Consider the following 288358-nt stretch of genomic DNA (forward strand, 5'->3'; position numbering starts at 1 on the left):
CCTGCCTGGGCTGGCTTTGAACTACAATCCTTAGATCTCATCCTCTTAGTAGCTCACAGATCTGAGCCACCGGCACCTCGCTGAAATGAATTTTGTGAGTAGTTTTGCCTTTTGAAGGTAAGTTGCATAAAGAGTTTACTCTGTAATTAATTAATTAATTTTTTGTGCTGTCCTGGGGCTTGAACTCAGAGCCTGGGCACTGTCCCTGAGCTTTATCACTCAAGGCTAGTGCTCTACTTCTTGAGCCACAGCTCCATTTCCAGCTTTCTGGTGGTTAATTTAAGATGAGTTTGTTTCATAGACTTTTCTGCTTGGCTTTAAACCGTGATTCTCAGATCTCAGCCTCATGAGTAGCTAGGCTTACAGGTGTGAGACATCAACACCCAGCTAGATTTTACTCTTTATAATAATGAATTTTTCCTTAACTTTACGTAAAACCATAATTTTCTAAAAATAGTTTATGGTCCTAGACATTTCAGCTGTAAATGTGATAATCTGATCTGTTATAAGACTGTACTTTTTTTTTTTTGGTCGTAGGGCTTGAACTCTGGGCCTGAGTGCTGACCTTCAGCTCTTCAGTTCAAGGTGAGCGCTCTACCACTTGAGCCACAGTGCTACTTCCAGTTTTCAAAGTGGTTTATTGGAAATAAGAGTCTCACAGACTTTCCTGCCCAGGCTAGCTTTGAACCACGATCCTCAGATCTCAGTCTCCTGAGTAGCTAGGATTACAGGTGTGAGCCACTGGCACCTGGCTATATTTTGTGTTTATAACTAAGAGGCCATGGGTTTTTCTTTACTATTTTTTCATCATACCATGTGTCTTGATCATTGACACCCCTCTATCGTTCTCCCCTTATAGATACCCAACCTTACCCATCTCCTCAAGTGACATGCTTCCATTTTCACATATGTATTGTCTTGTCTCCATTCATTTACACTCTTTTCATTTTCATTTAGTTCCTGGGGCAATTGCTCCATTCTTCACTTACTATTTCCATTTACAAAAACCAAACCAAACCAAATCGGCACTGGTGGCTCAGGAGGTTGAGATCAGAATCGTAGTTCAAAGCCAGCCTAGGCAGGAAAGCCCGTGCATCAGAAAACCGGAAGTGGTCCTGTGGTTCAAGTGGTAGAGTGCTAGACTTGAGCTGAAGAACTGAGGGATAGCATCCAGGCCCAGAGTTCAAGCCCCGTAGCAGACAAAAAATTAAAAAACAAAAACAAAAAGGAAAACATTTCTCTTTTTTTTTGGGCCCGATCATGGGGCCTGAACTCTGGGCCTGGGCACTGTCCCTCAGCTCTTCAGCTCAAGGCAAGCGCTCTACCACTTGAGTCACAGGGCCACTTCCGGCTTTTTCTGCTTATGTGGTGCTGAGGAATCAAACCCAGGGCCTCATGCATTGCAAGGCAAGCTCTCTACCACTGAGCCACCTTCCCAGCCCGAAAGCTCCACCCTTATGACCCCATCTAACCGTAATTGGCTCCCAAAGATTTAGTCTGCATTGGGGCTTTTTTTTTTTTTTTTGGTCCTGGGACTTGAACTCAGGGCCTAGGCTCTGTCCCTGAGTTTTTGTGCTCAAGGCTGGTGCTTACCACTGAGCCATAGTTCCACTTCTAGTTTTTTTCTTTTTCTTTCTTTCTTTTTTTTGTGGTTAATTGGAGATAAGAATCTCACAGGGGGCTGGGAAGGTGGCTCTGTGGTAGAGTACTTGCCTTGCATGCATGAGGCCCTGGGTTCGATTCCTCAGCACCACATAAGCAGAAAAAGGTGGAAGTGGTGTTGTGGCTCAAGTGGTAAAGTGCTAGCCTTGAGCTGAAGAGCTGAAGGACAGTGCCCAGGCCCAGAGTTCAGGCCCCATGGCCCACCAAAAAAAAAAAAAAAAAAAGAGTCTCACAGACTTTCCTTCCTGGACTGGCTTCCAACTGTGATCCTCAGATCTCAGCCTCCTGAGTAGCTAGGATTCTATGCATGAGCTACCAGTGTCAGCTGGGGGTTAGTTTGAGGGGATATAAATATTCAGGCTATAGAAAGCATCTATGTCTGAAATATCCCAGGTAGTTTTTTGTTGTTGTTATTGTTGTTATCGGTCGTGGGGCCTGAACTCTGAGCATGGGCGCTGTCTCTCAGCTCTTCAGCTCAAGGCTAGCACCCTACCACTTGAGCCACAGTGCCACTTCTGGCTTTTTCTGCTTATGTGGTCCTGAGGAATCGAACCCAGAAACTCATGCATGCAAAGCAGGCACTCTACCACTGAGCTACCGTCCCAACCCATATCCCAGGTAGTTTTTTTTAACTGGACACTGACTGATAAGAGATACATAGATGCCAAAGTGGGTGCACTGGTTAAGAATTAGAACTTTGGAGTCTGCTACGCAAGATGAACTTTACTGATAAGAAACCCTGGGGCCTGGTGCAGGTGACTTACCCTGTATTCCTAGCTATTAAGGAGGATGAGATCTGAGGATCATTGTTTGAAGCTAACCCAAGCAGGAAACTCCATGAGACTGTTATCTCCTATAAACCACCAGAAAACTGGAAGTGGTGTTATGGCTCAAAGTGATAGAACACTAACCTTGAGCAAGAGAGCTCTGAGACAGTGCCTAGGCCCTGAATTCAGCCCATGAGCTACAACCTCACATGCTCCCCCCGCCCCTAGACAAGAAAATCTTGGGCCCTTTTTATTGCTTTGGAGCATCAATGTACTCATCTAGAAAATGTGTGCATACCACACAGGGTGGTTGTGTTATATGGTCTCCTGCTCATAGTTATTGCTAAATATTTGATACTTCTTAGAATACTATTATCACTATATGGATACCTCAAATTGTTTCCCTAGAAACAACTGATTTTTTTTGTTGTTGTTGGTTATGGGGCTTGAACTCTGGGCCTGAGTGCTGTCCTTCAGCTCTTCAGCTCAAGGCTAGTGCTCTATAACTTGAGCCACAGTGCCACTTCTGATTTTCTGGTGGTTTATTGGAGATAAGAGTTTCATGGCCTTTCCTGACAGGGCCAGCTTTGAACCATGATCCTCAGATCTTAGACTCCTGAAAAGCTAGGATTATCAGTGTGAGCCACGGGTGCCTGGCGAAACAACTGATTTTTAAAATGCCAGTGCTTGGGTGAATATGATTTAAGTATATTATACATATGTATAAAATAGCATAATAAAATCCACTAAAACCAGTTAAAAAGGGAAAGGGGGTTAAGAAAGAGTAAGAGAAGGGGTGAATTTGATTAAGTATATTACATGCATGTATGGAAATATAATTAATTTATGCTCCTAAAAATCCAAAATACCATAAGGTACCCTATGCCTAACACACAATTTATACTCAGCAGACACTGGGTCCCTTCTTGAAATATTTGAGTTCTTGCCTAGGCTAGCTCCTAAATAAGTTTCCAGTTAGAATCAGGACAAGTCGCCATCTTTGTGAAATACATGGCCCTTGGCCCCCTGCTTTCCCATCCTCCACAGCTGACCAGTGGAGCCAGGCACCCCCTGGGAAATGGCAGCCAATTCTGGGCAGTACAATAAGATAATGGGTGCTTGCCTCCAGCCAGAACTTGTTGGGAGTTGGGACAGGCTACTCACTATTTACTGCACAAATAAATCAGTGGAAGAAATCCTTGACTGGTATTGAGACTGGGAGGGTCTTGTGGGACAGACAGAGGAGGATGAACCAGTCTCTGTGGGCTTGGCAGAGATGAGGTCACTTGTTCCTTTTCTCTGGGGAATCAGTGGCACACACAGTTGCATGGGCCAATGGTGAGTTCGGTTAGAGGGAATGTCCTTAATAAATTCCCCAATGAGAAGCAGTTTTGCTTTCCTTCTGTCTCCAGGGCACCAGACCAGCCAGTCAGTGGAAAACAAGGGTTGGTGCCAGGGCCTGCGGCGGGATCTGAGGCTGCCTTCTCAGTCAGGTACTTGAATCCTCTTGCCTTTGGCTTAGGGGTTGTTCTGTCCAGACTTGGTGAGTGTCTAAGTGGGATCTAAGACACAGATAGACAGGTCACAGTGCCAGGCCACACTGTCTTGCTTGTATACTCCTTGCCCTCTCAGCAGCTGGTTATTCTTAGCCACAGATTACCTCCCATCTCAACTTAATTGACTGGAGCTACTTTGAGAAAGTTGCTGGGCAGGGGAGGTTGATATAAAATCTTGAAGTGAGGAAGGTTCAGCAGTTGTCTCTTATATCCAGGCAATACAGACAGGACTGTGACCTTCAGGTTTTTGTCACTGGACCACCCCATGCTCTGGTCCCTTCCTTCTATTCCCTCTGTACCAGCAGCAGTCCAAGTCCTTCTTAACTTGCCGGTCCATCAGATTAGCTAGCTGCTGAGTTTGGAAATGCTGTAATGCTCAAGGAATGGGAGTGCTACACATTAAGTTACACTAGAGGACTTCCAAGCCTGCAAGTGTGAGAGACCTTTAGAGCCAGAAAAGGAGGCAGTGCCCTCTGACAGCCAAGCCCCAGGATGTTTGTGCTGCCCACAGCTTCTCCTGGGCAAAGGTGATTCTCAGTGTGTGGTGGCCTTGGCTGGTACCACGTGACCCAATGCCTTCACTGTTGCTCTTTGTATTGAGAAGGGTGAGTGTGCCAAAGGCAGATTTATAGGCAGACTTAGCTTAATCAAATGGCCCGATACTAGAACTTTGCTCAGTAAAATAGCAGTGAGCAACCAGAGCAATTGTATTTTCTTCCTCTGGATCTAAGCTTGAGCCAGACACAGTGCAGGTGCAGATATGGTAAGATGAGCAAGGAAGCCAACGTAGGCATGGAGGCTGGCAAGGAAGCAGCAAACTGAGGACTCCCGTGCCAGGGAGAGGGGTGGGAGGCCTTCGCCAGTCTCTAAGTCCACACAGGCCCTCCACCTCGAATTTTCACATGCATCCTCACAAAGAGCTTTAGGAGACAGCGTTGGTGGGTTTCTCTTATTGACCACACAGGGAAGCGAAAAAAATTCTTCTGCCAGGTGCTGGTGGCTCATCTCTGTAAATGGAGATCTGAGGAGTGAGGTTCGAAGTCAGACTGGGAAGAAATATCTGTGAGTGGGGGCTGGGAAGGTGGCTCAGTGGTAGAACACTTGCCTTGCATGCTCGAGGCCTTGGGTTCAATTCCTCAGTACCACATAAGAAAAAAGCCGGAAGTGGCGCTGTGGCTTAAGTGGTAGAGTGCTAGCCTTGAGCTGAAGAGCTGAGGGAACAGCGCCCAGGCCTAGAGTTCAGGCCCCACAACCGGACACAACCCCCCAAAAAAAGAAAAAAGAAATATCTGTGAGATGATATCTTTTCTCCAATTAACCACCAAAAAAGCCAGAAGTGAAGGTGTGGCTCAAGTGGTAGAGTGCTAGCCTTGAGCAAATAAACTAAAGGACAGCACTCAAGCCTCTGAGTTCAATCCCTAGTACCCCTTTCTGCCCTCCGCCGAGAAAGAACTCATCTGATCTGTTTTACAAATGAGGGAGTTGAGGCAGACTGGAACACCTGTTTCCTTATTTTGGAAGCATACTGTTCAATGTGGCTGTTCAGGCCTGGGGGCCAGTACCCAGGTAAAGTGATAGAGGTAGAGGAGGTGGGTGACAGAGAGTTGGGAAAGGAGTTCGGTCAAACTGTAATGTCATTGTTATTCAAAACAAGTGCATACAGAGCCAGATTTGAGTTCTAAGTTGCTCAGCATCTTGCCCTCTTACGGCTAACTCCCAGTGGGTTTGGGGAGCAAACATTACAGCTCTGCTGCCTCCGGGTCTTGCCTACTTCACCAACCCTCCTGAGGCTATGTGCACAGAATCCTGGTTCAGGAAAGGGTAGAATGAGTGGAAATCCCACCCCCCCAAAAAAATCCAGACCTCCTTCTGGGGTTGTGTGCTAAAAGCAAATAAGTTGTCTGATTTTGTACTAATATCGAAATGGTGATAGAAGTCTTGTTGTCCATTTCTTGCTGTTTAATGCAAAGAGAGTCTTTATTGATTGATTTATGTATTTTGGTGCTGGTAACTAGGGCTTGTTGTACTCAGGGTCTGGGTGCTGTCCCTTAGCTTTTTTGCTCAAGGCTGGTGTTCTAGCATTTCAGCCCCACCTCCACTAATGGCTTTTTGGTAGTTAATTGGAGCTAAGAGTATCAAGGACTTTCCTGCCCAGACTGGCTTTGAAGCAGACCTCAGCCTCCTGAGTAGTGGGGATTATAAACATGAGCCATTGGTTCCCAGCTTATAAAAAGAGTTAAAATTAAAGGTTTATTACACAAGAACTATCAGCAGGAAGTACTATTGTGAGAGAGAATGAACAGTCAAGGACAAACTCTGAGTGGATGAAATGATCCTAAAACAAGGTGCGTAGTCCTCACCTCTCTCCTCACAGGCCCATGGACACGGCCCGAGTTGCAGTTGTGGGAGCAGGCGTGATAGGGCTCTCTACTGCCCAGTGTATCTCCCAGCTGGTGCCTCGATGCTCTGTCACGGTCATCGCAGACAAGTTTACTCCTCACACCACCAGTGACGTGGCAGCCGGAATACTTATTCCTCATGCATATCCAGGTGAGAGTGGGGGTTCAGCTCTGACAGATGTTAAATTGAGCAAGAGATGTCAATGAGCAGTGCTAACAACTGGTAACTCTAAAGCTTGCCACTGATAGCAGTAATGACCAGTAGGACTACTTGTGATGGAACTAGAATTCTCCTCATGCAAGAAATAGCTTGGACATCAGGTAATAAGTGCCTTTCTTTTTGGACAATGTCCCTACTTCCTTCACTCTCTCCCAATGTTTCCCTCCCATTCTGGCATACAAGGTATATATCGTTCATTTACTAATAACAGTTTTGTTTTGTTTTTGTTTTTGTTTTTTGATTGGTCCTGGGGCTTGAACTCTGAGCCTGGGTGCTGTCCTTCAGCTCTTCAGCTCAAGAGTAATGGTCTACCACTTGAGCCACAGTGCCACTTCTGGTTTTCTAGTGGTTAACTGGAGATGAGTCTCACCGACTTCCTGCCCAGGCTGGCTTTGAACCATGATTGTCAGATCTCAGCCTCCTGAGTAGCTAGGATTACAGGTATGAGCCACTGGCACCTGGCTACTAGTAACAGTTTTAATTTTTTTTTTTCTGGTGTTCTCAAACCACTACTAGGACTTGAACTTATAACCTGGGTGCTGTCCCATAGCTTTTTTCCCCCTCAGGGCTAGTGCTCTATTCCAAGCTTTTTGGTGGTTAATTGGAGATAAGAGTGTCATAGACTTTCCTGTCCTAGCTGGCTCTGAACTGCTATCTTCAGATCTCAGCCTTCTGAGTAGCTAAGATTACAGATGGAGCAGGTAGAACCCAGCTCTTTTTTTTTTTTTGGTTTAATCTCAGTTTTCATGTTAGAAGGCTTCCTTGGCTGGGTGGGAATCTTGACCTGTCCTCTGATTTGTATGGATGGGACCAGAAGCAGCAGGAGCTGGTATTTCTTATTGCTTGCCTGGAGCTTGTTGCCTGTGACCCTGGCTAGAATGCGGTGCAGGATTGTTTAATAGGGAGCGCTGAGATAATTATGTTCTTATAGTTCTTCTTGGGCAGGCCACGTTCCCCAGGGAAGAGGTTTCATGTTTCTGCTTAGGGAGGGCAAAAGTCTGGATGCCAGCATTAGAGGAGGAATGCCAGGCAGAGGAGGAAGAGGCTTGGTTTTCGTATCCAGTTGGCCCTTGTTTCCTGATCCTCTCTTGTTTTCAGCCAGGATGGAGAAGGCTCTGGTCTTGGCACTGCAGTCTGGAAACATGGCTGGGTCAGCATGGGATGGCGGTACAGCTGGCAAAGGCTTTGCAGGAGACAAACCTGAAGTCTTGTGCATTTTCCAGATGCTAGTTCCCGTTGGCTTCCCTTCTTGTGGCCAGAGTTCTGGGATCCATTTCTCAGAGTCCTTTTTGCTTGGACCAGCCTGAGTAAGCGGTCTGAAGGTGGCCTGGGGTCATGGAATCACCTTCAAAAGGAGGCTTATCTGAGGGTTCATCAACTTTGTGGCTAGATGACTGGAAGTTCTAGGCCAGCATCTGTCTTTCTCTCTTCGCTACATTGAGATACAACTTGGCCTTCTCCTTGAGCTTTTTTGCCAGATATAACTCGGACCGATAATAAAGATCTGCTCACAAATGCCAGTACCACATGGAAGCACCCCTCCTGCATAGGGATGTATTTAAGAGCTTTAGTATGTGTGCAGCACATAGAACAGTGCCCAGTGTGTAAGTGACGCTGCATTAGCAATTGCTGTTTTTCTTGCCACTCCCAGTGACAGGTTTGTTTGATCTGCACTTGAACATGAATTAGGTCACCAGGCCTGCTCAACTGGAATTGTCTATTCTTTTTGGGATGACTTCTGCTACATGAGAATCTCAGGCAGTATTTTGCTCTTCAGTTTGGGGTGAGAACATTTCCCTATGGCCTTCCTCACTGGGGGAGGGCTGTGGGGGGATAATGCACTGAACATCTAACACAGTTCTCTCTGCAGCTGATGTTTATTTCCTCTCTTATTGCTAAACCAGCTACAATTTTGGAATACAGTGTTGCGTTCACACAGGTACCCACTTAATGATGATCATACTATTTAGGAAATATTTATTGGCTCTTTAAAAAGTGAATTATTTTATTTTTTATTTTTGCCAGTCCTCTCTAAAAAGTGAATTATTTTATTTATTTATTTATTTTTATTTTTATTTTTGCCAGTCCTGGGGCTTGAACTCAGGGCCTGGGTACTGTTCCTGAGCTTCTTTTGCTCAAAGCTAGTGCTGTACCACTTGAGCCACAGCACCATTTCTGGCTTTTATCTGTTTATGTGGTACTGAGGAATTGAACCTAGGGCTTTGTGCATGCTAGACAAGCACTCTACCACTAAGCCACATTCTCAGACCATGCGAATTATTTTAAAATCCTGCAGCTGACATGCCCTCATTGACCTGGAGATTCTGGGTGGGATATCTCCATTTCCCCTTGTTTGGTGACAGTCCCAGGGACAGTTTTTGCCTCTATTCCCTTGTGTCATCTCTAGCCATCATTAGTAGCCCCTTGGGATCACTCTTTCCCAGGCCCTGGATATGCCCTCCAGACCCTTTCATAGACTCAGGTGGCCAAATGTCTTGTTCACACTTGGACTGGACTGGATTGCGATTCTTTTGGCTTGCAATGGACACTCTTATTTTGGGGCTCAAACCAGGCCTCTTTTTTCCTCTCTAACAGGCCTGGTACCATCCCAGCAGCTTGGCCTTTTGGGCATGAATGCCTGGGGAATGGTGTGGTCTCCACATACCCAGCCGACCTTGGACTACAATTCCATTATGGGGGAGGAGTAACATCAGGAAATCTGGGTGCAGAGTTTGTCTTATTACTGCAGGTCTTGTTTCTTTATATCAGGAGGGGGACCCTATGAGCTTTCCATAGTTCTGCAGTCTGTTTTCTGTCCTGGGGCCCACAGACACCCCACCCTCACTGTTACCGAACCTATATTCAGCCCCCCCTCCCGAAAGAGACCCTCAATTCTTTTTCCTTTTTTCACAGTTATGGGGCCCGCTGGATCCCTTAGCTATAAACTCACTTCTGGTCAGGCTGGCTACAGATCCTTCAAGAACCTTGGGAATGTGCCTTGTGCCAAAATCTGCCTTCCAGCTGGCTCTGGTGTCAGGACTTTCCTGCTTGGCCTGTGCCATTCCACTGGTCGATCACTGTACAAGCTGATTTGGTCAGAAGGTGTTATCACTCACAACTCTAGTCTCTGAAGCATCTTTTACCTCTGTGGGGTATTTTATCCAACTGTGCCTCCATGTCTCCTCATTTCCCCCTGGTTTCTAGGATGGGGTTTATTCTGTCCCACTTTGTTCTCTCCTCCCCGCCCCCCACTCCAGACACACCTGTTCCCATGGTGAAGCGGTGGTTTAGAGACACCTTCATTCACCTGTCTGCAATCGCTAGGTCAGCAGAAGCTGTGGATGCTGGTGTTCATCTGGTGTCTGGGTAAGAGAAAGAATCACAGTATTTACAGCAACATGGACAGATATGAGAAAGCAACATAGAATATTTATTGAGTATCTGCAGTGAGCAGATTGCAGAATTACAGGTGGAAGAATTTACAAGGACATGATTCTATTTTTAAAACAATGCATGACCCTTGCAGTTTTTAATCATAAATATTTTTTTAGTTTCCTCAGCAAATATGCAGGGATTTGAAAGTATGGAGGAAAACTCCCAAATCCCCACAAAACAGATAAACCCTGCAGCGGGTTCTGTGGGAAATGGGGTGGCTAATGGGAAAGTAGACAGGTATGAAACTGAAATGGATGCAGAGCCCAAGGGCACAGTGACACCTGACTTTATTTGGGGTCCTTATTTGGATAATGAGGTGTTCCAAAGAGTAAAAATTTTGGTTCACTAAAGTTGGCTTTTGAAGTGCCATTTGGAAAAAAATTCAGAAGTGATCAGCACACTTGTATTAATTGTTAGCATCTGATTTTAAGAGACATGAATTGAAAAATAAATCCAATTTAACATTTAGAACACAAACTAGCACTTAAATCAACAATGTATTTGTATATCTTTTTAAGCAGAAATTGATTCTATTACTTTTTTTTTCTTGTGTCAATCCTAGGGCTTGAACTCAGGGCCTAGGTGCTGTCCCTGAGCTTTTCTGTTCAAGGATAGTGCTTTACCATTTAAGCCACAGCTTCATTTCCAGCTTCTTGGTGATGAATTATAGCTAAGAGTTAAACTGCTATCCTCAGATCTCAGCTGCCTGGGTAGCTAGTATTATAGATGTGAGCCACCAGCACCCAACTTCATTCTATGCTACAATCCTGATGTTTAAAACAATAGTTATCATATAGTATATGTTCACTTAATAGTCATTGAAATAAAGAGCGAATCAAGTATATATGCATTTATAATTTATCTTTTTTTTTTTTTTTTGCTGGTTGTGGGGCCTGAACTCTGGGCCTGGGCGCTGTCCCTCAGCTCTTCAGCTCAAGGTTAGCACCCTACCACTTGAGCCACAGCACCACTTCTGGCTTTTTCTGCTTATGTGGTGCTGAGGAACCAAACCTAGGGCCTCATGCATGCAAGGCAAGCACTCTACCACTGAGCCACCTTCCCAGCCAAATGTGATTTTAATTTTTTTTTTGGGGGGGGTCCAGTCGTGGGGCCTGAACTCTGGGTCTGGGCGCTGTCCCTCAGCTCTTCAGTTCAAGGTTAGCGCCCTACCACTTGAGCCACAGCGCCACTTCCCGCTTTTTTCTTTTTGCTTATGTGGTGCTGAGGAATCGAACCCAGGGCCTCATGCATGCAAGGCAAGCACTCTACCACTGAGCCACCTTCCCAGCTATAATTTATCTTGTCACATTAAATTCCTTAGCACTCTACTCTTAAGAATTCAATGAGGTAAGAAGACCATGCAGTGAGCATCATTTATACCTTCCCAGGGACTGCTTTGAATGAAGTATTTAAAAATAGAAGTACTGGTATGTGAATGACCATGTGAGTAGTACTCAGATTTGTCCCTTGCTCTTTTAGAGCAACTGTGGCCATGTTTACCCAGGGAAACAATCCAATATTTACAAATGCAAGCGTATGCATAGCACAATTGGTAGCTTCTTGTTAATTCCCAGTATCCCAGCTCATCTGCTTAACCATGCTATGACCCAAGATCTGGCTCTGCTGGCCAACTCTTAGCTGCTCTCCAGTCCTAGAGCTAAGCTTGACCACCTCAACCTCCCTAGGTTTGTACCCATGTTTTCTGCACACTTGTGCATTCTTCCAAGTCAGTTATTTTGTTCAAAATGGAGACTAACCTTTGAACTTTTCATGTGTTACTTACAATGTATGTGAAATGTTGTCCAAATGAGAGAAAAAAAACTTTTCCCCTAAAATGCACTGCCATAAAATCTAGGCAAAAGCTTTTTAGAAGAAGCAAAACAATTTGATGGCATGTTTTATTTATATTCATTAATTCGTTCATCTATCATGCTGGTGATAGAACTTAGGACCTCATGAACATGCTAAGCACAGGCCCTACCTCAGAGATAAACCTGACACATTGCATTTTAAATGTCTTATTCTCCCAGTCACTAACAGTTGCAATTTAACTATTCAAGTTAGCTGATCAGGAGAATGAAAGACTCTATCTTTTTCTCTTTGTGTTTGTAGGAAGCAAATGTTCCTTTTTGTTTTTTCACCCTGCAATAGATATGTATTAGATAGATTAGAAAAAAAGAAATGTATGTCTTCACAAAATTTCTGGAAGAATTCTCCTCTTCCTGTGTTCGAGTTGGCAGATATTTCGGAGCATCCCTGCGGAAGAAGTGCCATTTTGGGCTGATGTGGTTCTGGGATTTCGAAAGATGACTGAGGCTGAACTACAGAGATTTCCTCAACACGTGTTTGGTCAGACTTTTACAACTCTCAAGTGTGAGACTTCTGCCTATCTCCCATGGTTGGAGAAAAGGTGGGTTGGAATGGGTCTTGAGGCTCCTGCTGCTTTGTCTGTCCTCATGTAGAACCTGTATAACTCTTCATAAAACACATATTCCAGAGTCTTTGGGGCCCCTCTGGGTTCTTTTTCATTATATCTTACCAAATGGCTAGGGCTTTGCTAAGCAGTCTGCATACAGTGTTTGTGTGGTTTGGCAAGCCAGCTTTTTGGGGGGAGGAAGATATTGGAGTGTGAACTCAGGGCCTCATGTGTTTGCTTAGCTCTTTTTGTGCTCAAGGCTGGCACTCTACCACTTGAGCCACACCTCCACTACTAGATTTTTGCTGGTTAATTGCAGGTAAGAGTCTCATGGACTTTTCTGCCCAGGCTGGCTCTGAACTGTGATTCTTACATCTTAGCTTCCACAGTAGCTAAGATTACTGGTGTGAGCCACCAATGGCAGCCTTTCAAGTCTATTTTCCGTGTGCACCAGGATGCCCTCCTGTCCTCTATTCTTCTAGGAAAAAACCCATTAATTGAAACAGGATCTTGATTTCCTTGTTTGAAAAATGGTGAGGTTGGATACTTTGCTTTAAAATGATAAGATTAACTTTAGCTCTTTGGATGAGAAAAATCTTACCCTTAGTATAACTTATTTTTAATTTGTTTCCTCATTTGCAGTAAAAACTGGCTTGGTTATTTTCTTTTGTCATGAATATGAACACTAACATTGAGGGTTTATCCAAGTTATATAATTGCTTCCTTACTAAATTCAGCCCTTAATACCTTGAACTTGCATTTTTGGCTTGGCTCCCAGGAGTTCCTTTTTTGTAATAAATTAGTATACACATCAAGAGAATTTTGGAGACTGCACTCAGCTCAAGGCATGCATTACAGGACAAGGAGCTCAGCCTGATGAACTCCTCAGGCAGGGCACGTGGCAGCAAGGGGGTGGGTGGGACACCTGGGGCTCAATCTGTGGGTACAGCCACACATCTCCTTCTAGGGCAGCCCCAGATGGGCAGTCACACAATCCCTGCCTGTTCTTCTCACTCAGGGCCTGTTCTGGCGCCTCCTACGCTCTTCCACACAATATGAGTGCTCAGCCTTCCGTGTTCTGACTCAAAAATGAGCATTTTGCTCCGTGAGCCAAAGAGATGGCTTTAGCTCAGCATCTTCTGAAATGACACCAGTTCCCAGGAAAAAGATACATTTTTATTACAAATTTGATCTTTTTTTTTAATGGAAAGATAATCTCCTTCTCAATACCCAGTAACATTGAGAACCAACCAACCAGCAAAATCCCTGAGATTTTAATCAGCCACGCAGGTCATATTTTGTATATTCAAACAGTAGAGTCATGTTTCTTGTCTTTTTTTTTCTTTTTTGTTACTAGGGATCAAACCCAGGATGCTAGGAAAGCATTTTGCCACTGAGCTACAGCCCAGCTCTGTTCTGCAACTTTTAAACTTACCCCCTCTAGGAAATGAATCAGAGAGGTAATAAGTTTTCCTCCAGGCAGCTTACTTAAGTAAATTCTTTGGAGGGACTGAGTTGTCCTGTCTTTGGTGACCTCCAGAAACTAGGTAGCTCTTTTCTATGCTGGGTGCTGGTAGCTTAAGTCTTTCTAGGAGACCAGGCCTTGTCCTGTGACTTTGAAGAGACCATTTGACCACAGCACTGATTACCATGCCTCCATGGTTCTTCTGTATCATCAAACCTACTTTCTGTGGCCTCTCTCTTTTTTTTGTCCCCCATCTTTTTCTTCTCTAGTTTATGTTCTCCCACCTGCCCTGACTCCTGCGCCTGCACTGTACATCAGCAATGGGATAAATTGTGTCAACTAACCATGTCCAACTTGCAAAAAATCTCTTCCTGTGTGCAGTAAACTCCTGTGCTTCCTTTCCCCCCTGCTCCAGACCTGTCAGTACAACCTGGCTTCCCCAGTGCCCCTGGTCATTTCCTCTCTCTGCTTCCTTCTCTTCTACATCCCCCTTCCTGCCTGAGGACCAGGACATAAAAAGCCCCAGGCACAAAGTTGAATGGAATCATGGATCTTCCTGGTTGGGTTAGGAGGAAGGGAAAGAGCACCTTCAAAGAAGGTGGAGCTACTGATGATGGCAATATGGTTCAGAGGGAACAGAGACTGTGGGATGCAGTAACCTTGAGTGCTTCCATTCAGGCTTTGGGGCAGTCCTAAGGCAGCTGTAGAGGTGAACTTCCTTCCTGCACCACCTCCTGCTCAGTGGATGAGGGTATATGGCTGTTCCTCTCCACGACTCCCAGTGCCTGTATAACCTCTGGGCTTCACCCATTCCCCCTTCTGCTAAGAAACTGCTCCATACCTCATGGGCCTTGGAATGGCTAATGTGAGTTCACTGAGCACACAAGGCCCGCTGGGCATGTGGGAAGCGAGAACTTGAATGCAGGTCGTTTTCTTGGAGTATGTAATCCAAGGGAAACAGCGAGGACCACGGCCAGCAGATGAAATGACCTCGTCTGCTCAGAGCGCATCACCTGCATTTGGTTGTCTTACTACCCTCCATTTAAAAATTTTAACAATTGTAAATATGACCACATTTAGTGTTGTCATGAAGAAATAGTATTTTCCCCCATAAATCTGTATATGTAGTATTTCCCAATTGAAATTTTACTTTTTTTTTTGTTGTTGTTGGTTTTGGGGCTGAACTCTGGGCCTGGGCGCTGTCCCTCAGATCTTCAGCTCAAGGCTAGCGCTCTACCACTTGGGCCACAGCACCACTTCTGGCTTTTTCTGCTTATGTGGTGCTGAGGAATCGAACCCAATGGCTCATGCATGCGAGGCAAGCACTCTACCATTGAGCCACCTTCCCAGCCCTATATTAGTTTTCTTTCCTTTGTTCTTGTTTTTGAACGCAGACTGAAAATGATGCTTTCTTATCATTATTAAAGCATTATTCTTTGTTTTCTTGTTTGCTGGTCCATGGGCTTTAACTCAGGGTCTGGGCACTGTCTTTGAGCTTTTGTTCTAAAGGTTAGTGCTCTACCACTTTGAGCCACAGCTCCATGTCTGGCTTTTTGTAGTTAATTGGAGATAAGAGGCTCATGGATTTTCCTGCCCAGACTAGCTTTGAACTGCGATCCTCAGGCTCCTGAGTAGCTAGGATTATACTTGTGAGCCACCAGCACCTGGCTAAGATGTCATTCTTTAGGTTGGAATCAAGGAATCATTTTTTAAAATTGACTACTTAACAGCAGTATATACATGATGTACCTCAAGACTTCCACATACAATAAAGTCTTTTTGTGAAGTATCTTGTAGAGTTTGTCCTATCCTTACTCTCCTTGATCCAGGGCATAGATCCCAGTACTGGCCATGTATCTTGAGTGTGGTTTCCAAGCCCCCTGCTCTCTTCACCTCTCCTCTTCAGCCTGTCCTCACGTACTGACTCAACTGTGCTGAAGTTTCTTCATTTCAATTACTTTTAGACTACAGATCCTGCTGGCCCCATTGGCAGCAGTTCTTCCTGGGTTCAGAGGAGAGCTGGCTCTATACCTATCTGGGGAGATAGTCCTTCCCAGCTCTGAAATCCATCTCTAAGGCTGCCATGCTGGGGCTAGGGTCTCTTCAATGCTGAGGGTTAGTGAATTCAGGCCTAACCTTTTAAGAAGGACACAGACATGGTGTCAGTCTCCCTCCCTGGATGAACCATAGAGCAGTTTCCAAAATATCTGGTTTGTGGAGAAGCAGCTTGCAGAATCTTTGTGTTTTGCTTCCCAGTGTGTGCTTAGATTCTTAGCCGATGAGTTTTTCATGGGAGGTGCACAGCCCAGAGACCTATTTGGATAATATTCCCCAAATAAGGCACAATCTGCCTCAAAGGTTTGTGATGATGTCTACTTTGGGCCAAATTAGAAACCATTGAAAAAATATTTCTGTTCTGGTCCTGAGTCCTGAACTCAGGGCATTGGTGCTGGCTGAGGTTTTGTGCTCAAGGCTGGTGCTCTACCACTTGAGTCACAGCTCCATTTATGGCATTATTTTGGTAGTTAATTGGCGATAAGAGTCTCATGAGCTTTCCTGCCTGAGCTGACTTTGAACTGCAACCCTTGCATCTCCGCCCAGTGAGTGGCTAGGATTACAGGTATGAGCCACTGGTGCCTGGTCAAAGCCACTTAAATTTCTATATTTTGTTGTCCCTCCACTAACTTCTATTTATTAAGTCCCCCAAACAATTAAGTCCTTAGTTTAGAATGTGGGTTGCAGGCCTGTGGGTTCTAGGGCTGGGTGTGGTCTCTCTGTGTCTTGGCTGGAGCCTTGTTGCCAGGCTGCATCCTCCTTCCTGCCCTGCCTTTCCTTTTGAAGGCCCCAAGTCCCTGCTCCTTATTACAGTCTGCACTGCATCCCACGGCTGCCTGGATAGTATCGCCCCAACACAACTCCTGCTTCCCTGTGCAATGCTTCCACAAGTCCTTTCCTACCAGGGCTTCAGGGAAGAAGATGAGAGGTAGGCTACAGGAATTGGCTATGATCCTAAGACCACTGAGGGAAGCAGAGGTGGGGTTATGTATATGTAGCTATGTGTCTATGCATGCGTGTATGAAGGTGTGAATGAGACTTCCACAGAGCCTGATTCTTCTCAGGGGCACAGTCAGCTTCATCTCCTTCCTGAAGCTCCCATAGAATTGGAGGAAGGGCCCCAAAGACCCCTACCTCCTGGGCTCATAGTCAGGCAGATGCTGCAACAGAGAGTAGTCTGCTAGGGTTGGTAAAGATAGGGCTGCTCTTGCATTTTAGGATGCAGTCAGTGGTCATTGCATGGCCTTGCTTAGTGAGTAGTGCTCATATTTTCATGTGGAGCTGAGAGTAGTGGTTGCTCTCTCTAGGATGCCATGCTAAGTTGCAGAAAGCCCCAAGAGGAAAGTTATCACGCTTCTTATTCACGCAACTTATGTCACCCAAGCTTTCAGAATAGCTACATCATATGATGGTAAAAGCAATGCTGTGTGTGTGTGTGTATACGTGCGCGCGTGTGTGTGTGTGTGTTCTAGTCATGGAGCTTAAACTCAGGGCCTGGACACTGTCCCTGAGCTTCAAGGCTGGTTCAAGGCTAGCACTCTACCACTTGAGTCACAGCACCACTTCCGGCCTTGTCTGTCTGTCTTTCTTTCTTTCTTTCTTTCTTTCTTTCTTTCTTTCTTTCTTTTTTTCTTTCTTTCTTTCTTTCTTTCTTTCTTTCTTTCTTTCTTTCTTTCTTTCTTTCTTTCTTTCTTTCTTTCTTTCTTTCTTTTTTTCTTTCTTTCTTTCTTTCTTTCTTCCTTCCTTCCTTGCTTGCTTTTCTTTCTTTCTCTCTTGCTCTCTCGCTCTCTTTCTCTTTTTCCAATCCTGGGGCTTGAACTCAGGGCCTGGACACTGTCCCTGTACTTGTGCTTCTTTTTCTTAAGGCTAGCACTCTACAACTTGAGCCATAGTTCCACTACCAGCCTTTTCTGTTTATGTGGTATTGAGGAATTGAACCCAGAGCTTCATGTATGCTAAGCAAGCACTCTGCCACTAAACCACATTCCCAGCATAAAAGCAATGTTTTAGGTACTTGGTCACCTAAGTTAGCATCCAGAGTCTAGATGCCATCCATCTGCCACAGGATTTACAATAATGACCCAGCCTCATGGCGCAGCCACATTGCAACGTAAAGTTGACGGGTCTCCTTGTAGACTCAATTAGCTCCCTCCTGGGATAAGGCCTGACAGGGACTTAGCACAGCAAGCTAGGCAGCCCATCTGCACCAGTCATCTGACAAGTCGCCACTGACAAGTTGGACTTTCATCTGTAGTTTCCAGCAGGGAACCATTGAAATAGAACAGAAAGACATTTGCATTTATTGAATTCTTACATAACAACTCTGTGAGCCCCAGCCTGGCACTCTAATTTCTAGGCTATGGTTAAAGAAACAAGTTCAGTGAATTTAAGAAATTCAGCTTTAAATTCCAAAGCTGATAAGTTCTTCTCCTTTCTTGAATGTGGAAAAGAATTCCAAGTCCTGCTTAGGATGGCTGACACATAGAACATAATGTTCAAATATTAGAACATGGAGTCTGCAATCTTTTACAAGAAAAAAAATAACCAAGATGATGTTCAAATAACGATCAGTTAAAACTTCTCTCAAACCCAAATGCCATACTTAATTAAATGTAGTGGTACAGGCGTGGAGGGCAGGCCTGTATTTTTTATAGTAGTCTAACAAACCTCTACTCCTTTTAATTTTTCTTGTAAAATGTTTTTCTTGAGAAACTGTGCATTGAGTTAGACATGTTCTATTCCTCTCCTTTTCTTTTCTTTTCTTTTCTTTTCTTTTCTTTTCTTTCCCTTCCTTCCTTCCTTCCTTCCTTCCTTCCTTCCTTCCTTCCTTCCTTCCTTCCTTCCTTCCTTCCTTCCTTTCTTTCTTCTTTTTTTTTTTTTGCCAGTCTTGGGGCTTGGACTCAGGGCCTGGGCTCTGTCCCTGAGCTTCTTTTGCTCAAGACTAGCACTCTACCCCTTGAGCCACAGTGCCACTTCCACTTTCTGCTTATGTGGTACTGAGGAATTGAACCCAGAGCTTCATGCGTAGTAGGCAAGCACTCTACCATTGAGCCACATTCCAAGCCCTACCTCTCCTTTTCATAGTGAGCTTTGAAGTCACATCAACATCTCCAGTTCTAGAGGATAGACAGAAGCTTCAGCAGGTGGAAAAAGTCATGTGAATGGGAAAGCATGGTGAATGCTAAACCCTTCCTAAAAGTCTTTTCTTAGTGGTAACTTTTTAAAATATAAATATATTAAAATATAAATACATATAAAATAGAAAAGAAAATAGAAAAGAAAATATTTTATACTAAAATACAAACTTTAAAATTTTTATTGTTATTATTAAGGTATTGTACAGAGGGGTTGCCAGTTCATAAGTCAATGTCAACCCTTCTCCCACTTTCCCCAAATCTCACCTTCTCAATCTGTCCACAAGTTATTTAGTTCATTTCGCATATGGTGGTCATTTTTGCAAAGATTAACATCACACTACTGCTGGGCTTAAGTGGACCCAAGTTCAAATCTCAGCATAAGCTAAATAGACACATAACCATGTGTTGGTTAGAATCACCACAAAATCTCAATTTACTCTTTTTTTCCTGTGCTAGTGTTGTGTGTGTGGGGGGCAAACCTTAAAAATATTTGTCTCTTATTGTACATCTGACAAACATAACCAAAATTTCCAAATTGCTTGTTCTACTGAGAGAGCTGAAAACTTGTGCTCATAACATGCTATATTAAAAATACTTTTATCTGTAATCTGTTTAACTATTTAAAAGAAAAAGCTCTGGGTTAATTCTTCTTTATAACCACTGTCAGTTTCACCATGTCTCTATTGGGTCTCTGTGACTCCATCCTGTGAAGGCTTGCCAGATTTTCTGTGTTCTTTCCCTCCCTCCCTCCCTCCCTCCCTCCCTCCCTCCCTCCTTCCTTCCTTCCTTCCTTCCTTCCTTCCTTCCTTCCTTCCTTCCTTCCTTCCCTTTCCTTTCCTTTCCTTTCCTTTCTTTTCTTTCTCTCTGTCTCTCTGTCTCTGTCTTTCTTTTGTTGCAAAGCTGAGGACCTAAGTCAGGGCTTGGCAGGCAAGCATTCTTCCACTGAGCTAAATCCCCAACCCATCACCTCAACTGAATGTTCTAATCCAGAAGCGAGGGTGGAACAAAGCATTAGAGGAAGGAGTCTTTTTATTTTATTTTATTTTTTAGAAAGAGTTCTCTTGCTAAGTCAACCAGTGGCCAAATCCTACTATCATTTACCAGCTTCTAGTTATGCCTTGTTTATGCTTCTGAAGTTTTTGCCTTATCTTCCCTCTTATGAAACTTGTTTGTCTTCCCTTGAAGGGGGTGTACTCAAAACTGTTAGCATGACTGCTTCTGCTCTCTCAGGGGCAGGAGGACAACCAGCTGTTTCCAAACCTGGTGTCAGCCCTTCTCCCTAAAGTGTTCTAGAGTTGTAGAAGTCTAAGAGAGAAGATGCCAATGCAGGACCACTCTGTAGCTCTCGGGTTCTCAGAGAGACAAGAGCACATGTATTTAGTTATACAGATGTGGGTTTAGAACTCTATCAGCTAGCTGGCTACACTGTCACCCATTTTCCCCCCTCATAGCAGTGACTTGCTTCTAGACATTCAACCGGCACGGGCAGAACAGAACTGCGGAGCTTGTCTTATAGTAAATCTTTTATATACGACACTCAACCTATAAGTAAGATTATAGGATTACAAGAGATTAAGATGACAAGATTACGAAGGCTATTTTTTAATGGCTACAGAGTTTCCATCCTGTGAGATGAGGAACATCCTGGAGTGGATGGTGGTATTGGATGAATGAGCTTAACGCCATTAAACTAAACACTTCAAAATGGTCAAAATGTTAAGTTCTATGATTACAGGAGCTTAGTGCTGGTGGTTGGGGCTTGTAATCATAACAACTCAGGAGTCTGAGATCTAAGAATCCTTGTTCAAAGTCAGCCCCAGCAGAAAAGTCCATGAGACTCTTATCTTCAGTTAACCAGAAAGAAGTCAAATGTAGAGCTGTTGCTTTAGTGGTATCATGCCAAATTTGAGAGAGAAAAAAAAAAAAAAACAAGTGAGAGCATGAGGCCCCAAGTTCAAGCCCCAGTTAAAAAGCGATTACAGGTTCTGGATGAGGCATTTTTTCTGATTATTGATATGCTTGATCCAAAACATCCCCCCAAACAGCAATTCCCAACAATTGTCACTTAGTCCGTCATCTGCAAATATTTGGTATTGTCTCTATAACTCTCTAGACAGAATGTGTGTGTGTGAGTGTGTGTGTGTGTGTGTGTGTGTGTGTGTGTGTGTGTGTGTATACTTGTACCAACCATGCAATTAAGGAGAGCAGACAAAGGAGCACTCAAGAGTTAACAATATGCAACAAAATAACCAAGATGGTAAATCCGGTGTAAAATGAATGTACAAACAAGAAATACTTGGGCGTTTAAGGCAATTGGATTAACTTGTTATTTATTTTGCATTTAGAAGATCTACAAAACATAAAAAGGTCAAGAAGTATAATTTCCTTTGGGGTTTTCAAAATAATTACTTATCTAGGATCAACTTTAGGAATCCTCAGTTTCCAAGGATGAGAAGCAGCTGATAACTGGAATTTGATCTTTTTTTTATGGGTCCCAGAAGCACTCAGGCCTTTGTTCACTGCATCATCGCCTCAGTTTTCTTCCTGTACTTCAGTTTTGGAAGTGACTGAACTACTAAGACTCACCCATGTTCTCTCTTCCCCAGGGTAAAGAGAAGCGGAGGCCTGCTACTCACCAGGCGAATCGAAGATCTGTGGGAGCTCCATCCATCCTTTGACATAGTGGTCAACTGTTCAGGCCTGGGAAGCCAACAACTTGTGGGAGACTCCACAATAACCCCAGTAAGGGGCCAGTTGCTTCAAGTGCAGGCTCCCTGGGTGAAGCATTTTATTCGAGATGGGAATGGGCTGACATATGTTTACCCTGGCACATCCCATGTAACCCTGGGTGGAACGAGGCAAAAAGAAGACTGGAATCTGTCCCCAGATGCAGATATTAGCAGAGATATTTTTTCACGATGCTGTGCTCTGGAGCCTTCCCTCCACAGAGCCTATGACATCAAAGAAAAGGTCGGCTTGAGGCCTTACAGGCCAGGCGTGTGGCTGCAGAAGGAGCTCCTAGCCCAAGAAGGAAAGAAGCTGCCTGTGGTTCATAACTATGGCCATGGGAGTGGAGGCATCTCAGTGCACTGGGGCTCTGCTCTGGAAGCCACCAGGCTGGTGAACGAATGTGTCCGGTCCCTCAGGACCTCAGCTTCTACATCAAAGCTGTAGATGACATAAACTGACAGCAAATAGTCCCAGAAACCACTACTGAAAGCACAATTGAAAGTCCAGAACAGGTTCAAATAACTTTTGCATTGAGTGAAAGTTCAATTAGATATTTTTTGTTTTCAATGTTAGGGAATGATGCAAAATATACCAGTAGACTTAGGAAATCTGCCACAAATGTCATAGGGGATAAAGCTCCATTTTTGTTAAGACAAATCCAACAACAAAACACTTGTTAAATAGGTAAGATTTCTTTTGTGGATTAAACCATTCACCAGAGTCCTCATGATCAAATCATCTCTGCAACCATCCGCACCCACTCCCAGAGGTGAGCGTTCCTGGTCTCCTAGGCTTTTATCAATCTGATCAAGTTGACTAGATTAACCATCACAAAGTTAAAAAAAAAAGATAATCACAATTACCTGAGGTTTGTGTATTTTGTTGCCACAAAGAATTGAGAGCTGGTTTATTGTACAGTTGAATTTGCCTGAGCACTTTTGAAGATTGAGTAGTGTATGTAGCCAAAGAGCTAATTTGCTGATTGGCACCATCAGTCAATCAATAATCAATATAACCAAGATGTATTTTGCTGATGTTAAAAAAATTGGGGAAGGGAATTGGGTTTCATGTGTTTGGGAATTACTGAGTTAAATAAATATAACCTGATTTCTAGACTCAAGTCTAATTAAACTCTTTAATATGTCCATATATATTGTGATTCTTTAGGAAGGTTTTTTTTTTTTTTTTTTTTTTTTAGATTGGGTGATTGGGAAATGAGGTGCTATTCAGGGAGGTAAAGAAGCCTGAAGCAGAAAATAATTTTGGGGGAAGATAACTTATATTTGGATGTTTAAAAAAATAATTTCTGCATTGGATATCCTGAGGGAGATGTGAGGTGGGCCATGAAAATGTGAGAAAGAAAAAGCTCCTAGCAGAGCTCCATTTTAACTTCTGTTTGTTGAACTTATGCCTATGACTTTGCTCAAAGAGAATATCCTGCTAGGGCCTAGAGTAACTAGTGTAAGCAGAATTTTCAGACACTAAAGCGCTCATGTTAAATCAAGTGTGAGAACCAGAGCTGGGGGCTGTGGCTCACAACTGTAATCTTAAATTACTCAGAAGGATGAGATAGGAGTATCACAGTTTGAAGTCAGCCTGGGTGGAAAAGTGTGTGACACTCTTATATTGAGTTAACCATCAAAAAGCCAGAAGTAGAGCTGTGGATCAAGTGGCACAGTGCTAGCCTTGAGTGGAAAAAAGCTAAGGGAGAGCATCTGGTCCTGATTTCAAGTCCCAGTACCAGCACGCACACACACACAAATGCTGTGGTGTCTTTTCTATAGGCTTCCACCAGAGGGCGGTGGTGCATCAAACTCAAATGAGACACTAGAAAAATTAAAGATTAGAAAGAAGAAAAAGAGGCTGTTGAGAGAGAGAGAGAGAGAGAGAGAGAGAGAGAGAGAGAGAGAGAGAGAGACAGAGACAGAGACAGAGACAGAGACAGAGACAGAGACAGAGACAGAGACAGAGACAGAGACAGACAGACAGAGAGAGAGAGACAGAGAGACAGAGAGAGACAGAGAGAGACAGAGAGAGACAGAGAGAGACAGAGAGTTTTTGAGAGTTACTATGGTCAACATTCTACATTTTATTTAAAGTATGTGAGGAATATATGAGTTTACATAGATTGGAAACACACTATATACATCACCCACAGTATGTCACAAATAATGTATTGATAAACTGGCTTCTTAAAAAGAAGAAATAAACAAAATAAGTGAAGGATGACACTTAGCATGGATAGCATTTCCTCCAATCTGTAGCGTTCTCATTTTTTGGGTAGCTAATTCTCACAGGCTAACTTTTGACTAATTTGTTACTTCACTTGGCATTTTCGATTCCTAAACTTCAACTTTGTAAGTCTGGAAGACTGGAGAGGCCTTCTTGGCTACCTGCCCTGATGTCATTGTCACTAATGACTAAATATTTGTTCCCTGGGTCTCTCAAAGGCTATTCATTTTGGTTGTTAGCTGCCAGTCTGACTGTATCTTAAAGTCATGTGGGAAATTTGAAGAAATTCTGATGGCAGTCTTGTGTTATTAAATCAGAATTTGGGGTGGGGGATGGGATGGAACTGCAGCACCAGTATTCATTCAAAGCTGCCTACTGGGCTCTACATCATGGTTGGGAACCATGGAACACTTTCCTTCCCCTTCTCTGAGGGTTCCTTGCTACCCTAACCACCCTCCTTACCTTCCTCTATCACTGCTTGGGTCACCAGAGCAAAGAGCTGATATGCTCACAGCGGCGTCCTTAGGCCCCCAGGATAAGGAAACATGTTTGAATTAACTCTCTCAAACTGGCTCTCCAGAAAAGTTGGAAATTACCTGGCTGGCTAGGTCAGGTGCTGAGAGACAAATGTCTGTCTGAAAGATGTGAGATAGAATACACAAATGGACAACAGCCAGACCAAATATGTCAATAGAGCTCTGATCCACAGCCTCCTGCCCAGGAAACCAATCCCCTTATCTACAATGAACAGCCCAGGAAGGCAGCCTGCTGTGTGTCAGACTTGCAGGACATCGATGGCTATCTCTGGTGGCCACCCAGAAGGCTGAACAGTGACTTCTCTAACATGGACACAAAATGATCAAGAAATGATGAATAACCAGTAGCTTTGCTAATTTTTGTTTCTTCTTCCTATGTTAGATTAACTGAAAAAAGCAAAATATGCACCCCTAACGGGACATATAGGATGTCTTACTTCGGGATAAGCCACCTATGGCTTTCCCATGCTAAAAGTTTCCAACTAGGGCATTTCTGAGCCTTTCCCCTTGTCTATACTAAAGCTTTCTCACATCTCTGCCTGCCTTTGAATAACTGCCAAATACAAATGAATATCTAACAGCAATCATTAAAGAAACAGTCTTTCATTTTTCCCATTTTTTCCATTGAGACATAAAAATCCATAAAAAACCCCAACATAAGAATAGAGAGAAAGAGATTTATTATAAAGGACAGGTTCTTATTATGGAGCCTGAGAAGTTCCATAATCTGCTGTCTTTGAGATGGAGGTCCAGGAGAGCTGGTGGTATAGCTCCTACTGAGTTTGAAGCCTGAGAACCTGAGTATGGCATTCTGGAGTGCTGACCATCTTAGAGCAGAAGACAGATGTCTCAGTTCAGGTAGACATGAAATTCACCCTTCTTTACCTTTCTATTCCATTCAGGTCCTTCCAATTGCCTGATAACTCCCACTTTGATGAGGCAGTCTACTGAACCCAGATTCAGATGCTAATATCTTCCAGAGATATCTTCACAAACACACAAATAATAACATGCTACTCACTATCTGGGCACCCTTTAGCTCAGTCAAGTGGGCACATAACATTCACCATCACAACTTCTTTATTTCCATAAATATTTCCTGCATATGTAAGTTGAGATCTTTCTCAGGGATCCGCCCTATTGCCCGAGAATAGACTATTTTCTACCCTCCTGTTTCCTCTTTCAGAACATCTTTTATTTTGTTTTTCCTGCTTATGTGGTGCTGAGGGATCGAACCCAGGGCCTCATGCATGCAAGGCAAATGCTGTACCACTGAGCCACCTTCCCAGCCCAAGAACATCTTTTATTATTGTTATTTCTTTCTGAATACAACTGATTTCTGTCTTAAATGCTTGCTTTCAAGTGTGTGGCTGTTGTGGTGAATGTGTGCCTGCTGTGCTGTGACCCAGGGGAGCGAGGTTGCTTTGTGGCACTGCCATTACCAGTGGGGTGCTTCTGCAGACAAAGGCTATGTACAATCTTTTGGGGTTTATTTGCTGAGGAAGAAATGAAAATGCACAGAAAGGCCAGAGCCCAGTTGGAAACAGTTGTATAGAAGATAAGCTATTAAAAAAAGTGACACGTATTCCTTGGATGGAATTGTATGCATTCAAATCAATTGATGTTTGAGCCAATTTACTCAATCAATTAACAGCTTTTAGGGAGATGGAGGGAAAGGATGGTGGGGCTGTGTCTGCTGGAAATGTAGTTCCTGGAACCTGTTCCATACTCTCCTAACTTGTCAAATATTTGAAATGAATGTGGTACTTAGTGGTTTTTTTTCTTGATTCCTTTTATATTTCTTCTTAAAGGAGTGAAGGATGGAGACACATTTGAAACCTGTTACTTCAAGGCATCTATCATTCACTAGAGGACAGCCAATTGAGATGTTTAAAGGGTGTCTTTTTTTTTTTTCTTGAAAAAATCCCAGCAGTTTGCTTCCAGGCCTAGAGGCTTTATTATCCTAAGTGACTTTGCTGCCTATAAAGTATAGCACTAAGTAGCCAAAGGGAATGAGTTAACTGGATCCCTTAAAAATATAACCAATGTTTCTTCAATTATTAGCAGGACAATTGACTTCCATCTGTTCAGGGCACTGCTGACCTGGCCTGAAGCCATGTTCTTACAACTCTAAGTCCCAGAGCCTGCTGCCCTTGAATGATCATTGCTACCCTTGTGTATGTCGTGCAGTATCTCCCCACTCCCGGACTTGTCCTGACTATACGGACTAAGGTCATCTAGCAATGAACTCAACTACTGCGGAGGCTGCTCCAAAGGGTCTGCTGTGCCCAGCCTTTTTCCTGGAAACCTTCTTGGACTTGGGGGTTCTACTCCAGGGGGAGTTTTCCCTCATCTCTTTGGTCATAGACAACTAGCATTTAGGTTTAGATTTGGTTGCTAATAACAGAAACCCTCTAAATATCTGCTTTTAAAAAGACATGTAATTTTCTGTGATATAAAAGAAGCCTGGATGTACGCAGCCTACGCCTGTGGCGGGGACTCCACGGCCGACTCAAGCTGTGTCTTTTCATACACTGTTGTCTCAAGGGTGTGGCTCTTTTGCTCAAGCTTCAAGAAAGCAGCAGAAGCTCCAGCCATCACTCGCATCATCACGTCCATTCCCCAAAGCAATGGATTCCAAGCCAGACACCAATGGCTCATGCTTGTAATCCTAGCTACTCAGGAGGCTCAAAGCCAGCCTGGGCAAGAAATGTCCAGGAGACTCTTATCTTCAATTAATCACCAGAAAACTGAAGTGGCGTTGTGGCTCAAGTGGTAGAGTGCTTGCCTTGAGCTGAAGAGCTGAGAGACAGTGGCTAGGTCCCAAGTTCAGGCCTCATGACTGACCAAAAAAAAAAAAAAAGAGAGAGAGAGAGAGAGAGAGAGAGAGAAAGAAAAGAAATGAATTCCAGTAGATTAACAGTTTTGCTTATTTATTTATTTATTTATTTATTTATTTATTTATTTATTTATTTATTTATTTATTTATTGGGTCTGGTCGTGGGGCCTGAACTTTGGGCCTGGATGCTGTCCCTCAGCTCTTCAGCTCAAGGCTAGCGCCCTACAACTTAAGTTACAGCACCACTTCCGGCTTTTTTCTTTTTGCTTATGTGGTGCTGGAGAATCGAACCCAGGGTCTCATGCATGCAAGGCAAGCACTCTACCACTGAGCCACCTTCCCAGCCCCACAGTTTTGCTTTTATATCATTGCATAGAATTTGAACTTAGGGTTACATTGAGATACAAGGAAGGAGGCAACGAAGTCTTCTGGCTTTGGTGATAATGTAAAATCCCAGCTTCTAGTCAGTTGAAAGGCTCAAACTATAAATTGATACAAGCCGGTCAGATTAAGAATTTGTACTGAAGAATTTCTGCAATTGTTTCTTGACGGTGGTAGGCCCTGGAGACAGGTAGGCAGCTGACTGACCAGGTGGCACAGGTTTATATAGAGGAAGCCAGGCAGGAGAAGAAGCAGAAATGGAAGACCACCATGGAGCCATGTATGTCCAGGGAGGTGTCCAGCAGGTCCTCAGATTGCCCTAGCTCTGAGCTCTGACTGGAGAGCCAATTCTAAATGCTTTGGAAACTTAATGTTAAGATGATAATGAAGAAGAAGAAGAAGAAGAAAAGGCCAGGTGCCCATGGCTCACACATGTAATCTGAGCTACTCAGGAGGCTGAGTTCTGAGGATTATAGTTTGAAGCTAACCTGGGCAGAAAAGTCCATCAGAATGCCCCCTCCCAACAACTGCTTTTTTTTCTTTGTTGTTGGTCCTGGGGGCTTGATCTCAGGGTCAGGGTGCAGTCTCTAAGTTTTTCTGCTCAAGGCTTGTGCTCTACCACTTTGAGGCACAGAACCACTTCTGGTTTTCTGGTGGTTAAATTGGCGATAAGAATCTAGCTTAGTGGTAGAGTGATTGCCTAGCATACATGAAGCCCTGGATTTGATTCCTCAATACCACATAAACAGAAAAGGCTAGAAGTGGTGCTGTGGCTCAAGTGGTAGAGTGCTAGCCTTGAGCAAAAAAAGCTCAGGGACAGTGCACAGTTCCTGAGTTCAAGCCCCAGGACTGGCAAAAAGGAGAAGAAAAAAGTCTCACAGTCTTTCCTGCCTGGACTGGCTTTGAACCATGATCCTCAGATTTCAGCTTCATGAGTAAGTAGGATTACAGGCGTGAGCTACCAGCACCCAGTCATGAGATTTTTATCTCCAATAAAATACGCTCCCCGTCCCCCCCCAAAAAAAAGCCAGAGGTGGAGCTGTGCTCAAGTGGTTGAGCATGAGCCTTAAACACAAAAGCTCAGTGACATCATCCAGGCCACAGTAGGAGTGCGCACACACACACACACACACACACACACACACACATACACACACACACACACACACACACACACACACACACACACACACACACACACACACACACACACACACAAAGCAGGAGTAAGAGGCAACAATTTCCCAAACAAGTCAGTCTTATGGTAATGAAGTTTTCTCTGCCTAATCTTACAAAGCTGATGTTAGTGATTTTTCTATTCTGTCTGCCTAGTCTATCTTCTAAGGAAAGCAACTTCCAAACATGAAAATGCTTTTGACTTCTTTTATTTCTGCTTTATTCTATCTAGAAAACTAAGCTCCTCTGCTGAGCCATTGACTTTCATGGAATAACTTCATTCCACGTTGCCTGATTTCAGAATTGAACACAGAAAGCTAATTAAGATAACTAAACTAAATTGTTGGAAATTCGTCCTTTGTAACTGAAGAATATAATCGAATCTCAGTGTAAATCCAGCATTTGGTGACTTCTGGCTTTAAAATCTTACCCCTTCTTTTCCTATTTACCTAAGAGGATTGTTTTACATAGTCTTCTTTCTGCTGTGATTTTTATCACTCATTGTAAGGATGAACAAAGTCACAGCTACCTAAACAAAGTCATTGTGTTGTTGAGGTCATACTGTTTCCATTTCCTCCTCTAGATCTAGTTTTTACTAATGGTGACCTTAGCATAGCAGAGTTTGTTCTTTGGCAGAATTCAGCTACTGTAGGGACAAAACTCACACTGTAAGAGTGATGTCTCTATTTAATTTCCCATCTATGCAAAACTATTTTTATCATCATTCCTTTTCTCCTTGAACCCATTTAGTGAGTTCTCTCCTTTCAGTCAAAACCCTTGTCTAGGCTGGGTGTTGGTGGCTTATGACTGTAACCCTAGCAACTCAGGAGGTTGAATGATCTCTGAGGATCATGGTTCTAAGCCAGTCTGAACAGAAAAGTTTATGAGACTCTTATCTCCACCTAACCATCAAGTTGCTAAAGTGAAACTGTGACTCAATTGGTAGAGTGCCAGCTTTTAGCAAAAAAGCAAAGGCATAGTGCACAGGCCCTGAATTCAAACCTTAGTACCAGCGCAAACAAAAACAAAAGCAGATTTAAACCTCAAAACAGAACCAACAAACCAAACAACAACCCTTCCACATACATACAAAAAATATTCTTGTCCAAGTCAGCTTATTAAAAAATGGGGAATTGGAGTGGGGGCATGGCTCAAATGGTAGAGCACCTGCCAAGCAAGCATAAGGCCCCGAGGTTAATCTTCAGTGCCAACAAGGCAGAGGAGAGGTACAAGTGGGTGGCTGAGAAGCAGATTCAACTCTCCTTTGCACTTTTGGTTGGTGAGCTGCTTCTGTGAAGAGGCCAGTAATGGTAATGAAGGCTACGTCAGCCTCCTGATTGCTAGGATTACAGGCATGGGTCATAACATTGTAGCCTTCAGAATATCTTTAATTCTAATTTCCTGCAAGTAGTAATGGTAAAGTGCCTTTTCATCTGCATATTGCATATCGTTTACTCTAAAAATTATTTATTTATTTATTTTTTGTGCTAGTCCTGGGTCTTGAATTTAGTGTCTGGGTGCTAGCTTTTAGTTTTTTGACACTACTATTTCAGGCATAGCTCCACTTCTGACTTTTTGCTGGTTAATTTGAACTAAGAGTCTCACAGACTTTCCTGCCCAGGATTATGGTTTCAAATTGCAGTTCTCAGATCTCAGCTTCCTGAGTAGCTAGGATGACAGGCATTAGCCACAAGTGCCCAGCTTCTATTTTAATTAACTAAAAATTTTAGGTTGATCAAGTGTGTGTATGTGTGTGTGTGTGTGTGTGTGTGTGTGTGCACGTGTGTGTGTGTGTGTGCGCGCGTGCACACGTGCTAGTCCTGGGTTTTGAATTCAGGGCATGGACACTGTTACTGAGCTTTTGTACTCAAGGCCAGTGTTCTACCCCTTGAGCCACAGCTCTACTTCTGGCTTTTTGTATGTGGTTAATTAGGGGTAAGAGTCTCACAGATTTTTCTGTCTGGGCTGGCTTCAAACAGCAATTCTCAGGTCTCAGCCTTCTGAGTGTACGATTGGGATAGCTTAGGGGGCTGGGAAGGTGGCTCAGTGGTAGAGCGCTTGCCTTGCATGCATGAGGCCCTGGGTTCGATTCCTCAGCACCACATAAGCAGAAAAAAAGAGCCGGAAGTGGCACTGTGGCTCAAGTGGTAGAGTGCTAGCCTTGAGCTGAAGAGCTGATGGACAGTGCCCAGGCCCAGAGTTCAGGCCCCCACGACCGGAACCAAAAAAAAAAAAAAAAAAAGATTGGGATAGCTTAGACCGAGGTCCTCTTACCTATATTTACCGATGCTTCAGTGTTGCTGAGACCATAGGTGCGTGCCACTATACCCAGTTATTAGTTGGGATAAGATCTTGTTAACTTTTTCTTTGGGCTGACTTTCAATCTTGATCCTCCTGATTTCTGCCTCTGGGATTACAGACACAAACCACTATGCTTGGCTTTTATTTTTTTTTTGGTCATGGGGCTTGAACTCTGGTCCTGAGCGTTGTCCCTGAGCTCTTCAGCTCAAGGCTAGCGCTCTACCAGTTGAGCCACAGTATCACTTCCAGTTTTCTGGTGGTTCATTGGAGATAAAAGTTTCATGGACTTTCCTGCCAGGCTGGCTTTGAATCACAATCCTCAGATCTCAGCCTCCTAAGTAGCTAGGATTACAGGTGTGAGCCACCGGCACCCAGCTTATACTTTTCCTTCCTTCCTTTCTTTCTTCCTTCCTTCCTTCCTTCCTTCCTTCCTTCCTTCCTTCCTTCCTTCCTTCCTTCCTTCCTTTCTTTCTTTCTATTTTTCTTCCCTCCCCCCCCTCGTTTTAAAATGAAATCTGACCTACAGTTGTCAAAGAATTTTCAGAGAGCCAAGAAAACTTTGAGGGAAAAGAGCAAGCCAACAGCGCTGGGAGGGCACTCACGTTACGGGAAAATCCCCCTTGCTATTCTGGTTGCTCCTGAGGAGGTTACTGTTTTGCAGTGCAGAAAAATAACAACTGATGTCTCTCGTTAGGATTTTGGATTCTTGAGGGAAAAAATGCATTTAGTCTTTGCTTTTTAATGGAATTTGGGCAGCATGGAAGCACTTGAACAAATATTTTGCAGTTGGAGCATTTGAATTCTTTGATTAGTCTTCCATTTTTCTGAAACTTCACTAATTAGAAAGCCAGCGTGGCAGGTTGTATGAATGGCTGCATTCTTCATTCCACCTCATCACAACCCTTTCTGTATTGCAGATGCTTGAAAGCTAAAGAACCCCTTCCCCAACCCCAGCATGGCTGGGGCTTGTTGGTGGTGTAGGTCCCGATGGGCTGTGGAACTGAGTGATATGTGGCAAGGGGGGGTGGGAGCATCCACTGCAGCCGGCACAGCACATGCACAGCTCTGCTGCTTCCCACAGCAGGGTCACAGGCAGGTGGAGCTGTCTCTAGCTCAGTCAGCCACCTTACCTCCGCCCTGAGCTGCAGAATACTTGATAATAAGTGCTGTTGAGAGTCTGTAATAGGGTGCGGTGTTCCAACTATGCTAGGTGCCTGAGAAGTCACCAGCTTCCTGCCTACTCAGCTCTCAGCATACGTAGTTGTAAGCTTATAGAGTTAGGTTAGTGTGCGGGTAAACAAGGGAGCTCTAGCGCAGCGACTTCAGACAGCCTCGGAATGTGCTTTCTGCTTGACTTTATTGCCCTTAAACTTCTCCAGAAACAAGCATTTTCTTTCTTTCTTTCTTTCTTTCTTTCTTTCTTTCTTTCTTTCTTTCTTTCTTTCTTTCTTTCTTTCTTTCTTTCTTTCTTCCCTCCTTTCTTTCTTTCTTCCCTCCTTTCTTTCTTTCTTTCTTTCTTTCTTTCTTTCTTTCTTTCTTTCTTTCTTTCTTTCTTTCTTTCTTTCTTTCTTTCTTTCATCTGTCTGTCTGCCTGTCTGTCTGTCTTTCTCTTTCTCTCTTTCTCCCCATCCCCTCAACCTTAGGGTACTGAGATTTGAACTCAGAGCCTTGCCCTTGCCCTTAGCTCTACTACTTGAGGCAAGCCCCTAGCCTTTTTTTCTTTCAGTTTATTTTTCAGGTAGGTTCTAGCTTTTGCCCAGGACAGGTCTTGGACAATGATCTTCCAATCTCTACCTCCAGAAGAGCTGGGATTACAGGCATGTACCACCATACGTGGTCTTCAAAGTTCATTTCTTTAAGACCTTTGTATCTTTCCCTCAAAGTTTTTTTTTTTTCTTCTTTCAGTACTTTGAACTCGGGGCCTCTTGCTTGTTAGACAGGAACTTTACCACTGAGCAATGCCTTCAGTCTTCCTTTCTCCAAACTTCCTAAGTGTAACACACCCCGAATGGACTAGGCACTATAAATAGAACACTTATCAGGAATCGCCTCTCTGGGAAGGTTTTAGGGGAGAATGTACATGAAGAAGGGGCTGGAATGACGTGCCAGAGTGGGAGGGAGATGCACATGAAGTCAGACTCCTTGGTAGGATGTGGCTTCTGGAGCAGACACTAGCCAGTGATAACTTCAGTAATCTTTCTGTGTTGCCTATCTTGGCTGACAGTCAGGAAATTCTGGGACATTCAAGAGAGTCTGGTTTGGTAAATTCTCATCTGCCAGGTCTCTGCTGAGTTGGAACCATTTGCTGCCAAAGGTAATAGTGCTTTGAGCCAAGGTGTATGGAGGTAAGTTTAGCTGGGGATGGGCCAGCTCTTCATCAGTGAAAGCTTCAAAGACAGAATAGAGCCGGGTGCTGGTGGCTCATGCCTGTAATCCTAGCAACTCAGGCAACTGAGATCTGAGGATTGGGGTTCACAGCAAGCTCAGGGAAACAAATCCTGAAGATTCTTTTCTTTTCTTTTTTTTTTTTTTTGGGTCCGGTCGTGGGGCCTGAACTCTGGGCCTGGGCGCTGTCCCTCAGCTTTTCAGCTCAAGGATAGAGCTCTACCACTTGAGCCACAGCGCCACTTCCGGATTTTTCTTTTTGCTTATGTGGTGCTGAGGAATCGAACCCAGGGCCTCAGGCATGCAAGGCAAGCGCTCTACCACTGAGCCACCTTCCCAGCCCCATCCTGAAGATTCTTATATCCAGTTAGTCAGCAAAAATCCAGAGGTGGAGGTGTGGCTCAAGTGGTAGAGAACCAGCCTTGAGCAAAATAACCAATTGAGAGCATGAAACCCTGAATTCAAGCCTCAGAACTGGCATGCGCCCGTGCGCGCGCGCACGCACACACACACACACACACACACACACACACACACACACACAGACACAGCAAGGAGAATAGAAAACACTGACATGTACAGATGTGAAGAGGGTGTATGAACAGCTGGTGATGCATTTGCTCGTTTTTATATTTGGAAGGAGACAAAGGAAAATATGTTTAGAGAATAAGCAGTAGGGGGAGGCTCACAGAGTTCCTCTCTTTGAAGCAGGGCTGCTAGAATTTCTCCTCTGATGAATCCAGGAAGGGTTTGGAATGATGATGCAATTATTATTATTTTTTCTTTTTGTCAGTCATGTATTAAATTCTTTCGGGCTGTGGGTGGAATGATTTTATGCAGTTCTTTGGAGACTGAGGAAAGTGCTATTTGGTCACCAGAATGGGAGATGACTGAGGTAGAATCACTCCAATTATTTGAAGATTGCAGTGAACAAGTTTATCCACAAAACCCATCTTCAGTCTTTCCTAGGAGACTTAGAAACAATTCACAACTCTCTAATTTTATTCTTTTCAACATCCTTGTGAGGTAGGTAAGAAGGAACATCCTTACACTTTTTTTTTTTTTTTTTAGCAGATCATAAAATTTCATGACAAACACTTTCCAAAGAAAGCATGTGAGGCCTACGTGTGAAGGCACCAGAGAATCTGTCTTTGGAGAGCAAAGTTGTTATTATGTCCCTGAAGAAGGTGTTGGGTGTGTGCTTTCTCCTTTGCATTCTGACCTTCTGGCAGCTGATGGCCCTCAGCAATGCAGGCCTGGGCCCTGGCCTAGAATGAAATTGTAAGATATAAGCTCATAAATTCTGAAGGCTTCTCTATTTGTGTGTGTGTGTGTGTGTGTGTGTGTGTGTGTGTGTGTGTGTGTGTGTGTGTGTGTGTGTGTGTGTGTGTGTGTGTGTGTGTGTGTGTGTGTGTTGGTACTGGTGCTTGTCCTCGGGACCTAGAACTCTTGTTTTGCTTTTTTGCTCTTGTCTGGTAATCTACCACTTGAGTCACACCTCCATTTTCTTCCTATGATTTTGACAACAGGCACATTAGGCTATGCAGAAAATATGCTTTTTTTTTCTTTTTGTGAAGGTCCTGGGACTTTAACTAAGGGCCTGGGCACTGTCCCAGGGCTTTTGTGCTCAAGGGTGGTGCTCTGCCACTCAAGCCACAGCTCAACTTCTGTTTTTTTTTTTTTTTTTTTCTGGTGTTCAGTTGGAGAGAAGTCTCCTGGACTTTCTTGCTTGGGTTGGCTTTGAATTGTGATCCTCAGATCTCAGTCTCCTGAGTAGCTAAGATTACAGGTGTGATCCTCTGGCACCTGGCAAGAGTAAACTTTTTAGATGAGGCATTTAGAAAGGTTTCAGAGTTGCAGAAAATTTTTCTGACACATACAGCTGTGGAACCATAGGGGTGGTCTTTTGTTCGGGTAACTGAAAAAGTCTTTCCTGGAACATGCACTGCTAATGAAAGGCAGAATTTATTTTTAATTCCTTGTTGGCCATTATCTTCATACCTCCTATTAATGGAGAAGAGAAATAATTGTATTGATCTGCCTAGCTGAGTTTTACCTTTGTTAGTAACAAAGGCTTAATTTTTAACAATGACAATGAGTAATAGACAAATACAGTCAATTATGCTCGATTGTTAAAACCTGATAGATAATGGAATATTGTCCCTTTGTCTGTGGAGGTATTTGAAACAGACTATGTAGAAACACTTGTATTTCATTAAAAGATGATAAGATAAAGACGTTGGTGTTGAAGAAGGTTTCTCTATTTTAAAGAGATCAAATTATTGCAGGCTATATATTTAGTTTTAATTTTTATTTCTTGTCAATGAATCTTAAGATAGCTCCTTTCCATATTTACTTATTAAAATGAACTTAGGGCTAGAGGACTCTTGTGAACTCAATTACCCTTTTGCTTCCTAACTAGAATGAGACCAAGTAAAAGATTTAATTGGTAATGTGTAGTGCTCAGTGCTGGTCACAGAGCCTATTTATACTGAAATTGAAGGCTGGAAAATGACAACGTGGCTTATAAACAATGATCATTATTGTCCCCTGGCCTCAGCAAGGCTATATCTAAGATACAGTATTTTGTATAGTATGTATACAACATTTCAGCAGTGAAGCTGGAGTTACTGGCTCACACCTGTAATCCTAGCTACTCAGGATGCTGAGATCCAAGTGTCACTGTTCAAAGCTAGCTAGGGCAGGAAAGTCTATGAGACAATTCCAATTTACCACCAAAAAGCTGGAAGGGGAGCCGTGGCCCACAGGGTAGAGTGCCAGCCTTGAGTGGAAAGCTAAGGGACAGTGCCACGGCCCTGAATTCGAGCCCCAGAAAAAGCATAAATAAAACAAGAATTAAATCTTTAAGGGTTTCAGGAGATGCCGTCAAGGTGCTGGGGAATGAATGCTGGGAGACTAGCCTTGGTACTTTTCGGTGACTACAGCGACAGTGATTGGATTTATTCTGAAGTAATTATGCTATGTCATTAATTTTGTTACACACAGTTGAGCAATGACCACTATTTTGTGACGTTAGTATACTGAAACCTTAATATTATTTCTGGGAGAATGTTTTAAAGAAAAGGAGCCATTTCAGGTTTTGTGGAAGCAGAGAAATGCCTAGAAAAGGAATCTTTGATTCAACTCAGAATTTTATGTTCAGCAGATCTTGAATCAAGCCTTTTCCAGGTCAACAAAGTTGATGGTTTGAATGTAGGTCTGTTTCTGGTGTTGTTTGGAAGTCAGTTGCAGGATGCAGACTTTGAGAGAGCCCCAGCTTGCATTCTTAAAGAGTCTAGGAAGATCTCAGTCATGTCCTATTTCAAATCATGGCTCTGTTTTCTGCTCAAATACTATGGATGACTCTCTATTGCCCATTTAATAAAATCCATACTTTTCAGCCTATTTTCCCCCCTATATCTATCCAGGACTGTCTCACCTTCACAACAGGGCTTGTAGTGTTCTCTTCAGGCCAGAAGCATGACCAGAGCAAAGGTCTGACAGAGAAGCACAATGGTGTGGGGTTTAGGATTTGAGGGCCCCTGAAGATTGGTCTGTGTCCCAAGCCTGGGCCTTAGAATCTTCTGTTGAATCCTGTACGGAGCGCTCATCCATGCCAAGCCTGGCTGTCAGCAGGGAGGCGGAAATGAATAATTCACCATCCACCTCCTCTGCCCTGCATCAGCGGTGGGCGCAGGGTTGGTGTGCTGGCGCTGCAGACACACAGTTAACTGCTTTGATGCCTGGTCCAGCCACCACCATGGAAAGAATCGGAATTTTGTTTCCTGATCTTTCCGTGCAGTTTCACGTTAGGGGAGAATGAAAAAGCCACAAAGACATTAAAATAAGATCTGCTGCTATTAAAAACTTAGCTGTGATCTCATATTTCGCAGCTCCTGTGCACATACTTGTAGCCAGACAGATAGACATACTCTTCTCCTCTCTTTGTTGTCCAGCCTAGGGTGGCTTTTCTCCCGGTCCCCCTTTGTGATGGGAACAGTTTCTCCCCCTCATTCTCTCCTAGCAACAGCAGCTTTCTTTCAGACAGCATTTGTCTCCTTCTCTAAGTCACTGAGGAAAGGAGGGGGAGGGGGAGGAAGGAGGGGAGCTCCAGGCCTTCTGCTCCCTCTGGGAGGAAGTTGCTTTATGCAGTCTTTAACACAAGGAAATTTTCAGAAGTAGGGGTTGGGGAGGGGATGTGTTCTCTGTGACTCTGGGTCCTCATCTGATACTGAGGTGCAAACTCATAGTCATCAGGGCTGATGGTCATTCTAAAGGGCAGGTGACAGAGACTCAGGTGATGGCTGGGAGGGTGGGCACAATGCCATATAAAATGGGGTCTGGGATGTGGCTCAGTGGCAAAGTGCTTGAAACTGATGGATATATACAGGCGATGGGAAGTGTGATATAAGTACAGCAAACAGAAAAAAAGTTCTTTTTTTTGCTAGTCCTAGGTCTTGAACTCAGGTCCTGGGCACTGTCCCTGAGCCTCTTTGTGCTCAAGGCTAGTGCTCTACTACTTGAGCCACAACACCACTTCTGCCTGTAGGTTCTTTAACTGTGTTAACTAACTGAATTGTCACAGCTCCGTGAGGAAGTTACTACCGCTATGCCCAGTTTCCAGATGTGGGCACTGAGGCACTAAGGTAAGAACACGTGGGGGGCAGGACATCACATTCTGTCAGGAGGTGCAGATTTGGGGCACTACCGTCTCGTTCACAGCAATCAATTTAATTCCTTCCTTTAATTCCACAGCTTGGACAATTTCCAGAGGGAGGGAAGAAGAGAAGGAGGGAAGGAGGGAAGGAACGTGGGAGGGAGACAGGGAAGGAAAGAAGGAATGAATGAAGGAAGGGTGGGTGGATGGAAGGAAGGAAGGAAGGAAGGAAAAGTGGGAGGGTGGAAGGAAGGAAAGAAGGAAAGAAGGAAGGAAGGAAGCAAGCAAGCAAGAAAAGAAGGAAGGGCCTTCTTTAATATTTCTTCTTGTCTCTGTGAGATGTGGTGGGAAAAGAAGGATCTGTGGGAGTTCCTGAACATAAAGACTCCTTGTTCACGCCTGAGAATGTGTTGGTAGCTATACTTAGAGGACTAAGAAGCACATAGGAGAACATGAATACAAGAACACCTGGTAATAACTGCATCCTACAATCCCCTCCTGCCATCACCATGGCGAGAAAACACTATGCACAGGCATCTATAGTCTGATGGAGGACCACCTGAAGCTTGTTAAAATAATGACTTTGGGGCCTCAGACAGGAAGCTGTCTGGGGGTGGGGCTTTTGAAGCAGTGGCGGAACAGCTCCCAGGGGGTGAATCTTAGGCCCACTTGGGTTTGAGAGCCTCAGTGTTCTGATCTGAAAATAATATAGTTCTTATACTTTCCCCAGGGCCATCACAGTAATGTGATGAGAGAGCAAAATGGCTTTTGACCTCCAGAGTTTTAATATATTCACAAGCTGAGTTGAAGTGACAAAGCCCTGAGATTTTCGCCTTTGGGCATGCTGTGCCTTGCTTCATCCTGTCAGTTCCCTGGTGATCTTTTTCTGACCTTAAAAGGTTTTTTTTAAGCCCTTGGGTTTGAGCAAGTTTAAATCAGGAATGTTTTTGACTTCAAAGTGATCTGTAGCTGGGAGATTATTTCTGGCATGTGTCACAATGATCGGATGAGGTGAGCACAGGAGGGGGTGAGCTCCTGAGGTGGTCCCCTCAAACAGGCAGTGTTTGGATCATTCTTCGAACCTCCAAACCCCTTTGTTGTCATAAAACCTAGGAATATCTCCTTGTGGCAGCTAATTTGTGGAAATAAGCATTCCTAACAATACCTGAGATGTGTTTTTAGAACACAGCCAGTAAAGTGTGTGTGTGTGTGTGTGTGTGTGTGTGTGTGTGTGTGTGTGTGTGTTTATGGTGTGTTGCTTCTTTTGTCAAAATAATTTTAAATGAGAGCTCAGAGCCTAGGGCTTCCTCAGATTCTCCTCTATCCGGGCACTGTTTGCCTCATCACTGCAGCTTTGACATTAGTCCTTTTCTCTCCAATGGCTTTTGAGACACATTCCCTGATTCTTCCTGTAGGGCAAAACAGTACCCGGATGGAGATCCAATCTGAAAGTGAGCAGTAAGGTTTTTATTATGACTGCTTTTGGTTGAGATGGATGAGTCACATGATCTGCTGGAAGGAAGGAATGCAGTGTCTTGTGTCCAACTTCAGCAGGTGCATTGTTTGAGGCTTATCAACAGTTCTTGAGACAAGATTGAGGCCCACTCCATGCAAGGCATTGGGGGAGGTACAAGGTGAGGAAGACTTCTATCTTAGGTAGAGCAAGAACGAAGCAAGTCCACAGAGGTTAGAACAACACCAAGAGTAGGGGAATGCAGTGTGAAGAGGTGCTAAAAATACAATCAGTCTCTTCTTTCTCTCTCTTTCTCTCTTTCTCTCTGTCTCTGTTTGTCTCCCTCCCTCTCTCTATTCCTTCCCCCTCCCCTTTTCCTTTCCCCTCCCTCCTTTCCCCTTCTCCTTTCCCCCCTTTATCCTCTCCCCTTTCTCTCCCCCTCCCTCTTCCCTCTATTTTTCTCCTTTCCTCCTCCCTTCTCCCTCCTCTTTCCCCCTCTTTTTCCTCTCCCCCCCCTCCTTTCTCCCTTGTCTCCCTCCTCCCCCTTTCCCCTCCCCTCCTCTCTCCCAAGCAGGCCAGGGCACTCAGACATTCCGTCCAGGTATTTTCCATAAGACTAGCCCAGAGCAGTTTTATTAGGCTGTGGAGTCAGCTGTGGTGTGATTTTAGGCAGGACTCCCAGTCTCAAATAGCAGGTTCAGAGTCCATCTTTCTATTGTAACTTTGTTCTTCTGGGTCTTGAGGGTTTTCATCTTGTTGAGTTCTTCCGTGAATGTGGATACTTCTCCTGAGACCATAAATCATGTGCTGATATCTTAATATTTAGCTACATTTCAGGGTGAGGTGAAGGAAAGGAATCGATAATCCAGTGAACACACACAAGTCTCATCTGGTATGTGGCTAGGAAGTAGCAAGAATACATATAAAATTGTGCTTAGGCTATCTTCCTGTTAGGAGCTGACTTAAAGCTGTCTTTTGGTGTTATATAATGAAAACATAATAGTATTTGGTTATCTTTAAATAGGATAAACAGCTTTTTTTTTGGGTGAACATTAAAATAAAAAACACTTCCCATCAGTCATGTCTTACAATCATGCCTTAACTTAGCACTCTACTCTTAGGAATTTAATGTGACAAAGTAATTATAAATGCGCACATTTGATTCACTGTTCACACCAATGATTATTTATGGAACATATACTACGTGACAGCTATTGTTCTAGACATCAGGATTATAGTAAAAATTGAAGTCAACAAAGACTGTGACCTCACATAGCTTATATTCTAGTAGGAGAAAACATACTAAAGGCATCATGTTATAGTTCTCATGGGCAGTTTTGAGTCCAAAGCATATTGAACTTCTCAGTTTATATCTTCTAGAAATACTCTCTTGACTTGGTGTTTGGGATACCACATTTTCATACCTCAGTGTTTATCTAGCTCTGCATTCTTTGCTGGATCCGTCTTACATTCCTGACTTTAAATTGGTGACTGCCAGAGTGAAACCTAGACTACTTCTTATTTTCCTCAATATCTACATGTTGATCATCTGGATTTATTTGTCCAGTCCTCACTACTTCATGAATTTCAGTCTTTTAAATCTAACTGCCTATTCTGGATTTCCACGTGGATGTCTAGTAGCCCTCCTAACATAACATAACCACCAAAATCAAAGTCTTTCTTCCTTCAGTCACTCATACTGGAGTCTTTCCCTTCTCGGTTATTGGCAATTTCATTCTTCTAATTATGTAGGAAAAACCTTGGAATCATTCTCAACGTTTTTCTTTCTGTCATATTCCAATCTGATCATCAGAGTTAGTTGCAAGGATGTTCAAGGTAGTGTTGTTTATAAAACTAAAAGGTGGAAGTAACCTAAGTGTTCAATAATGGAAGAATGGTTAAACTATGAAGCTGGATGCTGGTGGCTCATGCCTATAATCCTAGCTACGAGGGAGGCTGAGATTTGAAAATTGTGGTCTGAAGGCAGCTTGGACAGGAAAGTCTGTAAGACTCTTATCTCCAATAAACTACTCCTCCCAAAAAGCCAGAAGCAGCGTTGTGTCTTAGATGGTAAGGTGCTAGCCTTAAGAAAAAAAAGAAGATAAGGGTAGTGCCCACACTCTGTTTTCAAGCCCAAGATTGGCACAAAAGAACAAAAGGAGAAAAAGAACAAACAACAGTTTACCCAGTCATTAAAAGTAATGTTGCAAAGCTGGGCACTGGTGGCTCATGTTTAATACTAGCTACTCAGGAGGCTGAGATCTGAAGATCAGGGTTCAAGTCTGAGAAAGCCTAGGCTTTGAGCTCTCACAGAAAATTATTTTGACAAAAAAAGCAACTCTCTCTGTCTCTGTCTTTTCCCTAGATGTATGTTCTAAATACACATCTTAGGTATTGTTAGGAATGTTTATTTCCACAAGGAGACATTCTTAGGTTGTATGACAATAAAGGGGCTTAGATGTTCTAAGAGTCCATGACTCTTATACCCAATTAAACATTAAAAAGCCATAAGTGGAGCTATGGCTCAAGTGGTAGAGCAATAGCCTTGAGCAAGAAAGCTCAGGGACAGGACCCAAGCACTGAGTCCAATCTCCAGAATGGCACACACACACAAAAAATAATGTTGTAATCAGTAATCACCAAAGGACAAATTAAAATCCCAATCATGTCTTATCTGTGAGATGGTTATTATCACAAAGACCAGAGGTGACAAGTATTGATACTAGCTATTGGTAGGGCATGGGAACCTGAGTACACTGCTAGTATTTGGGGACATCCACTATGGAAAATAGGATTGAGCATTCTAAAGAAATCAAAACTAAGCCAAGCATTGGTGGCTCACATCTGTAATCCTAGTTACTCAGGAGGTTGAGATCTGAGGATCGCAGTTCAAAGCCAGCTCAAGCAGGAAAGTCCATGGGACACTTTTTGTTGTTGTTGGTCATGGGTCCTGAACTCTGGTCCTAGGTGATGTCCCTCAGCTCTTCAGCTCAAGGCTAATGCTCTACCACTTGAGCCACAGCGCCACTTCTGGCTTTTCTCTGCTTATGTGATGCTGAGGAATTGAACCCAGGGTCTCATGCATGCTAGGCAAGCACTCTACCACTGAGCCACCTTCCCAATAAACCACCAGAAAACCGGAAGCGACACTGTGGCTCAAGTGGTAGAGTGCTGGCCTTGAGATGAAAAGCTGAGGGACAGCACCCAGGCCCAGAGCTCAAGCCTCATGACCAACAAAAAAGAAAAAAAAAATCAAAACTAGAACTGCCATATGATATGACCCAATAAAGGAGAAGAAATGAACACTTTGTAAAGATATTTGCAATCACATGTTCACTGTTGCATTGTTCACAATAGCAAAGAAATGGAAATATCTACCAACAGATAACTGGATAAAGAAAATGTGGCATATTTATACAATAAGAACAAAAGGAGGAGATTCTGCCAATTCTTACAGCACAGATGGACCTGGAGGACATTATGTTAAGTGAAATAAACCCAACACAGCCAAAAATATTATGTGATAATTTCACTTAAAAAAGAGCTCAAATATGCAGAAAATTAAATGCTGGTTGCTGCTGGAGAAGGAAGAGCAGGAAAGGAAATGGGAGATGTATGTGGAAAGATGAAGATTATCAGACACATGACATAAACAAATTCAAAGACCCAAAATCTAGCATGAAGACTCTAGTCGCTGTATTAGACATTCTTGTTAAATAGGTACAATATCTCCCTCTCCCTTGACTTTTCTGAGGTTGCAGTTATTTCAGTTCAATTATGGTACAAAAGTATTAAAATGAAACTTCCAGTTATTATTCCAGAAATAAGTTTTAAATGGAGTACTGTATTGGTGGCATGATGGAATGAACCATCCCTTCTGACCAGTGTGTGTATTCTTCTTGCCCAACAGTCACTTAGTGGATGTCTCAGGATCAGATTGATTGTTGTGCTATTGTGGTGCTTGTAAATTAAGTTCAATGCTCTTCATAGCTCCAAATATCCATGGGGGTCTTGTAATCTATCCCTATTGAGGGAAGGGACTGCATAAATTTTGGACACTTCTCTCCTACTCTAGGACATATATGAGATTATAGAGATGTTAATGCACTTCACTACAGAATCTACATTTCACCTGCTCTGTCTCATAATGTCATGTTGTAAACTGCCCATGTACATAGTAAAATTTGTTTTTTATTAAATGATGTTGTGGCTGATAGGGAACAGTTTAAGGACATTTTTATTATGATAATTTCAAATCTGCTCAAAGATAGAGAGCTGGCTATAATAGCCATCAACTCCAAGCCATTTTTGTTTATTTATAACCCTGCTTATCTCTTGCCTCCTTGTAGTATTATCTTTAAGTATATCTCAAGATATTGTATTAGTTCATATGAAAACTATTATAAAAGCAGATTTAAAAGATCACACCATGATTTCAATTTGGTGGACTACATGCATATAGGAAAATGTCTGACAGTCTAGTTATCTCTGAGTCATGAGTTTAAAAATCATTGTTGATATTTTCTTTTGTCTGCATGAACTTGACCATGCATTGCAGACAGGAAGGACAGTGAGGGTGGGTCCAGGAAGTGTTGATGTGGACATTCAAGTTTTATTCCTCTTATACATCTGATTTCTTTAATTCAGGCTGGGTACTTCAATGGGTGAAACAGAAATATCATTTCACAGAGGTGTAGAATCAGCCTCTGCTGTTCTCCTTGGACAATCTGGAAAGTAAACCCTGCATCTTTTGTTACAGCATGGTCTCTCAGCTTTGGCTCCACTGACATGTTGGGCTGGATCATGCTTGATTGTGGAACTCTATCTTTGCCATTGGAGGATGTTTGATAGCATCTTCTCCCTTACTCCTATCAGCTATAACAACCAAAAATGTTTTCAGACCGTGCCAAATGTTCCCTGGGGAGGCAAAGTTAGCTACGGTTAAGAACCACGGAATTCTAGCAGGTGTGCGAGTTGAAGTGAACAAAGTCTAGATTTGCAGTAGTGATGTTTTGTTTCACTCATTTTGCTGGCTAAATTATACCCCTCATAAGGGAGATAATTTGTGATCGGATAAAAGCTGCTATTGTGGTTTGCTGAACTGCACGTTTAATTAGCTAACCTGTGACACAGTGGTTAATGGTGATCTGCATTTCTGAAACACATCCAGAAAGGACCAAAATGAGTTCAACCCTATGAGAAAAGCAAAGGTCGTGAATGAAAGACGGAGTGTCAGCTAGCACAGTGATCAGTCAGATTTGCCTCTCTGGCATACTAACAGCCCATTTCACTATTCATGATCATCCAGGACACAGGGACATGTTGTGTGGAGTTAAAAATGAGAGATTTCTTCCTTGAAAATTAATTATTCTACATACATATAAACAGGTCTCTTGGGTTAATAATAAACTCATAGATATAGCTGCACAAGAGAATCAAAAGGGCATTTAAATATTGCATTTAATTTAGTTATTTTTCATAATGGAAACATTTTATTAACCAACCATAGAAATGAGATAAAGGAAAATATGAGGTCATCTCGTCCATTTTCTTCAAGGGCTACACTGTTCTGTATGCACCCACCCACCCACCCTCTGCTCCACCCCCTGTTGAGTCTTATTTAATGTCTTTATTTTAATAATCTATCTATCAAAAAGAACTTAATAGATGAGCAGAAGGAATTCATCAGTTGTACCATACATTCAGAGGATTAGTGACACTGTACAGATTGCATAGAAAATAAAACTTGGGGCAAAGTCAGACACTGCTGATCCAGATTTATCAAACACTGTATAAATTATGTCTTTTAATTCTAAGTTTTTCTTTTTTTACTGGTCTTAGTTAGGGCTTTGGGCCTGGGTGCTATCCCTGAGCTTCTTTTGTTCCAGGCAAGCATTCTACCACTTGAGCCACAGCACCACTACCAGCTTTTTTGAATAGTTTATTGGAGATAAGAATCTCTCAGACTTTCCTGTCCAGGCTGGCTATGAACCATGATCCTCATATCTCAGCCTCCTGAGTAGGTAGGATTACAGGTGTGGGTCACTGGCATCTGACCTTTCTTTTCTTTTCTTTTTTTCTTCTTTTGTGGCTGTGCTTTGGCTGGAAACCAAGAGACTTGAGCTCTTGCTTTTCTTCATACATGACTGGTGTTCTACCACTTGAACCATGCCTCCAGTTCCATAAACAAATCATGTCTTCAGTAGTATCACATAACTACACAACTTCATAGGGTGTATTTGTGGGATTTTGAATTTTAATGATTATTTCCTTGGAATTATTTGGTATTCCCAATTGCAGAGAACACTGTGAGGTAAGTATTAATTTCCTTATGTTTTCTTTTTCTTTTTTTTTTTTTTGGTTGGTCGTGGGGCTTGAACTCTGGGCTTGGGCACTGCCTCTGTGCTCTTCAGCTCAAGGCGAGCACTCTACCACTTGAGCCACAGAGCCACTTCTAGTGGTTTATTGGAGATAAGAGTCTCACGGACTTTCCTGCCCAGGCTGGCTTTGAACAGTGATCCTCAGATCTCAGCCTCCTGAGTAGCTAGGATTACAGGCGTGAGCCACTGGTGCCCACTCTCTCCTTGTTTTCTTATACCTGATTATCTTGGGGGGGGGAAGCTTATTTTTTGTTTTCATCACATTTGGAATTTTCTTTAATGATCAATAATATAAAAATCACTGTCAATTGAGTATTCTCTTTTTTATTTTTATTTTTTTGTAGGTCATGGGGCTTAAAGTCTGGGCTTGGGTGCTATCCCTGAGCTCTTCGGCTCAAGGTAAGTACTCTTACTATTTGAGCCACAGCGCCACTTCTGGTTTTCTGGTGCTTAATTGGAAATAAGAGTCTCATGGACTTTCCTTCTTGGGCTGGCTTTTGAGCTGTGATACTCAGATCTCAGCATTCAGAGTAGCTAGGATTACAGGCATGGACCACGGGTGCCCGGATCTAATTGAGTATTTTCTGTGGGCCAGATATTACTTAGGTATTCATACAATAGTTATGCAACATTCATACTCCTACCATATTTACAAATATGTTTCCCCACAGGAAAATTGAAGCCAAGAGGTTAAGTGCATTGCCTAAAAGTCTCCCATGGCTGAATGACAGGGTCCTGATGAAAGCACAGGTCAGGTATAGTTACAGGATATGAGACTGTCTCCTCCAGTTTGTGTGAAGAAAAGAAATGTACTTGTGGAGATCCTTTAATACAGAGACCATCTGCAATTTCCCTGGGGGTAGGAAGGCTGCATCTAAAAAAGAAAAAATCAAAGTCAATCAAAACAAAACCTTCAGAAGCCTGCTGTGGTCTAAGAATGGACTAGACTGGGCTGGGAAGTTTGTTACACAGAGAGAAATAGTGTAAATGCTTTGTTCAGTGATAAATCTTTATTATCTTTAGGTAGTTGTATGAAGGGAATTTGATTCAACATATCAGTTCATAGCTACAATGCATCTTGATCAATGTCACCTCTAAGCTGAGCTTTTCTAAAGACAGGAAAGGAAGAAGGTTTTAGAGAAGAAAGCCTCCTATGGGAAATGAATCCGGGAGAGCACTGGGGCTCCATAGTAAGTCTCTGTTGTCTATACTGAGGGAAAGGGAGTGGAAAGTCAACAGGGGCAGTCCTATTCTGAACCACGGAAAAATGCAAACATAAACCATGCAGAGTTGGGGAAAACCGGCCATAACTTTAAAAGCACCCCACCCCCTACAACCATACAATACAGAACAACAAACATACAACCCCCAAACAAACAAACGATAACAAAACCGTAAAGGAACTAAGCCTATACCTAGAAGGCAAACCCATCCCCAAACCAAGGATGGGAAAGAATTATATCAACAATTGAAATTGGAACATTCAACCTTGAACTACCAGGCTGTGACTGTTCCGTCTGATTAATTAAGGTGAAGGTGATGATGGAAATACCAGCTGGGGAGCGTTTTGCCCAAAGATAAATTTGTCCCTCTGTATCTCTGCAAGACAGCAGGGAGGTGTGTGTTGGGAGCTAAATTAATTTGATTTACATCACGCCATGGTAACTTCTGTTCCCTCTCCCTGCTGTCAGATGCCTTCGCTGGCTCTGGCCCTCTCCTTCTTCACCCCCACACGTTTCATAACACGGGGGGAAAGCAATGGGTTTGGCTTCAGGCAGAATTTAGAAATGGAAGAACTCTAATTTGATTATTCTGCGTTTCAGTGCTATTCTCTCCCCCTCTCTCGCGCGCGGCGCTCCCTCCCCGCTTCTTTCTTGAGGGAGAGAAGTTGTAAACCGGAGCCCAAGGATGATCTATTTTTATATGGTGCTCCATGGCACAAACGGCTCGGCGATCCGAACTTGCTCGGTGTGGAGAGCCTGGCAGGGCCCCTGCCCTCCTCGGGCGCCGCTCCAGTAAAACTAACACCATGACATGCAATGATGGCCCGGGGTCCTTTGGCAACGTGCTCTTGCGGGCCTGGGACCTCGGTCTTCCCCAGGCCGGTGGCGCGGGGCGAGGGCGCCTCTTGAGGGTCCCGTGCCCGGTGGGGCGGCTCACCGCAGCCCTGGGTCGCGGCGGTGGCCGGGCGCGCCTGGCTGGGCGGGATAAGGTTCCGCCGGGGCCGGTCGGGAGGCAGGGAGGCGGGTCGGAGCCTGTGCCCCCAGCCCGCTGGGGAGTTCCCCGCCATCGGCAGCTCGGGTCCCCATCCCCGCTAGCTACCCATCGGTCGGCATCGATCTGGAGCTGTCCGCCCGGGACGCTGAGCGCCCCTCGGACCCCGGGCCCCGCCATGGCCAGGGAGAGGCCACCCGGCCGGGGCCGTAGCATCCTGCGCCGGTGGCTGCTCGGCGCCGCGCTGCTGCTGCTGCTGCTGGGCCTGCGGCTCTGCCTGGAGCTGCGCCGCGCGGGGTCGGGACCCCCAGCCCGCAGCGCCCCACCGGGCCCGGATCCCCGGCCTCCGGGGCCGCACCAGCTGCCCCCGCCGGGCCCGCCGCGGGGTGCCAGCAGGAGGCAGGTGACCTACGTGCGCAGTGGGCGCCGAGTGCCCCCCGCGCCCACGCCCGGCTGCTGCGCCCCGCGCGGGCGCCCCCGCACGAAGGTCAGTTCCAGACCGTGCAGCTCTGGGCCTTGGAGCAGAGGCCCTCTGCTCAGCCCGTCCTAGGTGGCTTCCGGGGGCGGCGGGGGCGGGGGGGGGGGGAGGCTCAACCAGGCCTGGCAGGTCGCCCCTACAGCCACCTCCAGCAGCGGCTGCTGCCATCTCTAATCTGCGCTTTCTTGGGCATCTTCACTGGTCGCAGCCTTCAATACCCCGCTGGAACGCAGTGGTTCTGAGCTGAGCAGCTCCCTGCTAGGCTCAAGCCCTGTTTGCTGGGCATCCTTCTAGGCACTTCCAGGATAGGAAGAGGAAGGAACAAAGAAAGGAGTTGTGGTTGCTGCTTTTGTGCTTTTGTGTCTCTCAGTTTTCCTCATTTCCCCATGGTGGGGTTTGGACAAAGCTGAGTGGGCAGCCCACTCATGAAAGGCTTGTCCACTACCTCGCAGGTGTAAAGAAGAGCCACGTTCTAGCTGAATTTCTCTGGAATGTCTCCCCAGGCGTTGGAAGGATGGTTGTGGTAGGGCGAGAAGTCAAGCCCCTACACCCCTGCTAATGGGAACTTAATTGGGTCCTGAGGACTGAATCATAACGTGCGTTTTTGTCTTAGGACGTTGGACGGTGTTTTTCTTCCTACCTCATTAACTTCTTGCCCTACCCTTCATTGCCTAGCTCGATTTTAACCTCTGATTGTTAAGTCTCTGGCCTCCCATCGTCCCTTTTGGAGCTCGTTAAATTTATATGGCACTTAGGAGTGGAAAGATGAACAATTGCAGGTACGAGCCTGCCTAGTCCTTACCATCACGCCTGCGTCCTCTGAAACAATCTCTATCTGAAGTCTGGTATCCCCCCCCATCCCCCAACTTCTGATGCCCAACTTCTAACCTACTTTTCAAATATTCTCCACTCTTCCCGATACTCCTTTCCTCCCCCTGCCCCTTCTTCTTCCCTTCCCTGCCTTTCTTCTTCCCACCCACTGCTGTTTCTTTCCAGGCCACCCCATGTTATCTCCGAGAAACTCAGTTCTTTTTCCTGTCTCTTCCTATATAAAGTCTTAATTAGCTCTTCTAAAAGAAAGCAGTCATCTCCTTCACATGTTGCTCATGTGCTTTCCACGACACTCTGAAGAGCATTCGACACTCTTGCTCAGAGCTTTTCAGATAGGCCATAGTACCTGGGGGTACAACATGAGTTCCAAGTCCAGGCTTTTAGCAGAGGTGACCCATGGTGAGACCAGTCCTGTAGTTTAAATGCATTCCTTTAAACAACTGAAAGGAGAGTCAGGAACAAGGAGAGGATATTGAGGTAAGGATTTGCTATTTTTTTTGTTCCTTTGTGGATGTGCTCAAATGTCCTTCATCCCACTCTGTACTTTTCCTTGAATTAAACAATTTACAGCCAATATCTATCGTTTCTGCTATCCCTGGTCCAAGAACTCCTCTTAAGTTGTTGTCTGCACTTCAGCAACAGCATTGATAGCTAGAGTCTACAAATGGCAAGATTTGGAATGCATGGAGTCAGAGGGTCACTGAAGGACAAGTTCACTTCCTGGGAGATTCTGCAGTGATACAGGCTGGAGATGGGGTGGGTGGCAATTGTGGAGGTGGTAAGAAGTGTTTGGAAGGAGCAGTGAGTTTCTATTTGTTTCACTTTTAGTAGATGAATCCAAAGGAAGATATATTAAGCTTGAGATATCTGTCAGACATTCAAGTGAAAATGTCAGCTGGGGCTTAGAGGTAATGTCAAGGTTGAGTAGTGATTTGGGGGTCATTATGTACAAGTTACACTAGAATTATGAGACTTTCTGAGACCAACTAGGGACTATGTATGGCTAATAGACAGGAGGCCTTAGTCTGAGTCCTGTGGATCTACCTTATTGGTGCTAAATTAGAGATAGGCATAGATGTACATGTCTGTAATCCCAGCATTTGGACATCCCTAGCATGTTATAGGCACTGAATAATGGTAGCCTTAGTTTTCACTACATGTTCTCGGGTTTTGAACCTTTGCTATCCCTCAAATGTAATTTGGTATGACCTATTTCCATTCTTTTGGCTTATGTTGATTTCTTCCCTGTATGGCTTCCATTCTGTTGCCTTACATCCTCTTATGTTTCCATCCTTGAATAGTCACAGCATGGTTCATTGATCCTATCACCCTACTTCTAAGACTATCTCTTCCCAGGTTTGAGATGATTAACAGCCAGTATTTTTTTTTTGTGAGTTGTGAGTTGCTTTGTTCATGTTGAGACCTGAAAATCCACTTCAGATAGAAAGTTTTGGCTCTATAGTTGTTTTCATTGTCAATGATGCATTTCCAGTAGCGACCTCTAGTAAATGCTTACTTCACCGGAACCAATGTGTAAAACTCTAATGATCTTTACCACTTTAGTTTGTTATGCAACTGTCTTTTGTTAAAATATATAGGAAAATGCCAAGCAGTAGTGATTCATGCGTGTATTACTAGATACTTTGGAGTCTGAAGGACGGTGGTTTGAAGCTAGTCTGGGCAGAAAAGTCCACTAGACACCATCTTCAAAATGACCAGCAAAACAGAGGTGGAGGTGTGATTCAAGTGGTAGAGCACCAGCAGTAAGAAAGAAACCCATGCAAGTGTAAGGTCCTGAGCTTAAGCCCATACACACACACAGAGAGAGAGGAAAGAAATGGGCTTAGTTCATTATAAATGTAGTAAGTTCTTAACTTCTGATAGAAAAAAAATTTCTCTCAATTTCCTTTTCTCTAGTTACTTGTTTAAAATGTATATCTAACTATCCCCAAGTTCCTAGACAGCAAGGACCTTGAATTTGGTCCCATTCTTTCCCAGTTGAATTAAAATATTCCTGAAACTGGAAAGACCAGTTATCTAATCTGTCTTTCCATTTCTGGGAAGAGTGCTCAATATCTTATATTTCTCTGGAGACAGAGCCTTAGAACAAGACATGGTATCATACATGCTATACACACCATTAAGTAATTACATGAACTTTGGAAGTTATTTGTTAAACTTCATGAACTTTTTTATTTTAATTTTGCTTCTTGAAAATACTGATGAACAATTTTATGAGCTTTCTTGGTTCTTTTGCCCTAGGCACCTACCAGATTGGTAAAGCAGAGCAAGTTCCATTCTATTTTGAGGACCACTTTCTGGGTGGATGAAAACCTGCATGAAATAATTGGGTTGCTGAATATTTCTTGTCACCATGTTCCCTTCGCAGGTGTTAGAAGCACAAAAAAATTCAGCAATTATACTGCCACTTTAATCATAGCTTGTGCTGCTCTTGGAGCAAAGAATCTGTTATTGAAAAGAGAAGTCGGGTATAGACCTCAGGTAGTTCTTTTTCTCTCATTTCCTTTGTTCACCACATAGGTACTTGCTATACATGCTAAGAACTCTTGCCCTTTAGGAATCCTAGTCTTGGAGCGTTGTGAGATGAGGCCAATGGGAGTTACTGGTAAATGCTACCCATTTTGATTGGCTCTATACCTGAGCGTATATATTCTTGAATATACAGACTCAAAGCCTTCCCTCAGAGTTCTTAATCTCCAAGTTTTGCATGCCACACATGCATAAGGAACTACTAGGATCCCTTTTCTTTCCATTCTCTATTTTCTATTTGTATCTATCAGTTTTTTTTTCCTTTTTAAAAATAGACATCACTGGTTCCCATAAATAATGCTCTTTGTGGTGGGGTGGTAATGGAAGACTGAACATGGTGTACCTGACCTTTGCTTTCTTAGGCTGTTCTTGGGTGCATGCTGTATGTCATATAGGCTGCCATTCCACCTAAAAGACAGCAGTTTTTAAATTCCAGGGCTAATTTACATAAGAGAGACACTCAGAGGCCATGCTTCCTGGAGAAATGTCTTCTGTCTTATCAGAGATATGTTACTTGACATTTCATGTTGGCTACGAAAATGACTTCTGAGTCACTGCGCTACAGAACCTAGCATTGTGTTGGCATGGCTTGTTAGTTACAGAGCCTTTGGAACAGTGTGTCAGGGGGTGGAGGGGAAAGCTGTTTCCTCTTCTTCTGAAAAACCATATGGCAAAGTTTGGTCTTTTACATGTCTTGTCATCCTCTTCTTAGTTTTCTCCTTCTGTGATCATCAGAAAGAAGGCAAAGTGGCATAACGTGCCCCGCCCCATAGTCAAGTACCCTAAGAGTCTTTTTTTTTCTTTACAAAAGGCTTGAAAGTAGGCTTAGACTCCTGGTGAAATAGGGCCCAGCAGTAGTGTGCAGCCCCTTTGGGTTTTTGCATATGTACCTACACTTCTCCTTAGAGATCTGCATGACTCAGTCCTCTCCCACTGTCTGCAGGAGGCAAAGCATTTTTTCCTTTTAAACCAAGTCAGTTGTGGAGGGAATTGAATGAGCTCCAGCAATATGTGGGTGTTAAATAGCAGCAGTTGCTTAGTTTCATAAAGAAAAGCAGGTTTTGATTACAACTTTGATGTACCTTTGATGGGGACTGGGTCTCTCTCTGTACTCCAGCTAGATAGACCCTGCAGTTTGTTTCTCAGAGTGTGTTTTGCAGGGAAAGGAACTGCTAATAGAAGCTCTTATTGTTTTTCAACAACGAGTGGTAGAAATTTTAGCTTTTTGTGTGTAATTTGTCTAGTCCGTTTTCTCTAAGGAAGGGATGTTTTGTCAGTTTTCTTGAATTGAATTGGCTTTTAGTCTGTGAAGAGAGTCAGGGTCTCATAGTTTAACCAGAAACATATCTACAATGCTAGACATCTGACTTTTTCCATTTGTGCCATGATGCCTTTGGAATCCTTGTGATTCTAAGGAGTTTGGCTCTTTTTGTTCTGTGATGCATAGAAAGAAACAAGAGCTTGGATCTTTTCTCTAGATATCTCACCCAGATCCTAATTGAGGGTAGGGAAATGTGTTGTCTGACAAGCATTTCTAGCTTGCTCAAATGATTGAAAGAAAATCAAATTTTAGGAACTTTCTAATCTAAGGCCATTTGTAATTTAAACTATTAGCAAACTGGGTTGCTAGTTAATAGCTCAGGAGGTTTAGCTAGCCTATGAATTTTTGTTTGAGTCAGATACTGTTCTATGACTTCAAATATCTCTCTCTCTTGGCTGGGGATTGAATGCATGCATACTAGGCAAGCACTCTCATCCTGAGCTATATTCCAAGCCCAGATGTTCTCAAAATCAGCACTTATTTTCCTCAAATGTGACAGGTGAGGGGAATGATGCTTGGCTTGTTGGTAGTGTGACATATAACAGGTTTAGAGAAACAGAAGGGCTTCTGAATAATTCCTTTTAAGAACGATGTAACCAAGGCTGGAGCTGGATATTGGAGAGGGTGAGTTTGTAAGGAAATATACTTAGTTAATGTAATCTACATAAAGCTATTTTAGTTGTGAACAAGGAAAATGGACTCTGTCCCAGTTTAAGCAAAAAGAAGAGAAGAAGATAAGAAATAAAGAAATATACTGGGTTAGGTGCTAGTGGCTCATCCCTGTAATTCTAGCTATTCAGGTGGTTGAGATCTGAGGCAGCCTGGGCAGGGAAATCTGTGACACTCTTATCTCCAATAAACCACCAAAAAGTGAGAAGTAGAGCTGTGCATCAAGTAGAAGAGCACTAGCCTTGAACACAAAATCTCAGGGACAGTGCCCCAAGTTCAAGCCACTAGCACAAAAAACAATCAAGCAAGAGAGAAAAGAAGGAAGGAAGGAAGGAAAGAAGGAAGGAAGGAAGGAAGGAAGGAAGGAAGGATGGAAGGAAGGATGGAAGGAAGGAAAGCTTAGAAAGGTTCTGGGAGGAAATGGAAGAGTAGCAGGAGCCAAGAGGGTTCTGGAACTTGATTATGGATCAAAACAAGCCCAAAGATCTTAGTGATCCATACTACCCATTACCACAAGTGCAGTGGATATTTATTATTTTGACAGTGTACTTTTAAGTATCCTTTTGTGTTTGAGGAATTCTTTACCTTTTTAAGAAAAAAGGGATAACATATCCTGCATCTAGAGTGCCTTCATGGGCCTAGGCATTCAGACAACTGATGAGTGTTCAGATTGTACCTTGGAGATGTACAGAGGCAGGTGGACTAGGCCCAGGGAAAGCCAGGGAAGCCCAGTGGCTGGGGTTCTAGCAGTGGCGAGTGAGCCATGCACAGCACCAAGGCCATGTAGTCTACATTGCCTGTGCAGAGATGTGTCTCCTGCCCTTGATGGCCTGTAAGCTAATAAATCTTTAATCAATTTCCTCTCTACTTAACTAGCCTGAGTAGTTTCTATTGTTTACATCTAATCACCTTGACAGAACAATAAATTAGAACAGGCACTTGGAAACTTACCACTATAGCTTTCCCTTTGCAATTCTGCTTAGGTCTATTTAATTCAAGATTTGGAACATGATGATCAGGAGGTCAGGTGAACTATGGCTTAAGAACCTCCCCAACAAGGTAATGACATTCAGCTTCAGATTCTGAATTACACAAACCTGCTTGCTCATCTCTAGAGACATCAAGTTCAGTTTCATGGTGCTGTGTACCTCCAGTACCAGGAAACAAAGATGTGGTTTCGGTCACTTTCACAAACAACATCCAATCTCAGGGCTCGTGTTGATGTAGGTTCATCTTCTGGGGCCATGTATTTGCTGTGGATTGGTGGATGGGTGCTGCTCTGTGTTGTCCTTGGTTTCCCAGGCTGGCAGTGCAGCCATCTGTCTACTCGCTGGTCACTGTGCCAGAAGGGTTAGTGCTCTGCAGGGTCTTGCCTGCCACCACTCTTGTTCACAACCCACCAGCCAAGCGCCCATTATTGCAGAGTCTCTCTCTTCCTCTCAAGGCCAGAGGTGCCAGAAGTCAGAGCCGAACATGTTTGGCCAGCCAACTGTGGCTAACACAGCATGGTGACCCTTCCATCATGGATGATTAGATGTGGTCTGGGTCGTGTTTCAGGTTTGTGCTTTGTACACTTCACCGAATCTGAGCATTTTGACAATGCTGAATAAAATCACGGTTGGCTCTTTTCAGAGGGCTGAGATCTAAAATGAAGCAGATGTCTGAATTAAGCATCACTGTGAAATAAAAACAGAATTGATTTACATCTTGCAAACAGTGCTGGGGTGCATCCTGCAGTTTGTTAAATGCAATGATTCGTATTGACATTGTTTATGTGAGATTCTTTGCACACGGCAAAGATAGTCTGCCAGACATTTTTTTTCCTGGGAAAAAGGGGTGGGGAGAAGCAAGTCATTTGAATAAATAAATCCATGAATGTAAATGAGCTGACGGCTTCGGATGAGAGGAGTCAATGCCATGGATAAAGCCATCTTCATGGAGGCTACTTACTCAGTCGCACTTGGAGCTAGTTGAAAGGATTCCAAATGTGTTTACAGAAATCTAGCCCCAAATCAGAGGAATATGCAAGTTGTATATCATTTGCTCCCTGCACAATCTGACATCAAGCAATTTTCGTCTGCGTTTCATCTACTTTGAGTAGAGCACAATAAATCACTTAAGAAATCTTAATTAGCAAAATACATGCTTATTGGACTTAGAGTGATTAGGCTGTAGAAAGCTGCTTCTTCAGTCAGCAGTTTTGGGAGTAGAACGTGGGCAAAGTCAGCGAAGGTAATGCATGAGATCCTTGGACATCTGTTTATATACATTTATAACAGTCATAAAAAATACTTTAGTTCATATAGGCTGTCTGTAAAATGGGCTTCAGCCTCTCTCTCTCTCTTCTGTCTCTCAGATCTTGATACTGTAACCTTCACCATTTTTGTAGCTGGAATTACAGGTACAAATCACCATACCCAGCTCTTATATTATTTGTTTACTTACTTATGTATTTGTTGGTTGTGTGCCTTGGACTTAGGGCCTGGGCGCTGTCCCTGAGACTCTTTTTTTAAAAAAAATAAGTTTTGTATTGTGAAAATACTGTACAGAGGGGTTACAGTTACATGAGCAAGGTAATGAGTACAATTCTTATCCAGCATTGTTATCTCTAATTAACCACTCAAAAACTGGAAGTGATGCTGTGGCTCAGTTGTAGAGCACTAGCTTTGAGCACAAAGAGGCTCTGGGATTTTCAGCTTTTTGAAATAGGAGTTTACCTCAAAGGAATATTTATAAGTCTGTTTACTCACTAAGTGGCTACTCTATTACTTTAGTTCAAGGCTTTAAAAAATTATTACATTGCTATACTTCTTATCACACACTGTAGGATTATTTTGCAGATTACAGTTTGAAAAGCGGATGATCTCATTACTTCCGGCTTCTGAAGTCTCCTTTTCTCTCAATATTTACATGAAAATGGCTTGAGTCACACACTAGTGGAACTTCATAGCTTTACTTCTATCCTATACTCAGAAAATGTTCAGTCCCTTTTAGCTGAATTCCTGTTGCAAACTCATTGTCTTACTCTGGCTTGGACGACCCACTTTCATCTTCCTGAGTGGTACCACACAGGCCCTACTGAAAGTCTCAGGAGAATGGAAGGAGATAGCAATGGAATAACAAAATAGATATCAATAGCAACAACAAAACACATACCAATCTAAAATCAATGCCTTGAAGTTTTCCTGGCTGTTGAGATTTCCTGCTGGCTATTTCCCTTCTAAGGCTCCTGCATCCTTGTTCTTATCTTTTCTCTCTTTCTTTTCTTTCTTTTCTTTCTTTGCCTTCCTTCCTTCCTTCCTTCCTTCCTTCCTTCCTTCCTTCCTTCCTTCCTTCCTTCCTCCCTCCCTCCCTCCCTCTCTCCCTTCCTCCCTCTCTCCCTCTCTCTCCCTTTCTTTCTTTTCTTTCTTTCTTTCTTTCTTTCTTTCTTTCTTTCTTTCTTTCTTTCTTTCTTTCTTTCTTTCTTTCTTTCTTTCTTCTTCTTCTTCTTTCTTTCTTTCTTTCTTTCTTTCTTTCTTTCTTTCTTTCTTTCTTTCTTTCTTTCTTTCTTTCTTTCTTTCTTTCTTTCTTTCTTTCTTTCTTTCTTTTCTTTCTTTCTGCTTGAACTCTGGGCCTGGGTACTGTCCCTGAGCTCTTCAGCTCAAGGCTAGTGTTCTACCACTTGAGCCACAGTGCCATTTCTGGTTTTTTTTTAAATTTAATTTTATTTGTGAACATACTGTACAGAGGGGTTACAATTACATGGGCAGGATAATGCGTACATTTCTTACCAAGCATTGCAGCCTCCTCCTTTGGTTTACCCTTCACATCCCTTCCCAGCCTCCCCCCTCCCCCCCAATCCCAATCCTTCTCCTTCCTCACCTTCCTCCCCCCCCCCCCCCCCCCGTACCGACGTTGTAAAGCTCGCCATTTCTGGTTTTTGAGTAGTTAATTGGAGGTAAGAGTCTCAGAGGGACTTTTCTCCCAGGGTTGGCTTTGAATCACGATCCTCGGATCTCAGCCTCCTGAGTAGCTAGGATTACAGGTGTGAGCCACCCGTACCCAGCTCCTGCCTTTTCTTATATACACATCAATCCCTTTCTTCCATTACTGAGTCTTTAAATCTCTACCCCTGGCCCTACTTTTTTGGGTTCCTAGCAAACAAATCCTAACATGTGTCCCTTTAAAAAAAAAAAAAACTTAGGCAATTTAGCTTGCTTTGTTTTCCCCTCTCCTTGCAGGCCTGGTCCAAAGATGAGATGTGCCACTTAGAAGGCAAAATTGGCAGCTAGACTTTATTTTCAATAATCATGTTTTCTCTCTCCTCTCTACTACTAGTCAAGCTATGTAATGTACTCAGCTCAGTACCTTGGACATGGTAAGCACTTAGTGTTGTTTCTACTCTATGCCATACCTAACTCTATGTTGAAATCTAGCTGGCAGAAAAAACATGCTGATATTATAGGTTTTCAGTTTGACATTAAGGCTTCTTATCTTCCCAAATCAACTAATATGTTTTAGAGGTTCATTTTAGCTATTTTTGCCCTGTTGGAATTTCAAGTATGCCTTACATTGCTGAAAAACAAATTTGAACTGATTATATAATTATAATAGGGGATGTTCTCTTTGAATGGTGAATATTCAATTTGCACAGAAATAGTAAAAACTAGTTTTTTAGACTAATGTGCACTTAGAGCAGCTTCAATCAGGAGCAGACAGCCACATCAGTTTTGAAAACAAAATGCTTGAATTTATTTGGGTGCCCTGGATACAGAGAGTTGTTTTGGAAAAATCTGAAAGCCTGGACCTAATTCCTGGACAAGGAATGTTCTTATTTATAAAATGAAACCACCAGTACACACTGGAGTTTGTTTAACACATATAACATCAAATCTTTCCTTGTTATGGTAATATGTTAGGACAAGAAACAGGAATAATGAACTATCAATATATATCATTTGTTCTTTTAGAAGTATAGATGCTGGGAATTGAAAGAAAGGCTTATGTGTTTGGTCAAGTCATTAACTTAATTTGAAAACCAGAAATTATTCTTCAGGATTTTTTCCCTTCTAGTGTTCAAATTATAAAACCATACAGCAATGGGAAAAATAGGATAAGAAAAGTTGGAATTTAATTGTCTGCCTTTCTATCCAAAGACTTAGGTTATAGCTATTTTAAAACCCCAAACTTTAAATATAAAAATAGATGTGAAGAAATAGGAACATACTTCAGTCTGGAGGGAAAAATGTAGAGTGATAAAGAGAAATAGAGCAGGGAGACTGTACAGGGAGCATTTCTGCTCAGGGCTCAGGTTTTCAGGCTTTCAGTGTGCAGATAACTGAGGATAAACACTCAGACTGAGCTCTGAGCAGCAGGCCTTCCCTCTTTCTGTCTACCATCTTCTCTCCTTCCCTCTTTACTATTCTCTCTTTTTTTCTTCTCCTTCCTTCCTTCCTTCCTTCCTGCCTTCCTGCCTTCCTGCCTTCCTGCCTTCCTTCCTCTCTCTCTTACTTTCCTTTCTTTCTCTTTATCTCTCTTTCCTTCATTCTTTCTTTCCCTCCTTCCCTCCCTCCCTCTTCTTTCTTTCTTCAGAAAGAAAAAGGGGATAGTGGGGAAGAGGGGCTATTGGAGAAGGGACAGGCACAAAATTGTATGAGGACAGAACATGAATCTAGCCACAGCTGAGAGTTCACGGCCATCAGCCACTGGTGTTCCAAGACCTTTCCTTAAATGGAACCTGGGTTCTGAAGTTGGGGAAAATGTGCAGTTCATACTGCTTCCCTCATCATTCTCAAGCTACTGGCTTAGTGCTGAGGCTCAACCCCACCTGTGAAAAAGCAAGAGTCAGTGATTCATTTTATGGTGATACATAAAATTCAGGTACTTCAACCAGGCCCCAGTGGCTCATGCTTGTAATCCTAACTACTCAAGAGGCTGACAGCTGAGGACTGTGATTCAAAGCTAGCCAGCATGAGCCATTGGCACCGAGCTACCATTGAATTTTTAATTTTTACCAATTTATTTCATTTATAAATAGTTTTCTGGGGTTTTTTCAAATCTGTCTGCATATATTTCATAGACTCCCAGTATTGCTTCTACAAAAATACAATTCCATCTCCAATATTTTTAGGTATTTTATATTTTTTACATTTTTCATTTGTTAATTCCAGTACCAAAGTCATGCGCATATAACCTTGTTTCTGCTTTATTTTGCTGTCTGGTGCTCTTTGACTATGAACTTATTTTGCTTGATCTGTGAGAGTTCTGAGGATCTAAATTGAAGAGGTTTTCATTTGTTTCTTCCAGAATTCAGAAGGCTGATGGAAGTATGGCTCAGTGGAAGTGCACCTGACTACCAAGTGCAAGGCTCTGAGCTTGCCTAATAGACAGACAGACAGATAGACAGACAGACAGACAGACACACACACACACACACACACACACACACACACACAGAAATAACAAAGAGACGGAGATACCATGAGAGACAGACAGACAGGCAGACAGATAGACAGTCAGACAGACAGACAGACAGACACACACACACACACACACACACACACACAGAAATAACAGAGACTGAGAGACCGAGAGAGAGAGAGACAGACAGACAAAGGGAGAGAGAGAGAGAGAGAGAGAGAGAGAGAGAGAGAGAGAGAGAGAGAGAGAGAGAGAGAGAGAGAGAGAGAGAGAGAGAGAGAGAGAGAGAGAGATTCCAGAAAGCCAGTCTCTAGAAAATCTAGAAGGCTGGTTTAGACTCTTGCTATCTAGGAGCCTAGCAGTATATATTGCATCTAAGATCTTTTCTTAAAAAAAAAATTGTGCCAGTGCTGGAGCTTAAACTCAAGGTCTGAGTTCTGAGTGTTGTCCTTCCACATTTCCCCTCAAGGCTAGGACTCTGCCACTCCTTCCTTCTTCCCTCCCTCCCTTCTTCCCTCCCTCCCTTCTTCCCTCCCTCCCTCCCTCCCTTCTTTCTTTCTTTCTTTCTTTCTTTCTTTCTTTCTTTCTTTCTTTCTTTCTTTCTTTCTTTCTTTCTTTCTTTTCTTTCTTTCTTTTCTTTCTTTCTTTCTTTCTTTCTTTCTTTCTTTCTTTCTTTCTTTCTTTCTTTCTTTCTTTCTTTCTTTCTTTCTTTCTTTCTTTCTTTCTTCTTTTTCTCTCTCTGCTCCCTTCCTTCCTTTTTTTTCTGTTCTGGGGCCTGGGAGTGGTCTCTGAGCTTTTTCACTCATTGCTAGTACTCTGCTATGAACCATAGCCACACTTCAGCTCTTTGGTAATTAATTAGAAATGAGAGTCTTATGGACTTTCCTGTCTTGGCTAGCTCTGAACCACAATCCTCAGATCTCAGCCTTCTTAGTAGTTAGGATTGCATGGGCCTGGCTAGTTTTTTTTTTCCATTGTGGGGCTTGAACTCTGGGCCTGGATGCTGTTCCTCAGCTCTTCAGCTCAAGATAAGCACTCTACCACTTGAGCCACAGGACCACTTTTGATTTTCTGGTGGTTACTTGAAGATAAGAGTCTCACAGACTTTCCTTCCCAGGCTGGCTTTGCACTGTGATCCTCAGACCTCAGTGGCTAGGATTAAAACAATTTGATGGAAGCTCTGGGAAGCATTGCAGAATGTGGGGCTTCTGCACATACACATTCATAGACAGGTAATTTAAGTGGGGGGGACTTGCGGCTCTTAGAAACCCAACTCTACTGGGACAGCAGATCAGAATCATTCATAGGAGTTTCTAGAATATAGATATTTCCTTTGTCTAGACTTTCTGTGAAGGTGGTATCTGTTCAAGACATAGGCCAGTCTAGTTGGGATGGCCAGTTCCTAAACTTGGGTCAGATGACCCACCTTTTGCCAGAAGTTGCCTTGGTGTTGCCCTGTCTTGGAATTACCTTATTGTGGCTTGGGCTAAGCTTCAGTAGAGTGGATCATGGAGCTGTGACATCAGCTACAGAGGAAGAACCCACTCTCATCTGCCAGCACCTTTCCTGGTGCATGCTAGGATAGCCAGGTTTGCTCATCTTTGTCCCTTTAAGCTATACTCAGAAGAAGAGCTATGTTTTCTTTTCACAATAGTTGCCATTGATGTTTGTGTTATTTCATTTGTAAACCAAGTACCTTTTCTATGGCATAAAATTGATCAATGCTCAATGAATTTTGAACATGGAAAAAAAATTCATAGCTTGAAATTAATAAGGGAACTATAGGTCATCTCTTCCATTGTATCCACTTTCTGATTTGTGTTTTTATTCCTCCAATTACACTTCAAGATTGATCTACCCTCTGACTAAGCTGATTGGTAGCTTGCATTGTCTCTGCTCATTGTCTCTGTGATCTTCACAGCCATTTAATTAAAAACTAGAGTCCAAGCCTCATATCTAAAGTCACTCATTTGCAGTAATTGGGTCAGTTACATAAAAGGTGGAGAAATCAGTGAGTCACTGAGGCGTGCACATGTGCATGCGAGTCTATCTTAACTGAAAGCATGTGTGTGTCTATTCATTTGAAACTCTTTTTTGCAATTTTTCTTGCAAAAACCATCTAAATTGCATCACCTACCCTTTACAGTTTTGGTTTCTTTAAAATGGAGCAAGAACTTGACACTTACAAAGCATTCAGAGTGCAGAACACCTTGAGATTTAGTGATTTTGTTATTCTCTTTTACAGTTACTTCACTCATACCCAGTCCAACAACATTTAAAAATAACACCTCACTTTTTTTTTTTTTTTTGGGTCCGGTCATGGGGCCTGAACTCTGGGCCTGGGCGCTGTCCCTCAGCTCTTCATCTCAAGGCTAGCACTCTACCACTTGAGCCACAGCACCACTTCCGGCTTTTTCTTTTTGCTTATGTGGTGCTGAGGAATCGAACCCAGGGCCTCTGGCATGCAAGGCATGCGCTCTACCACTGAGCCACCTTCCCAGCCCTAACACCTCACTTTTATTCACTTGGTTTTTATAGAACAAGAGAAGAACCCATTTTTCTTCTGTGCCCACATTTCATGTATTTGCTTAAAATCATTTATAAGCTATATTATTTCTATAACTTGCACAACTGATAGGAATGATATGGGAACTCCAATGACTCCTGGTGAAAATGAACTAAACCATTAGAATGGGGAGTGTACAAGGAGAGAAACTTGGAGTGTCAGTTCATCTAGGGTGGTTTTGTAGAGACAGAGTAAGAGTGCTTCTAGTATCTGGGTGTGAAGACACATATCTGTAATGCTAGCACTTGGGAGGCTGAAGCAAGAAGACCATGAGTTTTCTTAAATTAAATTTACTCACTAGACACTGTGCTGAAAATGAACTGTACAACTTGTAAGTGGGGGCAGGAGGGGCAAACTCGTAGAGAGCGAAGGAAGACAGTGTTCAAAAAGAAATGCACTCTTTACCTGATTTATGTAACTGTAACCCCTCTGTGTATCACATTTACAATAATAATAAAAATGCAAAAAATTGCATTACAGTAGTTGTACAAAAAGGTTACAATTCCATAATTACGGTGAGCACAATGCTACCCCTTCTAGCATTCTCCTCCACTTTCCTTCTCCTGTCCCTACCCTTGGGTTATGTAGTTCCATTTTTGCATAATGTACATTGAATATAATGACTTTGAGTTTGGGTTACATGGTGAGAGTTTGTCACACTAAAAATTTCTACTGTAGGGGCTGGGAAGGTGGCTCAGCGGTAGAGCGTTTGCCTTGCATGCATGAGGCCCTGGGTTCAATTCCTCAGCACCACATAAGAAAAAAGAAAAAAGCCAGAAGTGGCGCTGTGGCTCAAGTGATAGAGCACTAGCCTTGAGCAGAAGAGCTGAGGGACAGCGCCCAGGCCCAGAGTTCAGGCTCCACGACTGGACCCCCCCCCCAAAAAAAAATTCTACTGTAATATACATTAAAGAACATAAAGATAGTGCAATATATTTTAAAATATGTGAACCTTCTTAATTTACCTGTAAATTGTTTCCCACAAGAAAGAATGTCTTCAGTGAATCTCAAGAGAACCATCAGCACATTGTCATAGAGGGTTACGGGGAAGATTTGGACCAGACGGGTCATGATCAGAAGGTTATCTCTGTGACATTTTGGGGGTCAAACTCCTATAGTTTTACTTTTACCTGAAGAATTATGTTCTCTATCTTTAGCAAGTCATTGTGTCTGCGCATGTGCACGTGCACACACACACACACACACACACACACACACACATACACACACACACACACACACACATACACACACACATACACACTTGCATAGTCCTAGAGCTTGAACTCAGGACCTGAGTCTCTTTTTCTCATGGCTAGTCCTTAACCACTTGAGCCACAGTGCCATTTTCAGCTTTTTCAAAGTAGTTTATTGAAGATAAGAGTCTCCTGGCCTTTCCTGTCCTGGATGACTTTGAACTGCAATCCTCAGCTCTCAGTCTCTTGAATAGCTAGGATTACAGGAGTGAGCTACTGGCACTCAGCAACAAGTAACTTTTACAGTAACAGCTATTTATCATTTTAAGGTTTCTTGTCAAGTCTTTGGAATTATGAAAACTTCCAATAGTGTAGAAAAGCTCTGTGTTCTTAAACAGATTTGGACATGGTAGAGCATCGATGTTGCAAGCCTGAGGCCCTGAGTTCAAGCTTAATTCTGCAACAACAACAAAAAAAACTTAAACATATGTGGACCAAACATAAAGCTATGCTTTTTTTCATGGTACAGACTATATACAGATTTAGCTTAAAGTTTGTAATAACTGGGATGTAGTAATTTAACTTAAATCTATCAAAACAAATGCTCATTTTTGTTCATGTTTTTTCAAAAATGCCTTCTCACAGTTTTTTTCAGGGTTTCTGCTAAATCACTCTTCATCTCTGATTTTTAGTTCAACTCAAAGATGAATTAAAGATGGGTGCCAATGGCTTGCATCTGTAATCCTAGTCATTAAGGAGGCTGAGATCTGAGGATTGTGGTTCAAGGCCAGTCCAGACAGGAAAATACATGAGACCCTTACCTCCAATTAGCTGCCAAAAAGCCAGAAGGGAGCAATAACTCAAGTGGTAGAATGTTAGCTTTGAATAAAAAACTTAAGGAACAGGCCGGGCACTGGTGGCTCACGCCTGTAATTCTAACTACTCAGGAGGCTGAGATCTGAGAATCGCGGTTCAAAGCCAGCCTGGGCAGAGAGACCGTGAGACTCCTATCTCCAATAAATCACCAGAAAACCGGAAGTGGCGCTGTGGCTCAAGTGGTAGAGTGCTAGCCTTGAGCTGAAGAGCTGAGGGACAGCCCCAGGCCCAGAGTTCAAGCCCCACGACCAACAACAACAACAACAAAAAACGTAAGGAACAGTACAAATGTCCTGGGCTTAAGAATTGAAGATATTGAAAGCTTATAATAATCTATTTCTGCCCAAATCAGAATATTTACATTTAGCTATATTATGCTGTTGCTACATAAAGCCCAATTAACGAATTTTCTTGCTTTTTTTCCCAAACTAATTTTTTTAAAAGAAAGTCCTCAATCTCAAGAAGTTTATCACGTTCTTTCCTCCCTGGCATTTAAATCAATGTAAAAATGTCCCTTGGAATCGGTTTTGTGGAGAATTGTGAAAGATGCAAAGCATGTGGTATAAGGCTTCTAGTCTGGTTAGATTCACTCCCTGAATCAGATCATAGCAACCATTCAATTAAGTCTAAAGCAAGAAGTAAACACAGTAAGACTTGTGTAGTCCATTTGACACAGAGTGGAAAGTTTGGAGATTAGGACCTTGGAGGGCAGAACTAAAACTAGGCCTTGCAAATTGAGTCGAATTTGAACTGACAAGTGACTAAGGGTGGGAATTCTGCATAGGAGGACCAAGGCTGGACAGAGGCCTATTATACTTAGAAAAGAGAGGTGAAGGTTTGGTTTGTAACCAAAATGTCCTTTTAATTTTTTTTTAATCGGAATATTTCCTATCATTTTGGAGCTTTGTCTCAACACTGCTTTAGTTACGCTTCCTCTTTTTTTCTATCCAAGAATCTCCATAAGAGTAATGTTTTGTTTTGGTTTTTTTTCATTCCATCTCTGAAGGTGTGTCATTGGCAAGATTTTGAAGGAATGCAGTCATAATAATGATGATGACCATCTTTTACTGAGTGCCTCTTAGATGCTTGTTTTAGTCAGGACAGGCTAGGTTTATGGTAGAGTAGCAAACTTCCATGTGGATGTTTGAATTTCAAATTTCACTGGATTAAAATAACCAACATTTTATTTGTTTGTTTGTTTGTTTTTTGGGTCCGGTCATGGGGCCTGAACTCTGGGCCTGGGTGCTGTCCCTCAGCTCTTCAGCTCAAGGCTAGCGCTCTACCACTTAAGCCACAGAGCCACTTCTGGCTTTTTTCTTTTTGCTTGTGTAGTGCTGAGGAATCGAACCCAGGGCCTCACGCATGCAAGGCAAGCGCTCTACCACTGAGCCACCTTCCCAGCCCTAAAATAACCAACATTTTAAATAAAATGTTTATTTTATTGTAGAGATGCTGTACGGAGGGGTTACAGTTACATGACTAAGGTAATGAGTACATTTCTTGTCAAACATTATTACCCCCTCCTTTGTTGTTCTCCCACTATCCCTTCCCTCCCCCACTTCCATAACTCTCCCCCACCAACGTTGTAAAGTTCATTTCCAATATAATGTCTTGTGGGTATCATTGTTGCAATGGGTCATCCTGTCTGTGTCCTCGCCAACTTTTATTTCTTGGGCACACTGCATGTTCAGTGTGATGAGTAAAGTCCAGGTCCTAGTTTGTTGCTATTATTCAAGGGTTCAAGTTAATCCCTGAGGTAGCTTACAATAGCCACTGCCATTCATCAGAAAGGTCTAAATCCTTTCCCCTGATGCAAGTTCCCTTTGAAGTTGATGTTGGCATGCTATATGTGTCTATGATTAGCAAAAGTATGTGTGGGGAAGTAAAATGGAGAGCTAGGATGGAGGCAGCTTAGAGAATCAGAGCAAGGATGGGACTAGCTGTCCAGTGTCACCCCTGTGCAGCTCTTACTGTGACTTTGGCTTGTCATATCACTTCTGTAAGCCTCATCATAAGTAATAATAGGAAGGGATCAGTGTAGATGAGCAAGAAAGTCACTTTCAATACAATTCTTCTCTCTAAGTATTACATAAGTAAAAATTAAAGCTAGAAATGACTTGCTTGCATCTTCTAGATTCTGTAACTTTTTTGTTTTGTTTTGTAGTCTTTTTCCATGTGAAAGGATGTTTTTCTTTAATACAAGGAACACACATCCCTTCTCCTACTATGAAGAAATACTCTCAGAACTTCATCATCTTTGAGCTATTTATTTGCACAATATCTCCCCTTGACTCTTGTTACTTCCAGGCTGGGATGGTGTCTGGAACAGGACAAGGTCATTGCCGCTGGGGAAGTCTCACTTTCGACCTTGGAGATTCTCACTATCGTTCAGTGAGAGCCTCCATCCAGACAGCCCCTCAGCAGCAAACCCAATAATAACTGGCCTCCAACAACATCTGCTTCCTTCAGTGGTTCTTCGTGTTCCTGAAAAGGGCCACTTAGTGATAAAGATAAAGCTTTTCCCTTCCATTTAGGCCAGAGGCTTAAGTGCTTTTCGTTCCAGAGGAGTCCAGCCAGCTTTGCCTGCCTTGTTTCACAAGTTGGCAGCTTCCCACAGATTAAAAAGAAACATTCACGAGGCCGCTTCTAGTTTGTCAGACACTATAACTTACAGTGCATTCAGGCAGAAAAATGTCCTATAAATATACATTCATGCAGGGAATGTTCCAGAACCAAAGCCTTATCTCTAATTGTCAGGTAGGATTTACTGTGGTTACCTAAAGGCCAGAGTGATAATATGGAAAACATAATGTGAAAATGAAAAAGAGTTAATATGCATGGGCATGGTTAAAACTCAGAAATACATGCATGTGTACATGCAGAATTATGTGCGACCAATGACATTGTATCATGGGATATGACAGCCTCATCGGGACATGGATGATACTTTTAGTCGTGTGATGAATGGTGTGGCTTGGCTGAGGTCCTGTGCTCCATTTAACGTCATTTCCTTGAACCCTTTTCGGGGGTTGGGGGGCTGTGCCCTCCTCACTGCAGGGCACCTCCTGTCTCGCTTGCCCAGGTAAGATTTTCAAGCATCATCCAGTGTTTGTAGTAACTACCAAGGCAATGTTGCTTCTGAGGTATGTACTGTGCCACGTGTGGCTGTCATCCCATTTGCCATGAGGCCTCTGCCCCGAGTTCAGGTCCTCTGTGTGGCATCAGGGATGGTCTCTTTCTTCTGTGGTTCCTGTTCGCTCGGTGACTGGGGAAGGGGCATGTTTATTCTTACTGTGCCAGTCCTGGGGCTTGAATCAGTCAGGGCTTGGGCACTGTCCTTGAGCTTTGTCTCTCTCTCTGTCTCTCTCTGTCTCTCTGTCTCTCTCTGTCTCTGTCTCTCCCTCAACTAGTACTCTACACTTGAGCCATAGCTCTACTTCCAACGTTTTTGGTGGTTAACTGGAGATAAGAGTCTCACGGACTTTCCAGAACTGAGACCCGCCCCCCCCCCCCCCCCCCCCCAGCTCTCAGCCTCCCGAATAACTAGAATTACAGGTGCAAGCCACCAGTGCTCGGCTATGTTTACTATTTTTTGATAATAAAAATCACTTATGTAGAGTGTAGAACTGAAACAGTTTTCTTACTTAGATGATGTTTGAACAGATCTTAGAACACAAAGAAGCCCTAGGGAGTCTTTTTTTTTTTTTTTTTTTTTGGGTCCGGTCATGGGGCCTGAACTCTGGGCCTGGGCGCTGTCCCTCAGCTCTTCAGCTCAAGGCTAGCACTCTACCACTTGAGCCACAGCGCCACTTCCGGCTTTTTTCTTTTTGCTTATGTGGTGCTGGGGAATCGAACCCAGGGCCTCAGGCATGCAAGGCAAGCGCTCTACCACTGAGCCACCTTCCCAGCCCCGCCCTAGGGAGTCTTATAGACCATGCTGGCTCCCAGATGAACTTGGGAGGGTAGAGACTTCTGGGCAGGAATCAAGTAGAAACCCTTCTTTCTACTCTTTGCTCTCTTTTATGCTTTTTCTCTATTCTATTCCTCTCCTTCCCTTCTGGTAACTTTCCTGCGCCCCTCTATTTTCCTTTGGTGTTGTAGCTACTCAGGATTGCATGCCTGCCTGCATACAGACTGTCCGTCCTGGAGGCTGGGATGTAAGGAGCTGATGGCTGATGGGGGTGAGGAGGGATAACTGATAGCGGTTTTCTGATGGAAGCAAATGCATGAACAGAACTCATTGATGTGGATTCAGATGATGCTAGATGTTTAGGACTTTTGGTCCAAGAAAATCCAGGTACCTTACTTATTTTCAAAGAGGTTAGGGATGCATGTGGAGGGGTGTGTGTGTGTGTGTGTGTGTGTGTGTGTGTGTGTGTGTGTGTGTGTGTGTGTGTGTGTGGAGGAGCAGGGATAGATAGAAACCTTTAAGAGCATGGCTAATGTGTTCTCCAGCGTACATTTTTATACAAGCGTATCTAAATGAAGCTCCCCGCTTCTTCTCTAGTTGATATGCCTCCTCACTGAAATCCCTGACTTGACATTTGCATTTCTACTTTGTATGCAGACACTGTATAATGTCTGCATCATGAAAACAAATGAAAACCTCTGGCTTTCACTGGATCTATTCCAGGTGTTTGGCATCTCTTTTGACTGTCTATGATAACACCAGAAAATGCATGAGGTTTTCTTCTGTTAGCCACCACCCCCCTGGGGTGTTCAATTTCGCACAGATTGAACCATTTTGACACACAGAGAAAATATGGTGAATTTAAAGGTGTCAGTTTAAGAACAAAGCCCTATTCTAATTTGCTTGGCTTCTCTTTGCAACTTACCAGAACAACTTAGAGAATTAATCTAGAGCTGACTGTTTATTCCTCCTTGTCCCTCCCCCTCCCTTTCGTTTCTCCTTCTGAAAAGTTATCAGAGCTTGCTTGAATTATAGTGCATTTTTTTCTTGCCAAGTTGATTTGATTTCTGGTTCCCTTGCCTCCCAGCCCACACTCTGTGTAATGAAGCAGGGGTGGCAGATTGATGGGGAAAGGATGCAAAACTCTGCTCTGGGATGTGGGTTTCAGCATGCTGTGGTCTGCTGCCAGAAACATTTAGCAGATGGGCTTGGTGGAGGAGAGCTAGGACTGGGTTTTGACTGGGATATGAGATGCCCATATGAAATAGGATGGGCTGGCTCTGCCCTTTCTTGACCCTGGTCCAGTGCCCACTTTATCACAACATTACTATCAGTTTAGCTTTGTTGTTGATGCTGTCTTCAGTTTTCGGCAGTTTGATTATGATGTACATAGATGTTGAATTCTCCCAATGTTCCTCTTAGGGAGTGTTGAGCTCCTTAATCTTTTAAGTTTATGTATTTTGTCCAAGTTTTGTTTAATATTATGTAGAATGTTGGCATATTTGTTTTAACAGGCAGTTGGGTTTGGGCATCAAGTTCTAATGAGTTTTTCTGTGATGTCATGGTATGAATATAAAGTGTTCCCCACAGGCTCCTAGGTAGAAGGTTGGTCCCTAGATAGTGGTGTTATGGTAGAAACCTTAAGAAGGGAGATCCAGTGAGAAAAAGTGGGTTGTTGGAGGGGTGCTTTGAAAGGTGTCTTGTCCCTGGTCTCTTTCTGTCTCTCTTTCCTGGCCACCATGAGGTGAGATACTCTGCCCTGCCACACCCTTCTGCCATGATGCTCTGCCTCACCATGGGACTGGAAATATGGAATCAGCCAACCATGAACGCAAACCTTTCAAAAGCCCAGATGACCCTTTCCTCTTTTTAAGTTGTTTCTCTCAGAGGTTTGTCACAGACAAGAAATCGACACTGTATTCTAAGTTCTATATCAGTTCTGTTTGCCAAGCCCTTGCCCTGTATTTTAGCTCTGTGTATGTATGCTCATTAGAGGTCATCCAGTCTGCTTATTAATCCAGTTTTCAAAGTCTGTTACTACTCATGATCAGACCCCTGAAGGTGCAGTGAGTTCTAGTGGGGTTCAGGCCTTCACAAACTACTTTGGGGGTTGCTTCCCTCAGCTGCTTCTCTCCAACTGTTATAGTACTATACAGCTTACTCAGCTTCTGACTCTAGACAGAAAGAAGGTTTTGGGCTTTAGATACCCCTGATTTGCTCATGATTCTCTGCCTACTTCCTGCTCAGTCCAAGGCCCAACTATGGGAGGAGAAAGTAGTAAATGGGGTTCATTCCTGCGTCTCAGATCAGACAAGGAGCCGTCTTTCTCCCAGAGTTTTAGGTGCATTTTTGAGCATTAAAAGACACTCACTGTAGTCTACTCTTCATGGTATTACCTTGGGGTTGGGAGACAAGACTTGAGAAAGAGAAAAAAGAGGAGAGGAGGATAAGGGGTTGCTTTACCACTCTTTGTGAGAAACAGGAGTCACCTGCCCTCTGTGAGTCTGGATTTGAGGGTTGCTCTGGGGCCTTCTATCTGTTCTAATGCCTGTCACGTGGTCTTGGCACCCTTTAGAGCAGGAAGGAAAGATAGTAAAGGAAAACCAATGGGGAACTCACTGCTGATTCCATGGTACTTTACATTCTTGTCTTATTTTGCAATCTGTCTGTAAATGTTTACTTTTCAGATTCCTCAAATCACTGTTTCTTGCAGTCTATCTGTGTGCATTTCATTGCTGCATCCAGTGGTGAATCCAATGGTGGGAATGTGCTTTTCTGACTTGAAATAGAAATTGAGGCTCTAGTTTTTTGAGTGGAATTTTGATGATGTACTTGAATTTATTATTATTGTTAGTGCTGGCCCTGGGGCCTGATCTCAAGGTCTGTTCCTGAGCTTTTTTGCTTAAGGCTAGTGCTCTACCACTTAATCCACAGCTCCACTACTGGCATTTTGGTGGTTAGTGGATGATAAGAGTTTCATGGATTTTCCTACCCTGGCTAGCTTTGAATCACAGTCCTCAGATTTCAGCCTCTTGAGTAGTTACGATTACAAGCATGAGCCACTGGGGCCTGGTTGAAGTACCTGAATTTTATGTATCACCATAAAATGAATCACTGACTCTTGCTTTTTCACAGGTGGGGTTGAGCCTCAGCACTAAGCCAGTAGCTTGAGAATGCTGAGGGAAGCAGTATGAACTGCACATTTTCCCCAACTTCAGAACCCAGGTTCCATTTAAGGAAAGGTCTTGGAACACCAGTGGCTGATGGCTGTGAACTCTCAGCTGTGGCTAGATTCATGTTCTGTCCACACACAATTTTGTGCCTGTCCCTTCTCCAATAGCCCCTCCTCCCTACTATCCCCTTTCTCTTTCTGAAGAGGAATAAACAATTTGCCTCATTCACTGTTTCCTGCCTACAAACAGATGCTCTTAATTATCACTAAATTGCTAAATAAATCTATTTTAACATGTTTTGGGTTTGTTTCTCCCAGAAAACTTTGGCTTCTCCAACATCAACATGTCAACATTCACTCAGCATTTGATTGAGTTTGAGTTAAGGACTCACAAACTTGTATTTGGCTATGAGCACAAGCATAATGTAGAGAGTCAATTGTGAGCCATGTTCCCCCTGCACAAAATCCTGGTTCTAATATCTTTCAGGATCTTGGTAATGATAGGAATGTGCATTTAGGACTATTGAGATTTTATGACAAATTTCCCAATCTATTAAGTATCCATCACAATAAAGAAACTAATCATTACATATGTCAAAGAACTGTACATTACTTGAGATTTGTCTATCTCTTCCAAAATACATAAAAATGTGTAAAAATTCCTCCCCAAACTGAGGGTGGCACTGTTAGTAGTTGGACAGTTTTCTCATGGGCTATATGAAGCCACTGGGGTGCTGAGGAGAAGGAGAGGAAACTGCCTGTGAAGAAAGCTGATATTCCAAGTTCCCAGACAAAGAGCTTTTGCCCAAGACAGAGTTGATGTCTCTTTGCTAGGTCAATGGGTGGGTCTGCTTTTCTTCCCCTCCCTTAACTACTTTTCAAGCCATCCATTTTGTTTGGGGCTTATAGTCTTCTGTTAGTAAGTGGAAGCTGGTAGGAAAAGAAATTTTTTAATGTCTTTTCTTTTTTTTTTTTTTTTGGTCTCTCTCTCTGTGATCTTTTAGGAGTGAAATATTAGAATTTAGCTTCGAGGCTTGAGAGAATCAATTTCTTCTTCCTCTTCCTCCTCCTCTTCTTCTTTTTTTCTTTTAAGAAACAAAGTTTAAGGCAGAGATCAAAAATGATAAAAAAAAATAAATCTGAAAGCCTGGTGACTATGCCCATTGTAATCTCATTGATTCAGATTCCTTATCCTCATGCACGGAAACTCTTCTTACCTTTGGGAAGTAGAACCCGAGATGTTTGCAAGACAGCCACCAAACTACAGGAGCCACTTGTATCACTTTTGCTGTCCTTTGTCTTTTAATTTTTGGAATTAAAAAAAAAGTAACAAAGACTTTTGCCTGCTTTTCTGAAACTGGCTTTTAGAGGGGGAAGAAAAGCTTTAGAAACGCCAGCTAGCTTTTCAACACACATTCCCTAGAGAAGCCCTAGAGAAGCCCTTGCAAGCATAAAGGAGCTGCTTCCTTTCTTTGGAGATCCGGGAGCTTTCTTGGGCTGAGAAGCTTGTCTAATATAGAGGAGGTCCTTTTTGTGAGAAGTTTCTGTCTCTGCAAGAGCTCAGGAACAAGGCCCCCTCTGTGTGACAACCTACCATTTGTCATTCCAGTACAGCCCACTGGGGACAGTCGACAGACCAATCCAAAATAATGGTGTCTCCAGCCACCTTCTGCTAAGCGTCACCTGTCTGTCAGAGAAGTTTGATGGACTGACATGATTGTGAATCCACATTCCCAGGAACCTGTGTTCTCAGAAGCCATGCAAGGGACCTTGTTATGGTCATGATATTTGAAGCACATGGTTAACAGGCATTTCCTGTAGCCTTGTATTGAGGAAGATGTTCAGAGAAAAATCATAATAAACAAATAATTCTGGATAAAAAGATAGGATTCTTCTATTCTTCTATTAAACCTGTCTTTGTCATTTGAAGATGCTCAGAGAATTCTCTTGGTGGGAATTTGGAAAGGACAAATGTTGATGTATATACACTAGAGAATTAAGACAAATGATAATTGAAAGATGATAAAAGCTAGTGATTTCCATGGGGTAACAATCACGAGTTGCCATCAGATGGATTCATATAAGAATATCGCTTTATGTGAAATGTTTTTAAACAGTTCAACCAAAGCATTAAGCCAGAGTACTTTTTTGTTGTTGGTCGTGGGGCTTGAACTTTGGGCCTGGGCTCTGTCCCTCAGCTCTTCAGCTCAAGGTGAGTGCTCTACCACTTGAGCCACAGCACCACTTCTGGCGTTTTCTGCTTGTATGGTGCTGAAGAATTGATCCCAGGGCCTCGAGCATGTGAGGCAAGCACTCTACCACTGAGCCACCTTCCTAGGCCCAAACCAGAGTACTTCTGAGGGTATCTATTTGCAGTGTGTTTCTATTGAACCCTTTCCTTAGACTCTTCAGTCTGTTCACAGCTACTATTCCAGCTGCTGTGTTTAGCTTCTCTGTAGTCAACACTCAATTGAAAATGAGAATTATTAGATGGCAATGAAGGTAACTATTTGTGGGATCTTAAGGTAATTCTATAATTTTACTGTATTGCCTCATCATATGAATTCATAATTATTGAACTATGAAGTTACTTTTGTATGTTAGCCCAGGTTAAATGCTACTATTGTGTTTGAAGTGTTTGAAGATTCTGGTGGCTCACTCCTAGCCACTCAGGGGGCTGAGACCTAGAGGATCAAGGCTTGAAGCTATACAGGATAGAAAGGTCTGTGAGACTCCATTCCTGATTATCCAGCAAAATACCTGGACTGGAGGAATGGCTCAAATGGTAGAGCACCAGCTCTGAGCAAGTGAAACTGAATGAGGGTTAGAGGCCCTGAGTTCAAGCTCCAGTGACTGGTAGTCTTTCTTATTGTTATTGAAAGGTGATGTACAGAGGGATTACAGTTGCATAGGTCACATAAAGAGTACATTTCTTTTTGGACAAGGTCACCCCTTCCATCACTTTCTCCCAGTTTTCCCCTCCTGTCCCCCCCCCCCCAAGTTGTATATAGTTTATTTTCAACATAGTGTCAGTAAGTATCTCACCATGTGAATATCTCGTGATCTCCCTTCCTCTCTATCAAACAAACTTCCAAACAAGACAAATGGTACAAAAAACAAAAACAGCAATGAAGGGGAAAAAAAGATGTAACAATAACAGATACTGGTAGAGATGTGGCCAAAAAGGAACTCTACTTCACTGTTGGTGAGAATGTAAACTTGTTCAACCACTCTGGAAAGCAAAATAAAGGTTCCTCAAAAGACTAAACACAGAGCTTCCCTGTGACCCAGCAATTCCATCTTGGGCATTTATCCAATAAACCGCAAACCAGGCTTAAAGCTACCACCACTAAAGCTACCAACACATGTTCTTTGCAGCATTGTTTACGATAGCCAAGACATGGAATCAACTCAGAGGCCCTTCAATGGATGAATTAATCAAGAAAATGTGATATATCTATATCTATATCTATCTATGTATCTATGTATCTATGTATCTATCTATCTATACAATGGAATTCTACTCTTTCATCAGACAGAATAATATCATACCATTCGTAAGGAAATGGAAATACTTGGAAAAAATAATATTGAGTGAAGTAAGCCAGGCCCAAATAAACATAGGTTGCATTGTTTCCCTCATTAGTTGTAACTAAAATGTACCTACAAATCTACAAATGGTAAAAAAAAAATACACTTGAACATGATAAATTATTCAGGTCTCTAGACATTCACACAGTGAGACCAAAGGAGGATATTCTTAGGAGAGGACCACAAAGGCTCAATAGCTATGTGCATATGATCATATAAAATGAGATTTATCAAAATGAACTACAGAAGTAGAAATGTAAAGTCTTTAATGATTTTAGAAAGATCTTTGGGGTATTTTGAGACTTCTAACAGTGAAGATGCATGATCTGCATTATTTGCCTTTTTTGCATTTATTATAGACTAATGATCAAGTGTTCCATTTCTTTGTATCTCCACGGTACCTACAGAGATTCTGTCAGAATCCCTAAACAGTTTGTTGAATGTGTTGGGTGACACAGCTGTGTCATATATTAACTTGCAACCAAGCCTGGTGTAAGGCACAAATAATGCCAATGGCATGCCCAAATGATTCCTCAGTCAAATATCACTGCTTCTTGCCAAAGAATGCTGTCCAGACAAAATCCATTTACCAATCCTAGTCCAGGCCCTATTGTGTTCTACCTGCTCTGTCTCTGAGGGCATAGGCCAACTGCTTGCTAGCCTTCCATTTGGATTAGGCTAACAGGAAGCAGGAAATCCTCAGAAAGGGCAGACAGTGAGGGTGCAGTCTGATAGGATTGGCTATGTTCATTACTATTATTATTATTATTTGTCGGTCATGGGGCTTGAACACTGAGCCTGGGCACTGTTCCTCAGCTCTTCAGCTCAAGGCTACTGCTCTACCACTTGAGCACAGTGCCACTTCTAGTTTTCTGGTGGTTAATTGGAGATAAGAATCTCACAGGGGGGGGCTGGGAAGGTGGCTCAGTGGTAGAGCGCTTGCCTTGCATGCCTGAGGCCCTGGGTTCGATTCCTCAGCACCACATAAGCAAAAAGAAAAAAGCCGGAAGTGGCGCTGTGGCTCAAGTGGTAGAGCACTAGCCTTGAGCTGAAGAGCTGAGGGACAGTGCTCAGGCCCAGAGTTCAGGCCCCACAACCGGACCAAAAAAAAAAAGAATCTCACAGGGACTTTTCTGCCTGGGCTGGCTTTGAAGTGTGATCCTCAGATCTCAGCCTCCTGAGTAGCTAGGATTACAAGCATGAGCCACCAGTGCCCGGCTTGTGTTTCTTTGTTAAAGGCCCTCTCCGTATCATTTTTCTTGGGCTTGTAGGCCATGAGCACTGCCCACACTTTGTAAGCGGTCCCTTAGTGAACTTCTCCAAACAATCTGAAGATCCCTGATATTTTGCTGGGCCTCTGACAAGTATTTGCCCAAATCACACAGATGACAAAGTTGGTTCAATCTAGCTCCCACAGCCTGTCTCCCTTGTATTATTTCCAACTAAATACTCTCTTCCAGGTCACCTGACCTCCAAATTAGAATCAACTGGAGCAGGGGTGAGCAAGCTACAGCTCACAGGCCAAATCCCACCCACAAACGGCCTGTTTCTGTAAATGGGGCGTTACTGGAGTACAGCCAGGATCATTTGTTTACTGTCTCTGTCTGCTTTTGAGCTATGATGGGAGGTGAAGGGTTGCAACAGAATCTTTATGGCCTGCAAAGTCTAAACTGTTTGTCATATGACCCGTGATAGAAAAAGTTTACTGATCCTTGACTCAGTGGGAAAGGAGACATATGAACTTCATCATTTTCATCAAAGGCTCCTGGGCCAGATGCTGGGGGGCACTTGTGAGTGACCCCAGGAGAGTTAATGGGAGGTGTTTGACTCCAGCCTGACAGGCTCTTGTGGAGACTGGCTCTTGTTGCTGTGCAACTGCTATAGTGACCCAGGAAGACACTCGATCTACTCAACAAAAAAAAAAAGAATGTGACTAAGAAAAAGGATGAGGCATTTGCATTGATCATTCGTGCTTTCAGAAATATTTCCTGAAAAGAGTGGCTGGCCCAAGTGTGTTTGCATTTCCGTATCAACGTTATGCTGTACAAAGCTGACTCCCCTACCTGAGCATGCTGTCTCTTAAGAATCCAGCTTGCATTTATATCTATCCTTACCAGTGTCTGGCACAGAGTTGTCAATGTTCAATAAACAGTTTCACCAAATGGTATTCAATGTTTAAGAACAGAAAGAAAAGAGAAATAGAGAGTAGAGGTGTGTTAGACAGTTCTGCTCTCATGGGCCCCTACCTGCTTGACCTCACAGATTAAGAACAGCTAGCTATAAGATGAGGCAATCCGTCTGGTAAAGGTGTCTCTCAGGGAAGACTGGCTACATAACTTGTGTAAATGAGAATCCAGAGCTTCTTGTTCAAAACTCAGTAAGAATTTGAAGGCAGGGTCAGTAAAGGACTGAGTAAGGCCCGCTAAGCCTGAGGAGGCTGTGTATCGGTGAGAAAGAGGCCACTCATAAGAGGTCAGGGAGGCCCTTTTTCTCTAGAGCCACTCCAAAGGCAGTTCAGACTGTTGGGATGCTGAGCCCCGGGACTCTGCAGTGTTAGACAGCTGAAACTGCCTGATCTGGGATAAGGAATCACCTCCAAAGTGTCTGCAGTATCTCTAACCAGTCCACAGGAGCAGATTGCTTTTCCCAGTTCCTGCTTGTTCTGCCTGTGCCTCTCTGTTTTTGGTTTAACCCCTGGTCATCTGGACAGCCAGTTCATGCTAACATGTCTTATGGACAGCCAGTTTAGCTATTTCTTTTCTGGGTTTACACAATTGTCTTTACCCAGTGTTTATACATGAATAATTCCTTATCTTGTCCCCAGAATCCTCCCCTGCTTCTCTTACCACCACAACTGGATACAGAGACCACTGTGCAGAGAGCCCTGGAAGTCTTTCCTGCCCTGAAGGCTGAGCCTTCCCTTCTCTTGGGATCCCAGTGAGTTTCTGGGAGGTCACCAGGTGGTGACAATGCTGGGTGTGGAGCTCTGACTTTTTGCAAGACTCTTGAGACATGCTTCTTTTTTTTTTTTTAATTGTGAAAATACTGTACAGAATGGTTACAATTAAGTGGGCAAGGTAATGAATACATTTCTTTTTTTTTTATTGTGAAAATACCATACAGAGGGGCTACAATTACGTGGGCAAGGTAATGAGTACATTTCTTATCAAGCATTGTTGCCTCCTCCTTTGTTTCCCCTTCCCATCCCTTCCCATCTCCCATCCCCCTTACTCCCCCCCCCCCCAGCCAAAGTTCTAAAGTTTGTTTTTTGACATAACATCTTGTACATCTCATTGTTCCAATGGGTCCACCTTCCCCTCCACAAATTATACCAACATCAAATACAGTGAAAACAGGGGTTATACCGTGGGGGAGGGACATACAAAGCAACAAGGAAATATCTTATAAATATGTTAGAAACAATAGCAAGAAAAAACATTTGAGTCTTTAGCTTGGGGTTCATTTCGCCTAACATCAACTTACTGACCATTTCTGCTTGTCTCAGACATATACTAGTTATTGCAAATAAGGGAAACCATGGGACCTATGTTTCTTTGAGCCTGGCTTACTTCACTTAATATAATTTTTTCCAAGTCTTTCCATTGCCTAACAAATGGGGCAATGTCATTCTTTCTAATGGAGGCATAGAATTCCATTGTGTTATACGTACCACATTTTCAGCAGATGCTGGAGGGGATGTGGACAGAAGGGAACCCTACTGCATTGTTGGTGGGAATGTAAACTTGTTCAACCACTTGGAAAGTAGTTTGGAGGTTCCTCAAAAGACTCCACATAGAACTCCCCTATGACCCAGCAATCCCACTTTTGGGTATTTACCCAAATGATCACAAACAAGACCATACTAAAGCTACCAGCACAACTATGTTTATTGCAGCATTATTTACCATAGCTAAGATATGGAACCAACCCAGATGCCCCTCAGTAGATGAATGGATCAAGAAAATGTGGCATGCTTCCTTTTGATTGGCCGGTTCTACTTCCTCCAGACAACTGCCTCCCTCAGTGCCTCCTCAGCCCCTTCTTGCTGCAGCGTAAGCTCAGGGCTCTCTACTAGCTCCCTGCTTGTGGGAGAGACAATGTCAGCCGTCTCTCAGAGGCTGGCATAGGGGCTGTTCCACAGTGCCAGGAAGCTACCCTTCCAGGCCTGGTGATGACAGCTCCAGGGTTCTTACCCTGTGTGCATGAGCAGCAGATGGCATTGCCTATTTCGAAGGAGTGTGCTAAGGAAGTGTGCTTGAGTATTTATTTCATCCCCACAAAGGTGTGATTCCAGCATTATGGTGCCACCAACACCAGAACTGTCCTTTAGGGAGGCACAGAGTCACCAAACTCTCACCTTAGGGAATCATAGTAAATAAGGGATTGTGCAATAAAGGCTGCAGTTAAGCCTGATGGAGTGAGTTTGCCTTTGATCCAAAACATGGAATGACAATCCCCAAGGCAAGTGTAGTCTTCTGCAGAACTTGGGGTGATGGGCTCTGTCTGGTCTCATTTGTCTACCTGTGGCCAATATAACTTTAATGACAGTAGCTCTGTGCACACAGCTTTGGTGACAGTGGAGCAGCTGTGGCCCCATTGGATCCTCACCATACTCGCCCAGCTCCTCATGGCTCACACAGTACCTGTGTTCTATCTCTCACAGGGATCCCGGTGGCACATAGAGCTCCAGCCATGGGCAGGTCCTGCTCAGTCCCTAGAAGAGGAGGCCTCGAGGTTCCTGAGATACATCAACACCATGCAGGTTGGGTTACAGCCTTACCTGGGTTTGGAAGTCATGTCAAAGATACCGACTGCCCCTTTGAAAGAAGGGTTTGTCCCTGAGGGGTGGGAGGTTGCTAGTGGTTCTTGGAAGGCTCACAGTTATTGTCTCCCTCAGAGGAGGATAAAGATGCTTCCAGTTGCTGAAGCATCTTCCTCCTTCCAGAAGCCTCATCAACCTGAAGCATTCTAATGATTCATCCTGGAGTGTTTTAAAGATCCACTTTAGAAAATTGCTTTGGAAAAGCATTTGAAGCAACAGATTTGTCCCTATGAGAAAGCAGTTGAGCATGTCACAGAACAAAACCATCATCTGGAGGCTCAAACTCCAATTTGTATTTGGAGATATTTGCCTTCTCACTTCTCTGCTGGGGAGGCTTGGCAGCCAGGGACACACTAGGCCAGAGAGCAGAGGAAATTCTGAGACAGAGCACTGCTTAATGAATCCAAAGGCTTTCACTCTTCTTGGAGCACTTTACATCATTACCAAGCAGCAGCCGTTATTAGTGGCTTAACACACAGTGGCAGCTCCTGCCCAGCTTGAGGCTGAGTCGACCAAACAGGCAAGAGACCATCTATTAAGGAGAGTCTATGTCTCTTGACACATTAATCAGAAGGTACTGCTCTTGTGGCAGTTATAAGAGGGGATCTAGGCCCCAGGGATACTTAGCCCTGAACTAAGAGGTGCCAGTGAATTAGGTGCTGAGCATAGGCCCATCTGGGAAGCTGTCCAGGTAGAGTGAAGTATATGAATAAGTGTGACTCCAGGGATCCTAGATTCTTTTGATTTCTTTTAGTCCACTGGCTCTGGGCACTTCATTTCTCTGAGCCTCACTGGAAGTAAATCTAATTTTTCATTTGTGGAAGAGGATATATTTCTAGATTTTTTTTGGAGGGGTGTGTGTGGGGGGGACAGATTATACTATAAAGCCCAGGCTGGCCTCAAACTCCTGCTTCAGATTTCTGAGTGCTGGGATTGCAGGTGTGTGCAACCATGCATGGCTTACTTTAGGAACTTTAGGAGGCTAGTTCAGGGGTAAAAGAGAGTGTCATTTCTTATATGACAGGGTCAGTCAAGCAGGAATTTTAATATTTGTCATTCAAACATGGAATTCAAAGTTTGTGGAAATAACTGTGTATGATGGAATGATAAGTTGGTTCTTATGCTTTACAAAATTCATCTTTTACTACTGCAAGTTAGTCTGGTGGACTTATGCAGATTAATTAGTATACTGAAATCTTAGTTTTACAGTTTGGCTTTACAAAGGATTGGGAACTAGAACTCTTATTTATGTTTTAAAAAATTTCCTAGGCCCTAGAGAGAAATGTTAAATTTATGAGTTGAATTTGGGAACTTAGGAACCCATCCTCCAAAATTAATTTACTGAGTGCAAGGGTCCAAATTCTATTTTATGTGTATTTTATGTTAATGTTCTATAATTTATACAGGTGTATTTACTTAGAAGATGTTCTTGAGGCATGCAATGGTCATGCAATTTCAGGCTCCTGGATTTTCTCATGAGCTGTGGGCTAAGAGGAGAAAAAGTCTTAAAATCAGTGAAAGCATTCTGTGATATAATATAGTCTGATGTTGTAACTTTGAGCAATTTACTTTGCTTCTATGGCTCTCACTGTTCTGATCCTGAGAGAGAAGAGAAAGAGATTAGATCAGACAGTTTCTAATGTCTCCCCAGTTCTGTGACCTTGTAGTATGCAGATATTAGGGTAAGCATATGCTTAACTAAGCTTTCTTGTTTTTTGTTTGTTTGTTTTGGTGCTGGTCCTTGGGCTTGAACTCAAGATCCTAGGCACTGTCCTTGAAATTCTTTTGCTTATGGCTAACATTCTACCACTTGAGCCACAGCTTTATTTCTGGCATTTTTGTAATTCATTGGAGATGAGTCTCACAAATTTTCTTGACCAGGCTGGCTTTGAACCACCATCCTCAGATCTCAGCCCCCTGAGTAGTTAAGATTACAGGCACGAGCCACATGGCTTAACTAAATATTTTTGAACACCTACAACATGCCAGGAACTGAAGTAGACCCTGGAGATAGTCTGTTCCCTCAAGGAGCTGATGAATGAGTTGTGAAGATAGATAAGTCCACATTTAATTATTATTCAGCTTGATCAATGCAATAGTAGAAGTTTGATTGTTGAATCTACAAAGGAGAGAAAGATCCTTTCTGCCTTTGAGTTGTTATGTGCGTTATCTAGGATCAATTAACACAAGAACACAAGAAGAGAAACACATAAAAGTTTTATTAAGCTTCCATATATATGGAGATCTTCATAAGAGAATGAAATCTAGATAAATGACCAATGTATAATGATTTTATGTTTTGGGCGAAGAACAGTAAACTTATGAAGGAATAACAGGACAAATGGACCTCTAGACTAGAGCAGTAATTAGTAATTTTTCTTTTCTTTTCTTTTTTTTTGTGCCAGTACTGGGGCTTGAACTCAGGGCCTGGATGCTGTCTCTTAGGTTTTTTTCTCAGAGTTGGTGCTGTACCACTTGAGTCACAGATCTAATTTTGCTTTTTGCTTGCTAATTGGAGATAAGAATGTTATGGACTTTCCTGCCTGGGTTGGCTTAGAACTGTGATCCTCAGATCTCAGTCTTCTTCAGTAGCTAGGATTACGGTGCCAGGCAGAGCAGTACATTTTACAGGTGCTTCTACGACATATATTCAGTTTTAGTATGGGTAGAGACATAGATGAGATATAGATGACAATCAGATAAAAAAACAGACTTTAAAACACTTCAGTTTTTCTAGTTCAGAGCAGCCACTGTAAGTTAGATTAATTTTAAACTGCAAGACTTGCTTCCTGGAAGCATATGGTCTGGGGGTTGACAGCATGGTGAAAATATTATCAACCAAGTATTTCTGTGCCAGTACTGGTCTTGAACTCAGTTTCATTGTGGTCTCAATTACTATTCTTTGGTTATCAAGGCAATTTCCCACGAATCTGACTTGCTGCATGTAACACAAGACAGGCCACGTGGCCCTTTCTGAAGGTATAGTTTCTCAAGTGATTGTAGCTTGAAATGATCAACACACCAATTCAGACTATTGGAGATGGCATATCCTCAACCCCTGAAAAGCTCATTAAAAGGGATTTTTGTCCTCCAGAAAGAACAAAATAAATTCCCAGACATGACAATGGCTTTGCAATCAGGAGCCATTTGATCTAGGCAAAGCACTGTGCTTTGATTCACTTCCAGGTTAACAAGAGGCCAGCAAGTGGGAGCAATCAGCAATGACACTAAGTGATTCTTATCAGGATCTTTTGCTAACTCTTGCTCCATCCCCTTCTCTGGGTAATGGAGAACTTTTGGGTTGCTTTTGTGGCTTCTGCCTGATTTAGAGCTCATCTTAACAATGAAAGCCTGCAAAACTGACAGAATATTGGAGTCACTGTTACCTAAACCTTTTCAGTTAGAAGTAGTGAGTCATAATGGGTTAGGAAAGAAGAGCTCTGTACATCCCTGAAAGTACTAAAGCATATTTCATCCCCATCTTCTTATTATAGCTTTTAAAATAAGATATCATGTCTCTCAAATCCATACACTTGTACAAGACTCCATATTTGATATATCCATTGTTGATTTTTTTCATGTATCAGTGGCAACAGGCATTTGCTGAGCAGTTGCTCTGTGCCTGGTACTGTGCTGGCTTCTGGGATGTCAAACCTGAATATAATACTCCCATATGCTGGCAATCAGCTCATCTTCAAGAGAAATCTAAGGCCACTAATACGGGGTGTGAAGATAGGAGGGGAAGGCACCATAGGCCAAAGGAGCTGAGGAATAGAGGCAGAGGGCATAGGCCAGACTGGCACCATAACAGCTGCTGGCATGGCACACTTGCACTCTCACAGCACAGTGTCCCTGGCGGCACCACTGGACCCCTGCACGTCTAACAAAACATCAGAAGAATATGGCATGCAGAACACCAGCTGAGTTTCATTAGAAATCCCTTTATATATTTTTTTATATTTCTTTCTTATGAAAGACTATGAGTGCATAGCAGAGTTCTGCAGTTGATGATACAATCTGCTGCTAACAAGAAATGGTTAAATCATAAACATAGTGCTCTGTTCTGAGAGAAGGCTCCAGATCCAGCTTTTTATGTCAACCCCCAAACCATATGCCTCCAGGAAGCAAGCCTTGCAGTACAAAATTAATCTAAGCTATGATGGCTATTCTGAACTAGAAAAATGTTTTAAAGTCTGTTTTTTTTAACTATCTATCTATCTATCTATCTATCTATCTATCTATCTATCTATCTATCTATCTATCTATCTATCTATCTATCTATCTATCTATCTATCTATCTATCTATCTATCTATCCACCTATTTGTAAGAATAACCTATGAACTCAAGTTTTTGAGATGTAGACAATAAATTAACAACATGATATAACAATAGTATTTTTACATTTACTCTCTCTTCACTCCACACACCCCACCCCCCATACCAGAACAAAAACAACAAATGTTTCCTTCTGCCCTTGAGCCTTCCAAAACAATGGGGCTGCATAAACAGTTGATTGTTAAGGAATTTTTGCCAACAGTCTCCAAATTTTAAAGACTGCCTTTGCCACATTCACTTATGAGCTGGCAGGAATGCTACTCAAGCTTTTGGGCTACAAAAAGAAAAAGAAAAAGAAATGAATATAAATTAGTTCCCTTTAAGCTAACTAACTAAAAATGAAAATAGAAAACATTTTTTGCCCTGGAGTCTATTTTTCTTTATCCAGGCCTAATTTGTTTTTCTATGGCTAAAATTACAAGGGGAATTAGGCAGACAGAGAGCATAATTACTTGAGTTAGAGCGAGCCCCACGTTGCTATCCTGGCCTCTTTTGCTTGCAAGAGACCTTATTGAAGCCCTGGCCATCAATCTTAACTAGAAAGTGTGAAAAGTCAATATTTGATTAATTTTAGGAGAGAATTTCATGGAGAACTTCTAGAAGTTTTTGAAAGCTAATGTCTGTCAATGAGATGGTTAGTAAATGGTTCAAATTGGCTAACTCCCATGTTTTATTTTTGAGCTGAGACAGGAAGGAGTCTGGATGGCAATGATGTATCTTTAAGAGGAATGTAACTGTGTAAGACAAGAATATTATAATAAGAAAAAGGCGAAACAAGACCAACCGTTATCTATAGCACAGCAAACTCTAGTCAATGCCTTTAGCAAAGGAGGACCAGCTGGACTTCAAAGTCTTGAGTCTTGGTTTCTAATACTGACGTTTGGAAGGTTGTAGTTAGCTATGGATACCAGTCCCCTCTGGCCTTTTGTTAGGAATGGGAGTGGAGTGAGGAGCTGCTATGTTTCTTTGGAAGCTCTGGCCCATGTATAACCTTAAATTTCTAAGAAACAGTCAAGATCAGTTTGGAACCTTTTCTTGTGACTTTACAAATGGTCAGGCCACCAGGAAACCCCCAGGATTGCCCACCTAAGAATCACCTGGGGAAGCATAATTCATGTTCCCAGGAGTCAGTGTTTACGATTCGAATTTGCAGATGTGGAGTGGGACCCAGGAACCTGAATGTTAAGTATTTCCCAAGTGATTCTACTGCAGTTGGATTGTACCTTAAGAAGCGTTGTGGAAGAAACCAAGTTAGATTTTGATGGTGCTAGGAGGAAAGTATGAATGTCTGTCATTATGTAGCAACTGGAAGCATCAACCAGTGCAGTAATAAACAGGAAGGTGCCCTGCAGCGATTGGCTCAGGCTTCTGAAGTCCAGTTACACCTTGGAGGTCTCAGAACTTCCCTGGACTAGCCGGGCGCTGGTGGCTCACGCCTGTAATCCTAGCTACTCAGGAGGCTGAGATCTGAGAATTGCGGTTCAAAGCCAGCCCGGGCAGGAAAGACCGTGAGACTTCTATTTCCAATAAACCACTAGAAAACCGGAAGTGGCGCTGTAGCTCAAGTGGTAGAGCGCTCGCCTTGAGCTGAAGAGCTGAGGGACAGCACCCAGACCCAGAGTTCAAGCCCCACGACCGACAAAAAAAAAAAAAAAAAAAAAAGAACTTCCCTGGACTAACCTGCTTCCTGCTAGCAGCAGGTCTGAACAGAAAAGGCAAATGGAGGAGGATGCAGCCCACATTCAAGGCACAGCAATCTGCCTCACTACAGTAGATCAGAGCCCAATATGCACAGAGCCCTGACTAATTACATTAGCCATTCCCCTTATCTTGGGTGGATGCGTGGGGAAGAGGAGGTGGTCTAGCAGTGTCTCTTTGAGAGGAGAGTGGAAGGTGAATTATAGAAGGGTACCATACTGATGTACTCAGCTAATACATGTATTCTGTACTAGTTGCTTGAGAGAGTGAGAGTGAGAGTTCCATTTTTTATTTCTTTTCCATTTAGGCAGTGGTTAGAGATAGAGAAATAGAAAGATACTAGTAGAAAGAAAAAAAAAAAAAACTAGTGCTTTTTCTAGCTCAGGCCAGCCCTAGGTTACAGCAATCATAAGGCAGTGCTGGTTGAATAGGCTACACTTTGGAAAATCAGTTATGGTAAAGGATTGGGTGAGCCTAGAATGCCTTAAAGGAAAACAATATCACTTATTGTTATGTTTTTCTAGTGAGTTAAAGCAAGAAACTTCACACCACCCTGTGCACATATAGTATTCTGTTGTGTTCTGTGTTACAGCTGTGTCATAGTACATCATGATCAAGAGAGTTGTTTGCACAGGTGTGTGTATGTTTGTGTGTGTGTGTGTTTACTAAGACTTGAACTCAGGACCAGGGTGCTGTCCTTGACCTTCTTTTGCTCAAGGCTATTGCTTTACCACTTGAGCCTCAGCTCCACTTCCAGGTATTTTGGTAATTTATTGGAGATAAGAGTCTCATTGACTTTCCTGCCTGGTTGGTTTTGAACTTGGATCCTCCTGAGTAGCTAGGATTACAGACATAAGCCACCAGTGCTTGACAGGAGATGTCTTTTTAGGGTTGCTTATAATCTTGTCAACAGAAAGTACACAGTAATTTCACTTGACCCACAGTCAGCTGTGTTTCGTGGATAACATGTGCCACCTTTCTGGTCTCAACGCTCCCACTTTCCTGAGTTAAGGGGCAGCTTTGTAAGAACCCTTCTGTTCTCTATGTCTGGGATGCCCTGGGTCAAGGCTCAAACCTCCTGATCAACTCTGGTTCATTCTCCCAGATTAACACACCACTGAACAGCCTCCTGATGCTTCTTCTCTCTCATTTCTGCTCTTGATTTATTTGATCTCTGAGCAAATAATACAAACAGCTCCTAATTACCCTTCAAACCTACACCGAGTCTCCATGAGGTTACTGCTTATTTAGTATATCACTGAAATTCCTGGGAACATTTTCCAGCAGTCTGCTGGTTGGTTCCCTGGGGAGAAGGGTTTTGCTGTGGAGGATATAACTCTCCTATTAGGGTTTTCAGGATTGAGGAAAGCAGTTAGTCCCCTACCTGCCATTTAGCATCCAACATTTTAAATTATTTATATTGATTTGCAATCCTTACAGATTGTATGTGATCACATGGGTGCAGACTCCAGCCTTGCCAAGAAGCCCTGGTTGGTGTGTCTTGATGACAGGTTTGGCTTAGCTCATCAAATCCGCAACAAGCAGTGCCGCCTCTATTCTCTAGGGTGAGTACATTTTTTATCCCTGCAGAAGAAAACACAAACATTCCTACAGACAGCCCTGGCCTCTTCAGGTACACCAAGTTATGACTGGTTGCTGTGTTTACAGGTCTATACTTTGTCTCCTGCCATTGTTACGGACTGATTTGTTATACCACTGTAGGCACAAGCAGAGCTCTGAGGCCGCCTTGTCTGGAGCTGCCTTTACTTATTTATTTTCTTTCTTTCTTTCTTTCTTTCTTTCTTTCTTTCTTTCTTTCTTTCTTTCTTTCTTTCTTTCTTTCTTTCTTTCTTTCTTTCTTTCTTTCTTTCTTTCTTTCTTTCTCTTCCTATTCTTTGAACTCAGGAACTGTGCTTGCCAGGCTAGGGCTCTACTACTTGAGCCACACACACCCCTGACTCTGTTGTGACCAACATACGTCTTTGGTGCTTATACCAATCAGGACAGGCTAGCTGATGGTATAGTCCTTGTGGATGTTTGGCTTTCAAAGTTCAAAGGATTAAAATAACAACCTTTATTTTCTTGTACATGATGCCTTTCCAGTGGAAGTTGGTGGGGGTGGTAAAAGGCAACGTCTCAGCTTGTTGCTGCCATTCAGAAACTCAAGCAATACTAAGGTTTGATTGTAGGGCCTTACACTTAGTAGGAAAGCACTCTACTACTTGAGCCCCCTAGCCTATTTTTTTTTGTTTTACTTTTTCCCCCCAAATAGGATCTTGGCTTTTGTGGAGGCAGGCTGGGACTGTGATACTCCTATTTACATCTCCCATGTAGCTGAAATGGCAGGTACGCCTCAGCATGCTTGACTTGTTAGTTGAAATGGAGTCTTGGTAACATTTTTGCTGCTTGATATGAGCTTGAGCTATGGTTCTCTCAGTCTCCACCTCCTGAATGGACATAATGACAAGCATAATCCACCTGCCTGGTCTGAAGTCACTTTTTCTCCCATTCTGAGGATAACAAATTGGCAGCTTCAGTTTTCTCAAGATAAGTAAGAATAATCCTCTTGGTGAAAATGATCATTCCTGGGTAGAATTAGAGCATCCTCATTATAAAGAGAGAGAACACTAATTACCTACAGCTAGGAAAAAGAGAAAGTATGTTAAAAAATTTAATACAACTATGAGGGGCTGGGAAGGTGGCTCAGTGGTAGAGTGCTTGCCTTGCATGCATGAGGCCCTGGGTTCAATTCCTCAGCACCACATAAGCAAAAAGAAAAAAGCCGGAAGTGGTGCTGTGGCTCAAGTGGTAGAGCGTTAGCCTTGAGCTGAAGAGCTGAGGGATAGTGCCCAGGCCCAGAATTCAGGCTCCACGACTGGCCACCCCCCCCCCCAAAAAAAAGAAAGAAAAGAAAAAAAAGAAAAAAAATTTAATACAACTATGAATAACCTAAGACTCGTGATAGCCACTCCTTGATGTTTATTTTGTGTACCAATGATAAATTTATCATTATCAAGAGGAGTGGCTCTTGCTTTTAAATCCACTTATTTGGAAGGTAGAGATAGGAGGATTGTAATATGAGGCCAACTTGGGCAAAAAGTTAGCAAAATTCTATTGTAACCAACAAGCCATGTGTGGTGGCTCATGTCTATACCCAGCTTTTCAAAAGGAGAAGGACTGAGGTCCAAAGCTGGATCCAGGAAAAAGCAGAAGATTGGGGATTTGGTTCAGTGGTAGGGTTATTGCCTAGCCCTGTGTTCTATTCCCAGTACTGCAAAAAAAAAAATTGTGTGTGTGTGTGTGTGTGTGTGTGTGTGTGTGTGTGCTGATCTTTGCGCTTGAGCTCAGGACTTAAGTGCTGTTCCTGAGCTTTGTTGCTCAAAGCTAGTGCTCTACCACTTATGACACAATTCCACTTTTCGTTTTTCTTTTGGTGGTTAATTGGAAATAAGAGTCTCATGGATTTTCCTGCCCAGTCTGACTTTGAACTAGGAGCCTCAGATCTCAGCCTCTGGAGCAGCTAAGCTTACAAGTGTGAGCCACTAGTGTCAGCTATAGTTTTATATTTGACTAAAAAGAAAGTGAAGGGAACTTTTACCAAAAAAAAAAAATCCTGTGAAAATTGATAGTTATTCAAGTTGAAAATGATCTTGATGCACAAATGGATCTAAGGAGCTTTCTGTAAAAAAGCTCCTTAGAGACTATTTCACCAAATATTTCATTGAACAGTCCTGAACTTACAAATGATATCTGTTCCAAGACAAGGCAGGAGCAAGTTATTTTGTTTTGGAACACCCTGATCTATGGATGCTTATAGAAGCTATGTAGGTTCTCAGGCTAGACTACTGAACAAAGAACCCGGGGCCCTACCAAGTGCAACATGCTTGTTCCTCATCTATGCATTTCACCATCAACCTCTACACTTTATGTTCTGACAATAGCCACAGTAGTCAGTCTTCTAAGCAGCCACCTGATATGAAGACCTCACCAAAGGTGCCCAAAGAGGATCATCACTACTATAAAACTCTAACCAACAAGAATTACCAATCATTATGACTTGAAAATAAAGCAAAAAGGTTCAACTAAAAGTTTAAACATTGGGAACCACTCTTATGTGGATAAATGAGTTATACACACACGGCATCTATCAGTGAGACTCGGCATACAGTAGATATTCAATATTTGCTCTGTAAATGATGGCCTGAAGAGAGGAGTCCATGTAAGGACATTGGGCTTCGAGTGTGAAGGCTGGGGTGGATGCCAAGCTGCTCAGCCTGTTGGTTAGAATTGAGCTCTTTTCCTTGAGAATCACAGCTACACTTCCAGTCTGCAGGAAGAGCCGGAAATAGTGACAACAGAGTTTATGCCACATGAAAAACTTGTCCAAACTAGTAAAAAATAGTTGCATGTCACCACATGTGAATTGGAGATCTCAGCTTTAGCCTACTTTTGTTGCTCTAGGCTGTCTTTATAGTTTAGTTAATATTATACACACTGGAATAATTCATATAAACTATATACAATAAAAATAAAACTTGGAAAGTTACTTTTTTGGAAAATTCTAAATTCCTTTTTTTCCCCTTATACATAAGAATTGTTGGATAAGATGGTTCTGCTGTAATACATCAAATTATTACATACAAAAAGGCATGTGTGTGCGTGCACACATGTGCACACACTAGAACTTGAACTCAGGACCTGGGCACTGTCCCTTAGTTTTCTTGCTCAAGGTTGGCACTTGACTATTCGAGATACAGCTCTACTTCTGGCTATTTGGTTGTTAATTGGAGATAAGAGTCTCACATCTTTTCTTGTTTGGCTGACTTTGAACTGAGATCCTTGACTCAGTTTTGCTCAATACCCATCTTCAAGCAATCACTCCTTGATGTTCTGTCTTTATAGATAGATTCACCTATTCTGGATAGTTCATGAAATGGAAATAATATGTGACCCTTTTGTGAGTGTGTGCTTTAGTTACCATGTTCTCAAGTTTTACCCACATTGTAGCATGCATGTAGCAATACTCTGTCCCTTTTTATGTCTGAATACTATTCCAATGTTCATGTGGCTATAGTCACATGAACAATGTCCTTCAGTTGATGGACATTTGGGTTGTTTCCACTTTTCAGTTATTATGTTCGGAGAGGGATATTCACATATAAGTTTTTAAGTAGGCAAATGTTTACATTTATATTGGGTATATAATATTTTAGTTTCACACAAATAACCTCTGGTATTTCTCCACATCCTTGCCAATGTTTACTATTATTGATCTTCAATTATAGCCACCCTGATGTATTTGAAATGATATCTCATTGTGGTTTCATTTTGAATATCCTTGATATCTTGAATATTTCCTCCTCATGCTCTAAAATTTTCTTTCCAAAGGAACATAAAGACCATTAACCTTAATACTGTGATATATATATATATATATATATATATATATATATGTATATATGAACTTAATACTCTCAAGTGTGTGTGTGTGTGTGTGTGTGTGTGTGTGTGTGTGTGTGTGCGCGCCAGTCAGGGCCTGGGGTTTGTCCCTGAGCTTCTCTTGCTTAGGGCTAGTGCTCTATCACTTGAGCCACAGCACAACTTCCAGCTTTTTAGGGTAGTTTATTAGACATAAGACTTTCTTGGACTTTCCTGCTTAATTTAGCTTTGAACTGAAACCCTCAGATCTCAGTCTCCTGAGTAGCTAGGATTACAGTCCTGATTCTCAACTTTTTTTTGCTGGTCCTGGGTCTTGAACTCAGGGCATGGGATCTGTCCCTGAGGCTCTCTGTGCTCAAGGCTGGTACTCTACCACTTGAACCACAGCACCACTTCTGGCTTTTTCTGAGTAGTTTATTAAAGATAAGAGTCTCATAGGCTTTCCTGTCCAGGCTTGCTTTGAATGATGATTCTCAGATCTCAGCCTCCGGAGTAGCTAGGATTACAGGTTTGAGCCACCAGCACCTGGCTCTCACAGATATTTTTAAGAGTATCCAAGGACCTGGCACAGAGGTACAACCTGTCCCTTTTATTATGTTTGGTGACATGAAAGGGCATGTGATTGACAATACCACCCTCAGCTCGTCCAAAGAACACCTTTATATAACTTGCAAGCAAGAACCTCCTTCAGGAACTCTTACCAGAATCCACAACAAAATCATCACAATGGGCATTATGGTGTGAATGACACACCCCCTAGAGTTGTTCAGTATACAACTTATACAACCATAAATGGGGACTTCAGATCCTTTTCTTTTGGCATTAGAGAAAGAAGGCCAAGATGGTTTCCCTGTTACTTTGGAAATCTCTATTACTTTGGTTGTTCTGTTACTCTATTACCTTTCTATTTCTTCAATAGTTCTTAGATTTGATGGTTCTTCCATGCTGAAAATTTTATCATGATCTCAAACCCCAACATTAATTAAGATCAATAAGCATGAGTTATATAATTGTATCTCTCACCAGAGAGGGAAAGATTGCAGTATTCATTCAAAGGCTGATGTCTTTGAATGTACTTCTCAGCTGCTTAACTGTTTCAGCAATGGGTTGTAGTAGGAACTGCTAATATATCTCCAATACCTATTTCCTATTCTTACTTTAGTAACAGACCTGAGGTTAGTGGGGCACATGGTCACCCTACTGATGGCTGCATTTCCTGTAGCTCTAAGTGGCTATCTGACCAGCTGGGAGTATTACTTGTGAGTATAAGTGATGTGTGCAACTGTTAGGCTGGGGACCCACTGGAATGGAAGTTACATGACTGCTGCTTCCCTTCCTACCTCTCCTGATAGCTGGAAAAGGGTAGGATGAGGGAAAACTGGGCCACCATTTTACACTTTGATCTGAATTGGTGTGGCCTATCCTTCTTGCTTCATAGAGTAAACACTGGAATGTTTCTATGATGTAAATTTGTCTATGAGGAATTCTCTTTCCAGTTATATAAAAGCATAAAGTGATTTCCTTTAAGGCTAAATACATTTTCATATAAATAAGAGTTATCATTTTATTATAGTTATTTATTTGAAACTCTCCCTTCATTACTACATTGTAAGTTTTCATCAGTGTGTCTTTAATTTATCTTGTTGTCCCTCATGTCCAGTAGAGTAGCTTGCATTTGTAAGGTATTCTATAAATATATGTTTAGGTACATGAGTCAGGCCGTGAAATATCGCCCACTACTGCTATGTTTAGATTTGTGTGGTAGGTTTTGAGGATTTCAGACTTTCTCTAAGAGTAGTTTTTCATGGAGTAGTGTTCTGTATCTCTGTCAGCAAATCTTCCCAGCATGGAGAATTTGGGACTAAGTAGGATCAACACAGACCTTCCTTCATGAAGCTTTTCCACTTAATAACAGACACATTTCTGTACCCCTGAAAGCATAAGTAGGTCTCATAGTTCCAAGTCTTATGGTTCATGGGCTACCAGGTGGAGGTAGAGAAAGAGAGTCAATGCTTTGAAACTAGCAGAATTGGCTGTGACCCCAGTTAGACTGCTTTGGGCCATGTTTCTTGTTTCACAGTACCTTTGTGTATTCCATTTGTAATTCCTCATCCTGTTTGCATCTACCATAAACATAACTAATTTCCAATAAGCCCAAAGAAGTCTGATTTCAACTACATAAAAGTGACAGCTGTAGACACTAATTAAATCAGTATAGTTTACCATTTTCCAATATAGTATATGTTGATATATAAAGATTAAATGGTATGAAAATGTCACAATGAAACCTCTTATTTTGTCTGGTTCATATATGCTAATGAAAAAGAAAAAAAGATTGACTAGATTGGGTACAAGTAACATAAGTTAATTTTAAAAAAACTTACAAGTGCTAGGCACTGATGGCTCATACCTATAATCCTCCCTACTTAGGAGGCTGAGATCTGAGGATTGAGGTTTGAAGCCTGCCCTGGTAGGAAAGACTCTGAGACTCTAATCTCCAAAATGATCAAAAAAGCTAGACTTGAAGCTGTGACTTAAGTGGTACAGTGCTAGCCTTGAGCAAAAAACGATCAGGGACAGTGCCCAAATCCTGAGCTCAAGCTCCAGGATAGGCACACACACACAAAATTTACAAATTACAAATAGTTTTATGTTATCAAATATATCATAGAAAATGATAGCTTATTATTTAATGATTAACTCATATGTGAGTATATGTAATATACATAATACATGTATATATGTAGAAAATTTCTGTAAGGTTATACAAAGAACTGTTGATTTTGTTCATCTCTGGAAATTAGTGGCTAAGTTTTCCAGAGGTAGAAAATTTTCACTTTTTGCGTTCTATACTATTTCCTACTATTTGATTTTTTTTCTATGTGCATTCATAATACTTATTTTAATTATAAGAAATTAGTTTAAAGGTTTTGGATGTACCTCAGTGATACTGTGCTTTTGCTGTGCATGTTCAAGGCCCTGGCTTGGACCCTCAGCTTCACAAAAACATAACAAAATAAAACCAAAAAACCCTATTTTAAGTTGGAAACTAATCAGTATGTAATAAAATGGCATGTCTAACCTCCCATGAAAAGAACAACTACAGAGTAGTTTGTGACTAATTTAATTCTTAAGGATATTTCAGGTCTTGATTAAAATGTATATGTTTTAGAGTAGAGAATTGTTCTTGAAAAAAAAACCCTGAAAATTCACAGAGAAAGATGTACACACGTTTTTTTTAAACTCTAGAAGGTTGCATACAAGTAATATTTAATGAGTACTTTTTTGGCATCTTTTTCTCTTAGCAAAGCTTCAAAACTACTCTATGGTAACACTTTGCTCCTCTAAGTTTTAATAAATTTAAGGAAATATAAAGGCCCTTGGTATGACTTCTACAGCATTCTGACCTGTATAGAAATAAATCTGCCTACTAAGAATGCTTTGTAGTTTCAGCTGAAACTCTTGGATTTATATATATGTCACATATCAGCTAGTTTTGCTGTGTAACAAATCACTTTAATACTCAGTGGATTAAAAACACTGTTATTTATGATTGCCACAATGCTTGCTGGTCTGCTGGATTTCAGCTGATCCAGGCTATTCTCAGCTTGGAGGCTTTTGTTCATGATAAGGTGGCTGTGAGTAGTTTTTTTTTTTTTTTTTTTTTTTAGAAAGAGAGAAGGCTGGAAGACTGCCTCTGCTCCTCATAGTGTCTATACTGCTGAGACAAGCAAGCTATTCATAAGGATGGTGGAAGAGAGTGAACAGTAGGACTATGATCAGGATTGGCATACCATCACAGAAGGAAGGGAGTCACATGGCTAAGCCACAAAACCAAGAGGCAAGAATGACATTCCCTTATAATGCATATGGCAGGAGTATGGATTGAGGAAAAGTGAAGAATTAGTGCCAACAAGTCAATCTTCCATACCAGAATAAAATGATAGAAAATTTGGAAGGAGATTGGCTAGAATTTTCAGTGGTCTGAACGGTGTGGGTTCAATAGGGCACAGGATTTTTTGATGGAACAAAGGGGAATGCTTGAGAGGAGTGCTGGATCTTTTTCTTTTTTCTCTTTCTCTCTCTCTCTCTTTCTTTCTTTCTTTCTTTTTTCTTTCTTTCTCTTTTTCTCTTTCTCTTTCTTTCTTTCTTTTTCAAATAGTGTGAAAGAGCTACAGCGGAGGAAGCATATAAAATCTAGTGGGGAAAGAAACAGTACAGGAGGGTGAGCGGAGAGAAGACAAAGAAGACTATTAGAAAGGGCTGGATGAGTATCTCCATATTAAAGGCTTATTTTAGTTAATTGAAATATGCTAAATAATTGTTATCGACTATATTTATAAGTTTCTCAAGTATGTAATGGCCTGAATCAGTAGTCTAAGAGAATAATATGTTTCCATACTGGGTTTTGCCAACATATTGTAGAAATTCTGTGGAATTGGTATGTGGAGTCAATCTACCATAGACCTTTAGATAGAAAACAAAATTACTATTTAAAACAAGAACTAGCCTTCTGTCTTGATTATTTTCATACTTTGAACCACTTTAATCAAAATGATAATTCTTACATAATTATCAAAGGATACCTACTAGATCCTTGAAAATAATTCATTCATAATTTTTTCCCCTTATTGGTGTGAATTTAGGTAAAGAACACTTTTGCTTATTCTCTGGATCCAATGGAACCAGATGCATTTGCTTTTTAAGGAAATTATACTATTTTTATTTTATTTCATTTTAATTTTGTTGGTTGTGGGACTTGAACTTAGGGCCTGGGAACTGTCCCTGAGCATCTTTGTGCTCAAAGCTAGCTCTCTATCACTTGAGCCACAATGCCACTTCTGGTTTTCTGGTGATTTATCGGAGATAAAAGCCTCATGGACTTTTATGCCTGGGCTGGCTTTGAACCACAATCCTCAGATCTCCTGAGTAGCCAGCCTCCTTTGTAGCCAGCCTCCTGAGTAGCCAGGATTACAGGTGTGAGCCACTGGTGCCCGACAAAACTATGATATTTTAAAACATACCCATTTCATTTCCCTTACTTGCAATAACTAGTACATGTCTAGGACAAGCAAAAAAGGTCAAAAGCTATGTACATATGACCATATAAGATGATGTTAAGCTAAATGAACCCCAAGACAGGGACACAAGTGGTTTTTTTCTTTCTTGCTATTGTTCTAACATACTTATTCTCTTGTTCCTTTTGTATGTTCTTCCCCCACAGTATAACCCCTGTTTTCATTGTATTTGATTCTGGTGTCCTGCATCTTGTATATACATTTTTTCTAATTTGGGGAGGGAAAGGGATATAACAAAATGCTTAAATAGGGATACAGGTTGACCCATTGTAACAATGAGATGTACAAGACACTATGTTGAAAATGAACTTTACAATTTGGGGGGAGGGGGAGTTGGGAAGGTGGGGAGGGGAGGGATGGTAGGGGAAAAACACAGGAGGAGGTAACAATGCTAGATAGGAAATATACCCATTACCTTACTCATGTAATTGTAACCTCTCTGTACAGAATTTTTACAATAAAAATATATATGGGGAAAAAAAGAAAATCAAGAAACTGCCTGAACATCATAATCCAATTTTCAGAATAAATTTTGTATTGCATCTTTATAAAACAGAATTTATTGAGTATTTTCTACTGGCTTTCATTACTATCTATATACACAGAAATAAGAAAGGGCAAGAAAGAATGTCAAAAGAACAGACTATGTGTTTTGTATTTTTGTCAAGTAAAATGTGTGATACATTGTTAAAAAAAAAACAAAGAAAATGGCTGTGATCTGTGAATTAAATTTCACACACAACCTGGTGTCCCTTCTAATGTAGACAAATTTAATTCATTGGTAGAATGTACCTCTCCTTACAGAAATAATTCTATAACTTACATTTTTGGCATTTTCTAAGAAAATCTCTTAGGACTAGTGGATATTTTGGGGGTGGGGTCCTGTCGTGGGGCCTGAACTCTGGACCTGGGCACTGTCCCTCAGCTCTTCAGCTCAAGGCTAGCACTCTACCACTTGAGCCACAGCGCCACTTCCGGCTTTTTTCTTTTTGCTTATGTGGTGCTGAGGAATCGAACCCAGGGCTTCAGGCATGCAAGGCAAGCGCTCTACCACTGAGCCACCTTCCTAGCCCTAGTGGATATTTTTTTAATTTTAATTTTTTGGTTGGTTGTGGGCTTGAATTCTGGGCCTCGATGCTGTTCCCTCAGCTCTTCAGCTCAAGGCTAGTACTCTAACACTTGAGCCACAGCACCACTTCTGGTTTTCTGAGTGGCTTATTGGAGATAAGAGTCTCATGGACTTTTCCTGCCCGGGGCTGGCTTTGAACTGTGATCCCCAGATCTCAGCCTCAGCTAGGATTACAGACATGAGCCACCAGCGCCTAGCTAGTGGATATTTTTATTTGTCTTACTTCTACTACAATTTATGTCCTTAAAAAAATTAGCAGGGTGCCAGTGGCTCATGCCTGTAATCCTAGCTACTCAGGAGGCTGAGATCTGAGAATTGTGGTTTGAAATCAGCCTGGGCAGAAAAGTCCCCATGAGACTCTTGTCTCCAATTAGCCACTCAAAAACTGAAGTGGCACTGTGGTTCAAATGGTAGAGTACTAGTCTTGAACACAAAGATCCTCAGGGACAGTGCCCAGGCTCTAAGTTCAAGCACCAAGATTGACCCTTCCCCCCCCCCCCCCCCCCCCGCCAAAAAAATCACTCTCAGCCAGGCACAGTGGCCAAAGCTTTTAATTGTAATTACTTTCGAGGTAGAGATTACTGAGGCTTAGCGTGTGAGCCTGTCATTCTCAGATATAGAGGAAGCACAAGGAGGAGAATGGTAGCCAGGCCAGCCTGGGCATAAATTAAGACCCTATCTCCTAAATAACCAACACAAAAGAAGCTGGAAAGCATTATTCAAGTGGTAGAACTTGAGGCCCTGAGTTCAATCCCCAGTGCTGCTAAAAAAAATCTCATATTTTTTACATTTCTCTTTTGTGTAGCAGTTTTGAGCTATAATGCTTCTGTGTTGTTTGAAGGTTTATTGAATATGTACATTAGACATGTATTAAAACAAGAGAGAGCTTGGTAAGATTAAGAAAATTGGTCTGGATTGGAGGGCCCTGTAATTTCAAATGGTAGAGCACTCACCTGAGAAGTGAAAAGCCCTAGGTTCAAATCCTAGTACCACAAGAGGAAGGAAGGAAGGAAGGAAAGAAGGAAAGAAGGAGGGGGGAGGGAAGGAGGGAGGGAGGGAAGGAAAGGAGGGAAGGAAGGAAGGAAGGAAGGAAGGAAGGAAGGAAGGGAGGAAGGTCGGTCACAGGGCTTGAACTCTGGGCCTGGGCACTCTCCCTCAGCTCTTCAAGAGGCTGATTTTTGAAACTGTGGTTTTGTCACTTCAACACTTTTCTTCATTTTAAAGTTTTGGTTACTGGTCTCATTTCTCTTTCACTCCAGGCTGGGAAGTGATGATACTCATTTTGAAGCAAGCATGGCCAATAATGGATGTGAAGTACACCATTTTGATCCTAGTGTGAAATCAGCTCACATTCTGGAGAGCCAGCGCCTTTGGCATCACCGACTCTCCATTGATTGGCGTGATCCCCATCCAGCTGTTGCTGCCCAAAAGACACATAGCAACACCAGAAAACTGAGAAGCATCTTGGATGAATTTGGGCATCACAAGGTAAGACTTTTTATTTGCTTTCATAATTAAACGAAGTGAACAAGCCCATCAACTTGAACAAATGGAAACCAAGTGTTACAATATTGACATTGGAAAGTTGAGGTACAAGTTTACTCTTACTGATCACCCAACATTATTTATAGAATCAACTCTGTGGCAAGAGAGGAGAGAGATGTTTACTTTGGTTTGAAGATTTTACTCATTGATTTAAATGTACAGAAAGGGCACACTGCTTATGTTAGAAACAAATACAAAACAATCCAATTTAGGTTTATGTTTGGTAAGACACTACTCGTGTACAATATTTCTCACTATTATAACATTTTTCTCACTATGTAGAGCCTGTAGGCTTCTGAAGTTCAGAGAATATGTGTAGCTTTGATTAAAATTTACTTTATGAAATAGAGTGAACATTATATATGTATCGATTTAACTCTGCAAATATTTGACTGTGGATATATGACAAAAGAGAAATACCATCTTTGATGTATGTTCAGAAAAAGTAATTTTTAGCATAAAATATCTGAGCTCATTATGTTTTATAGGTTACTGATAAAAAAATGTCTGAGTGTGGTTGGTTGGTTTGATCTCCAGCACTTCTTGAGTTTGGTCTGTCTTGGCGTATGGTCCCCAGCCACAGGTGACATGACATTTAGAACATATCAGAGTGGGCATTCATCTGAGAGGCAGGGTTTATGGAACCTTTTGATTTAAGTTGGCTTCTTGATCTTTTGTAACAGGGCTTTCTTCTGTATTGTTCTTTTTCCTCTCCCTCTTCTATTTTTAAGTTGCTTTAATTAGACAGGCAAAGAATGCACTGTTCTTGTATCATACACTTGACTATTGATTGGTATTTTGCTTTGCCAATGAGAGTAACTAGCATTTAATAGTCAGGAACCTGAAAATTCAGAACAAAACCCCTTTTCATATGCTATTAATTTTTTAGTAAGTGTGGGAAGAAGCACGGCATTTTTTGAGAATTGTTTTTTTGTGGGATTTTTTTTTGCCATTTGTTACCTTTATAGATTTTTTTTTTACAGCTAAAAATTACATGCCTTATTCTTCAAGACACCAACTGTGGAGCTAGTACTTATGCTTTGTGTTCAGTAAGGAGCCTTGCTGCTCCTCCTTGCCTTTTCCTTCCTAGCCCTCTCCACCCTCACTCTTCCAAGGAAAAACTGAGTAGGAAAAGAGGGGAAATTCAATGCCATTTTGCAATTTCTGATACTATTTTAGTAAAAGATTTTCTAAAAGGTGAGGCTGAAATGAGGCTTTGAAAAAGCCATGTATGGGTATAATTTATGTAACCCCATTTCCTACAGAGAATATTTTTTGGATAACAAGTCATAAACCTGGATTGTTTCTTTTCAATTCACTTCCTGCGAGTTTCAGTGACAAGCCTGTATTCAGGGGAGAAAGCAGAGAGCCCTTGTCGCACTGCCCTTGAGACAGTACAGGACTTAGAAAGGACTAAGAAAGTCCTAGAAAGGACTGCTTATGTTCCTCAGGCTATTTGTCAAAAGTCAAATGTGTTAATGTCAATAAAAGTGATCTGGCTCACAATTGCCAGGTCCATATTTGCTACTAAAAACAAAAATCACGCTTGAAGAATTTAAAGATATACTAATGCACTTTCATAGAGACTTTTTTGGCAAATGCTTTCAAACCGAAACAAAATATACCAAAACCCATGGGTGATTGATTGCATCCATCAAGAACATGCGTGGAGAGGTGGTCTGGTGCCAGATGAAAGCAAATCCTGCCTGAGGCCTGTGGCAAGACTGGTCTGTCTTAGTTTTTCTTCATGTGCATAGACATTGGTAGATACGAGATGGCTATGGCAGGGAGGCAAAGAGATCAGAGCATTCAAAATGCCAGTGCCTTTGCCTTGCCTTCTCTACTTACTGATTTTGAAAGTGACAATAGAAACTGTAGGTTCTTTTCTCTACAGGACTTTAAAATATTCCATATAGTTTTGCAATCATTTCCCAGTTAAGCTACATTTCCCCCCTTATTCTCTATACTCAAGCCTGGATTCCAGTCACTCAAACAAATTTATGAGCTAAATCAAAGGCAATATTCTGAGACAGTGACAGAAAGATGCATATGACTTTTGCACTGCTTAAAAAAAACTCTTTGCTCATTTTAACTTCAAGGTATAAATCAGAAAACTTTCCTAGAACACAGGTATGAGCAACTAGCTGCTTCAGCAACCTATGCAGTTTAGAAGCCAGTCTAACAGGGAGTAATATCTTCTGGATCTAGCATTATTTCTGCCTCTCTGGGCTGGGAACTTAACATGAAACCAAAACATTGGTTTTGTTGTGTGTTTTATGCTGAGTTTGAGAGAATATGGGCTTTGAGATCAAACTCTGAAAACTTCTTTTTCTCTATCAAATTGGTGAATACAAGCACATTGTTAATACTGCTTGATATTGGAATGTTTGTTGGGAATAATCCTTCAGCTTTGCTGGAAATAGAAAATGATATAGTCCTTTGGGAAGGAAACCTAATCACATGGGTGTATTACTTTTTAGTCCTACAGATCGTTTCGCCAGCTAGGCACTGGTGCTACTCTGTGTAGTCCTGCCGGTTAACTTACCACATTTTTCTAGAATGTATGAAGACCACATAAAATTTCTACTAATACTTATAATTCTACTCATACTCATATTGTATACTTTTTCCCACCTCCCACTCCTCTTCCCTCCTCTCCTATCCCCTCCTCCCCTCCCCTCCCCCCTCTCCTCCCCCTCTCCTCCCCTTTCCCTCTCCCTCCCCTCTCCCCCTCCTCCTTTCCCCCTTCCCTCCTTCCCTTCCCTTCCCTCCCCTTCCCTTCCCTTCCCTTCTTCTGTGAAGGATTAAAATTAGGGCCTCTGTCTTGCACTCTAACACTTAGGCTGCATCCCCATCCTTTTATTTTTAGTTTGTTTTTCAGATAGGACCTCCCATTAACTTTCACAAGGCTGGCCTTGAACTGTGATCTTCTCACTGCCACCTCCTGAGCAGCTGGGAACACAGGCATGTTCTGTGGTGCCTAAATTGTTTTTGAGACATGGCCTTTCTAGCTTTTGCCTATCTTAGCCTCAAACTATGATCTTTGTCTCCTCCTCCTGAGTATCTGGGATGATAATTGTATAGAACCATACCTCTCATCCACCTCTTTTTTTTGGGGGGGGGGTCCAATCTTGGGACTTGAACTCTGGGCCTGGGCGCTGTCCCTCAGCTCTTCAGCTCAAGGCTAGCGCTGTACCACTTGAGCCGCAGTGCCACTTCTGACTTTTTCTGCTTATGTTGTGCCGAGGAACCTAAGGCCTCATGCATGCAAGGCAAGCACTCTTCCACTGAGCCACCTTCCCAGCCCTCATCTGCCTTTTTATTACAAACTTAGAATTTCTTAAATGAATTACATACTCAGAATTTATTGCATGCTCAGGACTGTTAATGAGAGATTATGATAATTACTATTACTATTAGTCTTTTCCTCTTTTCCACTCTTTGGGTAGAAACTGCAGGCAGTTCTTTTGGTGTAAGTATTTCTGAGTTTAGGATGTACACCTCCATTTTTAGTGTTACAGCTCTGGGCTTTAGGTGCCAGTAGTCTAGCACTCATCAGCTGTTGTTAAAGCTCAAAGCTTTGAATGCCATGGGTCTGAGCTCTTTTTTTTTTTTTTTATTATATACACACACACACACACACACACACACATATACATTTATTGTAAAGATACTGTACAGAGGGGTTACAGTTACATGAGCAAGGTAATGAGTCCATTTTCTATCAAGCATTGTTACCCCCTCCTTTGTTTTTTCCCCTACCATCCCTTCCCTCCCCACCTCTCCAACTCCTCCCTCCCCCCCACAAAGTTGTAAAGTTAGTTTTCAACATAGTGTCTTGTACATCTCATTGTGGTTACAATGGGTTAGGCTGTAGCCTTATTTCAGCATTTTGTTATTCCCCTTCCCCTCCCCAAATTAGAAAAATGTATATACGAGATGCAGGACATGGGAATCAAATACAGTAAAAACAGGGATTATCCCATGGGGGAAGAACATACAAAAGAAACAAACAAAAAAATCACACAGTACATTATAAGTACATTAAAAAGAACAGCAAGAAAGATAAAATCTCTTGTGTCTCTATCTTGGGGTTCATTTCACTTAGCATCTCCTTATATTGTCATATGTACATAGCTTTTGACCTTTTCTGATTGTCCTAGACATATACTAGTTATTGCAGATAAGGGAAACCATGGGACCTATCTCTTAATGCGACAGTTCTGGGTAGCTTTGAGAAGCAAGAGCTAGTAACTCTCTACACCTTTCTGGAACTCTTAAACAAGACTTACAGCTCTGTCCAGTCTTAGCTCTGCTTGGTCTCTTGCTTTCCGCAGTCTCTGCTCTCTGTAGCCTTTCACCTTCTGCAGTCTGGAGTCTCAAGCCTCTGCAGGCTTTGGCCTTCTCAGCAGTCCTACAGGCCTTCACAATATCAGCCGTCCTCAGTCTGCTTCCAGCAGCTCTGGAACTCATCAGCTGTCTGTTAGCTAGTACAGGCTTGCCTGGGGCTGACAGCCCTGGAAGTTGTCTGGTTTTTGCATTACCTATTCAGTGCACTCTAATCATGATAAAGACTATAAGTAGAGACTGGTGCCCATGCCCCTAACCCTAGCAACTCAGGAAGCTGAGATCTGAGGATCATGGTTCAAAGCCATCCCAGGCAGGAAAGTCCCTAAGACTCATCTCCAAAACCTGGAAGTGAAGCTGTGGCTCAAAGTGGTAGAGTACTTGCTTTGAGCAAAAAAGCTCAAGGACAGCTACCAGGCCCCGAGTTCCCAGGACCACCACTATCACCAAGAAAAAGACTACAGGTAGGCAATGAAGCCAGTCGGAGCAGGCCTTATTACAAGGCAGAATGGTGTCCTAGGCTGACTGGAGGAGAATTAAAGGGCTGTGTATAAGTGGCTATATATAGCCAGTGGTGCATGTGCACAGCGTCCCCCTTTTTCTGCTACACAGTCTGTTCAGGCTGTACTGAGACGGCCTGTTCTGGCTGTAAGGGGCAGTGGAGGTACTCATCCCTAGCCTTCTTGAGGACTTCAGTGAGGATGTCAGTTGCAGCTATGGGTAGGTCTCTCACTGTCAACTCAGGATCCCAGGAATTCCCTGACTGAAGCGAGGTCTCCGAAAGCCACAGGAGCAGCCATGGCATATAGGGGTGGTTTCTATGGATGGAAGAATCCTCCCTGAGCAGCCATGAAATGGTTAAAGCAGCCATGACTATCATTGTCATGATGACAATGGAAGAGAATCAGGAAGAAGTAGCTGCTGGATTGATAGCTCCTATTGCTTCCCAGGAAAGAGGCAGGGCTGAAGTTGCAATTGCTACCAGCTCTGATGGGTCCTTCCAAGTGGCAGCGATGCCATTCATAACCCCACTGGACATGAGAACCACAGAGACAACAGTTGTAGTTTCCATGTGGCCTCCAAGATCGGGGAAGGTTTCCTGATTCTGATGCTAGACAGGTGCACTGCAGGTGGAGGAGGAAGGAGGGAAGGGGAATCTGATAGCTGTCAATCAAACAACAGAACCACAGGCATTTAAAGAGAAAACAAACACCACACACATACCAAAAACAAAAGCAAAAACACCAAAACCCAGACAAACAACAACAACAAAAAACAAACCCAACCATTAAGAAGTGCTTACAGCAAAGCTCTAACATGAAATCAGCATTCTTCTTCAGTAAGTAACAGTGCTTAACCTCTAACTACACAGCTTATGAAGGGTTAGCTGTCCTGGTCTACCTCATTATTGCTACTTTAACTCTTAACCCCTGCTTGAGCATTGCTCATAATAGGAGCAATATGGCTTCCAGAAAGCTTACCTTTGTGAACTCATTAATCTAGATTTGAAGCATGAGTCCACTTGTTAGCCCTTGGCATCCATCAAGTCGTTTAACCTCTGGCACTCAGTTTGATTGTGAGTACAATGAGGATAAATAATTCTGCCAAAGTTGTAGCTTGTTTTGAGAATTCGATCTGAGAACACAGCAGCAAGCCATGTCTGGAGAAGTCATTGGACTGTTTTCAGTAAATTCAGAGGCTTATTCTGAACAATTTTAATAATCTTTTACTAAATTTTATAGAAACTGTTGGTCTTCTTTCTTTTTTCCTTTTCAGGAAAACAGTATCAGAGATTGCTCTAGCAATTGCTAACTGCACCTGATTCTAGTGAAGAGTTTTTAATGAAAGCTTTGTGAGAAAGTGAAGGGCAATGGGTCCTTCAGATGTGGTTGTAAGAGAATTCTTATTGCTTGCTGCCTTGGGGCACTGAACAAGTCTGCTGGTCATTGTGTAAATACTGTGCTGTGTAGAAATTAAATAAGCTGCAGGGAGTTAATTGCAATCTGTTCCACATGAGCAGATGTAGACCTTAGGGGCTGGGTCTCTTGGTTGGATGGCCCCAGGGAGCTGGGCTTCCTGCCTGTCAACTTGAGATCTTTTCCCTTGCTGACCCAGTCACTACCCCTTGTAGCTCCAGTGTTTCCTTGGATACAAATAGGAATACAGTTTCTGTCTCTCTGGGCTGGGACCCTGACATCAGTTTTCTGATGTGTTTGAGAGAATATGTGCTTCGAGATCAAACTGCAAAATGATCTTTTTCCTTTTGCTTATCAAATTGGCAAATACAAGCAAGTTGTTAGAACTGCTCCATATTGGAATGTTTGTTGGGAATAATACTCTGGCTTTACTGGAAATAGAAAATGATATAGTCTTTCAGGAAGGAAACCTGACCACATGTCTGTATATGTATGTATGTATGTATGCATGTATATGTGTGTATGTATGTGTGTGCATGTGTGTCACTTTTCCTTCTTACAAGTCTTTTTTGCTAGCTAGACACTGGTAATCTTAGCTACTCAAGAGGCTGAGATCTGAGTATTACAGTTCAAAGCCAGCTGAGGCAGGATAGTCTGTGAGACTATTATTTCCAAATAAGAATTCAAAAAACCAAACTGGAGCTGTGACTCAATTGTTTAGAGTACTAGCCATGAGTGCAAAAGCTCAGGGACAGTGTCCAGGCCTTGAGTTTAAAACCCAGAATCAGAGTTCATACACACACACACACACACACACACACACACACACACACACACACACACACACACACACACACACACACAGAGTCTTTTGTCATAGTTCTGGTTTGTTTGTTTTTTCTGCGATTAGTTCTGCAATACAAGATTTCAAAAGAAAGATTTATATGAAATACCATCTTAGATTTCTTTATTTTCTTCCTTTTGATAGAGTTTCAATTTATGTGTGACTAATAAAGGCAACTATTCAATATAAATCTGGATTGTGTTTTAACATCTAATCCATTAATTTGTTTTTAATAAATGTGTATTCAGTTCATTTATAATTATTGTGGCTACTTTTGCAATTATCTTAATTTTTACTTTTGGACTTTTGGTTTTTCAAACTTCTTTTTCTCTCTTCTGTTAAAGCATGTAGCACACGCTCTCTCTCTCTTTCTCTCTCTCTCTCTCTCTCTCTCTCTCTCTCTCTCTTGCTCTCTCGTGCACGTGCTCTCTCTCCTCTCCTTTCCTTCTTTTCTTTTTTACTATCTATCTTTCCAAATACTGAGACTTGAATTCAGAGCCTTGTGCTTGGCTAGGCTTGCTTACGTGGCTAATGCTCTACCAGTTGAACTATATCTCTAGCCTTACTTTTTCTCTGGTTTATTAGAGATGCAGAGTCTTGGACTTTGCTTCAAATCATGATCCTCCAGGTCTCAGCCTCTTGAATATCTAAGATTATTGCTGTGAGCCACCAGTGCCCAGCTCAAAGTGTGTATCTCCATTCTTCATGGCTATCCTTAATTTCTTCTTTTGCTTTCAATCTTTTTTTTTCAGTGTTGTGAATCAAACCCAAAGCTTTGTATAATTGTGAACTGCCCAAAACCCTATCCTTAAAAATAAAATGTATGTAATTTGTTCTGTGCTTTAAAAACAACATATTAAATTGTTTGTCATTCCTATATTTCTCTGAAATATGAAAATAACTCCCACATTATAATTATCTGGAGTCTTACCTTTTTAATATTTTACTTTGCAAAAACAAACTAAAAATTGTTGGAATAATATAATGATGTTTCATATGTTTCTTTTATATATTTTTCACTATAACTCAATTTTTGTTAGTATTTTTAATTGTTATGGATTGATAAGAACAATTTCTGAGACATATCTTTAATGAAAGGAACTTGTAAGGCAATACAATTGACAAAAAATATTGAAAAGAACAAAGACTTATAGTAGTTGATTTTTAAACTTAACTGATAGTAGTCAGATATTCACCACAAATGTATGATAGAAATATCTTTTGTTTAGAATATGTAAAGAGCCATTGTAATAAAAAATAATGAGGCAGAAACGCAATATAGAAATAAACATAAACTTTAAACAGACTGCACCAAAAAAGATACACAGATGGCAAAAACAGATGAAAAGATGCTTGATGTCATTACAGAAATAAAATTAAAATTAAATAAAAGCTATAATTAAATAAAACCTAAACTACAATTAGATACCACTTCATAACCATCAAAAGTGAAGTTAAAGAAAAAGATGAATAATACCAACTGATGGTGAAGATATGGAGTAACTAGAACACTTCTGCTGGGCATGCCACTTCTTCAGAAATGTATTGGTAAGTTCTGGAATGCTAACCAAAGGCCTGTGTGTGTGTGTGTGTGTGTGTGTGTGTGTGTGTGTGTGTGTGTGTGTGTGTGTGTATGTGTGTTAACCTTAGTTCATGGTGTTATTGGAAAGTGGTGGAACCTTTAGTAGGTGTAGCCTGGTAGAAAGTCCTCAGCACATTGGAGGTTTGTCCTTGGGAGCTGTGTTGTCACTCTGGTCCTCTCTTCTTCCTTTCCTTCACATCTTGGGCATGCTCTTCCCAGTGCTGACTGCTACGAACTCAAAGCAATACGGCTAACCAGCCATAGACAAAATCCTTCAAAACTGAACCAAAATAAACCTTTCATTTTTAAAGCTTGATTATCTCAGGTATTTGTTATAGTAATGGAAGGTTGACTAATACAGTTAGATAGATAGATAGATAGATAGATAGATAGATAGATAGATAGATAGATAGATAGATAGACTTAGCAATGTATTTGCCTAAAAAAATTGAAAACATGTGCTTGAAAGTTCAAAGAAGTTATATTCATAAGAACTTTAACTGGGAACAACTCCAATGTCCACAAGTGAATGGAGAAGTTATACTGTGAATATATCAAATAATTGTACTATGTTATTATACCAGCCATATAAGATAGACTATTGCTCAGATATAAAAAGGAATAAGCTTTTGACAGGTGCAACACGAATGAATCTCACTTTATACTTTATACTGAGCAAAGGCAGCTAAATATAAAATACTATATATTATGCATATTAAGCAACATATGCTGACAGATAGGTAAAATTATTATAGTGATAGAATTCAGATGTGTGGTTACTTGGGGCAGCCAATGAGGTAATAGAGTAGATTACTAAAAGATCACAGGGACATTTGGGTGTGTGTGAAAGTATTTTATATTTTGAATGTGTTGGTGAATACATTAGTATATTCATATTTCAAAATCCACCAAGTGCTCATGCCTATAATGCTTTGATTTCTTGGTTTGCTGGCTCACTTTCAGTGGAAAGTTTTGGTTTGGTTTGGTTCTAATTTTCTCTTTTCATTTTGGTTCGCCCTTCTCTGCCTAGTGATTTTACAGTAGCCTTCAGGATCTGATGTTTATGTAAGTGTCTGGGGGACCCTGTTCCCTTCAGTAATACACAGAATATTCCATCACTGAGCCATCTGAAGTGTGGCTAATTTGTCTCCCCTCCTTTCATTTCCATGGGCTGTTTTTAAACCAGCAGTGGCTACTGGGCAATTTATTTCAGGATTCTGTTTGGAATAAGAGAACTCCACCCCAGCCCCTGGTTTTAATCAGTGAAGAGGCTCTGGCCATTCTCTCAGGGGGCCTCATGAGTTCCTATTCCCTACAGGAGATGTACCCTCAACACCCTGCAAGCTGCTTCAGAATGGAAGCCTGGCATGTCCTGCCTTTGATCCGGATCACGTAGCTCTATTTACGCCCTATGAGATATTTATCTTGTTTTTAGCCTTGCTTTATCTTGTATCTCTTTCTCTCTTTGCATGAAATAATTCTTCCTTTTTGCTTTGTGTTTCATGAGGTGAAGCTGCATCCTATTTTCATACTTCCATTTAAATAAACTTTAAATGGTTTCAGCTTTCTCACCATTATCTGAAGAAATAATATGCTAATGCATATTAAAATAGTGATAGTTTTGAAATGTTCATTTATATTGCCTCCAAGCCATATTCCATATCATGATTTAATGTATGTATATATGTATCACCTTGGAGGTCTGGGGTGGAACTGGGATTCCTGATTTCTAGTAAGCTCTGAGGGGATGTTGCCCTTGCTATTTTGATAGTTATCCTTTGAGACACAAAGTCTTTATTGTACTCGGCAAAACAGAGATCCAGAGAGTACCTAATAGTAATCAGCAATGCTCAGACTTAAATTTGGGTACTGTCCTTCCAGAGCCTGAGTGCTGCTTTGTGCTCTGTTGATGTCTTCTTCCACCCTCTGCCCAAACTCCAGCCAGTGTGGTGTGACGGACAGAGGCTGTGATGTGTTTTGGATCATTTTCCCATCCATAGCCGGTTATACCAGCTTTCTGTCCCAGCTACCATTCTAGGGCACCTTTTTTTCCCCTCAGGAGGGAATTTCCTTTATAAAAGGTGTGCCTGTTGGCCTGCCACATAAGTTCAAGGCCATGCATGCCTGAGTTCCAAGTGATGAATGACTTTCCCTTCAGCAGAAGTCTTACTTTTGAGATGTATGTGACCTACTGGGTAGAGATAGTGCCTCCTTCTCATAGGTACTCCCACTCCAAATACCTAGCAGAATGTTCTGAGAATACACAAGAAACTTGTCAACCTGGTTTCCTCTCTGGTACCTTCCTAAATCAAATGTGTAGGGGTAACACAGCTTGAATCCCTTATCTTCTGGCACAGAATTGATAAGCGGCAACCGTGAAACATGCAGAGGTCTTCCCTGAGGTTACTGAAGTTTCTGAATAATGAATGCTTGAGTAGGAAAGCTCAGAGAAAGCCAGACATAGTGCAGTAAGGGAGAGGTCTGGATGATTCTTTTAAGTCCCAGTGCAATGTTCTATTTACATTCATTTACATTCCTTTTTTTTTTTCAAAGAGAGGAATGCATCGTTCAGTCATGTGAAGGCACTTTGTCGTGTGGAATTACTACTTAATCAAGAGGTGCTGTGTTTCTGAGCAATAAGCATGAGTCATTCCTAGTGTTGAATTGCTATTTGAAATGCAGACAGCTGTCCATCCATCAGTCTGTAGTGGACCCAAAGGACAGCCATTTTGAGAATGTGAGCCTATACCTTCCTGGCTTGGCACATAGGAAATGACTTGTGTTGTTTGTTTTATTTTAACCTTTGTTAGCTCATTTATAATGGTGAGAATTTTTTTCCCATGGAGCAAAATTTCTTAGTTCTTCTTACTGTTTATCAAACCATTCAATATTTAACTAGCACAGAGCTACAACAGATTAGAAAGCCATCTGACAAGAAGACTAAGTATCTGTGGATTTCACTGGCTGGGGGGAGGGGGTAGTGGGGGGTGAGGAGGAGTGGCCGGGGCTTTCTTATGTGTGTTTTCCCCTCAGTATTCCTCGTGTAGAAGCTGTGACTGACAATTTGTGGTGTTCTGGAACCTGGAGACCTCTTGCCACATGTATATTGAAGTGTTTCTCAGAGTCTAATGCTAGAATGGGAAATGCTAGACAATAAACCAAAACAATGGCAACAAGACACCACAAGTAGAAAATTCCAGTGACAAAAGGAGCTTGATTGAAATATCAGTCCCAGGACCCACCTCAGAGACTCATCCAACATGGAGCCAGAAACCTGTGTTTTTAACCAGTCCCAGCCCTCTCTAAACTAGGTGACATGACTTGGTCTTGGTTTGGATTTTTAATATCCCCTAAAGGTTTATAAGGTACAGGTTTGATCATTAGTCTGTGACACTATTAGCAGGTGGTGGAACCTTGAGGAGGTGAGACTTAGGAGAAGGAAGTTAGGTATTAGGGGTATGACCTTCACTCTGCCCTCCAGCCACCTTGAGGTAAAGCAGAGTTGTTCCACCATGAGCTCCCTGCCATGATGATCTTACATCACCACAGGGCCCCAAACACCAGAGCCAAGTCATCAGAAACTGAAATAATTGAAACGGAAGGCCCAAATAAATTATTTTTCCATTTTAAGTTGATCATCTATGGGTATTTCTGTCACAGCATCAGAAAGCAGACTAACCCAGCACCTACTGAAGAACCTCACTGCGTAGAAAGGAAGTGAGTGGCTCTGTCTTCCATTTATAAATTATGCTTGTTGTACATATCTTCTGTAAGCAAGTCAGTCAGGAGCCTGAGCATCCATTTCTTCAGGATCCTCCCGGTCTCCTCTTGAAGTCTCTTCATCTTCCGTGACTCTGTTTTCTCTACTGTAATGTATGTGCCATGAATCCTTGGAAAATCTTGTCCAGGCAAGTAATGGAAATAGCCTCCAGGGAGCTGATATCTGTTATTGTTGTTGTTGTTGTTGTTTTCCCAAGTACCAGGACTGGGTGGACTCTTCTGACAATCTTGTTTATCTTGATAAAATTTGGGAAATGAGAGCCAAGTGAATCCTAAGGGTGTAGTGGTCTAAAAAAAAAAAAAAAAAAAAACCCACAACACAACCCTAGATGCCTACCAAGCTCTCTTGGCTTGCCTGTATGACTTCTTTTCCTGAAGGAGAGGGGTCTTCTTTACATTCAGAGTGGCAGGTTCACAGACCCCTGTGCTTCTTTTATGTGTTTGTAAAAAATCTTAATGTCTTTCAAAGGAAAGAGACCTCACTGCCATATTAATGAATCCTCTGAGCAAACTCTTCCAGCTCACACCCATGTTGGCTGCTTCTGCCTCAGAGCCTAGCCAGGCTAGTTTTCCTATGAACCCGGCTCCAGATATCTGGGAAAAGGTAAACCATGTTTCATTTCAATGAAAAACCTGGTTTACTTTTCAGCCAGTGAACATACCAGGGAATTTTTGCTACTGTTTCATTTGTTACTGTTAAAAAAAAAAAAAAGGACCTCTTTTAAAAACACACATTTCCGGGGCAGGGGTAAAAAAAAAACAAACCAAAAAACCAAAAAACCAAAAAACAAAAACACACATTTCCTAGCATAGAGTGGCATTCAAGAGTTTTGCAATTAAAATGATGAAACATTTCTTGCAAGAACTTCTCTTTAAAATCAGTGTGATGGGTTCACAGCACACCATTAGGAGGAATTATGTAAAACAGCCTCTCTGTTCCAAATTTTATTTTGAGATTTAATTTATTCCAGATTCGGCAGAAAAAAAAATAACCATGTGACAAGCCTGCTAGCAGATGTCAATTTCATTTTATAGCACATGCCTGCACTTGAGAGTCAGAAAATGGAGATTATTCTTTCTGCCTGCTGTTTAATGCACACCACAGCTTTATAACATTATGCCCCAGAGGATAGCTGATTAACAGCCTGAGAACAAGCAATGGACCCTGCTACACCTGGCAGCCCCAAGTGTGTACACTTAATTCACATTGCCTTGTTGGATTAAGAGAGGTGCTCAAAAGAGCCAACATGTCAAAAAATGGGGTTTTCTTCATTTTAATATCATCTAGGTCAAAAGACAGATTATGCTACAATACAAGTGATGTGACAAGATAAACAAGAATTATTTAAACAGACAGAACAAAAATTCATATAAAATTTTATGTCATTCATAGAGAATGCAAAGTAACTAAATGTGATAAATATTAGGGCCAAGATAATCATAACCAGAAAACTTTACCTCTTCCTAATCCTAGGGCCTGTTCTTTGTTTGTCAGGCATAGTAATTGTGGGTTTATATGTTCACTGTGGTTTTCATTACCACCCATCCAGTTCTCCACCATCTTTCTCTTCATTCACCCAATAAATATCTAGTAAGTATATTCTGATGCAAAATCCCAGGCTTAAATAGTAAATAATATAATATATATATAATAAATGGATATATTTTACTTTTTCTTTCTTTTTTGTTTTTTTTTTGTCAGTTGTGGGGCTTGAGCTCAGGGCCGGGCTGGGGCATTGTCCCTCAGCCCTTTTGCTCAAGGCTAGCACTCTACCACTTTGAGCCACAGCACCACTTCCATTTTTGAGTTATGCATTCTTTTAATATTTTGCTTTTAACTGCTTTAAAATACATTTAATGAAATAATACCTTAACCACAGTAAGTAGTATTGCTGGTAGTGTTAAGTTTAGCAGTGCTAAACATATTTATATTGTTGTGCATTCGATTTCCATACTTTTTCATCTTGTGAAATAGAAAGCCTGTGCCCATTAAGTAATTCCTTCCTTCTTCCTTCAGCCCCTAATAATCTCCATGATTCTTGCTACTTTTTACTTTTTCTGTTCTTGGCATTTCACATAAGTGGTATCATACAATGTTTTCTGCCTTATTTGTATATGGCTTATTTCATTTAGCATATTGTTTGCCTAACATAGGTTCCTATGTTGGGTCATATGTTGGGTCATATGTTTCAAAGGCCTTCCTTTTTTTATTTTTTGTTTTTTATTTTTTTTTTATTGTGAACATACTGTATAGAGGGGTTACAATTACATGGGCAAGATAAAAGGCCTTCCTTTTTAAGACCAAATGATATTCCATTGTTTGTGTATACTATATTTGGTTTATCCATTTATCTGTCAACAGATACTTGAATTGTCTATTGTGAGAAATATTACTACAAAATTGAGTGTTCAGATCTCTCTTCCAGGCTCTGCTTTCTATATTTTTGGATATTCCAGAATTACATGGATTATAGTTTTGAGGAACCACCATAAGGTTTCTAATAGTGGATAATATCATTTTATCTCATAAGTGTGTATTTTAAGATTAAGCGGTAGGCAGAAATGTGATCTTGTGATGATGAGTGCCACAAAGGCAAAGTACAGTGTGCTATAGGAATAATTAATAGAGAAACACAATCTAATCTGTTACTGTTTTTGTATTCTTCTGGCTGGCAGTGGTAATGGGGCTGTCACTTTGTTTTTTCTCTTATGGATGGTATTCAACTACTTGAGCTGCTTCTGTTTCTTTTGTTTTTTGGTTTGTGTGGGTTTTTGTTTGCTTGTTTTGTTTTTGCTGGTTAACTAGAGCTAAGAGTGTTTTGGATTTGTCTTTCCAGAGAAAGCTTTGAACTCAAGATTCTCAAATCTTAGCCTCTTTGGTAGCTAGTATTGTAAGTGTGAGCCTCTGGTACCTGGTTGGGTTTTTTTGTTTGTTTGTTTGTTTTGTTTTATTATTGTTGGTTTTGAGGCCTGAACTCTGGGCCTGGGCACTGTCCCTCAGCTCTTCAGCTCAAGGTTAGCACTCTACCACTTGAGCCACAGCACCACTTCCAGCTTTTTCTGCTTATGTGGTGCTGAGGAATCAAACCCAGGGCCTCATGCATGCAAAGCAAGCCCTCTACCACTGAGCCACTTTCCCAGCCCCACCTGGTTGGTTTTATATTTCTGATTCCTGGTCAGTAATGGGCCTTGAGCAATGTCTGACAGTGGTAAATGAGCCACCCAGAACTTGAGGATTCCCTTCTTTTTCCCTTCCTATTCTTCAACTGTCCTCCATTCTATAGAATGGCAATGGAGAATAACCTGAGCAATTGTTAATAGATCTCTGCCATTTTTGGTTGCTTTTATTACTATCTAATGAGATTTTGGAAAAATGCAGTAGTGTTTTTTAAATTCTAGATATCATCAAACATTCAAAGATATTGAGATATTAACATCAGAGACCTCTGCCTTTTCTTTGGGGTGGAAGGAAGAAACTGTCTGTGGATGTTTGATGAACGTATAGTGATGTTGGAAAGTGGTGGGATTCTCAGGGGGAAAGTGTTCTTTCTATTCTTTGAATATTGTCTCTATTATCTAAAGAATTTTGTTCTATAATAATATAAAAAAGGCCTCTTTCTCATTTTTTCTTTTGGCCTGTAATATTTTTCTCAGTTATATGCTATTTTTACTTATTTGAAATAGAAATTTCACTCGAGATGTTTCAAGAGCATTTCAGATATTTAAGATTTGTAGGCTTCCTATTTAATGACTTCAATTTCTATTTCTAGTTTTATGGAAAGGAATCTGTTTACTTGATACTAAAATGAATGAAAGGCACAGCTACTATTTTGTCCTACTTTTAATTTTGTGAACAATTGAGGCAAAGAAAGAGGCTAGCCACAAAAATATTTGGCATAGCTCTTTTTTTAAGAAATGCGTATTGAGTTTAGTATTTCTACTGTGTTGTTATTAACTAGAGAGTTCTGTCTGAAATGGGTTCTAATGTTTTCCCAGAGCTGCTGTGCTCTTGGTGTTGACACAGGAGAGCAGGGTTGATGATAGACACTGTTAGGGTTTGGGGATTGGTAGCAAATACTGGGTCATGGTGCCCAGCAGAACAGCTGTTGGATCTCAAAGAACCATCATACCAGCTCTCCAGCCTGTTAGCTGTGTAAATAGCACAGGTAAATTCAGCACAGGTAATATTCAAGATGCTCTTAGTGATACCACAGCACTATTGTATAACTTGTTCTCTAGTTTGTTATAGTTTCTTTCTCCCTCTCTTAGTCTTCCTTTGTGGTTAAGTGATGTATTTTAGTAGTGATTCCTTGCTAGTAGTAATAATAGTAGTATTGATTTTTAAAAATTATTTACAGCCTGAAAATAATAAAACAGTAGAATTTGATTTGAAATAATAAAGTAATAAACTTTTGGTTTTATGTCACCATGATGATCAGAGCCAGGCACGGATGGCTCATGCTTGTAATCTTAACTATTCAGGAGGCTGACATGTGAAGATACTAGTTTGAAGCTAGCTAGGGCAGCAAAGTTGGTGAGACTCTACCTTTATCTTCAATTAATCACCAAGAAAGCCAGAAATGAAGCTGTATCTCAAGTAGTAGAACACTAGCCATGAGCAAAAAATCTGAGGAATAGTACCCAGGCTTTGAGTTCAAACCCCAGGACCTGCACAAAACAAACCAAAACAGAGCATCTTTTGATTATACCATGCTATTTTGAAGTGGTTTTTCATGATTATAAAGATAAAAATAGAAAAGGAGAAAAATATATTGGTAATAAAATATTTTCAAAAATACATGAACGCTATGTTCAACCCCCCACTCATGAATTTATGGTGTCCAGTTTTTTTCTATATGGCCTATGTATTAATGTGTTAATGTATTAATCATAAATTTAATTATTTTATTTTTTATCATCTTATTAAAAATGTGAATAGTTTGCTGACTGTGCTTACAATGTTAGAGTATTATGAATTTGTTTGTAGAAAATAGGGATCTTATTCCAGGATAGAGAAACATAATTCAGCCCTATGAGCCACATTTCGTGTGGTCTATGAGGTAGAAATAATACCTTTGGTGCAGGACTGTTCTGGAGGTGATTACGACCCAAAAGAACTGTTTATAGTCTAACACAGTGCCACTTACTTTCCACATGAGACTATATATTAAAGAGTAATTAGATTGATTTGAACTATCCTTGGGATGCAATACAATGATTTGAATAGTTTAGTACATTTTATTATTCTTTATTTGCTTAGTAATACTGGGGAAAGTTCTATCAGGCCAATCATTTACTCCAGAAAGTGTTTTTAAAAAAAGTTGATCTTCTGGATTGGATTTTGGAAGTATTTATAATGGCAAGAGTGTGAATCCAGCTGGGCACCAGTGGCTCTCGTCTGTAATCCTAGCTACTCAGGAAACTGAGATCTGAGGATTGCGGTTCAAAGCCAGCACAGGCAGGAAAGTCCAGGAGACTTTTATCTCCAGTTAACCACCAGAAAACTGAAAGTGGCGCTGTGGCTCAAGTGATAGAGTGCTCGCCTTGAGCTGAAGAGTTCAGGAACAGCACCTAGGCCCAGAGTTCAAGCCCCACAGCTGACAATAAGGAGGGGGGGGGAGGAAGGGAGGGGGGGAGGAAGGGAGGGAGGGAGGGAGGGAGGGAGAGAGTATGAGTCTGATTTCCAGACATCCTTCAATGCTCTTGGGATCTTGCTTGGCTTTTTTGAGCACTTTTAACCACTTGAGCCACACTGACACTTCCTCTGTCATGCAATTTTAATTATCACTAAATATGCAAATGTATGTGTTTTTACTAAAACTCCTTTATTTAGTCCTAATGAAAGGACTGTAAATAACCTGGCACAGTGCCAGTTGCTCCTTGTGTGGGACTGTGTTAAATAGCAATTGGATCAGATTGATTTTATTGTGTTAAATATAAATACCTTATGTGTGATGCACAAGGTTTGAACTCAATTTCCCACTGTATGCCTACAGATATCTTATGCTCTCATCTGACTGAATGATTTTACTTCCAACGTGCCCAAATGCTTTTATCCCATCTAGCTTTAGTCAGAGCTCCTATTATCTCTAGTAGGTCCTGTATATTTGAACAAATAAAAAATGCATCCATCTTTCAAGTCTTATCCCAAATGTCATCTCTTCCACAAAGCGTCGCTTAAAACCATTAAATTTTTTTTTGCATAGATGACATGTAGAAAAGTTAGATAATATTGAATGAATAGAAAATAAAAGGATGAAAGTTAAACTCATATAAGTCTACCACTAGATACACACTATTTGTATACATAGTCTCTCCTTCTAGACTCCCCCAGTATGGTTTGTTCATAGCTGGTGCTCTTCGACTTGAGCCATACTGCAATTCTAGCCTTTTGCTGGTTAATTAGAGACAAGAGTCTTACTTGTCTGCCTGAGCCAGCTCTGATCCTCAGATCTCAGCCTCCTCTGTACAATTATAGTCACAATCTGCCAACCTGCAGTGGCACTTATATTTTAAAAAATTAAGTTGAGATCATACTCTATTGTTATTTTATAAGCTGATTTCTTTTTATGAATTACTAAGTCTTGAATATTTTACATATAATTAAGTACTTTAGATATAATGCAGCATTATTTGTAATTGCAAAATTCTGGAAACACTATAATTACCCTTTCATTAAGGACTGAATAAATGAATTTTAATTAAACCTATACATTTGAATATTCAGGAACAATTAAAGCACATGATATATATCCGTGTTTTGCTAACATGGAAAAATATTGTAGATAAATTGTTAAAGACTCAAAGTCCCAAATGGTGAATATACTATGACACCCATAATTTGAATAAAAATAAAGAAATGTACATGCAATTATGAGTTTGTATATTATACATGCTTTAAAACATGGGTCTTTAGGGAAAGGTACTGGGGATTCTGAAGGGTATGGACATTTGTTTGTTTGTTTTACTATTTATGTTTTGTATTTTTTCCATAAAATCTTACAAAATATTTATATACAGTGTAATTTAATGGCTACCTTTATCCTAGTTGAATATACTGTGTAGTTTTGAGTCACTTCTCAGTTGTTGGATATATAATTTCAAGTTTGACCACCATAAGCTGTACCTTTTAAAATATGCATTGCTAAGTTATTTTCAAGTGAGCACCATTTGAATTTACCGCTCCTCTCTCCATGGGTGTGGTTTCTTACTTCTTTGAATTGCTATAAACTTTGTTTGCATGTCTGTGAGGTGGAAGTTAGCCAGGATCTTATATCATTAGAGAGATATACCCATCTGACATCACTGGGTATGTAATGTATCTCTATGATAAACTATGTATCTGTCTGTCTATAGGATATGAGATATAGGTGTTCTAAAATTGCAGTGACGGAGACTGTGATATTCAACCCCTTGTGCCCACTACAGAACATGTCATAATGCCTGGCCTGTGTGAAATGTAAATTAATGCTGGGCACACTGAAATGAATTAGTTCCACACTGTGAGGGAGCGTCTTTTAAAATGATGGTAGTGACTTGTTTGGCTGACTGGACAGTCTGAAGTCATAACCTTTATGAGCCACTCACTAGATTATATCCTGAAATACCAAGAGCAGTAACTTAATCGTTTTCACTAGGGTAATTTTACCAGGAGAAAACATGACTAGGTATATGCAACCTTGAAGCCATGTAACCAGGCCACAGAACTAAGCAATAGTGACTACTTCAGGTTTCTTCTTAATAATTGGTTATTACATGTTTGTTTTGCTCTATTGGCTTTTGGTGACAGACAATTAATAAACACTGATGAGTTTTGTCATATGGGAAATTACCCTGATGCAATGAAACCTCTACATACATGCCTAAGTAAGCTATCTATATCCAAGATTATAGATGCTTGAATTACATGCTTTATTGAATTAATTGAAAACACACAGTGGGAAGGAAAGACAGGTGTTTGTGGAGGGTGACACTGAAGCTTAATAAGCTGGTCATTCTCCCTCTCCCTTTTTCCTTTCCCTACTCCTTTCCTCTCCCTCCCTTCTCTTTTCCTTCCCCTTTAATTTCTTGTTTCTCTTTCTACCTCTTACTAGCACTCTCTGCTTATGGTGGAGCTTGAGGATCAGAATTAAGGCTTGGAGCGAGAAGACTCAAATGGAGCAATGGAGGGACAGGTGCTTCAGGTCACCTGTGCCTAGGAATGGCTATGACTTTTATCTAGTACAGTATCCATGGGGTAAGATAGATCTTAGTGATGGTTGGCAACTGAGAATCTCATGAATATTGAGTGACTTATATTCCTCATGCATATTTAATGCTTAGTAACCACTTCAGTGCTCAATCAACATTTCTATCCCTTTCTACACTCAGCACTCATGGACTGCTTATTTTATTTATACCTAGTACATCTCATGTATTACTCATTTGCCTATACTTACCACATTCTGTAAACGTCACATGTCTCATTTGCTTTCTCATACAGAATGAAATATTCCCAAATACAACAGATGCACATTGCTAATTCAAAACTTAACATTGATAAGTTTGTACAGAGAGTAACTTTGTTTTCATTATTAATCCACTTGTGTGTTTAATCACAGTGAACCTAAAGCTCTTATTGGTTAGAGCTGACATGAATAAAACAGAGAAAGTAGGTGGAGAGTTTGGTAATCTGGTCAATCATTCTGAAATTTACTCATATGGTGCAGTAATAGTTGGGCAACACAGGACAGGATGTACCTCCATCCAAGAACTTCCCTGGAAATTGTCTCTCCTTTCCTTCCTCCCCCCACCTTCCTCCTTTCTCTGTTCCCTCTCTTCCTCCCTTCAGAGAGTCATTCTATGTATCTTAGGTTGGCCTCAACTCACTATGTAGCCTAGGCTAGTTTTAGGCTCCCCTGTCTCTGCCTCCCAGGTAACTGGAATTACATGCATGTGCCACTATGCCTCGCTGTCCTCATTTTTTTTTAAATGAGGTTTATTGTGTGAATCTGTCCTCATAATTAAATTTCCTTGAAACGGACTTGCAGAAAAGTATTTTGGCATTGTTAGGACTTCAGCACCGTATGTTAGGACAATGGAGGAGAAGGGAAGGAAACAGACTGGATATCTGGAGATCTTCACACGCAAGGACTGCTTATTGAGATAGAGCTGCGGGGAACACAGCCTTCCCACGGGCTTGGAGACTGTAAAGGAGCTACGACAGGAGCTGGCTTTTATGAGGTCTGAGCAAGGAGGCAGAGGTTAATGAAAAAGCTATTAGGTCTAGGGAGTTGGTGGCTTTTCTGTTGGGCCTACAGTGGAATGTTTACAACCAGGCTTAGATAGATTGCGCTGCCTGCCCATGAAGCATATCCGTGCATAGTTGGGGTTTTGCCTGGTGTTTGTATGTGCCTGGGCCAATAGGGTTCAATCCTTCAGTGCCCAACACAGTGTTGTGATAAGTAAGAATTGTATTCTTGTGATTCAATTCTAGTTAATGGAAATTTAAAGAGCTTCTACCAGAGGACTTGTGGGCCTCAGGCACAAACTCTCCAGTCTCAGGCATAATAGAGCTAAACTCTCAACACTTCCTAGAAAATTATACTCACTCAAATCACCTAGTATGGAGCTGGGAAGGTGGCTCAGTGGTAGAGTGCTTGCCTTGCATGCATGAGGCCCTGGGTTCGATTCCTCAGCACCACATAAGCAGAAAAAGCCAGAAGTGGCACTGTGGCTCAAGTAGTAGAGCGCTAGCCTTGGCTGAAGAGCTGAGGGACAGTGCCCAGGCCCAGAGTTCAGGCCCCATGACTGGAGAAACAAAAAATCACCTAGTACTCCTTCTTCAATTTCTGGTCTTAGTTTCTTTCCTCAGTCTAGATTTAATACAAGCTATTTTCAAAAGGAAAGAATAGACCTAAAGTTTTCCACCTATCAGCTTCCTTGTAGAAAGTGATAAGATGAAGCCAGGTGTTGGTAATCCTCTAGCTACTTAGGAGGCTGAGATCTGAGGATTGCAGTTCAAAGCCAGTCTGGGCAGGAAAGTCCATGAAACTTTTATCTTCAGTTAACCATCAGAAAACCAGAAGTGGAGCTGTGTTTCAAAGTGCTAGAGCACTAGCCTTGAAGAAAGAGCTCAGAGATAGCCTCAGGTCCTGAGTTTAAGCTCCACAAATGACCAAAAAATAAACAAATAAATAAATAAAACATAAAAGAAGAATGAAGAAAGTGATAAGATGTTAAAAAAAAAATGCCAAACCCATCACTGAGGAATGGAAACAGGAAGTATATCTCCCAGGTGAGGGGGATGCCCTCACTCACTAAACACAGGGGACCAGAAACAAATGACTCAGCATGCCCAGGAAAGGAGTACATGGCCTGAGAGAATGATAGAAACAGAGAGGACAGGAATTTGGCCAGTAGTATGACTTCTAGACAACAAACCAAAACCCCCAATCATGTGCTAATTATCATTGATAGCACTTCCAAGAAATAAACTTCTCTCTCATGTTGAGCTTACCATAATCAAAAGTTAAAGAGTATTTTCATGCTTTCACTGTATTTGATGTTGGTATAATTTGTGGAGGGGAAGGGCAAAAACAAATCGTTTAACTAGGGATACAGGTGGACCCATTGCAACAATGAGATGTACAAGTCGTTATGTCAAAAAATGAACTTTACAACTTTGGTGTGTGTGTGGGGGAATCAGGTGGGGGGAGTTGGGGGGAGTATGGGAAGGGATGGGAGGGGGAAACAAAAAAGGAGGCAACAATGCTTGATAAGAAATGTACTTGTTATCTTGCCCATGTAATTGTAGCTCCTCTGTACGGTATTCTCACACACACAAAAAACTTAGATACCATTTTGTTTTGCTCCCTGTATGCTCTTTTTGATAATACTCTTTTCTTGAATGTCTGGAGGCAAGTCAGAATAATTCTACATGGTTTCATTCAGGCTAGAACATTCCTATTGATATATTTTTTTTTTACATGATAAGTGTTTTTAATCAAGACCAATTCATTTATTTATAAGAAGACTCCACATTCGGGAATTAAAATGAAGGATAAGATAACATGCCTGAGAAAACCTCCAGTCCAAGTAGAAGGCAAATTTATTAAGGCAGAAAAAGATATTAGAAGAGCGTTAACTTTCTGTATCATTTTCCTGACAAAGTTTCCCTCACTATAACTTAAACTGCATTTTTGGAAGGGCTTTTCCACTTAGAGTGGATTTAATAGCAATAGATATAATACAGGATAGCAATTTCCAAGAAATTATTGGACAGCAAAGGATAAATGGATCCTGTTCCCTAGGCAACCACATGGAAGGGATAACATCACTCAAGCTCCTAAAATAAAGTGTAAGGTTGCTACTATTTTTGGTTTCAGCTTCCTCTAAAAATGGTTTTTATTCTTGAAATTATTCTTTTGTGTAATGAAACCTGAGCCCTTTCCAACTCTTCTGCCTATAATATTAGTCTTTTTTTAATTTTAATTTTTATTTTTTGTGAACATACTGTACAGAGGGGTTACAATTACATGGGCAAGATAATGCATACATTTCTTATCAAGCATTGCAGCCTCCTCCTTTGTTTACCCTTCACATCCCTTCCCATCCTTTCCCCCACCCACCCAATCCTCCTCCCCTCCCCCCCCATAATATTAGTCTTGTATGTAGCTCCATCTTTGATCTCAGCATGTGTGGCTATGAGAGAAATAATCACCCTGGCAAGCAGGTCAAATTGAGGCTAGAAACTCATGAGAAACGAGGGCAGAGCCAAAGCATTTCCAGGCTTGTTGGGTTTTTGTGATTTCATAAGGAAAAGTCCTTGGAGTTTTCTGATGGAAGCAATCTTGTCTGAATTGTTTTTCCCATTTTCTTCCAGCTGGTGTGAGATGAGCACTCAGCTTTAGATTAAAGCCATTTTAATAGAAAAAAATGCTAAAATGAGTGTATTTCTGATTCTTTCAGTAGGCTTTCTGTGCCAATACCAAGGGCCATCTATTTGAGTGTGGAATCTTCTATGTGGTTTCCCACAGAATTGCCATCCTTTCTCATCTGACACAATTCCCTCAGCTTTTTAAAATCTCCTATTCTCTTCGCTCTGTTTCCATTTATCTTTTAGTGATTACCCACCCCCCCCTCCACAGGAATTCAGTGACACATATACTAAGCAATTTGATCTTCAGAGCATTTTCCCCATCCCTGACCCCCTAGGAATCCTGCAACCTTTCTGTGTGAGTTCTGGTTACTGATCCCATCTCTCTGCCATGCTGGGGCTGGTGGTATCTTTGACCCAGAAAGTCCCAGGGATGTTTAGAAGGCCTCCCATAAGCATATCTCTCTAGTGTATTCTACTGGTTAGATTATTTGTTAATTAGTACTATTTGAAAAAAAAAAAAGGTCCTCTCTGGAGAATGTGCTTTTTTCCTGCCTGAATATCAGTTGCTTGTTTTAAATCATATCATCTAATAGATGTCTTATGTAGGTGTTTTAGGACACTTGGCTAAAAGGGATGGAAATTGGCCAAGGTGGACAAAGAGAAATGTTTATATGTGGCTTATTGTATATGCTATAATAAGAACCTTTGACCAGCCAGCAGGGCATCTGATGGTGAATGCTGTGTGTGCACAGTCAGGAGATTGGGGGAAAAAATACAGTAGCAGGTAGAATCATTTATCTTCTTTGCAATTTCGTTGGAACTACAGAAATTCCCCTAGTAGAATATTTTTCCTCCATGAGCTAGTCCTAAGTCAGAAATGCTTGACTACTATCAAATATGTTTCACTGTGTGCTATAGAGGAAGAAGAGAGACTAAGCCTCATTATTGTGTGACTTTGCTGAGCAATATTACAACTACTTAGTATTCTTTAAACCCTTTTTAAAGATCTCTGGTGCACTATGAACTCAGCCAAGGACAGGGGTCAGTGCTAAAGATTCTTGCCCTTAAAGTCATGATAGGGAGAGATGAACAGTTATACAAAAATTTTGTATTTGGTACCTCACAAAGAAGCCATTTTTCTTATGGAGTTCAGGAAGGACAGGGGCACAAAGGGGTTATGAGTTATTATTTGAGATGGCTCTTACCAGTTAGGAGTTTACCAAAGGTAGCAGGAAGAAGCAGTAGCATAGAAGTGAGAAAGAGGAAGTTGAATTGTGAGAGAGGGAAAAGATTCAGCATGGTTGTCACAATGGGTGATTTGAGAAGGGAGCCAGGACACAGGGCAAGAAAGGGAGGTTGGGTCTAGGTTTAGAGGGAGCTGGTGAGTCCTAGGAAAAGAGTTTCACTCTGGAAGTTAGTAGAGGCCCATAAACAGGGAACTTAAATAATTAGGTTTAAACTCAGACAAATTCTGGAAGCATGGTAGAAGATGCACAGTTCAAGGCTAAGATCTTGAGAGAGTAATACTTTATTAAAAATCACTGGGCAGCATCAACTGCACTGGACAGTGATGAAAGTGAATGAAGCAACTCAAGGGCAGTGATGGGAAGGAAGGAGTGAGAGAGAAATACGGAACATCTGATACTAAGCAAAAGGAGAGAAATGTACATAGCACCTGACCTGAAAGAAATAGTTTTATTGTAACTGTTCGTAGAGTTAAACTTTTTTTTTTGGGGGGGGGGTCCGGTCGTGGGGCCTGAACTCTGGGCTTGGGCGTTGTCCCTCAGCTCTTCAGCTCAAGGCTAGCACTCTACCACTTGAGCCACAGCGCCACTTCCAGCTTTTTTCTTATGTGGTGCTGAGGAATTGAACCCAGGGCCTCAGGCATGCAAGGCAAGTGCTCCACCACTGAGCCAACTTCCCAGCCTCTAAACTTTTTTCTTATGTAAAACTTGTCTTGTATTTTTCCTTATTCATTAGCTTTGTAGATTGGAATGATAGTGCTTATCATTGTGAATGTTAAAATGTGTTTGTGACTTTAACTAAGTATAAATATGCCATACTACTGTGAAATTCATGTAATTACTTAATCTCAATAAAGAAATCTTTGGGAAAAAATCACTGGGCAGGGCTGGGAATGTGGCTTAGTGGTAGAGTGCTTGCCTACCATGCATGAAGCCCTGGGTTTGATTCCCCAGTACCACATAAACAGAAGAAGCTGGAAGTAGTGCTGTGGCTCAAGTGGTTGAATGCTAGCCTTGAGCAAAAGAAGCTCAGGGACAGTGCTAGGCCCTTAGTTCAAGCTCTAGTAAAAAAAAAAAAAATCATTGGATAAAGCAAACAGTGAAAAGATTCATACTAGTCACTGTTGAAGGAGATGATGTAAGTTGAGCTTGGCATTTTTGTAAAAGCTGTCATATCTGTCATTAGGCCCCAAATGTGGCAAGCATGGTATTTCTTAGTATTATTTTTATAACCAATTTTAATAGTAATAAGTTTATTTTTGAAAAAGAGAAAATCAAATCTCAATGCAATAAAATTAAAGCTACAGCCTGAAACTTTTTAAAGCTTTATTTAATAATTCAAGTAATATTTCAAAAAGAAATATTTATTCCTAAAAATTAAATTCCTGTAAGAATTGCTATGAACAAATTTTAAGTGTTGTTTGTTTGTTTTAAATCTATGAAGAAAACAAAGATATGTCACATTGCTCAGAAATAATGAAAACTGTCTTTGCACTATCCATTTCCTCCAGGGATCCTATTAATATAAACTACACAAAACCCCAAATTAATATTTGATATTTAGCCATGAACTCTGTACATGTAAGTGCTTTTGTATATGGGTTTGGAAATCACAAGAGATAACTAAGAGTTTGTTTCTCTTCAGAATGTAAGTTAAATAATTGTGAGGTTTTATTGTTTGTTTTTGAGACAGGGTCATCTTACTATATAACCAGGCTGGCCTGGAACTCTGCATGTATGAGGGGGTTGGCTTCATCTTTCTGAGTGCTGGGATTATAGATATGTGCCACCATGTCCAATATTAATAGATATTTTATTTATTTATTTAATTTATTATTTGTTTATTTTGCCAATCTTGGGTCTTGAACGTAGGGTTTGGGCACTGTCTCTGTGTTTCTTTTGCTCAAGGCTAGCACTCTACCACTTTAGCTACAGCTCCATTCTTTTTTTTTTTTTTTTTTTTTTGGTTGTTAATTGGTTGTAGGAGTCTCACAGATTTTCCTGCCTGGGTTGGCTTTAAACCATAATCCTCAGATCTCACCCTCTTGATCAGCTAGGATTATAGGTATAAGATACCAGCACCTGGCTGTTGATTTTAATATGTACTATAGGTACATTTTTTGTCACTACTTCCCTGGGAACTATTTTTTTCTAGTTCAAATGTATATCTAGGTGAAAATTTCTAGCATATAGATTAATAATCTCACAATTGATATAGGTAGTCCACACACTTAATTTTTTTTGAGACAACAAATTGAAAACATATTCTCTTGAGAATATCAGAAGCAGAATTCAACTTGAAGTTAGTAAACATCCAAGTCATGAAATTAAGTTACCAAATTTATAGCAACTGCACTTTAGAAGATCCAAGAGGATGTTGTTTTCCCTCCTCTTGTGCAGGATAAGGCAATTAGAATATTAGAATACATTTGTCTTCTCAAAGTCACACTGGTTTGAGGATCATTAGTAACTTGAATTTGGAGTAACTTGCATTGCTAGTGTATGTCACATTAGCAACTTGGCAATTCTTCTAGAGAAGAAAGAGGAATAAGAGGAACTTCAAATGCTGTTATGATACCTAGGAAAAAAAGCTATTAGATTTGTAACAATTCTTATTTTATTCAAGCTAATTTTATTTAGAACTATCCTGGGAGCCTGAATAATGTCTGCCTGAAACCACTCATTCTTTGGAATCTAGAGTGTACATTTTGCTTTGAGGAGGTATTCATGGCAACAAGCTAACAATCGGCAGACTGCTGAGCTACATAAATGGTGTCTGCATGTTGGGGCATCTGCATTCTACCCTATGCTTCCATTGTTAAAATACCATTTGGAAAACTCCTCCAGCTCTAAATCATACTGCATTACCTCATGTTTGAAACCTCCAGGCATCAGCAATTCTTCTGAAGAAGGAAAATGAATAAGAGGATAAGAGAAGAGAATCCTGGGAAGTTCAATTAAAAAAATTTACAGTACCACTACCACTGAAATAAAGCAAGATGATGATGTTCTTGGCTGAAAACCCATAAAACTTTGATGATTACCTCCACTCTCTCTGTTCTGCGCCAACACACATCCTTTAAAAAAGCCCATTATACATATTGATCTTTTTGATTCAGTTAGAAGAGTGAATTTTTGGATCATTTTCAAAAGGAGGTTTATTTGCCAAAACCCCCTCATGTCAGTTCATACCAAACAAAGCTATGAGTACTAGGCACTTTAATCCTACCTGCTTAGGAGTCTGAGAGCTGAGGGTCTCATTCCAAGCCAGCCAGGCAGGAAAGTCCCTAAACTCTTATCTCCAGCTAACCAACAAAAAAGTCAGAGATGTGGCTCAAGGTGTGCAGTGCCAGTCTTGATGAAAAACCAAATGAGAGTATGAGGCCCTGAGTTTAAGCCCCAGTACTGGCACAGAAACAAAACAAAACAAAACAAAACAAAACCAAAACAGTGCATGCATCTTTTCACTTTCATGACTCTGCTAGCAGCTATCCTACTATTTTCCTTGCTGTAGGGCTGAGGAAGGAGAAAGGTCTCAGGCAGCCAGAGAGGAGAAATTGAAATTCAAGGTCCCATACAGCATTCTTACCCTCCTCCTCCTTTTTGTTCGCATCCAATTCTTCTACCTCCCTCTTATCAAACAAACGAGGCTCCTCGGCATGTGCTACAATCTCTCCTTGCTTTTCAATTTGCAATTTTTTTTCTGCTTGTACAGTTCAACAATTGCCAGGCATAAAGCAGTAGAGATTGTGAAACATGAAACAATAAAAAATTCTCATTCAATTCAAATTGGCAGGACAATACAGTAACAGCCACATTTTTTTCAGGAAGGCCAGCTCCCATGTTGCCACAAGGGTGGCGGGGGTTAAATGGTGGGGGAACATCTTCACCACTACAGGACAGAAAAGTCTTGGGACAGCTTACTAGATTACGCTTATGAGAATCTCAGACTGACCACACATGTCTTCCAGACTGCTCAAGTCAAGAGGCTCAAATGATCTGTATCTAAAATATAAAGGAACTCTTCATGAGGATTAACTAGATGACCCCCAAAGGGTGAACCAATTCAGCAGTGAAATCCCCTAGACACTATTTTGGAAATGAATTATATGACTTGGAGGGAGGGAAGTCAGGAGGAGGAAAACTGCGAGAGAATGAGGCTGAAGGGTGACACTGTTCAAAAGGAAAAGTACTCATAACTTGATTTATGTAACTGGAACCCCTCGTTATATCACCTTTACAATAATTTCTAAAAAACTTAAAAACTGGAAGTGGCACTGTGGCTCAAGTGGTAGAGCACTAGCCTTGAGCACAGGGACAGTGCCTAGGCTCTGAGTTCAAGTCCACAATAGACAAAAAGAGGAGGAGGAGGAGGAGAAGCAGGAGGAAGAGGAGAAGGAGGAGGAGGAGGAAGAGGAGGAAGAAGAGGAGGAGGAGGAAAAGAAGAAAAGATAGCAAAACATTAACAGAAGGAAAACACTGACCAGAGACTGACTTCAGAATTATAAAGACTATATGATCCCAATTATTTTCTAGTAAGAAAGTATTGCAAGAAGTAACAAGTTTGATAAGAAAAGTACTTACCTGACTTATGTAACTGTAACCCCTCTGTATATCACCTTGATAATAAAAAAAGAATAGCAGTCATTTCTCCTTGGAAGAGGAAGGTTAAGTAATCAAAAAAATTTATTGTTAAGGTGATGTACAGAGGGGTTACAGTTTCACAAGAAAGATAATGATTACATTTCTTATCTAACTTGTTACCCCTTTCCCTCATTTTTCTTCCTCTTTCCCTCCCTTTCTCCAATCCTCCCCCTGCCCCAGTTGTACTGATCATTTTCAACATATTGCTTGTATCAATGTTGCATTGGTTCCCTCTTTGTCCTTTGTCTCACCATTTTGTTGTTCCCCTCCTCTTCTCTAATTCAGATAAACATATATACAATACCCAGGGTACCAAAATCGAATACAGTGGCAACAGGGGATAAACCATGGGAGGGGGAGGGGAAACTCAAAAGAAAAAGAAATCACGTAGTACATTGAGAACAATAGCGACAAAAACCTCTTATGTCAAGTAATTATTTCTTCTCCCCTCTGCCTTTTTAAAAATTTTCCTAATTTAAAAAATACTCTGCCTTATTTTTAGGAACAGAAACAAATGTACAGCTTCCCAAATTGTCCCTTTCTTTTCTTTTTGGTGCTGCGCCTGGGTCTTGAACTCAGGGCCATGGCACTGTCCCTAAGCTTTTGTGCTCAAAGTTAGTGCTCTACCCCTTGAACCACAGCTCTACTTCTTAGCTCTTTGGTGTCTAATTGGAGATGAGAGTCCCCTAGACTTTCCTACCTGGGTTAGTTTTGAATTACAATCTCAGCCTCCTAAATAGCTGGGATTGCAGGCATGACCCACCGCCCCCTTGCTCTGTTGTCATTTTCTAAGGATGGAGAGTCCCAGAGTAGGGTTAGGATGTCACTGAGAGTTTCTTGGCAAATTAGGTCTCAAGTAATGTTTTCTTTTTGACAAATTAATGTGCCTTCCAGTTAGACCTCAACCTGAATTTAGGAATTGAAGCGAACAACACAATCCATTTTTAGAGGATGTGGAGGAGGATGAATGAGTGGAAAGAAACCTTCTGTAGCAGGAAAAGGGGCTTTGTGGCAGTCATCTGGGCTTCTATCCATGAAACTTTCTTCCTATTAGGTAATCACATCAATGTACATGGAACCTTACAAAACATAAAGTATCAAAGAAAATGTTTCAAATTCCAAAATGGCATTTGGTCACTAAGAAACCATGAAATTAATATGGAAAAGGAAAAAAAAAGTACAAGGAGCAAGGGGGTCAGGGGCAATAGCGCCAATGATAAAGTAAGCTACAAGTGTGATGAACTGTGGGTCTTGACTACAGCCAGGCCCGATTGCTGCCTTTCACCCCCAGAGAAGGCAGAGAGTGAGCCATGCATGTTGGGACCCTAGCAGGACTTGTTAATAAATACTTCACATTTGCTTTTGTCTAGAAAGACAAAAGAAACTGAGAAATCAGAAATCCTCAGTAATGTGATACTTTGTGTTTGAGTCCATTAGTACCGAGAAGGTGTAAGAATGTCAGTTTTGATGTAGGATCCTGTGAAATTCCTGACTTGGCCACTGAATGACCAATCTTGGATAGCTGTTTGGCAACTTTGAATCTCAGGTTTCTCTGGAATTGTTTTTTTTTTTTTTTACTTTGTAATTTTACTTGGATTTTTTTCCCTCTAGTACTGATGCTTGAACTCAGGGTGCTGTGCACTTGCTTGGCTTTATTGCTCAAGACTGGTGGTCTACCATGGAAGCCGCACCTCCACTTCTGGCTTTTTGCTGGTTCGTTGGAAACAAGAGTATCTGGGATTTGTCTGCTTGACTTCCAATTGAGATCCTTAGATTTTAGCCTCCTGAGTAGCAGGGATGAGCCACCAGTGTGAGGTTCCACTACTATCTCACAGCCATCAATGGTTTAATTAATTACCACCAGCTGAAGACCAGACTTTCACCAAATGATAAGTATGGGGGAATATGCCATACTTAAACTACAGTATTCTACCATTCTCCAAAAAGATTGTTTTACTTATAATGAAACACTATTTTCACAATAAAAAATTATGTAAAAAAATCAGTACGAAAGGGGGAAAAAAAGAAAAATGCAGTCCATCTCCAAGGTTCCCCTCATCTCCACATTTTCAGCATTGCTCAAAAGTCCAAGTTCAAAACTACTTCTGAGACTTGAGTAGAAATCTCGTAATGGTAGGCTACTCTATACGCTTTCCCATTCCAGAAGAGAGGAATAGAAAAATAGCGATGAGGACTTGGACTACAGGAAGAATGCAATCCTGCATGGCAGAAATTAAATCCTATAGCTCCATGTCTGGCATCCACAGCATGTGGTAGTGGGATATAGATACCAAAAGCTGTGGGCAGCCCTATCCCGATGACCTTGCCTGCTGTAACCCAAAGGCCTTTGCCTGAGTTGACTACTTATTGCTTGTGGTTTTCCTCAGCAGATATGTCTCATTCCTGGCATCTCTAACTTCATGGGTCTTTATTATAGTTTCAGCTCCATTCTTACAGATTCACACATCACCCTTTTAGAGGCTGTCTGCAGGGATCTTGACCCTAGACATACATTGCTCAGCCTCTCTGCCTTTGAAATCTGGGTGGAATCCTCTAGGATTACAACAACTCTTATCTTCAGGAATGGGAGGAGGGGCAGGGAGAAAGAGAGAGAGACAGAGAAAGAGAGAACATGGATATGTGGGCAAGCAACATCTATGCTATATTTCCTTTAAATAAAAATTATAAATTATTTCCCCATTTTATAAAATATGTCTTAGTGTGTGTTTTATGGGTTCGGAATTTTATTAACGTACAAGCTTGTATTGACCAGAAATAAATTTGGAAAATACCAGATTGTGCTTTTCTTTGTGCTTCTGGTGTAAAGAGATTCTTGACAGGGAGGGTAGGAGGGAAGGGGAGAGAGAGAGAGAGAGAGAGAGAGAGAGAGAGAGAGAGAGAGAGAGAGAGAGAGAGAGAGAGAGAGAGAGAGAGAGAGAGAGAGAGAGAGGAGGATAGGTGTTGAAGTACCTCTGTATACCTGTATCAAATTTTAATTTTGCCTCTGAGCCATCTTCCAAACACAGCTGCTATGATGTCTATAAAGCACATTTTGATGTCAGCCTAAGTCAGACACTCTTAATATTTTTTGGATCATAGACATCAGGGAGAAAGAACTGGCAAAAATAAGAGCCAACACTGATGGAGCTTAGTCTGTGTCAGGTTCTTTCATGTAGATGCAATGTGCTTTGTGAATATTCTTTCTGTTACTTTTCCTCTGAATCACTAAGTGGAATGACAACCTGCCTTAGACCCTTTGGTGGGATAATTTGCCCTGACCCAAGGCCTTTAACCCTCTTACTGTTCTTAAAAAAGTTTGTATGCACAAATGATACACTTGTCTTCCAGGGAATCTGACTCTTGTTGAAATTTTGGCATTGTATTTAGGAAACCGACCATAATTAAGAGCAAAAAAAATCAGCCTGTTTAGAAAACCACCATAGACTCTCCAAGGCCAATGATCACCAACATGTGGATAACTGGCTGCATCTCATCTGCTGATGACAAGGAGGAGATGAAACCTGAGCTGAAGCTGAGTGTCCAGGACACACACAGTATCCTGAGCCAAGTACAGGGATTCTCAAGGTGTGGTTCTTGGACCAAGTCACTAGGCTTCTTTAGAAATACAAGTACTCAGGGCAACTCTAGATTTATCTGTCTATCCATGGATCAATCATCATCTATCTATCTATCTATCTATCTATCTATCTATCTATCTATCTATCTATCTATCTATCTATCTATCTATCTATCTATCTATCTATCTATCTGTCTCTCTCTCTCTCTCTCTCTCTCTCTCTCTCTCTCTCTCTCTATCTATCTATCTATCTATCTATCTATCTATCTATCTATCTATCTATCTATCATCTGTCATCCGTCTGTTTCAGAAGCCCTCTGGGTGATTTAGATGCACATGGTTCTGAGCAGCACTAGCCAGTGGACCTTTAAGTCAAGACTTCTCTACCCCATCCTCTGTGATAGCCACTGGCCATATGTAGCTACTGAACACTTGAAATGCGGTGCACGAACTGTAATTTAATCTCATTACTTTAAGTGGCACACGGTGAGTGGCTACCATGTGAAGAAGTACAGATGAGTAATATTCTTCATACACCCAGGCCTTCACATCCAAAGAGTTGACTGTCTTAGATGCTCACAGCGAAGCAAAACCAGAATATTTGGAGAATTATATATTAATGACATATATTTCCTTATTCAGTATTGATAACATTTAATCTGAAAATATTTGAGATGAGAGCCTTGCAGGTTAATGAAGTATTCCATAACAGAAAACCAACTCATATGTATTTCCAAGGACTGTGAGCACATTATTGTAAGTTGTACTTTCTTAGATAATTGCCCATGCCCTAAATCTAGAGGAAAAGAGCTTTAGAATAACATAACAACTCAAATTAAAAAAAAAAACAAAACTCAGCCTGTACTTGAAGGAGAGTTGTGGGAGTCTGTTTGTTGGTGGAGAGGAGAGATGGCCAACAGGACTGTTTGGTTTGGCACACAATGAAGATGGCACAAAAGAAGGAAAATTCATGGCATCTTGAGGAGTAGCAAGTTACATTTGGCTAGGCTCAGGTGGGTAATGGTGCTGGAAACCAAGACCCTGGTGCATATGTGTGCCTAGTGGAAGAGTAAGTTCCATTACTGATCTCTCTTCTAACTTCTAGCCTTTGACTTTCTATCTCCTTTCTTTCAGTCTGTGAGGTCTGAAGTAAGGTCCCCCTGAGTACAAAGTGAAAGATGGAGGGAAGAGCCAGACTGAGAGGTTATACAGACAGATTATTAATTATTATAATTAGGCAGGTTATGGACAGGGCAGATCCATTGCAGGCTAGGAACTCTGGTAGGAATTTGATACCCAAAGGAGAAGTAGGAGTTCTTTCCCCAAAGGAGCTTACAGCTCATATGAGAGAAAAGAGTGAGAACCAAGCTACCTGATTCTTTAAAAGTCTGTACAGTGTTCAGAAATGGATGGCATCAAGGTGATGCTGGCTTAGTTGTTGAGATGGCATTGACTATAGTCCTAGCATTCATGTCTTATATGGTCAGGAGGGAAGGAAGATTCAGGGCTTTGAGCCATGGAGGCAGATTTGCTAGGGTCATACTGAGTAGTGCTGGTGAAAACAATTTCTTACTTTTTTTTAACTTAAGCATTCTTCACTTGTGTGTGTGTGTGTGTGCATGTGTGTGGCATATACAATGTGTGTGCTCACATTCTAAGACCTCTTCATGTTTCTTCATCTTTTCTCACTTATGGTTTCTAACATTTGATCTTGTTTATTACTGAGATCTTTTCCTCACTTTTTATCGAAAGGACAGCTGTTCTTCTCACTTAGATTTCACAATAGCTTTTACAAAGACAAAAAATGTCCATGATCAAATTAGTTTATTTTATGTCCCTCTAAATTAGTACTTTCCTTTTGGGCCATGTTGCACACACACACACACACACACACACACACACACACACACACACACACACACGTGTGCTAAGTCACATGACTGGCCCCAGCACACTCTAGGATTGATCCAGACTTACCATACAAAGTTCAAAAGTATCCAGGAGAGAGTAGATGTTTCTCTGAAATGCATTTGATTTGGATGTTCACTTGATTATTTGTTTATACACCTGTACATTTGGATTCTTAGGAGAAGCTGTATATTTGGCCCCCAAATGCTTTGCAAATGTTTTCCCTCATACCCTTTTAAATCATTTAAATTCTGTTCCATAGGTGTATATGTTTTAGGTCTCATTTCCTTCCCAGAAATACTTTACAACATTTGCATAAGCAGTATAGGACAAGAAAACCAATGAACCAGGTGATGTAGCTCTAAGACACTGATCTGTCAGAGGCAGACTTGTTTTCAGCTGTTTATATCCCAGAGGTGGGATAGAAACCTCAAAACAGCTGGTTGGTGCTGTCCTTGGTCCTGCCACTGACTTTCCACCCAATTTTGTCTTTGGTTGGGTCCCTCACTGCAACCTGGATCTTATGTTGCTTGGTACCTTATAGTTGCATGTTACCAATGACCCTCTTAGTGGCTGACTTCTTCACCTGTCAGCCTGGGTCTGACATGAGTGCATCACCTGACTCAGCTCTGAAGAATCTTGCCTAGCAGCCGTAGGTCAGATTCTTTGATCAAGTTGGTTATTTGGGTTAGAAAAAAAAGTCCCCGTAAATGTTTTCCTCATTTTCTTTTAAATTCATTTGCAGAATGTTGTTCCCTGCAGAGGTCATTTCTGAGAGCTGATTACTGCATGAAAAATATTTTCCTTTATTATTAGTTCAGGATTGCTTTTAGATTATCTCGGAGTGATTCCCCCATGCTTCTCATAATGCGTGGGGCAAATCTCATCTCCTTCCCTGGTGGTAGCAGATGTTTTGTAACATTACATTTCTGCCAGTTCACAGTGATAATTGAACCTGATTTAGTGTGCTTAGTGTCTAAGGCTCTCAAAGAGGCTTTTAATCCTCTTGTTCATTCGAGGTAGATTAATTCTATTTTTCTATGATACTCCCTTGATACCATATTTAGCTTTTAGTTTGTAGGTGCAGATATAAATTTGACATAAGGAAGTTTAGATGTACTTTATCATTAAATAATAACTTTTCTTAATTAAGCCAAAAAGCAAGAAGCAGCAATTGTTTTAAAATTATGATTGAATTTTGACCCAAACTGTGCCAAATATAGAGAATGATGACTTGATTTGCTGGATGGTATGTAATTGATGATAATTAATTTTTTTAAAAAGTACTTATAAAGAACTGCACTAATGAATCAAATAAACATTTAAAATATAAGTTCAATTACATCAAAACTCAATTTACATACAACCTTTTCTTTCTTCCTTTTTTTTTTTTTTGTTGATTTTGGGGTTGAACTCTGGGCTTAGGTGCAGTCCCTCAGCTCTTCAGCTCAAGGTGAGCGCTCTACCACTTGAGTCACAGTGCCACTTCTATTTTTCTGAGTAGTTTATTGGAGATAAGTCTCATGGCCTTCCTGCCCGGGCTGGCTTTGACCCACGACCCTCAGATCTCAGCCTCCTGAGTAGCTAGGATTACAGGCGTGAGCCACTGGCACCCAGCCATACTACCTTTTCTTTCTTTCCTTTTTTTTTTTTGTTTTTATTCTGAGACTGGGACCTGAATTTGGTACCCACTGTTTTCACTTATTGGCTAGTGCTCTACTAACTGAGTCACATCTTCAACTTTTACATGCTGATTTTTAATGGAATTTATCTCTTACAAATGTAAGTACATCTGCAAAAGTCTTATGTATGGTTGTGGCCTCCAATGCAGACAGCTGATATTGAGGTGAGCAGTGTTGTTTCCAGTTCAAGTAGAACCCAAGTGGAAAAATCTCTCATTCTAAGATAGTAATTGATGTGCTATATGGTGTTACTTATATAGCTTCAGCTGTTAGCTCCAGATTTTGATTGATGTGATGGTTAATTATCTTTATAATTATCTTTATAATTGCTGGTAATAGTCACTAACAAGTTGTAATATATAATTTCCAGAGAGGAAAAAAGAGTCTATATTTATTTAAAGATTCACTATAGAGCAATTGAAGCATTTGTTATTAAAATAATTTAAATCACAAATTATATAAAAATGACTTAGCATGTATGTAGTTTACCTACGCTATTTTGCTTGCTCTTTCTAAACAGAGCATGCAGGTTTTTGTATAACCCAGTGGATCTTTCAGACTAAAGGCACAGGTGTGTTTAGAATGCTCCAGAGTAGGGCTTGGCCTACAACTCAGTGATAGAATGTAAAACATGTTAAAACATGTTAAAACAAACAACAGAACCAAGTCAGGCTCTAATGGCACATGTTTCTCATTTTAGATGTTAGGAGGCTGAGATTTGAGGACTGACATTCAAATCCAGCCTAGGTGGACAAATCTGAGAGACTGTCATCTCCAAATAGCCAGCAAAAAGCCAGAAATGGGGACATGGCTCAAGTGGTAGTGTGTCTGCTCACATATACATTTCATACAGGTATGAAATAAAAGTGAATTGGGTAGAGAATTTGAACCTTACCTACTTGATACAATTATTCCGTTACCAAATTCCTGTGAAAGTTTTCGGGGACTCTGCTTAGAAGACATGACAGATAAACATGTATTGTCATGGAAAGGTATTATGATCTGTTACATTGAAAAGTAAATTTAAGATGAGAGGTGTAGCTCGATGGGAGAGCATTTGATGTTTAATATATGAGCCCAGGTTTCAATCCCCAGAACAGGAAAAACAGCAAATAAACAACAAATATTTGGAAACATTGTAATTTCAGGTTTATAAAAATATATGGTCAATTGTGTCAATATATGTTGTGATGTGTATTATGTGTATGTTTGCACAGAAAAATGTGCTTAGGTGCTCAAGAGAAAACTTTTCAAACTGGATTATAGGTTTTTAAATTCTTTCTCTTTTTGCTTATTATAGGCTTAATTTTAAAATAATGACCATTTATTACTTTACAATATATACTTTGGTAAGTATATATTAATTTCTAGATGTTGCGGTTTTGTATTCCACAGTATTTGACACAATGCAAACAACTTCTAACTTATTTACTTGGTACCACGATGGTTTGAACTCAGGACCTCATGCTTATCAAGCAAATATTCATCATTTGAGTAGTCATACCCCTAGTTTTAAATCCGTGTGTGTGTATGTGTGTGTGTGTGTGTGTGTGTGTGTGTGTGTGTGTGTGAGTGTGTGTGTGTGTGTGTGTGTGTGAGAGAGAGAGAGAGAGAGAGAAAAAAAGTTGGTCACATTTTTTAATAAGGTTTAGAGTTATGCTCAGGCTACCCTGGACTATAATCCTCCTATCTGTGCTTCCTTTAATCAGTGGGAATGATGGGCAAGTGCCACTGAGTCCAGCCTTTGTGCTTTCCTTGTTGCTGGGGTGAAAGCCATTGGTTGGAGTCTTGTGAAGTTTTTTGGCCTAAAGCTTCAGTCATCTGACTCCATCTCCCAAGTAGCTAGGATTACAGGCTTGAGCCACCATAGCCCTAACTTAACCCTTAAAAAGAAGTTTTGCATGAATAGCATTTTGTTTCTATTCTTTTTGGTGTCTATTGTTGTGTAAGTGAATCAGCCCCTAGCCTTAACTTTTAAGAGAATAATAATTGGCCATTTGTTCTCTCATAGTTTCTATGGGCCGGTTTTAGGAAGGCTCTGTTGGATGGTTCTGACTTAGGGTCTGTGGCTAGGTATTGGCAAGGTTTTTCACTCACTCTTTCTTGTCCTCTCCCTTTCCCTCCCCTCTCCCTCTTCCTCTTTCTCTTTGAAACAGGGTCTTGTATGTGCTTGGGCTTTCTTGGAATCCTCTATGAAGGTCAGACTGCTTTCAAAATTGCATTTCTCTTGCCTCAGTTACCAGTGTGCTGATTACAGGGGTAGGTACCATCATGCCTGAATGTAGTATTTTCCTTATTAGTTATCCTAATCCATCAGATATCCCAGGTTCTCTGTCAGTTTCCAAGGAAAACTAATCTACTAGCAAATGCATGTTTTAATTATGGTCCCTCTCTCCTTTGTGTGGGATGGTGTGTGTGTGTGTGTGTGTGTGTGTGTGTGTGAGTGTGTGTGTGTGTGTGTGTGTGTGAGCGTGTGCGTGTGTGCGTGTGTGCGTGTGCGCTCGTGGGCATGCACGCATGCTCCAGTTCTGGGGCTTGAACTCAGGGCCTAGGTGCAGTTTCTGAGCTCAAGGCTAGCTTTCTATCACTTAAGCCACACCTCTGAGATAAGAGTCTCCTGGACATTGTTGCCCTGAATAGCTTTGAACTTTGATCCTCAGAGCTCAGCCTTCTGAGTAGCTAGTCTTATACAAGTGAGCCATTGACATCCAGCAGTGATCCCTTCTTTGATAACATTTTGATGAATATTATTCATCCTTCCTGAGCATTGCTTGCACCCAGAAAAGACTGATTGATTTGGCCAATTATCTGAAAAGATGGCCATGAACAAGTCCCTCACCCTACTAACTCTGTGCATGCCATCCTCAATGGCTAGAACTTATTTTGGCTTCCTTTGGAATCTAGGTTGACTATGATTTGCTTTCACCAGTAGAATGCAATGAGTGATGCTTTATCATGCCTAGACTTGCTCTTACTTGAAAGGTACTGTGGAGATTATTTCTTCTGTCCTTGAAAGCCAGCCAACTTATAATGGCAAAATCTGCCATACTGTAGGAAAGCCTGCTAAGGGAAACATTTTGAGTAGAGCTTAGCAGTAGCGCTAAGGGTGTGGAGTACCTGAGGGGATTCAAGAGGGAAAGGAAGCAGGTAAATAGAGAGTGAAAAAGATCAGAAGTCCAGACTCTGGCTGCACCTGCTGGGCCAGGTTGAATGGCTGAGAATGAAGTAAAGAGATTTTGCATTGGTGGTTTCAATTGGCCTAGGGGGCTTGTTGACTTGCTCTGAGTCTGGCACTTAGCAAGGTTGTAGTTGCCAGTGTTGGCTGATATGGGGGCTAGCAGAGCCACATTAGTAATTGCCTCTGACAGTCTCAGACCTTGGATTCCTTTAACAAAACACTTCCGAAGTACTGGCTCTCGAAGTTGGCTCCTGAACACACACTGGCTTCCAAAAGTCTATTTTGATGGTTGCCTTGAACGTTGTTAGTGATTCAACTGAGTCCTTCCTCTATCCCCAATATGAATATGTTTCAGAGCAAACCTCTAGTGACTCAGAATGTAGCTTTATTTGGAAAGATGGTCATTATAGATATACTTACTGAAAATGAAGTCATCATGGAGTACACCAGATTCTAATCCAATATGACTGATGTCATTATAAAATGGGGAAAGTTGGACACAAACATGGTCATACAGAAAACAGAATATGAAGATGGAGGTGATGTGGGAGCCAGGAAATGGCAAAGATTACCAGAAAACACCCAAAGCTGTCTCCAGGAAGAAATGGGCTTCTAGACTTCACAACTGTGAGACAATACATGTTTTGTTTTGGTTTTTGTGCCAGTGCAGGAACTTGAACGCAGGCTGTTCTTGAGCTCTACCACTTGAGCCACAGCTGTACTTCTACTTTTTGGTGGTTAATTGAGATAAGAGTCACAGACTTTCCTGTCTGGGCTGGCTTCACACCAAGATCCTCAGATCTCAGCTTCTTGAGTAGCTAGGATTATAGGTATGAGCCACCTGTACCTTGCTAATATAATTTATCATATTCAGTGTCACCCTTCTGTTATTCCTAGCCATTGCCCCCAACCTTACCCATCTCCTCAACTTACCTGGTTCCATTTTCATAAATGTACATTGAATATTGTGATTATATTCTCTTTCTGTCTCCATTTGTCTGCCTGAGGAAGATCCCTTTGAAATCATACCAAATGGCTTGTTTCATCTACCATCTTTGAGCCTCTATTACCCATGAATATGTTGTCTTTTATCCCAAAGTTTGTAGGAAATTAACAGTTCCTTGATTTCCTCTAGAAACTTGTTTGTATTAGGATTGGCACTTTTTTATTCCAATATAATCATTTGCATGATTTTTAGGATCATAATAGAATCTTAAAAGTGGCACATCTCATTTAGAAATGTTTAGTACTTTTTATTTTGTTTGTTTGTTTTTTTTTTGGGTCCGGTCGTGGGGCCTGAACTCTGGGCCTGGGCGCTGTCCCTCAGCTCTTCAGCTCAAGGCTAGCGCTCTACCACTTGAGCCACAGCGCCACTTCCGGCTTTTTTCTTTTTGCTTATGTGGTGCTGAGGAATCGAACCCAGGGCCTCAGGCATGCAAGGCAATCGCTCTACCACTGAGCCATCTTCCCAGCCCCTGTTTAGTACTTTTTAATAATACTGATACTGGCTGCATTATGCAATAATAATGAAAATCACATTTGCAAAGTAGTAAATGGTAATGCAAGAAACAGAAAATGTACCAAAGGAGAGGGAAATATGTTTTATTCACAGCTTTCTGGGTGTCCATGTTCTTGGGTCACAACATAGGGAAGAGATTAAATATAGTGTAACTAGGTGTCATAGTACCCCTAGGATGAATGATTTTGATCAACCTATACAATTCTAGTCAAAGAAGGAGATTTTTTTTTTCAGTCATCCAAATCTAAGAGGATGGAGGTGTTGTAATATTTAAAATAGTTTTTCTTTTAGACTGTATTTGAATTATGTATATTAAAACTGGATCTCTATACCTTAGAGGTATACCTTAGAGTATACAACTCCAGGGCCTATCTCAAAAACAAGCTATGTCTATGGTGGTTCATACCTATATCTCAAATACTAGGCAAGTGGAGATAGGAGGATTGTAGTCTGAGGTTGATTCAGGCAAAAGTACAAAACTAAAGCAAGGGCAGGAGATATGGCCCAGATGAAAGAGAAGAGTGTCTGACTGTAAACCTCAGTACTATAAACAAAACAGATTTCTAAAGCAAGCCAAACATATTTACTATAATTTAACTTAATAATTTTGTTCTCTTCTGTTTATAATTTGATTGATAATTTACCTAAAGTCTATTTGGAAACAATAGAGTATGACTCCTCCATCTTACCAGTGCAGTTTTAAATAAATTTTAAGCTAACTAAATTTACCTTTGTGTTTTCCTTCATCTCTCCTACCCTCTTGCTATCTTTTTTTTTTTTTTTACTTTTTCTTTTTGTTGCTGGGGATTAAACTCCAGGCCTCACACTTGCTAAGTAAATGTCTACCTCAACTCTACCCTGCCCCTTTAGTATTTTGCCTCAGGACCCTCACATGCAAGCCCACAGAAAACTGGTGGATGTTGATCTGTAAGGAATCTAAGAAATCCCTGGCTGCATGACTTAACTCAACAAATGCTGGTGTATGTGAATCAGAACATTTTGTGGAAATTTTTAGTATTTCTTTTGGCAGTTTAATTACCCTCAATTCAGGAGCACTCTGCTTAAAACCACTAAGATTAAACAAAGCCAGGTAAGTTCCTGGGCAGTAGGGATCTACTCACAGAAAAATAGATGGACGAATAGATAGTAGATAGGTAGATATCCCCAGGGAACATGCCCTTGCTGTTATTTTCATAGAGAATGTTATGAAAATAGAAGAGAAAGGAAAAGGACTAGATTGGACTTGATTCTCAACAGGCTTGGACTGTTTATTGGAGAGCAGGAAGGGGCACAGACCTTCCTGCATGTATGGAGGCTGTGCAGGGGAGGTGGGGTTGGAGTAGGGCTTTTATGGGGTCTGAGCAAGGAGGCAGAGGTTAACAAAAGCCATTAGGTCTAGGGCTGTGGAGGCCCACAATGGAATGTTTACAGCCAGGCTTAGATAGATTGCCCTGCCTGTGTCAAGCAGTCTGTGTATATCTGGTGGCTTGCCTGATGTCTGTATGCACCTGAGATAATAGGGGGGGGGGTCAATCCTTCAGAGAATGGTTTTTCCTTTCACCTTTTCTCTTCTCTTTGATTTTTGGTAACCATCGGCCCACAAGCCGGTTCACAGACATCTAGCTTTTTCTAAAATTTCTCAGTGGGTTGGGAATGCAATCTTCACTCTTCTCAGACCAGAAGGTACCATTTAATGCAAGAAGGTGAAACTCGCATCTTCCACACTGTCTCAGGGGATTATATAAAGCCTATTCTCTTGAATCAATTACATGCAAATTCTGTGTACTTGCTTCATCCTACTGAGGTCACACAAGTGACCTTGAGCCTCACATTTCAGCCTCATAGGAGAATGTTACCAGATATGCACCAAGAAAAGAGGCTGAGCTGGATTAGTCTTGGTGGCTACCCATTCTCTAAACCAGCAAAGACATTGTCATTTCCATGAGGCAAGATATTAGTGACTTTGGCAGCTTCTCGAAGGGCAAAAGTCTTGAGGTCACTTCACAGGGATGTAACCTTTGAAATAAGGAGACTGATTTCATTGTTTTCTGGGATTGAAAGTTTTGTGATTATAATTCCTTATGCAAAGCCATCAAAAAGGTGCTGACTCTCAGAGCTTGATTGGTTGCAAAACATTAATTTCCCATTCCTATCTTCTTCCTTGCGGTAGCCCTCATTCTGTCATGGCTTAGCTGGGTTCGTTGGAGTAGCACCCAGGTTGTAGGGAAAGGCTGATACATGTGTTCTGGCCTCTCGGGTAGAAAGCAAGATGTCCCCCAGGGCAGAAAGCAAGATGTCTGCTATGATTTCTACCTGGTATCTCATCATTTCTGAATTATTAACATGTGGTTTGAAAATGAGGTTTGAAATCCACAACTTAGACATATCATTCATGTTCATTCTATGAGAAGAGGACTTCCAAATCTAAAATTCTAAAACCTCTGCTGCCTTGGGATATAGCTATGAGGTTTATGATATGGAAAAGGTATATTTAAGCGATTTATTGAACCTGTGAATCTCATTTCATTGCTTTGTTACAGATTGATGTTCTCAAGGCAGATCTGGAAAGTGCAGAATGGAAAGTTTTGGAGAATCTTATTTTGGAAGATGTCCTTGATCAGATTGGACAGCTCATCTTTGAGATCCACCTCCACTGGCCTGGCTTTGAGGTCAGCGGCAATGACAGCAGTGTGGTGCGGTTCTGGTACAGCCTCTTCAAAGAGTTAGAGTGGAAGGATTTCAGGCTTTTTCACAGTTATAAAGATTTGTCTAAACCACAGCTCTTCTTGAAGAAAGACATTTTCAATGCTAGTAGCTGTTACACTCTAAGCTGGGTGAACACGAGATGGAAATAGAAGCATGTTTGCAGAGGGATCTCTCCATTCTCCTGGTCACAAGTTCACTCCTCCCTCTAGCTAGCTGTCTAATCCTTGCTCAAGCAGGGATTGTGGTGGTGTCTTTACAGTGCATATAGCCTGGTGCTTAATGTGTGAGAGGTGTTTAGTTAATACTGGTGGAAGGGACAAACATGGTTACCCTCATTTATCCAGACTTGGGTTCTGTTGCCTTCAATAGAATGTGGGGGATGTATATAATTTTTCCTTATAAACCCATTATGTCTCTATAGTCTGTGAATTCATCAATGCTGAAAGTATATAAATAACCCACTTTTACTAGTTTGATGAGATTCTTAAGTTCACTGTTCACTGTTCAAAATTGGGGCTTTCATTTGACTTTAGCTCCTTTCCAGATTTTGCTGGTTCATCTTAGAAATATGCTTTTCAACCTTGTGAATTTCAGTCATTCCTTCTCAGTCCTTGCTGAGACCACACTGTGGCTTCATAAAAACTATTGCTTCTGGTTTCTGGAAACTCAGATACCATATTCTGCCCTGGACTTAAAAGGGACTATGAAGAGCTTCAAGATTCTTTCTGTACCCAGCTTTAAATCCCTTTCATTTCCAGTGAAACTAAGCACAAAGCAGGATCTGAGAGTCATCACTTTCGCATTCCCTCTGCTTCAGCCTCAGCAGAACATGTAGGTTGTCAAGAATCAAATTATTCCTATCAGTTCTGTTCACAGAAATTCAAATTCTCTATTTTGAATAAACAAATCAAAACCTGATTTTCGCCACAGTTCATCCCTGCTCCCAGATTTTTCTTTGTAGAAACACTTGCCTAAACATTTTTCTCAGATGATCTTGGTTGCCTTTTTGTTTTTGTATAGCTTAACAATGATCACTTCTCATGTGAGAAATGAACACACACTAGGATACATAGGGTAATTTCACTAACTTGAGTCCAACATTTCTGATAGGGGTTTTAAAAATGTTTGATTTAAGAACTCACTGCATAATGAAAGCTGTTGAACTGAAAACAAGTTGGATAGCTGGGTACTGGTAGCTCATGCCTGTAATCCTAGCTACTAGGAGGCTGAGAGCTGAGTGAGGATCATGTTTCAAAGCCAGCTAGGGCAGGAAAGTCCATGAGCCTCTTATCTCCCAATTATCATAGTATACACATGTGTGTGTGCACACACACAGACACATAGACACAAAGTTAGAAGTGGAGCTATGGTTCAAGTAGTAGAGTATCAATCTTGAGTGAAAAAAAGCTAAGGGTCAACACCCACGCCCTGAGTCCAAGCCCCTGTAACAGCACAACAACAACAACAACAACAACAACAGCATCAGCAGCAGCAGCAGCAACAATAACAAAACCCAAAAAGCAAGAAAAAGAAAAGGAAGAAAAATGGTAGCTCAGTAAAGTATCTCAGTTAAGCATTTTAAACACTATGAGTTTGCATGGAAAAGTTAACTTCAGTCTAGTTTTGTTTATATTATATTGCAGATATTTTTCATAAAATTTTATACACTGAAATATATACATAGTAAATATTTTATGCTAAACTATAAGATGTATCGACTTTTAAATGTCCAGTCTGATGAACTTTTATATACAGGTATACAGAGAATTAAAGATTTGATTAGTGAAAGTTATTTTGTATAAGGCAAGTTAACCATTTATGTTAGACTGGTGGTGCAGAACATTGACTTCATCACACACACTATATATATCTTAAACAAGAATGGATGTGCTGTTAGAAATTTAAACACACCCACTTGTATCCACCTACTATGCAGCCTATTCAATGGTTATTCCTACTTAATGTTTGAAAGTTCTGATGGTTGCTATGGTTTCCTGTCTCTAGAAATATGCTCATCACAATCAATAAAGTTAAGATTTCTTAAACTTAGCACTATTACCATTTGGGGTTGGGTAATTCTTTGACAGGGGCGTGAGAGATGTTCTGGGCATGTAGGGAAGCTTAGGAACAGTCTTGGCTTCTGACCCCTAGATAGCCCTCTAAGTTGTGACAGATATGTCTGTAGACAGTGCCAAGTGTCTCCTAAGGGATGAAGTCCTGTGAGAAGTACTGGTATAAATTGGCATAAAAGGGGACAGATTATGACCAACCTACTGCACTGGTGCTTGCTTGCAGAGAACAGGAAACAATACAAGATCTTGTGAGAAGACAAAACATCCATCACCAAGAACTCACCACAAAAACAATACAAAATACAGCAAGCAAACAAAGTCAAGAATTACTAGTACTTTGAACTCACCATGTGCCAGCCACTTTGCATGGATTATTCCTAATGCTGTCAGCAATTTAACAAGAAAGTGTCATATTCCTGATGTTTAAGTAAAGAAACGCTGAGAGATTACACAGTTTCTCGATTACTAGGAACAGGAATTTATACTTCAGTCAGATGCCCAAAAGGCCATGCATGGTCCCCACCCCAGCTCAGCCTCCATTGGTAGCCATCACCAAATTAAGACCTCTTATCAGAAAGACACTCTTTTTTATCTCCCTATGAATATAAGGCAAAAGTTACAAATACATTTAACTAAGATTGTAAGTCTGTTAGAATAGGGGTAATTCTGTGGTACATGGGTTTGCTTCACTCAAACCATCTATTTAATTAAAAGTAGCTTATTGAAGAAACATAAGGACCCCAGGGTTGCCAGAAAAGGTCTTGGAGGGCCTGGGAGGGATACTTGCTCTGGCAAGTATCAAGTCCCAGCACTTGGCATTTTTTACTTGGGCTTTAGAAAGGCCACAATCACTTTGCATTTTTAAATGACTGTTCTTTGCTTAAAATATGTCTTTAGCCTGAAGATAAATTAGTTAGATGTGAATATCTTTGACATAAATCTGCTTAATTAGCCATGACAAGGGTAGTGTTTCATAAAAATACAAATTTAATAATGCTCTTATCAAATGATTAAAAAGACTTGCGCTTCTTCAGGTGAATGGACACATGAGGATGTGATTCGGAAGCTGCCTTTCAGAACGAACTATGTCACACACTGAGGTGAAAGTCAAAGATAAAATAATTCTCCCTTGCCTCTTTTTCTAGCGTGGTTATGTTTGATGTCATTATATTAGGTTGTCATGTAAATATTTATAGTTATTTGACACTTTCACATGAAGAGAGCCAGGGAAAAGTGAACTTTTTATCAGAACTGACTGCAAGTCTAGTAATATTTACAATAGGGTAGAAAACCAGTAAATCCATGAATTTACAGGGCTCAGTTCAATATGTTACTGGACTATCTGTCAGCATTTCTGCCTAGTTAGCTTTTAGTAAATAGTCCAAAATTTGAATTTCTTAGTATTAAATGTTTGGGTTTTGCCAAGTGTGGATTAAGTCAGGAAGCCAAGCTCAGCATAAAAGGAAGGCCTCACTTAAACAGATGATCTGTACTTGACAATATGATACCTCCAAGCTGAATTAATCATTATTCTTTGTGCTGGCTATACATTTGTTGGCTCTTTTCTTTTTAACAACAACAAAAAAAATGGATTGAACCCAAGGGCTGGTGTGTATTAGATAAAACTTCTACTACTGACCTACATCTCTAACGCTTTTATGTTTATTTTGTAAGTAAAATTTTTTTTTGTACTATCTGATTGCTGGAACTTTGTAAAGTCAGTAATACACTTATTTTCAAATAGCTTTTTATCTACACTGAAAGAGGTATTTGAATCTTATATGAAATCATAACCCAAACTGCCTAAATTTGGAGATTGTTAAACTTTAAAAATAATATTACACTTAAGATCTTTAGAAAATCAAGTGGGCTTGATTTTCTTGGTGCTTCTCAATGTATTAAAATGTTTTCTAAAGCCGATGACTTCATCTACTTTTCACACAAAATAACTTTATTTTTGTAATTTGTATAATAAAATTGGAATGAAGTATTTTTCTGGCCAAGTTTGAATTTTAGTTTGGATTATTTCAGTAGAGAAGCCGAGTATGCCCAGTACTGACCCCCATTGCTAAGTATCAGCTACAGATACATATTGTGTATCAGCTGTTGTTCAGAATAGTGGTTATAATAGCAATATGTTGTAGACTTAAAGACTGCCAAAAGAGTAGATTTTAAATGTTCTCACAAAAGTATGTCGAATGGATGCAAATTAGCTTGATCTAATCATTCCAGTGTTTACATTTACAAAAATGTCTTGTATAATTCACAATGAACACTTCAACAACACTTTATATAAAAAATGCTTTATTTAAAAATAGGATCTTTTCAAAAACAGAGAAAACTTTTATATACAGCTACTTAGCTTAGAAAGTCAAAAACACAAAAAAATAAATCCAGATTTAGAAATTATGATTTGTAACATATACAATATTGGTGCTGAACAACAGTTTAAATCCCATCACATTTCAATAGTCCACATTTATTAAAACCAGTGCTTGGGACTAAAGAAATGTTTTATCTGAATTCCTTCCTCTTACATTCCACCCTTCCCAAAAGATACAGAAATGGCAGCAGCTAGGCAGTATGATTGTGTGCCTATGATTCAATATGCCTATGCACTTTTATGCTCTTTTCCTATTTTCTTCTTTGAAATTCATTCATATGTGACAAAAAGCCTAGTCCTATTTGCCAGGCGTTCTTAAATTTAAAAACAGAAGCTCTCTAAGGGCAAGAAACCTGTGCTGCAAGGATAGTAGCACACGCCTCAGAGGTGATGTTCTTAAATTATCAACACTCAACATGATTTTGCTCTCTAAGACAGCACTTGGAACAGCTATCAGCCAATTTTTATCATACGGTCGTTCTGAAATATTTCAAGCCATTTAAACAACTAACATAGATTTGTAAAGCAGGAGAAATATCTTGTCAGACTAAAGTGCTATTAGTGACTATACTCAAGAGGCTGTTGAGATTTCATAATCTAAAACTTTTTAACTATACTGTCATTATTATTACTATTTTTTTTAAGCACAGTCACTGCTTCTCAGACTGGGGAACTCTAGATATCTTCCTGTAGTGTCATTTTTCTCCCCCTAAATACTTGGAAAGAGGTTTCATTTTTTTATAATCCTAAAAAGTTCTGTTTTTTTGGATCCACAAGCAAAATGAGAATGCTAAAATGTCTTTCTACTCTGCCTCCTATGAGGAGATTTTAGGAGTAACATTTGTGTATGACACACCAGCCGTGATTTCTGAGGGTGTGGCCACATCCACACTGACAGTGAACATCAATCCAGAACAGTGGCTCATTCTCTCGAATTCCAGCTTCAGAAATAATGTAATTCTTTGCTTCCTGTGCACACTGATGAGGAAGTATCTGATTTTTAATTTTACATTGTTTAATAATTTCAGGGATGTTGCAATCAAAGACTGATTTACAACTAAAAATATAGAATGTATGTAAAAAAAACCCGTGAAATTCATGAAGCCAAAGATTAGAACTTGTTCCACTGAAAGTACTGGGAACAGTAATTGGGAGAGATTTTATTCTTTGAGTATATATTAAATTACACTATCCCTGTTCTTTATCACCCTTTTAGTGGAACTGGTAAATATCTGTTATCTTTCTTAGTCATTCAATACATTATTTTCTCTGGATCCCAAACCCAAGAAGGGGTTCTTTCTTGACACCAAAGAGATCCTTTCAGTAATGTCATATGGGGATAAATACAAACTGCCCAGCAACAAGAATGGCTTGTCAAATAGAAAGTCAATGGTCATTCTTTGTTTAAATAACACCTATAAAGAACAAAATGAAGTTACCAATGAAATTATATGAGGCAAATTTACAAACTTTTTTTGAACAATGGTTCAATTTCATAAGGCATACAAGGAAAACATTATCTATAAATCAAGTTGTCAACTAACATTTAATAATTAAATATAGTTAAATATGACTTTGGATCAAAAAACGATCCTAGGTAGTTGAAGGTCTATTCCCATTAATCCCACAGTTTGATGAGACCATCCCACCCGCATGTGATGACCTTGGAAGTTTCATGTGGATGCCACACTGCACCTATGCACACCTTATCATGAGCTTTAAACCGACTGTACAGTTTTGTGGTTTTCCAGTCCCAGATATTTAATTTTCCATTTCCGTCTCCTGAAATCACATAGCTGCAACAGAAGAAAAATAAATTCACATTATTCAAACATTTTAAAGGGCTAAAGGGGGTCAATAACCAAAATGTGTCTTTTTACTTTCATTAAAACCAATTAATGAAAATATACAACACTCAGAATCATAAGATAGGCTATAATTTGAATTTCTACCCAAACTACCACCCCATTGAGCTAGCAATCTAAGAGTAGGAAATTATTATTATTATTATTATTGTTTTGGCAGTACTTGTTCTGCTACTTGAGCTCCATTCTTTTGTTTTTAGTTAGAAAATAAGGTTTTGTACTATTGGCTCAGCTGTCTTTGAACTGTGTTCCTCCTACCTATGCCCTTGGAGTAACTAAGATTACAGGCATGAATTACTATATGTGGTCCTAGAAAATTTTATTAATTTTTCTGGAACCAGGCTTGAACTCAGGACCTGTGCTTTCTCTTCCTCAGCATTTTTGCTGATAGCTGGTGTTCTATCAATTGAGAAACAGCTCTACTTCCAGCTTTTTGGTGGTTAATTGGAGATAATCTGGAGAATTTGTCTGCCTGGGCTGACCACAAACAGAGATTCTCAGATCTCAGCCTTCTGAGTAACCCAGATTATAGGAGTGAGTTAGAGAATTATTTGTAATTAGACAAACTAGGAGTTGTAGAGGGCCATAATGAATCACAATCAGTGTGTAAACAGTCTGAAATAACATACAACCAGTTTCAAAAACATCCAGTGAACACATCAGATATACAGTACTACATGGACTTTATTACCTTCTTAATTATATTTTTAATTCATTGTACTATGAATATACCCCAAACTGAATCAAAGGTAAGCATAAGTACTAATCATCATACTAAACACACAGGGATTTCTAAATTTCTTCTACCTATTTATTTTGGCTAGGAATGGGGAAATGAATGAGTAATTTCACTCTTAGTAAGACTGCAGGCTTCACAATTAGTGTGACCTAGAAATATCAAAAGCTGGATTTCAATTTTCAGCACTGATAAATTTGCTAAAGTTACTTTCATCTGAGTTATAGAATCAATCATTTTGGGGTTATTCAGTCTATAGCTTTGCTTAGAGTAAAAAGAAAAATAAACTGGTTGCCAGTGGCTCACATCTTTAACATTAGCTACTGAGAAGGCTAAGATCAAAGGAACAAGGTTGGAAGCTACCTGAAGCCCCCTCCCCCTCCTAAATTAGAGAGACTCTATCTCCAATTAACCAGTAAAATGCTGGACTGGAGTTTGGCTCAAGTTGTAGAGCTCTAGCAGTGAGCAAGCAAGCCATGTGAGATCTTGAGGCTCTGAGTTCAAGCCATAGTAAGAGCACAAAAAGAGAGAGAGAGAAAGGGAGGGAGAGAGGGTGAGAAAGCATTGGTGACGTAGCTAGCCAGAGATTTACTGGGTGGTTAAAAGGCACACAAGGCCTAAGTAATATGAGGAGATATACTGAGGGGCCTAAAGAAAAGCAAAATATAATTTTGTAACTTGTGCTTGCCTTTGACAGATTACCTGTTTCTCAAACAAATAAATACATGTGAAAGTGACTTGTAAAGTATTGTTATTTATACAAGAGTTTGTATAAACTTACCTCATATCTGGTGAAAAGTCTACCTGACAAGCATAGCCTGCAACCATATGGCCCTTAAAAATTTTTTTCTTATTTAACCTGAATCTGTTCTGTGCTCCAAAAATTAAGATCTGGTTGTCCATTGATTGGCATGCTAACCATTTTCCTGTAAAATTCAAGAAATGAGATATTTTAGAGGAAGAATAAAAAATTAAGTAATATTTTAAAGATGTCCACTGCCATTTTTTTGCTCCTAATTATTTTATAATAATAGAAAATAAAGCTGTGCCAGCTGTAAATTGTTATAAAATAAGTTATTGGCAGGCAAAAGATATTTTTATCTGAAGTAATAGATCCTGTACCTATAATCCTATTACTACTGACTATTGCTCATATAAAAGCTTTTTTACAAAATAGTAAATACAGTAATTCTAAGGAGCTAAATAAAATATTTGAGTAGAATTAATTTATAATATGTATAGAAAATAGAACTTTGAGGAAAAAATCAACTTCCCTATCTGTGGCTAACTATGAGGGAAAGATTAATTCTGGTGAGAAAAATCCACGATTATAACCAAAGGACACATTTGATTAACAAAACTATACTGTTTTTAAAAGGTACATAGCTTTCATGTACCCAAGCATCATAAAGCTTTTAGACCTTAAAGTACAGTATTTACTTGCATCCTGTATTCTTGGGAAGGTCCTAACACTGCCTGAGTGAGCAAATGATCTTATTCAAGATGGGCATAGTATGTGAAATAGTTTGGTTTTAAAAACAAGTTACATGGAATGTAGCTGCCTCATAGTATCAAAGTAGGATCCAGACAGGCTGCTCTTGTCCTAAGAATGACAGGACAATTGAAAACTGACACCGATCTGCCTGTGTAGATGTCCAGACGGAAGAGCAAATTCTTTGCCTCCTAATCCTTGTTCTACACTTACAGTAGTTATGTGAGTTAGCTTCAAAGACAATGGTCCCTAAATCTCAGGTTTTCTGCTCAATACCCTCATGTAAAGCTATAATATGGATATAATGCCATTGTGTGTGCAGCATGAAGTATCTTGTTCTTAAAAGGCAATGAACTATTGAATGGAAAACAGTATAAAATATTTATCTTTTTTTGCTTTTGCTTGAGAAAATCTTTTTTAGTGAATTGCTCAGGCATTCTCATTGAGAATGTGACTGAACTTCCTATCCCTTTCAAAGAGAAGAGCTTACTGAATGATTTATTGAATTTGATCCCATTGGAAGAATTACTAGAGAAAAAAGGAAGGATTATCAGAAATCCTTAGATGCTCAGTAAATATTAGTTGTAAGTCATTGTTTCTTTTATTTTCACTTTTCAAAATGAGGTGAGGTGACTCACATAAAAAAAAAATTCTAATTTTGAAAAGGTGTCCTGATACTAATATGGCACTGTGACAAAGTTACCCTGGGAGGTAGTGGCCAACATTCTTATGACACTTAGCAATACACTGTGTCGTGGAAGCTCAGTTAATAGGAGCACATTCTATGCACAACTCACCATTTGGAGACAAAGTCACTGCAGGCATGGAATGCATGCTGGGTTCTGCTATGTATTTGAAATCCACAGGGATATCCCTAAAAAAAAATTAAAAAATTAAAAACAGTATATCAGGGCAAGTAATTTACAAAAATAACTTTAGAAGAATTATCTTCAAAACAAAAGAACAGCATCTAAGAAAAAGCCAATTCTTGAAATTACATGTTTACTAAAACTTTTCATTAAACTTCTTGGATAAAGGAAAAATCACAAAATAACACTGCAGTGCTTTTTAAAGCTTTTGCTTTATAAATGGCTTCCTATGAAAAGTGTAAGAGTGCCAGAGATTTTTATTTTCTAAAAGTTAGATTTACGCTTTGGCCTTTTAGGTTAAAATTTTTGTTGCTAAATGTTCTTTAATAATGAATTCATCTTAAAATGTACCATAGTAGCAGAGGCAAGATGTCTGAGCAAGTCTATAGCGAATGTTACTTCACCTGCCAGCCAACCTCAACTCATCACCCTGCCTGCAGCTTCCGGTGTTCTAATGCCCTTGGCAATGTAAATGGATGACAGGCAGCACTGTGGGCACCTGAGAGCTGGTTTAACCTCTCTAGAAATAATAACCAGGGCCATGAAGATTAAGTGCTTGGTACCTAGACTATTTACTTCTACATGTAAAGCATTTAGAAAGTTTATGGTACAGGGGGGAAAAAACACTAAAAAAAAAAAAAGTGAGTGAAATAAAGGATAAAAACAGGGGCTGGGAAGGTGGCTCAGTGGTAGAGCGCTTGCCTTGCATGCATGAGGCCCTGGGTTCGATTCCTCAGCACCACATAAGCAAAAAGTAAAAAGCCGGAAGTGGTACTGTGGCTCAAGTGGTAGAGTGCTAGTTTTGAGCTGAAGAGCTGAGGGACAGGGCTCAGGCCCAGAATTCAGGCCCCACAACCAGGACACCCCCCCCCCCCAAAAAAAGAATAAAAACAAAATGCAAAAAGAGGTCACTGGCTCATGCCTGTAATCCTAGCTACTCAGGAGGTTGAGATCGGAGGATCATGGTTTGAAGCCAGCCTATGCTGAAAAGTCCCCGTGAGACTCATCTCCAATTAACCACCAGAAAACTGAAAGTGGTGTTGTGGCTCAAAGTGGCAGAGCTCTAGTCTTGAGCAAAAGAGGTCAGAGACAGTGGCCAGGGCCTGGTTTCAAGCCCCATGAGAAAAGAAAAAGAAAATGCAAAAAGGGTCATCTAAATTTAGAACTATCAAAAGTTCTAGGCACCTTTTCATTTTTACTATTCTCCACAATAAAAAGAATTACGTAATTCTGAAAGGAGTTGATATTGCTGATTCTCATGAACTAAATACAGTTTTTACAGTAATGTGTACAAAATGGAATTTGATGACTGGGATATCAAGCAGCAATTTCAGTTTCAAGGTAGGGCTCATGTTTCAATACTTTTATTAAAAAACAATGAATATTTGGCTCCATGTAAGAATATACTCCATCTATTTACTATACTACCTAGGAGGAGGAGATGAAAAAGCTCTCAGGTATAAAAAGGAAGGTATAACTTTTGTCAGGTCTCCAACCCTGTACCACTCTCAGCCATGGTAAACATGGACCTAAAAGAAATTCATGTTTTTGTCCTCATATTTATTGTTAGTTGCTAACAATTTAAAACAGATTGAAGCAAGAACATTTTCTAGGTTTATAATAGTGTTTTCCTAACCATAAACAAAAAAATCAAATGGATCATTATTTCAATGAATCTTAAATTGAACTGAATCTGAACTACCATGAACTTCATTACTTTTAGTAAAAATGTCTGCTAGTCATAGTTAAATTTAATAACCACAACACTATTTTCTAATTGTACTGTAATTCAGTATAATAAACTGGGGATTCATCTTCAAATAATCTGTTTGGAAGTGAATTCATAAAAAAATGAACAAGGGTCTATGAAATTGTTAAAATAAAAATGTAATATTTATCAAACTTTAAAATTTTCTATTAAAATATATTACCAAATAAACATCTTTGGGAATAGACATGTCTATGACATTTCATGTAGTTAGCTATTGAATACATAACTCCCAATTCTCCTTCAGAACTAAGTTGCAGCCTTTTGTTGGCACAGTAGTATTGCTTAACAAGGCCCAGTTTCCTCTGGCTTGTGTTCTTGTATCATTGTGCTGCTCAAAGCAGGTACAGGACACACAGGTCTAGTAAAGATGGTTTGGGTACAGGCTCCAGTGCTGCCTTCCTTGCTGCTGAGGTAAGCTCTCACTTTGAGAAGGTTAAGGCCTCCATTCATCTCTGCAAGCTGCCAGATGATGGGTACCACTAGTCATACTCTTAGGGGTATCTGTGAGAGCTTTGAGGATCCCAGCTGTTTTTGTTTCTTATTTGCTTTTTTTTTTTAATGAAGTCACATACTTTTACTTTATAATTCCTCGTGGAAGGATACAGAAATACATATTCTCATGCACACAATCTTATTTGCTTTTGAAGCAAGAGTGAGCTTCACATTTATTGCTCTCTCACTAACTGAACTAAATTCAACATTCTTCTTCACCAGCCAGTTCCTTCATGCATCTATCTAGACATAATATCATCAACTCCAAGTTTTTGGAATCAGTATGACCAAGTTTGAATTCTGACTCATTCACAAGTCCTATTTAATAACCTTAGGCAAATCACTTAACCTATTTTAGTAACTTATATAGAAAATGGAAATGATAAACATACCTATCTTGTAAGACTGCTTTGCATATTAAATCAAGAGCTCAGGGAAAAAAGCACATCATAAGGACTGCTATATAGAAAAAATTTCATAAATGCTATGTCATTAATGACTACATGAATCGTACTTAATGGTTAAATGAAAATCTAAAGGAGGTTCATAATTTCTAACAAAACAGTACCATGTCTCTATAAGAGTATTTCCTAAGATCAGAGGTGAAAAAAAAAGCTAACATTATATCAAATTGATTTAAGCAAAGCAAACACTGTTGTCCAAAGTTCTAAAGTAGAAGAGAGATATTAAGCCTTGTATCTGGTATAACACTTAAATATTTGCCAATTTCTTTTATACCATTCTACATTTAAAATGGATCTTAAAATAGAATTGAAATGTTTAATGTAATTGAACTATAATTACCTCAAAAACAAAAGAATACTGTGCACATGAACTAAGATGGTTTATATAAAACCTGGTGTTCATATCAGATACTTGGTAAGAAGCACCATTTCTGTAGTAAAGAAGATCTTAGCTATAAAGCATCTCAAACCATGGACCGACCTTAAGGATAACACTGTATGTTAAGATTACATATACAGCATGGGCAACTAGTTGGATATAACCAGAAGGGGTATAATGGTGGTAGTGTGGGAGAAATTTCAGTTAAATTATATTACATCTTTAATTATCCAAATTGTCCTGACAATAGTTAGGGCCCAATCACTGCAAAAGAATTCAGTCTTAGGAGGAACTGGCCAATTATCCTCAAGACTGCCTACTCTCCTTAAAGAAGCATAACTTCTGGGAGAAGGAAGACACTTTCTAGTCCTTGCAAAGTCGTAGCCACTTCTTAAGCTATGCTTCATAACTATGAAAACAAGTTGAGCTCCATCCAAACACTGATTTTAACAAAAAGTTTATCATGTATTTGTTTGCAACAAAATCATAAAACATGACCTATCATACTAAAGGAAACTAGCTTTGCTATTTCTTTTTTTTTTGGTCTGCCATGGGGCTTGAACTCTGGGCCTGGGCGCTGTCCCTCAGATCTTCAGCTCAAGGCAAGCGCTCTACCACTTGAGCTACAGCGCCACTTTAGCTTTGCTATTTCTTGACTTTAGGAAAATTGTTTTCTTCTCTAGGAAAGCAAAATAAACCACCATATTCTGATTATATTCAACAAGCAAATATTTGTACAAGGGTGATGACAGAGAGTAACTTGCACAATAAATAGCTATTATTACTACTACAAGAAAAGCAATTTAAAATACATGTCCTCTGGAAAGAAGATCCAAAGGCTGTGAAGAGTAGGAAGCTTAGATTTTAATTTCCAAACTGAGGACATTAAACAATATATTGTACACATGTTCTAAAATAGTTTACATAAAATTTGGTGCCCAGGTTATATTTGAAGAAGGATCCTTGTTGTAAGAATCACAGATGTGAAAATATTCAAATGGCTGCACATTATTGGTCTTGTCTTTGTCTAACAAATTTTAAATACCTTGCTGTGTATAAGTCAGATTTTCTACTGATGAAAACTTACCACTCCCAAACTCTAAGGCTCTTATCATCAGATGTGCTCACAAATCTCCTATTCTCGTCCACAAAAACAATGGTGTTGACAGCACCCAAATGCCGATCATATTCCTGGACAATTTCTCCACTTCGAATGTCCCACTGTACAAGCACGAACAATAAAGTTAAAGACAGAAGTGGAGTGACAAATCAACAATGACATAATTTTCTCAGGTTGAGAGGGAAAAATAAGTCATACTTCTTCTATGCATTAACTGCTTTCTCCCAAGTACCAAGCATCAATAAAAAGTAGCAAACATTTCCAATACACTTAAAGCTCAGGAATTTAACTAAAAATAATTCAGAAAGACTTACTTGTACAATCTTTTTATCAGACATCCCAGCCACAAAGAGATTTTGCTTATCTTCATCAGGATTGAATTTGACACAATAGGGCACTTTTCGGTTTGTAAACCTTGATATACATTGTCCTAAAAACAAAGACTCAAATTAAGTAAGGAAAATAAATCAGACCATGAAAAGAGGACAGTAGCATTAAGTTTAATATATTTGCTTGTATTTTACTGTTCCTTTCCACAAATTTTTAATGGTTAAAATATTTTTTTAAATGTTTTTTTTTTTTTTTTTTTTTGGGTCCGGTCGTGGGGCCTGAACTCTGGGCCTGGGCACTGTCCCTCAGCTCTTCAGCTCAAGGCTAGCGCTCTACCACTTGAGCCACAGTGCCACTTCCGGCTTTTTTCATTTTGCTTATGTGGTGCTGAGGAATCGAACCCAGGGCCTCGAGCATGCAAGGCAAGTGCTCTACCACTGAGCCACCTTCCCAGCCCCTTTAAATGTTATTTTATTGTTAAGATGTACAGAGGGTTTACAGTTACATGAGTAAGGTAATGAGTACATTTCTGGCTCATACCTAGCTACTCAAGAGGCTGACCATTTGAGGATTGTGATTCAAAGTTGGCCAAACACACACTCACACACACGGAAGCTGCGGTTCAACTGGAATAGCGTTAGCTTTGAGCAACAAAGCTCAGTGTCAGTATTTAGGAACTCAGTTCTGGGCCTAGCGCATGCATACACACACACACAAAATCATTTTTTCAAAAGTAAATTTAGACTATCAATTGTTGAATAGATATGTTATGGTTTCATTCATACAGTGGAATATTTTGAGCAATTAAAAAAACAAATGATTGGTATAAGTCACACAAGTGAATCTTAGATATTATGTGGAATGAAAAAAGCTTAAGACAAAAAAAGGGAAATATGCTATGATTCCATCTATCAGAGGCTTCAGAACAGGCAAAATGCATCTGTGATGAGGGAGTAGTTACTGTGGTTACCAGGAGTGGGTGCAAAAGAAAATTAGAAAAGGCATAAAAAGCCTGAGTGAGTGCTGGAAGTGTTCCATATTTAGATCTTGGTGGTAGTTAAAGCAAGCTCATAGATATGGTTGCCATTAAAAAAAAAATCACTGTAATGTGTATGAACTTTACATACTTTATACTGTAGCTTGATTTTTTTTTTTGGTTGGTTGAGGGGCTTGAACTCTGTCCCTGAGCCTCTTTATCCTCAAGGCTAGCACTCTACCACTTGAGCCACAGTTTTTAAGTGGTTAATTGGAGATAAGAGTCTCACAGGGACTTTTCTGCCTGGGCTGGCTTCAAACCACTATTCTCAGATCTCAGGCTCCTGAGTAGGTAGGATTACAGGTGTGAGCCACTATACCCCACACTGCAGCTTGAATTTTAAAAGAGCTGTAGAAAGGTTAGCCTTCGCCATGGCTACATGGCAGAATCACCTAGTCCACAGCCTGGTCCAATCATATAAGGACCTCTGAGGTTACATCTAGTCACTGGTAACTTTAAAGGTTTTTAGCTGACTATACTGTATAAGCTAGACTTGAGAACTGTTGATAAAGAGGGAGGAATACGGATTTGGCATCAGAGAGCCCTAGGTTTAAGCCCAACTTCCCTAGCCACTTACCAAATATGTGGCTCTGGGAACTTACCTTAAGCCTCAGTTTCCATAACTATATTGTAATATTAGTATGTATTTAAGAAATTATATTAATTTTGAATGACATAGTACATATAAATGCTTAGCATAATGTCTAATAAATATATTATTTTTTTCTTTTGTTTAGTTATATTAGACACATATTGACATGTGGCCTAGAGGTTGCTCTAAATTTGTGTTCTTCCTGTCTCAGTCTCTTGAGTGCTAGGATAGCAGGAATGTTTTCTAATATGCAGTTATGGGTATGCACACATAAAACTGGTCCCTGTGAGTTTACACCTACATTATCAATTTGAGCAATTAAGTTTAATCCTGCTCTTCAGACATTTATTGTTTCTATTAAGTGTAATGGACCATGCTAAGTGACATAGGGAAACAAAGAGATCAATCAGAAGATGGTCTATAGGATATTTTAAACTTGTTGTGCATCAATGTTTGCTTTGCAAATTATGTGGGGGTGGAAATAAGACCTACTTATACAGCTGAGTTTCAACTCCATACACATATTAGAGATACCAGCTGATAGTCAGTGGTGTGAGAAGATACCATTTTGTCACAGAAGACCACTTTTCCTGTCTCATGTATAAACACTAATGTAGAAATTAGAGATGCACTAGAGCAGTGTACTCTTACCTGTCTCTGTGTCCCAGAGTTTAAGATATCTGTCATAGGCTGCACTAAGAAACTGTGTTCCTGCAGTGTTGAAGCAGATGTCTCTAACAGCTTTGCTGTGACCTAAAGACAGAGACAACAGCAATGGCAGTGAGATAAAGTATTGCATCTTCATAGAAACCATAAAAGAGAAACAACATTAAACAGTAGTTCCAAGGATAGCTATGACTCACCATCACTAAAACCCCACCTCCTGATTTATTGACAGTCTGTTATTAGATAGATGTGGGCTGTTTGTCTTCCTTTGAGAAGCTCCATGGATGATTTTGATAGATACCACTTTGGTAAGAACCAAGAAAACATTTTTTTTTCTTTTTTTTTAAATCCTTGTCATGGCAATCTCTTAAAAGCAGTGTAGGCAACTGATGACTAACTAGCAAGTACTTTTTGTGGAGATATAATAGACCAATTTTGACATTTTGAAAGTTAATTGTGATTGCACCTGGCTAGAAGTGAAAACAGAAACCTAGATCTAAGGTCCAGGAAAATGTAGGCTGAAGTCAATAATTGCCTATTTCTGTGATCACATTACTTAAGTTCACAGAATCTGAGGTAATATTTAAGACAGTAAGCATTTTGGAAAACATTGAATCCTATTTTGTTATACAATAGTATTGTGACCCTAAATTAACTTTAAGGTGCTGATTATGCTTTACTTGGAAATCAATCTTGTCTGTCCAATCAACTCTAGAAAGTTTTAGGGACAAACACACATGGCTAAACAAAAGCAGAAACTTTGCTATTTCTCACTATCTCTCCCATGCCCAAACATGAGACAACCATGCAAATGAGTATGGAACAAATTGTCAACTATGTCCCACCCTGCATGGAACTCCAGTCAGAAGTATGTGCCATGACCATTAAGTATCCTTTTCTCCAGCAGGAGTCCCATTCATAGCTACTATCATCTCCTAAACTAGGAGAATTTCCATTTTCCACTGAAAATGATCTGCTGGAACAGGGAGGCAGGTGGGAATCATGCTCATGACATCTGACAGACACCTCATTCCCCACCGAATAGCTTTGATATAGAGTATATGGCATCTTGGACTATATTTATTTGCATGAAGAGCCTAAAATGTTAGTAAAGCACAGCAGGACAGAGTCCCATTTTAATCTCAACATAGTCACTATAATCAGTGTTTCAATGTGGTATAGTTAAATTTGGAATGAGTAACTTCACAACAAACCTTTTTCTACCAGAAAAAATTTAGTTTGTTGCACGGCTATTTTCCCTCTCATCCCTTTTTCGTTAGCTGCCAACTCCCAACCTTGCCTCAAAGCTCGATATTGTTTACTGAACAATAGCAATTGTTTACTGAACAATTTTACATCATCATCTCATAGCAGTTGAGATCCAATGAGTCTAAAACCTCACCATTTTCCCACATGGCCTTCTCAGTGAATAGCACTACCATTCACCCAGCCAAGCCACCTGAGGATAACCCTAGATTCCTGCCTCTCATTACTCACATGCTTCCTTCTCTCTCTCTGTTGGTTTGGTTTAGATTCTTACCTTGTAAGAGTCTATACCAATGAAATAATTAATTCATTTTCTTCCAAGTTTATTCTATTAAAGCACCTTCCAGGTTTTTCTATGTAAGCTTCCCATCATGCTACTTTCCTGAAAGAGCTGTGTGATAACTCCTCACTGCTATGAGGTAGAGTCTAACCCTTTATTAGTGGCACGAAAGGTTCTTTACACTCTTGCTTCTCTCTTGCTGTTTCTCCACTTTTGCCTGGAATACGTGTCCTGGCAGTTCTGCCTCAGAGATTCTCCAAAACCAGCACGATTTCTCATACCACTTTTGCTTCCACTGTTCTCACTACCTGGGGAGATTTACTCCTTTTAGACTAAGCTTAAGACTATGAGCACTTTACTTATCAGGGAAGTAAAATTATGATAGACGGTTTTATCTTACATGAAAAAAACCTTCCCTAAATAGAGTTAGAGATAGGAAAGAATTACCAATAAATGTTCGCAGACAGCGCCGGTCTCCATAAACTTCCCATAGCTGGAGAAAAAAAAAAAAATCACACGTAACTATTATGTGGGGGGGCGTTATTCATGCTAAGCTATACCCCCAGCCCCAGAGATACTAAATTTAATTTAAAGTAATCAATAACAATAGTTGTATGCTTGCTATGTATTTGTATCTGTGTATATACATGGGATTTAATTATTAAATATTGCTGACCAGTGTCAGTTTATGTGATATTATTTGGAACACATACTATAGTTTAAAAAATCTTTACATCAAAATATCAAGAGAATTTAACTACTGATCAAGTTTATTCAGGTGGTTCTGCCATGTATTTAACATTTTGATACTGACTTTTTAAAAATACTTTTCTGAAGCAACAAGTATAACAGAAGTTACATGAAATTAATAATTTCTACTAAAATAATAATCTCATAATCCCATAGTTAAGCGAAGCTGCAGAATGAGCTTTTTTTCCTAGATTTTCTCAAATCTAATCCTTGACAATATTGCTAGTGTTCTAAAATTGAAACCATTCCTGGCCCCTTACTGCCAACTGGATCAAATCCTGGATCCCATAGCAGGCCAGGCAAGGTTTCCTGGGACCAGGCACCTTGCCTATGGCTGCAATCATTCTTTGTTCCTTCGATTTTATGCTCTGGCAACCACAAAACTGTTATAGGTTTTAGCATACATCATGCTGATTCATTATGTTCACTATTCTCAAACATACAATACTCTTCCCTGTTTGCTTAGCCTTCCTGCCGAGGCATGCTTCCTCTTTGAAACCAGAATATCTACCTGTACCTCGGGCCTGTCAGTATAATCACTACTTATGCCAGAATAAAATGATCATCTAACAGATTGGGACAGTGACTTCATAATTTCTATCCTCAGCCCCTGTGCACTGTAGGCACTTAATAAATACTTCTAGAAGTGAATGAAATTGAACTCTACACTTTTTTAGTTGGTCAGAGAGATTGTAATTTTAACATCATATGTATAAAATACAAGTGAAAGAAAATAAGAAATTTTACTATAAAATGATTCAATTAGAGATTAATTGAGATAAAATGTTTCTGTTAGTGAAAAATGTCTAAATGGTTGTTGTCATCAAAAGAAACTGCCTTTACATATTGCTAATATTCATCAATTATTTAGAAAGGCTAAGACTTTAACGATCAAAACTTACAAGCCACAAGCACATTATAGGGTTGGTATTTATTGAACCATCATAATGATCTAGATGCAGAGAATACACAAAAAGATATGAACTATCATTTCAGATTTGCATTTTTTTTTCAGGGCTTCAAGTTGATATGATTGCCAACTAAATTTTTTCTACCATATATTCTACAGCTGAACAGAAGGTAAAACCATAGCTTCACTGATTACTGAAATGGGAAGAGGCCAGGAACAGTCACACTGCTTGGTGCTTGTAGTGTTCAGAAGAGAAAGGATGAACTACACTACCTACGTGCTAAAAACTAGGGTCTCTACCATGTGTCCTATCTACCTCAGACAATTCTAAACAGTGAAGAACTCAGTTACATATCTAAAACCTCTATAAAAAATGCATTATTAGTGATTAAATATTTATGTGCCCAATGCCAAAGTGATTGGATTACATTCTAATCAGTTGTCTAAGCTTTAAAAACAGTCTAGCCAAATGGACCACACAACCACATTTGAATCTACAAGGTTGGAAGTTGTTCATGAATAGCTGTATTCAGAGGGCCTAAGAGAAAATAATTAGCCTCTAATTACCTAACAACCTCAAATTTATTTATAATTAACTGAACAGATTTAACCAAAGTACTAGCGCTACAGCACTCCCATTCTGTTACTGCCAACTCACCTTAATTTTACAGTCCATGGAACAAGACAGCAATAAATGGCCAGAGAGAGGAAACAATCTGACTGCACTGACTCCCTGTAAAAAAGTGCAATTATCACCCAGAAACATTTAAAATATTGACTAGAATTGAAAATAAGGAAGACAGAAAATTTTAAGCAACCTAATTTGCTATTTTTCTTCACTCCAAGCATTATGTCCCAGAATAGCCTTCATTAGTATTCCAACAGCAGGCTTTATTGACATTAAGCTTTTGAAGATTTTTTTTTTTTAACTTTTAATTTTGACTTCCTCATCCAGAGGAATCCTGAGTTGATCAAATTGTTAATACTTCACATTTCTCCCTTCTTTTCCATAATTTCTTTGCTCTCCGTAAAGAGCTGAAAATTAACAACTGGAATTGTGTGGAGGAAAAAGAATATTAACATTTCAAATTTTCATGTGTCTTATTTCTGCATTACTTGAAATATCTCTTCAGATTGTGGAAAGAGGTATCTAATCTCTAGCCTTCCTTTGGCTTCATGAGGAGACTTGACACTGACTTGATGCCCCACTGTGGCAGAGACTTGTGGGAAAAGGGTAGGCTACAATAAGGGCAGAACATGGAAGTGTGAATGCTTATGTTCTGGTCAATCAGATGGCTTTTGAAGACTGATTAAGGCGCCGAGTGACTGAAGCCCAGGGCGAAATGCCAGTGGCCCTGTGTCCCTATGGGCAGTTGCTGCCCAGCTGCTTCTATCATGTGAATATGGGCTTTGTTATGGGTTGCACTTTGGGCATAGTGGCCGGAGCGTTCTTCGGCACCTTTTCCTGTGTCAGGATTGGAATGAGGGACTGGGAGGTGATAGGTGGCATTGGGAAAACCATGATGCAGAGTGGCGGCACTTTTGGCACATTCATGGCTATCAGAATGGGCATACGATGCTAACCAGGGCAATAGGTACCTGCTACATCTATACCTCCCCATCAGTCACAGCTCTTGTACTATAATAAAATGAAATTTTTGCTTCTCGAAAAAAACCAAACCAAAACAAAACTGATTAACTAATGAGTGACTGTTATGGGTAGGTATCTCCAAAGCCTAACTTAAGTTTATCTTTAATATGATGACTTTCCTTTTCTATTTTAACTTTTCTGTCTTTACCAACTTTACCACACTCATACTGAAACATTACATTGGCTCCACTATTATAACCTTACAGAAAATGGAAACATCCAACTTGCTTACCTTTGTGTGTCCAGACCACACATGAATTTGTTTTTTGGGAAGGTAACACTTTTCAGGTGGTACAGACGACCTCAGGTTAACACCAACATCTTGAGGTATGTGAAGGTAGGACCTGCCTTGATAGTCATACATTTCTTTAACTGAAACAAGAAGGTAAAGAAAGAAATGTAAGCCACAGTTAGGAAATCTGCATTCTTAAAATGATAACAAATTTTCCAATCATAGAGCAAGTGACTCTGACGATGTCAAGATCATGAGTTAGCTGAAATTTAGTGGCCAAATCCTTGCTATCATTTAACAAGTAGTATTTTGAATTCCAAAATACCAGACAGTATTAAATTTTCAAATATGATCTCTATTTCTCTCTCTCACAATTTTCACACACAATTACATGTTAGTGATATAGAATAAAGAATTCACTGCAGTATAATTACTTGTGAGTCACTGGTAGAGAATCAGAAGCAGAACAGAATAAGAAGGATAACAAAATATATCTTATTTTCTCTGGCTTTCTGCTTTTATGCTCTTCTGGTTCCTTTTCATTGGTCTTCTTCCATTCTTACCATAAACCTTATAGTCAGTCATATGGGTATCTTGGGTTGCAGTGTGAATACAGCATGTAGTAGCATGTCTGGCAAGGTGGGTATGCAAGCCATGTGGCTATTATTGCTGTCATGAATGGAAGCACCAGTCATAATAATAATAATAATAATAATAATAATAATAATAACAATAATAATAAGCATCCTTGACATAAAACTGGAGCTTGTGAAGCCATATCTTTGATGTGACAAAACATTAGAGTAAGCAAAGTTCAAGTGTTAAAGCTACTGCTTTAACACTTGAGCCACAGCTCTATTTCAAGTTCTTTGGTGAATAATTGGAGGTAAGAAGCTCATTTTTCTGTCTGGGCTGGCTTCAAATTGCTAAGCTTATAGGTATGAGGCATCAGCACCCAGCCTAAATGTAATTCTTAATGAATGGGTACATTCTAGAACATTTGTAATTTATTTTGGTGAATATATACCTGTTCCAAAAGTCAAAGTAAGTATGAGAATCTGGGTGTGGTGGTACATGCCTGTCATCCTAGTTATGTGGAAAGTATAAATAGGAAGAAAGGCTGGCTTGGGGCATGACTCAAGTGTAGAGTACCTGCCTAGTAAGTTCTAGGCTCTGAGTTCAAATCCTACTACTGGAAAAAAAAATCACTAACTCTACAACAAACTTTTTTTGTGGCTATCATTAATTGTGTTACTTTTTGCTCTTTATTAGTACAAAGAAGAGTCTGCAGCTATGCTGTGTTTGGGCTGTTTGGGCTGTGAAGTGTTAAACATACTTATTCTTTTCTAAATTTTTGGTTTTTTGTTATTATAAAGGTGATGTACAGAGGAGTTATGGTTACATAAGTCAGGTAATGAGTACAATTCTTTTGGGACAGTGTCACATCTTCCCTTGCTCCATAATTATTCTTAATATCCTTATGGAAGATGACAGTGTATTTTATGATCAGAGAAGGAAAAATATGAATGTTTTTCATGAAAGTGCAGAAACACAAAAAATATTTCAATCTTACCATGTAGGATTGTTTTTTCCTCCCCAGGTTTCTCATCTTCCTGTTTGCCTTTTTTCTGCCTCTTTGCTGTAATTTCATCCAATTCCTTTTGTTCTTCCTAAGAAAATGGAGGTATGAACTTTAAAATTAAAGTCTGAGAACCCTCTCATGTTCAAGGCTGATAATAAATTCTTTATAATGAGGTCTACGTTTCTGTGAAACAAGGGCTACAAGTGTGTCTTTTGAGGTAACAATCTTAGCTCTCCCAGCCCTAGATTGATTACCTCTCCCATAGATTCCAAAGTGCCATTACACACCTAAGATACTGCATAATATTTTAAATTGATTTTTATATAAAGTTCATACATGTGTGATGTTAGTTGTGCAAGTGAAAAGACAAGGCAATCAGAAAGGCTGGTTCCAAAAAGGAACTGTATTTTAGTACATGATGTTGTTCTTTAGCAAACAGCTTTTACTGAGTCATGAAGATATAAATGACAATCATGGAGTATGACCAAGGTTTCTGGGAAGAACTGGGGAGGGAAAATGGGAGGAGTAGTAAATCTATATTCATAATAACAAGAAATAGTGGCATGTGCACATAACTAGGTACTAGAGATATAAGGAGCAGTTAGAACACATGCATCTATCTCATGAGGACAGGCTTTTCTTAATCTTGTCCACTCAGGACCTAGAGTATTGCTGACTCTTGAAGCAGTGGTTATATAGGGAGCAGGAGGAAAGGAAGGGTGAAGTCTTCTTCTTTTACTTTATAAACTTCACAGTTGTTTTTTGAAAAAAAAACATAAAGTTGGAAATTTATGAATAAAATAAGTAAACTCAGAAAAGCTGATTCTGTAATTACCACCTGAATGAAGTTAAAACAACAGCTAGTATGGTAGCTTAAGAGCATTATTAAATTTTATTTTAAAATATTCAAGATTCTAAGTTAATTTTTGAAAGTACAGAAAACAAAGCACAGAAAGGGCAAATAAAAATAATGCAATGAAAACCAATATTTTATTGTATTTTCTCAGTCAACTAGAACAGAGAAATTTTGATGAGTCACTTGGTTCCCTAAGCAAATCTCAAGTTTATTAGTATAGATATGCTTCATAGAGACACAGTGTACACCTGAACTGCAAACGAAAAACATCAAAGCTTACTTCTGAAGGTTTAGCTACATCTTTTTCATCCACATATTTTGCCCATGGTCCCAAGAAACCATCAATATTAGATGCATCATTTTCTTTGAACTTTTTCCTCTTTTCTGTTTTCTTCTGGCCAGTTTCAAAGACAGTTAAACCTATATTATCAATAACAAAGAGGAAATATAAAAATGTGTAGTTTCTTTATAAATATCAGCACATATATAAAGAAAGGTAACTGTGGAAGTGCTCAAACTCTAAACCAAAGAAAATATGTATGAAATCTGCCACATATACCAACATGCTAAAACAGAAAGGGATTCAACCTCCTGGCTGGGAGAGTGGGAGGGTGTGAGAGGGAAATCTTTCTTTACTACACTGTTTTGAAAAGTTTGTGTAAACTGTGTAAAGAAATGAAGAAAGATGATGATTTTGAGATTTTTGACTTGATTACTAAGAAGTGGCACACTATTGATAGTTATTCAGACTGCAAAAAGAAAGGGTTACAAGTATCATGGTTAAAAGTTAACTAAGTGTGGTTTAACTTAAAGGAAAAAAAATAATGAAATCAGTTTCCTTTAGGCTGTTGTGTTAGAACAAAAGCATGTTAAAATTCCTCAACAATAGTCAAACTCATACACAGAAGAAAGCTCGATCACACAGGGTGGTCCTTGTGCAACTAGCATGTTCTTTGTTTAGTGGCTTTTATATGTAGGATTCTAATGTTCTCATGAGTTTTGCTAGTTCTGAGTATTATGTTTTGTCTTCTTGTATAATAAGTACAAAATAAACATGAGCAAAAATATACTTAAAAAATCTTCAGATTGGGGCTGGGAATGTGGCTTCATGATAGAGTGCTTGCCTAGCATGCATGAAGCCCTGGGTTCGATTCTTCAGTACCACATACATTAAAAAAAAAAAAAAAATTAAAAAAAAGCCAGAAATGGGGCTGTGGCTCCAGTGGTAAAGTGTTAGCCTTGAGCAAAAGCTCAGGGGGCTGGGAAGGTAGCTCAGGGGTAGAGTGCATGCCTTGCAAGCATGAGGCCCTGGGTTCAATTCCTCAGCACCACATAAACAGAAAGAGCTGGAAGTGGCGCTGTGGCTCCAGTGGTAGTGCGCCAGCCTTGAGCTGAAGAGCTGAGGGACAGCGCCCAGACCCAGAGTTCAGGCCCCATGACTGGCAAAAAAAAAAAAAAAAAAAAGAAGCTCAGGGATAGAGCCCCTGAGTTCAAGTCCTAGGATTACCCCAACCCCCACCCAAAAAATAAAAATAAAAATAAAGATTCAAGCAGGAACATCTTAGAAAAAAATATTCAGACTAAGCTATCAAAACAACCTTTCAAAAATAATCTTTCTTGAACTCAGGGCCTGCACACTATCCGTGAGCTTTTTTTTTTTGCTCAAGGATAATACTTCCCTCTATGACTTGAGCCATAGCTCCTTTTCTGGCTTTTTGGTGGTTAAGTAGGTGCTGGTGGCTAATGCCTGCAATCCTAGCTACTCAGAAGGCTGAGATCTAAGGATCATGGTTCAAAGCCAACCCAGGCAGGAAACTAGGTGAGACTCTTATCTCTAATTAACCACCAGAAAATTGGACGTGGCACTGTGGCTCAAGTGGTAGAGCGCTTGCCTTGAGCTGAAGAGCTCAGGGACAGCACCCAGGCCAAGAGTTCAAGCCCCATAACCAACCAAAAAAAAAAGAAAAAAGAAAGAAAAGATTCATGTCATGGACTTTCCTACTCAGATTGGAAACCACAATCCTGAATAACTAGGATTACAAGCATGAGCCACTGGTACCCCTCCTGAAGACAATCTTGACAGACATGCAAAATGAAAATTTTCTGCTGTGCTAAATGTAGCCTGATTTTTTTTAGTCTTGAGAAATCATCTGCTGAAACCACTTATATATGAATTGTAATTTACTGAAGGATTCCTACATAGTATTAGGTACTCAAACAACCCAGAGATATATATTACTTCTTCCTTGCAAGACAGCATAGCTAGGTGGTAAAAGCAAACTCTAAACTATAATAACACTACACTATATTTTCTTCTACTGATACTCTAAGACACTAATTATAATACATATATTAAATATTAACATATTTAAAATGAACTATTTCAAATAATTACCTTGATTTTTTTCAGCCTCTTCTACAGAGCCAATGTATTTAGCAGATACTTGGTGATTATCTAATGAAGGGTCTAATGCATAACCTAGAAGAGGAAAAAGTGCAAATGACTGACTCCATGTTCTCATTTACAATTCACTTTATTACTATATATATACATTTCACATTTTCCTTCCTTGTTACAAAAAGTCTCTTTGAGGGTCAATCCATCTTTTCTAAATTCCATTTCTACTTATATCAACTAACCCAAATTTCAGTTATGAATCATGATAACTTCAGCAAAATAAGAAATATCTTATAGGATGAATTTAACAGTAGATATAACACATTATTAAGAGCCTTTCTAGACACAAAGTCAGATTTCAAATATCGACAAAATTTTGTTCAAAAACTTAGAAACTTTCCTTTTGGTAATGGGTGCTACATTTTTGGATATTATTAATTATTAAATTAAGAAGTAAGGTAAGAAGTCAATTATATAAAATGTTAACTATTATTTTGATTTTTTGGGGGGGAGTCCGGTCGTGGGGCCTGAACTCTGGGCCTGGGCGCTGTCCCTCAGCTCTTCAGCTCAAGGCTAGCGCTCTACCACTTGAGCCACAGCGCCACTTCCGGCTTTTTTCTTTTGCTTATGTGGTGCTGAGGAATTGAACGCAGGGCCTCAGGCATGCAAGGCAAGCGCTCTACCACTGAGCCACCTTCCTAGCTCTTAACTATTATTTTGAAAACGTCATTCTTGGCAAGATGAGTCTTTCTTCTAGTCTTAAACATAATGCATTTTTACTTCATAAATCATTCTATATTCTATTGTATTCCTCCAGTCATTCACAGAAGTTACTACATATATAAATGTGTTCTTCAACACACCCAAATTAATAAACTCAGAGATGAGAATGGAAACATCACCACGGAAACAACCAAGATTCAGAACATTATAAGGGAATACTTCTCAAAACTTTATGCTAATAAGTTTGAGAACTTGACAGAAATGGGCCTTTTCCTAGCAAATATTGACATGCCAAAACTAAACCAAGATGAGTTAAACCAGCTTAACAGGCCCATATCAAGCATTGAAATAGAAACAGCAATAAGAGACCTCCCAGCTAAGAAAAGTCCAGGACCAGATGGTTTTACAGCGGAATTTTACAAGGCCTTCAAAGCAGAGCTCACACCAATACTCCTCCAACTCTTCAATGAAATTGAAAGAGAAAGCTCACTACCGAACACATTCTATGAAGCCATCATAACCCTCATCCCAAAACCAGGCAGGGACTCATCAAAGAAAGAGAACTATAGACCCATTTCTTTGATGAACATTGATGCAAAACTTCTCAACAAAATTTTGGCCAATCGACTTCAACAATTCATCCAAAAAATCATACACCATGATCAAACAGGATTCATTTCAGGGATGCAAAGCTGGTTCAATATACGCAAATCAATTAATATTATTCATCACATCAACAGGAGCAAGAATAAGAACCACATGGTTATCTCAATAGATGCAGAAAAAGCATTTGACAAGATCCAACACCCCTTTATGATGAAGGTTCTGGAAAAATTAGGAATCCATGGAACATTCCTCAATACAATAAAGGCTGTATATGACAAACCTACAGCCAGCATTATACTCAATGGTGAAAAACTAAAGCCATTTCCTCTTAACTCAGGAACAAGACAAGGATGCCCACTCTCTCCACTTCTCTTCAATCTAGTATTAGAATGCCTAGCTACAGCAATAAGACAAGATGCAGACATAAAGGGGATCCAAATAGGGAAAGAAGAAATAAAACTCTCCCTCTTTGCAGATGACATGATCTTGTATTTAAAGAATCCCATAGACTCCACTCCCAAATTACTCAAGCTGATTCAAAACTTTGGCAAAGTAGCAGGTTATAAAATTAACCCCCAAAAATCAATGGCTTTTCTATATGCCAACAATGAGAAAAGTGTGGCTGAAATTAGGAAAGCAACTCCATTTGTAATAGCCCCACAAAAAATAAAATACCTAGGAATTAACTTAACCAAAGAAGTGAAGGACCTCTATGATGAAAACTTTAAAATCTTGAAAAAGGAAATCAACACAGAACTTAAAAAATGGCAAAACCTCCCATGCTCCTGGATTGGCAAGATTAACATCGTGAAAATGGCAATACTTCCCAAGGCTATCTACAAATTCAACGCGATACCTATCAAAATTCCACCCTCATTCTTCAAGGAAATAGAGGAGGCAATCCAAAAATTCATATGGAACAATAAAAGACCCCGAATAGCAAAAACGCTCCTCAACGGAAAGAACACTGCTGGAGGAATATCAATACCAAATTTCAAACTCTACTATAAAGCCATAGTAATCAAAACAGCGTGGTATTGGCATAAGAACAGACCTCAGGACCAATGGAATAGAATTGAAAACCCAGAAATGAACCTACAGACCTATAGCCATCTAATCTTCGATAAGGAAGCTAAAACAATAGAATGGAAGAAAGACAGCCTCTTCAGTAAATGGTGCTGGCAAAATTGGTTAACTACATGTAGAAAACTTAAGCTAGATCCTTATATATCACCCTGCACCAGAATCAACTCCAAATGGATCAAAGACCTTGAACTCAAAGCAGACACTCTGAAAACATTACAGGATGGAATAGGAGAAACCCTAGGTCTCCTTGGCTCAGGTCGAAATTTTCTGAATAGAGACCCGGAAGCACAACAAATCAAAGAAAGGTTGGACAAATGGGATTGCATAAGATTGCAGAGCTTCTGCAGGGCAAATGACATAGCTGGCAAGATCAATAGAAAGCCCACCGATTGGGAGAAGATCTTTACTAGCCATACAACGGACAAGGGTCTCATATCTAAAATATACTTGGAACTCAAATTAAACCACCCAACAACAAATCCTCAAAGAAACAACTGCCCAATAAATAAGTGGGCGAAAGACTTAAAGAGAAGCTTCTCTGAAGAAGAAAGAAGGATGGCCAATAGACACATGAAGAAATGTTCAACATCCCTAGCCATAAAAGAAATGCAAATCAAAACAACATTGAGATATCACCTCACTCCAGTTAGAACAGCAAAAATCAAGAACTCTAACAACAACAGATGCTGGAGGGGATGTGGACAGAAAGGAACCTTACTTCATTGTTGGTGGGAATGTAAACTTGTTCAACCACTTTGGAAAGCAGTATGGAGGTTCCTCAAAAGACTTCACATAGATCTCCCCTATGATCCAGCAATCCCACTTTTGGGCATTTACCCAAATGTTTACAAACAAGACCACACTAAAGCTACCAGCACGACTATGTTTATTGCAGCATTATTTACCATAGCTAAGATATGGAACCAACCCAGATGCCCCTCAGTAGATGAATGGATCAAGAAAATGTGGTATATATACACAATGGAATTCTATGCCTCCATCAGAAAGAATGACATTTCCCCATTTGTTAGGAAATGGAAAGGTTTGGAAAAAATTATATTAAGTGAAGTAAGCCAGGCCCAAAGAAGCATAGGTCCCATGGTTTCCCTTATTTGCAATATCTAGTATAGGTATGAGTCAAGCGGAAAAGGTCAGATAATGTGATGTTAGGAAAATGAACCCTTAAATATGTATTTTAATGTTTTCGTTTCTTTCATGCATGTGTTTCTAACGCATTTATAAGATTATTTCTTTGTTGCTTTGTATGTCCCTCCCCCACAGTGTAACCCCCGCTTTCACTATATTTGATGTCAGTATAACATGTGGAGGAGATGGGGACAAACAAGTCGTTTAAGGATTCAGGTGGACCTGTTGCAACAATGAGAAGTACAAAATGTCATGTCAAAACCAGCTTTACAATGTCGGTGTGGGGGGGGGGAGGGGGGTATAATTGGGTGGGGGGAGGGGGGTAAAATTGGGTGGGGGGAGGCGGGGAAGGGAAGTGAAGGGTAAACAAAGGAGGAGGCTGCAATGCTTGGTAAGAAATGTATGCATTATCCTGCCCATGTAATTGTAGCCCCTCTGTACAGTATGTTCTCAAATAAAATAAAATACAATTAAAAAAAAATGTGTTCTTCAGTGGTCCATGGGAACTCAGAGAAAGAAAGTATACCTAAATAAACTCAAATCAGTTTCTTTTTCTCTCAAGTGGATATATTAGTACAATAAATTAATCCAGCATGTTCACAACTGAGACCAGGTCATTTTTTAGTCAATGGCCTACAATCTATGAACAATCATAAAACACATAAAAGCACTAGCCTATATTTTAAAATTGTTTTATATTTTTCTTTCTTTGTGCCAGTTCTGGGATTTAAACTCAGAACCTGGGAGCTGTACCTGAGTCAAGGCTAGCGCTATGCTATACTACTTGAGCAACAGTTCTACTTCTGGCTTTTTGGTAGTTAACTGGAGATTTGAACCTCAATTCTCAGATCTCAGAGTCCTGGGTAGCTAGGATTACAGATGCCAGCCATGTATACTCAGCTTAGCCCATATTTTAAAAGGGCACGTCCTCATAGGTATCTTTGACATTTTTATTTTTCATATGAAGATTAAAGGGAATTTCTTTGTGGGAACAGCAAAAGATTTGTCATGAAACATACATTTAAAACCAGTTAAAGATGTAGGTGTTCAGCTCACCCTTGTGCTATCCCAGAATAGAACCAACCAGCTGGCTATTAGTTCATTTGCATGTTTTTTTCAGCATTAAAATATGTGTTATTTTTTGGGAAGAGGAGATCTGGGAACTCAAACTTGGTATCTGATACTTTTGCTCACTGGCTGGCACCCTACCACCTGAGCCATGCCTCCAACCCCTAGAATATGTTCTTAGCCCAAGGGGAGAGGTGGATGGCAGAAAAGGGGCTATGGAGTAGAATTTCTGAAATCATAGGTCCAAGTTCCATAACTAATTTTAGATTTAACTTCTTTGATGTACAGAATAGTGTTTTGTATATAATTTTTTTGGGGGGGGGTTTGGTCGTGGGGCCTGAACTCTGGGCCTGGGCGCTGTCCCTCAGCTCTTCAGCTCAAAGCTAGCGCTCTACCACTTGAGCCACAGCATCACTTCTGGCTTTTTACTTTTTGCTTATGTGGTGCTGAGGAATCGAACCCAGGGCCTCATGCATGCAAGGCAAGTGCTCTACCACTGAGCTACCTTCCCAGCCCCTCTGTATATAATTTTTAAAGATGAGACTTTCATAAAGCTCATAAGATGCAGACCAACATACCCTGTATTATAAATTCCTCCCCCAATCATATAAACTTACCAAAAATGTAAATTCAACTTTGAAAGAAAATTTAGATCTATGTAAGTGGAACTGTGGGCTATATTTGGAGGGCTAGCTGAGGGAAAAAAAGAAAAAAGGGCATGGGTGCCTGGTCCTTCTTGTGTCTATCAGCACCACTTCCCTGGTTCATCTGGCCAGTCTGACTTATAAGAAAGGAATATATGCCTTTCTCCTGTTTTACATCCTCTGCATGAAAATCTTTTACTTCCACTTTCATCATCCCTTCTGTTGCCTCCCATACCAGGTGATTGTAGACACCATCATTTTCCTTTTACAGAGAGAGAATTAAGTATTTAGCCCATACATACCACTCCAAATATGCCAGTGATAGCCTAAGAGCTAACTTACACTATAGAATTCCAGTCCAAATAGTTTTGTTCCATATCTCAAATAAATAAATATATCTGCATGATAGTTCTGAAATACTGTCTTTCTGAAGTTTATTTTCCCTTTTACCTTTTTAATTGAGTTAATGTCTTACTTCTAGTAGTCATATTTAAATAGTTATAATTATATAATTTTTTATTATACTTAAGACTATCAATAGTAATGTTCTAAGATAAACTATAAAGGATTTGCAAAGGAATGATAGCAAATATATAAAATGACCTTCACTCTCATTAGTAGCCTAGTAAAATCAAATGAAAATAAATGGAAATAATATTTTGGATATCTAATAAAGGAGAAAACAGCCTGTTGGATCTTGGGTGAAGAGGAATTAGGCTTTTATACATACATAGTAGTGGTAAAACAAGTTGGAAGAATTATTCCTTATGAGATACCATATTTTTTAAAAATTTTAAAGTGTGACCAGTTGGTAACAATGAAGTTACAATATATCAATAATGACTATAGTGAGACTAAAGGTATTTATCTGACATTTTATTTTCTAGTTCTAGACTGGTATAGAGAAGATTCTGATTAAAAGTAGAACCAGGGGGGGAAAAACACACTAAGCCCCAAGTGAAACCAGCAAGAGAACATACAGGAACTTAGGAAACATAGAAAAGGTAGCAGCCAGGGAGAACGTATGGACCACAGAGGGGCTGTGGTGACAGAGAAGCACCACACACAGAAGCCAGTGACATAGCCATCACGCTGTCTTCACTGAGAAGGACTCTAAGGCGGGCTCTATAGTAAACCAAATGTACTACAGTATAAAAATCCTCCAGAAATCATTTACTGAAACTATTATACACTTAAAATAGGAAGAACAAGGCCCTAGGTTCAATCTCTAGTACCAAGGTGGTGGGGTAAAAAAAGATAAAAATAAGGAAAATAGGACCAATAATTGATCTATATTCCAATAGCCATATCCAAGAGTTATTAACGTGACACTTGGTAAAACTGAATTGACCTGCTATCTCCTTAGTACAAGATAGATTAAAATATAAGTCAAAATAAGAATTCTCTATAGAAAGTTATAACCTGATCAAACAGAGCTATACTATTCAGACAATAGAAAAGGCATTAAATCTGAGGCTGCTTCATTTGTAAGAAATATTACAAAGGAGGCACACCATGACTGCCTTGGTTTTTCAACTGGCTTCTCCATTTATTCCAGGTTGCTTAATATAGTATAGTTCCACATTCACTCTTCTAAGTAGTTCACCCTATGTCTGAGCTTACCACTTCCTTTTAGGAGAGGCAAAAAACAACTGCATTTCTTTTTATTATTATTTTGAAATAAGCCAATTTATTTTGGGGGGATTTTTTTTGTATATTTTTTAATTGTAAAAATACTGTACAGAGGGATTATAGTTACATGAGTAAGGTAAGGAGTATATTTCCTATCAAGTACTGTTACCTCCTTCTTTGTTTTTCCCCTACCATCCCTTCCCTCCCTACTGCCCCAACTCCTGCCCCCACCAAGTTGTAAAGTTTGTTTTCAACATAGTGTTTGTACATCTCATTGTTACAATGGGTCAACTTGTATCCTTATTTCAGCATTTTGTTATTTCACTTCCCCTCCCCAAACCATGGGGGAAGAACATAAAAAAGAACAAAAAAAAATCACATGGTACATTATAAATACATTAAAACAACAGCAAGAAAGATAAAACTACTTTTGTCCCTATCTTGGGGTTCATTTAGCTTAGCATCATCTTACATGGTCATATGTACATAGCTTTTGACCTATTCTGCTTGTCGTAGATATATACTAGTTATTGCAAAAATAAGGGAAACCATGGGACCTATGTTTCTTTGGGCCTGGTAAAATAAGCCAATTCCTAAACTCATGGCTAAAAGCCAAATGTAAATGTATCTTTTTTTGTAAATTGTAAATGCTTATTTTTGCTGTAAACTAAGATATCAGAATAAACATAATTAGACTTTTTCCCTCTTGTTTTATTTTATCTTCTTTATTTACTTTATTTATTTTATTTACTTTATCTTCAATAGTTACATATGCTCCTCTAAAGTCTAGAAAAAACCTCATTCCTTGAGTGTCTGTTATAGTATCCACTAGAATAAATAAGTTCATAATATAACTATGTTGATTTTTCTATGCTGTACATTATTTTAGACAAGGAGAATCCTTACATAAACAATGGAAGTGTCATGGAAGTGTCAACGAAGTCTTCTGCGTTTTTTAGTAGTATACAGCATTAACTGTGACATTCACACACTCCAGATGTACTCAATCAAATATGTGACCAGCCTTCAAGTACATTAATTTTTTTTAAATCCCACCTTTGGTAGCACATGATAATGTTACCCATGAATTTGTTGCTATTCTATTTTCTGAGTTCCTTTAGTGGTCAAGGGAAAATATTTCAGAGATAAGATTTGAGAAACAGAGTAAGATTGACTAGAGTATAAGATAAAAAAATGTAATCTCTTAATTCTATCCTTTTACGGGGGACATCTAATCACAAGTGCTTATTAAGCAGTTCAATGACAGAAAAAACTCTGTTCTCTCTATAGAGTATATTTCCAGCACACAGAATATAATTGGATTTTAAATAGTAGCTGGAAATATTAATTCACCTTTCCATTTGTATAAATATTTATAGACGTATATAAAAAGGTATATATTTGCCATTATTGAAGGATTAATAAATTTTTTGTTGTTGTTTTATTTAAAAAAATTTTTTTTTAATTTTTTTAAATTTAATTTTATTTGTGAACATACTGTACAGAGGGGTTACAATTACATGGGCAGGATAATGCGTACATTTCTTACCAAGTTGGAAGGTAAAATAGATTATTGTACTTAAAAAATCACACTTCTAATTAAGTCAAATGCTTATCATAATCTTACCATATGTAGCAAAAGTTCTTCTTTGCTGTTCGAACATGAAATCATTGATATGAGCTGGTTCAGCATATCCAGATAGCATATTTCTAGGGGCAGCCATTTGCTGTGTCCTAAAGGGATTTTCTGGTCCAAACTATGATGTTACAAAGGAGAAAAGAAAAAAAAAAAAAACTTAAGTTCTCATTGTAGGCAAGATAGAATTATTGAAATTACTGTATAATGTATTTTCAATTCAAAATCACTGGGAGCTTATTAGCCTATATGGAAGCTTGCTAGGCTCCTATGGTCTAGTGCAACTGGACAATGCTGATGAACATTATTCCTTAGCCAGAGATAAAAGCATCCCACTCACCCAAGCCTATACATGACTACTACTTTAAGAGCTTGTAGCTACATGTGCTTATTGGCTACTGAAGTGACATCACTGTAGTAAGTTGATAGTATTGCCCTGGATAATTGAGGATTACTATGGATTTTTCTATATTATGATTTGGGTGATATTTAGTGATATTTTACCAAAAAAGCACTGAAATATAATTTAAAAAAACATTTTTTCCTCCACTACTTATGACTTTGTCAGAAGTAGAGAAACAGAATCTTCTATGTCTACCATAGTGCCCAGCATATAGAAAGCATTAGTGAACAAAAGATTAATCAGAATCCTAGTTGGGGCACAGGATAACAAAAAAGACAGTAAAATTAAGTGTTTGAAACTTTGAAAAGTCCCATTGTGACTTATGGAACCAAACAGTGCCATCATTGCCAATATGTATGTAGTGCTTTGGTTTTCCAGAAGATCTCTGAAATAGGGTCTGGGAAGGTGGCTCAGTGGTAGAACACTTGCCTTGCATGCATGAGGCCCTGGGTTCAATTCCTCAGCACCACATAAGCAAAAAGAAAAAAGCCGGAAGTGGCGCTGTGGCTCAAGTGGTAGAGTGCTAGCGTTGAGCTGAAGAGCTGAGGGACAGCGCCCAGGCCCAGAGTTCAGGCCCCACAACCGGACCCCCCCCCAAAAAAAAATATCTCTGAAATATTACTTAAGATGGTTTGTGCAAAAATCCTAGAAAGTTAGATACTTTGCTTCTTATAACACAAAGTAAAAAGCCAAATATGATATATTTTACCTGCCCAAGGGGTAAAAACGTTTTACCAACTAATAGACCAAGGTTGAACAAGCTCAAGCATCTTTTCACACCATAACATTTCTCAAATAGACACTCATAGTCTCTAACTTGTAAAAATGTAGATTCAGATGTACCAGAATACAAGTTCAATCTTTGTTTTAAAATGAATAAAATGAGCTTTCCACTTTGGAAAGAATGAGCATAACAATTTTTCTTACTTGAACTCTGGAAAATCGACTGTACTAGAATATTTTAACATCAGAACATCTTGGGTCAGCATCATTAGGAACAATCTTTTTTTGTGATACATTTCTAGAGCCACAAATGTAAATTACTGATTTTCTTCTAATAAGTACCCTATCTTCTCCAGATCAACATTGTAAATGTTGATAAATCTGAATTTATGTTATTCTAACCAATAAAGAGCTGTGTGTGGTGGTGTGTGCTTATGACCTCAACCACATAGGAAGTATAAATAAGAGGAATGCAGCAGAGGCCAGCTCAGACAAAAGTGAGACCCTATTTTTGAAACATAAGAGCAAGAGAGCTGGGGTATAAAGTAAATCGTAAATCACCTGCCTGGCAAGTCTAAGGCTCTAAATTCAAATACCAGTACTGAAAAAAAAAAAAAGGAGAGACAGAAAACCTAATAAAAAGAAGACTTATGAATAAGTAGATGGGAAAAAACACATCACTAATCTCAGAGAAATGAAAATTAAAATCAGCATGAATAATCATCTCATATCTGTTAGAATGCTATCATCAAAAAGACAAAAGATAATTAGTGCTGGCAAGGATGAGGAGAAAAAGAATCCATCCACATTGTTTGGTGGAAATGTACAGGCAACACAGTATGGAGCATTCTGGAAAATTAAAAATAGAACTGCTATATGATCTAGCAATCTGTAAGGTTTATATACATGTCACAGACATCTATACGCCTATGTATAGTTCAAGATTATTTACAATAGGTGAGATACAGAATCAACCTAAGTAGTGTCAACTGATACAGAAAATACAGTACCCCTCCCCACACACACACAATGGAAAAGCATTCAGCCTAAGAAAAAAAGAAGGAAGTCCTGTTATTTGTTTCAAGACAGATGAACCTGAGTTATGTGCTGGTGGCTCACGCCTTATCCTACCTACTCAGGAGACTAAGATCTGAGGATCACAGAAAAGTCCACATGAGACTCTTATCTCCGATAAACTACTCAAAAAAACTGGAAGTTGTGCCATGGTTCAAATAGTAGGATGCTAGTCTTGAGTACAAAGAGGCTCAGGGACAGCACCCAGGCCCTGAGTTTAAGCCCCACGATGGGTAAAACAAAGCCACACACACATACCCGCAAGCCCGCTTGTGCACACGCGCGCACGCACACGCGAGCACACGCGCACACACACACACACACACACACACACACACACACACACACACACGAATCTGAGGATCTATGTTAAATGAGCTTGGAACAAAAAAATAAGTACTAGATAATCTTTTTTTCTTGTTTTAATTTTGATTTAATGCACTATTAATATAATTTAATGCTATTATGTTCAGTGGGTATTACTTATTTTTAACACATTTTTATTGTAAAAATACTTACAGAGGGGTTATAGTTACATGAGCAAGGCAATGAGCATATTTCCTATCAAGCATTGCAAACCCCCGTCCCCCCTCAAACTGTAAAGTTGGTTTTTTAACAGAGTGTCTTGTGCATCTCATTGTTACAATAGATCAACCTGTATCTCTATTTAAGCATTTTGTTTTTTTCCCTTCCCTCCCCAAATTAGAAAAATGTATATACAAGATGAAGGGCACGGAAATCAAATACAGTGAAAACAGGGGTTATACCGTTGGGGAGGAACATACAAAGCAACAACAAAAAAATCACATGGTACATTATAAATACATTAGAAACAATAGCAAGAAAGAAAAAAAAACCATTTGTGTCCCTATCTTGGGGTTCATTTAGCTTAACATCATCTTATCTGGTCATATGTACATAGCTTTTGACCGTTTCTGCTTGTCCCAGACATATACTAGTTATTGAAAATAAGGGAAACCATGGGACCTATGTTTCTTTGGGCCTGGCTTACTTCACTTAATATAATTTTTTCCAAGTCTTTTCCATTTCCTAACAAATGGGGCAATGCCATTCTTTCTGATGGGTTGGTTCCGTATCTTAGCTATGGTAAATAATGCTGCAATAAACAGTTGTGCTGGTAGCTTTAGTATGTTCTTGTTTGTGATCATTTGGGTAAATGCCCAAAAGGGGGATTGCTGGGTCATAAGGGAGCTCTATGTGGAGTCTTTTGAGGAACCTCCATACTGCTTTCCAAAGTAGTTGAACAAGTTTACACTCCCACAAACAATGCAGTAAGGTTCCCTTCTGGCACATCCCCTCCAGCATCTGTTGTTATTAGAGTTCTTGATTATAGCCATTCTAACTGGGCTGAGGTGGAATCTCAATGTTGTTTTGATTTGCAATTCTTTTATGGATAGAGAGGTTGAGCATTTCTTCATGTGTCTATTGGCCATTCTTATTTCCTCTTCGGAGAAGTTTCTCTTTAAGTCTTTAGCCCACTTATTTATTGGGCAGTTGTTTCTTTGAGGATTTGTTGTTGGGGAGATTTAATTTTCTGAGTTCCAAGTATATTTTAGATATGAGACTCTTGTCTGTTGTATGGCTAGTGAAGATCTTCTCCCAATCCATGGGCTTTCTATTGATCTTGCTAGCTATATTGTTTGCCATGCAGAAGCTCTGCAGCTTCATGTAATCCCATTTGTCCAACCTTTCTTTGATTTGTTGTTTCTGGGTCTCTATTAAGAAAATTTTGGCCTGTGCCAAGAAGACCTAGGGTTTCTCTTATTCCTTCCTATAATGTTTTCAGGCTGTCTGCTTTGACTCGGAGGTCTTTGATCCATTTGGAGTTGATTCTGGTGCAGGGTTATATATAAGGATCTAGCTTTAGTTTTCTACAGGTGATTAACCAATTTTGCCAGCACCATTTACTGAAGAGGCTGTCTTTCTTCCATTCTATTGTTTTTAGCTCCCTTATGGAAGATTAGGTGTCTTTAGGACTGTGGGCTCATTTCTGGGTTTTCAATTCTATTCTATTGGTCCTCAGGTCTGTTCTAGTGCCAGTACCAAGCTGTTTTGATTACTATGGCTTTGTTGTAGACTTTGAACTTTGGTATTGATATTCCTCCAGCACTATCCTTTCTGTTAAGGATCGTTTTTGCTATTTGGGGTCTTTTATTGATCCATATGAATTTTTGGATTGCTTCTTCTATTTCATTGAAGAATGAGGTTAGAATATTGATAGCTATTGCATTGAATTTGTAGATACCCTTGGGAAGTATTGCCATTTTCATGACGTTGATCCTTCCAATCTAGGAGCATAAGAGGTTTTTCCACTTCCTAAGTTCTGCTTTGATTTCCTTTTTCAGGTTTTTAAGGTTTTCATCATAGAGGTCCTTCACTTCTTTAGCTAATTCCTAGGTATTTTATTTTTTGAGGGGCTATTACAAAAGGATTTGCTTTCCTGATTTCAGCCGTGCTCTTTTCATTGTTGGCATACAGAAAAGCCATTGATTTCTGAGGGTTAATTAGAATTACACAAAGTTGAAAACACAAGCAAAGAGTAGAGTGGTGGTTACCAAGAGCAGTGGGGTATAAGGCTTATGGATAATGTTGACCAAAGAATGTAAGATTTCATTACAGAGGAGGAGTAAGCTCAGGGAAACTATTGTGCTATTTTGGAATGGTATTCTTCGAAGACAGGTAAATCATCTCTCAAATGGTAGAAGTGAAAGAACTTTACTTACGAAACACATTTTTAATGTGAGAAGATGCTAGTAGATAACTCAGAGATTTAGTATTATGAGGTAGTAATTTTCAAAAGTCTTTGAAAGAAGAGTTCTTAAGAGCCACTATCTTAGAAATATCTCATTATTACATAGTAGACATTAAGAAAATTTATACTAAAAAACTAAATACACAAAATCATAACTGTAAGTTCACACAGGGAAAAACCCCAAATATGTGAATTAGTATTATATACAGATTTTTGTTAAAATTTTAATATATATATATATATATATATTTTTTTTTTTTTTTTTTTTTTTTTTTGTCAGTCATGGGGCTTGAACTCTGGGCCTGGGTGCTGTTTCCTAGCTCTTCAGCTCAAGGCTAGCACTCTACCACTTGAGCCACAGCACCACTTCTGGTTTTCTGGTAGTTTATTGGAGATAAGAGTCTCACAGACTATTCTGCCTGGGCTGGCTGTGAACCACAATCCTCAGATCTCAGCCTCCTGAGTAGCTAGGAATATTTATAGCAGTCATTAATGTTTAAAAATTTACAAACATATTTAAAGGTGGGATGTGCCTATTAACTGCATTATTTCTATAAATTAGAAAAAGATAACCACAATTCAATTTTATTGCAGGATACTTAAAGCAAAGTTTAAACATTATTTGTATAAGAAAATTTCTTAATGCTAGTTCTTATGACCTTGGAGCCCAGTTTCTTATAAAATAAGAGGTAAGCCACATGATTTCTAAGTTCATTTTGGTATTAACATTTATAGCAGCCCTTATAGCCACTTTTAACAGTAACTGGTATTTTTCTTTTTCCTTAGCTTTTATATTTTTTTATTGAAAGTACTATTATTTAAAGGAGTCTAAAATTCTTCCTGAGATCTGTAAGTTTAAATAAGTTAATAAATACATTTTCCCCTAAGATACTAAAAAAGAATTGAATGAAATAAAAAAAATTACTAGATGGGAATAATTAGGCTATTATGAATTTTATACAGCCTACAATTTAAGAAAACTTATCTAGACAAATAGATAAACCAAGAAAAACTCCTTAGTTGGAAGGAACACTGTTTTACAAAATAAGAATTTGGTTAATTTTCAGAACTAGCAAAGTCAAAGATATAGCAATGTACCCAGCAAACTCCATCATGGCCTTTCAACTGATCTTTCAGTTATAGAGAGAGAATGAGAGATCAGGACCTGAATCTTCAAAAAATGTCACTTGCTGGCAATATAATCAGTGACCTGGTTTCCCTGCTATGAAATAATGATAGACTATTTACTTCATAGGGACATAAGCAGAACAAAATGAGCAAAGTTTTATTAATCCCTCAGTAGTAAAGTAGTTCTGTATTATGCAAACCCTTAACAAATAAGTCTCCCTAAAAATTCAGTTTTGATGATGTGATCTCTCTATGTAAGAGCCTCAGAAATCAGGGACATACCTATGGCTCAGGCCTCCATTGTAAGCAGAAGGCCTTGAGTTCAAACCCTCGAACTACCAAAACAAACAATCAATCAAAACCCTCAGAAATCTATCAGCTATTCATCAAGACCAACTTTCTCTTGGCTCCCTAAACCCTGAACAGTATTTTACAAAGTACCATTCTAGGGTTTTATGGGTTTTTTTAGGTCTTTTAATTTAGATATCTGCTTTCTGAGTGAAAAATCTATAATAACCATTCATATAAAAATTAGCAACTTCTGTGGTAATGATACCATACAAAACATTTAATAACTTTTACATGATCCATTCCAGTTATTTACATTAAAAGAGCCTCCTGGAGACATAATAATCTAAATACCACATGGAATTTTAGATACCTTCCCAGACTGGGATGTATACATAAGAACAGAGGATCTTTTATTGTTATCAGCCTCTCAATCCACTTATATAGGTTACTTACAGGCACAAGGTACTGTTTTTAAACAATACAAAGCATACATGCTGATGGAATATTGCTGATGAAAAATGCAGGTATCACATAAGATAAAGGAAAAACTTTCACCTATTTAATTTTGTAGACTAAATCTCCTAATAAAACTTTAAAATTAGTAGAATCTAAATAGATACATACTCATAAATTATGACATAGTTCCATATTTTACGTCCTGTTGAAGTATAATTTAAAAATTCTTAATGCGGTTTGATTTTTAATAAAATCAAGTCAAGGCCTATTTCCTTCACAATATTATCACAAAAATTTTACCTGCTCTTTAAATTTTTTCTTGAAAGTTCTGAAAATTATAATTTTATAAAGCAATATTCGGTTCTATATAAGACTAACAAACTGAAGAAAAACAGACATAGAAATACGTTGATATCACAGTGTCATATACCACATTACTTCCAAATTTTCTCATTTTCTTAATTTAGGAGCTCTATTTTACTCAAGGACAGTTCATTTAAAAATCATGAAACATATATGTAATATACAACCTCTCTTCAGTGAGGCAGCTGAAATGGTGCCAAGGGAATGAGAAAGTCTATATCGTTCACTAGTCTAGAGAGCCTTAAATAATAAAATAAAAGCTAAGATGTCCTAGAGGCTCAAGAGCATGAGAATAAGACTGTATTCACTGCCTCTAGAGAGTAGCCAGAGCACTATCTAAATATAAGCACTGCCATTGTTGGCTATGCTACACATTTTAATGGCCACCTTTGAAGTACCATGGAAATCTAGGCCAAACACATGAATTCATTCTTGAACTCTGAAATAACAGACAAAAGACAAGGACTATATGTTATTAAATGAAAAGTACTAAGAAGATAATAGCACTTCACCTGAACCTTTAAGGTGCATGCCAAAGACCCTGCTTCTAAAGCCTAATTTCTGTTTTATAATGACTATTTTTTGGCATCTCTATTTGTTAATCAAGCATCTTTTCCATTTTAATGTTTAGGAGTGTAATTTTTTTTTTTTTTTGGTTGGTTGTGGGGCTTGAGGGCGCTGTCCCTCAGCTCTTCAGCTTAAGGTGAGCACTCTACCACTTGAGCTACAGCGCCACTTCCGGTTTTCTGGTGGTTTATTGGAGATAGGAGTCTCACGGTCTCTCCTGCCAGGGCTGGCTTTGAGCCGTGATCCTCAGATCTCAGCCTCCTGAGTACCTAGGCTTACAGGCATGAGCCACCAGCGCCCGGCTTAGGAGTGTAATTTTTTAATATAAACTTTCCTAAGTAGATAATAATCAAAGATGTTCTTAAATGGACAATGGAAATTGTTTCTGCCAGGTTTTTCTTTCTTCATTTCATGCTCTGTTAGTGTTTATTACCAGAGCTTGGGGTGGGGGTGGAGGTGGGGGAGAAAGTAACAGACAAAACCTCCCAAACTCAATGTAGTTCTTTGCTTTACTAAGTGCATCAAATACTGTGACTACTTTCCAGAAGTGTTAGTATGACATATCAGAGGCATTTGTAACTAAATGTTTTATAACACATTAGTGTACTTTATGGTTAATTATAATACTTCTTTATCAATGCTGAGAGGAAGAAACAGATATCTATGGGCCTGGGAATGTGGCTTAGGGTAGAGTGCTTGACTAGAATGCGTGAAGTCCTGGGTTTGATTCCTCAGTACCACATAAATGGAAAAGGCCATATGTGGCACGGTGGCTCAAGTGGTAGAGTGCTAGCTTTGAGCAAAAAGAAGCTCAGGGATAGTGCCCAGGCCCTGTGTTCAAGCCCCAGGACTGGAAAAAAAAAAAAAAAAAAGGAATCAGATATTTTCATATTTCCTTTTTTAAAGGACGTAGTTTACCAGCTATCTATAGGTAAAGTATCCTTACAAAAAAAATACTATTTAGATTTTTGGATATCAGAAGGATCTATGTTCTAAAAGTTCAAATAGTAAATTTTTGTGAGAAAACTTTAAAAAATTCAGTAACTCTTAATCTACCTATGTGCGATTTAAATATTTCAAAAAGGAGAATCTTGAATATGTTTCCTTACCTCAGGAGCAAACATGGTCTCATAGGTAGGATTGTATTGAACTTCTTTCACAGCAGGGTCAAGGTGAACTCCAGTCTCCAAATCTTCCTAAAAAAAAGCCAAGTGAACATTAAAAATTTCACATGTAACTATTTCATTTTAGAAATTATACCAAAGCTTCTAAACACCAGCCATTTAAATCACCAATTATGATAATTATATTATTGATATATATTACTGATATATATTATTGGTAATTCTAAAATAAAAAGATTAATAAAAATAATATTTGAATGTATATGTATGGCTAGTTTTAGAGGTATCATATGTAACAAATCTTCTCTTTTCAAAATATTTACTTTAGCTAGAGATGTGGTTCAAATGGTAGAGCTATTGCTTAGCAAGTGTAAGGCTCGAGTTTAAACCCTAGTAGGGCCAAAAAATAAAAGACAAAAAACTCTTAAAAATAAGTTAATTAGAAGACTCTAATTCTCTTTGTGTCTTAATTAACTCAGAAGTCTTGGTTCTCTTGTTCCACAGTCAGAAGAGGCACTGTTTTTATTTAGCAAGCCTATTAAATGTGTGAACAGATGGTTCTTGGTTTGGTACTGTAGAGGAAACAGAAGGAAGTGGCAGGGATTGAATCTTTTTAACCTAAAGTCTTAGAATCCATGTCAATGCTTCAACTTTTTTTCAATTCATTCCTCAGTTTAATGAACATTCTGGAAAAATCACTGGCAGTTCCTTTTGTAACTCTTCCACTAATAAATTTATAATGGTATCCTTAGTCTGGCCCTGTCTCTTGAACTCTATAGACTTGTATATCTAAGCTTAGCCTTGGGATCTTTTCTTAGAATATCTAACATATATCTGAAATCATTCTTGGCCTTGTTTCTCCTAATGACCTTCTAGGGTCCTCTACATTACTGGCAATTACATTCATAAGCAGTTGCTCAGGTCAAAATCTCTTAAGTTATACTTGACTATTCTGTCATACACTATATTAATACATCTGTATATATTCACAACAACTTTTCATACCCTTTTTCCATCAGCTCAGTTCAATGAGCATCTTGCATCAGGATTACTGTAATGGTCTCCCTACTTTCTACACTTGCCCACCTACAGCCTCACTGCACATAGAAGCCAATGCAATGCTTTCAAAATACTAGTCAGAGTATAATACTACTTTGCTATAGTCCCTTCACTTCCCAGTAGCTCTTCCACTCAGATTAAAAATATAATATATGTCTACAAAGCCCATTACAGTTCTTGGAAAGTAGGCCTGGCTCCCTAAAGTAGCTTTACAGGGCATTTTCCTTTTTCACTTTTGCCCTCTCTTGAGCATCCACATATTTAAAACTTGTTATTCCATTATAAATATATTTCCTTTAGTTAAGGCATGCTGATGTCATGCTGAAGGTAGGATATATCTTGTCAAGGTGATACAAATTAATGCTGCAAATTTTGCCTACATGTGGAGTTTATAAATTTAACAGTTATACTAGAGAAGAACGCATGCCATGAATGATAATTTGCATAGTTATGCAGGCCAATGATTAAAGACCAGAAAACCAATAAGAAAAATACCATAGACAGTTATTGTTCCAAAATCTTCCACTCTTAAAATGTTTGCAACAACACTTATATTACAGGATGTTTAGTTTCTCTACTCAAAGATAGAGTTCATCAGAAAAAGTGTCTTCCTTGAACTTCACTCCTTGTAGTTCAAAACTGTCCATTTCCTTACCCACTTACCTTCTCCTTATAACTTCCAATTGCCACCCCCAATCCACCCATTCTTCCTTCCTTCTCTCTTTCCTTTTGTCTCACAGCCCTGATGCCATTCCTGGTCTCTGGATTCTCATATCCAACTGCCTACTGAATTTCATTATATGTGGATGTCACCATATCAAACACTATGCCACAGAACATACTGTTCTTCCCATACTTTATCTTCAGGCAGTCTTGCTCATTATGTATATTTCTCCAGAAATCCCATTCCATTCTTCCTTCTTCATATTCCACCTACTTCTGTCCTAGTTCAGGACTCTAATTTCCCCACTTTTGCCATATTAAACTAACAGGTGCTTTTAAAAAAAGAACAAGCAATTCAAAGCTTTCTGTACTACTTTGTGTCATAAGGCATTCCCTTTGTTAGCTGGTAACATCATCTTCTTATTTTCCCTGATCTGTTCCCTCTGCTTGCCCGAGGAAAAACACTTGAATGCTCACAGTCCTAAAGCATTTTTCACAGTATTTGTGACATTATTTGTTCTGTGTAACTTTTACTTATACTTACATGTTATATCCTTACTGCCTAGTAGAATTCAAGCCATTCAGTATATAAATATTTGTTAAATTAAAAAGCTGAAAGGAAAGGAAAAAAAAAAGCTGAAAGGAAAAAGCAATCCATGGAGACATTAAATAGGATCAGGCTGACTAAAGGTTTCTGGGTTTGGCAATACAGTACAAAAAGACGTCTTCCAGAGTGATTTTGGTACTGAGATGAATCATAAAAAGACAGCTATAAGGAGCATTTGTACAAATAAAAATATAGGAAAACAAGATAGGATTACTTTTTGGACTTTTAAGATGTTTGGCATGTGTTAGGCGGGCTTTGGCCTTCAACCTTCTGCCTTAAGTCTTCCAAGTGTTGAGATTATAGGTATGTACCAGCATGCTAGTCCTTTCCTTATTCTTGGCCTGTGTTTCTCCCTGCTGTCTTCTTTCTTGTAGTAGTATGATTGACTATATCTTTTCTTAAGAAGAAAGAAAAATAAACTTAATTTTTGTCAGAAACCCCTCCCATCTGACATCTCATCTCTTGAAATCAATATTCCACATTGTGTGGTGTGATGTTGTGCAACTTCACATGCAGTTTAATTTTGTTGCTCGAATTTCTTGTATCACAGTTGATATTTATTTATTTATTTGGGTTGGTTGTGGGGCCTGAACTCTGGGCCTGGGCACTGTCCGTCAGCCATTCAGCTCAAGGCTAGCACTCTACTACTTGAGCCACAGCACCAACTTCTGGCTTTTTCTGCTTATGTGGTGCTGAGGAATCAAACCCAGTGCCTCAAGCCTGCAAGGCAAGTACTCTACCACTGAACCACCTTCCCAGCCCCATAGTTGATATTTTTTGTTTGTCCTCTCAACTCCTGATATATATACATATACACACATATATGTACATTAAAATCTCCTACTGTGATTGAGCACTTATCATTTTCTTATAGTTGTTAAATTTTGCTTAAATATTTTGCGCTTTCATTGTTATATCCCTCTTTGTGAATAGAATCTTTTATCATTATGAACTATGATCCATAAAGGAATAATTTGATAATACTGGACTAAGTAGACAATTCTATTCATCAAAAGGCAGAAAAAACTGTTAGGGGCCAAGTTACAAACAGAAAAGAATGTTTGCAATATATATGTCTGACAAAGGCATTCATAATACAAACATGTCCTACAGAAAAAAATGAAAAGACAGGGCTGGGAAGGTAGCTCAGTGGTAGAGTGTTCACCTAGCATGCATGAAGCCCTGGGTTTGATTCCTCAGCATCAAATAAACAGAAAAAGCCCGAAGTAGTGCTGTGGCTCAAGAGGTAGAGTGCTAACCTTGAACAAAAGAAACTTAGGGATAGTACTCAGGCCCTGAGTTATAGCCCCAGGACTGGGAAAGAAAGAAAGAAAGAAAGAAAGAAAGAAAGAAAGAAAGAAAGAAAGAAAGAAAGAAAGAAAGAAAGAAAGAAAGAAAGAAAGAAAGAAAGAAAGAAAGAAAGAAAGAAAGAAAGAAAGAAAGAAAGAAAGAAAGAAAGAAAGAGGAAGGAAGGAAGGAAGGAAGGAAGGAAGGAAGGAAGGAAGGAAGGAAGGAAGGAAGGAAAGAAGGAAATTATTTTTGAGAGAAAAAAATCACCAATAACAAATACGAAAATATAATCAATCTCACTAGTGCTCACTGCATAAATTTATGTTTTGAGCCAAAATACTTGCTATTAGTCACAATACCAATTAGTTAAGTACTAAAATAATGTTTTCCTGCTTCATTTCTCCTTCTTTGATAGTTTCTTCCCTGTCCACATCATATAAACAAGTGCTAATTCTCAAACCATCTATAGATACACCACTGCTTTCCCATCTGAGAATGGGGACCATTCAGTGTGGGGGGTGGGAGGGGAGGAGTAGGGATAGCCCAGCTCTGCATCCTTAGATGCATCTCTGGTCTCTGGTACTTTATCTTACATACTTTATGTAATCTTTCCTCCTGGATTTCCTTATTAATTTCTTAGAGCCTGAACTAATAAATAAGCTCTAGAGTGCCCCACCTCCGACACTGCCAGCTCAGCTTTGAACTTCAGATTCTCAATGTACATACTTCAAGGTATTCTTTTTCACTTACTTTTTCCATTCTCTTTCCAAATACATTTCCCTTAATCTTGTATTCCAGGATTTGGAGATGCAAAGGAATAGACACAACAATCTCTGGGCCCCAGAGTCAGTCCAGGTGAAAGTAAAAAGTTAACAAATCCCAGCAATGTGGCAAGTCCTGCAGTTGAGATATAAAAAGGAGGGACTCAGATAGACACAGCTGAGGAATCTGGCTCTGAGAACTGAAGGACAGTGGAGTCTGGGGTGTGGGATAGTGGCACAAGGCACGGCATTTTTGAGCAGAAAGACTAGTGTGAGCAAAATCATGACAAGAAAAAGGAAAATTAGACTTATGGGGCTCTACAGAGTTCAATATGTGGGAGAATGGCAGGCTTATGTGGTACATAAGAAGCTTAAAACTTCTCTAATAGGCAACATGGATTAATAATTCTCTAATAGGCAAATTGGGATTTAGAAACAACCTTCACACTGCATGTGGAGAAGAGAATGGGACGTGAAATTGGGGACAAAAATGGACTAAGTAGAAGGAAAAGACAAATGATGAAAAAATTTGAACTAGACAATGGCAGCAATAAAGTGAGTTGTTATATGTCACTAATTACAATGGGCAGGACCTACCACCCCAGAGAAAAGTATGAAAGAGAAAAGAAAGACCAATAGTTACTGGGAAAATTAAGAAAGGTACGAAAGTTATGCTAATGAAAAGAGAGAAGATACTGCATTGAGAAAAACTGATGACACAGAAATGGAAGCTAAATGACTAGCTTCAGGGGCTGAGGACAAAAAGAAAAGGGGACCCTAAGGGATGGAAGTGGAATGATTAATCGAAATGGGAAAAACAAAAGTGGGTTTTGAGGGAAAGAAAATGTTAATTTTGGGAAAGAAAATGTTAATTTTCCAGCATACTGAACTAGAGGTACCTGAGAGCCATCTGGGAGAGATGTTTACTAGGTCTTAAGCTAGTGAAGTGTTTAGGATTAGAAAAGAGAGCTGACATTTAATCACTATTTACTGCTAAAATTGCTTTCCATGGTTTATGAGAATTCTTATAACTCCATGAGATAGGCTCTAGTGTTGAACATTGCATTGAAGATGAGAAAAGACTGGCACAGAGTATTAAGCAGGATATGTATCCTAGAATCTTGACTCAAACCTAGGCTTAATGGTTACTTGTGAGCCATCAGCAGCACAGGCTGAGTTTGAAGATATAGGAGAATTTGTGGAGTGCAAAGAGTGGTAAGAAACACTAATTTATTGAAGGAAAGGGCAGAAGAAAGAGGAGACCAGAAGGCTAAGGATTGCCTCTTGGAAGTCCTAGAGAATGTTTTGAGAAAGAGGAACAATTTAGCAGTGTTACTTCATGTGGAGATTCAAGTCAGGTAGCAGAACTTGACAACTGGAAGGTCTGGGACATCGTCTAGAAGAACAGTTTTCCATGTAGGACCACAATGCATTGGGTTGTAGAGAAAATGGAGGTGAAGTAGTAAAGCGAGCTCCAAAAGCAGGGCTATAAAAAGAAGTTTCTGAAAGCTTTAACTTAGGAGAGTTTTGTTTTGTTATAAAGACCGGTTTCCCAGCTGGTGAGTCACATCTGTAAGCCTAGCTACTTAGGAGGCTGAGACTTAAGGATCTTAGTTTAAAGCTAGCCTGGGCAGGAAAGTCCATGAAAGTCTTATCTTCAATTAACCACCAGAAAACTGGAAGTGGAGCTGTGGCTCAAAGTGGTAAGAGTGTTAGCCTTGAGCAGAAGAGCTCAGGGATAGCCCCCAGATTCTGAGTTCAAGCCTCATGATCACCACCACCAACAAAAATACCAATTTTCCAATATTCTTTAATGCCAGGTGTCCTAATAAAGAGTAAAACTCAGCTGGGCCCTATGGCTCAAGCTTATAATCCTCGCTACCTGGGAAGCAGAGAAGGAAAGTGGGTTAAGGTTCAAGCCCAGCTCAGGCATAAAAGTTTGTGAGACTTCATCTCAATCAACTGCTGGTTAAGATGGTGTGTGCCTGTTATCCCAGCAATGGGAGAAGCACAATGCCTGTGACTGTCATCTACAGAGAAGGAAAGAAGCCCAAGAAGGAAGACTGAAGCCTAGGTTGAGCTGGGTAATACTACATGGAAAATTAACCAATGCAAAACAGGACTGGGGGTGTGGCTGAAGTGGCACAACACCTGCCTTGCAAGAGACCCTGAGTTAAATCCCTAGTAGTGTTAAAAAAAAAAAAAGGAGCAAAATTCATAACTAGGTCCTTAAAAGCTGGTTAAAAGACTTATGTGATAAACTAGATGGGAACATTCTCTGATTACCCATATGGAGCTCTAATGCTAAGTGGTGGATGCTCTCAGCAAGTTACAGACATACCATTATTTTCCTTAATTCTTAACCACACTGAGCTGTCTGCCTTCCTAGGTTTCCTAGTCACCTAAGCTTGGGAACTCCTCCCTTAGTCTACGTGGGACTGACTTCTCATTCTTTGAACTGTCTTTTTCAGAGAGGACTTGCCTGACCAACCTGTCAAAACCATACTCCTTGTTTGTTCCTTATTTTGGTATCTTATATAGTTTATGTTATAGTATTCAATCCAATCTGGAGCTACTTTATTTGGTCACGCTTATTGGCTGCCTCTTCCCTTAGAACGTATATATCCTGAGGAAAAGAAGGCTGGCTTGTTGGTCTCCATGGCTTCACCCCTAAAAAAGTACTTGGCAAATAACACGTGCTCAATAAGTAATTGCAAAATGAATGATATAACCCAATGTCTCCCTTTAACATCCTCCTTTTTGGAGATCATGCATGCGGTTTCTTAAGTCCAATGCACGTTTGCTATTGTATTAACATAGAGACCCCAAGAGTTAACCTCTACAACACTATCACTAGATATCTGGCTACAGGCTATACGCCTGAAATCTTTACAATACTCCTCTGGCACAGAAAAATGCTTACCTTTACTACAGACGGGAGAAAACAGGATAGTTGCATGTATCCTTCGCTCAAATTCACACAAGTGGTAGAGCCAGAGTAGAAACTAGTTCTCCCTAATCAAAACAAAGTCAGGCTACTTTGGGAAATTCAGATCGTTTTATTTACGTCCTGAGACTACACTGGCTCTAAACAGCCAGGTCATGTAGTCCACAAATTCAAGTTTTACGCTCTCCTTGACCACTTGTTTTCTGATGGACAGACGCGCGGGCAGAGCCGTGGAGGGTTGTCCCAAACGTGCACTTCTCCCATGGAGGACGAGCGTGGGAACGGGCTGGAGCTAAGTGTTAGCAATGATCTCTCAGCACTCGGGGGTGACCCGAGAACTAATGGCAAGCGGCGGGGATGGAACCGAAGCCAATTCCCCCACACACCAGTAGCCAGAACACTTACCTTAACGGCCACCTCCGGAGCCGAGTCCACCGCCACTGCCAGCGAGGGCTTGGCCGAGGGAGATTTAGTCAGGTGCATGAGGGAGTCGGCGGCTGGCAACGGACACCGACCGCCCTCACTGTCCGAGTCCGATTCAGACCCCGAGCCCGAACCATAGGAAGCGGCTAAAGCTGCGATGGCAGCCGACATGACGGCGACTGTTTCTCCACTACAGACACCAGGCCCGGGCGGAAGAAGCAGTGACTCCCAGGTCCTAGCAGATTACTAGAGAAGACATCATTTACTTCCTTCGCTAAGAAATCACTTATCAAACTTTAAAACAATATGTAATTTTTTACAAGAACTACACTCAAGCACGGAATTCTCAAACTTTTATCTAGGGAAGCGGAGAGAATCCCCAACCATCATAACTTTCAGGACCCAGTTGGGTTAGATTAAAGGCTGAGTTCTAAAATACCTTGCGGCCTGGAGGCTCCCGTCCTGCAGCGCGGCGGGAAGTGAGAGATGGATGATGGGAAATGTAGTTTGGAAGCGAGGGGCGGGGCTACGAGGGCAGGCTTCCCTTCGACCCCGCCCCCGAATGGATAGTTCATTCAATTGGCTATCATCTTCCCTCAACCCCTAGCCAAGCAGGGTTCTCTCTGTCCCCCTCCCCCCCAAATGTGAGGATTGGGTAATACCACAGAGCCCCAGGAAAGGGGGGAAAGCCATCTTTACCTCATCGGATGGATAAGTGGGCGGGGGCTGGGTTGGTCACCAGGGCCGCACCTGGGCTCTGGGGGCTGCGAGGTTAGGTGAGAATCTTCAGCGTGAACACCTGCGGCTCGGCCAGGAGTCGCTCCTGGGAGAAAGGGTCAGACGTTAGGGGGAGCGAGCCGCGGCTCCCCCCGCTGCGGGCGAGGATCTCCGCGCCCGGTTGTGGAGCGTCGCGCGCGGGGAGGGGGCGGGAGGAGGGCCGCGGCTGCTCGCGGTGTTGTTCGCCCGCACATCCCGCACACCGTGGGTCCGGCGGCCGGCGGGCGCCCCGGGCGACGTACCCAGGGGCTCGGGCGCTTCGGCTGCTTCCTGGAGCCGGTTCCCTCTCGGAACCCGACGGTCCCGGGGCTGAGCGGGACGGGCGGCCGCCGCCGAAGCATGCAGAAGGGGTAAGGCAGAGCCCCTCACGATTCCACGGTGAGCACGAGTCTCTCCGGGATTTTATCTTTCGGGGGAGGGGGCCTAGGAAAGGAACACGTCCTCCTCGCCGGAGACCGAGCGCCAGCCGCGTGGACCTCGGGTCTACCAAGGTTGCGGGAATGGATGGGCGCGCCACCCCCGCGACGCCCCCCACCCCCATCCCGCGTCTCCCCGGCTCCCGCCGCCCGGGCTGGACGCCTCGGGAGACCCAGGCTGGCGCGCCGGGGTCTGCGTTGCAGGACCGGCCTGAGGCTGCTCGGGGAGGAGAGACTGCGGGTCCCACCTGAGGTGTGTGTGGGGGGGGTCTGCGCTCAGCTGCCCGCCCGCCCCCGCGACCCGCCCCCCGGGCCTTCAGGTTCTGGGGGAGGCTGCAGCCCAGGGGTGGCCCGGGAAGCCCTGCTGGCGCTACGTGCCTTGCTAAAGCCGTCTCTGCTTGCGGACGCGGCGACGGTCTGTCTGTAAAGGCGTAACGGTAAAGCGGGCGCCCACGTCCCTTTTTTATTTTATCTTATTTATTTATTTGTTTTGTTTTGGAGAGGAGGCAAAGCGGACCCCTCGCCTTGGATGCCTGTTAACGGGGAGGTGCCCGGGGCAGAGTTCGGGAGCCGCGCTCCCAGCTCTGATGTCGACAGAACTCGCCCATTGTGCCACCCAGATAATTATTCAACTATGCAGCATCCATTGCACCTTTCCCATTTTTTCTTTTCCCCTTGCTACAGCATGCCCCCTAGCTTCGGTACTTCGACACCTTCTCTTGCACTTGGGGAGGATGAACGAGAATAATGATGAAAAGAAAGCACATCCGACCTGTCCTGTAACCGGTTATTAATTAATGAATGCCCAGTTAGGCTAGGTACTTGAGTACGACGCATTCTAACCCTAGCCTTTTTCTAACATACGCTGTGTCTTAGATGCTGTTTTAATTTCTTTTTGGTGTTGCATTCACGTATTCGCCAAGTCTTATGTCTGTTTGGAATTTGATGTCGTTGATCTCTCAATCCGTCTCATGTTCTTGCATGCAATTTATATGGTAAACTTTCATCTTTCTAAAATTTGATAGCACTATACCATAATTACAAATGCAATCTCAGTTTGAACTCTGAGAGCTAGTTTAAATCTTTATGCCTTAAGTTTCTATTTGGAAAGAAATATGATTATGTATCTTGAATATTTGAATAAACTTTATATTAAATTTCTCAAGCTTTGAATAAGAAAACGTTTGTTCTTATTTTCTTGGTAGCAGAATACTTGATTGCTAATCACAATCTTCAGTTGAATGAAAGGCAGGATTTACTATTTAAGATGGGGTTCTTCACTGCCTTATTGCTTCTTAGTTTATCGGAATTTAATTTCTTATTCAGTTCCTTGTGCAACATTAAATTACTTGTTAGAGGTCTTTATATCCCTTTTCTAACTTTTATCTACAAGACTGCTCTCTACCTGAAAAAAGAAATATTTGTGTGAAGACATAATAAGGAACTGTTGGCTTATTGATTATGTTAAAGACTGCAAATCTCATCGAGAAGAAAGAACTAAAAAGTAAAGGTTTTCTTTTTGTAATTGTCCCTTTCTGGGTTAAGCTTGTTACATTAACCCTTTTGCTCAAACCAGAATCACCTATAGACGTTGCAGAGGCCCTTTGAATGCACAGTAAGTGTTTAATGGCACTTGGAAGTGTCTCACTTGGAAGTTGATGGTGTAGAATCAGTTAACTTGGTTAGGAAATGACCTTGCAATTTACAAAATGGACAGCTTTGTGCCTTGGTTTCCTGATGTGTAAGTAAAGATAATACTCATTTACTCCACAAGGTAGTATTCACAAATTGAATGAAAATGTTTTCCTAGTGCCTTTAAAGAAAATTTAAATATTTTGGCTCACGGGTAAAGAAAGAATTCCTATGTAAAAATACATTAAAAAGATTTCTTTAGGATTTTCTTTGGCACTTTAGGATGTTTGATAGTTTTTGCTTTGGAGAGATATGGCTCTAAATTGTATGATTTCTCATTTATAAAGGAGGTTTAATTGCATATTTAATGTTATAAAGAGTATATATAGTTAAACCATAGCCATAGTTAATGCCAATAAAAATTGTTACTTTGTAAAAAATGGAATATTAAGTTTGTGAGAAATAAGTATTCAGAAAATGTTCAAGTTTTTTTTATTAAAAACATTATAGGTGGCACAATCCAAAATACATAGTTGTGATCATTTTATAAGGAATAATATGGATATATGTGGTTTAGTATTCAATCTTGTATCTACACATTTAGAGTCAATACATTTATATTGTGAAATACTATAACTATAGTTTTTCTTACTGTTAGGAATAATTTAAGATATATTTTCCTAGTGCTTGATTATCATTCTAACAGTAGTTAGTAAATTTGATTCCTTAATGAAAGCCTTGATTCAGTCAACTAGCATTAGCAAAACCCACTATTGCAAGATCATGTTAATAGACCTTGTTTCAGACCAGTACTTTGGGTTATTTTGTGTGAGAATTTTATATAGATAATAAGACTCTTAAAGTGTGTTTAAATTTACTGTTTGTTATATGGAGTTTTTTTTTTAGATTTGATAACAAATTCATAATGTTTAAACTAATGAGCTAAATTTCAGCTATCATTACTTGAGCAAATGCAGTTAATTCATGTTTTCTTTAGCTCTTAATAGTTCCTATCTTGAACTTATTGTTATAAATCCAAAGATTCTAGCATAGCATTTAACGAAAAGCAAGGGCTCCATCTTTTTGGTTGTTGTTGAACAAATAAAATGAATAATAAATATTGCTTGAACTATTGTACTGAATGAAAAATTTGAAAATATATTTATCAAATATTTTAATTAATAGAACATATTTTATTGCCAGAGAAAAGAGAAAAAATATGTTTGGATGTTCTCTGTAACTTCTTTTTATCTCCATTTATAATCCTTTTACATTAGTGAATTAGCACTTAGACATTGAATAATGTCTATGTTATATTGTATACATTGGTAACCAAAATGAAATGATATTAACCATTTTTTCCTTAACGTTATAGCTCACTTCATTAACTTTTCTTGCTTTTTCAAAATTAGATATAGAAGTATTTTTTCTTTTTGACTTTAAATTTTCCAGTGACATCTTAATAAAAAGAAGTATATACATTAAATTGTGTGCTGAGTACATAATTTAAAAAATAAACGATCCCTTTAGGAAATGGAAGAATGAGGTTTTTATCTTTGTTGCTGTTTTTTCTTTTCTTTTTGTCTTGTTCATTTATCTATCTTTGAACGGGTAAGGGGGGGCACAAAAATGAGGAACAAATGGTGAACGAGTGCAGCAGTGATACTCACTAGACACTATGTTGAAACTGAACTATACAACTGGTAGGTGGGAACAGAAGGGAAAAAGTGGGAAAGAGTGAGGGAAGGTGTGACAGTTTCCAAAAAGAAATGTACTCGTTACCTGACTTCTGTAACTGTAATCCCTCTGTACATCACCTTTATAACAACAGTAAAACATTTTTAAAAAGATAAATGATCCCCAAGGAAGAACTTTTTTTTTATAGAAATAAGAATCTTGTTTTTTGTTTGTTTGTCACAGTCATCTTCTGATTTGGAATTTCAAGTCTTTCTGAATTGGTAGCCCTAACTTGGATTTATTGTATTTTAAAACATATAAAATGGTTTGGGTCTCAGGACTTCATTTCTAAAAAATAGCCTAGTAGTTAAAACTCAGAGTCCACTAATGTCTATATAACTCATGATGTGCTTGAATTATAGGACTATTGCTAGTAACACTTGAGAAATATCAAATTATACTAATAACTAATGCAAATACTATATTAACATACAATACTCTGACAATCCTTTTATCTTAGTAAGCCTGACAACATTTTTAGGAACTTGCCTTCTTTTACCCACTGGCCATGAAGGGGAGGATATTCCTTAGTTTACTGTGTGGTAAGAAGTTAGGGGATGAGAGAAGCTGAAAGGAGCTGAGATTTTGTACCTCTCAGGGTCTTTACTTTTATCAGTTGTAAAATGAGATGATTGAAGTAGAGACTTTTGAGGCTTCTCTTGATGACCAAAGTCTAATGGACTTGGAAAATATGTGCCACTCTGTTTTTCTTATGAGCCAGTCTCCCCCCTCTTCACTCCCCGCCCCCATTACTGCTTATATACTTCTTGTCAAAAATTTCTCCTTACTGGAATCTACCTCTGAAGAGAGGGAAAGCATTCCTATTTTGGGAAGGAAGAATGTTTTGTTCTTTGTTATATTTTTTATATTGTTGTTCTAAAAGTGATATACAAGGGGTTACCTTTACATATATCGGTGTTGTTATTTTTTTTATTTGGCTCTTTGTTTTAATTCTTATATAAACTCCCAGCACAATCAAGAAATGGAATTAAGATGGCATGGTTTGGGGCTTTGATTTGGCTGTAATAGAGCTGGAGGCAGACTGAAAAAGTGAGCTTATGAATTCTTCAGGGATAGGGCCAGTTCTATTTGTTTGATGGTTTGACTTTGCTTCATTTTGATTCTAGTGCTTGTTTTTTAGTTTAAGCTAAATGGATTTCAAGTGGGTTCTGTGGTGACAGAGTAGCAGGCAAGTCATTATTTTAGGAGAGTGGGAAGATCAGAGTGCCTGAGAAAGAGTCATGAGACACAGCTACATTGGACAAATAGACTGGAGTATTTTGTATGTGTTAACTTATTTTGAGATTAGTGATTTTCAAGGATAACATATGACATTATCTCCTAAGAGGAAAGAAAATAATACTTGCTTATATTTGCAATGATGGGGGTACTATTGCAATTATTTGATTTAATTGATACTATCTTTCAAAAGGATTTTAGGGAAGGAGGTTAACTGAGTTGAAGAAGTTATTTTCTCTGGCAAATTGAAGCCCAGGTTCTGAGAACATCTTTCACTCACCTTTCACCATTTAGTTACTGTTGGAGCACTCATTTTTATAACTTGATAATGACAGTGATGTCTCTCTGCTACCCTCCCTGTATTTGCAGTTAGTTGATCTAGTGGTCATTACCAATCTGCACCATACTAGATAAATTATTCACTTAGCACCTTTAGGACCAACTAGATGCTAAAAGGGTAGATCTCTATCTTCTTAACTCCTTAGTAAGAGAGACAGATAATGAACCAATACACACATTTATAATTAGACATTGTATTGAATGCTATAAAAGAAAATGATGAACCTAATATAGTTTGAGAATCAGAGAAGGCTTCTTGGAGGAAAGATTAGTGAAAATTAGGTGAGGGCTGGGAATGTGGCCTAGTGGTAGAATGCTTCCCTAGCATTTATTTATGAAGCCCTGGGTTTGATTTCTCAGTACCACATAAACAGAAAAAAGTCAGAAGTGGCGCTGTGGCTCAAGTGGTAGAGTGCTAGCATTGAGCAAAAGAAGCTCAGGGACAGTGCCTGGGCCCTGAGTTCAGGCCCCAGGATTGGCCCCCCCCCCAAAAAAAAAATTGGTGAAAGTAAAAGATCATGACTTGAGGTAAATAAAAACTTGGATACACAGCACCCACATAAAATCTGTTTGTACAAGGTCTGTGGATTTTAAAAGTCTGTTAGTAAAGTCTGAGGACTAATGACTGGATCAGATTTATTTTTTTTAATAAAGACTTTGGGGGGACTAGAGCGGTCAATCACAGTTACAAATGTTTCTGTAGTTTATTAGCCCAGTCTAGACAATTGTTACCTTACTAGTCCAAGTCACTCAGCATTTTCCTGGGCCCTGCATGCCCATGTGTTCAATAAATTTGTTTTTCTCTCCTGTTGACAAAACTATAAAATACAAAATTCTAGCTGGGCGTTGGTGGCTCACACCTGTAATCCTAGCTACTTAGGAGGCTGAGATCTGAGGATCACGGTTCAAAGCCAGCCTGGGCAGGAAAGTCGGTGAGACTCTTATCTCCAATAAACCACTAGAAAACCAGAAGTGGTGCTGTGGCTCAAGTGGTAGAGTGCTGGCCTTGAGCTGAAGAGTGCAGGGACAGCACCCAAGTCCAGAGTTCAAGCCCCACGACGGACCAAAAACAAAAAATATATATATAAAATTCTGAAACAATGATCTGTTTCTTGTTCTTTGAACTAGGTAACAAGGACTTAAGGAACAAAAGAGTAAGAAGAGAAGTAAACACAAAGTCTTGACTATAATTTGTATTTATCTGTGGTTCTGGGATTGAGTTAACCAAAAATACTACTTTCTTTTTTTTTTTTTTTTTTTTTGGTGGGTCTTGAACTCTGGGCCTGGATACTATCCCTCAGCTCTTCAGCTCAAGTCTTAGCACTCTACCACTTGAGCCACAGCACTACTTCCGGTTTTCTGGTGGTTAATTGGAGATAAGAGTCTCTCAGAATTTCCTGCCCAGGCTGTCTTTGAACCTCGATCCTCAGATCTCAGCCTCCTAAGTAGCTAGGATTACAGGCGTGAGCCACCAGCGGCCCAGCCTTCATTTAGTATCTTTGTAAGATTGGATTTTAGCACAGGCTAGTTGAAATTGTATTTCTGGTACTTTTCCACTAATAGTTTCCTATCATCAGTTGGATAGTTGTGAAAGATTACATGCTAATAGAAGGTTGGAGTTTGAATGTGTGTAATTTCAAAACCCTTCTTTTTAATCCCCCATTACCCTATGCTGAAGGTAATGATCCTAAAGAAATTCTCTACAAGAGGATATTGAGTGTGCACATATCTCTTGGATGATGAAGGCAGCAAAGTTTTGTGGTTATTTATCTGTTTGGTGTGTTTGACAGTAGTATAGCCTCTCGGCATTTTTTATTCTTGAATAACTTACCAAGGTCTCCTCCAATAGATCAATGGTTCTATATTGACTGAGTCATTTTAAAGGGAGAAAAGCTTATGTGTCATACATGAATTAATTTGTTTGATTCTTCTATCAAAATTGCTTTGTCATATTTTGGTTTTGCTGGGGATTAAACTCAGGGTGTTGTGCTTGCAAGGCAGGCAGGCATGCACTCTACCACTGGAGCCATGCCACCAGCCTCTTTGACTTATTTTCAAGACAGAGTCTCCTCTTATGCTTAAGCTGTCCAGGATTGCAGTCCTCCTACTTGTGCTTCCTGTATCTCTGGGCATGGCAGATGCATGCCACTTTTCCCAGCCATTGTACTTCCCTTGTAGCTGATAACAGGCAGGCACTCTTGTCTAGCCAGTAGCCTATGAGATGGAATCTCAGGGAATTTTTTACGCCTGCTGCCCTTGAACCTCAGCTCCAGTTTCTGCTTCCCAGTTAGCTAGGATTAGACTTTAGCCACTGAGCTCGGCTTTTTTTTATTTTATAGTGTTTTAATAGAAACATTACCTAAATGCCTTTTTTGTTGTTGTTTACAATTTCTTACTAACATATTAGTTTTCTTGGGACGGGGGATTTCATTGTTATATCTTCACATATCTTTTATTCCAGTCAAACTCATCACCTCTGTCATACCACCTTCCCCCCTTGTTTGTAAATTTTTTTGGGGGGGTCCGGTTATGGGGCCTGAACTCTGGGCCTGGGCGCTGTCCCTCAGCTCTTCAGCTCAAGGCTAGTGCTCTACCACTTGAGCCACAGCGCCACTTCCAGCTTTTTTCTTTTTGCTTATGTGGTGCTGAGGAATCGAACCCAGGGCCTCAGGCATGCAAGGCAAGTGCTCTACCACTGAGCCACCTTCCCAGCCCTTGTTTGTAAATTTTTATAAACTACATGCACTAAGGGTTACTCCAGAGAATTGTTGGAGAAGGTTAAGAAAAGAGAGAGAATAGATGAAACATTTTGTATTTCACTGGAGGATAAGAACTAAAGTAAAATACAAATTTTGTGTGGCTAGGATGTTATTGGTATTATTGACATTTTGAAAGAATTCTCATTTGGTCTCATTGATTTTTTTTTCTCTATTGATTTCTTGTCTCATTGATTTCTTTCCTAATTTTTACTATTACTTTTTCCTTTTGCTTGCCTTAGGCTTCTCATAGTACTCTTTCTCCAGTTTTCTAAGGTGACAACTTTGAGTATTGATTTTCGAACCTTTTTAATACATGCATTCAGTGCAATAAATTCCTTCTTATTACTGGGACTGATACATTCCACAAATTTTGATAACATTTTCATTTAGCTCAGAATATTTAAAAATTACCTTGAGACTAAAACTATGTTATTTAGAAGTATAGTGTTCAATCTCCAAATAGTTTGGTAGTTTCCTTCAGTCTTTCTACTATTGCTGTCTAGTTTAATTCTTTCGTTGTCTGATATTGTGTCATTTCTATTTTAAATTTTTAAAGGAATATTTTATGGCCCCATAATTTGCTCTGTCTTGGAGAATAGTCCATCTGAATTTGATAAAGATATACATTGTGGGATTGGGCAGGTGGCTCAGTGGTAGAGCGCTTGCCTTGCATGCATGAGGCCCTGGGTTTGATTCCTCAGCACCACATAAGCAGAAAAAGCCAGAAGTGAAGCTATGGCTCTAGTGGTAGAGTGCTAGCCTTGAACTGAAGAGCTGAGGGACAGTGCCAAGGCCCAGAGTTCAGGCCCCATGACTAAAAGAGAAGGAGAGAGAGAGAGAGAGAGAGAGAGGAGATACACATTCTGCTTTTGTTGAGTGAAGTACGATATGTGTGTCAGTTAGATCCAGTTGATAGATGGTGTTATTTAGTTCAACTGGATCCTTACTAATTTTCTGCCTGTTGGGTCTACCAGTTATTAATAAAGAAATGCTGATGTTTCCAACTGTGATTGCGGATTTAGCCATTTCTTCTTGTAGTTCTGTCAGTTTTTGTCTGATTATTTTAATGCTCTGTTGTTTAGAGATTACATTTTAAGACTTGTTACTTTAAGCTTCCTTTAGGTTTATGCTAACATGGTATATCTTCCATCACCTTACTTTTAATCTGTGTATATCTTTATGTTCACTAATATTAGTTTCTGTCTTTTAATTTGTATATTTGGACAATTTACATTTAAAGTGGTTATTGGTATAGTTGGGTTAATACCTGTCATATTTGCAACCATTTTGTATTTACTTCATTTGTTAAATCTTCCCTTCTCCCATCCATTGTAACACTGCTGCCATTCATTTCACTTAATACCCTATACCTTTATTTGATTATGTTGAATAAATAATTATTTATTTAATAAGAAATAAGAAGATTTTAGATTCATTTATTCATTCTCTGACACTTTGTACATCTGGTATATATTATTTTCTTTGCTTCCAAAGAAGTTGCTTTGTTGCACTTTTCCAAGGCATATTTACTGAGAACAAATTCCTTTGCTTTTATCTGAGAAAGTCTTTATTCATTTTTGAAGAATAATTGAGTACAGCATTCTAGAATGGTAAGTAAGTTTTATTCTCCTTCAACACTTGGAATATTTTATTCCACTATTGTTTCAGTGGTTAATGATGAAAAAGTCCAATGTAATCTTTACACTTTGCCCATCTATAGGTTAAAGTGGTTGTTCTGTGGCTCCATTCAGGATTTCTCTCTCTCTCTCTCTCTCTCTCTCTCTCTCTCTCTCTCTCTCTCTCTCTCTCTCTCTCTCTCTCTCTTTGTCTTTCTGCAGGTTGAATGAGGTGTTTTCAACTTTTTTACTAAGGTTTAAACTCAGGACACTTAAGCCACACCTCTAGTCTGTTTGCAGTTGGAATATCATGTACCTAACCTAGATTTTCTGGCTTTTATCCTGCCCTGGTATTCTTTGAGCTTTATAGATTTGTTACTTGGTTTGAATTACTAAAAGTGGAAAAGTTCTAAACACATATGTGTGCTAGGCATCGTATTTTTGTGATGTAATCTTTACAGCAACCTGTAAATAAGGCTAATTCTTAATAGTTAAGGCAAAAATTAAGATTTAATTAGAGATTGGGAGAGATTTGTTTTTACAACAGTAAGCACTATTTAACTGCATCATGCTTTCTCCTGATTCAGTGTTTGTTGAGATAAAGAGAAAAAAATGAATTACTTTGACTTACTTTTTCAATAGCAGTTTTAGAGATAGTTATTGTGAACTGGATTCAGTGTTCAAAACATATGTATTTGCTTATATTAGTCTACCATTAAAGGAGTTGAATGAATACGACACAAATATATCTTTTTGATGAGAATGCAGCTATTTTGCCAGTATTTGCAAATAACCAGGAGTTGGCTGAAATTGAATGTGTGATACATACCTGTAATCTCAGCACTAAAGAGGCTGAGTCAGGAGGATCATGAGTTCCAGGCCATCCTGGGTGACAATAAGACATTGCCTTACTTAATTTAAATTTAGTTTAAATCTTAAGCGATTTGGAGCTATTACTAGAAACTGAAGCTTAAAGAATGAGTAAATTTACTTTTTGCGAGAGTAGGGAGTCATGGCTAATGAATTTGATTCTGAATACATATGTTGGATTTGTGATAGTGATGTTTCTTTGTAGCTGTCTGGCAGACTGATAGCATGGGACTAAATATTGTCTGTGGCTTTAATGTTACTTAAGGGTATAGAAATAATGTAGTGGTGGTAGTTCAAGATCTGTGAATAGGTGAATTTCTAAACAAGGGAGAGTAGACAGCTGGGATATATCAGGCCTATTTGCTTCTGACTTACATTTACAAAGTAGGAAAGACAGGAAAGATAGAAGAGGATTTGAAGGTGTGATGTGAGGAGACATATGCGTTGCATTCTGATGGGATTATTCTCTTGAGGCTCGGGACTGTTCTCAAGGACTAAGGTCTGTGGTCTGAGTAGATCTGAAGAGAAATCCGGAATGCTAGTCATTAGGAAGGAAAGCAAAACTAATTATATGTTAGTGGATTTTAAAGTAGAGGAGAATGAGAGGATTATAGGACTTGGTGAGAACTAACAAGTTTTCTAGTGAAGAAATGAAGAGAGAAAGGATATTTAGGTCAGAATTACATTTGTCAATGTTAGAAACTTCAGTTTTGAGCAGAAGTGTTTTAAGATGTGTACACCAGCACTTGATGTGCTTAGTGGTACAGGACAAGGCATTACTTCTTAGCCCTAATGGAACCCTCAGGACAGATGGGGTACACTTTTAAAAGTCTTGGTCTTGTCCAACATTTTCAATGTTCCGATGCTTCTAACGCTTTCACTGGAGTTGGCATGTAGTACAAGCCTTAGCATTTGATGTGGGAACCGTAGAGGGATGAAAAGGATCTTGAATTACTACCGATTGCTCTATTACAAATGTATTTTCTTTGCTTGCAAAAATAAGACTTTCATTATGGTAGAAGCCATCAACCACGCTGTACCTTATACAGTAGATTAGTGTTAATATCATAAAAGTCATCACTTCATTGTCACAGAGGAAATGAAATAGAGCTTGTCTTTTAATGGATTCCTATATAAAGAACTTAGTTTCATTCTTAGCATTAAAAAGAAAATGTAAATTTCCTTTTGTTATTTATATTAAAATCACTTTAAGACCTGTCATGGGCTGAACATGAATTTTAATTCTATTTCTAGTAGTAGGGACTGATTTGTGAGTTCTCCAACTGACTTTTTAATCCTATTTTAATTTTTTTCTTTGAAATGGAATTTTGCTATGTTGCCAGGCTAGCCCTAAACTTCTGTACTCCTGGGTTTCATTTGCTGATATGCTAGCTTCAGCCTACTGAGTAGTCTAGTTTCCAATTAATTTTAAGTTCATCAAATTCACACGTTAAAGAACTGTTATGTAACAGGTTATGTTAGGGCTAAAGTCTTGGTAAAATAGTATTCACTATTTTTATGAAATCTTTGGGGATAAACAATTATTATAAAATTGCTTTTGAAGTAAGCATAGTAATGTAATTGTTGTCAGTATATTTTAAACCAAAGGAGTAAGACTGTAGGTAGTCCTAAGGTTTACATGAAACATCCAACATGGTATTTAAATTACTGCTCATGACTATAATTTTGTATTTCTTTTGTTTTTCATCATTTAGTTCTGTCATTTAAAAAATAATTTTTTAAAATAATTTTTAAATTATTTTTAAATGATTATATTTAAACTGATTTTTTGAATTTGACAATACTGGAATTTGTGCTTACTAGGCAGGCAGACACACTACCACTTGAACCATGCCCTGGCCCCATTATTTAAAATTTTTAAGTGACTACCTATACCAATCAAGTAAATTCAAAGATTATAATGATATATAAAAAAATTAAGTCACTTATTTATATTTTGTGTTTATATTTGTAAATATATTTTTTCATTTTTATTTGTAACTACTTTGTCAAATTAATATTAGAATTATTTATAATTGACTTTATTTGAGGATGACAGGTTCTAAGTTACATAGAAATATATCTCCCAGTGAGCGCAGATGTAAGTAGGTTAAATAAACAGAAGAGACCACTGATTGTAACAGGTAACTGAGATGTGTGGCACAATTGGGAGTGAAAGCATGAATAGGACAAATTTAAAAGTAAGAAGTGGAGGAGGAAAATGAGAGAACAGATTCAAGATATGTTGATGTAAAGGAGAATAGAGAAATTGGGAGAAAGGGAGGTACTTGGTTTTGTTGTTAGCTTTGCTAAGATGGGTGAAATTTTATGCTGAGGACAGTGAAGGAGGAAATGATGTAGAAGTAAGATAGAATAGTTAATCTCTAAGGCTTAAATAGGACTTTGCAGGCTGGCCTAGAACTTTGCCATTATGTGAAATGGGATCTGAGGAGAGATGTTTTTCTTTGACCAAAACAAGTTACAAGAGTCTAATAACATAACTCAGCTACTTTATAAAATTGTAAGTTATATATGGTGATGATATTCTGGGTATTAAAGACACTACTTTCTACTAGATAACTATATTTATTTTCAGGTCAGGAATGGAATTGAAACATGTTGACAAAAGATAGCAAAACTCTTGGTGATATCTCAACTGGTCTAAATTTGCTTCAGACCATTAACGTTCAAGATTTTCTACTTGTCATTTCCAGACTTTTGAAAAACTACATATTGTACTTTCTCACACATTTTAAAGTTGATAGCTAACATTACTAAGCTTAAATCATTTATTTTTGTGATGTTGTAGAAAATAACTTTATAGCATAAATATTGTCTATAAAATGGAATAGTTGATTCTGTTTGACTCAATGGATTTTTGAGACCTCTGATGTATTATGTACAATGAGTTAAGTTTGACTTATGGATTTACTTAGTAAAACATCATGACATTAATATAAGAAACCCTCAATTGTTTCCTATTTACCTTTGCTAATTGCTATGACCTACCTCTCCTTACTCCTTCTATTTCAACACTTTGCCTAAACAACAACTAATCTGTTTTCTGCTACTGTATGTTAACATTTTATGTGTATATGCTGGTTCAGAGGTTTGAACTCAGGGACTTGTACCTTCCCTTGGCTTTTTGATTAAGGCTGGTGCTCTGTCACTTGAGTCACACCTCCATGTTGGGCTTTTTTAGTGGATAATTGAAGATAATAGTCTCATGGACTTTCCTGCCCTGGTTAGTTTCAAACCTCAATCCTCAGATATCAGACTCTTGTGTAGCTAGAATTACAGGTATGAGCCATTGATGCCTGGCTAGTTCACATTCCTTAAAAGCTTGTTTGGCTTCTTTTGCTTATAATGGTTTTTAGGCTTCATCTTTGTTATATCTATTCATTTTATGCTGAATGTTATTCATTGTGTAACTACTATTTAAATGAATAACATTGGTATGCATTTGTTGATGGGTGTTTGGATTGCTTTCAGGTTTTGGCTTTTATAAATACAGCTCTTTTACCATTCCTGTACAATTCATTTTTTTTGGACATACACTTTTAAGTCCTCTAAGTAAATATTTAGAAGTAGAATGCCTAGTTGTGTATGTTTAACTTTAAAAGAACTGTCAGGCTTTTAGAAAGCAGTTGTGCCATTGTACATTTGCACAGGCAAGGTGAATGGGGTTGTTTCACACTCTTTCTATTTTAACTTTAGCCCTCTGCATTCTAACTGGAGTGTAATGGTATCTTGTGGCTTTTAGGTGCATTTCCCTAATGACAAGTGATTTGACTCCTTTTTTAATATGTTCATCATGTACTTTGGTGAAGTATTTGTTCAAATTTTTGCCCATTTATCTTTTGGGTTGTTTTCTTATTATGGAGTTGGGTAGTTATTTATTCTAGATATCTGTACTTTTACAAGTAGGTTATTTGCAGATGTTTTCTCAAGCTCTTTGTCTTTTCATTTCCTTTTTTAAAATTTTATTTATTGTAGAGATTGTCTTTTCAATTCTTAACATTGCTTTTCAAAAGCAAAAGTTACGTCAGTGTCTCAAACCTGTAATTCTAGCTACTTAGGAGGCTGAGATCTGAGGATCATGGTTTGAAACCAGTCTAGGCAGGAAGTCCTAGAGACTCTTTATCATCAATTAACCATCAGAAAGCCAGAAGTAGAGCTGTGCCTCAAGTGTAGAGTGCTAACCTTGAGCACAAAAACTTGGGGACAGTGCCCAGGCCCTGAGGTCGTGCCCAGGACCAGCAACCCCCCAAAAAATAAAACTTTTTAAGTTTGGTTAAGTCTGTTGTGCTCTCAATCCCTTACCCCCCTGCATGCCCCCCACAGTGCAGAGATTTTTTAATTTAAGGCCTCCTTATGCTTGCTAGGCAGGTGTACTACCTTGTCTCTAGCTCTTTCTTACTTTAGTTTTTTTAAGGTAGAGTCTTGGGTTTTTGCATAGGGGCATCCTCAATCTGCGCTGCTCCTACATAGCTGGGACAACAGGCACACTTCACTGGGCCTAGCTCATCAGTTTAGATGGGTCTTGGTAACTTTTTGCCCAGGCTAGCCTTGAATTGTGGTCATTCTGATCTCTGCCTCCTGAGTTTCTGGGATTATAGGTATGTACCACCTTGCCCAGACTGATGAACCATTTAATAATTGTTTTTTCTTATAATGATTTTTATTTATGGTATTTTTAATCTAAGAAGTCTTTGCTTAACTCACATAGATTTTCTGTTCTATTTTAGAAGATTTATAGTTTTACATTTAAATTTGTGACTTGTGATGCATTTCTGTTAATTTTTGTACCTGGTGTGAAGTAAGGATCAGAGTTCCACTTTATTAAAATACACATGTGGAATTATAGTACCATTTTTAAAAGAACAATAGACTTTCTCCACTGAATTACTCATGCATGTAAGTCAAAAGTCAATACATAACGTGTGAAATAATTTCTAGAATTATTTTTCTATTCCATATACTATTTGTACATCTGGATATCAGTATCACATTGCTTTAATGAATAAAATTTGTAATACTGAGACAGGCAGTATAAATCCTCTTTCAAAGGGCTATGCAGAATGTTTCTTCTTGAGTTTTGATAGTTTATATCATTCAAAAGAACATGTTCATTTCATTTAAATGTTAACTATTGGTATTAAAGTATTAAACTATTGGTACTAAAATATTTGTAATATTTTCCCTTTTTTGTAATATTGAGTTTGAACTCAGAGCCTCTTGCTCTATCATTTGAGCTATATCTGTAGCTCATCCTTATTATTATCCACTTCTATAGAATCTCCACGAATTTTACCCTTTTCTTTCTTTTATTTTTTAGTAAGGAAAAAAGCTTCTCACTTCCATTTCCCAGATTTCATTTCAAAAATGTTATTTTATACAACTAGATGCACAAAGGCATTGTACCCTTGCGTTCCTCTTTATCCTTAATTCTTTTAATATCTGCAGTGAAAGAAGGATGGCCAATAGACACATGAAGAAATGTTCAACATCCCTAGCCATAAAAGAAATGCAAATCAAAACAACATTGAGATATCACCTCACTCCAGTTAGAACGGCAAAAATCAAGAACTCTAACAACAACAGATGCTGGAGGGGATGTGGACAGAAAGGAACCTTACTTCATTGTTGGTGGGAATGTAAACTTGTTCAACCACTTTGGAAAGCAGTATGGAGGTTCCTCAAAAGACTTCACATAGAACTCCCCTGTGACCCAGCAATCCCACTTTTGGGCATTTACCCAAATGTTTACAAACAAGACCACACTAAAGCTACCAGCACGACTATGTTTATTGCAGCATTATTTACCATAGCTAAGATATGGAACCAACCCAGATGCCCCTCAGTAGATGAATGGATCAAGAAAATGTGGTATATATACACAATGGAATTCTATGCCTCCATCAGAAAGAATGACATTGCACCATTTGTTAGGAAATGGAAAAACTTGGAAAAAATTATATTAAGTGAAGTAAGCCAGGCCCAAAGAAACATAGGTCCCATGGTTTCCCTTATTTGTAATATCTAGTATATGTAGAAGTCAAGCGGAAAAGGTCAGATAATGTGATGTCAGGAAAATGAACCCTTAGATGTGTATTTTAATTTTTTTCTTTCATGCATGTGTTTCTAACGCATTTATAAGATTATCTCTTTGTTGCTTTGTATATCCCTCCCCCACAGTATAACCCCTGCTTTCACTATATTTGATGTCAGTATAACTTGTGGAGGAGATGGGGAAAAACCAGTTGTTTAAGGATACAGGTGGACCTGTTGCAACAATGAGAAGTACAAGTTGTCATGTCCAAAACGAGCTTTACAACGTCGGTGCGGGGGGGGGGGGGGGGGAGGAGAAGGATTGGGATTGGGGGGAGGCTGGGAAGGGATGTGAAGGGTAAACAAAGGAGGAGGTGCAATGCTTGGTAAGAAATGTACGCATTATCCTGCCCATGTAATTGTAACTCCTCTGTACAGTATGTTCACAAATAAAATTAAATTAAATTAAAAAAAATATCTGCAGTGAAGTTCATCCCTTTCTAGATATCTACAAACCTATCACATTTTTTGTCCTTATCCAGTTTTAATGATGACTTCAGGCAACCATCTCTTAGTTTCATCAATAATCTCTTTCTTTCATTCTTTCTGTTTATTATTTTTTTCATTGAACTCATCTGCATTTTCTCTTACTTGTTGTAGTTTAATGTGCTCTACTTTCCTAATTTCTTGAATTAAAAATTGCTGAGGCCATTTATTTGAGAACTTTTCTAATAGAAGCATGTTAGTGCTATTTTCTGCTATGTACCTCTTAGCTATTTCCTTCAGATTTTCTTCATTTTCACTAAGTTCAAACAGTATTCCAGCACTTCCTTTCATTGTTCTTTGAGTCAGAGGTTATTCAGAAATATGTTACCTAGATGTTATTTTAGAATTTTCCAGCTGTCTTTCTGTGACTGATTTAATTCAGTTGTGTCTAGAAAATTGTACTTTACAGGACTTGAATTCTTTTTAAACTTATTTTGAATTATGGCACAGAATATGGTCTGTTTTGGTAGCAGTTAACTTATATTTGAAAAATGTGTATTCTGCTATTCTGTAAATTCAATTACTGGTTTTCTGTCTTCTGACAATTATTGAGAGGAATTTTAAAGTTCTGATGATGAGTATGGATTTTGCAGGTATTTTTTTCTTTTAGTGCTATTTTTATTTTCCTTCAAAGTTGTGTCTCCACCCTTTATGTCTTGATCTTCCTTGTCCTTTGCTCAGTAATTTCAATGAAAGTGATGCTGTTGAGATCTTAACTTGGGGTATAAACCTTGGGTATTTATATTAAGTTATCTTAAGCCTCAGCTAACCAACCGCATAGAGAGATATGTAGACTACAGATAAAGATGAGAGATTATGTAGAGCAGCGAAGGCACATCTGCCAGGCTATCTTGGGTTAGCTAGTCCCCATGCTACCTGGAAGCTGTCCACAAACACAAGTGAGTTCAAGCATGATTAGTAGAACTTCCCAGCTGTGCTTAGCCTAAATTGCTGACTTGTCGAATCAGTTGTTATTTTAAACCATGAATTTGCGGGGTGATTTGTTGCAAAACAAAAACCACCAGAAAAACAATGAATGTCCTTAATAAACCTTACTAAATAATAGAGAAGTTGAAATTTTAAAATGCTCTATTATTGATAAATGTATATCTATTTTAAACAGTCTAGAAAAAATGTTATTGGCAAGGAAAGACTTTCACAAAAGACTAGTTTCATAAAATGGTGAGAAATAAGTCCTCTCTTTTCTATCTTCATCCACTGACAGAAAAGAATGTGAAAATGTTTCATTGCTTTTAACTTTATAATCTCTAACTCAATTTAGTTCAATAAACTTTTATACTGTGAGGAATATAAATATAGGATAAATGACTAAAGTATATCTGCATTGCAATTCCATAATTGCTTCTGTTCTGCTGAGTCCTAAAAACATTTGGTTATTGATTATGTAAAAGACCAGGCGAATATCTAACAATTCAGCAAAGCATTGTTTTTATAGGCATAGACATAATGGATTTTGTGATCATACAAAATAATAATTCATAAATCTAGGCTTTGGTTCAAATATCTTCTAATATAAAAGTAATATAATTCTATAAGATAGGCTAATAACTAACCATGGAAGATTCTGCTTTAAGAAATCCTTCCTTCCTTCCTTCCTTCCTTCCTTCCTTCCTTCCTTCCTTCCTTCCTTCCTTCCTTCCTTCCTTCCTTCCTTCCTTCCTTCCTTCCTTCCTTCCTTCCTTCCTTCCTTCCTTCCTTCCTTCCTTCCTTCCTTCCTTCCTTCCTTCCTTCCTTCCTTCCTTCCTTCCTTCCTTCCTTCCTTCCTGTTTTCTGACACCTGGGCTGTCACTGCACTTTTATGCTCAAGGCTAGTACTCTTGACTTTGAGCCACTGCAGCATTTCTGGCTTTTTGGTGGTTGATTGAAGAGTCTCACAGATTTTCCTGCCTGGTCTGGCAGGAAAATTGTGAATTGTGATCCTCAGTCTTAGCCTGTTGAGTAGCTAGGATTATATAGGCGTGAGCCATCAGTGCCTGGCAGTTTCAAATGTTTTAAACAAGAATGCAAGTATGTTTTACTTCTGTGTACTCCATGCATTTCATTTAATTCTCAGAAATGATTAGGTTAAGTAAATAGGATTAGCTTGAGATCTTTTGCACAGTTTATAAACTTTAGAGCCAGGGTTCAAACCCATTGGTGTTTAGATTCTGTACTTTTAACAACTGAAGGAACTATCCTTCAAGTTTTACAGATTAAGTATATTAGCAGTGATTTTGCTACAGGGAAAAAGAAGTTAATTTTTTTCAGCTGTTGATAGACTATACAATTGGCAATATTAATTTGTTTTAATATTCATATGACACTAAAACTAAAAGAGGCTTCATCTCATGAAGATCATTTGTTGAACTTGACTTTCCATGAGATGAAGACACTATTCTCATCAGAAATTTGGATATTTTCTATACAGATTATACTTTTGCTGGGTAACTAGAATTTGGAATGGAATTTGAAATACCTTTGGTATTTTAAAAAACATTATAGTTCCAGCACTGTTCAGGCTATAAAAGAAATATTTTGGTCAGAAATACTGTAGCACATCATTTTTCTCATTAAGAAAGTCCTCTTCCTAGTCTTCTTTCTTATTTGTTTTCTTGATCCATTAATCTTTTCTTTTTCATAAGCATTCATCTGCTTTTCTATTTCTTATTTCATATATGATACGAGATAAATACCCTATTTTGTTTAGCTTACTTTATCACTTTTTCTCATGAATACTTTTTCTTCCTACTTTGTTTTCTTTTTCAATATTGTGTTGACTTTTCTGGGTCTTTGCCTCATCATATGAACTCTAAAATAAGTTTGTTAATATTCACAAAATAACCTCCTGGTTGATTGGGTTTATGCTGAATCTATAGTTGAATTTGGGAAGAACTGACATCTTGACAGGATCGAGGTCTTTTATTTTTATTTTTTTAAATCTATTATGGGCTGAATGAGTGGGTCCCATCTCACCAGTACATATGTTGAAATCCTAACCCATAATATAAGACTAGGAATCAGGGCCTTTGGAAGTGAAATATAGGTCATGAGTAGAGCCCTTAGTATCTTTATAAAAGAGATGAAAGAGAAATCTCCTAAGATTTCTGTTGTATAAAGACAAAAGGAGAATTGGACAGTCTGTATCCTGAAACACGGCCCTCCCAGGAAACCAGCCACAGTAGCACCCTGGTCTTTGGCCTTCAGAACTATGAGAAATACATTTTTTTTTGTTGCTAAGAGATATTTAGTCTTGGTATTTGGTTATAGCAGTTCTAAATAAGACACTATCTATGAACTTCAAATATATTTTCATTTATTTAGTTCTTCCTTGATATCTTATGAGTTTATAGCTTTTTTATATACATCTTGTACATATATTGTTAGATTTATATCTATATCGTTAATTTTGAGAGTACATTGTAAATGACGTATTTCCAATTTTACTTGTTCATTGTTGGTATGTAGGAAAGCAGTTAACATTTGAATATTAAGCTTATATTCTACAGCCTTGTTATAATTGCTTCGTTCCATTTTGTTGTTGTTCTTTCACATTGTCTATGCAGATAGTCTTGTCATCTGCAATTTGTATACCTTTTCCCAATTTGTAAACCTTTTGTTTCCTTACTGTATTAGCCAACATTTTTAGTATAATATGGATAGATTTCCTTGACATGTTCCTGTTCTTAGTAGATTTTTTTATGCTATCTTTTTGTCTGCATCTTGAGGTAATCACAATTGTTTTTTTTTTTAGCCTGTTGATTCCTTGAATTAATTATGCTCATTGAATTTCAAACATAAAACTAGCCTTGCATACTTAGATTGAATACAATTTGGTCCTGGAATATATTTTTTAATACATTGCAAGGATCTATATGCTATTTTTTTAACTAATTTTACTAATATTGGTCTTTAGTTTTCTTTAGTTGTGTGTGGTTTTAGTATTAGTCTACTAGTTGTTTTATTATATCTTGTGAAACAAGAAATATGTGATTTATATGACAAATCTTAGTTTATATCTTGCTTGTTTTGGGAGTACTGAATACTGAAGAAGTTAAATTGTGAGTTGGTCACAGAAGAGACTTAAAAAACAGGGAAGGATCTGGACACTGGTGACTCACACCTGTAATCCTAATTACTTAGGAGGTTGATATCTGAGGATCACAAGTTCAAAGCCAGACTGAGCATGAAAGTTCATGAGATGCTTACCTTCAATTAACCACCAGAAAATCAGAAGTGAGGCTGTGGCTCAAACTGGTAGAATGCTATCCTTGAGGAAAAAAGCTCAGGGACAGTGCCCAGTCCCTGAGTACAAGCCCCACAACTGACAGAAAAGAAAAATAAGAGTCAAGAAGCAGAATTTGTTTCCTTATGTTCTAGCACTGCATCCCCTCACAAAAAAATTCTTAAGTATAATATTTATTCATATTACTTTTACTGTAGACACTCTGAACACAAAATACACTCGCTGAAGTGCTCACTATGTCAGTATGACATAATTAGTTTTACCATTTTTGTGCTCTTTCAGAGTTACTAAAAATAATCTTGAGATTTTTTTTAAAGCCCAGTTGTGATAACAAATTCCCTCCCATTGTGTGTTCTCTTTAGGTTATTTTTTATTTTTATGTTTGTTACCCATATTAACTGAAGACTTCTCATCTGCTAGGTCTTGACTCACATGTCCTTTCAAAGAGGCTATATATAGCTCATCCTTAGTTTTTCCTGCTAAAGAGCCAGTTCTTAGAGAATAAACTGGCATTGTTTAGTGGATTGAGAACTCTAACAGGCAGGCATCATTACAGCAATGCATTGAAAAGATACAATCTCTGGGGTGGTAGTAAATGGCAAAAAAATAACTTTATACTTATTTTTGAAAAAAGCTTTTCTTAACAAAATGTAAAAAAAATTAATGGAAGTATGATAAGCAACAATATACTGTTCACTATAAGCAGTAGTTAAGTAAGAGCTCATATATCTTGAACATGTAAAATATCTGGGTAAGTAAAGCTTAATCTAGTAAACTAAGGTATGTTTGAGCAACAATCCCCTACTATCTGAGAGTCTTACATCAAAACAAAGAAAAGGAAGAAAGAAAGAAAGACAGAAAGAAAGATAGAAAGAAAGGAAGGAAGGAAGGAAGGAAGGAAGGAAGGAAGGAAGGAAGAAAAAGAAAAAAAGAAAGAAAGAAGAAAATCAGCTCTTTGGGGTTGGAGGTATGGCTCAGTTGGTAGAGTGCTTGTCAGTGATCAAAAGCATCAGGTACTGGGTTCAACTCCTGGTCTCAGACCTAGAGGGGCCGGGGGAGGGGAGACACGGGGCGGGGGGGGGGTGTGCAGAGGCTTATGTGACTATGATAAACATACTCCTAACAAAGCGTAGAAGAAGATAAGTTGCTGAATTTGTTTGTCTAACGGTATGGAATTTCTGGATTAGTTTGGTTGCTAATTAACAGAAACATCAACTAGTGCCTTTTTAAAAAAGAATGTTAATAAATGAAATATTATTTGATAGAAAATATGTCAGTTATAGTCACATATATAAACTGTAAGAAACATTAAGACATTTAAATGTTGAATGAAGTATATTGCTATTTCTGTGATGTAACCAGTACAACTTTTAGTTTCAAATATAACTTGCTTTTATGTGACAGAAATATATATTGTGTTTTCAAATTAGGCTTAATATTCTAAGAAAACCTGTCAAGATGGTATTCTTAAATTCAAAACATTTTCATTTTAATACATAAACAAGAGTTGAAAATTTGCTGAAGCTTTAATTGTTCTAGAGCCATTTAAAGAAAGTTGCTTGTTGGTGATTGTGGCCTTAAAAGTAATACTGCTTTCAGTTAGTTGGCCATAGTCCAACACTAGGATCTACCGGGCTCCATCTGGTGTCAGTGGGAGTTGATATTTGAAGAGCCCTATCAAGTGCCAAAAGATGAAATTGAAGATGTGGAAAGAATCTTGTAATGTCATTCCACTTCACTGATAGCATTACTTTTCTCAAAATCTGGCAGTGGCCCATGGTTGTCTCAACTTCATTATGCATCTTTGTCAAAGGGTATATAACAGGATTGCATGGAGTTTAGGTATAGAACCTCGCTTTCTTCAACACAAAGTTTCCTCTTCCCTAATGCAAAATTGACTAGAAATATATCTGTACATAATATTAGGATACAATCACAGGCTTCAGGGAGTTTCTCATATAATTAAGGCAAGGTAAATAAGGCACGAGCATGGAAAACTGAAATAATGCTTTTAGAAAAAATTCAAAAAAGGTAATGAGGCATTAAGTTGTTATTTGGTTACTATTAATAATAAAACTAATTCAAAGGTTCTCAAATAGTGAGCTGTAATTCAAAGGAAGTAAATAACTCATTATGAACTGGGAATATTGAAAAAGTATTCATGGAGAAGGATTTATTTAAGGACATTGGCTTGAACTACAAGACGAGGAAGGAGACACCTTTCTAAGTAGAATAGCAGTTCAAAGAACAGTTTGTCCATTAACTCCAACATGAATCATGTAATTTTAAGAAATTTGTCAAGCTAATGGAGTAAAGTAACCAACCTAAGTTCATTATAGATTTTTAGCTTGAGGTTAATGAAACTCTGATAGTTTTTTTAATTCATTCCCTAAAATTTACCTTTGGCCCTATATGAGATTATAAACAAGGTATCTTAGAAATAGTGCTGTCAGCTTCTCATCTTTTGTAACAGCTTCCTTTCCAGAGGCAATCAACTTTTTTATGGACATGTCTAATACTAAAAAAGTTTTCTTAAGTTTCATTAGTGTATTAGTTCTAGATTAGCTAATTCTAGATCAGCCTCACTTCAAACTAGGAAACAGTAATGACCAAATCTACATTTGACTCTGTAACAGATAAGAAGCAAATTTAGAGCCAAGTGCAGTAGCTCAAGCCTGTAACCCTAGCTATTTGAGAGGTAGAGATTGGGGTATCACAGTTCATTTGTGAGATACCATCTTAAGCAGTGGCTAGGTAAGTTGCTGTCATCTCAGATTATGGGGAAACACAATGACCAAGTACAGTGGCATGTGCCTGTCATCCCCACAAGAAGTAGCATGAATAGGAGGGTCATAATGTAGTTTGGCCCATGCATAAAGTGAGATCCTATCCTAATGAATACAAAAGGGAGCTGGCAGAGTGGTTTAAACAGTAAGAATACCCACCTACCACACACAAAGCCCTAAATTCAAATTCCAGTACTGCAAAAAAAAAAAAAAAAAAGCGTGCTTAAGTATTCATTCATAGTATATGATATATTGGTTTCAAAAGAAGGAGCGATTTAATAAGTACCCTCGTATTTAAGAAAAGCTGTCGATTGAATCAATTGTAGTTATTCTACCACAGGTGAAATTGGGAAGTGAGCAAAATTGGGAGGTTGGCAAGTTCTGTTGGTATATGAACACCAGGTTCATACTTTTGGGTATCCTAGCTAGACATCATCCACTTCAAGGTATCCTAGAGGTATCTAATTTAGCTCTACCAGATACCCCTTTTGTAATTGTAGCATATTATGGCCTGCCATCCTTGTTGCCATTAGGATGTTCTTAGCAGATTGTTTTTTTCATTTGCCCAACCTTCACCAAGATTCAGATTTTTTTTTTTTATCATTTTTTTCTTCCGCTGGTCCTGAGGCTTGAACTTAGGGCCTGGGTGCTGTCCCTGAGCTTTTTTGCTCAATGCTAGTGCTCTACCACTTAAGCCACATTTCTTCTTCTGGCTTTTTGGCAGTTGATTAGAGCACAATCTCAGGTGCTTTCCTGCCCAGACTAACTTTGGATTGTTATCTTCAGATCTCAGCTTCTTGCATAGCTCAGATTACAGGTGTGAGCATCTAGTGCCTGGCTATTCTTATGTTTGTATACTCTAACAATCTCTTGAGTTTTTTCCTCTGTAATTGACAGTTTAACTACTAGGAGCACTGGAAAATATTTTTTAAACCTGGGAATTGCCTTAGTTTTTTTTATATCTTCAGTACACTTGATCACTTTTAGAAGCACTTGGGTTGCATGGTAGTTGCGCAAATTTTGGGGTTATTATGGTAGTGTCATTAGCTGTGACTTAAGGGAACAAGTGAACAATTTCCAAAATTAGTTATTTTATATTCTAGTACAATATAATTTGGTGTTCTTGTTAGGTAACAGTTTCTTTTCAGTAATCAAGTTAGACATTGTTAAATTATGTTTAATTGGTTCATTTTGTGCAAAATTTTAACAGAAAATACAATTTTTTATACTTAAACCTGAAATGAATTTGATTTATATTTGCTTGCTAATTAATTTATACCTTTCTGGAGTGAGAGTTTTATTTTCACTCTTCCGAATCTGAAAAAAGATGCCACATTTTTAAAGCTGGTATTGGAACCTCAGTTGGAATTAAATAGTTTTCAAGATTAACAGAGTACATTTTAAGCCTTTAGAGAGAGAGAGAGAGAGAGAGCGAGAGAGAGAGAGTGTGTGTGTGTGTGTGTGTGTGTGTGTGCACGCGTGCGTGCGTGCCTGCGTGCGTGCGTGCTGATTCTGAGGTTTGAACTTAGACCCTGAACCCATTTCTGAGTTTTTTATTCAGGGCTATTACAGCTCTACTTTCGGGTGTGTGGTGTATAATTAGAAGAGTCATGGACTCTCTTGCCTGGACTGGCTTCAAATTGTGATCATTAGATTCCAGCCTCCTGATTAGCTAGGATTACAGGTACAAGCCACCAATCCCAGCTTTATTTAACTCTTTACAACTAAGATTTTGATAGCTGAGTTTGACAAATGACTATTAACATTTCAATGAATATGGTAATTAAATTGAAGTAAAGGAAAAATGTTAATTTTGCATTGCATCTGTAAGACTGTTTTAATCACAGTGAGAGAAATTTTCTAGATGAGAATAATACTTTAAACTGTTTATGTTGTTCAATATTCCTCCAAGTTTATGTGTCTTATCTCAGTATCCTAAATAATTTTATTCACATTTGTGTACCTTCCCCCCCCCCACTTTTGTATAGTTCATCTGTCTGTATTTTGGAAATACAAGGGAGACAAGATTTTTTTTGCCCTCTCAGGTCTATCATTTAAGCATTGATCGGTAAGCAAGTAAGAATAATGTAATTGAGTGTAGCTGGTTCCATTTGCCTGCTGCATTCAGCTAGGCTTTAGAGGATAGGTGATACTTGAGTCTAGTCTTTTTTTTTTTTTTAATTGTAAAAATACTGTACAGAAGGGTTACAATTACATGGGCAAGATAATGAGTACATTTCTTATCAAGCATTGTATGTAGCCTCCTCCTTTGTTTCCCCTTCCCATCCCTTCCCATCCTCCCCCTGCCCCCCCCATCCAATCCTCCCTGCTCCTCCCCCCACCAAAGTTGTAAAGTTCATTTTCGACATAACGACTTGTACATCTCATTGTTGCAATGGGAGTCTAGTCTTTAACAAGTGAAAAAAATCTCTATAAAGATGAGAAAGCAAAAAGTAGGCAGAGAGTAGCATGAGAAAAGGAAGATGAGAAAGCAAAAAGTAGGCAGAGAGTAGCATGAGAAAAGGTGTAAATGTAGAAGAGATGAGTGTAAGGTGGGAAGATACTAAGAAATGAGGTCAGAGGGGCTCAAGGAATCTTGTAGGCTTGAACTTTATCCTAATAGTAGAAAGGCATGGGTGTCTATCTTGCAAGAAGTAGACATTGTCAGATTTTAAAAATTGTTAATATACCTAAAACAAGCAAACAAAAAAGAATCAATAAGAAGCCTATAGCAGTTGGGTTTATCATGAGTATTTTAAATAAAATAAATATTATATAGTTTACTGCATTAACAGAGTAAGAGTAATAATCAGCATAATAAATGTAGGAGAAACATTTGACATAATCAGCATCATTCATGATTCAAAACAGTTATTTAATTTGATTATTTGATCTGTGAGTTGTTGAATATCTATACATTTTAGATTCTTTAATCCTCTTAGGAGATATATTAACATTCTAGAACAAAAGCCTCTTCATGTAAGCAATGGTTTTATTAGAATGATTGTGATGTGACTGTTAGTTCATTGTGTGGCATGTTACTTTGAAATTTAATGTTTTGAAAAAAAAAACGTGTTATTGCTGGATGTGCCATTGATTGCCTGTAATCCCAACACTCAGGAAGTCAAATCAAGAATGGGAATTTGAAGCCAATTTGGGCTAAGAAACGAAAAGAAAAAGCCTTTTTTTCTGTATATTGATATTCTATTCATTCAAAACAAAACAGTTTTTGATTCCATTAGTTAGGTAAATTTAAGAGTCTCACTATGTACTGTTTGAAAATGAATAAGGTTAATTTTTTTTTTTTTTTTTTTTTTTTAAATTGTATTTTATTTTATTTGAGAACATATTGTACAGAGGGGCTACAATTACATGGGCAGAATAATGCATACATTTCTTACCAAGCATTGCAGCCTCCTCCTTTGTTTACCCTTCACTTCCCTTCCCTGCCTCCCCCCTCCCCCCACCCAATTTTACCCCCCTCCCCCCACCCAATTATACCCCCCTCCCCCCCCCACACCGACATTGTAAAGCTGGTTTTGACATGACATTTTGTACTTCTCATTGTTGCAACAGGTCCACCTGAATCCTTAAACGACTTGTTTGTCCCCATCTCCTCCACATGATATACTGACATTAAATATAGTGAAAGCGGGGGTTACACTGTGGGGGAGGGACATACAAAGCAACAAAGAAATAATCTTATAAATGCATTAGAAACATTGTTTGTGTTTTACAGGTGAACTGGAGTAGAGATCAGTCTCAAGATGCCATTAGTGAAAAGAAACATTGATCCTCGGCACTTGTGCCACACAGCACTGCCTCGGGGCATTAAAAATGAACTCGAATGTGTAACCAATATCTCATTGGCAAACATAATTAGACAACTAAGTAGCCTAAGTAAGTATTTTATATCAATCCCCGAACTATAGTATTTTATCTCAATCCCCAAACTATAGTATTTTATATCAATCCCCAAACTATAATGTATATAATTACATAATCTATAATTAATTTGGGAGGTTAATTTGCTATAAAGACTATATCCTCAAAACATTTATTTTAAATATATTAATAAGTTTTAGGGTGATTTCTTTTGCTGTTTTTTTTTTTTTGTTTGTTTCTGGACAAAGAAAATAAGAATAGAATCACCTGATGTTTGAGAATTACTGAGGTAGTTTTAAAAATATAATTTGATCTATGTAAGGTAGAACCAGAATAGTACTTTTGCTTGGTTGGTAATCTCTTTTACTGTCTATAGAGGCTTCAATAGTATCTCTTATAAAATGTATTTTATTAGTGTAGGCAAATATTTTCATGTCATCAAAGATTTAAAGTGGAAGGTGTGAGGTCATCACTAGTCAGAGCATTACACTAGTTGAGTAAGTTTTGCGTAATGGACATGAGAATGTGAGTTAGGGGTCTTAATAATATAGTACAATGTGGAAAGAGAATGTAGACTTGACTGCTGACAGAAAGAAGCAGATTAGCCAGATGATAAAGGCCATCAGAAAGTGCAGAGAGGAGACTTTATAAGAGTACAGAACACAGGTCCTTGGTAAAGAATTAAATAATTTTTAAGCTGGGGACTGGTGGCTCAGGCCTGTAATCCTAGCTACTCAGGAGGCTGAGGATCACGGTTCAAAGCCAGCCTGGGCAGGAAAGTCTGTTAGACTCTTATCTCCAATAAACCACTAGAATACCAGAAGTGGGTCTGTGGCTCAAGAAGTAGAGCACTCTCCTTGAGGTGAAGAGCTGAGGGCTAATGCCCAAGCCCAGAGTTCAAGCCCCATGACTGACCAAAAAAAAAAAAATTAAATTATTTTTCATTCTAAATGTAATCAGGTAAGAAATTTTAAACAGTAAATCTGATCTGTCTTCAAAATTGAGGGGCTAGCTTTTAGTCATACAACTGTATTTCATTTTAAAGGTAAAAACAATGTGTTCCTACACTAAATATTTTCCAACTGGTACTACTACTATCCTGTCAGCCATACTCATCAATATAGGTTCTCTAATAGTCGTTGGGTTTTTCTTTTCCTTTTATTTAACTTGTTCTTCCTTTCTGTAAGTGAGTATAGTCATTCCTTGTGGCGGGTTAGTTTCAGAAATATTTTGGGATACAATATCTACAAATACTCAAGTTCCTTAGATAATAGGGCATAACATTTGCATATTACTTAAGTACATCCTGCCAGGTACTGCACTTTAAATCAACTTTAGATTGCTTATAACACTTAATATACTAGAGGTATTATTTAAGTAGTTCTTATGCTTTATTATTTAGGGAATAATAAATAGGGGAAGACCTGCACATGTTCAATACACAAGCAACTTTTTTCTAAATTGCTGTCTAAAATTTAATCTGTAGATATAAAACCTATGGATACAAGATCAGTAAGGGCTAAATCTATGCAGCACAGGATAGATAAGTCTGTTTTGGGTATCAGAATTTGACCATCTGTCCTGGAGAGAGAGCAATATTGGAAGTTACATAGATGATGATCCTCTGCGTGTCATGGAATTACATCCAAATAACTGTCATAAGTTGAATTTACCATGTTGAAATGCATTTAATACCAAACATCATAGCTTACCCACTATAGAGTATCAGTTGTTTCCCCTTAGGATCACATGGCATACTGAAAGCTTTGGCTTGCTGCTACTTCCCAGCATTATGGGAGAGCCATTGGACCATATATTGCTATCCCAGAAAGACTGATGTTCAGAATTTTCCAGTATGATTTCTACTGAACCCTTGTCACATTTATATAATTGTAAAGCTAAGAAAAATTGTCAAGTTGAATCATCATGAACTGAAGAATATTTACCACTGCAGTCATGCCACCAGCTCTCAGGAGTCTCTGGCTCCTGTGAGATCAGTAAATTTTTGCACTGCCTATGAAATACTTGTAAAAATAAATATTGTCTGCATTTGTTTTAATTATTATCCTTATTTCTGCTGGTGGTTATTTCAGATTAGTTCCTGGCAATCACTAAAATATTGAATTGCTTATTTGTTTCTTCCTTAGAACAGCCAATATAAAAAGTTCTTTAAGACGAGTCAAAAAAACGTTAAAATGTATTAACTATATTGTTTAAAGAAATTTTTGGACTTTTTTGTCATCTTAACCTGATTGACCTAGTGTAAGACTTCTTATAAATATGTTTTTTTTCATTGTTTGTTTTTCTCTGTTGTGGGCTTGAACCCCAGGCGTGGGCACTGTCTCTGAGCTCTTTTGCTCAAGGCTGCTACTCTTACCACTTGAGCTACAGCACCACTTCCAGTTTTCTGCTGATTAATTGGAGATATGAGTCTCATGGGCTTTCCTGGTCAAGCTGGCTTTGAACCACCATCCTCAAATCTCAGCCTCCTGAGATTAGGCATGAGCCAGCAGCACCTAGCAAATCTTTTTTTTATACATACACAACTGCATCAGTATATTTATACCAAGACTTATGTTAACAGCATGGAAATAACAGTAACTTTGGACAAAACATTCATTAAATGTATAATGAATTTTGAATCTAATATAACCATCTTGTTTTAGAAACATGCCCAATATAGAATTTAGAATTAACATGATTAAGTATGATAATTTGCATACCAACATTTCTTAGGTAACATAGATGAAAATGTAAGAATTTCTTGAGTCTGATAGAGTCCATATAAGCATCATCTGTCTAGTAAGCACATAGTCACATAGCTACCAAATTCTGGATATAAATATAGTATAAAAGTATGACTAAATTTGATTTGAGTTGTTTCACATCAGAATTAGGGACTTTATAGATATTTTCTAAACAGTTCATAGAAATTCAGAATCAAAGAGAATATTATAGCAAGATATAGACACAGTTTATTACACTGAGATTAACTTTTCTGGCAGTTTTCCCACTTGACATAGTTGAGAACTTGGAATTAAGTTTAAAAGGCCTCTTCATAGCTAGAATAAATAATCCCCCACACTAAAGAGCCATGTGCATAAAATAACCAATAGATCTCTGACTCAGGGCCTATTTACTTTTACTTTGGTGGTTCAGATAGATTTGATTAAATGATTTGTAAATGTGCTTCAGAGAACTTAAAAGAGAAATAAGAGGGAGACTAAGTAAAAGGAAGCATCACTGAAAATAGGTAGCTTACAGCAAAGAAAAATTGAAGAAGCATGAGGCTATTTAATGTAAGAGCAAATAGTTACACATTTCAAGGCTGTTTTCTAGACTAGGATAAAAAAAAACAAAAAAAATTGATTTTCCTAATTAATTCATGGCAATGAATCCTCAAGAACAGGCTAAATTGTATTTGAATTTGTATTCATTTTATTTAAGAAGACAGGAAATTTTAGAATTTATTTCACTACTGTTTTATCTGGAATAATTAAGATAATAGTTGATAACATTTAATAACCTTGTATTATTTAGAAACCCAATTTTTAAAATCTAAAATGGTTCTCAATAATTGAGGTTTTCACTTTATTTCTATTACTAGCACCAAAACTGCTTGAGAACACAGTAATAATAAACTGGGTTTACAGGGTTCCATGTGACATAGAAACTAATAGCCGCCTGGCTTCCTCTGGAAAGTATATGCCCAGTCATATTTTATTAGATTTTTTTTCCTTCTAGAATAAAATTTTTGTAATAGGTAATTAGTAAAAAAAAAACAAAAACCTATGAAATACTTCTAAATTTCTTTACCATTTTATAGTTTTTATATAGAATCTCTGATGTCCTAAAGAATCTTTTTTTTTTTTTTTGGGTCCAGTTGTGGGGCCTGAACTCTGGGCCTGGGCGCTGTCCCTCAGCTCTTCAGCTCAAGGCTAGCGCTCTACCACTTGAGCCACAGCGCCACTTCTGGCTTTTTTCTTTTTGCGTATGTGGTGCTGAGGAATCGAACCCAGGGCCTCAGGCATGCAAGGCAAGCACTCTACCACTGAGCCACCTTCCCAGCCCCTCCTAAAGAATCTTTTACATTCTCTTTCATTGTTTTTCTTACCGAATATAGTTGATCCATACTGCCGGGAAGAGCTGATAAAAGTCACAAACATAATTTAGAACATAGAAATTTTTGTTAGTCCATTTTCTGTTGCTACAGCAACATATCTGGAACTGTATACTTATATAGAAAATAAGCATATTTGACTTGCAGTGTTGAAGGCTGGATATCCAAGATTGATTAGCCTTATCTTACCAGCCTCTGAGGAGGCCACTCTTGACTGGGATACAACATGATGAGGAAGCAAAAAGGGAATGGAAGCACTTGTGTACATAAAAGGCTAAGAGTATGTTAGCTTGACTTTCTCATAACCCACTCTCTTGAGAACTAATCACTCTGTGAGAACAGTATTAATCCCTTCTGAGAATGATGTACTAGCCCTAAGTTTAGATCTTACCACCATTGACACTACACCAAAGACTAAGCTTCACTAAGCTTTATATAAACCATAACATTATAGATAAATAGCAAGCTACAAAGAGAGTAAGAAGATGGATAGGGAAATTTTTACTAGACACATAGAAAAGTAGACAATGGACTTAACACTATATTATATGATTAAGGCACATGTTTTTTGTCCCAAAATAATGTATCTCATTTAGTCAAAGAATCTCAAATGTGGTAAGTAGAGAAAACATTCTGAACATTATGGTCATTCATATATTAACATGAACATTCTAGCATGAATTTTAGATAATAAAAATTGGTTTAAGGAATATTCATAGATGAAATCATCAGGGAAAGTCTGTTGAATGAAATGTGACTTGAATTGGGAAAAATAGGAAAGAAAGATATTTCAACATGTATGACTTAGCCAAATGGAGGCAAAAATAAATGAATACATATTAAAAGGGGGAGAGGCTAAAGAAATAAGTGATAGACTGAAATGGCTCAAGTCTAGGAAGTGCTAGGCCCTAAGTTCAGTGCAAGATAAGGGCGGGAGGACATATATACAGAGGAGAAAAAAGATGGTGTAGGACCTAGTCTACTAGGTGAGAAGGTTTACATGTAGCTTCATGGAAAGGGAAACACTGTAGGTTCTTGAGAAGTAGCACAATACATTTCAGGATAGTTGACATTCAGATATGTACACAGTGTTTCACAGTGTAGATTTCATTCTCATTTCTCTGGGAGGGAAGAGAGGTAGATTGGAAAAGTAAGAATGGATATGAAAAGAGAAATGGATGAGATGTTACACACTAATGTCCTTTGATGTTTTAACTTGTGTCTGTCATAAACTTCTGAAAGGTTTTTGAAAAGCTATAGACCTTCAACAAAAATGCAAATACACTTAAATTTTCAGGTATGTAACACAAATTATATTAAAGTAAGCACTTGGAGGGGTAATATTGTCTCTTCCATCTCTATAGCTCAAGCATTTTGTACCCATATGTATTCACTAAGTGAACCTACCTTTTTTCTGTTTGGGATATTTGTCTTCTAGGGAAAGTCAGTACTAAGTCATGCTTGAAAGGTAGGTGCTTCTGTCTCTGTCCTGTTGCTCTTACCTGATACCCTTAAGAGCCACTTGATTTTTGAACTCCTAGTCTGGATGAGGTACAGGGTCTCTGTGTCTTCTTAAAACTTCTTTTGGGAATTGGAAATTAATTCTTATTTGTTAATGGTACTAATCTCTCATAGTAAATGGAACAAAGATTTGGACTTTTGTCTATTAAATTGCTTTCATGGTTTTTTTTTAGTGTTTATTTTCTCTTTGTTTAAAACTCCTAGTTTGGCTTAGTCTTTTGAGTTACAGGGTTTTACATGACTAGAAACATTCAAGAGTTTTAGAATTTTTTAATGATTTTTTTAGAAAAAAATTAGAAGACAAATATCTCTTTTTCAGTTTTCTGAATCTTCGTTTAAGCATATCTGAGACAAGGCATCTATTTGGTCTATGAAGAATCTTATATTCTATCACCTAGACTAAAATTCAGTTCTAATATAGAATCAATGCAAACAATCCTGATTTAGGATTAAAAGATGTGTTGCTTGTATGTACTTTTTTTTTTTTTTTTGCTGGTCTTAGGGCTTGACCTCAAAGCCTGAGTGCTGTCCCTGAGTCTCTATGTGCTCAAGGCTAATGCTCTAACACTTGAGCTATAGGGTCACTTCTGGCTTTTTTCTGAGTAGTTTATTAGAGATAAAGAGTCTCAGGGACTTTCCTGCCTGGGATGGCTTCCAACTGTGAGCCTCAGATCTCAACCTCCAGAGTAGCTAGGGTTACAGGCATGAGATACTGGCACCCCACTGTTTGTATGTATTTTGCCATCATAATTTTCTCTAACCCTTAGCAGGTAGAGAGATATGGATGTCAAGTTTAATAATTACATTTTAAACACAAATCATCAGCACAAAATCCTGTTCCCAGAGTTTGTATTTTCTTCCCTCATTCTCACAGCTGAATGACCGACCTTAAGGGTAAAATTTAAAGTTTAAGATTGTCCCAAATTAATGACAGATTAAACAGGATGGCATTTTTAAATGTTAAAAGTGTTATAAATATTTATATATGATCATGACTACATTACATTTTATATGATATATGTCTTATTTTTGCTTAGGTAAATATGCTGAAGATATATTTGGAGAATTATTCAATGAAGCACATAGTTTTTCCTTCAGAGTTAATTCATTACAAGAACGCGTGGACCGTTTATCTGTTAGTGTTACACAGCTTGATCCTAAAGAAGAAGAATGTAAGTTTATTTGTATATTTTATTCCACATATGTATTTTAAGATAAATGAGACACGCATGAATTTATTGTACAAATTTTTACCCACGTTCTTTAATGCATATACTATAGTAAATCAGTTATCTATAATTACCATCAATATGACTTTCTTATCCTCTCAGTGCTTTTTAGAGTCTCTTTGTTTTGTAGACCACTTAATTTTTTTTTTTGGTTGATTGTGGGCTTGAACTCAACCTGAGTGCTGTCCCTGAGCTCTTTTGCTTAAGGCTAGTGCTCTACCACATTGAACCAAGTGCACTACTTTTGGTTTTCTGATGGTTACTTGGAGATAAAAGTCTCATCGACTTTTTTGCCACGCTGGCTTCAAACCATGATCCTGAGATCTCAGCCTCCTGAGTAGCTAGGATTATAGGCATGAACCACTGGATGCCTGGCAGGCACCACTACTTAATTTTTTGACAAAGAAGGTATTTTAATAAGAGTCTTTCTTCAGTGCTTTTTCTCTTTGTTCTTAACATTTATTGCTGATTACAAGCTAACAAGAAGGAATCAGGGAGTTGATATACAAAAGATTACAGAAGAAAATAGGAAGAGAACCATAAGCTGGTAGAAGCCATGAATAGCAGGTAAAGAAGAAAAAAGTACATATTTATTGGGAAAAATAGATATGCTTCCATTATCATTAGGGCCTTCCGAGTCTTAAAATCAAAATTGGTATCCAAAAAATAGGGAAAAATATTATGATAGAATATGTAAAATGGTTTCTGATTTATAATTAACTTTTAAGCAATCTTGACTTTTAAGCAAATGCATACTATGATTTCATCTTTGAAGTTAAATAATCTTAGAAAACTAAAATGAGTTTTTGATTTTTGTTTTAGTGTCTTTACAAGATATAACAATGAGGAAAGCTTTCCGAAGTTCCACAATTCAAGATCAGCAGCTTTTCGACCGCAAGACTTTGCCAATTCCATTACAGGAGACATATGATGTCTGTGAGCAACCTCCACCTCTCAATATACTCACTCCATATAGGTCAGTAAAGTAATAAATAAGGAGCCCCGCTATTTATCTCAGAGTTCAAATTTGCAGGTTAAAGTCCCTTCCCCCCATGCTTCATTTCATTGAGTCTGGTCAACACAGAGAGCCCTTCCTACCCACTACCTTCAGATATTCTTTGCTTCACTCACTTGGTGAGCTTCTAAGGTTCTAGCATATGATTCAGGACCCATTCACAGAAGTTGTTTTGACATGGACTGAGAAAAGCTACTTGTAAACCTATTAATATGAAAGGCCAACGAATTGTTATTCTTTCAGTTTATTTTAGATCAAAGGGGAAATAAAAGAGCTCAAAATTCTACTCAGCTAAAATTAATCATTTTTAAATTTTTTATATGTTGTATTTGTAGTATCTTTTAAAAATGCTTTATACTACTCAAAATGAAATACAGAATTATTCAGCCCTTCTTTAAGGTTCTTTCACATGATTTGTTAAATAGGCAGTTTAGATGCATAATACATAGCCTGAGCTATTGCTATTGCATTCAAATAGCATTTGAAACTATAAATCAGTATGCAGGACATTGGATATATATTTTATTATTAGAATGACTACCAAGAGATACTGAGAGTTAGTAAGTAATAAATTAGAAGAGTGACAAAAAATTGTAAGTTTTTCTGTTCTACATGATATGACTGTGTTCTCAGGCTTTTTTTTTTTTTTTTGTCGGTCGTGGGGCTTGAACTCTGGGCCTGGGTGCTGTCCCTCAGCTCTTTAGCTCAAGGCGAGCGCTCTACCACTTGAGCTACAGCGCCACTTCCTGTGTTCTCAGGCTTTTATCTTTGGCAGATCTATAATTATTGAGATCTCTGGAAGGACTTAGAAAGTTTGGTATTCAGTAGAAGTTAGGCATTAAAGATGCACAGCTATCCTTTAAATTATTAGTACCAACTCTGGAAAACATACTTTTTTAATAAGGAATTTTGTTTTACTACAGTATTCTATTTTGACATTTATTTATTCACTTATTTATTTAGAGACATGATCTCACTTGGTAGCTCCGGGTGGCCTAATAATCACCTGCCTCAGCCTCCTAAATGCTGTGATTACAGGCTTAAACCAACATGGTCAGTTGGCAATATTTTAGTATGCTACATTTTATTTCTATGAAAGGGAAAATATTCAAGTAAAACTATTTCTATTCTGATTACTTCTGTATCACTACATATATTTTAATTGCTATGTTTTATTTCAGAGATGATGGTAAAGAAGGCTTGAAGTTTTATACCAATCCTTCATATTTCTTTGATCTATGGAAAGAAAAAATGTTGCAAGATACAGAGGATAAGAGGAAGGAAAAGAGAAAGCAGAAGGTATTACAACAGATTAAAAAGTGGATTTTATCATCTATGTGTGTTATATGTATAAAACTTTGTCAGTCCTCTACTTTGACAATCTTATTTTATTGTATCAACATACTGAAGGTTTTATAACTATACAAATCTGTGTCACAGGGAACATGTAAGCAGTTAGGTTATTATACTGTGATATGATAAGTATCATATAGAAGTGTAGATGGAGTGTTTGTATAGAACAAAATAGCATCAGCTTGGTTAAAGAATGAACAGGAATTAAGTGAAGCAAGTAAGAGAAGGCAATGAATCAAAGGAATATTATGAAGAGCATATACAGTAAATAAAGTATGCTAATATTTTCTTGTCATAGAACATCTCTGAAATGTTTTGGAGAGGTTATTATATTTTCACTAAATTTCTGTTATCTGCTATGTTTTATTTTCTACTTTCAGCCACAGTTCACTTTACTCTTTCTTAGTTCGTATTAGGAATAACAGTAAACATAGAAGGAAGAGAAACAAGTTAGGCAGAAATATGGAGATAGAGTACGACTTTACCAGTTTTCTATTTCTTTATAGATACTTCTGCTTTCCCTAACCCATAATGCCTTCTTGTGCTAGACAGTGTCCCTGTGTTCTAGCTTGAGTTTGTAAGCTACACAGTGCCTGATCTAGATGGGTTTTTATCTGCCAAACTGAAGTTTTATAATTTTTCCACTGAACTTCCATATGTACAGGTATCTATCTAGTTGACTGCATGCTCTGTCTTACACCTGATTGGCTTCATATGTTATTTGCTTGGCCCACTTGGACATTTGATATTTATTATACATACTCTACTTTTTTATGATTTCTTCTTTAATTTTAGTCACTTTTGTTCTGTTGTTAAAAACACTGTTTTCTGTTGGCTATTTTGGGTTAATTGGGTAATTAAATTTTTATTTTGTTATGTGCCAGACAGCTAATTTGCCCACTTCCCAGAAAAGACTACTTTAGTAATTGTTTGCATTTTGGTTAGGGGTGGACAATGCTAGTCATGGTAGAGATTTCAAACTGAAAGATGTGGGATGAGGGGATGATGAATTGTTGTTTTTCATCTAAAAGGACTTTCTGACTTCAAATTTTATTACTTAAGCATACTATTTTGTATCTAGTGCAGCAGTTCAGAATTAGGGCTTAAAAAGAAAAACATAGCAAGAATCCACTATTGCAGCAAACTGGTAAGATTTATCTGTGGATGTACAAGTGAAATGCCTCTGTCACTTTTACTGTGTTATGATGACATTGTCTTTTTCAATATTGAATTTTGTTTTGATTGTTGTAACCTCTTAAAAAATTAGCACTTCAGCATTTGGCTTTGTTTCAATACATCTGTTATAGCAGAAAAATCTAGATCGTCCTCATGAACCAGAAAAAGTGCCAAGAGCACCTCATGACAGGCGGAGAGAATGGCAGAAGCTGGCCCAGGGTCCAGAGCTGGCTGAAGATGATGCTAATCTCTTACACAAGCATATTGAAGTTGCTAATGGCCCAGCTTCTCATTTTGAAACAAGGTTTCTTTTCTTTGTTTCTTTTCTTTTTTTAAAGAAATTACTGTTGAAACATTGCTTTTAAAATATAGTATCTGTACTTCTAACTCTTGGGTCCTGAATTATTAAATAACTGGAGATCTTGTTGTTAACTATAAAGATGGTTTTGATTTTGACCACTGAGTCTACTGAATTTTGTCATCTAAAGAAAGAGGTGTACTCATTACCTTACTCATGTAACTGTAACCCCTCTGAACACTATTTTTACCATAAAAAAAAACATTAAAAAAGAGTTGCTATACTATAGGTGGTGTACAGTACATGTATTTAACTTTCATCCAAAGTTTTAGCCCTCCTTCCCCTCAGTATTACAGAGTCATTTAAACCTTTATAATAGAATGGGGTCTGCAATTTACTATGAAATACTATTGACTTACTGTATATTAAGTTGAAGTTGAGAAGGGGTTCTACTTTGTCATATTTCTGTCATCTGACTACTTCTATAGTATATTGCAACCTCAGATATATCAGAGATTCTATGCTATATTCCAGTCTCAGATATTTGGGAGATTTTGAAAATTAGTTATCCTCTTTTGCTAAAACATAGATGGAATAGATCCTATTTGTTTCTCAGTGACAAGGGGCCCATCTGAAAAACATGCTACCATAGTAAATGCATCATACTGCATAGCTCTATGAAGATAGGTATTTCATGTTAAAGTTTTTAATGGAACATAATGGTTTCTTTTAAATAGTAAATTGTTAGGCCATATATGTGAAATATGTTGGCCTATTTTAAAAGAAATGCATATCTGAGAGATGAGAGATCCCATCAAAATGGAAAGAATTTGAGAGTTTTTTTAATTAATAAACTGTAGATGAATAAGACTGTACGTTAGTAATAAGGCACTTAAGTAACCCATTTACTAGTAGACACATCTGATGTCCACCTTTGTCCCCAGAATGTACTGCAATCAATAAAATACAAACCTTTACATACCCAAGCTAAAATTTTGCTAAAGTTTAATCAAAGTCACATATTGTGATACTATGCAGCTATTTTTTGAGTATTTTTGCACTTTTGAATATATAAAACAGATCAGAATAAGATAGCCATGTCTGGCTAAAATGAGGGAGGTATTTCTCCCTGGTGCAAGATTTTTTGGAAGTCTTAAGTTTAAGGGTAGTAAATTGAATTTTCATATTCTACTTGTCACTGGCAAAGAAAACAACGAAATAGAGGCAGATGATTTTGAGTATGAGTTTCTAAAAGGTTTACTGTTTTCATGTTTATGTTACTAATGTAATATGTTCAATTCTTATTAAATTATTCTATTATAAAATAACAAAAAATAGCTGATAATAGCAAATCTAATTTAGCAAGTAATGGATATATTATGAGCAATATTGTTTATTTTAAAGCAAGATCAATGCATAAGTTTCTGTAAAAAGTTTTTCATGGCCGGGCGCTGGTAGCTCATGCCTGTAATCCTAGCTACTCAGGAGGCTGAGATCTAAGGATCACATTTCAAAGCCAGCCTGGGCAGAAAGTCTATGAGACTCCTATCTCCAATAAACTACCAGAAAACTGGAAGTGGCGCTGTGGCTCAAGTGGTAGAGTGCTTGCCTTGAGCTGAAGAGCTGAGGGACAGTGTCCAGGCCCGAAGTTCAAGACCAACAACCAACAAAAAAACAAAGTGTTTCATGCTCTTTAGTGTACTTAAAATAGGTTCAGCCAGGTGCCGGTGGCTCATGCCTGTAATCCTAGCTACTCAGGAGGCTGAGATCTGAGTATCACAGTTCAAAGCCAGTCCAGGCAGGAAACTCCATGAAACTCTTATCTCCAAAAAACCACTAGAAAACCAGAAGTGATGCTGTGGCTCAAGCGGTAGAGCACTCGCCTTGAGCTGAAGAGCACAGGGACAGTGCCCAAGCCCAGAGTTCAAGCCCCACAACTGACAAAAAAAAAAGTTAGGTTCAAAGGACAAGGTAAATATTTCATAAATATTTCTCCAATAATTTAAGAAAGATGTAGTAATACTTTGTGTTTATTTTAGGCCTCAGACGTATGTGGATCATATGGATGGATCTTACTCACTTTCTGCATTACCGTTTAGTCAGATGAGTGAGCTTCTAACTAGAGCTGAGGAACGGGTCTTAGTCAGACCACATGAACCACCTCCACCTCCACCAATGCATGGAGCTGGAGATACGAAACCTATACCCACCTGTATCAGGTATGTTGGGACAGGCACATAATGTTTTTGTTTAATCATAGGGGTCAGAAGTCTTTGGTAGTACATATTTTTAGACTTTGTGGGCCTATGCTTTGTGTCACAAGTACTCAATTCTGCTCTTGTGTCTTTGTTTTTGTAAAACTTTACTTATAGAAACATGGAGCTGGTCACATATGGCCTGTGAGATGTAATTTGCCATCCCTTAACTACTTAAGGGACACATTTTCCTATAGAAATTTAGCTAATAGGATATACTGTAAATGAGAAGCTGTTGCCATTTTGATTATTGTTTTGTTATCAGGTATACTATGTACAGCATATTACAAATGTTATAGAATGAAGGGTGTCAGAAGTGGGAACCATAGATATGGTTATGAATATTAATTTGATATTGAAAATAATACTTTAAGAATTTCAGACAATAAGCAGTTACTTATAATAATCTTTTAGTAAATGCTATTTTGGAGTTTTACTGTGGTCAGTTATCCACCTTTTATGTTTTTAAAGAGAAATACAGAGAAATTTTCTGGTAGAGAAGTACAGACTAGCTTTACAACTTTCAGTTAAGAAAAAGCAACCTCTACCACTAATTCATTTAATATTCCAGCCTCAGGAAGAAAGAGGGCTTTAAACTTCCTTTTGTGGTTTTTAATTAGCTGTCACTGACTTCACTGAAATGACATATGATGAGCCTTAATAGCTGCAATATAAATACAGTGTTGTTATTAGCCAAGTGTGGCTACCCATATTGCAATATGATAGCACTGAGTCATTACGGAGGCTTCGATTGCAGTGTAGAATCAAGCATTTATTTATCAAAGTAAGCATAAAATATTTGAGTGAATATGAAAGTTGCATGAGAAAAGTAGACTGTTTAGTATATTACAAAGCAAAGCCACCACTCTTTCATTTTCTTGTTGTACTTTTAGTTTTAATTTTTTGAAATAATGTTGAATTTAAATTGTCCACACAGGTGTTAATGCATCTAGTTTGATATAATTACTGATAGTCACTTATAGTTTCTACAGTTGTTTTCTTTTCATTGTTTCTGTTTTAATAACTTGCTAGTATCTTTTTATCACTTCAGTTCTGCTACAGGTTTGATAGAAAACCGCCCTCAGTCACCAGCTACAGGCAGAACACCTGTGTTTGTGAGCCCCACGCCCCCACCTCCTCCACCACCTCTTCCATCTGCCTTGTCAACTTCTTCATTAAGAGCCTCAATGACTTCAACTCCACCCCCACCTGTTCCTCCCCCACCTCCACCTCCCACCACTGCTTTGCAGGCTCCAGCAGTACCTCCTCCTCCAGCTCCTCTTCAGATTGCCCCTGGAGTTCTCCATCCAGCTCCTCCACCAATTGCACCTCCTCTAGTACAGCCATCTCCTCCAGTAGCTAGAGCTGCCCCAGTATGTGAGACTGTACCAGTGCATCCACTCCCACAAGGCGAAGTCCAGGGGCTGCCTCCACCCCCACCACCTCCTCCTCTGCCTCCTCCTGGCATCCGCCCATCATCACCGGTCACAGTTGCAGCTCTTGCTCATCCTCCCTCTGGGCTACATCCAACTCCATCCACTGCCCCAGGTCCCCATGTTCCATTAATGCCTCCATCTCCTCCATCACAAGTTATACCTGCTTCTGAGCCAAAGCGTCATCCATCAACCCTACCTGTAATCAGTGATGCCAGGAGTGTACTGCTAGAAGCAATACGAAAAGGTAAGTTCCTTAGGGCCATGGAAAGAACTGTCATGGTACCATTAGAAAACATCTAAGAAATAGACTGTAATGTATTCCTTATTTATAAAGTCTTAGGTAGTGATGTTTAGTACAAATGGCAGTGTTTGGTGTTTTTATTAGTAACAAAAGAAAAACTTTTCATGTTAATTCAATCAAAATTTTCCTAAACTGCTCCTATATTCCAAGTACCAATGATGTAAAATGAATAATAGTACCTTCAAGTATAAAGTACTACAAGTACAAATCCCAGAAAATACATCCATTAATGTTTAATTTATTTGACCATAGAGGTAACAGAAGAAATATGTCACTTGGTTAACTTCCTTGGGCCTGGGGGTAGGGGGTGGGCAGGGGAGATGATGTTAAGTAGATACATAGACCATGATAGATAAATAAGTTGGAGATAGCTACTAAGATTATCTAGTAAGTTTCCCCAACAAATTCACAAATGATAATGTAATGAAAGATTTAATGACTCACAATATTGTTTCTTCAAAATTCCTTTTATTAGAGCTTGCTTTTATTTTCCTATTAGTATTTTTCATATGTATTTGATTTGGTACAGAAAATATTAGTAAGTATGTAGCATTTTGACTTAAAATGGTTTGGATTTACAACATTAGGTATTCAGCTACGCAAAGTAGAAGAGCAGCGTGAACAGGAAGCTAAGCATGAACGCATTGAAAATGACGTAGCTACCATCCTGTCTCGCCGTATTGCTGTGGAATATAGTGATTCAGAAGATGATTCAGAATTTGATGAAGTAGACTGGTTGGAGTAAGAAAAATGCATTGCTAAATATTACAAAACTGAATGCAAATGTCCTTTGTGGTGCTTGTTCTTTGAAAATGTTTGGTCATTCTAGTGTTTTGCTTTTTATTCCTTATAATAAATAACCCTTTCCTCCATAATTTTTGATTTCTAAGAAAAGTATTAGCCTACTTTTCAAAGTAAATATTTTACAGTGGCTTATTTTTTTCCCTAATAAAATTAATTTGATCCAATAATAAACCACTAAGTATTAAGCATGGACAGCTGTTAGAATAGCACATTCAGTTTTTTTTTTATATATCTTAATTGTGCACTTTGTGAACTTTAATTTAAAGAAAGCAACTGAGATGATATCTTGAGGGCAGCTGTATCTATTAATGAGCCTTATTCAATTTCTTGATGTTTTAAAAGAAGAAACACTGCCTTGACTATAGGAAAACATTCAGAAAGTACATTTAGCTTGTAGTGTTGAATTCTCTTAAAGGAATGCTTAAATTTTTTTGTTACTATTTTATTGTTTTAAATACTTGCCTTATTTGAATGTTTAGCAGTACCTCTTTCCCACTTATATATTGTGTGGTACAATTTTGCTTGCCTATAGGAGCTTAAAATTTTTCCATGTAAAACTCTGAATTAAACATACATGTAACTTACATAACTGTTAAGAATAACAGTCTGATTTAATAAATGGTTCATTTTAAAGGTTCATGGCTATTGCTCTTTGAGTTTATAAAATAGACTACAAATACCCGAATAGTAATGAAAGTTTAGGAAACACTTCAACTACATAGTTTTCCCATTGTTCTAATAATCATTCTGCCTCGTATGTTACTTTTTCTCCAATGTTCCAAAATCTACATTTCTCTAGTCCTTGTGATTAACCTCAACTTCTCATCTAATTTCAGCATGTCTTGTTTTAGTTTAACATTGTTAAACTAAGATAAAAGCAGTCATTTGTGTTTACATAGTCAGATTTGGGGGTAAAGGGGAAACATATCAATATAGACTTTTAAGAAGATTTAATGAGCAAGGCACACACTTGTAATCCCAACACTCAGGAAATTGAGTCAGACTATGGTATTCTGGAGGCAACCCTGTGCCTAAAGAATAAAAATAAGAGACAAGTGACTACCATCTTCAGTTGGCTTGTATATACCCCTTTCTGCAATGTAGTTTATAACTCTTCCCATCAAGAGTTCTGTTCTCTCCCTTGAATCTGGGAGTCTGTAGGACTTGAGTTGGCCAAGAATACTAAAAGTGATGTGCAAATTCTGAACCTAGTCCTCAACTCAAGAGTCCTTGTAAAGTTCACTTTGCTCTCTCTGAATCAGAAACCTGTAGAGGGAAATTATTCCAGGAAAGACTATCTTAAACCAGCCAAACCCTCACTTAGCTGCTGACTGATCATAGACAGGCAAGCAAGCCTAGCCACTGATTCATAAGGTCATGAACAAAAATAAATGCTTATTGCCTTAGACCTAAGATTTGAGGTGAATTATTGTATTTAACATTATTTGGGCAATAGATACATGAGGTCACTTGGTAACTTGATTGAGATTTATTTAAGCAAATAATCAGTGATCTTTGCAGAATATAGATAATGAACCATGTTCAGTTATAACAGTTCAATTTGGATATCAAATATTTCCTACTGGTTTTAAGAAATAAAAAAATGTGATTTGTTCTTTTGGGTAGCTTTGCTTTAGAATAAGAACTTAAGATACCCACTGTAAGGTCCCCTCCTGGATGGCTAGCAGACTCCACCCTCCTCGCAGCAAAGTCTCCACCCAGTATCTGCGTTACCTAGGCAATGGGACACCTGGAAGAGGTCACATCTGCATCCGCTGAGGTTACATCTGAATTTGATGTGGCCACACCTTACTCCGCCCATACCCTAGATAAGGCCTAGCCCAGGCCCAGAGCTCTCTCTGCTCTTTTCTAGCTCTTTCTCAGCTCTTTCCTTCTCTTCTCTTTCCCAGCTCCCTTCTCTTTCCTAGCTCTCTCTTTCCCACCTTTCCCAGATGCTCTCTTTCCTAGCTCTTTTCTCTCTTTTCTTGCTCTTTTCTCTCTTTTTCCCAGTTCTCTCTTTTCTTTCCCAGCTCTCTCTTCTCTTTTCTAGCTCATTCTCAGCTCTTTCCCACCTCTTTCCCAGGTCTTTTGCCAGCCGCGTGGAGTGCCAACCTTGCTTGGTCCCAGCAGGTCTACTGAATAAACCTACCCCTTACCTGAATACCACGTGCATTGTGCTATTCTTATTCGGCTATCTCTTTTTAAAACCTACCATCCACTTAAGGTTCTTTTTCAGCCTTATAAAAAGGGAGTATCAAATTTAACAGGAAAATATGACAGTTTAAAGTCTGTCATCTAAGTGTGCTTATGGTTAAAAACAGCAAGTATATATTTTTATAAATCTGAACTATGACTAGATAATATAATCGTTACTAGCATTGGAGCAGTAAAGGGTTGTACAAAAGGAAATTGGTTATATTGATAAGTATATTTTTACATTTCTTTTAGCATATATTGGTTGTACAAGGGAGTTTCATTGTGATTTTTCCATACACCATAATATTGTCCCCTGTTTAAGTTCACTCGATTTCTTCATTCCCCTCCCCCTTTTAAAGCAATATCACTGTTCTGTTTTCTTTTGTGTATATAAAATGCTTCAGCCCTTTTTTCCCTCCATTTTCATTTGAGTCTAGGAATTTTTAAATTTCATCCTAATTTCTTGAGTGACCTGCTCATCATTCAAAAGTGTATTATTCAATCCCCATATGTTTGAATGGTTTTATAGTTTTCTTTGCTATTGCTTTCTAATAATTTTCCATTGTGGTCTATTAGGATATAGAACACTATTGAGCTTTTAGGTATTTGTGGAAAGTTACTTCATTGCCTAAAATACTAGAAAGTTCTATGCACTACTAAGAAGAATTTGTAATGTTACAGTGTGAAATATTCTGTTAAGTCCATTTCATCAATGTTGTTGCTTTTCAGTACCTTTTTAAACTTTCTTTTGTCTCATTTCTATTGATGAGAATCGTTTGTTGAAGTTGCCTACTACTATTGTATGTGGATCTATCCTTTTATGTTTGGTAATGTTTGTTTTTATGAACATGTACATTTGGTATATATATATATATATATATATATATATAGTTAGAATTGTAATATCTTCTTGATGAATTGTCATTGTCATTAATATGTAGTGTACTATGTATCTTTGTGACTAGTTTCTGCTTGAAATTTGTTTTGTCAGATTTAAGTTTAGTTGCTCCTATTTGTTTTTTGTTGTTTTTGTTTTTGTTTGTTTGTTTTGCCAGTCCTGGAGCTTGAACTCAGGGCCTGGGCACTGTACTTGAGCTTCTTTTTGCTCAAGGCTAGCACTCTACCACTTGAGCCATAACTCCACTTCCACCTTTTTCTGTTTATGTGGTACTGAGGAATTGAATCCAGGGCTTCATGCATATAAGGTAAGCACCCTACCACTGAGCCATATTCCCAGCTCTCTTGTTTTTTACTTCTGCTTGCTTCATATGTCTTTTTCCATTCTTTCACTTTTTGTCTATGTGTGTGTGGTTGTGAGGTATGTTTCTTACACACAAGAAGTTGTTGTGTTCTCCTTTTTAAATCAAATATGGCAATCTATATTTCAGTTGGGTAGAAAACGTGCCACTTTTAGAGTACATACCTTGCTATCCACATGGCATCCAGTCACTGTTCTGACGAGTCATGTACCTGGAATGATTTCACCCAACCTGCAGGCTGGGCTAGGTAGTGGGCTCTTACGTAGCCCTCTTCACTGAAAGGCTCTTGTGGGTAGTTGAATTCATGTCTCTATTCTGACCTCAAGGATGAGGTCAGTCACAGAGAAGTCTGCGTGGCCTTTGTCTCTACATGCCTTTTGGCATGGGCTGGAAAGTAGAAAACTTCATAAGCAGTAGAACATACATCTGCTCATCAACTGGATGAAGCGATGCCTGCATTTACTAGCTTCCCTGTCAGTCTTGCCCCAGGCAGAGGAATACAGGCACAAGTCAGTTTCTGTCCTGTAGCCTGGGCCCAGCTTCCTGATTTCCATGAAGTTATATACTGTGGTCTATACAGGTTCTTGTCACAAACAGGGAAAACCAACCACCCTATCCTCCTCCCAGCCCATAGTGGGAGCTTCTTTCTCCTTTCCACAAGGACATTTCAGACTCTATCCAAGTAACAATTTTTCCTGTTTCTTTCAGAGATTTCAAGTCATGTTTTGTGTGTATCTATGTTGTTTTGTTTTGCTTTTTCTCTAGCTACTCTCTGTCTAGAGTTCTACCTAGCTCACTAAGTTGCCCAACTTTTCTTTATTTTATTTTATTGTCAGTCGTGGGGCTTGAATTCTGGGACTGGGAGCCCTCCCTGAGCAATTCAGATCAAGGTGAGCACTCTACCACTTGAGCCACAATGCCACTTCCGGTTTTTTGGAGATAAAAGTCTCATGGACTTTCGTGCCCAGGCTGGTTTTGAACTACAATCCTCACATCTCAGCCTTCTTAGTAGATAGGATTACAGGCATGAGCCACCAGTGCCCAGCAAAGATGTTTTTGTTTCTGTTTTTGTTTTTGATTTTTTTGTCAGTCGTGGGTCTTGAACTATGGGCCTGGGCACTGTCCCTGAATTCTTCACCTCAAGGTGAACACTCTACCACTTGAGCCACAGTGCCACTTGCCCAACTTTTCTTGAAGCCACATATCTGCAGTTTTATTTCTGACCATGGAAACAGAAAAGTGGTATGAGTCGATAGCCCACCATCTTCACAGAACCTCTTTTTGTTCTCCAAAACATTCCTGGAACTTAAAATGTTTGCAGATTATAGAATTCAGATATGTAGTGTTCATTTTAAAATCAAAATAACCAACCTGGATTTGGTGATGACTATAATCTTAGCTACTCAGGAGGCAGAGGTAAGAGGATTATGGTGTGAAGCCTAAGCTAAGAGCAAAAAGCAAAAAGAACTGTGGGTGCATCTCAACTGGCAGAGTACTTGCCAAACAAGCATAACCTTTTAGTCTAGATATTTGCTTTAGCTTGTTTCAAGAATTTGAGGACAATTTTTAAATCACTTAAGGGTCAGTTTTATTACCATCAATGAAAATTATGATAATAACTGAATGAAAGTTACTGGGTAATGACTGCCTTATTACTGAATCATCTTACTATTCAACAAGATTACGCACCAATATCGTGTTGAAAAAAGAATAGATTGTATGCCATGCAGAAGTTTTTGGCCATTCAGAAAGTTGGCCTTTGTTTGAGGTCATTCATTTACCTTTTCAATCCCAAATCCAGTGAACCCTTTTTAGTTTTTAATTAGTCTAGTTTTTACTCTTTGTTCTGCCTCCTTGAAACTCTCAGACCCACTTTGGCATTTGTAACACTTCTTTCTTCTTTCTCTTTCTCAGAATGGTGAGGCAAGGAAAAGAGAGATGTCACCTCTTCACAGTGCTGTTTGTAATAAAATTCTGTCTTTGGAGAAGGAAAGGGCGTTTTTCCACCTTTTCCTAGATTAAAGATATTCTGATATTCATAAGCGATTGCCTTGGCCATCTGTAACTATAATAATCTGGTCAGGTTGGAAGTGGCGCTGTAGCTCAAGTGGTAGAGCGCTCGCCTTGAGCTAAGAGCTGAGGGACAGCGCCCAGGCCCAGAGTTCAAGCCCCACGACCGACCCCCCCCCCCCCCAAAAAAAAAAGAATCTGTTCAGGTAAAGTGACATCCAAAGGACTTTCATATTATAAATATTAAGACATAAATAAGACTAATGTTTATTTGGGTTGTGAAATATTTCCTACTAGTTCCATTTTTTCAAAAGCCCCGTCCTTAATAACCATAAAGTCTTCTCTGATTCCCAGAGTTTTTTTCCTTTTCAATTTCTCTTAATTTTTTTATTATAGCTTTCCTCCAGTGATAAGTCATACTATTTTGTGTTGTAGTTATACCTAGGTGAGCTTGCCAAGTAGGTTACTTACTCATAAGACAGCTGGGGTGTTGTATTAAGTAGCTCACAAGATCTCTTTATACACAGGTCCTATAATACCCTCTTTTTTTTCTGTCCTCTAGGGTACTTAAAATTATTCCTTCTTAGGCACAGCTCTTGTTTAAAATTTCTTTCTTCATCTACACACAGGAAGTCAGCAAAATGAAACCCACCAGATGCTGTTTGAAAAGGAGGGAGGACAGGAAGAATGGGAGTCTGGTGGAAAGGGTAAATTTGTTTAAAGTGCACTGTTTGCATAGATGGGAAGATCACAAGGAACCTCCTTCATACTACAAATGTATGCTAATTCAAAGATAAAATAATGAAGTATTCACTAATTTCAGTAGCAGTGGTAAAACGAGTCATAATGCCTGTCATCAAAGTGATATATTTGGTAAATGGAAAATACACAACTCTTGAAACCAAAAGTCATTTCTTAAGGTAGAAAGAAGACTTGAGCCTATTTTAATGTAATAGGTAATCTCAGATTGCTTTCAAAACAGAACTTTGAATATTGCCCTTTGTAAGCATAACATGCTGTGTGTTTTCTCCACTGCATTTCTCTCAACACCAGCTTTTCTTACGAAACAGACTCCGTAAATTGAAAGTATAAAATAAATTATTCAAAGCTTCTAAATGGTTCAAGAAATTCCTTTTAGGATCCATTATTTCTGTAATATTCACTAAATTAAAAAATGCCAATAAGCCAATGTGAGAAGATAGATATTCATCATGCAAAATCAGAGTTTAAAAATAGGTTTTCTGTGTTGAACTAATGAAATAGGATATCAGTCGTGGAATTTTGAAGCTGTGTCATGTAACTGTAATGAATTAGAATAATCTGAAGCCAAGATGAATGTGTGGGCTCTTGTGATACAAAGAATAAGTTTTCTCTTCCTCAATCCATTGCTGTATTAAGAACAAATTTATTTATGTTCCCCATGACTTGGCTGTAGAATACAACAGTTACCTCTATTGCTTCTCAAGCCTGGCAGCCAAGGCTCTGAATAAAGAATGAACACCAGCCTTGAATGAGCAGTTCAGACATTTCCTTGAAAAGGCTAATTATCAGTACCTTTTCCTTACTATTGTAAGGCCAGCTGCTCTTTTTTTTCTCTTTAGGAGAAAAAAAACCTAACTGAGCATGTATTGAAGTCATATATATATATATATATATATATATATATATATATATAATGATTTTAAATATTTGTATCCATATGAAAGTTATCCTTGTGGATACCATGTATGATGCTCAAAGACTGATAGCCTTTAGGCTAGCCTTTTCAGTGCTACTCTTTCGATACACAACACAGATGTCTACAAGAGTAATAAAATACCCCATTTACCTCTGACCTAGAGACAATATAAAAGAAACAAAATCCATTAAATCACAGTGAGTATTCAATTGTAACAGCTTCCAATATTACTTAATGTCTGTTTCATTTTTACCTATGAACACTATTGCAGTACTCCTCTAATGAAGATATATAGGAACTGTTTAGATTAGTCCAACTAAAGGAGCTCATCTATTATTAATGGCTCATCTTAATTTTTATTTCTTTTTATTTTATGTTTATTTTTACTGCTTTTCATTTATTCAGTAACATTTCCCGGACGGCTGTAGAGTATTGAAACTATGCTGGGTATTGAGGCCACAACAGTGAATAGACAGAGCCCTACTTTCTGAGGATACTGATTAATTAACAAAGAACAATGGAGGTTGTGTTAGGAAAGCTTGAAACATGGATCCTAGCACCAAACCTAAGCAAAGAGGTCAGGAACGGCCCCCAAAGGGAGATAATATTGTAGGCTGCAAGTGTACTTAGACAGACAAATATTGCACTCAGGTGGGGGTCTCCATGCAAAGGAATTAGGTGAGTGAATGTCAGGAAACATTTGGTGCAAAGCATGCTGAGAGTGGAATAGTAAGCAGGTGGTAATCACGGAAGGATCCTTGGAAAGACTCTTCAGAGGAACCTACATTTTATTCCACAGGCAATAAAATTGCTGAAGTGATATAAGAATAGCATTTGGAGAAGATAGCAGGTGGTTGCAAAGTGGTCGATGAATTAGAAATCTACCTGGAGATCAATAGACCAATCAGCTTGTTAGAATAGCTAACAGATGATAGGGTTAGTTGGGGTGGTGGCAGAAGAAGTAGGTAAGGAGATCAAGAGATACTTAGAATCTACAAGAATTGTTCGCTAGAGAAGTTAAAGATGACCTCTAGGGCCCTGGCCTACTAACATAAGGAGTGTTAGAGAAGGAGCAGGTTTGGCAGAAGGCAGGCTGGAATTGAAAGTAGGGAGAGGATCACTGGTGTGGTGAAACCAAAAGGAAGAAACAACTACAAGAGAGAGAAAAGGATAGATGTGAACAATTATATTTGAAGATCTGGTGCCAGAAGAATGGAGATGATGGCATCTGCTTTCTCATTGGAGTAGCTGACAGTGCTGCTCAGGGTGAGGGAACATGAATGTCAACATGTTAAGAAGATAGACAGGCAGACCTAGAGGTGCACACCTGTAATGAGAAGCTGAAGCAGGAAGATCATTGTTTCAAGATTCACCTGGGTTACAGATCTCAAAAAAATAAAATAAAATAGAGATGGATTGGATTAGTCATTGTGAAAGGTGGGAGAGTTTATTTCTAAGGGCATACAAAATTGTCTGCCAATATTGATACAATTGTAGAGATAGGTGACCATGAATTTAGACCCAGAAGCTCCAATAAGCAATGTGTGAATTTTCCCCAATAGAATCCTGAAGACAATTGCTGGACAAAGACAACCGAGTATATCAAGTTGGAGTTTTCATGGATGCAAGGACTATATCTAGGAAACGCTCCATCTCCTTAATATCTTCATGCCATGATTTAAACTCCAAATTGAAGTTCTTGCATAATTTGCTGTTGTACTAATTTGATTTTTCATTAAGTACATTCATGGATTCTTTTGGTCTGTCAGAACATACAAATAAATCTTTCTGTTTTTGTAAGGCTTCTTCCCACTTCCCCCATATGTGTCATCATGTTTTTCTTTCTACTTAGTCATATTATATAGACATTTTCTCCTATGCCTGCATAATTCCTGCGTTATTCCCATTTTAGCATGCCTCAGATACTCTTTATTTGATTATCTTTCAAATCTGTAAGTCTTGTTTCTAAATACCCTGTCAAAAATAATTCTGCCATGAAGGTTACATAATTCAAAACAAAAGAAGTAGTAGCAAAGGAAGGCCATTTGGGATTTGATTATCTGTCTATCTCTTTCATGTCTGAGTTATCTCATTTTCCAATTTACTCTGCTGTCAGGAATCTATTTTCTTTTGAAGCCATATTCCTCACCTCAAATGATAAAAACTTAGGCTTGATTATATTCATTTTAGTTTTTAGAGCATATTAATATGGAGTTACATTTTTAGGTTTGGTTTTTATTCTAGCAAGCCTTTTTAGAAATGTTAGGTATAGAGTATTAGCAAAATGAGTAAAGATAATTCAGTATGACCTGCTTATCATTAATAAAATAAAGAGAAAGGCCTAGCCAAATATTAGGCTCAGAGAAATTACAGTGTAACCACTATCCAGATCTAGACGAAGAACACTGTCATCACTGAAAAAGTCTCTAGTGTTACCTCCTAGTTACCACATTTTTCCTAACTGCAACCTGCAGGTTGCAAAAAAGTAATCATTATATCTTAGACTTCTCACACATAAGCATATGTCTCTGACTACTGTTGTTTAATTTTGCCCAGATTTTGGACTTATACAGAATATTTTTTTCATTATATAAATGTAGGGTTTTTTTTAATGTAGGGATTATGTCTGACTTCTCAAAATTTTGTTTGTGAGATTCCACCATATTCTTACATGTATCCATGAACATTTTTCTTTTTTTCTTTAATAACTTTTTTTATTGTGAAAATACCATACAGAGGGGTTACAATTACATGAGCAAGGTAATGAGTACATTTCTTATCAAGCTTTGTTGCCTCCTCCTTTGTTTTTCCCCTACCATCCCTGCCCCCCCCACCTCCACGACTACACTCCCCCCGTCTCCCGCAAGTTGTAAAGTCCGTGAACATTTTTCTTTGTTTTATAGTCACCCCTGGCATAAATATGTCATAATTTGTCTATTCTGCTGTTAATGAATATTTGATTTTGTGATTTGGTGTTCTGAATAATCCTGCTGTGAACATTTCTGCACATATTTCTTGTTCATATACAGGCATTTCTATTAACTGTATACCTACCAGAGGAACTAAATTATAGGATGTGTGTATCTTTGATCTTAGGAGATAATGCCAAACTACTTTCTAAAGAAATGGTACAGTTGATCTTCCTGTTGCTTCACTTGCTTGGCATCTTCTGGAATTATTTAATTTTATGTATTCTTGAGGATGTGTGGCAATATCTCATTGTAGTTTCAGTTCTTTTCCTTGATTACTAATGAGATTGAGCATCATAGATATATATATCATGTATATGCATATCAGATACATACTTTATTGTGGCTTATCTTTTCCCTTTAATGGTGCTCCTTGAAAAGAACTTACTAATTTTAATGCATGTGACTCTTAATATAGTTGGTGTTTGGGTTTTTTTGTTTTGTTTTGTTTTGTGGGGGGAGGTTGTTTTTTTTGTTTTGTTTTGTTTTTGCTGTCCTGGAGCTTGAACCAGGATCTGGGTGCTGGCCCTGAGCTTCTTTTGCTCAAGGCTAGTGCTGTACCACTTGAGCAACAGTGCCACTTCTGGCTTTTTCTGAGTAGTTTATTGGAGATAAAAATTTTACAGACTTTCCTGCCCTGGCTGGCTTTGAACTGGGATCTTCAGATCTCAGCCTCCTGAGTAGCTAGGATTACAGAAGTGAGCCACCAGCACCTGGCTGTTGTAGTCTCTTTTATGGTTAGTACTTTTTGTATTCTATTCAACAAAGATTTTCTTATGATTATGATCTTGTAGAGATTTTCTCATTTAAGTGATAATCTACCTGGAGCTTACTTTTGCATGCAGCATTTTTATAGGAATATCCAATCAAACCAGCACCATTTCGTTAAAAAGATTGGCCTCCACATGCTCTTCAAAAATGTATGAACAAAGATAAGAAATAAACATATGTTTATGTTGCTATATGACTGCATAATATGGACTATATCCTGATGAAAGATAGATACAAATACATGAGCCTTTGTAGACTTTGTTTTCTTACACCAGTATCATGGTTTTGTTATAGCCTTAAAACTAGGATTGATAGCCAGAAAGCATGCTTCTCTATCTTAGTTTTCTTTACATTACCTTTATTGTTTTTGGTTGTCAGTTGCCAATAAAAAGCAAATCAATGTGAAACCCATTTGGGAGCTTATAAAATATAAAAAGGAATAGTAGCCAAAAAAATTAATAGCTAAATTCTTTTCATGTTGAATATCACATAAAATGCAGTTTCCAAATTTTAATCGAGTTTTTTTCTGCTCACAATTAAACTGTGTTGTGTGCAGCTGCACTTAAAGACATGTCAAAACAGCAGCAAAAAAGAACTGTGAACAATCCAAGTTATTTTTAACTAACAAAGGGAAGTGTTCAAAAGCACAGATACAGGGCCTTATGTAAGTGGAGGCAGTGCATCCCTGGAGTATTTTGAGGAATATGAATGTTGTAAGTGACAGAGCCGTCAAATAGCTCTCAATTTACTGCTCAGGGACTTACAGATGCTATTCGGAGTTGTACAACTTGCAAAAACTTCCTCATAAATCAAAATTCCCCACTGGCAATTCACTTAGGAGCATTCTTGCTGAAGGGAGAACAAGTGTGTTTTTAATACTTAGATGCTATTTTAACCTTTTAGTGACTATAGAATCTTTTTTGATTATGAATGATATCCTGAACAGTATCACTGACAATATTATCTTCTACTCCTAGCACTTGGTACAATACATGTTTGTTAAAAATAGCAGCTGTTTATAATCCTTGAGAACTAAATCACTCTGGATGAATTTCCTTTCTGGATAACTAAAAGAAGAGTTAAATTTTACCCACTACAAAAGAAGTGTTACTAACATTACTACCACCATTCCCCCATCAACCATCTATTATTTTTGTACCAGGCACTGTCCTATGTAGTTTATATATTGTTTTCTCTCATTTAATCCATCTAAAAATAAAATGAAATAGGAAATGGTATTACCTCCATTTCAAAGAAGAGGGGCTGAAATTCAGAGTTGTGACTTGGCTTGTATCCTACAGCTTATATGGTATAAAGGCTTAATGTGAATCCAGCCTTATCTGACTCCAAAACTTATATCCAGAATCATTATTATTCTTGAAAGCCAGTATAAATTTGTCTTTTTAAGAGAATATTATGGATATAATTTTCATTTTAAAATGAAGTCTATAGGACTTACAATGTATTATAGTTATTTATATTACCATTTTCTACTAGACTGTGAGGTTTTTTTTTTGGAGGGGGGTGTCAATGGTGGGGCCTGAACTCTTGGCCTGGGCGCTGTCCCTCAGCTCTTCAGCTTAAGGCTAGTGCTTTACCAGTTGAGCCACAGCACCACTTCTGGCTTTTTCTGCTTATGTGGTGCTGAGGAATCAAACCCAGAGCCTCATGCATGCAAAGCAAGCATTCTACCACTGAGCCACCTTCCCAGCCGCATAGACCATAGAATCTTAAGGACTATACATATCTTGTTCCTATTTTTGTCCTCAGTCAGTCCTCAGTTTTGGTCATAGTTTGTAAGAGGTCTTCAGCAAATGGCTGTTAAAGTCATGAAAGAATCATTATCTTCAGAATTGCATAAAGGTAATTTTGCAATCCATATACTTGTAGCTGGATAGTTTGGTTTTTTTTTTTTTTGAGAAAAATCTCAGGTGTTACTTCTCCTTTTTGTGCTAATTTTTCATTATTAATATTTATCAATAGTTACTATTACCAAGAAAAAGACTATTATGTATTCACAAATAGAAGGAACATTCATATCTGAAGTTATCATTGCTTCACAAAGGATTGAAGCCAGTGCCTAAGGTTATCATAGAAAATTATCTGGCCATTGATAGACTCTTCTTTTTTTTTCTTTTTTTTTTTTGGGGGGGGGTCCAGTCGTGGGGCCTGAACTCTGGGCCTGGGCACTGTCCCTGAGCTCTTCAGCTCAAGGCTAGCGCTCTACCACTTGAGCCACAGCGCCACTTCCAGCTTTTTTCTTTTTGCTTATGTGGTGCTGAGGAATCAAACCCAGGGCCTCATGCATGCAAGGCAAGCGCTCTACCACTGAGCCACCTTCCCAGCCCTCATAGACTCTTAATATTCTGTTTCTATTGACCTCTCAGTACAGAGCATAGCAGATATCTCTTGTTAGCTTCTCTCCACTTTTTATTTTACTTGCATTGTTAGCTCTTGGAATGAGGTGAAATAGTTTGTACTTTCCCCAATAGTTACCAACATGGCTGATCATCAGGGTCATCTATGGAATTTTTAGAAACTTCTCAAACAATATTCATCAAATAGTTTTCTATGCTCTTCTTTCTCATCTTCTGGAATTCCACTTGCATGCATGCTGACAATTTGGTGTCATCTCACTCTTACCTCTCAGATGCTCTCTTCTGCCCTGCTCCCTGTTGCCACCACACATACTTCTCTTATTCTTTGTGTTTCAATTTGGAATCATTTCTGATGCCCTTTGAAGTTCACAAGTCTTTCTTTGGCATGTCAGTTCTACTAGCATCAGAAGCATTCTGTAGTTCTGTTACTAGACTTTTTACTTCTAGCACTTTCTTTCTCATAGTTTTCTTCTCTTTTCTTCAAAAGTTAGCGTTGCTAAAGGTACCATCCAAATTGTCTTATTTTATTCCTTCTTTAATAGTGGATATAATTTAATGTTTCATGTCTTTTCCTATTTGGAATGAGTTATTTGAAGTGTTGATAATTTTCTCAAGGACTTTATTTGGTGATGCATAGTTTGTGTTAGAAACCTGCAGGACAAGAATGTTAGCTGATTATTCCACATTTAAAACACTTGCCAATACAAGCACTACCCAGGGATTAATTGTGACTTCTAGTAAGTATATGGTACAAGTCTTACGTATAGAAATGAAAAGGTACAAAGAAAACAATTCTAAAAGACTGATTTTCTAATGATCTGGGATTCTGTGCACCATTGTGATGCCAGGTAAATAAGACAGAGGGCATTCTCAGAATGTTTTAATGAAAAAATGTAGAATGTTCTATAATAATATTAGTGATACTTTGTACTTTATTAAAATATGATTTTATTATTTTCCAATAATGATTTAGAACACTGAAACCTAAATAGAGAGGAGTGGAAATTTTAGCCATTTTCCTGATTCTAGTTTAAGAACTTGGTGTCATATCTACACTAATTCCATTGTTCTTTTTTTTTTCTTTTCTTTTCTGAAAGTCCTAAAGTTTGAAGTCTAGGTGTGGGTGCTGTCTTTGAGCTTCTTTTGCTCTAGGAGAGCACTCTAACACTTGAGCCACAGCACCACTTCCTCCACAGTTAGTTTTAAGAAAAGGAAGAGCTGTTTTTATTAGGAGTTAAGTTTCCTACTATGATTTGTATTTAAATGAATGTCAAATAAAAATAGCAGAGGCTATCTTCTTATAAGCCAGAAACTTCTTTCCATAATTCTTGTTTTGTTTATTAGAGTCAAGGGCTTTCTGTGTTATTTAGGCTGGTCTCAGAATTGCAATCCATTCCCCAAATCCTGGGACTAGAGACATATGCCACCATGCTTGTGTGTGTGTGTTTGTGTGTGTGTGTGTGTGTATACATGCAAGCGTGCACAGCCAGTCCTGAGACTTGAATTCGGGGCCCAGGGGCTATCCCTGAGCTTTTTTTTTCCCCTCAAGGCTAGCACTATACCACTTTTTTTTTCCCTCAAGGCTACCACTATACCACAACTCCACCTCTGGATTTTTTTTTTTTTTTTTTTTTGGTGTGTGTTGGGGGCGGGGGCGGTTATTTAGAAATAAGAGTCTCACAGACTTTCCTGCCCAGCCTGGCTTTCAGATCTCAGCCTCCTTGTAAGTAATATTACAGGTGTGAGAAACCAGCACTTAGCTATTATGCCTTCTTAAACATAATTTTACTTTGTGGGAAGGCAAATAATAAGTGATTTTATCAAAATTTCAACTAACTTTGATAAAATAACTACCTTGTTGCAGAAAAGGCAGCAAGGCCTGTTTGAATTTGTCATGTAGAATACACAATTTATGAACCACATAATCAACACTCAGAAGGGTTTGAGGGACAAGGAGAATTTCCAATTAGAGAGAGAATAGGACTTGGACTGAGCTCCTCAATTAGCTACTACATTCAAGGCCCTTGAAACTGAGGATAAAAAGCACTTCAAGGAGGTTCACACACAAAAAGGAAAACCGGAAAATAGAAGACCAGCAAGGAGGAAAAAAAGAAAAAGAAGAATAGACAGGGAAAGAGTGCTGCCCCCCTCCTGACACGCAGGAGGCTCAAAAGGCAGTTCTTTTCCCAGGTATATTTATTACACCTTCCAAGCTGGGAGCTTCAGGCAGAGCCCTTGCCTACCCAGGTGATAGACCACTTAAATACTTTTAATCATTTTTCTAAGTTCCCAAGTTGGGTTTAAAGTGGTCTACTATTAGAAAATGGGCACAGCCCTTTGGGGGCATTCCTTTCTGGTCAATTACCTTCTGTTCTCAGAAAAACTAATGTATCATCTAAACTAAGGGGGGATGATGAAAGAAATATAGGCACAATCAATTCATTCTTGCTGCTCTTAGTGATGCTCAGTTTTTCTTCCTGGTTGTACTTGAATTTCCTTAATCTGAGTTTTTAATGATTTTCATATGACTCTAACTATCGTACCTCATGGTGAATATCTGCATATCTCCCAATTGTCTTAAGAAATATACACTAGCACAGTTGAAATTCTTGCCAAAATTCTTTTCTCTAGCTGAGTTTTATGTGTTTATCATTTCCATACACTTATTAATATTATATGTATATTTATATGAATATGCATACATGTATTCATAGTTATATTTTATATGTGTGTATATCACTAAAACATGTGTAAATAAATGTCTAGCATTGTGGTGCATAGCTTTCACACTATCCATGGTATACTATGTATATTTCTTTCTTGCAGCCTGCAGTTTTTCAACAATGACTTTTAGTTTAATCCATGGTGATAATGTGATCATGTTGATTCATTATCATTGTCTGAGTAGTATTTCAGCATGAGAAGAGATGTCAACTGATTTATTTATTCTCTTATGGATGACATTTATTAGGTTGAACTATATGAAATATTTGTTTTCCCAGGAAAAGATGATAACTTTCTGACATGCTTGTGTATATTTGAGCACTGTGACTCTCATGAAGGACCACCCTCCTTGGAGTGACTTAGATAGTCCAAGGACAAGCACCAGATCCCTTTTCAGAGAACATGTGGGCCTAGAAATCGACTTTTGGGAAGTATTTCCAGTGGCAAGGCTGGGGACACTCGGCTCACTACTATAAGAGCCTAACAAGTAGGGCAGGAAAGAGTAAATGTAAAGGCTGGAATCTGCTCAGTGGAGTTGGTTGGCTCTGATGAGTACTTTAGATATAGGGCTGTGGGTTGGGGCTTGAAGACAGGCTTGTCCGCTGGATGATTTCCTAGCAGAACCCATAGATGGCAGGCCTAGCCAATCTAGAAAAATAGAAAAATAGATTTGGTGTCAATAGATTTGGGCTCAGACAGGAAAACATCCTTCTTTTCCAGACAGCCTGTCTGAAAGGGAGAACCCTGTCTCCAATGGGGTTAAAAAGCCTTCAGAACTAGCAAACAGCCCCTTCAACCTCTCCCCTCCCATCTCCACAGAGCTGGAAACTAGGGAAAGAGCTAATGCACAGGGTGGTGTGGATGGGTAGTGTAATCTGTCAACTTTGAGGGTTTTTTTTTTTTTTTCATTTGGTTTGGTTTTGTTTTTCGGTTGTAGGGCTTGAATTCTGGGTCTGGACGCTGTCCCTCAGCTCTTCAGCGCAAGGCAAGCACTCTACCACTTGAGCCACAGCGCCACTTCAGGTTTTCTGGTGGTTTGTTGAAAATAAGAGTCTCACAGACTTTGCTGCTCCAGCAGGCTTTGAACCATGATCCTCAGATCTCAGCCTCCTGAGTAGCTAGGATTACACGTGTGAGCCACCAGCACCCCGCTAACCTTGAGTTATTAATGATAATTCCTACAGCAATGATTACAAACACACCAATCATGCCATATTACAGGAATGAAAGGGAGGAATGAAAGGGTTCAAGTAAGAGACACTGAAGAAAACCTAGAGCCCCAAGGGAGCTATCTGTGTAGAAGGAACTTACCAGTCTCCCTGGTGATGGTGGCAGAAGCACTAAGGAATAGCAGCTAAAAGGAAACCATTGAACCTTGACAAAAGAGATGGGTTTGGAGGAAGAGGAGGGTGTACCAATGGAAGCAGCTCTGATGTTTTATCACTAGGAAGAATAAAACACTTAAGGAATTCCTTAGGAAGAGAGCACTTAATAATGCTTTAAGTTGAGAAAACAGGGGTTGGAGGGGTAGTTCATTGGTAGGGTTAGCCAGTGAGTAAAAGTGGCAGGTATCACATTTGAGTCCCCGTCTCAGACCTTAAAAAAAAAAGAGCTAGAGTTGAGGAAACATTTACATTCTTAGAAATACCACAAACATAATCCCAGTTATGCAAATATAAACACATAGGATTATCAAATGTGTCAAAATGTCTGTAGGTTGTGGGATTGTCTTTTCAATGGCACTAGAATTTAAATGCAGGGCTTGGCACATGCTAGGATTATCTTTTCCTGCAATATGTATTTTCTACATAAAAACTTCAAAAATCACATTTGAAAATCATATTTTAGGGTTTTTATAAGTCTATGAAAGACCACTGATGCTGGGTCCAGCCAGGACTGGAAGGGCCTAGAATGGAGGGAAGGGAAGAAACACAGAGACTGGCTTTAAACCATTATCCTGAGAGCTCAGTCTTATGTGTGTATGTGGTGAACAGGGAGGACTTGACTTTTGGTAGTTTCTAGTCTCTCTGACCAACATAAACTCCCTACCTCATTCCCGGGGTGTTCTCTACCTCTTCCTGCCTGCACTGAACGTCCCAGTTGCCTCAGTGCCAGGCAGACCCCTCCTATCTCCTATCTCTCCATTCCTCCCATCTCTGGCTTCATCTCAGCTCAGCAACCAAGCCCACCCACCAGATCTACTTCCTCGTCTCCAGTGGCTTTGTTACATTCTGTCAGTAGGGTAACAAACTATCACCAAAGAGGTTTATTACTGATTATTTTATTGCCTATAGCATCTTTAATGGGAGAAAAGATTGGAAAAGCTTTTTACCAAAACAATGGTAGTTAATAGGTGATTTGGGGGCATTTGGAAAGTCTTAAGTCAAGGTTTTCTGAGTGCTTCTTAACTCATAGCCAAGAGCTGAGATGATGGATGGATTTTATTCTTGAGGTGCGTTGGCTGATAAGGGTTGTACAAAAAAAAATTAAGCTTTAAAGGAAGGAGCATCAGGGCTGGGAAAGTGGCTCAGTGGTAAAGTGCTTGCCTTGCATGCATGAGACCCTGGGTTCAATTACTCAGCACCACATACACAGAAAAAGCCGTATCTGGTGCTGTGGCTCAAGAAGTAGAGCATTTGCCTTGAGTTGAAGAGCTCAGGGACAGTACCCAGGCCCAGAGTTCAAGCCCCATGACTGACCAAAAAAGAAGAAGAAGGAGGAGGAGGAGGAGGCGGAGGAGGAGGAAAGGAGCATCATGCCCAATCTAGCTGTAGTAGCAATGGTGCTCTTCCAGCCCCATGTTAGCAGACCCTAAAAAAAACTTGTTTTTTCTTTGGTAACCTATTATTCTAGATATGACCTTTTGAAATCGTTGGATAAATTGACAGGTAGCCCATTATCCAAGAAGAAACAAAGTCCTAGAAATAGAGTAAGAGATGAGATAATGTAGAATAAAGTATTAAACAGAGTGATCCTTAGGCTGGGTTAAACTTAAACTACTTTTCTTATGTACATGTGCCAGTACTAGGACTTGAACTCAGAGCCTTGCACTCTGGCTTAGGCTTTTTCACTCAAGGCTGATAACATTTGAGTCTCAGGTCCATTTCCCTCCTTTCTGCGGGTTAATTGAAAATAAGAGCCTCAGGGACTTTACTGCTTGGGCTGGATTTGAACTATGATCCTCAGATCTCAGCCTCCTGAGTAGTTAGGATTACAGGTGTGAGCCACCAGGGAGTACTCAGCTTAAACTACTTGTATTGTTGTTGAAGCACAGTCTAATTGGGTAGCCTAATTGTGGCCTCAAACTCTTGTGGTCCTCCTGCTTCAGTCTCCCAAGTGCTAAGATGGCTAAACTATTTCATCCAGTTCCTTGGAAAATTGACTGAAGAAAAAAATTAAATATTATTAGATATGTAAATTTATTTAATATATTCTTCTAGCATGACCAACCTTTTAGACATAGTTTTGTGCTTCTGTAATTTATCAACAAGATTTATTAAACCTCTAACATCAGTTCATGATTCAGTCCCCCTCCCCTTTTTTTCTGGCAGAGAATGATTTATCTTCTCAAATAAAATGTGCAATCTTTAAATCTAATTCTAACCTAATTCTAATTCTAATCTCTAATTCTTCCAAAATGCTCCATTTTTAATACGTAAAAATAAAAGTATCATAGTGGACTTTTAAAATCAATAGCGGTACCAAGTGTTTTAACATGCCTTGGGGCTTTAATTATATTTGTGGGCTAAGCTGAAAGATAAAAATACCGAACTCAAAAAAACAGAAAACAAAAAAACCAAAAACGAACTCACTACAGTTCTTCACTGGAATCCCGCTGAACTGCACAAATCGTTCAAAACCAGATGGAATAGATTTTTTTTCTGTTATGACATTTTAGAACTGCTTTAGTGAAATGCCTGAATGCAGAGGTATCAAAGATGGCTCCTTTAAATAAAATATTCTCAGCTCCAATTCAAATGCTGCCGATACACTTAGCAAGTAAAAAAACACTAATTAACATTTATGTGACAGGCATTTCATAAAGAGAAAGCAGCTAGCATAAATATTCAACAAATATTTGCTGTGCCCAGTGGTACAATAATAAAAACAGTATAATGAAAAAAAATCTCTATTGAGTTTCTCAGATGTCATCTAAGTCCCCAGAGCTGTGAGCTTCCTCCAGACTCAGAGATGTCCCAGCTTTTCATTGAAATGAGATGAGCTTTGTATCTCCTTTAGCTAAAGAAACTACTGTTACCTCGTTGCTCCTCAAATCTTACTTTGGCATACACACTTTAATGACTATTTCACATTCCATAGATCTGGAATGTATTTCCTATGCTATGTTTTAAATGTTTTATACTATCTCCACAGACAGTTCCAACAGACAATGAGGAAATATGGAAGAAACACATTGAACCACTACTGTTACCTTTTAAAAGAACTGAATGATTGGCTTCACACAATTGTAGCCCACCAGCCCATCCATAGTCAATAGTCAATGATCACAATAGCAGAATTAACCTGTGACTAACCAAAATACTATGTGATCTGGGGACTAACAGCTTGTCTCAAAAAAATTAATCTGAGCTCTCATTAATTTCACTCTGGTTGATCATTTTTTAAAAGACTGTTTCTTCTTGAGTCTTCTCTTCAAATTAAGTGCCCCTGGCAGAGGGCATAGCTTTTGCCTTTATCAGCCCACAACTGATACTGCTCATCATTCCAGCCTGGGTTAGATGACAGCAGCACTGTGGAAGAATGGCTCCTGAAGTCTGGCAGAGGGGTGATACAGAAAAGGTGCAGAGAAAGATTGGAGCCAAACTCTATTACCTCACAGACTTTCCCATGCTTGGCTGCCTTCGAAATTTGATGAGGACAGTATTCAACCTAGAAAAAAAAAACACAGCTTTTGAAATCTCTTCACAAAGAATGTCTTGTTTGACAACGATCCCACTATTCTTCTAGCTGCTTGAGCTGAATATCTTAAATCTAAGAGAGTTTTTCACTCCCTTCTTCCCATTGCTTGAACCTAGTTCATTATCCAGCAACATCACATTTCTCTTTGCATTGTTCCTTCTGTGTACCTCTTCCTTTGGCCTCCAACTTCTAACATCATGGCTCGGACTTTTGCCTCTTTGCCTAAATTACTCACCATGGGTGACCATTCCTCTGAACTGTAATTTCACAAGAGGAAATCCCTGGGAGGCCTGCTCTCCTGAGCATCCTTTCCACCCTCCCTGTAAATGCAGAGCCATTTTCTAGAGAGACATTGTCCTGAAGAAAGGTCAGAAAAGGCTAAAATGAGGGAGGGAGGAGCAGTAATATTTGAGGAACTCCACTGGGATACAGAAGAGGAAGGAAGAGAGCAGATGCTCCTCCCTACTACTGCACACGGCCCTCAAACACAGGACCAGGGGATCATTGAAGGTTCTAGAACCTCTGCCTAGACCTTGTCATTGCCTTCTTCATTCTCCTTAAAATCAGTTCAAGAGGGATCTATGCAGTTAGGGGGATAAAGGAGGGGACAGAAGATCAAGTTACCAGCCAGTGTCCAAAACATTACCACCCAGGTGAATGCATGTGGGCACCATTTACTTCTATGTGCATGAAGCATCTGCAAACAGGCATCTCCAGAAAGGAAAGCTGAGAGATGAGGAAGACAAGAGTCTTGTTTGCTCCATTATGTGTGCCTTTTTTTGTGAATTTTTTTTTTTTACAAAGGGTTACCCTTTTATAAGTCAGGTAAAGAGTACATTTCTTTTTGGACAATGTCACCCCTTCCCTTGCTCTCTCCTAGTTTTTCCCTTCTGTGCTCACTCACAAGTTGTATAATTCATTTTCAACACAGTGTTGGTGAGTACCACTGCTGCATTTGTTCACCCTTTGTCCCTCCATTTCTGTGCTTCCCTTACCCTCCCAAATACAGATAACTAAATAAACACGATAAAAAGAAAAGAAAATCCTATTGTTTCCATTTCCTGAAGTTTATTTTAATAAATATCATTTTATATGTTTAGAGGTAGATAGGCATCAAGCCTTTGTGTTCTTCTCCTCCTTTGGTCTCACTGTGTGTGAATGCCTAGAGTCTTGCATAATTTATCATGTCACAATGTATTTTAAATCTAGTTTCCACATATTAGAGAAATCATGTGCTGTTTGTCTCTCTGAGCTTGGCTTACCCCACTTAACATGATTTGTTCCATCCATTTCCCTGCAAATGACATAAGGGTATTCTAATAGCTATGTAAAATTCCATTGTGTGTAAGCACCACATCTTCTTTTTGATCCACTCATCTATTGTGGGGCATCTGGGCTGTTTCCATATCTTGGCTAGTGTGAATAGTGCATCAATGAACCTGGGTGTGCAGGTGTCATTATCATATTCTAGCTCGTGATACTCAGGGTAGATGCCCAGGAGTGCTATGACTGGGTCATAAGGAAGATCTATGTTTAGTTTTTTGAGGAACCTCCAGACTGCTATCCAGAGTAGTTGTACTAGTTTACATTTCCACCAACAGCACAGTAGGGTTCATTTTTTTCCCCTCACATCCCCACCAACATTTGTTGTTCAAATTCACAATGTTAGCCAGTCTAACTGGTGTGAGATGTAATCTCAGAATTTGATTTGCATTTCCTTTATGGCCAAGGATGATGAGCATTTCTTCATTTATTCTCTGCCATTCTTACCTCTTCTTCTGAGAAGTCTCTCCTTAGCTCTTTGCCCATTTGGGGCCTTTTAGCTTTGGGAAGGATATGTGCTCCTTTTGAATATGATGGCCTGTAAATAGATTTTGAATTTAATAATAAAACAGGGAGAGAATAAAACAGAGATACATGTGAGAAATTTAAGTCAGACAAGCTCCCTGGGGATGGTGTGTGGGGACCTGCAGTCTGGGCAGGGAATACCTGGCTGGTTTCAAAACCTACTGCTGACATCTCCCATCAGTCATGGTACAGCAACCTGACCGGTGTGCCTAACTCACCCCATTCCTGTTACACCATTCCAGGAATGATCTGTGGGCCCTGTACTATTACCTTTAAAGAGACCCTCAGGTGATCCCAGTGGGCAGCCAGATTGAGAATCCTGCCCTGATCTAACAGTAGCCACTAAAATCAAGTCTGTGATGATGGAGAACACTGCTTATGGCTTATTATGTGAAAAGATGCAGTCACCTCAAGTTCAGACCTGCCTTGCCATGAACTTCTAGGGGAAATTTCTGTGGAGTGGCTGAGCATTGGTGGCTCATACCAGAAAGCTGGGAATGTGTTTTCGTGGTAGAGTGCTTACCTAGCATGCATGAAGCCTTGGGTTTGATTTCTCAGTACCAGAAAAAGCCAGAAGTGGCTCAAGTGGTAGAGTGTCAGCCTTGAGCAAAAGAAACTCAGAGACAGTGCCCAGGCCCTGAGTTCAAGCCCCAGGACTGGCAAAAACAAACAAACAAAAAGATCCTATAGAATTTCACACTGACAACCAGAGATCCTTGTGAACCCAGATTGGGTTACGAATACAAACTCCAAATAAAATATCAGTTAAACAGCAAGACACATGGAGAAGGCTGATGAAAGGGTTGACATGGCTTAATATGCATTGTGCTCACAAACTGGCATGTTGAATTGAAACGCCTTTGTACAACTACTTAACGATCATTTTAAAAAGGAAACAAAAGACTCACAGAACTCCAATGCACAAAGGAAGTATACAATTTCTGAAAACCTATATTAGTATGTTCCTAGCAAAAGCTGAGTTAACCAGGCATAGAAGCAAATGAGAAAACTTGCTGGTGTAAGAGAGGTTCGTTCTCCAGACTCCATCTGATGCAATGGCCACGGGAAATAACCTTGATGAGAATCTGTGTCGTCTCTGCTCTCTGGCTGTGTGACTTTGCAGGAGTTACACATACTCTCATGGCTCTAGTTTCTCTACCTGCGCTGTGAGGGACGTGCTCTGTGGGTGCCTCTGCTCCCCCTGCTGTGTGAAGAAGACAGTTCCTTCCTGCGTGGTGGTTAACAGCTCACAAATGAGAGCACTGCCAGGCTGTGCATCCAGCTCTGCTACTACCATGCCATGTGAGTGACATGGGCAAGTTTAGCCTCTCTAAGCTTTAGTTCCTTCATTTCTACTACTAGTACCCGTTCTGATGGTCATGCTATGAGGAGCTGATGAGAAATGCACACAAAACAGAATAGTTCCTCAGTTAAATAAAGTGCTACTTATGAGTGTGGTGATTCTATGGAAAGAATCACAATGGGCCATAGAACAACATAGAGACTATCAAGCCCACCCCCATCTCCCATTCCCTTGTGCTAAACTGTGGCCTGGGTGTGTGTGGAGGGGGGGTGTTAAGTGATGGTTTCATTCATGCCTTGTATATTGGGTCTTGCAACATAAATTAGGGATGTCCTGGCAGTGCTACTCAGCTACAAAGACTCCATCTGGACAGCACACCCTGGGTGGGAAAACATAAAGCAGCCAGGTTTATATATTAATTTATTTTTCGTAGTACTGGAGATTGAACCCAAGGCCTTAAGCTTAAACTCATTACCATTTGATCCATACCTTAGCCCTTTTGTTTGTATTTTGCTTTTGAGATAGAATGTCTAGCTGACTTCCCCAGTCTGGCCTTATACTCAAGATCTTCCTGCCTCCATCTCCTGATTGACTGAAATTAAAGCTATGCATCACTTTCAATTATTCACTTATTTTAGCACCAGAGAACTGTTCTGAAAAGAATCCCTTGTTGGGAAATGGGTGAGCCTGAGGCAGATGAGCCACAGGACATGGAACACAAGAAGTAGTTGATATTACTGCTCTGTGAGAGGAAGGTAGAAGGAGAAGTGTCTGTTAGCTTCAAAATTCTATTGTCCTAGTTCTTGTTTTATTTAGCATGATGATCTCCAGTTCCATTGTTCTAATCGTATTCAGATTTATCTGTTAGCTGATTTATAACATCTCTTATAGAGCTAAGATAATACCACACTTCACTTCAAATGTTTTAAATTTTCTTATTTTGCATCAGATTTGTTACAGAAGCAGATAATTTAGTGACAAAATTAAAAGAAATTTAAAAACCATTGAACCAACACTTGGCATGTTTCACAGAAACCTTTCTGAATATGTCCATTCACTTACAAGTACTAGCTGATCACCCGCCATGTGCCAGCTATTACCATGTTCTGATTCCATGGAGGGGAAAAAAATCACTGGAAAAGAAAAATATTCCCTGTTTTTATGGACTTCACACTGACCCAAAGGAAACAAGTCCCCATGTTAAAAACCATCAATGATCAGTGTGGGAAAGAAAAATAATTCAGGACAAAGGAATAGAATGAAACAGGGCAGGGATTTCCATAGGCAAAGAGGTTCTCTAGGGTAAGAACAGAAACTTGGATAGAGGAAATGAGAAATTCCAGGAGAAGGAAAACAAGTGTGAAGCCACAATGCCATCTTTATAGCAACTAGAAAACTCGGGTGCCAGGAGCAGAGTGAGTGAGGGGGAGGGAAGGGGAAAAGGCAGGTGGAGATACTAGAAGAATAAGAACTCTGGCTTTTTATTCTTACTGTGGCAGGAAAACACTGGAAGATTTCAAGAATCTGATTCATGTGTTAAAAGGTTCTGGCTTCTGTGTGGCAAATGGAGTACAAGAATGAACAAAGGCTACATCTCAGGAGATCACTGGAGCAGGGCAAAAGAGATGGCTGTGGCAGAGACAGGCTGGTGGTAAAGAGTGTGGTAAAGATCTATGATTGTGGAATCATGGGTCTACTAAGAGAAGACAGTTGGGGATGGATGGGCAGGGGATGACTTCAAGACTTCAGTTACCTAAATCTGGGCAGAGAGAGGGTCCTGAGCAAGAGAGAACAGGAGAGAATCTTGCAACCAAGGATTGCATTAAGTCAAGGCAGACATAATAGTGCCAGATGCTTCGCCGAGATCAGAGTTGAGCCAGCGTTGGTACGGTTTACAAGATACCACACCCTGCCCAGTGTGCCACATGCTTGCCTGAGACCAGATCACTGAAGATCACAGATTTACTTACTCCTCCATCTATCCATATTTGAGGAGCTCTGTTTGTCTTGTAATAACAATATAGCAGGTGCTGGTGGCTCACATCTGTAATCCTAACTACTCAGGAAGCTGAGATATGAGGATTGCTGGTTGAAGTCAGCTTGGGCAGGAAAGGCTGTGAGACTCTTATCTCCAATTAACCAGAGACCAGGGATAGAGTTGTAGCTCAAAAAGAGTGCTAGCCTTGAGCAAAAAAGCTCAGGGACAGTGCTAAGGCCCTGAGTTCAAGCCCCATGACACACACACATACACACATATACAATTTGATATGAAGAAATAAGCTCACCTTGAGTTGACAGAGATTCACTCTATACCTTACTATCGAACTATTGTTTAAACTGCTGCAACTACAAAAATTTATCTCTGCATGCTGAGGTTCTAGTGTTAAATCCAATCCTTCCTCCCTAAGGTGTAAAGAACCAGAAGCGGACGGAAACATTCCATTCTGAGCTAGCTTCTATTCGTTGTCATGGTCTTGATTGTACATTGATCTTTTCCCAGGTCCCAGAGTAATTTGTATTAGAGTAGCTACAACTGAACTGGTATATTCTTTCCCAAAAAAAATCTCATTCTGTCTGCAAGAGTTTGAAGTCGACTCTCTGTTCAGCTTTCTTCTGTTGTCCTCTTCCTTATTTCTAGCTTGTTCCTTTGCAGACCTGCATGGTATGGAAGCTTCAGGAGGCTTCCTTTCCTGCTGCCTTTCTGGAATGGCTTTTCTCTCCCTGCTATGTGACAGCAGGAGGGCTTTACAGGGTCTACCTGCTTTTTTACTTTGGCAGGGCAAGAACAACTTCTAAAGCAAGTTGCTATGGTTACCAAGCCTCCCCACTGAACAGCAGCCATTGACTCCACGCTACCTCCTCTGTTGCTCTATGAGACATTCTCCCTGGGCAGAGCAGCTTGAAGTTTTGTGACTTCATTGCTTCTTGCCTACTTCTGTGTGGGTTACACAGAGTGAGGGTCATAGACACTTTATTATGGGGAGCATATGCAAACGCCCACATTGCTAGCCATACATTTTTTCAAGTTTGACATGCTAGAAATCACAGCTGTCTTCTCAAGCCAAACTTCTTGCCATGGTAGCAGAATGTACATGGAATCATTTTGTAGAATGTTTGTTTCTGTCTCTGGACATAAATTAGATGTGTGGAAAATTTCCCCCAGTTATTTCTTCCATAATTTATCTTTTCTATATCTATGAGAAAATAAAGTACATAGGAGTTGTCAATGAGGAGATTCATTTACAAGTAGTTTTGAAAGTTAATGTTTCCAACAGACCCATTACTGAGCATTACCTATTGTTGATGTATGACTGTAATTATGTGAAATGGTGACATTTGGAGTCTAATTGAGCTCCTGTCTTTTCTAACAGGCACAAATGTTCTAATGTGGAGGTGTTGTTTGTTCTTTGAATGCTGTATGGCCTTTATTCTCACCCTGCTCTCACAGAAACATAGACAGGTCACAAGCCAGAACAGTAGCCCGATCAATATCTGGAAGAGCTTAGTGTCATCCAGGATTTCTCTTCCCATTGGTCCCTAACCTCCATCTTCCTGTATCCTTCCCCAGCTACATCACCTGGCCTTGTTCAGGGTATTGCTGGGAATGAGGAACCCTAGCCCATTTCGTGGATGTAGAGTCTGCTCTGCATTTCCCTCCAGCCTGCAGTGCTGCAGTTGGATTGCAGGTGGCAGCACGGGGGCAGGTTGGTTTGGAGATCCCTTCCTCCCTGCTGAAGCTGGTGGTCCCAGAGGATGTCACCATCTCTCAGAAACGACTCAGAGGGCAGCTGCCCAGAGAGCAGGAGCAAGCTTGGGGACTTCATAACTCAGAGAAGACTCAAGTGGCTTGGGGGTCGGGGGAGAGTGAAGTTGGACAAAATGGCAGCCCTCAATCTGTCTTCCATAAGGCAGGCTACTGTGCCTACATGGGTACACTCCTGCCAAGTGTTTCTATGGAGTTAACTAACAGGTGTGGTACTAAACCTTGGGCAAGTTTCTCCACAGATTTCAAAGCACAAAAGCTCTTCGGAAGAAGAGGGCAGGGGAGAATATAATGTTCTCCTGATCCCTCATTTTCTGCCTCCTGGATCCTGGAAGCTTCTGGAAATGCTCCAGGCAGCTGGCTGTGTCAGCAGTAGGCCTCACCCCATATATTTCTCTTCTCTCAGCATCACTGTGCTATGTGGCCTGCTTTCTGGTATGTGAAAACCTGTGCTGTCATATTCCTTGTCTGTTTTAGTATGTACTTAAGGCAGGAAGGTGACTGTGGTCTCCTGTTTATAAGCACTTCTTTTTCTAGTAACTTCCCTGCCCTGAAGTTCTCCTGCTGTGTCTCTGGCTCCCTGGGAGCTCTGCTTGGTTTTCTCTGTCAGCTCCTTCTCTGGTTGTGAACTGTAGGGTTCCTCTACCTCTTCTTCTCTCCTATCTGCTCCCAGGGTGACCCCAGCCATGCACAGGGCTGTGGTAACTTCTGTCACAAATGAGGTTTCTAGGCTGGCTTTCCTGTCACTGATATTGTCTCTAACAGCACAAGAATGACTCTAAGCAACTGAGTGTGCTCATCTTTCCTCGCATTTGATCCTGTTCTTACCATGTGACCAGTTGTGAAGCCTACCTCCATGTATTGTCATTAAGGCTAGCTTCTCCCTCACCTAATTATCAAATCTATCTATCTATCTATCTATCTATCTATCTATCTATCTATCTATCTATCTATCTATCTATCTATCTATCTATCTATGTATCTATCTATCTATCTATCTATCTACCTAGATATCATATCATATCTATCTGTATATATGTGTATGTACACAAACACACACACACACACATACTAGGGCTTGAATTCAGGGTCTGGTGCTTTCCTTTAGCTTTTTCAGTCAAGAATGGTGCTCTACTTTTGAGAAACTCATCCACTTGCAGCTTTTTGCTGGTTCATTGGAGATAAGAGTCTCTCAGATTTGTTGGCACAGGCCGACAAATTGAACATTGATTCGCAGATCTCAGCATCTTAAGTAGCTAGGATTATAGGAGTGAGCTACAGGTACAAAGCTTTGAAAGCCACTACTTCTTAAGGAAGCATGAGTTTTGATCCCTATCATGTGCTCTCCAGGTACCTGTATTGTCTCTTCTTTGCACCTGGTAGTTGCAATCTTACTCTTACTCTACTCTGATGATGAATGTTGATCTTCCTCCTAACTTTGCTAAAGTCCATGATGGCTTTTTAGTTTATTTTCCCCTCAGCTGTGTTTCCAGCCCTAATGCAGAGCTTGGCTCTTGGCTAGGAGCTGGTGGGCCCTGCTAAGCTCACAGATGGGCCATGGGTGTCCATGAACAGTGAAAGAGCTGTGGGCTCCACTGGGAGGGGTGCTACAGAGTGCTGTCCAGGGGACACTGAGCAGGCTGGGGAGCAGCATGCAGGAGCCCTAGCGGCCACCATCTTTGGAAGCTGGAAGACAACCTGCTCTTGTGCTTCTGACCTTGTCGGGTCTCCTCGGCTGCCAGAATGCTAGAACTCTCTTGGGCTGTTAAAGTGATCAACTTGATTTTCTTGTTCTTCTGGGTTTATTCAATGGTGTGTTTTGTTTTTTGCTGATACTGAAGTTTGAACTCATGGCTTCAAGCTTGCTCAGCTTGCTTGTTCAGTTGGTGATCTAGGACCTGAACTACATATCTAGATTTACTTTCTACTGGTTATTTTGGAGATAGTCTAGTTATTTTAGAGATGGAGTTTCATGGACTTTTCTGCCCTGGCTGGCCTCAAATTGTAATTATATGGATCATAACCTCTTAAATAGCTTTAAATAGATGACAAGCCTGTTATTCTAAATTTTGTTTTATTTGTTTTGTGTTTTGTGGGACAGAATCTTAAACTCATGATTCTTCTGTCTCAGACTCCTAATTGCTGGTACCATAGACATATGCTACTATACTCAGGTCTCTTCCAATATTTTAAGGCAACATTTAGCGAGTAATAGCAAGCAGGGTGAATGGAGTACTCATCTCAAGGCCAACGAAAGAGGCTGCATCTTCAAGCTGTGGTACTTGAGCAGCAAGGCCTGGGTTGCAAGTGCCACAGGCCAACCTTTGGCCTCTGTCCAGTGACCTCAACAGTCCCAGGACATTTCTGCCTATGAACATCCCAGGATTCCCCACAAATGCTTCCCTATCTCTGGGAAGACAGGCCTGCACTCAACCATTGTGCTCGGCCCATGGCTGGGACATCAAGCACATACCAGCACTGAGTTAAGAGAGGAGTCCCATGCATTTGTGCTTGAACAGCCTTAAACCACCATCTCTGTTCCCCACCTCCTAAATAACAGATAAAAGCATGCAATTAATCCAAGAAAATCATCCAAGTTATCTTTTTGCAACTCAGAAGCAGGGTAAAATATTTTAAACAGAACTTCCAAGGTACAAATCATATCGGAAAAGGACAAAGAAGAAAAGAGGGAAAAAGGTGAACTAATCCTCTCTTTAAATGAAGGCAAAAATCTCCAGTGGAGCTAAAAAAAATAGAACGGAAGAAAGACAGCCTCTTCAGTAAATGGTGCTGGCAAAATTGGTTAAACATCTGCAGAAAACTAAAGCTAGATCCTTATATATCACCCTGCACCAGAATCAACTCCAAATGGATCAAAGACCTTGAAGTCAAAGCAGACACTCTGAAAACATTACAGGAATAGGAGAAACTCTAGGGCTTTTTGGCACAGGCCAAAGTTTTCTTAATAAAGACCCAGAAACACAACAAATCGAAGAAAGGTTGGACAAATGGGATTGCATGAAGCTGCAGAGCTTCTGCATGGCAAAGGACATAGCTAGCAAGATCAGTAGAAAGCCCACAGATTGGGAGAAGATCTTCACTAGCCATGCAACAGACAAGGGTCTCATATCTAAAATATACTTAGAACTCAAAAAATTAAATCCCCCAATAACAAATCCTCAAAGAAACAACTGCCCAATAAATAAGTGGGTGAAAGACTTAAAGAGAGACTCCTCTGAAGAGGAAATAAGAATGGTCAATAGACACAGGGAGAAATGCTCAACCTCTCTAGCCATAAAAGAAATGCAAATCAAAACAACATTGAGATTCCACCTCACCCCAGTTGGAATGGCTAGAATCAAGAAATCTAATAACAACAGATGCTGGAGGGGATATGGCCAAAAGGGAACCCTACTGCATTGTTGGTGGGAGTGTAAATTTGTTCAACTACTTTGGAAAGCAGTATGGAGGTTCCTCAAAAGACTCCACATAGAGCTCCCCTATGACCCAGCAATCCCACTTTTGGGCATTTACCCAAATGATCACAAACAAGACCATACTAAAGCTACTAGCATAACTATGTTTATTGCAGCATTATTTACCATAGCTAAGATATGGAACCAACCCAGATGCCCCTCAGTAGATGAATGGATCAAGAAAATGTGGTATATACACAATGGAATTCTATGCCTCCAACAGAAAGAATGACATTGCCCCATTTGTTAGGAAATGGAAAGACTTGGAAAAAATTATATTAAGTGAACTAAGCCAGACCCAAAGAAGCATAGGTCCCATGGTTTCCCTTATCTGCAATAATTAGTATATGTCTAGGACAAGCAGAAAAGGTCAAAAGCTATGTACATATGACCATATAAGATGATGATAAGTGAAATGAACCCCAAGATAAGGACACAGAAGATTTTATCTTTGTTGCTGTTGTTTTAATGTACTGTGTGATATTTTTGCTTCTTTTGTATATTCTTCCCCCATGGTATAACCCTGTTTTCACTGTATTTGATGTTGGTGCCCTGCATCTTGTGCATACATTTTTCTAATTTGGGGAGGGAAATAACAAAATGCTGAAAAAAGGATACAGGTTGACCCATTGTAACAACGAGATGTACAAGACACTATGTTGAAAATGAACTTTACAGCTTGTGGTGGGGAGGGGAGGAGTTAGGGAGGTAGGGAGGGAAGGAATGATAGGGGAAAAACAAAGGAGGAGGTAACAATGCTCAATAGGAAATGTACACATTACCTTATTCATGTAGCTGTAACCCCTTTGTACAGTATCTTTACAATAAAAATATAGTAAAAATAATATTAATAAAGCATTTCCTGGGAAAAAAATCTCCAATGGAAAAATGTCTGAAGACAATTACCCCAGCCAACAAATTACATCATACCACGTTAGACATATAAAGACATGTTTAAAGTAATTAGTAACCAAATAATGCAAATTAAAACATGATACAAGTTTATAGCAATTAACTTGTCCAAAAAATATACCAATTTGGATGGTGGCAGGGGTTCATGAGATATGGGAAGGAGGAAGGAGGAAAGAGGAAGGGAGGAGCCTCATCTTTCTGGAGGTAATAGTTGGGTCTCTTGAGGAATTAGGGAGTGTGAGATCCATCCATTCTCACATAGGAGTTTATCCTGGGGAAGCTCCAAGAGCTCCAGAAGAAGCTGCTTGTTTCTAGGAGTTGGAAATGAACCTGGTACCCATGCAGGGGAGTAGACAGGTAAGATGAGGTGGAGCCCAGCCTGGGTCAGTTGCAGTCAGAGCTAGCAGTGAGCTTGAAAGTGCTGTGCTCCGTGGGACAGATACAAGAGTGCTGTAAAACACACCCCACCCACAGACAGCACATGACCCAGATAAGCAAACATACATCCAGGTAGTCCTGAATTTATGATAGATTATGTCCCAATAAACCCATGAGAATTTGCAGGTACCACAAGTGGAAAACGCATGTCATGCACCTAAGCTGTGTAGGTAGCACCCAGCACAAGGTGGTGGATCTGTCATTTACCCTTGTGATCCAGGGGCTGTCTGGGACCTGTTAGACAAGGTAACTCTTACCTAACATCAATGGAGAGGGTTGGACTGTAGACTCCTGGCCCTAGCCCAGGAAAGACAGGTTCAAAGTATAATTTCTACTGAATCCAAGTAGAAATATCACATCAAGACATATTAAGCCAAGAGCATCTGTACAAGGAAAAGACTGGAATGGAAGAGAATATGAAGATAAAGGAATACATTTTGCTGGGTGTTGGTGACTCACACCTGCAATCCTAGCTACCCAGGAGGCTGACATCTGAGGATCATGGTTCAAAACCAGCCCAGACAGGAAAGTCCATGAGATTTTTTTATCTGCAATTAACCACCAGAAAACCAGAAGTGACTCTGTGGCTCAAAGGGGTAGAGTGCCAGCCTTGAGCAAAAGGAGCTCAGGGCAAGTGTCCAGGCCCTGAGTTCAAGCTCCACATCCAAACAGAAGGAAAAAAAGAATACATTTAAAAAAATATGTGGAACTCATCAACAGATTGAGGTGTGGTGTTATTTTGGGGGGGCAGGGGGAGGTGGAGTACAGGGGCTTGAACTCAAGGCCTAAGTTCTGATCTTTAGCTTTTTCCCTCAAGGCTAACAATCTACTATTTGAACCACAACTCCACTTCTGGCATCTTGGTGTTTAATTGGAGTCTCACAGACTTTTTTTTTTGCCCTGGCCGGCTTTGACCCATGATTCTCAGATCTCAGCCTCTTGAGTAGCTAGGATTACAGGAGTGAGATGCCAGCATCCATCTGAGGGCATTTGAATAGCTGCATTGCTGGAGAAGTTTCTGCTTCCTCATGGAAATGCTGATGAATCTGCATCGTGCCAAGATGTAAAGCAACAATGGTAGTTTTGTGATGTCTCAGGATGTGTCCATCAATTTAGTTAAAAACCAAGTGAAAAAGCATAGCATCTAAGAGGAGAAAGGACGCGCAATGGAGAGGCTGTCCGCAAGCAACAGCACAGCCCTCTGCAGTATAGAATCCATTAAATAGCTACTGTCCTCTGTTTTGTTTTGTTTTTCCTCCTCGATTATTACATCTTTTGTGCTGAGATGCAAGCTCTGTTCCCGGGTCTGTCTGGTCCTGCAGAGAAGGAAGGTCGGGCCCTCCTTCTGTGAGCCCCAGTGTGTGCGCTGCACCCCAGCCTGGGCTGCTCTGGGCGATGCTTGAAACCATCACCAGGCCCCCGTCTCCCACTACCCCCCCCCCCCCGTCCATTTCCTCCCCCCTCCCCAGATGCCTGCTGGGACGTCTGATTTCTGGAAGGCCTTCCTGTTTCTACGAATCCATTAACAAAATGCAAATGGCTTTTTGCAGGGAACTCTCCGTGGAATCGGCTCGGCCTAGCCGCAGGCATGTGCGCATTAGTTTGGAAGGCGGCCAGCGGCTGGGCCCAGGCGGGCAGCGGGGCAGCGGTGGCGGCGCCTAGCATGGCAGGATGATACTGATCTGCAGCTTCTCCTGGCTTCCCTGGGCCCCTTCTTCAGCGTGGACAGCTTGGCTTCGTGTGCGCTTGGTGGGTGCCCAGGGCCGCAGCTAGGGATGGAGGGTGATGAGATTCCAGCTGGAGATGTGCAGTTCCAGACCCCCCCCCCCCGCCCCTGCATCTGCACCTGACCTTCCCATGCCTCCCTCCTGCCTCACCTTCCCGATTTCGAGGATCAAGTCTGCAGGCTGCTGTTTGCTGTCAGTGGGGACAGTAGAGACTCTCCCCGGGGTATTCTGGAGTGTGTGTGTGTGTGTGTGTGTGTGCGCGCGCGCGCGTGCATGCCTTGGGGCTTGAACTCAGGGCCTAGGACTTGTCCTTGAGCTTTTTTTTGCACAATGCTAGCACTCTACCACTTGAGCCACAGCTCTACTTCCAGCTTTGTGGTGGTTAGTTGGAGATAAAAGTCTCACCCACTTTCCAGCCCTGGCTGGCTTTCAACCATGATCCTCAGATCTCAACCCTCTGACTAGCTAGGATTATAGGCATGAACCACTGGCACCTCGCCCTAAAAAATCTTCTAAATAAGTGTTTACATTAATACATAATATTCAGTATGTAATATATATTACAGAGTATATATTTTATGTGTTATATATATATTATATGCTATATTTTATATCATGAGTAGCTAGGATTACAGGTACAAACCACCAGCAACTGGCAGCTTAATATATTTTTAAAAGCTGCACTAATTTGTAAAACATGTTCCTGATGTCTTGCGTGTGGTCAGAAGCATGTAGGATTGGGGCAGGAAGTCTCAGCCCCCAACCCGCCCCCCCACCTTCTAAAGCAGACAGTGCCTGGCCCACCACTGCCCAGCAGTTCTGCAAGACAGACAGAACTGTAGACTTGAGCTTCAAGGTGCATTATGTCTTTGACCCTATATAAACTTTACACACACACACACACACACACACACACACATTGATAATCCCCAATCAGAAAATGTAAAACCTGAAATGCTCTCGATCCCACAAGTTTTGGAGCACCTACATAATGCCATAGCAGTGGAAGATCCCAGATCCAAACTTTTGTTTTATGTGTAAACTATTAAAAACATAGTATAAAATTACTTTAAGCTTACAAGAAGAAGGCACGAAACATAAATGAATATTGGACGTGGGTCTTCGCCCCAACCCATCTCATTAGGTTTATGCAAATAGGCCAAAATCTGGAAAAAGTCTGAAGCACGTTTAGTTGCAAGCATTTTGGATAAGAGACTTCCACCTGTGAGTGAAACATTCACCTACGCTTGAAAATGACGTGGAGGAAATTGAGCTGGCAATCAAAATGTCAACATCGGAAGTGGCGCTGTGGCTCAAGTGGTAGAGCGCTCGTCTTGAGCTGAAGAGCTGAGGGACAGCGCCCAGGCCCAGAGTTCAAGCCCCACAACCGACCAAAATAAATAAATAAAATAAAGCAATTCGATTCACTATGTAAAAAACAAACAAACATCTTTTCACTCTGTATTTATATAAAATTGGAAACATTTTACAAAAATGTAGGATATTGGATTTTTAAGCATTCAATTCATAAAAAGCTAGATGGCTTTTTGAATTGTTATTGCTGAAGCCTCTTGAGTACTAGGATTACAAGAGTGTACCACTGTGCTAGAATCTTGATTGATTGATTGCTTGTGTGTGTATGTGTGTGTGTGTGTGGTGTGTGTGTGTGTGTGTGTGTGTGTGTGTGAGTATGTACATACACTAATCAGTACTGGAGCTTGAACTGAGGGCTAGGGCACTGTCCCTTAGCTTTTCCCCTCAAGGCTGGTATTCTACCACTTCAACCACAGCCTCACTTCCAGCTCTTTGGTGATTAATTGGAGATAAGAGTCTCATAGACTTTCCTATCCTTGTTCTGTTCAAACCATGGTCCTCAGATCTTGGCATTCAGAGTAGCTAGGATTACAGACATGAGCCAGCCTAGATTAATTTCTGAGATATGAGTGCATGGAATTTTGCTTGGCAACCAGCAGGCATTCTGAATGACCAATAGGTGGCAGTGTTGCCCTGCATGAGGTGATCCTGCCAGTGCCCTAGGGAGGAGTCTTCCCATGCCAGTCTGGATTACTCACCAACCCCAGAACCTGTTTAGAAACTGTCAGGGTGTGTAATGCTGGTGTCTCCGACCACTAGCACCCACCAGGGGATTTACTCGCTTCCACAAGGGTCTGCAATCATTTCTGAGGTGAAAGGGTTAAGGAGAACACAGAAAGCAGTGTTGGCCAGGCTGCACTTCACCAGATAGTTCTTTCAAGCTTAATTTTTAGAGAAATGATTTTATCTTATTTTTATTTTTGGTGGCATCAGAACTTGAACTCATGGCCCTGCACTTACTAGGTAAGTGCTCTACCATTTGAGCCATGCTCTCAGCCCTTTTTGCTATGGTCAATTTTCAGATAGAGTGTTACATTTTGCCCGGGCTGGCTGACCTTGGGTTATCTAGGTTTCTATTATAACTGGGATAATGGGTTTGTGCCACCACATCTGGCTTGTTTCTTTGTTTTCTTAATTTTATTTTGTTGGAAAGATGATGTACAGAGGGGTTACAATTACATAATAAGGTAATAAGTACATTTATTGTTGGACATTGTTACCCCCTCTCTTTTTTTCTGCCACTTTCCTTCCCTCCACCCCTGGCTTGTTTCTTGAGATGATGTCTCAGTAATTTTTTTGCCCCAGCTGACTTGAAATCATAATCCTCCCACTTCTGCTTCCCAAGTAGTTAGATGACAGGCAGAAGTCACCATACCTGTCTCTAGAAAATATTTTGAAACATTTCTTTCTTGCCTGCTTTGAATTTACAGAGGGGCTCTCTAGCGGTCCGAAGAGGATTGGAGAGACATTCTTTTTTTTTTTAATTTTTAAATGGTTTATTTTTTTTTTTAATTTTTTTTTTTTTTGGGTCCGGTCGTGGAGCCTGAACTCTGGGCCTGGGCACTGTCCCTCAGCTCTTCAGCTTAAGGCTAGCACTCTACCACTTGAGCCACAGCGCCACTTCCGGCTTTTTTTTTCTTATGTGGTGCTGAGGAATCGAACCCAGGGCCTTGAGCATGCAAGGCAAGTGCTCTATCACTGAGCCACCTTCCCAGCCCTGGAGAGACATTCTTAGGATCACCATGTCCTGGGTGGGCTCCCCGAACCTCCACTTGTGAGATGGATATTGTCAAGCTAGCCATTTGAGAGATGAAAGAGCGGAATTTCAGAGAGAGAAACTTGATGTTGTAATTAGTCATGAAGCCAGAACATGAAGTTTACACCAAAGTTTCTGATTTCTAGTTGAGCCCAGCCCTCCCACCCACAGTTAGGTGTGCTAGCTCTGGGAGTCAGTCCTATTTCTCTAGAGAACGCCATGTACTGTGGATAAGCAGGAGCTCAGTGTGGAGCTGGGCCTCTATGTGACAGACTGGCTGCCACAGGGCTGCCTTCTCCTGGGACGGCTTATAGTGAACATCTGGAATGCATGGAGTTACTCAGAGCTTCACCAGTGGTTTGAAATAATCACTTAGCAGTACCTAATTTGTGGACGATCATCTCAGATTCTGTGGTTTTCTCCAGTACTGAGTGAAAGCAACCTGGACAATCTGTATTGGTCTTGTGGACAGTCGAAGGAATGGGTGGAATGCTCACCAGACCTGGGGAGGTCAGTGAGGAATCAAAGCCAAGGATTTGATTTACCACCTTGGCCATAACCACAACCAGCATCACCACTACCACTACCACCACCTCCATGTCCCATTTGCCTCGTGAAGGTGTACAGTGGAGCAGCAGCACCCTCTGGTGGACACTGATAGGTAGTGACTTCTCATGTGGATCAATCTGGGGCAGAAAACAATTTACCTGGGCATTTGAGTTATGTTTCTCTGAGAATCTGTCTTAGGCCTTCTTAATTCAATCCTTCTTGAAAACATTTTCTAATACCCATGTGCTCATCAGGTAATACCAATAATCAATAGAATCATCTAAAATTTGTTGAATACTGTATTGGGTCCTAGGCAGGAGATCTTTTTATTTTATTTTAGGCCTGAACTCTGGGCCTGGGCGCTGTCCCTCAGCTCTTCAGCTCAAGGCTAGCACTCTACCACTTGAGCCACAGCGCCACTTCTGCTTTTTTCTTTTTGCTTATGTGGTGTGGAGGAATCGAACCCAGAGCCTCATGCATACAAGGCAAGCGCTCTACCACTGAGCCACCTTCCCAGCTCTAGGCAGGAGATCTTTATGTCCTAGAAGCTGCTCTGGATTCATCATGATGCTCCTGATATCTCTTAATTTCATCTAACCTGATGTGGAGGTGATATTTAATATTTTCATTTACATATGGAAATATTGAGGCACAGAGTGGTTAAGTAACTATACCCATGGGTACACAGTTGGAATATATAGATTTAAGTCTAAACATCTGCCTCCTTGGGCTCAATCATTGTGAATTATTGTACATTCACAGTATATTATACATTCACAGTATATATAGAGAGAGACCTTTAAGAAGGTTTAGAAAGGGGCTGAAAGAAGATAAATATCAGCCAAGCACAGTGGCTCATGCCTACAATTCCAGCTATTTGGGAAATAGGAGGATCACAGTCTGAGGCCCATTTAGGCAAAAAAGTTCAAGATCCTATCTGAAAAATAAATAGAGCACAAAGAGCTAGGGGATGTGGTTCAAGTGGTAGAGTGCCTGCCTACCAAGTGTGAGGCACTGAGTTCAAACTCCAGTATCATAAGAAAGGAAGGAAGGAAGGAAGGAAGGAAGGAAGGAAGGAAGGAAGGAAGGAAGGAAGGAAGGAAGACAGGAAGGAAGGAAGAGAGGGAGGCAAGGAGGAAGGAAGAGAGGAAGAGAAGAGACAGGAAAGAATGATGAATATTAACTATCAAGCAATGCATGAACTATCCTCCTGGATTTGAATCCAGAACTGTCTAACACCCAAGCCCTGCTTACAAGCAGGGGCTCCATGCTGTCTTGAGTTGGAGAAACATCACGAATAATCACCTTACATAATTATTAAGGCTGTGAAGTCCTAAGATCTGCTGTCTGCCACTGGCAGATGCTTGTGGCATCCTTGTTCGGAACCCGGAGTCCAAAGGTCTGAGTGACAAGAGCCAATGACGGATGTAGCAGTGCACAGGCTGGAGTCTGGGTGCAGGGCAGAATGTTAGAGTGCAGGCCTCAAGCCGTGAGACCCTCTGGCACAGCTGGAATGCAGGAGGTGCAGGGTAACATGAATAGTTGAGGTGGGGCTTCAGGAATCCAAGGCAGCTCCTATGCTGTCTGGTGCCCTGCTTATTCAGTGGAGAGAACAGCAGCTTTGACGCTCCACTCACAGGCCAGGCCTTAGCTGACCCGTCCTAGGCTTCCATGAGAGGACCCAGTGCTGGGCCTGGTGGGTAGCAGCAGCGTCCTGCCGGCCTCGTCTAGCTAGTGGTGGACCCAGAGTCTCTGCCGGCTGCCAGTGCTGGACAAGGTGACTGACATTTGTTTCTCAATCTTCTGTAAAGAGCTATGCCACACTGGGGGCTCATGTCTCTAATCCTAGCTACTCAGGAGGCTGATATTTGAAGAACAAAAGTGTGAAGCCAACCCAGGCAGAAGAGTCTGTGACACTCTTACCTCCAATTTAATAGCAAAAAGTGTGTGGAGGTGTGGCTCAATGGTAGAGCCTTGAGTGAAAAAGCCACAGAAGAATGCAAGACCCTGAGTTCAAGCCCCAGCACTGGCATCAAACAACAACAACAAAAAGCTACACAAGCAGGACTTTAAGGCAAGTTGTCTGCCCACCTTTCAACAAGACTGCCACTCCGGATCTTCCTTTGTTGAAGTTTTCCAGCCAAGATGGTGGCCACAGTCAAGGTGAGGATCTCCTAGGAACTGTGCATAGTTGCTCCAGTTCCAGACCAGACTTTGGCTGAGCCCTGGCCCAGGCCTCTTCTCCTGGCCCCCATTCGGAAATGCTCCATGACAGGCAGCATGGCGGTCGGCCCCACTGGCTCAGAAAGAAAAGAGAAGGATGGCAATGAAGTTCCTGGACTGCTTTGCAGTTTGGTGAGCACCTGTCCAGGGGAGGAACGGCTGCCAATGCTGTGATCCTCCAGGGGGGACCTCAGGGCAGCCGCCCCACTGTCTGTCCCTCAAAGGCTCCTTGAAATGAAGACTTCTGAATTAACTGAGCATGGTAGCTCCTGCCTGTAATTCCAACTATTTGGAAAGCAGAGGTAGGAAGATCTCAGTCCAAGCCTAGACTGGAAAAAACAAAACAAAACAACTTGTGACTCCATCTGAAAAATAATGCAAGCACATAGGGCTGAGTATGTCTTAAATGGCAGACTAGTAAGCTGAAAACCCTGAACTCATACTGCAGAACTACCAAAATATGCAATTCCAGAGCCTCACTCCAGAGACTGGTTCAGAAGAAACTGGTTCTTGAGCAGCACCTAGAACTCTGGACTTTCACTAAGTCCCCAGATGGTTTTGCAGGAGGGGAGAATCACAGGTGTACCAGCTACTGTGTGTTATCCTTTGCCACTGTCTGGAATGGGCCTGCAGAGAAGGCAGAGACTTTAAAGGCCTAAATAAGCCAGGCATAGTGGCTCATACCTGTAATCCTAGCTACTTGGGAAGCTGAGGTAAGGAGGATCATAATTTGAGGCCGGTCTGGGCAAAATGTTTGCTAGACTCGATTCTCAACCAATAGCTGGGTGTCGTAGTGAATGCCTGTCATGTCAGCTACATGAGACACCAAGAGTGCAGGAAAGTCTATGAGATTCCATCTCAATGATAAGGGATTCCATCTCCATAAAAGAAGCTGTGTGGCCGGGCGCTGGTGGCTCTCGCCTGTAATCCTAGCTACTCAGGAGGCTGAGATCTGAGGATCGCGGTTCAAAGCCAGCCCGGGCAGGAGAGACCGTGAGACTCCTATCTCCAATAAACCACCAGAAAACTGGAAGTGGCGCTGTAGCTCAAGTGGTAGAGCGCTCGCCTTGAGCTGAAGAGCAGAGGGACAGCGCCCAGGCCCAGAGTTCAAACCCCATGACCGACAAAAAAAAAAAAAAAAAAAAAAGAAGCTGTGTGTGGTGTTGCGTACCTGTCATCCCAGCTACGGCAGGAAGTGTAAAATAGGAGGGTTGTAGTCCAGGGAAAAGCTCAGGTAAAAGTCAAGACACTATCTCAAAAATAACCATTGGTGAAATCACCAATGACTATGTTGAAATCAGCATGGTTATTAAAGTGCAAAACTTTCTCTCTCAGTAAAGCAACCCACATGCTTGCTTTGTGATTAGACATGTGAGTAGATTTTTGAGATTCTTTTCCAGTTGATCTATTCTATGATGTATTTTCCTTTGAAAGGGGGAAAGGGATTCCATGCTATAATAAAGTAAAAGTATTAGAAAAAGAAAAAAATAACCAGTAGGGAAAAAAACGGACATGGGTCCTGACTTAGCTGTAGAGACCTATCTAGCAGGTGCAAGGTCCTGAGTTCATACCTCATTGTAGAAAATAAAAGACACATATATCTGTCACTTTTTTCTTTTATAAGGATGTTTAATCCTGGTTAGTAAAGGAACTATAAGAAAGCCAGGGGGAGCCATTGAACTAGGGGTTAAAATAGCTTCAGTCAGGCAGGGACGTAGCTCAATGGAAGAGCATTTGCCTAGTATGCACGAGGCCCTATGTTCAAACCCCAGCACAAATTAAAGAAATTTTTTTTAAAAAATCAGTCTTTGTAATTTACAGAAGCATAGCAATGATCCCATGGCTAGAGTTCCTTCCTAGAACACATTGCTAGGGCTGTCCCTGCAGTCTTGTGATATCTAGCTTAAGGAAAGGCAAGACAAACTCATTTCCCCTTCCTAGGTCCAAAAGAGGGTGTGTGGGAGGAGGGGGAGGGGTGGGTGGGGGATGGCCTAATGTCTCCTGTGTTGAATGGTGGAAGAGCACTCCTCCAGTTGGCTGGCCCAGCTCAGTTTTATTGGCTTCTTAGGAAGCAGGAAATTCGTTCCTTCCAAATTAGAGGTGATAATAAGTCTCTGCCTGCAAAGTTGGAGGTAGTGAGAACGCAGGGAGACAGAGGAGAATTTCTGTGTTGGTCTCTGCCATGTCATAGATGTGGGTCAGCACAACCTGATTTCTAGGTCAGTTGGGCTCAGGCAGCAACAAGGAGACATTCTATTTGGGGACTTGGTGTTTTTATATTTGTGTGGGGCTATAAATTCACCATTGGAGGTGAAGGGTCGGGATGCTGAATATTTCTTCTTATATTTGTTAGCCATGCCAACTTCTGAGAACAGCCTGTCCAATTCTTTTTTCCATAATTGGATTATTTGTTCTTTTTTTTTTTTTTTTTTTTTTTAGCTCTTTGTGTGTTCCGGATATTAATGGTTTATCTGTTAATAGGCAGTGAGGATTTTTCTCCCATTCTGTGTGTTGTCTCTTGATTCTGGTACTTGTGTCCTTGCAAATAAGTATAATTCTTCTCTTACATTCTCAAAATGGTAGCCTCCCTGTAGAATTAATGTCTGGGGGAGGGGAGAATGGACACTTACACTCTTTTTGAGTCTAGAATGGGGTCTAGAATGGGGCTGAGAACTGCATTCCTGGAGTATTTTGGCTGATGCTAATTCTGAAACCTTTGACATTCTGATGAACAATGCATTCGGTCATTCATGTTTAAGTGGTTTTGCTTATGTCTAAAATGTTTCAGAGGACACTCAGGAAGCCTTCTCTCCTCTCTCTAAGGGGCAGTGGCTGCTGTGAGTCAGGAGGCCAGGGCTCTCTTAGGGGGTCTAACCTTTCCTTCCAGCCTCCCCAGGAAGGCCAAGTGGAGGGGGGAAGGGGAGGGGAGGAATGCTGTGGTCTTTGAAGGAGCAGGACAGCAGGTCAGGAAGGCCCAGGTGACCTGGTGAAGAGCAGCCAGCACACATGGCTGTTGTGAGGCCTGTAGTTTAAGTTCCTGGAACACAGAGAGGGATTTAGGTCAGCAGGAAGTTGAGAATGGAATGAAAATGAGTCTGAGCAGCTCCATACCCAGAGGCTTGGGGGAAACAGGAAGTGACCGAATGTTGTTGATGCCCGGGTGTTTGTTCTTAAACCAGAGGGGGAAACCTGGGCAAGATGTCTGACTAATTGAGATAGTTGTATATCCAGAAATCACAACTCAAAGCCATTTTCCTTGGCTGACCTGTAAAAAGCCCACTCCTGTGGGAGGTCATATTTTAAAAGCACAGAGATAGACATGCAGTTGAGTTTCTCCTTGCAGAAGAATTTACTTATACTCCATCTGTAGTTCTACTACTAAGTAGTGGCTAGTTATACTCCATCTGTACCCCTCCCCAGGGGAAGCCCCCTCCAGTCTGCTTCCATCCAGACCTACTTTCATGTTTGGCATAATTGATACCTTTACAACCTTCGATCAGACTGATTTTTTCTCAAGAGCATCTTCCACATCTTCATTCTGGTCCTTTCTTTGCCTAGCACAGAGTAGGCCAAATGTATCATTCCAACAGGGCACTGGGTGGCTCACGCCTGTAAATCCTCACACTCAGGGGGCTGAGATCTGAGAATCACAGTTTGAAGCCAGCCTGGGCAGGAAAGTCCCTGTGAGATTCTTATCTGCAATGAATCCTCAAGTGGAGACTCAAAACAGGCCCAGGCCCTGAGTTCAAGTCTTTAGTATTGGTGTGCAGCATCAATGCACAGATGCACACATGCACACATGCACACACACACAGAGGAAAGCTCACCACTGCGGGGTGCCCTAGTCTGCCCACCTACTTTTAGACCAAAGTGAGCCAAGGAGCCCATCTTCCCTGCAAGATCTTCCTAAGAAAGAGAGAAAGCTGGCAGAGATTACATGTTGCAGGTGGTCTGTACTCTGAGGCTTTTATCCCTGTAGCTATCCTCCACTTGGCTCCCCAATAATCAATGATGTCACAGTATTTGGAGGCTACCCTTAGTGATGAGGGAACAGGCCATAGCCTTCTTCATTCCCTCTAACCAGCTCTTTTCAGATCTGATTGAACATTGAACAAGACAGCGTGCAGGGACCAGGAGCTGGCCTCCGGCACTTTTTCCACACTGCCTTCCCTGCTTTTCCATCAGCATTTTCCCCTCTGCCTCCTCCCCGCTGTGCACCCGCTGATCTCTGGGCATTTATTCCATCCTCTCTGTGTCCCTGATGACTTCTTATGGGTGACACTTATGGCCTCCAGGACATACTTACACCATGGTAGGTGCCTGAGTTTTCTGGATTGAAACAAATGAAAACACCTGAACGCTTTCTTTACTATTTCAAACGCTCTTCACAACCAATTCTAGGTGGGGCCCTTTCCTGGCTTCCAAATGACACACAGAGCCGAGAGCTCCCCAAAGTGGGGACGGGGGAGCTGCTGGGCACGGGGTTAGGGGTGCGGGCGTCCAGCTTGGTCTTCTTTCCACTGACCGAGTCCCCTTCCGCTGCACGCCCCGCAAACCCTCTGTGTCCTTGCCCTTTCCAGCATCTGCCACGTGTCACACGTGGCTCCAGGCAGCACGGGGCTGTTTTTAGCTTGTGTGGCACGTGGGTTCGGCTAACTTAATGAGCTCTCTATAGGAGAAGCTTTCTTGAGCGACCGTTGCTAAGGGGCAGCGACACATTGCTCACCGGGTTGTGATGGAAACGTGATGAGATGCTGATCTGAGCGCAGCAGAACCTGCCAGAGCGTCTGCTTCGTGGCCTATGGGCTACCACAGGCTAACAGGGCCCTGCCTTGTGTTTTCAGCAAATGAACAAAGGTGTTACAGAGCCAGGAGGAGGGGGTTGGGGGAGACTTCAGGTGCGTGGGTCTGAGGGCACATGTCAGCTTCCACAGCTCTGCCTGGTGTGCTGACTCACCTGCCCAGCCAGGAGCCAGGTGGCCCCTGCCCTCAATGAGGCAGTGAGCAGTTGCTTATAGCACAGACATGATCCAGTGATTTGGGGGTGGGGCACCTGGGGGGGGAGGGGGAGAGGGAGGGAGAACGAGGTCCCAGAGGAGGGAGAATGTGAATACACCTCAGCATGCAGGAAAGTGAGGGCTGGGGCTGGGTCCTGAAACACCAGCCTTGAAGAATGAGGCTTAGGGAGACGGAGAAAGCGAGAGAACAGAGGGGAGGAGAATGGAGGATGAAGGGGATTGAGGAAGAGAAGGAAAGGAGGGGAAGAGAAAAGAAGGGAGGGGAGGAGAAGGGAAGAGCAGGAGAAGGGAGAGGAGGGGAGAAGTGAAGTTGGGGGAGGGGAGAGGGCAAGGGGAAGGGGGAGAAGGAGAGGGAGGAAAGAGGAGAGGAGGGGAGGGGAAGGGAAAGGTGGGGGAGGGGAAGGGAAAGGTGGGGGAGGGGAAGGGAAAGGTGGGGGAGGGGAAGGGAAAGGTGGGGGAGGGGAAGGGAAAGGTGGGGGAGGGGAAGGGAAAGGTGGGGGTGGGGAAGGGAGGAGCAGGGCCCTCAGCAGGGCACAGTGGACTCCTGTGAAGCAGGGCTGGAGGCAGGAGGGAGCCCTGAAGCAAAGTGGGTAATGGTTATCTTCTGGCCTCCCTCTCCCTCGAAGGCCCCCTTCTAGGGGTTTCCTTTTATCTGTCCTCATAGCTGCCCTGAACATTAACCCATGAGCCCATCAACCCAATTAACCCAAGAGTCCCCGAGACTCCTACTTCCAATTAACCACCAAAAAGCTAGAATGCAGCAGTGGCCGAAGTGATAAGAGTGCTAGCCTTCAGCAAGAAAGTCAAGTGAGAACATGAGGTCCTGAGTTCAAGCCCCAGTACCAGAGTATTTGTTTGTACACATACACAGACATGCACCAACTTTATATATGAAAAACAGTATGATTGTCTCAATAGACTCACAAAAAGCATTAGATCATATTTAACACCGGTTCACAGAGCAACAAAACATCTCTCAATGAACTAGGAATTGAGGGAACTATTCTCACCTATATACAGAGTATCCACACACACTGTCTCTCTCTATATATGGAGAGATATCTATATAGAGAGAGATATCCATATCTATATCTATCTATCTATCTATCTATATAGCTCTTTCTATATATATAGATATATATAGAGAGATAGAGATAATATAGATCTAGATCTAGATCGATAATATAGATCTAGATCTAGATCTATATTAGAGGAGAGTAAAATATTAAAATTTGTAAAAGCATACAGATGAGAAATAAATAAAGCTGGCATCTTCTAAAGGAATCACAGGAATTAAAGGTTCAGTGTTATGAAAAATGTTAATGCTAATTAGTCTAAACAGTCATTCAAATTAATCAATATCTTTCCCATCAAAATCCCAGAAGGAGTTTTGCAGAAATTCGCAAGCTGTTTCCAAAAGTCTTAAGGGAATGCAAAGAATTTAGAATAGTCGAAACTATTTTGATTTAAACATTGATTTTGATTAAACTGTTGATTAGAAGAACAAATTTGGAGGTGTTACCCCACCTAATTTTATGATTTAATACACAGCTGTATTGAGCTAGAGAAGCCCAACATAAATATGCATACCAATGTGTAGGTCTGACCTTGACAGCCCCATGCAAGGACAGCTGTGTGGGCCAAAGCAGAGAGACCTCATGGACCAACAGGGGCAGAAGCTGGTGGAGCCATCCCCCAGATTAGAACTGCAGCCCTGAAGCACCTAGATTGCTTTCCATCAGGGAGAACAATGTGTGTTCCTCAGTTTACCCATTCAAAAGTTACTCTCATTCAGAAACATTCTTACAGATGCACCAGGTTCTTCACATGATGTTGATCTACAAGCATCTCCACTGTGGTCTGCAGCCACAATACTTCAGCAATAGGACAACTCTGCTGTGGGAAGAGATTCTGTACAGATGTGGGGATGGTACTGGGCAACTAAGATGTCTCCCCAGTTTTCCTTGTGGCAGTATTCAGGACCTGGGTGCTGTCCCCTTGTTTTTTCTGCTCAAGGCTGGTGGTGCTCTACTATTTGAGCAATAACTTCACTTCAAGTTATTTGGTAGTTATTGGAGTCTCATGGTCTTTCCTTACATCTCAGCCTTCCTTTATTTTTTGATGTTTTGACATACCAGTGAAATAGGGAGTTCAGGTCTGGCCAGCGCCATGTTGGCCACATGGTGGATGGTAGGGTCTGATCTCTTGTCTTCATGGTGGGGGAAGGTGAGGCCCCCACCGCCCAGGTGATGGGCTGCCTGAATCTCTGGAGGTAGGGCTAGGCACGTGACAGATGGGTTACTAAACTTACCAGACCAGTGCCTGGGACTGGAGTTTCCTGTGACCTTCCCCCTGACCTGACCCTATTTAGGCCCAGACCAGCTCAGGTGCCATTACACCACGCCACATGTCTCTGTGTTGGTATACTTTCTCCTGTCTCCTGGCTCTTTTAAGGTCACTATGGCATCCCACTTCAGCTTTCCATTGG

The 288358-nt window shown here is 39.8% G+C and overlaps 4 protein-coding genes and 1 pseudogene across 8 annotated transcripts; 4 read left to right on the top strand and 1 right to left on the bottom strand.

Moving 5' to 3' along the window:
• The first annotated feature begins 550 nt into the window (after positions 1 to 550).
• On the top strand, positions 551 to 22957 carry Ddo (D-aspartate oxidase). Its single transcript, XM_070010568.1, has 6 exons — positions 551 to 585; positions 3842 to 3922; positions 6360 to 6535; positions 9862 to 9970; positions 12273 to 12449; positions 21719 to 22957. Exons 3-6 carry the CDS (start codon positions 6364 to 6366, stop codon positions 22284 to 22286), a joined length of 1026 nt encoding a protein of 341 aa, XP_069866669.1. The 5' UTR covers positions 551 to 585; positions 3842 to 3922; positions 6360 to 6363; the 3' UTR covers positions 22287 to 22957.
• Positions 22958 to 48574: 25617 nt separating this feature from the next.
• Mettl24 (methyltransferase like 24) lies at positions 48575 to 148825 on the top strand. The gene is made up of 5 exons (XM_070010643.1): positions 48575 to 48883; positions 80619 to 80717; positions 88252 to 88376; positions 99717 to 99945; positions 144624 to 148825. The coding sequence occupies exons 1-5, from the start codon at positions 48575 to 48577 to the stop codon at positions 144936 to 144938; spliced, it is 1077 nt and encodes a 358-aa protein (XP_069866744.1). The 3' UTR covers positions 144939 to 148825.
• Positions 148826 to 149154: 329 nt separating this feature from the next.
• Positions 149155 to 196620, bottom strand: Cdc40 (cell division cycle 40). Of its 2 annotated transcripts, XM_070010637.1 has the most exons (16): positions 196157 to 196239; positions 192794 to 192940; positions 188410 to 188496; positions 179514 to 179643; positions 170979 to 171062; positions 168864 to 169003; positions 167719 to 167815; positions 166146 to 166285; positions 164921 to 164995; positions 163050 to 163095; positions 161042 to 161143; positions 158747 to 158862; positions 158400 to 158533; positions 154135 to 154211; positions 152627 to 152771; positions 149155 to 151040 (listed from the first exon to the last, which is right to left on the bottom strand). In XM_070010637.1, exons 2-16 carry the CDS (start codon positions 192800 to 192802, stop codon positions 150863 to 150865), a joined length of 1560 nt encoding a protein of 519 aa, XP_069866738.1. In that variant the 5' UTR covers positions 192803 to 192940; positions 196157 to 196239; the 3' UTR covers positions 149155 to 150862. The 2 variants fall into 2 exon arrangements, with proteins under 2 accessions (XP_069866738.1, XP_069866737.1); XM_070010636.1 differs by lacking the exon at positions 192794 to 192940 and having other exon boundaries at positions 196157 to 196620.
• LOC138819257 (reactive oxygen species modulator 1 pseudogene) lies at positions 165606 to 165845 on the top strand (annotated as a pseudogene).
• A 218-nt stretch (positions 196621 to 196838) lies between the features above and the next one.
• Positions 196839 to 241215, top strand: Wasf1 (WASP family member 1). Of its 4 annotated transcripts, none has more exons than XM_070010642.1 (9): positions 196839 to 197329; positions 224925 to 225085; positions 231749 to 231883; positions 232763 to 232916; positions 234137 to 234254; positions 235619 to 235788; positions 237822 to 238001; positions 239089 to 239717; positions 240362 to 241215. In XM_070010642.1, the coding sequence occupies exons 2-9, from the start codon at positions 224953 to 224955 to the stop codon at positions 240517 to 240519; spliced, it is 1677 nt and encodes a 558-aa protein (XP_069866743.1). In that variant the 5' UTR covers positions 196839 to 197329; positions 224925 to 224952; the 3' UTR covers positions 240520 to 241215. The 4 variants fall into 4 exon arrangements, with proteins under 4 accessions (XP_069866743.1, XP_069866740.1, XP_069866741.1 ...); XM_070010639.1 differs by having other exon boundaries at positions 196844 to 197329; positions 235616 to 235788; XM_070010640.1 differs by having other exon boundaries at positions 196844 to 197301; positions 235616 to 235788.
• The last annotated feature ends 47143 nt before the right edge of the window (positions 241216 to 288358 follow it).

The sequence above is a fragment of the Dipodomys merriami genome, unplaced genomic scaffold (assembly GCF_024711535.1).
Source record: "Dipodomys merriami isolate MVZ:Mamm:240054 unplaced genomic scaffold, mDipMer1.0.p SCAF_8, whole genome shotgun sequence".
In the NCBI taxonomy this organism is placed as follows: domain Eukaryota; kingdom Metazoa; phylum Chordata; class Mammalia; order Rodentia; family Heteromyidae; genus Dipodomys; species Dipodomys merriami.

Excerpts from the sequence above, each read along its gene's own strand:
- Ddo (XM_070010568.1), top strand. The coding sequence starts at position 6,364 with ATGGACACGGCCCGAGTTGCAGTTGTGGGAGCAGGCGTGATAGGGCTC. Across the intron at positions 6,536-9,861 it reads TATTCCTCATGCATATCCAG|ACACACCTGTTCCCATGGTG; the intron begins GTGAGAGTGGGG and ends CCCCCACTCCAG. Across the intron at positions 12,450-21,718 it reads CTCCCATGGTTGGAGAAAAG|GGTAAAGAGAAGCGGAGGCC; the intron begins GTGGGTTGGAAT and ends TCTCTTCCCCAG.
- Mettl24 (XM_070010643.1), top strand. The coding sequence starts at position 48,575 with ATGGCCAGGGAGAGGCCACCCGGCCGGGGCCGTAGCATCCTGCGCCGG. Across the intron at positions 80,718-88,251 it reads GATACATCAACACCATGCAG|ATTGTATGTGATCACATGGG; the intron begins GTTGGGTTACAG and ends CAATCCTTACAG. Across the intron at positions 88,377-99,716 it reads TGCCGCCTCTATTCTCTAGG|GCTGGGAAGTGATGATACTC; the intron begins GTGAGTACATTT and ends CTTTCACTCCAG.
- Cdc40 (XM_070010636.1), bottom strand. The coding sequence starts at position 196,345 with ATGTCGGCTGCCATCGCAGCTTTAGCCGCTTCCTATGGTTCGGGCTCG. Across the intron at positions 163,096-164,920 it reads CCATGGACTGTAAAATTAAG|CTATGGGAAGTTTATGGAGA; the intron begins GTGAGTTGGCAG and ends TTTTTTCTCCAG. Across the intron at positions 151,041-152,626 it reads GACTTTTCACCAGATATGAG|CTATGTGATTTCAGGAGACG; the intron begins GTAAGTTTATAC and ends CTTCTGTTGCAG.
- Wasf1 (XM_070010639.1), top strand. The coding sequence starts at position 224,953 with ATGCCATTAGTGAAAAGAAACATTGATCCTCGGCACTTGTGCCACACA. Across the intron at positions 231,884-232,762 it reads TGATCCTAAAGAAGAAGAAT|TGTCTTTACAAGATATAACA; the intron begins GTAAGTTTATTT and ends TTTTTGTTTTAG. Across the intron at positions 234,255-235,615 it reads AGGAAAAGAGAAAGCAGAAG|CAGAAAAATCTAGATCGTCC; the intron begins GTATTACAACAG and ends CATCTGTTATAG.